This window comes from Myiozetetes cayanensis, unplaced genomic scaffold, assembly GCF_022539395.1.
Source record: "Myiozetetes cayanensis isolate MyiCay16 unplaced genomic scaffold, myiCay2020 scf7, whole genome shotgun sequence".
NCBI classification, from domain to species: domain Eukaryota; kingdom Metazoa; phylum Chordata; class Aves; order Passeriformes; family Tyrannidae; genus Myiozetetes; species Myiozetetes cayanensis.
Window position 1 is genome coordinate 45,590,658 of NW_026087964.1, and position 243,793 is coordinate 45,834,450.

The following is a 243,793-nucleotide window of genomic DNA, read 5'->3' on the forward strand; positions in this document are numbered from 1 at the left end:
GATACTCTTGGTGTTAAATGTCCTCAGAGTAGGTGAAACATCACGTGAAATCACGGACAGCGCTGGAAAGAAGCAGGTATAGTTATACACAGCATATGTCAGACACCCGACTAATTTGGATAAGGTCTTTTGGTCATACTGCTGCTGTGTGCTGACACAAAGAAAGCATCTCTTCCTGCATCATCTCCAGAAATACAGTATTTAGTCATTAACCCTTTGCTTATTAGGTGGCATTTCCTGATGAGGGAGTGTTAATGGCTCTCACATTAACACATATAGCAAACACCCATGAGTGATGGGCAAGGAGAGGGTTAAAATTAGTTTCTTTATGCATATGGTTCCTGTCTCAGCTGTGAGATCAGTTATAGGTCCCCGGCCAAAGATAACAGCTAAAGTACAACAGATGCTGGTGCTTCCACAGACGAAGTGAAGTATTTCCTTTCATCCTGACTAGTCACTGATAATGTCCCAATTCTCCATTCACTGGAAATGTCAAGGGCACGAGCAGGTTATTACAACGGGAAATGAATGGGCTGTTCAAATCAAGCCCATGCCTGCACACAGTGTGAAGTTTCTCAGGTCCTAAGGGATTACAACTCATAGGGGAAGGCAGTGCTGCAGTTGCAAAGGCAATCATTGGATGCTGAAAGCAGGGGTCCCTTCTAGTAGGGGACAAAAGGGGAAAAGGTGGTTGGCTGTCATTATCCAGGTCTTCTTGGCAGAGCCATCAGTGACGGGCTGATGAGCAAATACTTCCTCCTTGTGGCTATCTCCAGTCAGTCCTGGCTTCTTGCTTTTTCAGCCCAGTCAAAGCAAAAATATTGGATTAAGTAGTCACACTGTGTGCATATAAATACTGTATGAGGAACTGAAGTAGCTTCTCCAAATTCATACTTTCCTAAGTATTTCCAACATTTTATAACACTACCTAGCACTCATTCATACAGAGCATTTTTGCAGCCATTTGAATACACCTTAACCTGTAGGGTTGTGTGTTTTTTCTGTGTTTTAAAACACAATCACAAAAAGTTGATACATCTCAAACCTAGTCTACACGTAACATTTTTCAAGTGCAGTTAATGAGTTTGCAGATCTGTTACTCCATCAGGTAATTACACTGGCAATGAAGTTGCTCTGCACAGGTATAGATGAAATAACTTTATAAGATACAGAGCTGGTACTAGCAGCAAATTCTTACTCCTGTACAAAATTAAAAGCTCGATATTCAGTATGTATGCATAAATATATTCATACATCGGGGAGCTGTGATATACGTAGCTACACAAATTTGGAGAGTGACTTTTTTGCTGCTTTCCTGCACAGATGTTTGTATAAAGCCAGCAAGTTCTTTCCTTTCCCCTCCCAACAAAATGAACCAGATCAAACCTACTAACATTGCTACACCATTACAGGGAAAAAAAAAAGAAAAAGAAAAAAAAGAATTCAAGTGTGAGATGATCTATGGTAAATGAGGATAGAATCGGTATGTGCATTTCTGTAGTAACAATTTCCCGGTAAAATTCAGTTTCTGGTTATGTTCATGCATACACGGTCCTGCACAGGGGTAAGAGTTGGACTCAGTGATCCTTGTCAGTCTCTTCCAACTCAGCATATCCCATGATTCTGTGATACAGAGCTGCAATGCCAGGAATCAAGATGACATGAGAACACTGAGGTAAATAATGTTCCAGTAAAAATCACTTAGAGTCAAAAGGGAGACTATGAAGAAACAAGTTGAAACTAGCATGTTGTGGTGTCTACTCTCCTTGTATCAATACCAGTGCATTTTTAGAAGAAATACACAGATTATAAAACTTAGATTAAAGCTAAAAGTGCCTTCTACTCTGATATTGCCTTGCCAAAATGCCACAGAGTTGCAGTGGCGATGTGTACAATTCTGGATTTCTCAATGCCATCTGGCCATGGGTTTTGTATGCATCTCAAGTTCTGTTTTTGTAAAGCATGCACCTTGATTGCTAACCCAAATTGTCAGAAATATTGTATATCCAGATAAACAAACAAACAAAAAAGTAATACCATTAAAAGTAACTTTAAAAGAACAAACAAAGAAAGCAAAGCAGGAAAATCTTAAAATTCACTAAAAATTAAGAAAATCTCACATCAAATGTAATCTGTTAGTCGGAGAGGGCTGTGTGAGTATAGCTCAAGATGGATCTGACTGGATATTCATTGTCCTTATGCTTTCATTAGAATTACCTGTGAAGCTATCTACTTTGGGAACTGACACCCAAAGACCACCATTGTGAGTGGAAAAACATTCGTTCAGCCTTAAAACTCCTGCGGACATAAGTTTGTTTTTCCAAGCAATGAACACATTTCTGCAAAAACTATCATCTTTCCATGGGAGAATACTGATAGCTCACTAGAAGAAAGCGTAGCAAATGAAAATCAAGAAGTAAATCTATATTAGTAAAATATTATTATTTGCTCATATATATATATATAAAACTATGCCTTGTGGAAGTTACCAACCACACTTGTCTCTGGGCTGGTCTGCATTCTCGTGATACGTCTGTTCTTCTCACCAGAAGAGAGGCCGTGATTTATCATACATATTGTAGCATGAACAAGAAATCCAGGTCATAGAGGAGGGAGCATGAGACAGCCAAAGTACATTCGTTCAGTTGGAATTGGGCATTGTTTCAGAAAAGCCTATCAGTTGAAATGCAAAATATTCTCGTGTTTATTACTGTATTTTCTCTTCTGGCAATAAAATGTCAAACTTCTTTTTTTTTTGGACAGTTTGAATTCCTTTTTATGGTTCTAGTTTGACTGCGTGGGAGGCCACAATATGTGAGCTGAAGGAAATTTTGATTCAGAAGAGTAGAATTTCACCTTTCAGGAAAAGATTACCTTTTAAGTTACTCTTCAGAAATTAATATGTGGGGCAGGAAATCTGCCTCAAAACTTAGAATTTCTTAAAAGAATATCAAGATAAAAAGAGAAGGACAGGAAAGAAATACAAGCAAATATTAATGCCAACAGCTAAATATAATATCAAAAGCAAATAAGGTCACAAAGAGGTGTTCATTTCACTCAAGATTTAAGCCAGCATCTAGAAAAGAAGTTGCAAACAATTATGTTTACAAAAATGTATTTTAAAGGAAAATCTCTATTTGAACAGCTGCACTGAGGTTTACCTGAATCTGCTAGGGGAAACTCAGCTCTAAATTACAAAATTGAGCTACCTTTCCTGATGAATTATACCTAAGACGACCAATAACATAAAATTCAACTTCTTTTTTTTTAAAAATCTTTTACTGGTGCAAGGCAAAATAACACCCATGAAGCTACAACAATGCTGTTACATATGAGACCATGCAAGCAGTTATGTACCATATATCATTACTATACCATTGAACCATCTTTTCAGCTATCCTGTAAATAAGTATTAGCTACTGATCAAACACTTGTCCAATAATTGTATGAGAATACTGAATTGCCTCATTTCCTTGCAAACACCAAATGCAGTAATATCTAATGCTTCATCAGGGGCAATCAGTGACAGGCAAAATGCAGTGTCTTAAGAACAAAGCATCCTTTCCATGTTCCCAGTGACATCTCCTCTTTCCCCTGTGAGTGGCAGATGGCTAGTATTTGGATCTCAGAGTTCCATTTGGCCCACTGAACGTATTCAAAACTGCTCCTTGCTACCTTATGGAAACATCAAGTAAGATCATCTCTTTTCAAAACCTGGAAGAACAATTGAAGCTCTTCCATATTTATTTTTGATAGAAGTCTGTTGCAGCAGACAGAGATGAACCGTCTTCCCCCTCTATTTTTTTTTTTAAACAACATGTGTTAAAGGTATTATTTCATAAAATATATGTTTATTATGCAGTTATCTCAGCCTGAAGGCTTATGGCTTTCCAGCATGTATAAAACTGTACATAACTATAATCCGTAGAGACTCTGGGTTTATTTAAGTCTCTTGACTCTCAGTAAAACCACCAAAATAGCATAAGTAAATAGAAGGCTTCTTGAACTTAAAAATCTTTAAAATAAACAAACACATCTTGTAAATAAGCACAGACCAGCGCTATTGTCTAATTTAAGTTCCAAAGCTTACTATCTCTATCCAGAAACTGATAAGAGTTATTCACATAGTTGTAAAATTACTAGTTTCAACCATGCTTTCCAAATAAATCATGTAACCATATAAAGATACTTTAATAGCCAGATGTACTTTGGTTCTTCAATCATCTGAGGTAGTAAGAAACATCTGGTAAGGAACCTGTCCAGAGAAGTACAATTTGCTTCCCCATAACAAACATGCGTACACATATGCACAAGAAGATACCTTCCAGCCTCAAATATGCAGGTCTACCTCTAAATATTACATCTGCTCATGTTTAATGACTCTCTGTGGTTCAATATTTAACTATTTTAGCATTTAGTCATATGGACAAGTGCATGTGCTTTTGTATTCAGCAAACTACCACTAGGAATAAATGATAAAGAACGATATTCTTTACTGATTGTATCTCAACCAAACACTCAGTCAAGGAACCAAAACAGATGTCAACTTCTGAATCTCAGGAGGTGGATGCAGGGGGAACCTGCTGCAAAAGCCAAATAGGTTTTCACACTTAACATTTACCCAAGGAGCTTCAATGCTCCCTTTGTTGAAGCTGATGCACGAAGAGAGTTAAGTGCTGTTTTTGCAAGAATAAATCTATTGCATCCAGTTTTAGTTCTCTGTGCAAAGCATTAGTGTTTTCCCATGAAATTGAGAATGTAACTCAAAAAAAATTTGGAATGTTTTTGGAAAATCTGGCAGTGTCACAACGGCATTAACAAGCAAAAGCATTATTATATTTACGGCAGTAAATCGTTTCTACTGACAGAGGTGACTTCAATTTGTGGGTTTATTACTGTAAGAGATAACTTATCTGGTGGCGTCTTATTTACAGGAATTTTTATTTTATTCACTTGAAGTGTGATAGGGTGCTTTCTGCTTTTTTGTTGAAGAAAGGATTGATACACTTGCAGTATTTCCTTTATTTGCATATATCGCACTGATGCAACTCTGTTCAGATCTTTATGAATAAACACTTGTTTTTCAAAGAATATGCAGTATGATACTTGGTTTACTGCCAAGCTGATAATTGCAGGGAACTATAAGGATCCCTGATACAGAACAAAAATAATTTCTTTTCGTTTTTCAATAGACATTTTCTCTGTTACTGAGACTTAGCAGAGGGATATTTCCTGTTAAAATTATCTGTTAAAAGGCTGAAGGCAAAGACTGTGGCCCTTAATAAATACTTTAGTAGTAAATTGTGCAGTATAATGACTAGACCAGATGATTCAAAAGCTATGATGCAAATCTTATTTTTAAAAGGAGTATCAGAGAAGCTAAACCACGAGAATGGAGCCAAGTGATTTTTAGTAGTTATTTTATAGTTCAAGTAATAATAATAGAGACTCTTTCTTACTGCAAAGTAAACTAAGGGAAGCGCTTCCAAACACTTTGCATGTTTTTCCTTCACTCATGCAGTAGTTACTATCATATTGCCACTGGATATCCAAGTTTAATATAGAATAGGCAAAACACCATGAAATCAACTCAAGTAGTTAACCAATGTTTGTAAGGGTAAAATTTTAACAATATAATAAAAGCAGATTACAGGTAACATTTACACAAAAGCAACAACAAAAATGTAAAATATTCTATTTGAGCACAGTTCTTATCCAAAAATCAGGAAGAACTGTCCAAAATCAGTAAGTCATAATCTCGCAGATGGTAGCACAGTCCCTTTGGCTCCTCAACCAAGCTTATAAACATGTGTCAGACAGCTAGCATATTTCCCCTTATCTGATAAGGTAATTCCTTTTCTAGACAAATGAAGTACAGAAAACCTAATCCACTGGACTTCACTTATGATGCCATATGGGAAGTTACTCATTCAGCTGTGAAAAGTGGAGATTAGCACCAGGACTGTAAAGAAACAGTGGACATGATTACTAATTGTCAGGGAGTACTTGAAATTATGAGTCTAAAAGGAGGTTACTAGTCGAACTCCTCAAGAGTTCAGTCCTGGAGCTGGTCATTTTCATTTAGTGATGTTTTCACAAACAGTAATAATTTGTTAGTCAGTCTGCCAGCCACATAACTGCAATGCAGGGTGGAAATATCCTACAGGAAAAAAATAACAGTGATATTAGGGATAGACATCATACCAAAAAAATTAAAAATAAAAAAAATTTGCAAAAAAATCAGTAATCTGTAACAGGATTACTAGAGTTCTACTGTGACAGCTCCACAATGATTTGGCTACATTTTCCAAAGATGGGATGACTCTCACATGTTTATATCATCTAACCCTGGATGTACCTTGAGGATTTTCCAGCAGGGAGAAATATTTTTATTTCGGTAGAAGACACTAGCAAGGCCTCTTTTGGAAGACTATGTACACTTACAGCCAGCCAAGCTCATAAAAAAATATATCTAAACCATAACAGAGCTACCAGAACAAATAGGAGGGTTAGGATGTTAATAAAATCAGGGGTACTTATTCAGCCTCTTAACCAGGAAAAAAAAAAAAGGTTTAGAGAGACTTCAATTTTCCTCTGCAAGCAGTCAGAGTCATTAGCCCTAGCACGGGAGAAAAGCTTTCCAGGACCCTCGTGGCACAGGCACAAATAACTGAAAACAATCCTCTCCTAGTGGATACTCCTCTCTCTCCCACTTGAGCAACCCTCTCCGGCAGCTCCCCAGGCTGGCTCTGTGCTGGCACACCCAGCCTCACCCAGCTGAAACAGCCAGATGGGTGCAACGAGGGGCTCAGCTCTTCACATCAGCCACAGGCTGCTGGTTGCTACGAATGGCTTTCCAAAGTAAGAGAGGGACACACATTCACAGATCCCCTGCAGAGTAGGCTCCTGAAGAAGCTGATGGCTTGTATTTACCCATGTCTTTGTAATTACGGAGGCAAAAATGTCCCATGCACAGGAACATCTTTCACTAGATCAGGCTGCTAGGGGCCCCATCCAACATGACCTTGAACACTTTCAGGGATGCAGCATTCACAGCTTCTTTGGACAACCTGTTCCAACGTCTCACCATCCTCATCATAAAACACCTATGCAAGAGCTGCTTTCGAAACAACGAGCAGCTGCAAGTCAACCACAGCACAGTAAAGAATCCAGCCAGGCAGCCTCTCCTATAGCATAATAATTCCATGTTTGTGCATAACTTACTCCTATACCAAGTGAAAAAGCTTTTGCAGCTCCAGGATTTTTTACGTAGCCATGCAATAAGGAAGATCACTGAACAATATGTTCAGTCACAGGCTAGTTAAGATGGAAGAAATTATTGTAAAATCATACTCAGGTCACCCAATGATTTTGTGGAGCATCTGGGTGCCATTAGGTTGGCTTCTTTGAGTCTAATTATACTGCCAGCCAAGCGGTTTCCCCATAACCTGCATTAATATAGTTATTTTGCCGGATAATTGTTATAAACCAGACTAAGAGTATCAAAACATGACAATTGGTCTACTTTTTTGCTCATTACAGCACCCCATTACTGACAACAACATAAAAGCAAACGATGATGAAGTATCATGCCTTTATTATTTTCATTACTACTGAGCCCTGGAGCCCCACCACTAGAGAGGACCCCACTGTGCAAAGCATTCTACTGGCTGGAGTAAAAATGGTTCTGGACAGAAAATAGTGCTCTGTAGAAAACCAGAAAGGGCAGTTAAACAATAATTTATATTGGGATGAAGCAGATCCAAAGAAAGCGGCAAACTAAAGAAAAGAACAAGCAAGACAGAGGCTCTGGAAAGAAAAAGAAGCCCTACTGAAAGACAAACAGAAGAGCTGGTATAGAAGGAGACTAATGGAAACCCAGAAGTAGCACCTGCTAAGACTCAGAAACATTTCTAATTTTGTCTATTAGTCCTAAATACTCAGCAGTTACTAGTTTAGTTCTACTGTTGGTACTGTTAGACAAGGCACAGAAAGTTCCTTATATTTTGGGGTGAGCAGTCCTGCTCTTCATGGAGGCCTATAGTGGCCTCTTCAGAGATACATACCTGCCAGTAGAACACAGTAACCAGTGTGACTAATACCAATCACATGCAATTCCTTCCCTCTCTCATCCTGCTGCCAGGGGAACAAGTGAGTGTGCAGGGTATGTTCTGTGTTAGCAGGACTTGGGTTTCCCCACCCTTACACACAATGCAGAAGACAAAGCCAGCTGAAGAAATGCATTTTTACTTTGCAGTGGAAATGTAGAGGTGTAAGAAAGTTTTATGTTTCTGTGAAAGTACATTTGAAGCTCATGCCCTGACCTAAGTGCAAGTCACTTGTAATTTGAAAATGGCTTGTCTGTTTAATTGGGAGTCATTAGATTATCTCACCCTCTACATCTTTGAGAGACCTAAACCTACAGGTTCATAGCCATTGCAGATGAATCAAATAAACAACAAGAAAACAGTATTTTCTCTGTATGCGTGTGTGCAAGCAATCTAATAAGATAAAAAAGATCTGAATGCTATTTCTTGTGCAGCCAGTAAAGGAAAGGTGTTGTAGAAATGAAACCAGGGCTACAGACAGACCCTCAAAGCAGAAACACTGTTGGTTGCTCTCAGAGATGAATAACCCTGCTGCTTGCACTCTCAACAACACCTGGAGCAGTACAGAGCGCACAGTGATGGCTCACAGGTTCTTTCACTTTGCCTGTAGTAAGTACCTCCCCCCTCAATACCACTTATGTAGAAGCAAAAATGACATCTGGGCACACAGGCAGAGCAGGCAGCTGTGGGCTGTGGTGCTTCTGACTGGTTCAGTTGGTTGGGATGCTCACTCAGGTAACATTTCCTTCACTGTGCAACTCTCTCTGCTAAATCAACTTCCTACTGTGCTTTGTAGCCACCACGTTGCTCTAGCTGTGATGAGCTAAGGACATAAGCAAGGCAAGGCATACATGGAGGAGGTACCAGCAACATTTTTATTAAACCAGTTGATGCAGCTGAATACCTTATCTTAGCCATTCTTTCATTTCCTGTTGTTCCCCTCTCACAGCCTGTTTTGATTTAATGTATTCATTCAGGCAGGAATACTTCACATAGGTAATACAAAGTTTATAGGAGGCAAAATGTGTGTGTGCATGCAGGCACATGCACACTTGCCCATTATTCCCACCCCTTCAATATCTGTAGTCTAGACACAGCTACAAGAGCCAGAAGTGGGGAACAGGAAAGGGAAATAAAAGGTGAGGATTGCATCAGTGTCACCAGAGCCTAAACTGGGAAAAAAACAAAGTGAAAACTTGAATCTTGCTCACCGAGCTGGGATATGACCTTCCATCAACCCTGGTCCACATAGACTCAAAAGATATTAAATCACCTCTGTGACAGAAGCCCAGTAATCAAGAGCCACAGTTCCCTAAAAATCAAGTTGATGCATTAATTTGCCTTTGGGTGCAGAGGGGCATGCTTTCAACTACAGGATCAGAGTAGTAGCTGATGCTGTGCCACAAACAGCTGTGATGAATCTACAGAAAAAGAGGGGGGTACTACAGTAGTAAAAAGGCTTCCAGAGACTGTTTTAAAGTCCACAAAATCAATCAGCCCCTATTTCTCTGCTCCTTAAAAATGGGACAGAACAACAAACCACATATGGGATAGGGTGGAGGGCATAGTAATAGGGCATGCTCATGAATCACTTGGAGTACAACCTTGATTATGGAAAATGAACTTTCAAAAAAAAAGTCACTTATTTTCTATTTATTTCTTTGATTTACCCTGCTGGAAAAATAAAATAGGCAGTACAGTTTCTTAAACCACAAGACTTTACCACAGACCATCTCATCTTTGTGCGGGTATCCAAACACAACAGGCATGGGATACAGCCCTTCATCTCTTTGGGTGGTAAATTGTTTCTCAGTCCATGGAAAACAAAAGGAACAGATGCACAAAACAAAACCGTGGTCCTCCGTTTTGCAGGTTGTATGAGGCAGTTCCATCCCCACAGCAGCCTGCTAACCCTATGGAGCAAATCCTTGCCATGAGGGTGTTGGTGTGAATGACTGACAACTGCGCTGCGGTAAACACGCATTAACACTTAGGGGTTGAAAGCAGACAGGTTGTCAAGAGCTCCATAGAAACAGATGAGTCAGCTTTGAATGGATCCTAATTGAAGACAGCAGCGTGGCTGGACATTCTGCTCCAATGTGCTGGCCACCTGCACGCAGGGTAGCAGAAACACCAGGCTGTGCATCTTGAGAGGAGAATATTTTTCAGACACTGGGCAAGCTAATGGACTGAATGACTTCAGCTAAGCACAGCCATAAGATCTCAGGAACATTTTAGCAGAACATCACCAGAGTTTAAACCTACTGTTATTACAGAATACATGATGTATTATGTATGGGCTTAAGCACAGGGGATAAGGCTCTCTTGAAACCAACTTAAAATCAAGCCAACTCATAGCTAAAACCTAGCCATTATAGTGAATTTGGTTGCTTTGTTTTTTAACAGAACTTTAGGAACAGTAACAACTTCAGCTTTTTGGTGGTTGTTCATTTAATGGCAGAAGGATTTGGACTAAATTTGACACAGTGCCTTACTGTCTTGTTCAGCCATTTGTAGTGAGGACGTTACTGGTGATAATTTAGACACATTCCAGATGTGAGAGAAATGTTCGCTCATTTCTGAGATTCTTGTCTTATGCCAAATACACGCAAATAGGAATTCATACCAGAGGGTGCATAATTTATAGCTTTGCAGTCCAAGAGGCAGGAAAAATGAAAGGCATCCAGCGCAGATACCACCATATGCATTGCTAAGAGAAAACATAGTTAGTTGTTTAGTTATGAGATCCCCCAGTCCTATACAAAGACAAATGTAGTGTTGATGATTGCACCTACTGTAAGATTATTTTTTGCTATGAATTGTTATATATACTGTAAACCTTCTCTTAGGGCATTGTCTTTTAAATGGCATTGTCTGATTAATTTTATTGCCAATTTGAGATTTGAGATCTCTTGTTCATCAGCCAACTCACTTGTGTGCTCAAACAACTAGTTTTATGTGTACAGGAAGAGTAACATTATGAGCAGATGAAAATACAATAGCACACATTTATCCTCTATTACACAGTTCTATTTAATAAAAGATCCAATAAGCATACTAAGCAAAAAAGTAAAAAAGAAAGTTCCTATTTTCATGAGTTGAAATGTCTACAATAATATTACAACTATGAATTTCTTGTCCACCTCACTCCCCACGCCAATTGAAATGCAATGCTTAAAAATTACATCATGGAAGCTTTTTAGAGCTTTGTAAATTTCTTTGTATACAAGTGATTTTTGACATATATTTCAGTGATGCAGTTTCTACAGACAAAATTGACTTGTAATTTGGTCTCCCTAATTCTTGCCTTTGCATCTCACCTGAATGTATTTACACTCATTAGTCACACACAAACAAAAAGCTTCAGATCTGGAACATGTTTGAGATAATGACAATTTGGACTATCTTAGGAAGATAAACCCGAAGATAATTAATTTCAGAGTTTCCACTAATTATACATAGATTTTCCAAAATACTGTATTCAAGATTTAACTGAAAATGAAGTGGAAGAGTGGGTAGAAGAAGGAAAAGAAGGAGAAGGCCATGAATTTTCACCGAAGGGCAGGGAGTGGTGTTTTAGCTTTAATTTATTTTACTTAAAGCTGATAAGTTTAATTAATCAGGTATGGTTTGAATACACAGGTATTTCACTAGACTAAAGCCATAGTTGCAGACAGATGGTCATTGAGCTTGCTAATACTGAAAGATTCCCTAATGTGCTGAGTTAAACTCCACATGAAATCCCATTGTCTGCTAAGATTTCTGGGTAGAAACTCTTCTTGTTCTTTCTCTCTCCTCATCCCTGGGGAATTACTGTAGGAGACAAAATGTTGCCCAATGAAAGTAGCACCACTTGGGTTTTGCAACACAAGAAAAATCCTTTAAAACATTACTAGAATAGTAATCATTACCACAGCTCTGACCTAGGCAGAACTTGTTGACTTGGACTTCAAGTATTATGGGACAACTGTTTTAAACATGTTTAATTCAGAACAGCAACACTGTTGTTTAGGTCGAGTGCAACCTTAGTAAGTTTCTCCAAGCTTCACCAGGCTGTGCTGTGCACTCATCACGCTGGAGGAAGGGATGCCGTCTGGAGCACAGGTTTGAAAGGTGGGACCCTGCAAACCTAATGAAGTTCAACAAAGCTAAATGCAAAGTCCAGCATATAGGTCTGGGCTTGGCAGAGAACGGATTGAGGCCAGCCCCATTCCCTGTCTCCCTGCACTGCTGGGGAGGAGGCAGAGATTTGGGAAAAAAGTTGAGCCCACGGAAGAGGGAGGGTGGGGGTAAGGCGTTTTTAGGATTTGTTTTACTTCTCATTGTCCTGTTCTGATTTTGACTAGTAATAAATGCAACTAATTTCCTTACGTCAAGCCTGTTTTGCCCATGATGGGCACCAAAGGCACTCTATCTCTCCCCTCTGCAACTGGATAGGAGAGGAAATACAACAAAAGGTTCACGAGTTGAGATAAGGACAGGGAGAGGTCACTTACTGTTCACCCCCACGAGCAAAACGGACTCAAAGTGGGAACATTAATTGAATTTATTACCAACAGAATCAGAGCAATAGAAGGAGAAGCGAAATAATCTTAAAAACACCTTCCCCCAGCCCTCTTTCCTTCCATGTTCTCCCTCTTCCTCCCCCTGGCAGTGCAGGGGGACAGGGAATGGGGGTTACGGTCACTTGTTTCTGCTGCTGCTCAGGGAGAGGAGTCCTTCCCCTGCTCCCGTGGGGTCCCTCCCGTGGGAGACAGTCCTTCACAAACCCCTCCAGTGTGAGTTCATCTCACACCTAACAGTGCTTCACAAATTGCTGTCCCGTGGGTCACTTCTCCATGGGGAACACTCCTTCAGGAACAAGTTGCTCCAGTGTAGGTTCCCCCACAGGGCCACAGATCCTACCAGGAAAACCTGCTCCAGCATGGACTCCTCTCCCATGGGTTAGCACGTCCCTGACAGGCCCCTGCTCCATCATGGGCCTACCACAGGGTCACAGCCTCCTTTGGGCATCCATCTGCTCCAGTATGGGCTCCTCCAAGGGCTACAGGTGGATCTCTGCACCCCTGTGGTCCTCCATGGGCTGCAGGGGCACAGCTGCTCCACCATGGTCTGCACCATGGGCTGCAGGAGCAACCTCAGCTTCCAGCACCTGGAGCACCTCCTGCCCCTCCTTTTTTACTGGCCTTGGTGTCTGCATTGTGGTTCACATGTTGTCACCCTGCTCTTCTCTGGCTGCAATTTTCATCTGCACAGCAACTTATTTTTCCTTCTTAAATAAGCTGTCCCAGAGGCATTACTATCATTCCTGATTGGCTTGGCATTGGCCAGTGGCGGGTCCATCCTGGAGCTGGCTGGCACTGGCTCCACTGGACACTGGGGAAGCTTCTGGCAACTGCTTACAGAAGCCACTCCTGTAGACTCGCACTACCAAAACCTGGCCACAGAAAGCTTCTCTGTATATCCTAGGTATTACAAGAAGCATATCCATGAAAGCCCTGAAACAGTTGACAGCAGATAGCCTTCAACCCATCCTCCTCTATAGGCACTGATCACAGCATAAGAAAAACACACCATGGGCAAAGGTCTCCAGAACACCAATATGTTGCCAGCCCATGGGTTGACAGTTCTCACTTACTGTACCTGAATTATAACTAAGTTTGGGGGGTTTCTCCAGACAACCATCTGCTGATGCCCAAAGAGCTCAAGTTGCCCTTCACAAGAAGGTGATGGTTACCAACCTGGTGTTTTAGTGGGGATATCTGCCTCCCAGATATTCTGATGCTGTTCTAAGGTAGCTCCCCAAGGGAGACATTCCTTAACTCTTCCCTGCCCTTGTAGAGTTTCTGTAGAAGAGAATCTTGGATAATTCTCCCTGCTCCTTTCTTTCTGATACCAACAGGTATATGGCTACTTCTGTTTCTATCTGTCACTATCTTTCCTGGCTTCCAAAATACTTTTTTCCCTCTTTCTACATCTTACTAGACCCACTCCACACTTTCAAATTCATATTTTACTTGAAGTCTTATTGAATGTAAATCTGACAAAGAAATCTCAAATTATGAATGCCTTTAAATTCAAGATCTTATTTTAGAATTGCTTAGTTTCATTAAACTGTAAAAATTCAGCCTGAAATTATATAAAATTTTTAAAAATAAATAATTAAAGCCCTGATTCATATGTGCAATGTGCTGACATAATCCCAGTGGTAGTACTTACACCAGTGCAAAACCAACACACATCCTATCAGAATTCACTTGCACAGACTGTACTCTTTAAACTGTTCATTCTCCCCACTCCAGACACACTGAACTTATTGTTTTAATAATCAGCATTAAAAAGCCAGAACTTTAAAAAAACACAACAAGCATACAAGTAACACAATCCACATAAAAGACAAAAAGCATTTGTTCTTTCATTAGACTGACTTTTGCTTAGATGCATTTAAAATACCACATCATATGTGAGGAGACCATTTACTGCACGAACAATTAAACAGTTTTCTCTTTCTTTCTTTATTTGTATAGGACTGGCTACCCCACAAACCACTTGGCCAAACAACCTGTTGGAGTACTTCCAAGAAGCATTGACATCCACCAAAATATCAAAGGCTGTAATTACACTTTCATCATATGTTCCAACTCATCCAAGAATAGTCAAGAAACATTAAAGTCAACAATCTCATCTGAAGCTAATTACTGACAACTAGCTCAATACTGCCTATAGAACTCATCATCTTTGATTTTATTAATTAAAGAACAGTCTCATCAGTTCCCATGTTTCTCAAAGTATTTCTTGAAAGGGTGGCAATTAATTCCAGGTCCTGGGTTCCTGAAATTTTTTTAAGTCCACTGTCCTACTAGGTCCCTCATAGTTGGTTCAAGTTTGGTAATAACTCTATTGAAAAAATGACTGGTTGAGGGGGGAAAAAAAATCAGAAGTGAAGCACTGTTAAGTTAATAAAGAAGTGTAGCTTTTTTCCCATAAAATTAAAAAAAACTCCTTCCAATCAAATATGTTCAATAGTTTCTATTCCCACTAAAATTTTCAGAATATTTAATTATTTTGGTTTTTACTCATAAACCATTGGTTGTATGTACTATTGCTCACATTTTAAGACTGGGAACTGAGGTACTTTGGAAAACTGTAGCAGAATAGGGACTTTTAGCCTGGCCTCCAAAATACCAAGCTGATCTTCAAAATACTGATGATCCATTTCTATTGCTGTTCTCAAACAGCAGCTGCAATAATTTCTGGCTAACCACTTTCTGGTTGAAGCTGTGCTGGAAACCAGATTGATCAAACCAGTGGAAACATTGCTGAAGAGATTTCCCTAACCAACATGATCACCTAATTTTCAGATTTTGCTCCCCAAGAGAGATGGTGGACAAGCCACTAAAAGGAGACATTTTACTACAAATATTAATCAAGTTTTCAATGAAATCAGTATTTTGTTCAAAATATAATAAAATGGGAAAAAACCACCAAAAATGTAAAGGTCCATAATACTGCAGTGCTTTTGAAAGCCTCTCTTTTTCCCTTGGTTAGTCCTTTGGCTAAATTATTTCACTAAAGCAAAGCATGCCTTTTGAGGTAACTAGTAGAACAGGACCCATGTGGACCACTCTCCTTGCCCAGATGGGAGGAAGTCTCAGCAGACCACAGAGCAGCTATTGTCTCCTGCAGAAAACACAAAGAGGAGGCACTCCAAGAATCACTGGCTGGCAGCAAGGCATGATGAAGAGGGTATTAAAAAATTTCTGAAACTGGCTGTTCTTTAGTATTTGGTCTACATCCTGCTGAAACACAGTCCTGTAACTGAGACATATCGAACACTGTGTTTTCTACCACTGATGTCATACCAGAAAAGCTTCTACGCTCAGATGATGCTCACTTACATCCTTACACTTTCATGTCTGAAGATGCACAAAAGTAAACCGAATCCAATGCCTCATTTCTTTCCTCATGCCTCATGCTCATGCTTTCCTCATGCTCAACCCTCACTGTTGAATCAGCCACACACTTCTGCTTCCTCACCCACCTCAGCTTTCCCCCTCAGTAATCCCAAAAACCACGGTTCCTGACATTTTCCAGCTCTCTGGTGTAGGCCTATTGCTCTGTAACCAACCAATGGTGTTGCCATTGCTTATAACCAGCCAAGTGTTATCTTTGGTGAAGGTCTCAGTACGTGTCAGACAGGGTGTGCCTGGAGTTGTGCTTGAGCTTGTTTAGTTGTAAGAACAATGATCTAACAATTATTAGGGGACTGCTATCTACTCTGGTTTACCCTCAGCCTCTAGCTTAAGTTTGCATAACAGCATGGTGTGAGGCTTCCTTTTAGGTAGCAGATGGCAATAACAAGTACTACTTAGGATTCTAAACCAAAAAGCAACACGGAGGGAATAGGACAGAAGCTCAGCCTTTTCATTATGGACTCAGGATGACCCTGGAGGTCCCAGGGCTACAAACAACTGGCAACCAGTGGTCAGTGACTAGCCAAGAGAAGGATGAATCCTGGGAAGCTGGGTAAAACCAGCTAGGGATAACCAAGAGAGCAAAGGACGAGTCTCAAACATGTGTCAAAAACCACCATACATAGCAAATGAAAATGTAATATGGCATTACAAACAGTGAAGAATGAGACAGGTGCAGACCATGTTAGCAAACAAAATTCCCTGCATCAAATCCTAAAGGGAAGGAGAAAGACTTCTCCCAACGATGTACTTGGAATACTCAGGATGCAGACAACTCACCAGAACCTTCCCCTTCTGCCAAGATTGAAAACATTGACCTCCAGACCCAGAGTGCCAGTGGAAAGGTTAGTATAACTTAAGAGAAAGAGGTAGATAGAATTTATATGGTTCTATATGTACTAGAAAATGCATGTATGCATCATTCTATCCGTATTTACTTTGAAGTGCAAGTGTCAGTATTGTTGTAACTGGAAAAATAATAATCCTTTTACTGGAAAATTAGGATTTTAATTATATTAATGGTAAATTCTTGTCTTTGCATATAAAACGAGTTCTTTTTGCCTATTATGATACCTTGAATGTGAAAAATTTATGGGAATTCAAGGAACCTGTTCTGTAACTGGGATGCAACCATTTCCTAACAGTAACATGCTTGCTGGTTCATCAAATTCAGATTAATTCTTCCTTGGAGAAGGAGCAAGAGTGTTTTGGAGGAGTCAGAGCATTTAATAGGCATTGGTACAAAGAACATGATACTTACAGGAGTAAAACTGCTGACATCAACTTTTTTTCGGCTTTATAGCCTCAGAAATGATATTTCAAAAGTGATGGATTTCAAATCAATACAAAGTACCAACTCAAACCCCAGGCGGATTATACATATCACAGAGCCCCATTAACATATGGTGCTCATAAACTATACTACTACCTGCTCATATTTGGAGAGGTTTATGGTTATGTTATACATGAAGTTATCTTGTCTTAAGGTATCACACAGATGGATCACAGTAACAAGATCCACACCTAAGAAAAACCACCAGTCTCCTGGCCAGCTTCAATTGTGAGCAATGCTAAAGAAATAATGTTGTTTCCAACACATTCAAACCACGGCAGAGAGGGCTCCATGAATTCCTCAAGGATGTGCATCTGAACAGATGTCACAGCCTGAAAGAGAGAGGTCAGCCTCATCCCCTACCCACGGCTTTTTGCTTCGTTTGCTGCTGATCATCATTATTACGTTTTTCATCCTTCAAGTCTCCTTCAAACAGGGTGGGCAGTCATCCCACACAGCACCTGCAAAGTTACTTCAGCAAGAGGACCTGGCCAGATCTAGCACCTCAAAACTGAGACCCTGCTCAGCAAGTCAAAGGAGGTTTGCCAGGATTTTACACCACGCGTCAGGCCCTGCCAATTAAAAAGTCTCAAAACAGTGGAATTCCTGCAATTATATGAGTAATAACATAATGTATAACTTAAGAATAATAAAGTTGAATACATAAGTAATTTTGTTGAATAAATGGAAAACATGGACCAGAAGTCGAAATCAATATCCAACATGACTTTTAGTTGTTATTTCAGAGTAGAAATTCTTAACTTTGGAGGGTTTTTTTAGAATAATACCTTATTAATTGAGACTCAAATCTCTAAAAATTGCTCATTTTTCTTTTACCCTTTGTTTTATTGTTGGACTAATGCACAGCAAATTTTGCCAAGAAAGGGTAAGATCCTGTATAATATAACTGCCCTAGGGATAGTAAGAGGTTATATAAATCCTCCCGAAGGAAAGGATTTGTTTTTTTGGTTGTTGTGGTTTTTTTTTTTTTTTTTTGTAGAACTAGAAACATAAAGCAAATGGAATTGCTTAAGAATTGCTATTTGCCCTGTTGGTTCTTGTTCATCTTGTAATCTAAAAGCAATAAAAGAACAAAAACTATTTTCTGTTTTTAAGGATGATTTCTCCATCAGAGCTGCTCAGAAACAGTTTATTTTCCAGTTGGTGAATTCAAATTGAAGAGGTTTCTCTCTCTCATCCCTATACTTGGCACAACTACTCTATTTTTCAAAAATACGGTATCGTGTCAATGCTTTACACTGTAACTTTAGTGCAAGGCAAAGCCCTGAACTTTGCCTGCTGAGGAAAATAAACAAAGTGTTTTAAAAAATTGATAGAGGAAAATTTGAAATCACTCATATAGTCCTTCATGGAAGCTCTTTAGGAAATATTTTAAAACAGTAAATACAGCGAAGAACTTTAGTACGCATCCAACAACTCATTCCTAATTTACATGAGCCAGCAAATATTTTTAAAGGAAACCAACAACAAACATGACAAATAATTTAGTAGGGGCTGTTGAGTGCTAACTAGCATGGGAAAAACAAGTTATTTATTTATGTACTGGTTTGTGGATCAGGATGGGTATTTCAGGTTTTGACTAGGGTCCTTTCTAATCCGACTGTGATTATTTCAAACTCCTGTAAAAATATCTGTAAAAATTCATTAAACCTACATCTACATTTTCTATGCATGCAGACAAAGCAATAGTGAAAATGAGAATAAATTTATAGTGTTGCATTAGTAACCCAAATCAACTCAGAATAAAAGGGTAAATGTTAATCATGCAGTTCACTCTCCTGGGTTTTCCTGGTTTGATTTTACTGAGTAAATATATTGATGGGAATAGAGAGTCTTTAGAGAAAGAAGTACAAAATATGCAAGACTTATCCATCATGCAGAACTGGGAGGAAAACAAACATTTTTGATACCTATGAGAATTTTGCAGAAAACACATTTTCCTCCCTACAGGTTGGAACACACATACACACACATACACTCCCTAGGCACTCATGTCTGAGTGAATTTGAAGGAAAATAACCTATTTGATCTCCTTAGACTGTTTTTAAAAAATACTGGTGACAATTCTTAGCATAATTATGTCTGTTGAATGTAGTTCTGTACATAACCACTCAGGAAGATTTTTTTGGCTGCTGTAAGTTCTGGTCTATCCCTTTGTATCCCGTTATTGGGCACAGACATCAATTTACATAACATCATATACACAGTTAAGCCATCTGAATCATGTATGCTAAGTGAGAAGTAGAGAGATTTTCACAAGGCACACTACTGGGCACAGTATATCCATATACTTTTTAAAGCTGTGATGTTGTTGCACACCTTTTCCAGATATACCTTGAGGAAGAAAGATAATTTTTGATTCAATTAACTGCAGAAATATCTTGAAACCTCTTTGCAACAATTTGTTAGGGCCTTTCATAAATCAAAACAATGTTGTTTAGCAGCCAACAAAAACATCTGTCAGAAGACAAAGAAATTAGTCCACGCTCACATGCAAAGATGATTAAAATCAAATTCAGACATTAATAATTGATCCCAGGTGTCCCTATATTCTTTGACCCATAGTTGCTAGTTGTCACTGATGTAGTTAGATGGTTAGAAAGATTTTTGTGTTTTTTCCATGGTGATCTGGCAAGTTTCTAAAAGCTTTTAAGAGTCAAATCTAGAAATTTACGCAATAAATATCATTAATATAGAAGCCACAACAATTAAAATCTTTTTCCAAGACCCTTAAATCATCTTAATCTGGAGCATTATAGACCATAAAAATAGTAACTGTTTGGGGAAAACATTTTCTGCACTTTTTCTTCTTGAAAGAGAGATTGGAGATATGTTGTAAAGTCAGCAATATATTGTGATCATTCACATATTATGCAGATGTGCAAATACTCATGACATGCTTTTTTCCTTTCCACAAAGCACAGTTTAGTGGTTGAAGAACAGTAATTACCAAGTTCATCAGCTAAGAAGCACTATGGGTCCACAACAGACTTCCTTAATTCTTGGGCCTATTTACTTGGGGGTTTTAACCATTTCTCTTTATCTTCTGAAAAATAGATCAGCCTATTATACACAGAGCCTACCAATACCTACAGCTGCAATTTCAAATGGCAATCCACACCCACCGCACATGAAAGGGAGAAGAGTGGGAAAATCTGTAACGAGGCTCTGCTTCTGAGTTAGCAATGAGAAAGCACTGCTCTCCATTTAACATTTTGGATTATTAAAGAGTTATAAACTGATCACTGAAACAGCAATAGTAATGTTACTGGACATTCAAGGAAAAATGTTCAAATTAGCAGTCAACTAAGAATTGTAATAGTCTTTCTTTTATTATTCACACTGAGATGAAGATTGTTGACATCTAGACACCCATATTAACATTTATTCTGTTAAGCAAACAGACCATTCTCATGCAAATAATGTACTTGCACTCTATGTTTCAGACAGATGGATAAGTTTTGTTTTAAATACTTATTTGCTAAGCCAAAACAAAGATTTTACCAAAACAGAAAGAAAACTGGTTACTGTCAAAGGTAACCTTTGTCAAAGGTCTAGTAAAATAATCTGTTTAGAAGGGTTTTACTCATAAGATGTTTAATCTCAATCCTTCGTTCTGCTATTCATAGAGGCCATGAAGCTGTAGATAATAATTTTGAGGCAATGTATTTAGGCACTGTGTGTCTGTACAACCTGAGCAGGACATTTTTTTTGTTTTGTTTTGGATTTGATTTCATTTTTTTCAAAGACTATGTTGTGCTACTAGGTACAACACAGTGAACCCATTCTTGTCAGAGTTTTTTTCAGGACTCCACAGCTGAAACAAGTGCACCCTAAGCAAGTGTAGGGAGTGATGGCCTGTTGTTTTGAAGATCCATGGCCTTGCTGTAATCACAGAATATGCTGAGCTGGAAGGGACCCAGAAGGACCATAGAGTCCAACTCCTGGCCCTGTACAAGACTAATAGTAAATTTCCGAGTCAAACACATGCAAATGGCTTATCTCTTATTTGCTTCAAATTGGCGGCACAGGAGCAGCATTTCTCATTAGCTGTTTAATTAGCTGGAGAGCCTTTCTTAGCAGGTCTCTGCTAAAGAACAAAGGATTAGAACTTAGAACTTCCCTTCGACTCTCCCAATTTCCTGGCTCTTCTTTTCTTCTGTAACCCTCACCATAACACATAACATGTACAAAATATGAAAACAGAGAAAATAAAGGAAAAAATGTGGAGATCCTTCCTATGATTTTCAAAACTCACTTAACCTGCTTTTCACCTGTATCTTCTGTCCCACCCCTTACCTGTTTGTCTTTCGCACTCAGACTGAAAAACTCTTCAGAGAATAGAATGAATGTCTTCCTCTTAATTTTATGACAAGCTTAGCAAAATTCAGCACCCCAGCATGCCATGAGGCATCCCCACGAGGATGCCACCGTGCTCAAATATAAAGACTCCTTTTACAACAGAGATAGCTAACCCACCAAAGAGATTGGGTCTACATGGTGATCCTTGTGCTGACACAGGTCTCAGTTTTGGTTTGTAGTGCATCATCTGTTCAGGGCAACCTCTTAGTTCACAACTTAAAAATAAAAGTTTGTAGAAATGAGTCTTAAAATACTCATTTCCCTTTATAATGAAGCCTTATAGTCTTTCTTCACACATACATGTAAAAAAGTCATTCAGTGAGAGAAAAATGACAGTTCTCAACACACAGTGACACTGTGTCTTACCATCTTACTACTTTTTTTCTTGTTACATTGTCAACTGAGGCAATTTCTAGTCTTTTCTACTTCTCCTAGAATTCTGCACAGGAAACCTGCAATCCACTACACCTGGCAACAGCAGGATAAACCCAATCCAAAGAGAAGACTAATAATACTCCAAATTAACAGCCAAAGGCAAAAGAACCAGAGCTTCTCAGTAGCAAAAAATGAAGTGTCAGAATTGCGTCAAGCATACTCAACATGCTTAGGTAATGCAAAGAGAACAAGAGAAGTTTTGTCCACAGGTGAGCTTCTGACATTTCCTTTGGCCCCAAGGGCCACACACCCACAAAAGCACTTCAGACTTCTTGTAGGAAGCATTCTGACCCATCAGAGGCCACTGTGGCTTATTTAGAAGAGGGATATCTATGTCTCAGTTGCTCTTGCAGTAAAGGAATATGCACAGGGTTACATGAGAACTTAAGCTCACTGCCTCCTAACTTCACAGTCATGACTGCTGGCAGCTCCCAAGCTCTTTTGCTTTTCCGTATCCAGCTGAAACTTCATACAAAGAGGCAGATTTCCATGCTGTAATTAAAATCTTGCTGGAAATGAGATTTTTTCATGTACTTCATCAAGCTTAAAATCAGAGGCATTCAAACAGACTGCATCTTTTTAAGTCATGGATAATATGCAGTCTTTTATTCTTACCGGCTGTCATCATTATCCATACAGAAGTACTCTACAATCATCATTAAATTAAGTCCACAATATTTGTGCTATGAGCAAAGTAGGTGCCAATGTTGGGATTGTGTGACGCATGGTCCACAAAAAATGGGATGGGGCTAGAGGAAAATCACAATATCGCTATCAAATAAACTGAATTATTATTAACAAAGATATTACCTGCTTTCAAGATACTACCATTTTGATATAATTTCATTCACTCTAGGTTAATCTTACGAAAGAAAATATCCTAGGTTTCTTAAAAACACTCCCCATCATTTTTCTCTTTGGAAAAAATCACCGAAACAAATATTTCTTTTTAAAGATTATATTCTTCTGAGTAGTATAATCTAAATGAGATCCTTCCTTAGCCTTTACAGCCCTCTATGTTATTATCTATGAGGTTCTCATCACGGTTTTCAGTAACTGAGGACAGGATTTTTCCAGAAGCATTACTAGAGCCCATGCTAACCATTTTTAATTTTTTTTTTCAGTCCAGAAGAGGCCTGCAGTGCAACATGGAAGTATTTAGCATGCACACTAGAGTTAGGTAAGAGTATTTTACCCTTTTTTCTTTTCAGTGCCTAATTGTTTTCAAACTCCTGACAGAGCAAATTAGACAGAAAGAAAATCGCGAAAAAAAATTGTACTGGCATTTGGTATTCTGAAGGTCCTGTTCTTAATTTCCTCCATTCTTTCATGTAATAATAGCTTTGGTTAAGCCTCCGGATACACGGTAAATTGGACTGAGTTTGAGTCCTTCCTCTTAATAGCTTTTCTTGTAAAAGAGTCCAATGCGAATAAATGCAATAGGTCCCACTAATCCATAAGTCATTTGGAGGGGAAAAACACAGAGTAGAAACTGATTAAAACTTTGCAAAAATTCGTAGCTTTATGGAAAAGAAAAGGTCCATTCAGTTCTCTGCTCATCTCCCCTGTGACGCATGATGACGATTCAAATCCCTCAAGGAGTGCACATGGAGAAAAGAAATGTTGGTTCTCCTTTCCCTTGACTCATTATATTCAAAAGGTAATTAACACTTGAACAGCTATGACTATTTAGGTGACTGACTACGTATTTTTTAGAACCTGAGGTGGCTTTGCAGGACAGGCTAAGAATCAGAAACATCTTCCCACAGTCAGCAAAGGATGCAGGTATACAAGAGTGTAACTTCTAGCCACAGTCAAATTCTGAAAATTCTGTCTGAAATTTGAGTCTTCAGTTGATGACAGGAGCTAAATCTTATTGCATCTCCAAATAAGTCCCTAAGTGTTTTCAATTTTTATGCTCACATAGACAACATTAGCATACCAAGTTTAAAAAAAATACATGCACGCTTACAATAAGTCACAAGAACATCACAATTCTCACAGGCTCAGGAGCTGCCTCTGCAGAGGACACATCAAAATCTTACACTGATATAATATATGTTATTTCCCCACTTTTAGCTTCTATTTTCCTCCTCTAATGACTATTTCTTACCCATCCCTCTCCTGACTTCGCTAGTAACTCTTCACCTATCTCCTTTACTTTGTCTATAAACATGCACACATTTTTGATCCAAGTTGCTTGAATTTTCTTAGTAGCACTGCACCTGAAGAAGTTACAGTCTCCTACAGTCTGCTGCTTCTAAAAGTTATCCTCCCACTGATCGGCCTGTAGGAGAATTCTCCAGCTACTTTCAAGGAACATGAGACAAATTAGCAAAGACATACAATTTAAACTAATTAACCTAGCCTAGATCCTTTTAGCTTAACCAGGTGTGGGGGTCATCCACATGACCAGTTTAGCTGGCAGCTGTGAAAAAATGAAAACCTCTGGGAGGAAGAATGTGTTGAGCAGCCAGTAACCATCATACTTCCTCTTCCAGCTGCATCCACAGCTCTCCCTCTAAAAAGCAGTCCTGATATCCCACTTGCAAAGGGTCACTTTTTCCTCTATAGAATAATGGAACAGGCATTCATTACTAGCAGGCTGAAACTTGAGCGGAATAACTCCAGTATAGCTCTTTCTTAAGCTGTCACAACTACTCTTACTAGCCTCTGAGGACCTCCCCTGGCTACAACTTGGCATTTGTACGCTGTTTTCTCCTCTACTTGTGTGCCATCACCACCATTTGATGGTTCCTCTTCTTAAAGCTGTGTCCTACCCAAGTTTCCATAACTCTGCTCTTATCCTCTTCCTCCCTAGATTACTCTGGTCCTGTTCCAGCTAAACTGCACTGAGTAAATGAGATCATTTGGTTGTCTTCATACAGCAATCTGTGGTCAGTCCCTGGGACAGCCTCCTTCACTTGTTCAGTTAGACTGAGAATAATTTGAAATGAAACTTGCACTGAAGTTGCTTGTAAAATACCAGCTGCTTCAAAGTCCATAATTACTAGGCATCTATGAAGCATTACCATTCCTATGTTGGCTGAAATAGCCTCTGCAAATAGGCTTCCAGCAGTTTTCTTCTGTGCCTTTGCAACACCCTATTTTATCCCTAAGTGCCTTAGTACTTAAATATAGAACACTTGAAAAAAGTAATTCCATATTTTTAATTAAAAATCCTTTTTTGCTACTTCTAATTAGGTAGAAGAGCAAAAGTCTCTTTTTCCCATTTATAGGAACCCCTCCTTGTGCCTCTATTTTTACAAGAAATACAGGAACATTGCAAAGTGTTCCCCAAACGTGTCATCATCCAATAAAATTCCACATGTGCAAAAACCAGCCCTAAAATAGAGTTTCCAAACTGATAAAATTATAGCCAGCAAGAGGAAACAAAAGATAGTTAGGTACAACTTAGGAATACTATTACTTGCCACTGAAGGATAGTCCAGGGTACAATGTCAGAAGATCAAGAATGAAATCCTCTGGCCAATATTATAATAGAATTCCCAAACACATCCAAATGAGGTTTTACTTCATCTTGAGGAACCCCTTTGACTGTGACTCTTCAGGTCCCACTAAAAGACTTTCAACAACATGGACTTTTTGTTCTGCAAATCTGAGGAGGAAAGACTTGGAGTGTATCTATGCAACATGAAGGCTGGGGGGAAACCAAAGGAGAGTGAGCTGTGTATGAAAGCAACACAGCCTCTGGTGGGTTTTGAACTAGCACAGGTGTGGTGGCATGAATTCCTGGTAGTATTTATGCTTTTACAGGGAGGAAGATCTTGAGGAACCAAATTTAATTATCAAATGATGTAGGGGAAGACTCTATTCCACAAAACACATAATTACATAACCATATTTGCTTTACAGATGGTGATGAAGTACAGCACCTTGTCACAGACGTCACTAAGCCAAAGCCTAAGTAAGGTTATCCTTCATAACGTGTTTCTGACAAGCCATTTTTTATTCTAGGTCCACTGCCAAATGTGAGGACTAATGCTTTCACAGGAAAAAAAAGTCTTAAGGCAGACATTGTCATCAGATCGGTCATTTTACCAGCTGAGGAGAAATCAAATGCCCTCTAATTAGTCCTGCTGACAGAAAAATCACGTAAGTTGTACTAAACAAATGTGCTCTGAAGCCAAGAAAATATTGTAGTGCTTTAAAGCTAAACACTGTCAGTACCAGCATGATTTATTTCAGCAAGATGAACAAGGGAGGAGTTAACTATTTTTCTCCAATTTTTTTTCAATGTTGCTAAGCAACATTGAAAAAAACTTGGAGAAAAATAGTTAACTCCTCCCTTGTGTTCAAAGCAACATTGAAAGGTCTTTATTAGGTGCTAACTAGTAGGAATAAGAATATAAACTAGGAATACATTAGCAAGTGGTGCAGCACAATAGAAAAACATAAATAGAGAGAAGCAGTTGTTGGTGAAGATGAGATATCCTCAATGTTGGACATTCAGAGACTTGTACTTCTGACTCCTAGCAGTCCGATCCTATGAGCTGAATGCGCACTAGAGGGCTGGAAAGTATTTTCTGTTAGCTGCAGCCTAAGGAAACCTGGTTCACATGCTGTCAGGTTGCTCCACAAAGCACAATGATGCATTTTAAATGTGGATGAGTGGATGATGTGTTTCAAAGCTCACTAACGCACTAATGGAAATGTTAAACACAGAGGACCACAAATCTAAGCCACCTTTAGGACTACAAACCTCCAGGCTACAAGATTTGCAGCTGTCTTCTATACTGATTACTGGCCATTGTGGCAGGTTTATATATTTCAGTGATAACTTCAGGAGTTCCTTCACTCTGAAATCTAAGCCATTTTTATTGGGTATCTAATTTTAGGACTCTATATCTGATACTATTTATTTACATGTTTTAAGAAATGGGAAAGTGTAGCTGAGGTGAAGACATGTGGGAAGAGTATTCCAGATGGTCAGAACTGTAGGGGAAAGAAACTGGATTACACTGGTGTTTTACAGACCCTCTGGGAAGAAATTAAAATGAGTAAGTTAATGATAAATTATGAATGAAGTATGTGCCATGAATATTAACCACACACACTGTGTGTACACTCTGAAATTGTCTGTCTCCAGAAGAATAGTTTTGTAGCCACAAGACAGCATCAGTTTATTTAGGGGACATGGGAACTCTGTAGGGAGTAGGAATCCTACAGAACTAAAGAAATGTCCAGTGTTGTGAAAAACAGAAAATTACTCCTGACTTATACAGCACACTAAATAACAAAGACATTAAACTTTTATGGCACTCCTAGGGATGGATGGAAGCCCATTTCAATAGAAGATTTAATTCTCCCCAGTTATAAAATATCAAGATTTACATGAACTTGGGGAGGCAGGAAAGCCAGGGAGATACACAAGACACATCACATCCCAGTACAACATTAATTAATACATAATGGAAGTGTACTGAGATTCCAGAAATGTGGGCAGAAGTATTAATGTTAGTAAGAGATATTTTTGGAGAGGATACCTATGTGACTTCAAAATCATGGGGTTTTTAAGCACTGGAATGGAACTTCCACATGTCAACAGCAAAAATGAAAAAGAAATTGTCAATTTAAATTTGCCTTGCTAGGCAAACACCTTATTTCAGACCCTGTTGAGGGGCAGGGTGGTAGGGAGTGGAAAATCCACTTTCTGAAATTTTTTAGGGTGTAAAATAGTAGCACAGGCACTTTTTTAGCCTATAGTTCCCCATTCCTTGATAAAGATTACAGAGTAATATCAGATATGAAGACTGCACGGGCACCACAGTCTGAAAACACAACGCTCCTGACAGCCTTTCTGAAGGCTCAAGTGTTTGTGGTCAGACGCTTCTTGACGTAAACATCTGACTTTCCAGATTTCCACCGTTCTGGCACACGTACAGGGTAAACAAGAGAATGCAGCCTTGGAGGTCCTTGCTGGCCCAGGGAGAGCAAAGAAATCACCCAGCAACATCTGCTGGTGCCTGGCTCACGAATAGGCATATTGGCTGCTTTTCCTCTTTGTTTTAACAGCGACAAAGAGGCCAAACCGGCACTGGTCAGAGCATAAGGTGTCCATATTAACTGTTGTGAGCAAGTATAACGGGTCAGGCAAGTAAAGACACAGCCAAAAACACATGCTTTCTATTAGGAGTTGGGCTAAGCTGCTGATGGTGAGCACACACAACAGGTAAGAAGTGGCTGAGACACAACCCAGGGCACAGACCTGGGAGTAGTGGCAGACAGTCTCCAGCAGCTGGAGAAAGGAATCACTTGCTACAGTGCTTAGTGCTCACTGAGGCAAGAATAAAGTTTAAGATGTACTTTCTGGCTTTTGTTTTTGGAGGACTAACTCGCCTTGCTCTGCATTACATCCTTATTTAAGACATCCAGAAGACTGTGCTCCAGCCCTGGGCCTCAAAACATCACGCATAAAACCTAATACAATCTTCTACTCTGCTCTAAAAGTGCCAGCGATGTCACTTTTAAGGAAGAAATCAAAGGACATATTTTCAAATACATGGAATGTTATACAAGTTATATCATTGGCATAATGGGATATAGATACAGAGTATTAACATTTACTTCAGAATGAAAAGCTCAAAGAAGTCAGGATGTGTAGTTTACACGGTTGTCAGTAATGCAAGAAAAGCCTGTATAATAATGGCAATAAAAATCACATGCAATTTTAAAGAAGTGACTTCCTCCTTACTTCTCTTTAAAAAGATAATTTTACCTAGGTACGGAGAAAAACATAGGTTAATTGGACACAAGCCATGTATTTTAATCCACTTTGAAAACACCCAAAGTTTTGTGTTGGGTTGTTTGGGTTTTTCTTTTTCCTTTGTAATTTAGTCTTGGAAACAGCAAGGCTATTCTGGCACCAATTTATTCAAAATGTCTGCTTCGGCATGGGAAGATAATGGCTGCTTTCTGTTATTGTCTATGCTAAAGAAACTTCTACAGATATTTTATGGGTTTTCTGAAAATACTGCAACTTTTCGAAGAAGGATCTCAAATTTAGAAAGGAAATGGCACTGATAAGGAGGAAGTAATGTCACAGTCACAGGATAGGATGCTGTGTCTCTTTTGAACGTTATTTTCCGCTCCACATACAGATAAATAGAAAGATGATTATAAAATTTGCTGCTGTAATAACTTAATCTAGTTAGCAGCAGCACCAATCATTCAGTAGCATGAACTTCAGTGCAGTGCTGCAATGACTTGGAAATTAGTGGTGTAGCACACATGCTCCAGTGGTCAGCAAGACCTAGAGCCTCCATTGCAGCATCCTGAAGTGCCATCATCATTGTCTTCAGCTTGCTGTAATGTAGGAGCTCTGGAAGAGACACACTGAAATGCCACGTGATATACTTTCTGAGCATCTGCTGTGTAGAGATATTGTTATAACGGGAAAAAAAAAATAAAAGGCTAAAAGCAAAAAAGAAAAACAGATTACAAGGTTGGCAGTGTTTTAAAACCACTCACTCCATATCAGCCTGCAAAGTGAAAGCCAGCACAAATTCAGGCAGCTCTAAGTCAGGCAGCAGAGCCAGGATGAGCAGTGGGGGAGGCTTGGCTGTGCAGCAGCCTAACCTCCCTGCACCATGTGTCTGGCTGGGGAACCTGCATCTGCAGCCTCTGGGGATGCAAGTAGCTCAGAAGGCCACACACAGCTTCTACTGGATAAAACTTATGGTGAGCTGTGCTCGCTATCCTGTGTTCCAGGGACATCAGAACTCAATAACTATTTATTTTGTCACCTGTTTGCTTGTTGTCACCTTCCAAAAGAAGCCCTAATGCCATCTTATGCATATCAGGTAGCAGACACAGAGTACGTGTGTCCTGGCAAGGATAAGCTAAGTGAGTTGAAACAAATGAGGTGTTGCAGTCTATGACACAGGAAAGCAGGCAAATGATTAATAGTCCAGTGAAATCTTATCCTCATCTGATACGTCCACACTTGTGTGAAATCCATCCCAGCTGCAATTTAATGTAACTGCTGTCTATTTGGAGTTCCTAACAACTCTGCCTCAAGTACTTTTATAACTGTTTACATCTATTTTCCAGTAATCTTTAGGAATTAGTATAAAAATACCTTAGAGACCTAATGCTTTTAAGATAGAGTTGTCAAAATATTTTTTTTTTCAATTCCAGATACCACAGAATGGTAGCAAAACCCTCTAGCCTGAGAGACGATGTCAAGTCACAGCAAAGAGAAAGGCTTCTGCTGAAGTAGAATGAAGACTTAACTCAAACTACTTTCTGTAGCTTAAGGTAGCTGCCAATGGCAACAGAGCGTGAGCATTGGGAAGCAGGGGAGAAAAATGCCTTTCTTATTCTCTGTGTTCTATTTCCTCAAGGGAGGAAGTAACAAAATAGGTTGATATCACTAAAGTTTCCTAAGGTAGAACAATCCTTTTGACAGGCTCATTTAACTGCACAGTTGTATTCTACTGAAGGCACTGATACACATCATACAGGAAACCAGTACATTGCATCTAAGGAATTTTTCTTAAAAATATAAGTACCATGCAGAACAAGTTAGAGCCTATGAAATCACAAAGGCACCTTTCAAAATACTGATCATTCTGTCTCATGCTTTCTGAATGATTCTTTTCTGAATCCTCCTCTGCAAGAGTTTGCCACTACCACATTTATGGATAAAGCAGACGTTTAGAATTTCAATTACCTTCATATTGAGGACTATATTCATAGGCAGGTTATTCAGGATACAAAACACAAGAACCCAGGACATTCTACTTTAGAAACAGAGGTTAATCAGCAACATTTAAAAAAGAGGTCTAAAACTTGATATAACTGAAAGAGGGATTAAATAGGTAACTGGATAGTGAAGTAATTTATACTCTATTTATATTATTTAAATAATTTCTATGATTAAAAAAATCAGCTTAAAAATATGAAGTAAAGATGGGCCATGTCAGCGTGAAACTGGAAATTTAGTGGATTAATTATTAAGCATCTTTTTATCTTCTCATGTCTGCAGTGGCCAAAGGTTACATGAAATTTCTGTCCTATCTATCTCCATTCATTTCTGACACTGTTTGAGGTAAGCCTCTGCAAACAATTCAGCAGCTCTTACTAAAGCAAAAGAAAGTTTTTCTGCAGTTCTACATTATTATTAAGGGAGGAAAGGCATGAAAATTCACTGTAAAAATCCTCTCCCAAACAGGCTACTGCTGTGGTATACATGGAATAAAAGTGGTCCTTAAAAAGTCACCACAAAAACTCTGAATTCTTCTAAGATCTACTACTCTTTTTTACCAGTTTTTCCATGTTCATCTCATTTACTAGAAGAAAAGAGAGTTCATTACTTTCTGGTATGCAAGGTGGGTGGGAAGGAAAGAAAAAAAAAAAGGAAAGAACATTGGAGCTCCATGGGAGAGTACCAAGATTTGGTGATGTTCACCCAGTAGAGGAAGTTTAGAAGGTCAGAGTGTATAGGGACAAATGGTCCCTTCTCATACAGAAAGCTCTGTTTCTACAGGGAAAAAATCAACTGACTACTCCATCAGTTATCCAGGATGACAGAACAAATCTTCCTTAATTTCCTTCCTCTTTCCATTAAACTTTGTGTACCTTCTGATATATTGCTATTCTACATAGTAACAGGTGTCCTACCTTACGGTAAACTTTCTAAGGAAAGGCCCAAGGAAAACATCTGACAAACCTGAAGACATAACATTTTTGGTACCTTTGGGGGGAATCTTAGGGGAAAACACTTTCAATCTGTGCCTCCCACCTCTCACTTGAGTGGAAAAAAAGACTTAAAGACAAGCTTCTCCAGGGAGCTGGAATACTGCACCTGCAGTGAGTGCAGAGAGAATGCTTTATGTCAGTGCAGTTATTAAGACCTTCGCAAACATTCTTGTAACCACAGTTCTGGTAGGATGATTTTTTTTTTTTCCTATTGGTTGGTTTTGTGGGAGCTCTTTCTTCCTTTTCCTTTGTCCTTTATCTTTCAGAATGAGTGGGTAGTAAAATAATCAGCGATATTCACTGGATATAAAGATAAGCTATTAATAGATAATGGGGAAGAGGCTTGGACTAAATACCATGCAGGAAATATTGAAGAGGTATGTGTTGTTACAGACTGAATGGGAGGTTCCTTTGAAAAACATTCCTTACTAGTAATTTTTCCTACAGTTAAGAAAATTTTATGATCCTTCCAGTTAACCTCTGAACATAACAAGCAATCATTTATATCTCTAATTTCTTTGTCTGAACTGAATCATAAGAACAGTAATGATGCACACTGTCAGAGTTGGAAGCAGCAAATAGTCCCCAGGGTCACTACGATTCTATTCACATGTTATTTTGTAAACTTGTCTCTTTGCAGGGGAAAACAAAACAAATCTTTCATTTGTTTGTGCCACAACATTTTCATGGAAATTTTGTAGCATTTTGTTTTCTGAGGTTAAAAATCAACAAAGTCAAATGAAGCAAAGTTAGCAAGTAAACACCTAAATAGTAAATTAGTCCATTATTCCTAGGTTTTGTCTTATGACTGGGTCAGTCTTCAGTTGTTACTTTCCAGTATGTTTTTAAAACACTTATTTTTTTCAAAATGCTTCTGGTTTCCTTTAAATAATCCAGATTTTCTCTTCACTGTGGAAGACTACTTTTGCTTAGTCAACATGCTCCTCCATTTACCTCAAGTCTTTAAAGCTTTCCACCCCCCAAGTCAGACAGAACTACCAGGTTTCCAGATCTGATTTCAGCAAATCATGGGTTGGATACTTTCTGAGCAGGGATTTTAACAGGTTGAACACAGCTGAGGAAAGGAAGTTCTATAGACTAATATTTCAGCTAATGCCTTCTTCATAAGGCATTCAGCCAAAACATTCATCTGCAGAATTTCCTTCCTAGTTATAGTGAGATTTACCCTTGAGTGTTTGTAGTGATAGATAGAGCTTTCAAGAGACCAGCTCTCACTAACAGTCTCAAAGGCAGGGAACAAGAACTACAAACAATATATAATCCACACCATGAACATCTGTACCCAGTGCCTTTGCAAGTTTTCTTCATTTTGTCTGAGTGCTCATCTTTCTGAAGCATTTTTCAGAAACCAGCCACCTTCTGCTGGGGAATTCCTTCTCTTCTGTTCCTTTTGAAACTATAGATGGTAATGACAGCATTTCAGTTCGCTTTGGATTTGCATAGTGAATATTTAGTGTTTGATCAAGGCTGAGGAAAAGTTATTTAAGGGTACATTTCATAATTTTTTGTATGTTTATTTTGGGAATAATTACCCCTCAAAAAAGTGTGTTTCAGCTCAACTGACATTTATGACACAAAACAATTTTAACTTTCCATAAAAAGGCAGCACTTCAGCCTTAACTTACCATAGATAACTCAAATTAATTACTTTTTAAAAGTGTCCTCTGTTTTAGGATGGAACATCTGAATTTTAACTGTTAAGGTCCAGTTAGAGTCTTACATGCTGAGGCAGCTCTACTAATTTTGGTGGAAATATTCCATCTTTCAGTAAATATGCTATCAGTGTCAGAACATGGAGAAAATTCCTTTTTTAAGGAATATGGACAAGTATCCAGATATTTTGCTTTTCATATAGTTAAAGTCCAAGTTAATAAACTAATTCTTATTTTAAAAGTTACTCCACCTAGATTATGCCACAGATGGTGTCCCTATCTTAAATGGAGTATGAGTTTTGTAAGCAAAGCACCTAATACTGTGGGTAAAGCAGGATTATACTGGAGACACTGTTAATTTAAGTGTCAAATGCTTTCAAAAGTTTAAAGTCTTCACTCATAACTGTTATGAATTCAGCATATGTTATAAACTATGTTCATATAATCTAAAAACAGATGAATTCTGCATAATGTCTTTTTTCAATTAAGACATTAATTGTCCAACATGTTACCAAAAAAAAAAAATCAATATTAGGATAGGTGAGGTTGCTCTCTGGTTTAAAAAAAAAAAAAAAAAAAAAAGGTTTAGAGGAATCAACCAAAGATTCCCCTAGTGAAATCAAAATCAATTACTGTATTGGGAAAGGCAAGGGTGTCTGTTGTTTGATGATTCAAAGTCATTTATAAATTACACTTGCACTGAACTTTTTTTTTTTTTTTTAAACACAAAAGTGTGTGTAAAAAAATAAGTATCACATTCTTGCTAGTTTATAGTAGCTGAAAATCTCACACTCAGATGAAAAGTCACACTATTTCCTTCCTGGTGGGGCTGGACAGCAACTGGATATTTTGTCTTAATGCTTTTTACTAACCTGATACCTTTACGCTTTTTACTGTCCCATGTGGACTGTAAAGCATTCAAAGTCCATATAAAAGGGCAATGAATTTATAAGGCCTCCATTCTGCACCCATTTCTTACTGAAAAAAAGCCAAGTAGCTAAGAATATCAGCTGTACCAATTTAAAATTCTTTTATTTTCCAGGAAAACAAACAAAACAACCAAAGTCACCTCAAGTACATGAAAAAAAAAAAAACCCACTACCAAGGTTATGCCAAATAACCCTTCAACTGACTCAAGCAGTTTCTCTGCAGCTACCGGGACTTGGCAAAGGCTGTTCACAATGACATTTCCTGGCTAAAGAAAAGCTGGGCAAGAAGAACTGAACAGTGGTGAGCAGTACTTTATGATTCAGACATAGATAAATTGAATTACAAGTCTGGAACACCAAATAACAAGGAGCTATAAATAAAGGTCATAAATATTTCACATTAAGATATACACAAAGAAGATACAAAGCACTGCCATTTATGCACTCTATCCAAGCATACATTAAATGGACACTAGGTTTTGTCACAGTGCTTTCCAAGGTATTGAACATAGTAAAAAATAAACAATTATAGACCCTCCAGTTCATACAAACAGTTAGGATAAAGATTTCTCCTCTAGTGACCAAATGAAATCTCCCTCTCCATTTTACAACCCCTACCAAACACCAAAGTAGTTTGTTCATCTTTTCTAGCAATTTTCAGGTGTTCATGAATTCATAGAATCATAGAGTCATAGAATCAACTGGGTTGGAAAAGACCTCAGAGATCATCAAGTCTAACCCTTGATCCAACCCCACTATGGTTACTCGACCATGGCACTCAGTGCCACATCCAGTCTCATCTTAAACCTCCAGGAACGGTGAATCCATCATCTCCCTGGGCAGCCCATTCCAATGTCTGGTTACTCTCTCCATAAAAAATTTCTTCCTATCCAATACAAAAAATTTCTTCCTATCTAATATCCAACCTAAACCTCCCCTGGCACAGCTTAAGCCCGTGCCCTCTTGTCCTACTGCTGGTTGCCTGGGAGAAGAGACCGACCCCCACCTGGCTGCAACCTCCTCTCAGGGAGTTGTAGAGAGTGATGAGGTCACCCCTGAGCCTCCTCTTCTCCAGACTAAACAACCCCAGCTCCCTCAGCCTCTCCTCACAGGACTTGTGCTCAAGTCCCTTCACCAGCCTGGTTGCTCTTCTCTAGACCTGTTCCAGCACCTCAACATCCTTCAAGAATTACTAGTTTCCCCCAGAAGTCAAAGTATGAAAAGTCACAAAAAAGACTGCCCCTTGTATTATTGTTGGCTTTATGGAATACAGGAGATGCTGAAATATTCACACTATGGTTTTGTATCTTACAATTTGGAACTCCACAGAGCACCTAAAACTATTAATTTTTGTGAAACATCTGAGAGTTGGGATTAGGCCTTCTAGTCTTGCTAAATGCTTCATAAAGATTTGAACTTGAAAAGAGCCAAGTGCCCTTTCCTACTGAGATCACATTAAAAAAAATTACTAGGGAGAAAGGAAATGCCATCAAAACAACACCTGGTGCAATAAGGTTGACATTCACAGTGTTTAAAGGAGGGAAAACAAATTGAATTTAACTTCTCTATAGGTCTAAAACAGGCAGCAAAACCTAAAATCAAAGCCAAGGTCTTCCAATTCTTACCCCACTATCCAATCCACTAGGTCTCAGTTGCCTTAATTAGATGCCTCAAATAGAGTTCAAAGGACGGACTGCTTTTCAATTTAACATACACTGGATAAGACCTGGAGCAAATGTCAGCCTTAGCACAAATAACGTAATCGACTGATGAATGAACTGAGGGGTTTGGACCCAAATTTAACTGAGCAGACCAAAAATCTCAATGGACTTTGAATAAAATCTTTAGGGAGAAATCCTGGTTCTGCTGGAGTGAGTAGGAGCTTTGAGATCCTTAAGCAATGAAGTCAACAGTTTAGCAACGAAACAAACAGTCCAGAGTTTACCGCAGAAAGTACTCAGGGCTTCTCACCTCCAAGTTCAGCTTTCACATTTAAATTCTACTGAGGACAATTACAGTAGTCTGCCAATTCCAATTTGCAGAAAGGCAAGCGGAGCCAGCCAGACTCCTTCTGTGCAATCTACTAAGAGACAGCACCACGAACTTTCTGTGCCTCGCTTCACATCCTCTGAAGTGGCAGACCACCACATCCAACTCACAGGCAGAGCACAGGAATGTCTCCAGTCCCAGTGATATAGGTATTCAGACTGCTATGGTAAAGACCACAAACAAAACTTACAAAGAGAGAGGGGAAAAAACCTCCCCAGTTCTCCTGTTTACACAGGAGACGCTCTCCTGCTCCCCAGGAAGCCAATGATAAAACACTCACTGACGTCAATGGGAGCGCATTCAAGCCTCAGTTTAGGTTAAATTTGAGGAGAAGTGTTCAGATTATAGTTTTTTTACTTCCCCTTTATCCTCTCTATAAAAGTGAACAACTCCATCCTCACTAAATCATTGTCATGTTTGTCAGCTTCCTGCCTCTCCCTGCATGGTGGGATCCAAGCAGCCAAGCTGTTTATAGATATACACAGACTTGTGTATGATTTTAATTTTATTTGGCTCTAAAGAAGAGTAAGACTTGCCAGGAGTGGTTTCTGACACTACAGGATTCACTCATTTATCTTGCTCCTCATACTTGCAAAAGCAGTGGAAACACATTCAAACTGTAAGACTCCTGTGGGTGTGACTGGAGGTAGAGTCCAAAAATATTTTTGAGGGCCCCTATAAGCCTTCTATACAGTTTTAACAACTTAATTCAAAGACTTTCAAAAAACCACACTAAGACACCCATAGATACAGGAAGGGATCTTTTCAGATCCTCAAAAATCATTAGAGGACATGGATACATAATCCCCCTGATCTCAGAAGTAATTAGGTACATAACCTCCTTGGTTAGAATTACAGAACTCTCTAAATCCTGCTGTCATGTATTTGTGCCAATACCTATTTAATTGCAGAGAAAATGTGGATTGCAGATCCTTGCTCCCATTGACTTTTGCTGAAGCATAGCTGGCCTCTTAGAAGTTTGTATTGGTGGTGCCTAATGGCCCAAAAGAGATGATTTGGAAAGCATTGATGCTACTGAGATACCAAACACCGACAGAGTTAAATGTGAATGCTTGCCTTCAACATTCAGTTTCAGTTCAATAGTCACAGCTTCAAAAATTTGTTTCCCAAATGCTTCAGTCCTACGTGCATTCACCTAGAGATTTCCAGACACTCAGCAAGGTTCCACTAAGTTTCTTGTTTCCTTTGATTTATGAGTTTCTCCAATAGGCAAGAGTTGAGACAAAGCCTGAACATCTTGGAGAAAGTCAGAGGGACATCATAAATATGCTTGTTTTTGTTTCAGTATGTGGCATTTGCTGCTTGTTGAGTGAGCAAAAGTCTCAAGGACTACAGTAACTTGAAAACGAACAAAAGAAGCATACAAGGAGTAAAGCAATTTTATTGACCAAATATCCCTTTTTCTTTCTCACACATTATTTAAGAATAAGCAAAGAAAAAGATAGATATTATGCCTGAAAGAAAACCGAGCCCCTCTACCCAGTTTGTCTTTGTTGCATATTCCTCTTTCTGCTTAGGGAGACAGGGCTCTTTCAGAAATCACTTAATGAAAATTTCAGTATTGTTTGAGCTTAATATTGAGACCAAGTCATCTAAAATATATGACTTCCTGAATAGCTGCACATAGTTCTTTGACAGCATTTTTGCCTCACAGAGATGTTACAGGGCTGGGCTCTTCCCCCTTGCCTTCCCAAATATTTTCTTTATTGTGATCTGAACTTCAGAGAAAGATCCAGAAGAGTAGCTGTGCATCAGTCGGGCCCCACGCTGGCTCTCCTTAGGGGTGGGAAGCAGGCACTCCAAACTTATGCTGCATGGCAAGTGGGGTCTGTCCTAATTACTAACAGACTGACATAACAGTCACCAATCTGAAGATGATTAAGTCTCCCCTGACATCACTCCAAAAGACAGTTACTCACCCTCCTCCAGCTTTCCCCTTCTTTTGTAGGTGAAGAAAGGCCACAGCTAACATCACTGCTTCTGCAGTAGGGCCAAAAATTAGAGGAGAAAGTGATGGTTAACCTCACAGATTTATGGTATAAACTTTGTTAATGAATATAAAGCATTCCTAACATACAGATAACAGTTGCTGCTCCTGAAACTGCCAACATCTGCTGATTTATCATTTAGTTTACTTACTACCATTTTAAAGCCTCATTTCTTCAAGAAAACAGGGCAGATGAGCACTTTGTCTGTTGTCTCAGTTTAGTAATTAGCTTTTGGATGCTTTTAGCTTATTCTCTATTAAAAATATAAACTAACACTGAATTCAGCTTACTCTTTGCATGAGCTGTCCTGGTTTGCCCAGATTTCCTGTACAGACAAACTGCAGAAGGAAAGTGATCTTGAAGCCTCCAAGCATTGCAGTCTTCTCAGATAGTACAGCTTTGTCCATAGTTCAGTGAAATGGATCTGTCCAATATGGGCAGACAATCAGTCAGATGTCCAGGAGAAGACACCTGTTCAGCAGAGCGAACTAGCAAAACCTGAACACAGAGAAAGCTTTGGCACACTGAATAAGTTCTGTACAGTCACATCAAAGAATATTCTCAGACAACCTAAAGGAAGTCAGCAGAAATGCCAGAAACTTAAAGAGTGCGAGACCACAATATAAGCTGTTGGTATGTACAGAAATTACAAACATAAATCAAAGAAGAAATAACACTTTAAAAAATAATTTTAGTTATTAATAAACCATACTTCCATAATCTAGACCATACACTGGCACAGGCAGAAACCCATCAATTTTCACTTTCTCATTCTGGACCATTTACAGTTTCAAAGTAAAAGAACATAGAATTAGGATAAGTGTGTGGTGAGTAGAGCATTTTCTTTAGAGAAATAAATACCAACAGATAAGTCTTAAATAAAGTAGTTAAGCAGAAGGCAATGCAAAGAGGTGTGTCAGATGTCCATAATGCTGTCAGTGAATCGCTGGTTCTCAAACTTTACTGAACATTTTCCAGCAATGTACTTAGCATGTGACCTCTCTGTGGCTCCACAGCTTCCCCAACTGTTTTCATAGCTCATAAAAGGTTTAGAAAGTGTTTATAAAAACTGCTTGAGGAAACCGTGCCACAAAGAACTTGAGCTTCACGTCTCAGCAGTCCCAGCTTTGATTTAGTTCTCTTCGATGGGATTTCATTTTGCAAATGCCCCAATAACATCTGCATGCAGGTCCTCTTGGGATAGCACTGAGACACAGTGCAGTTTTATGTATATTACTTGGCCAAGTTCCTCCAGCATGTGATGGTTGACTTGCCTCCCTCATGAAATCACACATGCAAACGTTCCCCACACATACACTTACTGATGGCCACTTTCAGTGATCTGTGTTGGGAAGAAATATTATGTCATAAACAGCATTGCAACATCTGCAATGGATCCTTTTGGAACCTGACACAAACCGCCAAATCCAGAGAGCAGTCTCGCATCAGAAGTCCATGACTGACAGTGCTTGACCTACTGCCCTGCAGCCTCACCCTAGCTTTTTCAAGCATGCTCAAACAGCTTTTGGAAACACACAGCCAGAGAAGTGTCACAGACAAGCTCTCAGTACACAGCTCTCTAGAGAATGTCTGGAGAGTCCAACCATGAAACATGATCATGTAAGAACAATGAGGTTTAAAACCAACATTTTATCATGCTTAATTAACTAAAAACAACATTCAGAGCATTCTGGTGGAACTCTAGTCTTCAGCCACACATGACTTCCTGTGCCTTGGATATTAATTAGCAATTATCAGTAGCTTGTGAATACACTCAGGATAACGAGATTCACCCCTACAGAAAGACCCTTCCATTGATTTCCTATACTGTAGCTTTCAAGTTCAGCGTCACCATTCTACTGAATAAAAGTAAGAAATTGTTCATTCATAATGTATTTTTCTTATAAATGAAGAAGACAATTCTGCTGGTAAGCAACAGATGCTCTAGTATACATACTTTAAATACAGCCATCATTAACTTCTTCTAATAAAATGAGAACATCATGTGGCAAGCTGATGGCTCTGACCACTTGTCTAAATAGTCGTATGATCCACCAAGATCATCCCACAAGAGTTAGTTAAGCAAAAGGCACTTCAATCCTATTCATGTACCTATTTCCATGCACCTAAACTGGTTACTAAGATAGCTTTTGAAAAAACACCAATACTATGCAATAAAGTGCTACCAATAACCAAAGCAAAGATTTTATCCTCTTTTACGGGTAGAAATTCAATATCCTTCTTAACAGAGCAAGAGAAGCCCAATTTGTAATAAAAATAAATTACAGCATAGACATAAAACTTTTAGCACATACTTTTGACAATAGAACTTTTCCAGTTCAAGGCTGTTTTATGACACTAAAAAAATGTTATTCAAACCCAGGAATCGCTTATGTGATTTTTGAGTGTCTAGTCAAGCGTGCACATTCTCACCCCCGTTAATTAATTATCCACTCCTAAGCAGTAAATAAGAAGCAGTCATTACCCTTGAGGAAAAAAGCAGGACATACATATCAGGTGTTAAACATAAAAACTAGCTTCAACTGTTTATTTGGTTCCCAGGCTTAGCTCAGGAATTCAAATGAAGCAGTCAGTGAAAAACAGCTACCCTGCTCCTAGCTCCAAGAACCACAGGACTCTTTAGGAGTTGTCATACAATATAATGGTGCATCTTTCTTTAGGTTTCAAGTTACAATTAAGCTCAAGTCATTCAGCTTGTGACTCCATCTAGACACTGTTAGAGGGACAGGGAAAAAGTGCATGCGCCTTCTACACAATCTTGACATAACTTCAGAATAATGAGTAAACCATGCTTGTGATATTGAGAAGAAATTGAAGCATACCCCATGAATCCTTTTTTAAAGTCAGTTCCACTAAACTTTTCAGAAACCTGTTATTGGCTAATTTTTATCAACAAAGACCTCTCTGTAGTGCACACATATGCCACACTACACCACCTGCTATACCTCATTTTTCTTTCCCAATGAAAAAAGAAAGTCTGCATTAATGCTCTCATCCACCTCAACTGGATGACCCAATCCAGACATTTGCTATCCTTTTGGTGGTTAAAGAGAGACAGAAAAGGCACAAGCACTCAGATCTCAAAAATCAGGTGAAATGAAAAAGAGAACATCCCACAATTAACTTAATTAACTTCACAGCTATTGCTTTTGTACTAGAAAGAATGGCCAACAGACCTGGTAGCAGCTGCTAAACTCAAAGTATAAGTTCTAAAAATCAGGTTTTGTGTGTCCATTGCTGCTGATAAGGTTAACTGTAAAAGCATAACTGAGAAGGCTTACTGTGCAAGCATAGAGGAAAACAAAAAATATCACTCTACAATGATGAAGGATATTATCAAATCCCTGGTTATGAAAACCATTGAGAGAATATAAGAGCTGACACATTAGTATGTGAAAGTATATGTAGCTCCTGCTCTCCATGTCTAAAATCCCTACTTTGCAGCAACCCTGTCTCTGTGAGCCTTATTTCCGAATGGATGAAAACAGGCAAGAGTCACATCTGCTTTGTCAATGGAATAGACTGGAAAGTCCCAATATTTTCCAGTAACTGAAAGCCTATGACACAAAACTCCCACAAACCAACCAACCAAAAAAAACACAACCAACCAACCAAACAAACAAAAAACCTCAAACAATCAAAAAAACCCCACCCCAGAAAATACCTTCCTCTAAACATCCCATGGCTTCAATCAGGTATGGGCAAAGCAATTCAGGACACCTTTGTATTGGTAGGAACAAGACAAAACAGCATAAGCAACATTTCCCTTTAAAAAAAGTCTCATTTCAGGTTCATTTGAGGTGGTTACTCAGTCTGCCCAGGATCCATTGCATAGTTGTTTCCTTTGCTGGCTTCCTGTTTGCAGAAAATAGTGTAGTTGATATGTGCACAGATCTATGACATGAAAGGCTGTGCTCACCAACTGCCTTGAGAACTAATGCATTTTTTGGAATTTAAAAGTCATGTAGTCAGATCATAAGTAAACACACTGTAATACTAGCATTAAAGAGGACACTTATAAAAGTAGCATTGCCTAATTCCTCATTTCTCAATTTATAAAACATATACTGACATCACTACTCTTCGCCCCCTGGTATCCACCTCTGTGCTTGGGTGTCAGAGGCAGACTGAACATTACCAATTCTACATCACTGTCACATCATTGTTTGCTCATTTTACAAATGTCTATAAAGCTATAATAACATAGAAGTAAATATCACCTTCAAGGACCTTCCATTCAAATATATGTTTGCTTGCAGTAGTTTCTCTAGGTGATTGAAACTTATCTGTGTGTTTCCTCAAAATACACGTGGCTTCATCAAAATGTAAGCCAATCTACAACTGCTGGAAGAGATAAGTTATGTGAAGTACATGATTTAAATGTTCTGTGCTCAAGAGGGGTAATGCCCTCTTTGCTGAGTTAAGCTACAGTCCTTCAATCATCACTGACAAGCAGGAGTAAAAGAGGCAATCAGCAAGAAACATTGTTAGATCTGGAGAGCAATTCACAGGAGGAAATGTGCTGGGAAGGCTCTTTGTCATAAGACATGATCCTTTATGGTCATAGTGAGATTTTTTTTGTACTGCTCAGAGTTCCTCACCACACTCCAGTTTTCTTTTAGGGGTAAAGTAGATAGAAGAATATTTATTTAAAGCAAATCAAGTATGTACATTGTAAGTAAAACCTTCTAAATGAAACTCTTTCTTCAGGGGGTTAAAATGGTGAATTTAAACAAAGATGGGAGAAAGAATACCTGGTCAGAACCAAGGCTGTCTAGGGTACCGCTCACCAACCAACATTTCTGCAAAGCCAGCAGGATGACTATGAACACTGCTCACAGGAGCACACCCAGTTCTGTAGTCCTTTCACTCCACCCCTATCAGTGGATGGCCCCTTAACTCCTCCGGAGCACCTACCATTTCCTCCACGTGGAGCTGAACCAGCAAGTGGACCTGTCCAAGTTAGTTGCTTTTAATGTGCCGAATTCATGAGCAGTGATTGAAAGAAAGGTATTTGGTATCTTAACAACACAAAATCATAGCATCATTCTTCCACCTGAGCTGACAAAAGGACGGATGTGTACTTGAGCAGAATTCAAAGAAAATTTTTTTAACATGTCATTTCTCAGCTATGATGCATTCCATCATTACCTTGGGAATTGTCTTACAATTTTCTATCCCATAAAAGTTCGATATTTCAACTGATGTAGAACATCTCTAACTGGATGGCTGCCCACTACTTATAAGGCACCTTGCTTGGTTGACTCAGTTATCTTTCTGCCAGCCTTGGAGCACAGACAGCCTGGTCTCATGTGGTTTAACTTCTGCATTTGTTTTTCCCTTTATTGCAGATTCCACACCTGAATATGTAATCTTCAGTGGTGTTGTGCATGCTTGGCCAGAACTAAAAAATTTTATGCTCCCTCCTTGCATTTCCCAACACATAGATGAATACAAAGGATTTACACAGAGTACTTCTGACCTCCTGCTGCAAGTGGTATTTCAGCAAGACATCTTCTTTTGAAAGAAGTGGGGGCAAGGGGAAAGAGAGAATCTCTACCTTTTTCCAATGAGTCTAGGACCTCAATAATTTAAGGTATGGTGATCAAATGACAAACAGAAGTGTCCCATGACTAATACTTTAGCAAGACTAGGTCAGTTTATCTCAAACCTTTTTTCTATTGCTTCAAAGCTTTTTCCATACCATCATGAAAGGATATCCAATCTTTTAAAAAACGACCATATTTGTTTCCAGGCTTAAAGGTCCCTGTCTAATGTTTAAGAACAAAAATTCAAAATGTCAGTGAAACTAGACATGGTCTGCATGCTATCAAATCTGATACAGTACCTAGCATCTCATTGTCTGCTTCCACCAAAACATATTTTTTACCAAATAATTGTTGGCCTTATAGTTTTATATTTATTAAAAATTATAAGACAAGTCTAGTTCCTCTTCATGATTACGATAGTACCAAAACAGATCAAACCTAACTTCAGTAAGTACTTGGTAATTACTTAAGCAAAAGCAAAATGCCACTCATATATCCTCTTTCTACATTCCTCTGAGCTTGTAAAACACCTGATATTCTGATTATATCATTGTATAATCAAATAAACATGAAACCAGTTTCAGTATTGTAAGCCCTAATAATGTATATATCCTTTCTGAGGGACTACAGGTCAAGACAACGCTCTACTTACATTTAATGTATCCCTGTTGCTCTATGTGGCAACACTAAAACAAAGTTTCACAGAATTTGGTGACCTAAATTACACAAAGGAAATTTAAGTCACCTTTTATGAGTGTTCTGCCTGTAGAGGAGAAACGCTGAGTGATACTGGCTTACCATTGCTGGAGTAAAAGTCACTAACTCAACCCAAAAGCCAAATAAAGCTAGGACAAGTTACAAGAACTTTGAGAGGAGCTTCTCCCCAGTACAAAGAAGTTTTCTGATCAGATCATCCTTTTTTCCAAATAACAGAACAGTGCTACGCCCACAATGATTTACAGCATGAGCTTCAGTGTGAATATGGACAAGAAGTTCCAGTCCTGAAGCTTTCAAACACATGATTACAGAGAGCAAGCTTGTTTATGTACAGCCAGAAACTGGAGTAGTACTCAAAAGCCAATGCTTTGAACACCTGATCTCAGCATGTTTGTGCATTCCAAACTTAGCAAGTTATTGCTTCCTCACTGATTGCTAATACATCTGTATGTTTGCATTATGCCTGAGGGCAGTTATAGGTCTCCAGCAGCATTTTAATAAAATATTGTATATGTATTTTCTGAATTCTATTAAGGAATTTACCATGCAAGACACTCCCAGGGAATTGCAGGGAGGAGTGTGGGGGGCGAAGGGGCAGGGTGAGGGGGTCTTGGTGTGGGAAGGGAATGAAATCCAGACAAAACAAAACAAAAAACCCCCACAGGTGCACCCCAGCCTCCTACTGTCAATATAGCATTAAGGTTATATATGATTAGATCACACTCAGGAAGGATGAAACCTGCATCCAGGATAAAGCTGCACACTGATAACAACTTAGAGTTTTCTGTGAGAGCAAAAGCCTGTTCAAGAGTTAGAAGGTATGGAAAGCTAAGACAGTGAAGGAACTGCATTTACTTCCACAACTAGAGTTTGGCTGTTGTTCCAAATGGCCCACTTCATTGTTTTCTGGAGTGAGATACATGAAAAGGCATCATTATGCCCACTAGTGCTCCATTGCTCCTGAATACTGGAGTCCTACTGACCCAATAGTATCTGCAGATTACAGCCAGGAGACTCTCAGCTGCTAGGGAGAACAGTGTATGCTTTAGCATAAAGATAGCCATCTTTTTTATTGACCAGTACGGAGGATGCCATCTTCGTGTACTCAGAACCACTTGGTTGCAGTGACATGTATAGGAGTACATGGTAGTTAAGTAAATTGTTAAGTAAATGTGACTTGCCTGATGAAGAACAGTGCTTTCCTTGAGGAGAGACAGCAGTGTTTCTAGATACACAATTCATTTACATGTTTTAGATCTGGGACAATCTGTAAGTCACATACTGATGCAGACAATGGCATGTTTGTTATTGAACTCAATTTAGAGTGCCTCTCTAAACAGAAAAAAATGTATTGACTGAGGGAAGACCTAATGGCACACTTTCAAATTTTTGAAAAGGGAGCTATGAACATTGACAAACATACTAAAATTCATTCTAGGAATCTAACAATTCATCTGAGAAGACAAGTATTTTGAATTTATCAAGGTTTACTGATTTCACAAACTAATTTTTTTTTTAAAAACCCTCTGAATGGTAATGAAGTTATTGTAATACACCTAAGGAATTTCAACTACGTAATTTTTTTTTCTCGTAGGATCATGTTGAACATACAACACTTCTGAATAGGTTCCAGTTATTGAACACCAGCCTTGACAATAAGTAATTATGTACCCTTTCCTTTGCACATGGACTGTAAGACAAAAGCCCAACTGTTACTCCCATTCCTTTTCTACTCTGCTCACCTTTCCTCTAGTCCTCTCCCTTCCTGAGGTATTTTCCTATATTATTTTATTCAGGAAAGAATCAAAATAAAAACTAATTGGGTAAGTGGTCAGTGCACTAGGTAAGATCTTTTAAGTTACACTGGTTGCAGGCTCACCCAAGGGTCTGAAGCAAAAGAAACCAGGTGGTCTAACCTAAGTCCCGAGGCAGAGATATGCTACGCTGCCAAAGCAAAATAAGTGATCCCACAGAATCTGAAACATATCTGTTGCCTCTTTGCAGAGAAATGAAAGTTGACATGAATGGAAATTAAATTATCTCCTTCCCCCAGAGGCAGTCATCTTCCCAGGTCAGAGGTATGCAAAGAAAAAAATGAAAGAGTTCCCATTTCACGGCTTGCACCACAGCTATGACTGGACAGACAATATCTCCTACTTTTTTTCTCCCACCCTACAGTCCTGACTTAGATTTTCCAGATATTCCTCATAACGGAACTATTACAATACAGAGAAGAAAAAAAAATTATATATGCAGATTTAAGTAAAGCATTACTTGTAGAAATGTGCTGAAACTGAAAATTGTGTGGTTTTGTACAAAGGAAGAGCATACTGTCACATAACCTCATTAAAACATACGGTTTGCATTGATTTTCAAAAATGATAAATAAACACTAGGAAAATCATTATGAAATTTTTCAGAAATTTTTGGTGGGAATTGGAAAAGAAGAGGTACAGCAAAAGAAAACAGATTGTCAGATTTGCAACTGCAAGTTAGCTGAGAATAAATACTTTTAAAAACAAGGTTATGTTTCACAAATATTTACAGTAGATGAAAAGCCTAAAGGCACTTAAGAAAAGAAAGCAGGAAGAAGCACTGTTACATCATTAAGGCCAGCATTTCTAAACTTTAATGTGTTTGCAAGTCCTGCATAGGCCCCTCTCAGTGTTTTAGTCAGAATTCAAGTTAGGTACTAACAAAGAGGAGTTCTACCATATGTATAATCTGTAAACACACACATAAACCAACAAATGTAAATATTTTAATGCTAGCTATATTTAAAGAAGTTGATTGTTTTTTTCAACACTGTGAAAAAATTGTCTTTCAGATGAGCAATAATTTGTCTTGAAAATTTATGCTGTTTCATAAGCATTCATAAACAGAACAAGTTCCATGACCTACCCTGTTACTGCTTTAACTTGTACATTTTTAGTTCATGAAATTGAGAATTAAATATATTGGCATAAGATAAGGCAGCTATGATTCCATCAATCAGTATTAGTTTCTTTTCACTCTAGACAAAAAACAGGTACACAGCCAATGAAAAATACCTGCTGAACAGTAGTAACTCATGAAGGCTCAGTAACACAATCACTTCTGATTGTCCATACATGCCCTTCAACCAGCTTGCTCTGTAATTAAATGCTTTTATCCATAAAGATGGGAAAAGAATTATTCTCACGTAATTGTTTGTTGTATCATTGTTTGTTTTGCTGACTTGACCCAGGTAGTTTATTCATATAAAATTGACACCAATAATAAAGCAGTGTAAGTTGACTCAATTCCTCACCTTTCACAACATTTAAGAAACAAACCTATATTTAAGTTCTATTTCATATAGGTGCAGGGTTGAGATCCAATTCCTTTTCATTTTGTTGCTTAAATCTTGTCACCAATCTCAAAGAGGCAGGAGTTTGAGATTTCTGTAGTAACCCTCACTATTCTTGCTAGGACTATCATACTGCAAGACTGCCTAGCTCTGTTCTGCATGTTCATGTATCTGACCTTTCATTCGGGAGAGGAACTTATTTTACTCTAATCCAAGATAATTTCCATTCTACGTGCTGAAAGTCTGTTACTAGTTAGTCCAAACTTGACCATATTTTTAAGAATATGTAAGCACATTTTTGCAGGAGTTGGATATTAAGGACTCCTAAGACAACAGAAAAACAAAAATGTGAATATGGTAAAAGAAATTTTCCAGGGAAAAGACACAAATTTTTAAAAGCTTGCTTTCCTGGATCCTTCATGACATGAATTGGATAGAAGCAGTGAAATGGCAGGCAGACATGCTGCCCATAACACTGAGCTCAGCTGCATGTTAAGCTACAGTAGGTTTGTGATTACATATGCAAACAGAGCCTGACTAACCACATCTGTCCTGTCTTTGGGGTCTTCTACAGAGAGAAGCCGATGACAGCCCAGATAAATACATGCCATTTCACTATGGACAAATCCCTCTGCGGCACACACGGGCAATTATAAAACTAACAATAACAGAAATGCTCAATCCAACTGGAGCTTGCCAAGGGAAAAAAAGCGAGTAAACTGGTTCCTCCCTCCACAAACAACCCCAAAACGTGTTCAGTGAATACCTAGATCCTCCACTGCTGCAGCAATATGGCTCTTGGTCATCATGATAGTTGAGCTTATCCATCTTAGCCTGAATTTAGTCTCTGGCATGGAATTGTTCATCCCGTGAGACTGGTTTTATGTTCAAAGCATTCCCAAAGCTTTGTTTCCTTTGTGGCACATTCTGTATCCATCAACATCAAGCCACAAGCTCCATTTTTTCCTTGTTAATTATGCCTATGCTGCTCTGCTCTGGCTTTGTTCATTGAAGAGCTTTGATAAATGAGCTTTCTGCCCTCATCTTTCTGAGGACACAGAGAGAAGTCCCATCCAGTTCCAAATTACATGATGAAAATAAGGAAATGGTTTGGGTTTTACATTAGAAATTGATGAAGTGTGCAGGGGAGGGAGGGAGGGGAAAAAAGGGGGCGGGGGGATGGGGGGGGTGTAAAGAAAAAAGAAAAAAAAGAAGGAAAACCACTCTAGAATTAACCAGACTGGACCAGCAGCTCTGACTTCCTTGAGCCACTCAGGTCATCCAGCTCTGGATATGGTTCCAAATATAAAACAACTTTTCACTTAATTCTTGCACCAGTGCAAGTTCGCAGTTTGAAAAATAACAAAGCTCCTCTTATTTAGGTAACTTTTCTTTTGAGTGCATCTTATTTCCTCTGTTTAATAACTGCACAAACACTACGTTCATGCCACAAGACCACTAGGAGATGTTCTGGCTTCATGACCAAGTAACCCATTCACATTTAAAATTAACTCTCGTCTCAGTACTGTAGTGCAAATATTCAAATAGTACAGCTACTCTATGTCAGCTACTGTTAGCTACTCTAACTCTATGAAGTTTAACAGAAAAAGCCCACCCTATAGCTTAGCCCTCTCCCTCCAACCCCCATGAAGTAGTGTAACAGAAGGGGCTGGTGGGTTAGGGGTAAGGGAGGTAGTGAAAAGAAACAAAACCCCAGTCCTACAAGCACAAGCCCACAGCTGCTTAGTTATTAACTAATGACAATATCTTTATAGTAGAGTGCCAGCACCCGCTTCTTACAGAGGAAGAAATCTGCATACTGGACTGGTACTGCATGCTGGTAAAATTACTGTGGTCTGCACAGGTTGATTAGAGGACAGAAAAGCAAGAATACCATTAAGAAATGTGATTGCCGTTTGCTTTGCATAGCCAGCTAAGATTTCTGACTAAAACAGGTATGACATAATGACAAAACAAGTTTGAACAACAGTGGTCACCTGGCCACTCATCCCACTGCTCAAGTGCTTTGAGCACTCTAAGCTCCAAAGTCAGTTGTAGGACAGGTCACTTCAAGATAGTGAAAAATAGGTTACCCCAGCTCTCTGCTCACCAGAAGGGGCATTTGTGAAGCAGTGGTTTCCTGTACTCTTTGCCCAGGCCATGCTCATAACAGGGAACAGGGAACATCATGAGCAGTAACAGCCATGTCAGAGTGCAGTAGCAAAATACCATGGCTAAGAGGGAGCGCGTTTCTTTCATTTATTATGTTAATTCCCTCTTTTTGTCTGTTTTATATCAAACAAAACATCCTTCACTTTTTACAAACCTATTACAATGAAATGTACCTAGAGGGATAACCAGCTGTATTTAAGTTCACTTAATTTCCTCGTTCTCAGGAAAATTTGTGCGTTTCAGGCATGGTATAAATAAGGAAACAAAACAGACTTGATTGAGAACAAGAATTTTGGTATTCCCATGAGCTGGCTCCTTTGCTCTTCTCCTGTTTCTCTCTCTCCATCTGATTTTGTCCAAAACTTCCAGCAGCAGGATGGCACAGCTAACTGTGGGTAGTCATTGCTTTGTGTGAAAAATGCATTTTCCCTCTGTACTCTAAGTTACCAAGCACTTTTAGCTGCTGACTTCAGACTTGGATATCCATTGCAAAGAAATATCTTCAAATTATGAAATAGGTATTTTAGAAATAAACATCACTGGACAAATTCTGCACTGAAATAAATATCATGCAATGTCCCAAGACTAAATGGGTTCGTGTGTAGATGCACAGAGCTTAAAATTTCAGGCAATTTGGTTTGAAATAACTGAGAGGAAGATGGAGTTTGCTGGGGTGACCAAAGCCACTCCACCTACAAGTATTGCTCCTGCTGGACCAGGACATTCAGCTCCTTGTGGGAATGTGTATCTTGGACAGTGGGGCCACAAACAGGCCTTATCTTTCTCCTACCTTTGCTTCAAGTCAGTCACCAGCGAAGCAATTCAGACAGCTGGGGCTACAGCCATTCTCTGCCATTTAAGCACATGCATCCTTTGCATATGTGGACTTCTCTGACCTTATGCTTCACATGTCTGACATATGTTTCTCCTGTTCTTACAAAAAAACCCCTCTCTCTCTGCATTTTAGTCATTTGCAGTAGCCATCATTTGGGATACTCCCATCTCACATTCACTAGTCAATTTTAATAATCTAACACTTCTCATTTTCATGCCAGCGCCACTGGACTGCTCTCAGAACTTCTCTTCAGCCACCACCAACAGGATTCCTAAATGACTAACTTTACGGAGAATTAGTAAAGTTAGTTAGATATGCACACAAAAAAACAAACAAACAAACAAACAAAAACAAAACAAAACCAAAAAAGACAGTAACAGAGCAGGCTGGTAAGTATGGCATCTGTTCAGCAATTACCCAGTTGCATAGCATATTGCCCTCGCCCCCCATAATTCATCTTGTCCCTTCAGTTTTCTTCATTACCTCACTAGATGTGCCTACTAGGTGCCTATACTAGCTAAGCATGTATTCACATGCACACAAAAAGGATCTTATTTTCTCAGTCCTAATCTCTCTCTCATTGGTCTGAAGGAGGTGGGGAAGCAAAGCTGAATAGCCCTACCAAGTCATTACCTGTGTCTAATGTGAAGGTCTTCGAGTTCTCTTCTTTACAGGCAGGGGATAACTTTGATTAAGTCTTATACTGATTTTTTAAAGGGAAATAAATATGTTGATTATATACTTATTTGAAGCTATGGCATTTCACTTGTGTTTTGACCTGATGTTGGAGAAACCAACAGAAAACTCAACAGTAACAGAAATCACATTTGTATCACTGCAGAGCATAAAATCAGCTAACCAGTCAGTACACTAAACACAGAAACATGGAAAGTCACATCAAAATTCAGAGTATTTAGGTGTCTTTCCTGATCTTTATGTCTTCTTTTCATACAGTTACCCCAGGAAAAGCCCTGAATTCACACTCTGCCTAACAAAAGAGAGCGGAAAAAGTTGAAGGGAGGGTCGTTCCAAAATAAAAATAGAGTTTACTAAGTGTGGTGACTTGTGTAACATGCTTTCTGTTGCACTGACATGCAAGCCAGGCACATCTGATATTCAGCTGGCTTTTTTTTTCACACAAGATAGTGGGATTATATCAAACACTGTGTGGCTCACCACAGCAGAAAGGGAGGTGTGCCACATGACTTTCATTTGACCAACATGAATAAACATGTCACTAAAAGCTTTCTTAGGAAACATAGTCTTCTTGAAATAAAAAACATATTTTGAAAGAGAGCCCACAACAGAAGTCATGGAATCTTTGGTCTTTGCGTAACATGGAACATTTTCTGGGATAACCATCATGGTGCAACCCAGGACCGCCTGGGTGTTGACCTTCAAGTAACAATGCACAAGGGTTTCAGATACTCCATGTTTGGCAGCAGAAATAAGGTACCTTGAAATATCAAGGAAACTGAATCTAGATACAGTGACTGGCTATTAGGCTTTGTGCTGGCAGTGGCCCAAATTGTGTTCATTTTACTCACAGGAGCCATCCAGCTGAGGTCAATGTGGTGACTCACATGACCAGAGTGCACAGGACTTGGCACAACGTGTCGCACAAGTGCAGATGTGGAAACTACAGCCAGAGACAAACGAGATTCGCAAGGCAAGAAAGGATTTGAAGTTGTTTCTGCTGACCTGTTCATGCACTGAGACCCAACAAGACAACCACAACTCCCTGACGGTAGAGTTTATTGCTAGTACGTTATTTATGGTTTCAATAACCTCTATCTCAAGAACTCACCCGTTCAACAGGACTCACTGACATTTTTCTGAGCACCTACTGCAAGCTAGATCCAACTATTGGGCTTTGAACAGAGAATTAAATTAAAGATTCACAGTTCCCAAGAGCACCTTAATATATTAGCATTTCCCTACACCCACAGTACAGGAAAGTATTTTTCCCAAGAGATAACGTGGAATCTCAGACAGTTTTGTTACTCAACACTTACCTTCCAATGCTATTCCTGATATATTACCCCCAGACTAGGAAATAGATCGTAGAGAGTTTTTTACATTTTACTTATTTATTTTAACAAGCCAAATTGTGGAAACATTGAGCAGCTGTACTAGTTTCCAGTGCATTTTTTTTTTCAAATTCATGAATCTATTCACTTTGAGTAGATACTCTCAGATGGCTCAGCTTCATCTGTAGCATGAAGGACCTGGATAACTGTGTGAAAAATATCTGAACAATTGCAATCTTATGAATTTTCATTCCATTTTGAATACCTCACAGTCAACAAGTGTGGTGACTTGTGTAATATGCTTTCTGTTGCACTGATATGCAAGCCAGGCACATCTTGGAAATTCCACCAGTTTTGACTTGTGGAGTGTTTCTGTGATTCCTCTCTCTCTGAGGGCATATTTGACTCTCCCCAAAGAGACCAGGAGTTTCAAACTACAACTTCAGATGGATCACTAGATGCAAAGATCACCTGCACTGTAGCTTACTACATCTGCCACTCCCACGAGCATACGCTCTGCTTAATACTCCTTCCAGGTTCTTCCTTGACTGTGGTGGTTTTTTTTTCAGAACATCCCTTCAAGGGAAACTTCCAAACCACAGAAAGGGAAAACATCACAATCTGCTGCTGACTCTGAATTGCACTATCAGCCTGGAAGAGAGAATAAAAGAGAGACAAAGAGAAGAAAAAGAGAATGGGAGGAAGAGAATTTGGCAGAGGCCTGTTACCAATTTCTACACCATCCAAACTCTGGATATAAAATATAGAAAAACAACCTGGGAGTAAAAATGGGGAGATTTAATAGGACATTCTTGGTATGAGGGGAAAGCCTTTTTACTAAAGAAGACTGTGTTGTAAATTAGATCGACAACATCTCGTTAACATATTCTGACTTAGCACAGAACTGTTATTTTATCCATTTGGGTTGCCATTAAACTTTATGCATACAGACACAATATTGTCCTCACTTTAGCAAGGGTGTGATTACCAGCATCAAGATAAACAAAAGAAAATATTTTGGTACATGTTTTAGAATTTCCTTACAACTAGATTAACTCAGTGAAAGTTACGGGCTTTTTCCCAGTATTTGAGTTCTAGACCGTTTTGGGAAAGAGATTGTGGTTGCACTGCTGACCTTGCACATACATCCTTGAGTTTATTAGTTTGGTCATTAGTTCTTTGCAGTCACAGTGGCAACATCAGCTGGCTTATACCATTAAGTCACCGATACTTAAATGCTTCTCTGTAAACCAGCAAACACTGGTTCATCTCAGGCAATCAGCAGTAGGACAAGAGGGCATGGGCTTAAGTTCTGTCAGGGGAGGTTTAGGTTGGATATTAGAATGAAGTTCTTTACAGAGGGAGTGGTCAGGCATTGGAATGGCCTGCCCAGAGAGGCGGTGGATTCAGCGTCCCTGGAGGTTTTTAAGATGAGGCTGGATGTGGCACTGAGTGCCATGATCTAGTAATCACAGTGGGGTTGGATAAAGGGTTGGACTTGATGACCTCAGAGGTCTCTTCTAACCCAGTTAATTCTATGATTCTATTCTATGGTCTAAGTGGAAACATATTTTTTTCAGCAATGTCCAATATATACATACGGTGTGAATATATGCTTTTGGATATATCTCCATTTTCATTTCCTCTTGCTCCCTGCTTCCCCTTTCAACTCTCTCTCAATGGCTGTTTTCTCCCAGCTTCAGCAGGAACAAAATTAGGTTCCCAGCATTCCTGCCTGGCTTTCCAAACAAGCCAGTTCTTAACATGTTCCTATACATGGAACAGCCACAATCACCTTATACACAACCCTCTCATGCATACACACACACATACTATCATCTCACTCTCTTGTTCTTTTGCCTTAGAATTTAGAGGTGATACAGGTGGAGACAGTCCTCTTTGGAGACTGCTACTGGTATGCCAAATCCACCTCATCCTGCCCATGTTCTCAGTGGACTGCCTTTGTATAGAAAAAAGCTGTTTGTCAGCTCAAGTGAAATGCCCTGGAGTTTCCCATTAGCACCTGGCAGAACCAGTAATTCTTTTACATCCCATCCTACAGTGGTGCTGCCTTGCTGTCCCCAGTCAACAGGGGCTGCATTTATAGATGGCACAGGCCACCTGATTGATTCAACATGAAGTGGCTGCTTTGTGTGTCAAAAAAAGCTAAAAAGAAACAAAACTTCATTCATTAAACATGACTGGGAGCATTTCTAATTCACCATTTTAAATGTGGGTCACAGGTTTCCCACCTTACCTCAGCTTGACAACAGGTTCAGGAACATAGAGGTGGAAGATGATTACAGCATGTTCCTGAGAACAGAACAATGAATAAAATATTCCCTGTCCACCAAAGAAATATCTATACATGTACTCATATTTTAAATAGATATTAACTTAAATTAATTTTAAATAGCAGAGTACAGAATACCCCTGCCCACTCACAAAGAAATTAGGCAACTTAACCAAGAAATATCTAGCAGAAATTGCTTAAATCTGGCCACATTAAAAGTATCCAAGAAAATGCTTTGTGACTATGCAGCGTTATCAAGACTGAGCTATGAATAATTTCACGCTAATTTACATTACTTGCTATGGAAGTTGACTACTGCAAGCTATTTGCAGAGTGCATTTGCATTACCTGGGTAACTCTGGGCAAGCCTAATAAGCCCACTAGCTCTCAAATTTAGGAGGACTTCTTAGATGCAGGTTGAATGAGTTCTGTACATGCCGAGTTATTTAGAGCTTTACATCAGTGGGTGTAGCCTGATTACAGGGCAATAGACAATAACAATAACACTAGCATCAGGCATCTTGCTAGTTTGATGGTTCAGCTCTTTTTCTGCAGCTGTTAAACAACTAAAGCTCAACTCACTAGATTTGTTACAGGCCTCCCGCTTGCCATGTGAAGTCTCAGGAAGAGCCTTGAGCTAATCCCAAAGAACACTCTCATAACCTAGCCCTAAGCAAAATTTACACTGATCCTTCACACTGCAATCAATCCTTGTTTAGTTTTAGTCTGACAGCATCTGCCTTCTGTCAGCTACAGAAAGCCACATGTGACATTGGACACTGGAAAGCAGACAAGTTTTCATAAGAAGTTACACCATGTACTTCAGGCCATCACAACTAAAGAGACAGGTTTGCTTAATGTTAATCAGGGGCAGGACTGGATTCAGTTACACCAGAAGTTTAAATACTTGATTTAAAATATTGGAAAGAATAGTCATTAGAAGACTGTTTCTTCACAACTAACTCAACTTTTACAGGAACAGGTCTTCTATTCAAGTGCTAATGACAAGAAAGCATATTTTGAACATACACAAGAATCCATTAAGAGTGACTCATGCGTTTACTATTCTGTTTCAGGCTTTTCTGTGGACCTTGGCTTTCCTAAATCTTTCCCTTTGTGCATCTAGGAAAGAAGGAGACAGCAAACACTTCTGCTACAATGGCAACTTTATTAGCCATTCAATCGTATCTGCAGAGCCGGGCAATAGATCGCAAAGAAATAAAGCATTTTGGAAGGTCTACAGGACCAAAGTGCTACCAGTGACCATTTAACAGCATGAGTGACCTCGTGTTAGCACTTGGGTCATTCCTGCTTAGCATTGCTGTTGACTCCATTTCTTTAGGGAAGTGCAGTTGTCGTAAGACACCTTGTCAGCTATTGCAAGCTAGTTCAAAAGAAGTTTAGGGAGAAGATTCCCAGCCAAGTTGAGAAGTATGATCAGGTCAGCTCTGCCTCTTGACATCATCTCAGACAACTCACCTCACACAGGCAGTTCTCCCACCACCATGCAGCTTTAGCTCCAATACCCGGGCAGCAATATATGGACACAATACCTCTTTCATGGCGTTGTCCTTCCTAGTTTTAATTTTTTTTCCTAATCTAAAATATTACTATGCTTGCTATTTTTTATTTGCATGTAAAAAGATACCATTGCTTCTTCCAGTAACTGTTCTAGTGCTTGGAAAGGGGGTTTTTTATTGTTTGATTGGTTTTTGTTATTTTGGTTTCTTTTTTTTTCCCCCAAGCATCTCCATTTTCTAAGACAATTTACAAGAATAAACCCTTCTAAATGTTGCCTTTCATATTTATTGTTTTGTCCTAATTATCACATTCTTTGTAGTATTTCAGACACCCTGTATACCTTGCCTAGCAGCTACATGCCGTTGCTGACATCCGTATAACTCTCTTGGTGGGAAATGATGCTATTTAGAAATATAAAGCAACAAAAATAAATTCAAGGGACAAAAATGCAAAATTCTCCATGACCTCCCTGACAAACTGCTGTAATGGTCTGAAAACTGCAGATGTTTTTCCACTAAGTTTTTACAATGTTTGTTTTGAAATGATTCTCTTTTAAATCATGTTGTTTTCCTGTTGTAATTTCTGCAAAGCAGATGTGACATCTTGGGCTTAAGGGCTTTAAGCTGATTTTGATGGCTCAGTCTTGCTGCTATTCATGCAGCACAGAAAGTTCCCTTGCAGTGGAATGGGATCTGCTGTGTAAAGAACAAAGAATCACCTGGGAGGAAAGGGGTTGTCCTCACTGTCAGTGATGGGACTTGGCTGCTGGATTTAAGAAAGGGGTCCATCTATTGCCTAGTCCCATATGGCTAATTCTCAGAAACTGGAAGAATGCAATGGGCCATATCAACTGGCCTCACACATATCTGTTTTGAGCAGCCTAAGGTGACCAGCACACACACACACATAAACACACACACACACACTAATGTTGCAGCAAAATTGGGTCTGAGAATGGCAGGAACAAGGATTCCATCCTTGAAAGCATTTACCAGATAGTTCTTTCTTTTAAAAACAACAAAAATCTGCACAACAGTTATGAACTGGACCAAATACATTAGCCTCTTATATAACAAAGTTACAGTCAAAGCAGAGCTAAAGCTTTTCCCCGTGATATGTCCTCAGAACAACAGTATGAGAAAAGCTGTTGTCTGAATGTCCAGCTGGTGAGAGTGATCAACAACCATAAATGCCTTGTCTGCCTGCCAGTTAAGCTGCAAATGGTTTCAGTGAGGTGCAGAACAAACTTGCGTTGTTTTTTCCAGTCTGCAGACTCAGGTTTCACCAATGACTACAAACCAGGCATGATTATCTCCACAAAACCAGGTGGATCTTACTTAGTACTAAAGGAATAGTAAAATAAATGATTTTTCTCCCTTCCTCATGACCTTAATACCCTCCTGTTCCTCAAGGCCTTCCTACAGAATAGTTCTCCCTGGCCAGAGAATTCTACTTGTGGTTGCCATTCAAAGCCTTTTGTGATGAGGCCAGGTGTTATTCCAGAGTTAGCCAGAGAGGCTGTGGCTGGTACATGAAAAGAAGATTAACAACATTTACCCACATCTTCCTGCCATCTCACTCTACTCATCCATGGCCTTCAGATTGCACAACAGCACCATGCACACCCAACCAGAATGTAACCCTTACACATATGCACAGCACTCTATAGCTGTATATTGTTGACTGACTTGGGTGCTGGGAAATTCCTCATTTACCTGCAATCAAGTGAGGAAATCTCTCTGTTTTCTCAGGAACCTGGATTGCTAGACAAATTATGATCAAATATTTTTCTCCTGATTCTCAATCATGTCAGATCTTTTTGGAAAGTCACCTTCCATACTTAATGATTCCCTGCACACTTACGCATCCAGAGAAAGTTTATGTATTCAAATTACTGTGCTAGAAGATGGACAGAAAGAACAAGGTAAATACTTCACAGCTCAGGAGTATGCTGTAAGATCTTTTAAGTGAAAGGCAACAGCCATTAAGTACCAGTTAGATACTCATAAAGTGAAATACACATAAAACCACTCATTAATCATTCCCAGCATGCTGTGAATCTTGAAACAGATGTTCATTGCAGGACAGATCATGTGGTTCAGATGTCCCTCAAACAGTAAACTGCCTTGGCCTCTTATGGGGCAACGTGTTGTTTTATAGCATTACCTCAGAGAACTTGGGAAATTGGAGTGAACATTAACACATATTAAACACAGTACCAAAGACAGAGCAATATACCTTATGTAGGCAAAACAAAAGACAAACAATGATGGATATCTTAGGCCCTCAAGGACTCATCACTACAGCATCTTATCACAACTGAGGTAATGAATAGTGCAGAAACATTAAAAATGGGGATTTCAGAGCTACCTGGATGATTTAGATATCCACTGATTTTCAAGTATGTTTGACAAGTCAAAGGCTGCCCATAAATTTCCAATGATGGATCAAGGTGTAGATAGCTAAGATGAACAGCAAACTACTGTCATAAGTAGATAGCCGGAACTGAAATAGTAAGTGAACTTAGGGTGGCAGGCAATAAATCCAGGATGAATGCTTATTTGAACTTCTAGTATAAAACTAGCATAATATTGCACTCCTTTTACACATACTCAAAAGGAAGCTGTACAATCTGGAACAGTGAGACTACGCCTTCATCAAATCCACGTCCAACAAAATACTCTTACCAGTGTTACTTTAACTCAAATCTTTGTGTCAGTATTTTATTTCTTTTGCACCTTGAATCAGAGACAAGACAGCAAGCAATGTAGTCCCATAAGGCATAAATAAGGCAGCTCTATAATCAAACCGAGCCCTTCACCTCCCTAAAGATTGTTCTTTCCAAGCTGTTCAAATATTGAATAACTCCAGAATATAATTACCCCTTGTATTCGATCATGTGCCAAAGTTAAACTAACCAAGCATTGTAATATAATACAGTTCCGTGAACCAGCTAAACTTTCACATTGTTTATCTCTTTGCCATATGTAAGAGGACCACCCAAACAGAATATCAGGTAAAGCCTGAGGTCCATGCTCAATGAAAAGGATTGTGGTAGAGAAGAGGCCATAGATGATGCAGTAGTAAGGTGGTTTAGTGACACACAAAAGAGTTGGGAGATTTGTGCTTTGTTCCTGATTTTAGCCTCTGACAGCTGCAGGAAAAGTAGTCACATAACTAGTTTGGCCATGACTCAGTACTTTCTTTGTAAATTAGAGGCAACACTATTGAAATGTATCTGTTGCCTAAAGATCTTGAGCCAGAAAAGAAATGCAACACTTTATTAAAATAAAACCAGATTTTACTTTTAGAAAATGGTGGGGGGTTTTCCTTAGTGTTGAAGATGACAAAAGTAGAACACGCTGCTTTCAAACCATCACAGAAACTTAATTTGTCCAAAATGTAGTATCATAGTTTGGTTTAAGGTCAAAAAAGGAAAACGTTCCATTCACCAAATCTGGTGCTAGTAAATACCCTTCTATTTTACATGTATAAAGTTTCAAATGAAAAGATGTTATCTGAACCTGGGAATATCACCAGCTAGTAAAGACTTTTTCCTTTCCAGATAACATCCAACTTTGAGACATGTAAAAGTAACAAAACACTAAATAATCTGTTGAGACAAAAAAAAAGATTACATTCATAGATACCTTTTTGGAAAGTGTTTTAAAGACCATGTGGGGAACAGCTGATGAATTTAACAGGATATTTTTTTAATGTGGGTCATATTAAGGACTAAGGATCTTTAAAAAAAAAAAAAAATTGTCAGCGCTCACTAAGCTTAGAATATGGTATTTCCTGACTGTTTCAGTTCAGATCACTATCAGAGCCCAATTTGCCTTCATTTTCTGCTCTGAAGTCCTTCCCCAGCCATTGTCTGGAATACAAGTCAAGACAAAGCGCAAAATGGGTTTTCCATATGGAGTGAAAAACTCACCACCATCATTCAGTTTAAGCAAGGAGAGAGACATTATCATTTATTGTCAATAGACAAGGGTGAATCAGAATCTCCCAACTTTTGATCCTGGTGCTATATAGCACCATCTTGACAAGGTCACTCACATCACGATCCTCAAAAGGTGGCTAAGTACCAAACTTATAGTGGAGTTAAGGGTTCACAACCCGAGAAGCACTGTATAAGAATCATGTGGTTTTCTGGACCAAGATTTTGACTTATGGGCTTTCCTTTCAGTCTGTAAAACCTGGACAGAAAGCTGTAAGAAAAGGGCAAAAGAAATTCCTACAAGGTTGGGAATAGGATTTCACCAATTTTTTTTTTAGATGTCTACAGTGAGGTGCCCAAATACTTTCTGTGCAACTCCAGGCTTCCTTTCTTTTTAAACTCATGGAAATGGTACTTCAAATGGGGCTCTGAGGTAACATTATCTTCTTTCCTGGTCATTTACACTATAGCACTGAAAAATAAAATTCTGAGGCTTTCTAGAGATACTTGAACTACTAAGATGACAGAGGAACAAATGGCAAACCAAAATTATATGCAAACCAGCATCAAAAATCACCTCTAGAAGGGTGTGATGGAGTCTCCATTCTTGGTTCAAGAACCATAGTACACTTGGCACTTCTGTGCTGTACATGTCAGCTGCATTTGGAAAGCCTTTATATTGGTGTGACAAAACTGAGGGAGAAGTGAATTCACGTATAGGTGTGTACACTCAAATAGTTTTAACACATCGGTGCTACCAGGTAAGCCTCAAAAAGATCTTACAAATTCTTGTGATTTCAGCCTTCTAGAGACAAGTAAGAGGAAAAATAAGATACGTTTGTCAGAAAAAGCCTCAACCTATCTACAAGCCTGAACACATCCACAGTGGAGAAGACATATTACCACAATAAGGAGCCATACACTAGGATAGCTGATGAAGGGATACTGGACTGTGTTAAAGATGGGGAGGGATTATCCTACACTTTGCAGGTTTTAAGTTGTTAAAAGCACTTTATAAATTCCTCTGGCACCAGGAGCTGCATAAGGAAGACATAAGTTGCTCTATATGAACATAAGGGTTTTTAACGCTTTCAAGGAAAGCTTAGACTCCGTGCTTATAATAAGTTTTCAATAAAAAGAGAGATAAAAAGAGGAAGGGAGATTTTTGTATGCAACAACCCATACAACAATCCTCATTTCAAGCCAGCTGTGCCCTCTGAAAGGATTTACTATATTTCCACACGCTGTTTTTCAAATGCCATGTAACCAAGTTCCAGCTGACGGGATTGTCACTACAATTTTGTATCGGTGCACTAAAGAAAATGCCCACAAACAAAAAACTATGAGCTAAAAAAGGCAAAGGCTCACACTGCTCACACTTACGTTTGCCCACTTACTTTGTGGCAGTTAAGCATATGTAACAAAGAATCTCAATTTTTGAATCTACTTTCTACACAGCCCAACCCCCCCAGTTAACTGCACAACCTTAAATATGCAGTCTGAGCTGACATATGCATTTCTGAAGAGAATGAGTTTGTTAAAAAAATACCAAATAAAAAGGAACTAGGTTTTCGGGTTTCTGCAGAACAATTCTAATCTGACATTTAGTTTGCCTGCATTTTGTCACACAAAAAGGCCTCAGCTGCTGCCACTGGCTGCATGTAACAAAAAGAGGCTGCATTTTGCTCTGTTTAAACACAGTTACACCAAACTGCTTTAAGCCACTGTAGAATTTAATGTCAGTGTCCCTCTTGGAAACACATTAACACCATAATTAGGGCTGGCAAATCACTCGATACTCATTAGCTAAGAGAAACAGAAGCATATTCGAATTGTATTTAAATTGACTGCTTGTTGTGTATTGAAGGTAAGCCAGCTATTCTTGCCAGTGAGAGACAAAGTCTACAGACATGAATAAATATGCAAAAATACGTTTATTTATGAACAACGCATGGATTTTGAAATAAATGTGCCTCAGAGAACATCGCTGACAGGCACTACACATCCTTCTAAGCCTGAAAGAACCAAATGCAAAATGCTGTGGCCATATGCTATTTTTTATTCTTAAAACACAACATTGGCCACAATTAATATGTGTATGTATACCTGTAATTAAGTTTTAAATTTAAGAAGAAAAGCAGAAAAAAAATTTATGAAGATAGAAGATGGGTATCCACCAGAGCAAAATCCCAAAATATTCTTAAGCAAGAATTGAAGGTGACCTGAGACAATATGGCACTTCAAAACAATGGAAACTGTGTAAAGACAGCAGTTACTAAGTAGCAGTGTTACTAACTAGCACATCAGTCTCAACTGTTCTAATATAAACATATTCTTCTTGAATAGTTATTTGATTTCTACTCGGAAAAAAGCTATTTGTGGCACACAAAGAGCTTTTAGACAATGTGTGATTAAATTAAAATCAACTTTTAAACTGGAAAATCTTCACTAAGCAGAAAAAAAAATTAAGATGCAAGTAGGTCACCCTTCACTCTTACAAATTTCTCAAGCTGTCATCCAAACAGCACATAATCAGGAGTGCTGCGTTTCAGAAAACTAGACTCCAAGAGGGAGGACATTCACGCATTCAGGAAACTGGCCAACACTTGCAAATATGGGATTGATTTCTTGCTCTCACAAGGATTTCCAGTGTATCTTGGCTTACATTTCCAAAGGGATTCCAAAAATCTAAAAAATCAAACTTGGTAACAAATTTAGCATCAAATATCCATCAAAGTGTAGTTGCTTAACTTGGAAGCATCCAAGACCATCAGCTTGCATGCTTTCTACCTTCCAGTTAATAAAATGAGAAACTTTCTGTTTTGGAATACAATAATAGCATCTTAGCCTTACCGCAGATGAACAAATATCTTCTAGTGGCATCCCTAGGGGACACCCTCAGGGAACCTGGGTAGCAGATTCCATGTGCAGATTTCCATTAGCCACTCTAAATGGTGCTCCAGTTCCTGCTCTACTTCCATACATTGGTGCTGAGACACACAAAGAAGGGACTTCCTGTAGACATGCAACAAAAGTAAACTGATGTTTAAATCACAGTTGTCGTACCAGCCCTGCTGTGCCTGTCTCGCACTTTCACGCTTTTGTCTTTGAGAAGGCAGAAAAGGCCCAGGTGAGGTGCTTAGGCACTGCAGTAATAGAGCCTCACTAAGTAGATGGAAAATATCTCCATTTTGGACTGTATATAGCCTTGAAAAGGAAAGGATTGGAGAGTTTTGTGCAGCAATTGTTCAAAAACATTTCTAGGTCATGGTCCAAGGGGAGAACAAGCCCCAGGGAGTGCAGCAGTTTCTAGCATAGGAAAAATCGATCAGTTGTATAAAAATGTCCTGACGGTTTGGCACACCTGTACTTAAGGACTGCAGTGAATAACACCACCACACAGCAAAATGTGTTTTCTATTGTGTTACATGAAGCCAATATTTGGATTAATTTTACTTGACGTTTTCCACTTCATATCATTACTTTTTTCATGAAAATGGAAAAAAAAGTAATAAGAAGGATTCCCCTGAGTGACATTTTTCCAGTGTGAAGAATTTGTGTAGGGGATTCTGGCCAACATACAAATTCCATATAAAACAATCAAATAGAATTTTACCTGTAGCTTTCTATCCTCTCCACCCTCATCCTTGTGAAGGTAGTCCTGGTTTTCCACTTCCACCTCCCCTGTCCTATTTGGAGTACTACTCTGACCCACTGTGTCATGAAAACAAATGAGCCAATTTGTCTGATTTTCCTTTATCTGTCCCTCAGCTCTTGTGACATTTTAACTGTAGCTCACATTAACAGAGAACGTAAACCCCTATCACTACCATATTCCAGTTTTCCAACTGAAGCGCAAAATTAATAAACAAGAAAATAAAATACTACAATAGAAAAAGATTCTTATCTTCTCCTTTCATCTCTTAATTTAGGACTCCCTAATTTCACTGTAGTCTCTCTTGCTTTATTGCCAGATGGACTGTTGGAGCCTCTGTAGGACAATCAGTAGTCAAAAGATTTTCCTTCGTGAAATTATACTTGTATAGTGCTAAAGGTACGTCTAAGCTGCATGTTTCCGGAATGCCTTCAAACTATCATGCCATAGTATGTAGCTGGCTGATTTCAAGTCCATTTGGGGTAAAATGGGGCATGGTAGCATTCTTCCTCCCTCCTTTGCATCAAAAGGAGCCCAGGCACATAGGCCAGACTTACAAAGTATGCCAAGATTTTCCCTAAGTCAGAAAAAAAAGGAAAAAAAAAATCAGTATCTTTTTAATCGCATGGTATTTGTGTCATCAATATTTACCTAATAATTTTTAAAAAAGATATTTGTTTTGACCTTTTAGTGATTCTGAAGATAAATATGAGTTTCTAATAAGCATTTCTGTTGTTCCCTTCTGATGCATTTGAAGGCAGTCCAAAGGCATGCAGCTTAGACGTACCTTTAGCACTATACAAGTATAATTTCAACAAAGAAAGAAACTGTGCAGCCATAGCCAGATATTTGGGAGTGGCTATGGATGCTACAGGTACAGTTCCTTCTCAGCTCTTCATTCAGAGAGTTGAAAAAACATAGGTAAAAGCTGATAAAAGTATCAGCTCAGTTCTTTGACTTTTCAACTGAAGTGCTGCTAAAAATTCCACACTTACAGAGTCAATTCCTGCTGTTTTTAACCAATGGCGTTCCATTCTTTAAGACAAGTTGGTTTAATTTTTCCTTATAAAATGGTGACACAACCTTGTGTATAGTACCAGTATTACGTCTTGAAATAACATGTTATATTTAGAACAGTTTTTGATAAAAGGACTTACAGTTATTACAGGAAATTTAAACTATCCTACTTAAGCAGACACTAAAATTTCATGCATCTCCCTCTGAGTCCAGTATTACTCACAAATGAAGACAGAATATCACAGTTGAGACATCCAAGGTCAATTTCTAACTCAGGTGGCCATTTCTAAATGTTTCTGTGTGACAACTTTCAACAGTAGAAAAAAACATTTGGTCATAGTTTTGTACATACACAAATCATTAAGATTTTTACTTGCACTTTATACAGACTAATCAGTTACAAACAGTCCCAACAAAAGGCATGATCAAGACCAGAATTCTCACACTTAAAAAAGAAGCTTCTCCTTTGAGCTATCAGCAACTCAAGGACACACCAGGAAGTGGTTATTTAAAGGATTTTCTGATCTTCACCAAGAACTTTGTTGCTAAATGAAAAAGAATGTACCAGCACAAAAGCAGCAGTGCTTTGTTACGGTTACTGAGGAAGAACAGACCTTCCTATTCCTTTCTTTTCAGTGAAGTATTGTCTACACTATGTGCAGTCCAGGAACATCCCTGGCATTGACATTTTAATGATCCTATCCCACAAATTATTCCCTTAACTGATTAACCTTATTATTGTCTGCTCTCCATTGCTGGTAAAATCCTTGCAAGAATTCTTTTGAACACATTAATACCTGCCATAGCAGAAGAACTTCTACCTGAAAGCCAGTGTGGTTTCCGAGCCAACAGAGGTACCACAGACATGGTATTTGTTCTCAGACAACTGCAAGAGAAGTGCAGGGAACAGAACAACAAAGGACTCTGTGTTACCTTTGTTGATCTCACCAAGGCTTTCGACACTGTGAGCAGAAAAGGTCTGTGGCAGATTTTGGATTGTTTAGGATGTCCTCCCAAGTTCCTCAAAATGATCATCTCGCTTCATGAGGACCAGCGCAGTCAAGTGAGACATGGTGACACACTTTCTGAGCCCTTTCCCATAGCCAATGGTGTGAAGCAAGGCTGCGTTCTCGCACCAACTTTATTCACAGTCTTCTTCAGCATGATGCTCCAAAGGGCCATGGCAGACCTCGATGATGCAAACGGTGTCTACATTCGATATCGTACGGATGGGAGCCTGTTCAACCTAAGGCGACTGAAGGCCCCCACTAAGACCTTAAATCATCTTGTCCATGAGCTGCTTTACGCTGATGATGCTGCCCTCGTTGCTCACACAGAAGTAGCTCTGCAGCGTCTAACATCCTGCTTTGCAGAGGCTGCTGAGCTTTTTGGACTGGAAGTCAGCTTGAAGAAGACAGACGTTTTATATCAGCCTGCACCTCAGGAAGTCTCCCATCATCCCCATATCACCATTGGTGAAACAGAACTCAAATCAGTCCAGCAGTTCAATTACCTGGGAAGCATCATCTCCTCAGACGGTAAGATTGATGCAGAAATAGACAACAGGTTAGCAAAGGCATACAGAGCTTTCGGTAAACTCCATAAAAGAGTGTGGCAAAACAAACACCTGAAGAAAAGTACTAAGATCAGCGTTTACAGAGCCATTGTACTGTCTACTCTTTTGTATGGGTCCAAATCATGGGTCATTTACCGGCACCACTTGCGTCTCTTAGAACGCTTCCATCAGCGTTGCCTCCATACAATCCTAAACATCCACTGGACTGACTATGTGACCAACACGTCTGTCTTTTAACAGGCAGCAGTCACGAGCATTGAGGCCATGCTGCTGAGAACACAGCTGCGCTGGGCAGGGCACGTCTCCAGGATGCAGGACTACCGCCTCCCTAAGATCGTGCTTTATGGGGAACTTGCCACTGGCTGCCACAAGAGAGGAGCCCCGAAGAGGAGATACAAGGACTCCCTGAAACCATCCCTCAGCCTTGGCCATATTGATCACCACCATTGGTCTACCCTGGCCTCCAATCGGGAGGCCTGGAGACACACCATCTATAACGCTGCTGCTGCTTTTGAGAACACACGCAGGATCACTCTCGAGGAGAAAAGACAACGCAGAAAGAATCACATCTCGTCGATATCACCTGGAGAGTCTTTCTGCTGGGCCTTCTGCAACCGGACTTGTCTGTCTCGCATTGGCCTTTTTAGCCATCAGCGTGCTTGTAGCAAGGGTGGGTAGAGCCCTTCTCAAATCTTCGTTCGCGAAGCCTAGCCATGATGATGATTTATACTAGATTAATTTCACTTCTAATTTGGGGGAAAATTTTCTGCCTGCCAAGACCACTCGTTACTTTGAAACATGATTTGAAACTCAGCCCCAACAATACAGAGTTCTTAAAATTAGTCCATAAACTGTGTGAGTAAATGCCAGAATGAAATCAGATATTTGCTTGTGCTCTTCCAGCTACTCTATTTGATCTCTCCTGAGAAGAACCCAAAATCTGTATTTTTGTTTACTATATTTCATATAGTGCCTACCTATAGAGAGATGGGCTTGATGTATGTATCCATGCTAATCTTATCTCTCAATTCATAGAGGAGAAGGTTATGAGCATTCAATCATTTGAATGCTACTTTTATGAATTTCTAACCAATAGGTCGGTTCTCAGGACAGAATGCTGCGTAAAGGGAGAAAGCAAATACACGTAGCAACCAATATGAATGAAATAAAATCCAGTGATTCAAAGCACAGAGAACATCTAGATAGACCAGTTCTTTCTGGGAAAGAGAAGCTGGATCACTCTGCTCCTATGGCTGTGAGTGTGTCAACTGTTATGCCAGCAGATAGCTAGCACAAGAGAATCCTTACAGTTGTGTGCTCCCACATGGAACAAAAACAAGTTATTCCCTTTTAAATGAATGATATCAGAAGGGGTTTTTTGTTTGGCTGGTTTTTTAAAATATGAAGATGTTTTGAAGCAAAGGATTTGGTAAGTGATCAGAATTTATTATATAGTAATTCATATTTTACTCAAGTAATCTAAAGTCTAGGCTTCAAAGAAGTTTTCGTGAACAAAGCTTTAGTAGGCTACATTTTCAAAGTGTTACTAGTACTTGGCAATACAGAATTATGAATAAATAAAACATAAACAGAGATAAGGAAACCGTGATGTATTATCAGTAAGTATGACACTAATCATGATGCTTTAAAGAACTCATGCAACCACAAAAGGGAATCAGAAAATGTGAAATTTTTAAAAGATGCAATATCTGGTATAATTTTTTGAAGAACAAGGCCCTCCAAACTCTAGAATAACCTGTAAAACAAATAAAGCCAAAAATATAAAAGCTGGGACAATAATTTGTTTAAAAGAAAAAAGTAATGCTACATTAAGACATGATTTCAGTTATCCAAAATCTTTATTATTAGATGTTAAATTGGAACAACCTTTTTTTCTTTAAATCAAAACTTCTGGAATTCTTGCTAAATATACATTTTCGGTAGATGGCAATACTTATTATCACATTAATACATAATTACATTAATACGTATCATTACATTACTAAATTAATATAAGCTGTATAATGTCAAGTTTCAGTTAACTGCTTTACAAAAAGTTTACAAAGCTACATTTTAAAACTAATGGAGAATTACTTTTAGGGTTCTTCAACTGAACCCTTACTGCCTTTTTGATTCTCAAAAGGTTTAAGAAAGGGGGACTGGGAGTGGAAGTTGGAGGTAAAACTAATAGTGATGCAGTATCACATTTTGTCCCAGATAGGAATGCTGCCTGGTGAATCTTTCAGCAATATAGGAATATTGGCAAAAGTCTTTACTATCCCCTGAGACAGTCATCTGGATTACATCTTCTCTAGCAGTGGGATTAAACCACTTGTAAACAAATATATGGCTTTGCATTAGTTTTTATTTATTTATTTAAACAAAACAACTATGAAACTAACCCCATAAAAAAAGAGAGGAATATTTGTGTGGATTTCTCAAGACCCAGTCTGAACTTTACAAGCTCTTCAGAAAGAGTAACTGTTTGGTTTATATTTTCAATGTGTTGCAAGAGTCTCACTTATCCATGAGTCTGATCTTGACATTCCTGTGGGTCAAAACTACTATATGGTGACAACACTGATAATTTTGCTAGTATGAGGCTGGGAATAGGAATTCCAACACCAAAACAGACAGAAATCTATAGTCTCCCCAAAAGTTCTTTGGTTGAATACCCTGAAAAAGGGTCTTAGCTGTAATCAATACATGCCCAGTACAAGAATTTTGAAGGCAGATGCTAAACGAAGTAAGTCAATCACAACACTCCACATTTCTTCAACACTAACCCTTTAACAGTATCAGGGGAAAGCTCTTTTTCACCTCTGCAACTCCTATTGAAAAGCGATGACTTTGGCTACACTTTAAGCACACCTTGGAGTAGGATTTGGGATGTCTATAACCATGGAAGACAGAAGTTTATTGCTCCTGCTCTGATCTTAATGTTGGCTTTCACAAGGGCCTGTGGGAGATCCTCTGACAGCAAGCAGGTTTGAAAGCAGCTGTGATTACAGTCACTCTGAGGCTGCCAAATACTGCATGTGGGGTGAGACAATGCACCATTCAAATTTTCAGCATGTTTTCTGCCAGCAGAGATTTTACATTTTGATAAAGAAAGAGCACAGGATTAAGACATCACACAGAAGGAGCGTGGTGGGGGAAAGGGGAAGTCAAGAAAAAAAACAACCCAATGTTGTTTCAGCAGCTGCAGGGTATGAACTAAAGGCATATATATACTAAACAGCCATATGAAATTATACATTTCAAGTACGCAAAATGGACCAGTTATGGTGATGGCTGGGAAGCTAATAGTAATATAAGTTTACAAATTTGCAGAGTATTTTTACTCGGAGTTTTACAGCAAATTTTCAGAGAGGTTCAAATGACTGCTCTTTCCAAACTGACTTTTCACATCACTGCTTTCTCTTGAAGATAGGTCACAACACACTCTCTCTGCCAGCATGCCCTTCCCACCTACCAGTGCTTTGAAAGAAATATACATTACACACTAAGGCCACCTGCTCAACAATCTCTCCAGATCTCATGCGCATCACTTAAAATGGAGCCATTGGGGCACTTGGAAAGGCTGAACCCTTTGCTCTCCACAGAGACATTTGTAAACTATATTTGGCACAGTTCTCTGAATACATAAAAGCCATCTTCCCCACTGCTCTAGACTGTATCCTGTCATTTGATTAATTCATAACACAGATGCCTGTTCATTAATCTCTTCTGTTATTATTTTACAGTCATCAACATATCTGCGTGTCAGATAATGCAACACTTTCCTAAGAGTTTCTCATGGACTTAATCCAAAATAATAATAATCATAAAATATTTGAAAATTATTTCCTCTAATTTGAGCACATTCTGTTTACTCATACTGAGTAGGTCAGTGAAACATTTTACATCAGTGTCAATGAGTTAATAATGAAAGGATAGTTCAAACAGAAGGGTAGTCAGGTTTTGATTTGCTCCTCATTTATCAAGATTGCATTTTGTTTGTCAAAGGATGTTGATTTATCCTAAAGTAGTACTGCATATGCAAAATGTTATGAGAACTACAAATTTGCCCCTACTGTTTAGTATTATTTACCTTAAAATTTTAGGAAGGCATTTATGGCAATTTATGAGAAATTAGTTGCAAGGATGAATACCATCAAGACAAGGAATGAATCCAGAGATTTTGTACTGAAAATTAGGATACTGCACCCTAAGGCGATATCAGAGCCCTTAAATCCATCATTTTGTTCTCAGATGTTAGCTACCCATCACTTTCTATTATCAAAAAAATTGTATTTTAAGTCCTATACAGGTAAGGCAAAAGCAGAAAGGAGGAAGACAGACCTCACTCAGTTCCAGTAAAGGCTGATTTGGATGACAAGCCCTCATTATATGTCACCCCAAACTTTTATCATCATAATTTTTTTTCACTGAACTTGTAAAATTCACAGGAAAGAAATTCTGTATTCCTCACAGATGTCAAACTTCCCTGCTTGACAAAGGGAAAAGAGGAGTAGCAGCTTATAATGCCCCAGAATTCCCTCATCTCATCCCTGAAAAGAAACCTCAGCACTGTTTGCTGATCATACACAACTCAGTCTAATAGAGCTTGAGGACTTGGTGCAGGTGAAGAATTAGCTATCTGTTATGTGGTTTGAGACCAAGCAAAATGGACCTGTGTTCTGATGTTTCGTTGGAATAGTACAGCCACTATTCTCCATCAAAACAGGTCTCACTTCTTGTACCTGCCACAGGGCTCAAAGCTGGATTTTCAATTCCAAGTATTCCTTAAGTAGGGATTTAATGCATTCCTAATGATTTTTAAACAACCAGAACATCTATGTTTCAGGGAACAAGTTTAAATTCCTCTTTGGCCGGCATCTGGCCTCTACTCTGTCTGCTCATGCTCACACATATTAGCCTTCAGCCTTTGTACAGCTTACTACATTTTTTCCTTAACACTATTTACCCTACCTTTGCCATAAATTTAGAATTACACATCAAATAGATAAGACCACTTAACTCAGAGAGAAAGCTCTTTGCTCATCATTACATCTCTCAGTATCTCCCCCACTGACAGTATAATACTCTAATTCATTATGATCCCATAGGGGAACTGAAGGCTGATAATATATCAAGATGTGCTCTATTATCAGATGTTGTTTCTCAAACAGCGATTATAGTGTGTGACCAGCAAATTAAAAAAGCTGTATTATTCATGCAAACACACTTTAAATAAAAATAAAATACCAAAGCTAAGTTTAACCATGGCACGTCTTTAATATAATATTCATCCGGAACAACAATAAACATGGATAGTCTTTCATTTTCTACTCTTAGTTTGGCAATGTCATTCTTTTACCTTGGTCATGAATATTTTGGACAACAGATACTGGGCTGAGAAGCTTGAAATGAAACTGTAAGTACTGCTGTAAGAGGTAATAGACAGCATTTTAATCTTTCAGGAAAGAGGATTCCGTATTTACAGCATGATAGCAGACCTGCCTATCAGATCACATCTCATCCTTTGTGCTGGTCACTGTATCGTACTGTTTCAGGATCACTCATTCCTTCCTGAAGCAAAGTTAGAATCATAGAATCATTTAGATTGGAAAAAACCTCCAAGATCCCCAAGTGCAACCATTAACTTAGCATTGCCAAGTTTGCCAAACCATGTGCCCAAGTGCAATATCTACACAACTTTTAAATACTACCAGGGTTGGTGACTCCACCAGTTCCCTGAGCAGCCTGTTGCAAAGTCTGACCATCCTTTTTTCCTAATATCCAGTCTAAACCTTCCCTGATGCAACTTGAGGACATTTCCTCCCATTCTGTCACTTGTTACTTCAAAAAGAGGCCGATCCTTACCCGGCTACAACCTCCTTTCAGGTAGTTATAGAGAGCGACAAGGTCACCCCTGAGGTTCCCTTTTCTCTGGGCTAAATATCCCCAGCTCCCTCAGGTGCTTCTCATACAACTTACTCTCCAGACCCTTCACCAGCTCCATTGCCTTCTTCTGGACAAACTGCAGCACCTCAAAGTCTTTCTTATAGTGAAGGGCCCAGAACTGGACACAGGGTTTGAGGTGCAGCCTCAGCAGTGCCGAGCACAGGAGAACAATCACTGCCCTGGTCCTGCTGGCCACACTGTTTCTGATACAGGTCAGGATGCCATTGGCCTTCTTGACCACCTGGGAACACTGCTACAGTTCTCTACAGATGAAACAGAACTATTGTCTGCAAAGTAAAAATCAGCAGAGATCTTGGTCCTTTGCCTTTCAGTATAATAGAAGCATCCATTCAAGTCACTGGCACACATACGTACAAAGGTGCAAAAGAAGCTAGAGGAATCACAGACAAGATCTCTGATGTTGCCAAATAAAGTTGTATTTTCTACTTGATGTGAAAGCAAAAAAGAACAAAACAGTCATCCATCTTATAAGCTAAATAATAATTCTGCTAGTCAAATTACTGTCTTTCTTCTCATTCCACTTCCCAAGTCGTTTTATGAATGCATCCTATTGCAGAAAAAGCAAGCAAGTAGATTTTGTAACATTCACCACTGATAGTCAAGAAACTGCTTCTTGCCATTTTAAGAATGTCACTTCTCCAGTGTTTGCAAGCCTTTTTTAAAATGTGGTTAAAACACCAACATTTTTTTCACTGAAGCAATCAGATCTGAGTGAACATGAAAAACAAAACATCCATGATGTGCCAGAAGAGAATTTCAGAAGCCCTGAACACTCAAAAGGTCTGTTGAATTCTGGGACAGACAAAGTGACGCCTTTGTCTGTGCTTCCCCCTTCAGGCAAGTTGTGAATAAATCTTTCTAAGCACCTTTCCTGACTACCCCAGGTTTACCAGCGACAGAAAACAAATCTCCAATGCACAAGTGTCCAACATCATCCCAAGATTAGGTGGCTACATAATAAATTCGAAGTTCATTACTACTGACTACTTGTTGAGGCATCCATCACAGCAACAAATGCCTGAAAGAAGCTCTTGAAGTGGTAGTAAAGCACTTGTTTAACATTCATTTCATGTCAATCTTCACTTTTTCACATTGTGAGATGCATTAAAGCTGACTACTCTTCTCCCTGTAATATTTAGGGTGCTATCTCAGCAAGCTAGCAATCTCAGCAAGTTTAACAATTCACAGCAAGTTTGTCTAGTGAGGTATACAGTTACTCTTAGATCTAATTAGAAGTTGTATATAGAGTTTCTTAAATGAAAGCAATAAATATCCACAGTCTGACAAGTTATTTCCAATGGTGCAAGAACACCCAGGCAGGTATGCACACTATACACAAAAGCAGCATAACTTCTATTTATTCTTTGCTATAATCTGAGAGTGAAAGTGCTCTAATTGTTTCTAGATCACAGGGACCTATTATCTTCTTCAGAAATTAAAAAACAAACAAACAAACAAACAAAAAACCCACAAAAAACCAAAACCAAACCAAAACAAAACCACAAAAAACAGGTCAATTCAAAACTATAAAGCTACAATCCCCACTTTCATAACAACTCTGCTTGAACTTTGCAGTTATACCTGACATATTTAGTTCACTTTTCACTTGATATATAATACATATTTCTGTTTCAGGCTGTCATGCTGTGTTGGCTCTCTAAATCTTGTATATATTGTATACTGCCAGCTAAGAAGTCATGCTAAGATTGTGAAATACATCAAAACAAGGACATTCAAAGTTTCTTCAGGCATTCTCATCTCATTTCCTCCTTCTCTGCTTTAGCTGCAGTTTATGTTGCACTATATTTAGGCACGAGCCTGAGATTCTGGTAATCCATCAAAAGAATAAGATGCAGACTTTAAAGACATTTTTCAGAATGACTGTTAGTGGGCGAACCTCAAAGGCATTGCTGAAAACACCCAGTATATTCACTAAACCTCAAGTCTTTGTGACAGTCTTTTTGGAATCAGCTGGCATCTCACTTTTTCTTCTCCCAAGTAATATGAAATATTTCATGCCTTTGGAAATTAAAATGCAGCTTTAGTGGTCATTTTGTGTGTTTGGTTTGGGGTTTTTTTAAACTCGGATGAAACTCCAAGTGGCTGCATCTGCCTTGATTAACATTACTTGTGACATGGGTTTCTTGGGAAATTTGGATATGAGTAGATATGCCGACATAATTTAGAGTAATTTTCAGAATTGGCAACATCTTGGCATTTAGTTTACTGCTTCAACTTTTTTCACTTATAATTAATATGCTGCTAAAGCTGATCATTTGGGCATACCACTGAAAGGCCCAAGCAAGAGCTGTGGTTGATGCTGTCTACCCATCACAGTTAAGTTCTGTATTAATTTTAAACCTGTCTCATTATCAACGTAAAGAAAAAATATTTTTCCCAACAATAATGTAATTTTTTTTTATAGTAATCATTTTACTGACACCAAGTTTTTTTCAATTGCATTGTAAATCACACTGATCTTCCTTGTCGTAGCATCAGAAGAAGGTGAGAGGTCACAGATCTGATTTTTAGGGTGGAGTTTACCTATGTGCTCCCACTTGAGCAGTCTGCTGAAACAGCACTGATAAATGTCTCTATTTCTACAGTAACTCCAACCATCTCCTTCACAGGCTATTATCCTTTTCTTCTGGAAGCTACTCAATAGCAGCCTGGATATCTCAAAATCTGTTGCATTTCTCTTCCTGATAATGGAGTGGATCCCTTCATAAACAGAAATCTGCCAAGAAAGCCCATCTGCAGCTAGGACACAGCCTATGCAAATGAACAGGGTTGATCAGCACTGAAGCTTTGACTATTCCAATTTTGATCTCACTATTGTCACAATCAAGGCTTTGTCCAACACACATGCAGTAACATGAAGAGTTTGCTAGTGGCAAGGACCAAGAATACGGTGGAAGTTCAGGAATTATTCCTGCCATATAGTAGCACAACTCTCTTCTGGTTTTTAGACAGATCAGGCAGTAACTCACTATTCCACTGCTGCTCATAACACTGCCATGAAAGACAATGGTGCTGGGAGACCTCATCCATTTCCTCTTTTGAGATTTTCAAATGAAAGAGACAATAAAATAATAAGCCATATCTGTACTTATGCTGTGCACTGGCAAACTGATTCCTATTTCAACCCAGCTAAATGACCACGAGCTATATGGGATGCTGCTTTCTACTGCCTGCAACTTCCCTGCTCAGTTTGCTCCCCTAAACACTGCCTCATCAGCTGATAGAGCTCTGCTGAGCCAACAAACATGAGTTAAAGCCACCTCACTTACTTAATAGAACAAATAAAATTAAACTGAAGAGCATTTTTGATTCTGGTAAAAATCCCATTTTGAAGCCATCATTGTACACCAGTTACTAGAAAATGTTTACAGGCAAGTCTTCCCCTGAAGACATTGGCAGACAGCCCATCACAGCCATGCTAAGAACACACGCCTACAACACTCTTCTACTGCTTTAAAAAAATATGTGTGAAGTTCCTTGAGATATTTCAGGTTAGCAGCTATACTGGTAAGACAATTTTATACTGCAGCTGGCATAGTTCAGAGGCTGTTTTTTATTTACAGACTTAAAAGAAAGAGCACAACGATGGACAGGCTTTAATTGACCAATTGGTCCTCAAATTTAAGAATGACCAGCCTCTTTTCTTGCAATTATATTAAATTTTTCAGAAACTCAGCTTTCAGGAACTGGATGCAGGTAAATTCTTGAGGGTAAGGTTTGGCTGCTTCAATAATTCCACAAATAAAATACAAAAGGAAGAACAGTGTGTAGGTTTGGGGACGTTTTCCCCCCTCTAAACTATTATTAAACAAATATAATTTGCAGTCTTTATAAAGAGATGGAGTGGATGGAACCATTACCCACACTCCCATTTGGACAGACTAACACTTCTGCTAATGCATTTTTGTCTGCCAGGACTTTCAATCTACCACATATTGAAAACCAAAGCGCTCTGGAGCCAGTCTAGTCAGCAGGCAAATCACAGTCCCCCCTCTGTGCCTCCAGTTTGTGGCAGCAGCAGCTCTATAATGCTCTGTCCGACACTGGATTCAGGAGGCTGTCACAGTCCTAATTCTACTTCCCAGCTATATAGACCCCTGCTCTTCAGTGAATCCAGAATTCACAACATTCCTCACTCTCCCTTGTTCAGCAGCTGACTGCATTAGTGCTCTGCAGTAAGATCTTTTGTTTGCTTTCCAAGAGTAACATTGTACTTCACCCATTCTTAGGGCATTTCTTAACATGTCCTAAAGCAATTTATCATGTTATTCATCGATTGCTTTCCTAATTTCACATAAAAAGCCAACATTCTGTTTTAATTATGCAATAAAAACAAAGGCATTGGCATTTCAGAAGGAGAAGAGCATGGGGGTGGTGATGGTTTGGGTTTTTTTAATTTCTTCTTCTCTTCCCCTCCCACCAACTTTTTTTTTTGTTTAGTAAGATAACTAGACAAATATCTTAAGAATTCTCCTGTGTATATTTAGAAATTTTAAAAAATCTAAGACCTAATAAAATTTGTTACTCTAAAAGAAAGAGGAACATAAGGAAAATGTTATTTTATAGTCTGCTGGAGTGCAGAATAGTCTTTGCAGAGCCGGGACAAATGTTTAAACTCTAGCTTTTCTGAACACTGAAGTCATGTTAACCTTTCCCATTATTTTTTCCCCTCTGTAAAAACCAACCTATCTATTTGGATTGCTATACAACAAATTGAAAACAACGTCAAATGGAGAACAAAGACAATCCAGTGAACATCAGATTTTGACACTTTTTTTTTACCCCAGCATTTTTTAAGCCAATTTAGAAAGCCACTGAAGTTCCCTGCTCCTGTTCATGGAGCAGGGAACTGCACGAACCAAGGAAGTATTAATTAGCACTTGCATGAACCAAACATTAACAGATAGCTCACATGAATCTCTTCCTTATACGAGTATACTATTGTATACCTAATGTAGTGACAGCAGCAATTTCCAACAACTAACCTGCCATTCAAAGCACTTGGCCTTAAAGAAGAAATACTGTTTTTGAAAAGCAGTAAATCACTCTAAACAGATTACCCCGTAACGATGAGCCTTAGGAAAATTCGGGTATAATAGAAACATAAAAACAAATGGTAGGGTGAAAAAAACCTTCTAAATAAGTTCAAACACCTCACTGAGTGATGTCATTTTTGTAGGATTACTCCTAATCAAGAGCTGTACATGGAAAATTTCCAAGAAAGAGTTACTACTGCTCAGTAGTAACTGATCAGTAGCAACTTCAATTACTACTGAAAGTAGCACTGGAGACACCAATCAACCAGATCTCGCATCTGTACACTTCTGTAGTGTCCTTCATTTAGAAAGCTTCCGAGCATGCCCCAAGATTATCTGGATTTTCTTCATGTTTCCTCAGGTGTAGCCTATACACAAATTGCTTCTGACCTAAAAACCAATACTTTTGGTGGTTGAACACAGAAACTTTTTAACCAGGATGCAGCAGCAACCCTTTATAACCAATTATAATAGGAAGAAGGTAGTAGATTAAGAATGCAAATCAGAGTTCAGTTGGGGTAATAAGAGCAGGAACTTCATTTTTCAGGCAACTTGGTTCTCTTCCTACAAGGATAGAGCTATACAGGCCCTGTAGTGGGAACTGACTGCATAGCTAGCAGCTCCACTGCAAAGACTCTGGAGTCCTGGTGGACAGGAGTTTAAACATCAGTGACTCATGACCTGGCAACAGTGAAGGCTAACATCATATGCAGCTGTACCAACCAGAGCATCACCAGTTTTCCAAGGAAATTAAGTTTCCTTCATTAAAGAACTTGAGACTGTCTCTGAATTCACTGTTGGGCAACCTCCTAAGGCCCCTTCCAACCTGAATGATTTTTATTAGTGTCATCAGATTGTCAGGATAGCAATGGTAATTACAGAGATCACTTCTAGCAGTGCAGCATTTCCCAAACTAAAAAGCATCTGCTTCTGCAAACTATTGTGTCCCAGAAGGTTTCATGTCCAAGATTTAGCCTCACTTGGCCCTACCTTGCTTTGAGATCAGACAAGATCTCTATTACTATCATTAGGTATGTTTCTAAAGAATAGCACCCATCACACTAGCCAAGTCAGTCAGTCTTAACAAAATCCATGCCAGCATATTTGAGAGATTACATGTATGATTCACTCCTTTAAAGCAATTACTGTGATGTTTTCATTGGAAAACTCTTACATTCCTCAGATTCTCAGTGCTATTCCTTGCAATGAGACCTACAAGCACGGAACATTGTTTCTTTTGTTTCACATCACCAAAATGAGTACAATCAACTGAGTGAGTTTTCAAGACAGTTATCAAGAGTCAAGCCAGGGTTACACAATTTTCTCATAAAAGGAAATAACCACTGTTTATCATACTTTTGATGGAAGAAGAAAAAAAAAATAAAAGGAAGCTACCACCTCTGTAGTAATGCTTTTGCTAAAAACTACCAGCTGAACTGGGGGGAAATTTACTCACCATAATAGACTATTGATTTATATGGTCTAAACATACACATTCAGCTAAAACATTGTATTCAACCACCATTCATCACCAACTCAACTACATACATGATACAGCCATATCTATGCCAGGGTTGCTGCAGAAACACTAATATCTCTGCCCCTGATGGTGAGTAAGCAGAGTAAGGAGAAAAAATGGCATTCAAATATTTAATAGCAGTGAAAAAATTTGTTGAGTGTGATTAGTACATTCCAGGTAATAGATCGAAATTACTTCATACTTCAGGCATCTCAGAATGTTTAAAGGATTACAATAGGTAAGTATTACTCTAAGGAAGCACCACATGGGATCACTTATTATGAAGCCAGACTTCAAATTATTCACATGGAAAAAGAAACGTTTTGGTAATTTACTCTACGCCTACCTCTAAAACCTCCTGTTTCATCTTCTGCGCTGCCTGCTTGGTTCTGTGTCAGATTGTCTCCCAATGTAATCATAAGTCCTGCCTGTCTCTTGTTACTTCACAGGCGTGTGCCAGGCAGCAAGCCAGCCAGAGGCATATGTCTTGATGACTAACTGATACCAGCTGATCCTCTGCCTCCTATAGTTAGTGTGATCCACTGAGGCAGCTGAACCACACTTCAGGTCCATACGTTAATCATGAGCACACCTGCCTTACACCAGTTGCAGGCACTGGCCTTCAAGCTGGTGCAACTTCATCCAGAATAAAGACAATTTCAATAGTTGGACTAATTGACTCCAGCTTCAAGTTTTCCACACAAACTTCTCTTTTTAGTTTAAACTTCATGGAATTCTTTCTTCTTTGTGAGAAGGAGCAAAAAAATAAAACTACTTATGGGAGGTTGGCCTATTTGCATAAATTCAAAGTTAAGTGATCATAGGATTTAAAAAATATAGTACTTCAACCATTTCCCATTCATATGTGGCATTTTAAGATCAGTATGAACAGACAATGAGTAACTCCATGAAAAGCACTAACTTCCATGCAGCAACTGTACAAGTTCCGTTTTGGTTTTGAGCTCCATCACCTCCATAACTCAGATGTCCAACTTTCCTCTAACAACTCAACCAAAGTACTGGCTTTCCCTTTGCTACAGATCAGTAGATACAAAACACACCACAGAGCTGCATATACCTGTAAACCCAAAGCCCTCTCAACTCAATAGCTCCGGGACTTCATCCATCTCTGAGTTACTAGGACTCGAGGGGAGGCATTTAACTTTATTGGAAAGGTTATCTGACAGTCCACATACCAAAATGCATGTATGACTTAAAGTCATGAAGCACATACAACTTACCTCAGAGTGGTGTAAAGCTTGACAAATAAGTCACTATTCCACATACAAATTTAAACCTGTCTCTCTGCCAGGTTTCAGTTCAGTATAATGGTACCCAGGCCCTCAGAGAGACTAGCCTTTCAACAAAGCATCAAACTCACTGTTTCTTGTGCCTTTCCTCTCCTCCAGCTTTCCCCCAGAACACTGGCCACACATACACTGGATACACATCCCAATGACATGCATCTATCCGTAACAACCCAATTGGAAACTGAATCATCAACTGCTTCCCCAGAAAGCTCACAAGTTAGGACAAATCTTTAAAGACTGAGGCTATTTGGTACCAATCAGAGTATGGATGAATTTTTCAGACATGCACAGAAACAGCTTCATTGAAATATTCCCAAGCCTAGACCAGAACAAGATTTGCTAATCAGATTTAGAGCCTCAGACCCTTCTGGAAAAGGAAGTGAGCCCTCTAAATTTCAACTCATCCAACAGAGAAGTGAAAGGACAGTGACATTAAGATACACAGGGACAAATATCTACTCTACAGGCAACAAGTACTGTAAAATACCAGGACAGCTATGGGGATGCAGATCCTTTTATGCATCTATAAGAAGGGAACAGGATTTCATCCACGTATCCTTCACTTAAACTATCAGTCACCACCACTTCTACACTATCCCAATCTATCTTCTCTTTTTCCCCAGACTGCATCTAGGAAACTCCTTCATTCTGCACCGTAGTAATTAATTCCCACACCTCAACATCAACTTGGCTTCAGTAGCCAGCCACTCATCTCCATTATTCAATGGAGAAAAACAGAGGTTGCTGCTCACCAGAGGTCAGCTTCTCCTTTAGTTTTGCAGTGTGAAAGAATTAAAATAACTACCTTTAAGTCAAACACTACCGTAGTTCTTTAGAGAAAAATGACCCCACTCAGAGCAGACCTATGCTCACACACACACCTCCTTAAAGAGGGGAGCAAAGCCCTCCCATGGCATGCCAGCAGCAAATCCCTGCTTGGATTCCATCGCCTGTATAGCAGAGGTGGTAGAGATCAAAACCTGCATCACCACTCAGCCACATTTTTGCTGGCTCAGACAGATAACAGCATCATATCAACAGTGCTTTACAGCTGCCATAAATGCCTCTGTGCATGTCTCAAAACAAACCACGTATTTTCTTTTTACTGTTTTATTTGCAAGAGTATTAACAAAACCTTTTATTTCAAAAGTGAAGAGAGGGGAACTTCCCTCACAGATCTCTAAAACTCTTCAACCTTTCCTTGAAACCTTTCCTTGAAACCCCTTGGTGTGTACTCTAGAGAGAAGCATTGTAAGTCTATAGATTTCCTTTTGAGCATCAGACTCCTTTCTCTGTCAGATCTCTGCTATTATCTCGCCACTGTTCAGTCTTAAGGTTTAGTACCAGAGAGCAAAACTATTCAGCTCTCTTCTTGTTGCACTCTAATTCCTATTCCTATTCAAATTAACTCAGTTTGAGATACTTTTCTTATACTCTTCCATACTTTCTGATGTGGAACACTATGGTCAAGTAAGAATCTGGCATTTCTTTAAAGTGCATATTTTGTTGGCATTGATATTCTTAACAACAGAATGAAGACATCATGTTAGTTATAATATTCTTTGCTGCTCTACGATGAGTGTGAAAACAGTGCCAAAGCAGCAGCAGTAGTGAAGGGTGTGAAGTGCTGTGAAGCAGCATGTGCCCATTTCTCTGCAGTTCCCATTAGAGAGGCTGGACACTTCCCTTTGCTTGTCTGCAGGTATGAACACTGTGTTAAGCTTGACGGATTTTTTCTGGAAATTTTCTTCTGGAGTGAGGGGCATCTTTAAGATGGTTGGGAACAGTCAGTGTTTTACAGCTCCATAAGAAATGAATACAGTCCATCAGGAGTCAGCAAAGATATTTCCACTGGCAATCAGGAATGCCATTAATGACATTTTTAAAAGTACAAGTAGAATCCCATCTTCATTATCTCAGTAATCCTGGAAGGAAGAGAAGCCAAGAAACTTGTATATTACGTGATTTCCTTCATGTTTCACAAGAGGCAAATCTGCTTGCCTTTTTCTGTGTAGTATGAGAGCCAAACTTTTCCCAAGCATTTCATTCCAACTTTGTTCTCTCTTTTATACCTTCATTAGTATGTATATATAACCTCTGTGGTTTTATGTGGTTGTACACTACAGTTCATTGCACTGAAGTATGCATTCTCACTTTTAAGAATATCATATGAAAAAAAGGTCCTGGATCAGTTTTAAAACAAATTTTACAGTAAGCTGTTCATATAGACACATGATATGCAGCTTGAATAGCAGGCATCCTATGCTTGCTTTGTCAGCAAAACTTATCTTTGGTAGTAGCTCTGCTCCTTAAAACAAAAAACTGAGTTTCTAGAGTTACCTCTTAGCATCTGCTTCTCTTTGTTCCTATCTATACGTTTACCTCATTAATATATACAGGTTATATGGTTGTACTGTAATTGTGCTGTTTCTACTTTTTTCTTAAAAAAAAAAAAAAGTTTTTGATATGTAATATGATAGGATACTTGGTGGAAAGTACCTGTGGTTAGGCTGAAAACCAGCAGTGTTTGAACTGACTTCACTTTTATGCAGAGCATCATGGAAAGACACTCAGGAAACTGCTTCAGGAGCTGAAGCTTCTCAAGGCCTCTGGTGTTCTTTATAGACTGAGATCCTGTCACAGTGTTACTCCTTATGTAAAACAAACAGGCCTGTATCTGAAGTACAGCCATCTACAGAGGGAACAGCAGCATCAGCTAAAACACAGGAATTCCCAACAGCCAAAAATTGTTGCAATGAACCCTTCTTGATTAGTGGTTTGTACATGTTGAAGTTCAGCAAAATAACAGATTTCATGCAGACAACTTTCAGTTTTACTAGATAAATTGTTACATAAACCTTGGCTAGTATTCACTGTTATTTTGTTCTTCAATTTCTTTGACATTGACTCACACCTTTCTTCTTTTCCTTGTTTCATTTACTCTTTTATATTATCACTATGTCTTGCTTAACCAATGCCTAATTTGCCAACAGAGGTCAGGGTTTGTTTGCATCTCCTGTGCATCCATTTGTTTCACATGTCAAGGATCCTTATAAACTATATCAGTGCCCTTTAACAAGTAATAACCTGTTGCTCACTATCTCACGGTTTGAAATGCTGAAATTTCACCTTTTATTTCAGCTGAATTGAAATGTGAGAAATGACTCTTGTCACACCTGACCCCTTCTTTTCTCACATTTGCTTCACTCTTGAGAAATCCCTTTATTCTGTGAGCAGAAACAGGAACTTGCTCAGTTACAAGACATTTCTCTATGATCAAATGTGAGGTTTTTGTACCACCGATATAAGTATTTACCTTCCTTTAAAAAACCACTTCATAATGAGCTATGTCCATGCCATTAGTGGCTTCCAGTTGTCCCTGAATTATGGTTCAACCTAATGTATTGACTTTTTCTTTTGTTTAAAGCACTGCACAAAAACAGGATGTCTTACAAGAACTGGCAGTGAAACCTGGGATCATTAAAAATCCAGTACTACATTTTGCAACATTTTTGATGAATCACTGGATAAATATTTGGCACGAGCATGAATTCTGCAAGCTTCAATTGACTTTTCTCACTCTATTTTCTTGTCCCTTGATGCTTTGATCTTGTGTAAAAAGAAGAATGGGCAATAAAAACACTTACACAGATATTTTGGTTTCACAGAACATGCTTTTTTAATTTTGACAGTTTTAATAAGGTTTCTGATTTCTTGAAGAACTGTAAAAAGAGGAACTGTGATTTTCCAGAAAAGAAAATAAAGAAGAAAAACAAAAGAAAGATATCCAAAAGAGTTATAAAAAAGATTTGAGGATATTACAGTTAAAGTTCACCAAAACAAGTATCTCAAGATGTATGTTATGAAACGGATATAGGTTCTATTAAGAATAACTATAACTGTACACTAAAAACAAAGGGTTTTTTATCCTGTCATGAAACTACACTTAGATAAACATATCTACAACGAATGTAGAAAGATTTGCTGAAGTTGGGAAGCAAAAATATGAAATATATTAAACAGATGTTAAATAAGATAAACCCAGAAATTGATTTTGAAATTAGGGAAATGAAAAGACAGCTGAAACTGAGAGGGAAAGCACTGTACTTCTTACAAATTGTAGAACTGTTGTTTTGTTTTCTCCTAATACAATTTTTATTCTTCTTTTTCTCTGTTGTCCACAGATTTTGTTGCTGACTAAGCTATCAAAGAAGTCAAGAAGTTTTTAGCTGCTTGATGAAGCAGTTTGGCCTCCAAGTGGTGTCTGTGGGTCCTGTTTCTTAATACATGTCCTTGCAAAAGAATCTTTAGAGAGAAGAATCAGACATGCACATTGATTCATGGTTTTAAAATGGCAGCAACTTTTCCTGACACCTGTATATAGCTAAAACATTGTGTATCTTAAAAGCTGCATAGATACAATGACAAAATGAACATCCTCAGGATAATGGCTCATACTAGCAACTGATGGTCGCCTGTCCTGGCATGTAACAATCCATGGATTTCATAATAAGTGAAACCAAAAATTCTTTCTTTCTTTGGCTTGAAAAAGCTGTGAAATTTATCTATCTAGTCTGCTATTCTCAGTTACAGAATACCAAAACTCCTTGCTCTTTTGTAGACAGAACATATGACCTAAAAGAAATGAGTACTGAGGTGGGGGGAAAAGGTGCTTAAAGATAATGTCTTTTTATCAGGGGCAAAATATTTGTCTTCCCTTTCTTGAGAAGTTTAGAAGCATGCTGCTTTTTATCCCTTCAATAAATATTTTTCTCTTTCTCAATTCAGACTATTAAAAATAATAAGAGGAATACAATACAACTTTAAATGAGAGTTTATATATCACATGCTTTATGACAGCTGCTTTTATTTCACTTTAGATTAACAAAGCCTTTATGTTGAGACTTTGGAGTTGACCTTACAAAGAAGCTATACCATTAGCCCTGAAGCACATGTTTCCCATTTAATGTTTCTGAGGTAACATTCTTTGTGAAAGTGAGAGAAATGAGAATGCAAACTTGCAGGAAAAATAAAAGTCTGACTGTCCTCCTTTTGAACAGAAATAAAGTCAGCTTGGACACTTGAAAATATGAAGTGAGAGAGGCCATGGCCTTACAAAGAGTTTCTCAGTGTGATCCCAAGAGTTACAATGCTCAGCTTTCCTTTAGTACTCCATAGCTCATTGTCATTTCCTCTCAAGAGGATGAAAATATTTTGCCATCTCAATTTGAAGTGAAAGGTCTCGCTTACATCAATGTTATTTCAGTTTTAACCAGCACTACTCAAATGATTTATAAGCACACCCAACCAAGAGAGTACTATAGTAGTTAAAGCAAATGAACCCAACAAAGTTATTCTGAGGTACAGAAGAAAGGAATTTGATCTGCCATATCCGAAAGAGTAATAAGTTACTGTTATGCATGGAAATCAAAGTAACCTTAGTGACATTTTATCATTATCATGTTCTACTGGCTCAACACATGAGCAATGTACTTGCTTTTTTTCCTCAATAAACCTAACAGTGCCAACCCACAAGTCCTCCATCCTTCTTTTGTTCAATACCTTCATGCACTAAAGCCCATTCAGTGTTCTTCAGCTACTGGTACAGTTACAATTTTCTGCTTAAAACCCTTCCTACACTCTTTTCAGTTGGTGAATCTGAAAACCTGTAGATTGGAATCTAAAAGGCTCAATGTGAAATCAAGAGAATCTGACAAACACAGGAAAGGGTAGGACAAAGGCACTGTTTGGAAGCCAGTGGATGCTCTTTATATCCTTTATGCTCTTTATCTTATTGACCTTGCCAAAGAAATGAAAAACCTGTATGCACAAGAAAAGGAGGGAAACTGAATGATTTGGAGGAGAAGCTGACAAATTCAGCGCTAAAATTCCCATCTATGCCAACGGAAGTTGGATCAAAGTTCCTGTAAACATATGGCCTTTCACTCAAAGCAAGTCTTGCCTTTGAAATATACTTCTGTAAAGCCTTCCAACAGGAATACTGCAGGATTTGCTGGAGCTGCATCCAGGTTCCAAGAGACCGCCCCTGCACAGTTATCTGGGACCAGTTTAGAAGTGGGACATGGGTGGGATTTTCTTGTCTTTTTCCTTTCCTTTTCTTTTCCTTTTTTTTCTTTTCTTTTTTTTTTTTTTTTTAAAGAAGGAGACTAAAAGTTTGTTAATTCAATGTTTAAGCACTTAAACTCAAAATTCTAATTGAAACCCACAACTTTTCTCTCTTCCTACTGACTCAAATGAGTATTCTTGGAGGCTGAGCACTTCTGGAAATTAGAGACACTATTTAGGGGGGCAAGACAATGAAGATGCAGACTACTTAGAGCATACCCCAGTGACACTCTTTTCCCAAGCCTCAGGAGTTCCAGCTGCTTTTTGCCCCAGGACCAATATTAATTTTCAGAGAGACCCACCAGCAGCTGCACAATAACTTTTCCTAACCTTGCAGACAGTCTGAATTTACATTCCTGCTATTAGATGCAAACAGACACACAGGTTCTCTAAGGCTTCCAAAAAAAGTCTGGTTATTTTAACTTACACTAAGCAAAGCTGTGCAATCTTACTGTTTGTTTCACCATGTCCATTTCCTCATTTAGACTCAGGTTAGACTCCTGCAACCAATAAAACAACCAATGTTCATGACTTTCAGTTCATAGCTTCTGCCCTACTTTGTGGTGCCTTTCCCTCACCAGCATAACACTTTGTCCTGCACTTTGCATAGATGATATGCCTGAGCTCTTCCCTTTCAATCTGGGGACCCACCTTTTTTTTGTTTGTTTGTTTTTTTCTTGGTTTTACGCTGCGTAAACCCATTATTGGAGAAGAAGGAGGCATGATCACATGACATTTTTGCCATCAGGTATCTGCTATTCCTTGGCAATATTCCATGTAAGAAATTACCCTCTGCCTGCACAATTCCCTGGTTTCCTCTGATATATTTAACTTCTCGCTCTAAACTGTTGGCTTGCTGTGTTACACTGTTGACATAGCTGCAGTTAAGCGACTCCAGTGTCTAGATTTGTATTTCAATAAGGTTACATATGTTCAGATCCAAGAAATCTGAAAGGTGAAAGACTATAAATAAAAGCCACTTATGTGCAAGGGCAGACTTAAGTACCAAATACGTCTTATTGAAATGACAGTCTGAATTACCACACCATCCTTGTATTAAGGTTCAAATAGGCTATTTTCAGCACATTACAGTCCAAATTACAATTTCCTTTTTGTCCATGATTAAATACAAACGGTGGGCCATCTCCCCTTTCTTTTCCCTCTCTTTGTCTTGCTTTAAGAGGTGGTCTTGATATCATTAAATGGCATAAAACAGGCCAATATTTAGATTTCTGCTCAATTTTCTGTGCTTGGTCATTTTGACTTAATTTTCTTTGATGTCTAGAAAATATTTTTTCTTCATGCTGTTTGTTTTCAAAGGCAAAAAAATAATCTGCAACTGTTTTGGTGTGCTATGAATAGCCATGTACATGTTGGGACAGGAAATGCATACATGCCACTACAATTAAAAAAGACTAATTCATTAGCAATTCCATAATATTCCCCAAATACAGAAATTCTAAACAGTGTGAAGTCATCTGTGTAACTCCTCTTTTCAGCTGCCAGGGTCCACAAGCCGAGTCTTTCATAACAGTGAATATCATGGGGATGGAGACAGCATGCCAAATTTTGTGGACCAGTACTCAACACTGCAACACTAGTCAGTATGAAGTATTCATACTAAAGCAGACTCCTCTTTTGCAAGCTCCTTCCATTTTACGGTTTCTCATGCTTTCTCTGCACGCTCTAATAGGTCTGCCTTTCCTGACACGTTCATTTGCAAAGCCTGACAGCTCCATGGGCTGCCTGTGGAATTCTGGTCCTAATGGTAGATAAAGAATTTCAGCTCTAAGAAGCTCTTCATAAAACTTTTGAGAAACTGTCTACTTTATTTATTTCTACAATGAAGTTATGTGTTCAGTGAATAAATATGGCAAAAAAATCTGCCCTTGGGGATCTTACAAAATGACTGAAGACATTTTTCCAGGCTCCAGTGAACTCTCTCACATCTTGCCAGAAGACAACCTATTTTATACCCAAACAGCTTAAGTGATGGTATCAAAGATGTACCAAATCACTACACACAGACTTCTCATTAAAAGAAAGATTTCTCCTTTATCATTTGTTTAAGGCTGTCCCTCTGTTGCAACCTGTTTAAGATACATTTCATAGGTCTTCACTATAGGCCTTCAAAGCCCCCTCAGGAAGCACCAAAACTCAACTAAGGGTTGAATTTTGTCACTAATTAATCTTTTCTAAGACAACGGATAATACAGGCACTGAATTCTAGCTGTATACGTGCTAAAGAGAGAGTGCTATCAGGCTTTTGCTACAATAAGAATTCTCTAAAGCAGTTTGAAGTCACAAACTCTCCAGAAAATAACAGCCAAAAGATGTTCACAGAAAACAATTTAAGATGCAGCTCTCTGACAGATGTTAAGACCAACACATCTTCTGCACAAATGCCATAAATTTATATATAATCATCCAGTTATTCAAATCTGAAACAAGCAAAACAAAACCATGTTTTCTCTTTACACCAAGATTATAAATTAAGACATGAAAATTGGGTCTTGTGAGGTTACGGAAATGCTGACAGCCAAAAGTTTTTGTTCCCGCATTACAGTTTCCATCTTTTTTTTTTTTTTTTAAACGGATCCTTTCTCTCATCTGAGACAAATGCCATTTCTAAAGAAAGAAATGTGGGTGTAGACTGAAAAAATTACCACTCTTGTTTGCTCTTCATGGCCCGTTGATGATTTTATGCTGACTCCAGAGAAAGGTTTTGTAAAATCTTAGCTGTTGACAACGGGTAAGCACTGTTTGAGCTACAGGGAAGATAATGTAGAAACATAAACTCACTACATAAGTGGTTTGTTATTTTTTTTTCCAATTCAAAACTAAACTTCACTTGAATCCCTGAATTATTTTTATTATTTTACTGAACCGGGAAACAGAACTTTCTGGGACTCACAGTTTGGTCTCTGCTATACCGCTGTCCCCTGTACACCTCTGTTCTGAGAAAAGGCCTATTGAACATTGCATGACAGTAATTTATAGTTGAATTTCCACCAGCAGTGCTGCATTTGCATTGTGCTACAGATGGAATATTCTCATTTCTGCCACAGAAGTTCTTCACAGCATGATGCCACATTTTAAACTCATCTCACGGTTTAGTGTGCTGTATTGTAAAATACATCAGAGGCTTAACTATTTGGATAAAAACCACAGCTGACTACAGGAAGGGGAGACAACACTTTCACTTACTTTATCAGAATCTATGAATTTGATAGTTGGTTTGTGAGGTCACACAATCATCAGTCTTGCCTTCTGACACATTATCCCACTCTGTGCAGGGAGCTCAGATTTGCATCAAAACTGGAAGCATCAGCAGGAAAACTTTTTCCAGGATGCCAAATGTCTGATAGTGGGGGGAAAAAAAAGAAACAGAAAAACCACCCGAAAACTTTCTTCTGAGGTGCAGAGGCTGCTCTCAACTAAGGAACTGAATGGACAGAAGTTGCACCCAACTCTTTCTGGTTAGAAAGACAGTCACATGAAAAAGGAAACAAGCAAAGTCTAGATGGGGCAGGAACCAGGTGGAAGGAAAAGGTCTCTACATCACGACTTTGAGGACCTAAAGAGTGCATTTGTACTGGCAAAGCTGGTTTGTAGACATCAAGGAAAATAAAAAATCAAAAAATCAAAATAAAATAAGCACTGTAAATTGACTTCTGAAAACTTTCTAGTCCCTATTTGTTTCCTTGTGTATCATTAATCCCCTTAAGATTTCCAGCTTTTAAATTTTGGTGACTTAATCGGAGGTATACAACATCAGAAGGACCTGGGTTCACATTTCTGTGTGCCATGCAGAGTGCTGGACCTGGGGCTATTTTATCTGAAGATACTCAGCATGCGGCTTCCACTGTGTGCAAATGATGAAGTCTGCCAAGCAGTGATGTAAAACCATGGAGGAATCCAGGGAAAAGTCCAATCAACCTGCAACTTCTCAGCCCTCTGCTGTATCTGAAGCTCAAGTGTGTCTTCCATTGCTCCTAGCTCTGTATGTAACCAGGCTTCAGGTCTGCAGCAATTGCACAGACTTTTCTATACCTACAAAGCTTTAATTTCAGGAGAGCAAGTGGTGATGCAGCTCTGTATTTTGCATCAACAACAGACTTCCAGGCACTGAATAAGGTAATAGTCTATCACACTTCAAGGCCTGAAAGATCCTAGACACATTCCACAATTTATAGAGGTAACACATTCCCGAACATAGCGCATTGCAGATGCTACAACATACGGCACTGAAGAGAGGAAGCATTCTGATTTCTTAAATCCTTTCCACCATGAAAGGCAGGTGAGGATTTTTGCTCCTTTTGTCCCCTCATACAGGACAGACATCAATTTAAAAAGCTCCAACTTCACAGTATTTTGTGACAGTTAATATTAGAGTGTTATAAGCCTTGGAGTTAATTACTGAATCTGGGGCTTCCAGTCCCAAACCACATACCAGCTCTGTAACCATATTCTTTTCCCCTTTACTTATCAAAATTTTAATAAACAATCTGCAGCAATTCCACTTTTCTAAACAAGTGTGTTGCCAAAGCAAGTCACACATGCCAGTGTAAGACAATTTTTACAGGATAAATTCTTGGCATTACATGTTCAGTGGCTTGACACCATGAAATATATTGGAAGTTGACCTCAGATTCAGCTTGTTTGGAATGTTTTAAAATATAAAAAGCACCTATGCAGGCTATCACAATTAATAAAACCAAGAAGTGTAGTATTTCTAATCAGTAGTCCAGCTTCCTAAACTTGTATTTTTTTAAGAAATGCTCTTTGAAATTGAGCATATTGTCTCTAAAGTGTAGGTATAGAAAGAGAAAAAAGGAGAAATTAATAATCAAAATTAAATATAAAAAATATCAAGTCGTTAGTTATTGGGTATTTTAAGAGAAGTCCTCAACATATGTCGTATCCATAGAAATACATACAGCCTGGAAAACAAGAAAATGAAGGAACTGAGTAATAAATCTGTTATGAATACACACAGATATCCATGTTGTTGAGTAGAAATATATCATTTTTACACATCCTTGAGTTGAAACTTTATAAGCTGTGTATTCCTGACATTCTATGACATATCTCTGAAGGATTAGAATCCATAAGAGTAGCAGTGTGACCAGTTCAACTCTGTGCATCAGCGTAACTTCTGTGCTTACTAGTGTTACAACTGTTATACCCTTTCCAGGCATCATGGGAATATTTTTGGAAAGCATGTCTTAAGTTATTTGGGTCCCTACAGAGCGTTGTACAGTACGATAAAAATACACTTTTTTTCTTTTAAATGAAAGCAATACTGTTATTGCTGTACAGAAATCCGTTCCCTTCAGCTAAATCACTCCCACTACACATCTTCAAAAGAGTTGAGTACTCCCTGTATTATTTAGATGAGGAAACTGAGAAACTGTGCAGCTTCTCAGAATTAGGGAATGAGTGTTATAGAAATAGCAGCCAAATCTGGGTTTCCTGAGCTTCCAAATATGTTCACCATTCACAGGACTTTTGTCCCAGGGGCAAAATGTTTTTACACACATGGACAAATTTTGAGGCTAAGCACAAGAAAGTGAATGAATATGACTCAGGTTGTGTCAACAGGAGATGTATGAGGCCAGTCACAGAGTTCATCTAACTTTGTTGTAAGGGAAAAAGGATTCTTCCTTAAATCTGTATTTTCATCCTTTCTAATTACTGTTTCTTTCCCAAATATATGCCTTTGAAATCAAAAGTTTCTGATTTTTTGTTGGTGTTTTAAAAATATAATTTACATACCTGTAGTCTTACTTGCAATATCACCTTTATTTCTTTGGAGGTTTTGTGTATTTCGCACAAACAGATACAAACAGATATTTCACAGTGAACAGATAAAACACATCAGCCTTGAGGCACAGCCCTACAGCCAGACCTGTACACTTCTGACTTACATACAACCTTCATTCTAGAGAAAACATATCATGACAACATGGGTGAAAGTAAGGCAGTTTAAATATCTCTCAGTAATCTGCTCAAGAGACAACATAGCTCAATATGGCACGTTAAAAACATTCCTTGCATATTAAAAAAAAAATTGATATGGTGCCAAGGGGAAAATCATCAGTTAAATTGGAGAAGGGGACTAGTAGGAGATTCAAGAAACCGGCAGCGTGCAACAGAAAGTGATATGCCCTACTTTACAATGCATTCCCCAGCATTTTGAAAAGCCATGTCACACCAAACCATAGTAACAGGAAAGAAGAAGAGACTGTGTTCCTGTGGCTTGCTACAATGCTGTTCTAAGTGCACAGAGAAGCAGAGTGCTTAGAAGAATATCACTCCTGCCGACTGAACAGACACACTACTTCCACAGCAGAGATCTACCAGATCAGCATGTCAAAGATACTGCTTTATAACCTGAAGTTGCCTATTATTTGCAGAGGATGAAGGGCAAGGATATCTTGTGGCTCTTGGTGATTCCTTTAGAGAATAGAGAGGAGAAAAATCTGACTGATATTCTCACTATTCTGATAGTTCTGTTCAATTTCCTTTCAAATACAAAGTCGGTCCTTGATCTGCCTTTCTTCAGCAGTATTTGCCCTGAACCCATAATCTGCTGTAAGAAGTACAGTAGGAACCTGAGGGGCTGATTCCACAGTTGTACAAACAGACATTGGCCAAAAGCTGGTGCAGTTGCAACTTCAGTCTGCAGTTACACCCCACCTCCTTTCCCCTTAGCAATGCCAATGTAGTAGCACATAACCTACACAGCCACCGACACTGCAAAAAGAAACATCATCTTGCAGACTACTGATAATTGATTACTCATGTTCAAAATTACTACAGATACTGAGGACTGCATTAAGCAAAGTTTTAAGGAAACTACAGTGTACTTTACATGCGTCATCCTTTAGAATCAGCACAGAAGGCTTTGGTGTGAATGCAGTCCAAAAGGAGTAGAACATCGCTAGATTTGTCTTATTTCTCTCTCAGCAGTGACGTGCCTGCTGGTTCTTAGAAATTACACATGTGACAGAACTGAAGCCACACTGACTACATGGACTGCATACCTTCCTGGATTTCTCATATTGTTTGGGCAGGCTAACAGCCTGCCTCTGTGTGTGGCAATCCATAAAATGGCCTCACTGGGTTTTCTCTAAGTAAGAAAAATTCATCAAAGCACATCTTAAATTACTTATTATGGCATCATCTTGGGCTAAAATAAGAGCCCACATCGGGAAAGAAGCTGTAAGGGATGGGAAGGCGTGGGAACTGAAAGATGACACATGGTAAGAGATACCATGTGCAACTAAAGAGAAACTCTGCTATTTCAGTTTTACAAGATCTAGCCTGCTTGGTGTATCCTAATAAGCATCATGGAGAGCTTGTTTAGGGTGTGTGCAAACCAACTGGGTGATCACAGGGACTACAACAGAACAGCAGCTGACACAGTACTGTGACTAAAATGCATTGGAACTCTAGTTAATTCTGTAGACAGATACAAAACTAACGGTTACTTGAAAATTATTTTAGCCTTGGTTTTCTGAAGACAAATAAAGATGCTGGATACACAAATGATGCTTATTTTCAATTAGATTAGGGACCTTACTTCCTCAGATTCTTGACAGTTCCTCTCTAGACTTGCTTGGTATTTCCAAGGAAACAATACTGTAAAGGTTTCCTTTATCAGTTACAAGAATCCTTCCTGTCTGCCAATCTATAATAGGCTCAATCTTCGTTTTCTCACTGTCATTTCAAAAATAAAGTAATATAAAAACAAAGCAAACAAAAAAAAATAACTTACCCATTAGCAACAACGAGTGCTAAAAATCATCCAAGGGAATTTTATTGTACTCTGTACTTGTTCTTTGCAAATTCATATTCTGACAGTAAGCAGATTTTAAGATCTCATATCTAAAGCCTCATCATTCTCACTGGCTCAACTTAAAAGCTAGAGAAAACAAAAGGTGTTGATTTACAAGAATCATGTAAGGAACAGTAAATAACACTTCCATTTTCTTAACTGCTACCTTTCCATTACTGCTGTTCAAATTCATTAATTAAGGTGTCTGCATTTTGTAGGTAAAAATATTTCTTATGACAAAAGTGAGACAAATGTTTTTAACGTATCTTATTTCAGGAGGTGTTTGAAGAGTCCTGTAATAATCCTGTATTTTCTAATGCTGCAGCTCATTTCTGATCCGATATTTTATTTCAGCATAGGACTGCAGAGCAAGGGGACCGCAGCTGAGTTTTACAATACCTGTGGAGCAGGCTGATACTGCCATCTTGGGGAGGACTTTTTCCACATTTGAGGAGCCTATGCAAATGCCGTATAAATCAGTTTGATCTTTCTTCCCTGTCATATCCTCCCAGGAAGACAACTTTCTAAAATCCTCTGCCTGTGCTCTTGTAAGACCTTCCAGATGCGTTCCAACTCGGACTGTGTTACACACATAAGAACACTGGAAAGAAATGCCCTTTTTTTTTTTTTTTTTGTGGTGAAGTTTGTTTAGCCAAGTTTTAGGTCTCATTTAAGTGGTGCCTCATTTACACTACTCCTAATTTTACAGCCATCTAACCATCATAAAACCCCAGTTCTGCATCCAGCTGGGCAAGCTGTATTTTGCATACAACACTCCTCCGCTTCTGGGATTCTAGCTTTCTTGGTAGCCTAAATCCTTGTCCACGCCAACTTAAATTATCTCCTTGGCAGGCTGCTAGCTCAGTTGAATGTGACTGCTAGGACATACACCACCTCAGATGTCACGAGGACGTTGTTGTAAGGTAAAACACATGCAGGTATTCTTCCCAAGAATGCCGAGGCAGTGGAAGGAATTTTAAAAGGTTTATTTCAGACACAAGGACCACTTCTTAACGATGCTGCACACACCGGGTCCCCAGCAGAAAAAGGCAATGCCCTGCCTTCTCCAAGGTTTTTTGTAGCTCCTCTCTCTCCTCCCCCATTCTCTCTGGCCCGAGGAGGCCTTGTACATGTCTGCAAACATGTTATCTCTCTGCATACCAGGGAGATAGCTTGCTCACAGCTTCTCCCTGCAACTTTCTCTGAAAGAAAGAAAAAACTCCCATCTCACCCATTTGGGAAGGCATTTTACAGTCTTCCTAAGCAAAATCAAGTTCTAGCTTTCCATCACAAATTCTTCTGAAATTGTACCTATCCTTACAATTGTGCATTAGAACAGTCCAATTAAAAGTTCAGAGCTAGACTGACAATTTCATCAAAGTCAAGACTTATAGGCAAATTTAAGGAAGTAGGTGGATTTTATCTCATAATATCCATAGTTTTATGAGACTGACCTACCCTTTTGCTTCACTGCTGAGTCTCTCCTCATCCAGTCTTTGACTTTGTATTCACCAGCAAATGAAGGAACCTTGCCATACATTTCATATATAGATGTGCCTTAAGACACAAAGGCTGTGCACAGTATTGAGCTGTTGAAGTTTTTCACAGTGGAAGCTATCAGTAGTTGCCTCAGGTGCACATAAAACACAAGAAAATATTTAATGTCTCACCTATCACCAGAACCAGGCAGGTGCAAGAGCAGAGAGCCGCCTGAAAGCAACTTGTCTATGTGCTCTTAAAAACATAGAGCAACAAAATTTTTACACGGTCATCTATAGCCAAGTAACACAAAATTGTGAACTCGTTCATGATGAATGATGTGAGTTTACATGAGGAGCCTGTGATGGTACCATCAGCTCCTACCTTCTGCCAAAGCATGGCTTGTGCCTGTGGCTCCACAGCAGGACACAGCAGGCTTCTAGAGGAACTGAAGTCTCACTTCACTGCTGTGGCAGGCAGGAACAGCCCTGGTACTGTGGTAAACTAACACTTGCAGGCTCCTACACAGAGCTACACTTTGGATGGCAATGTCCCCAGCAGCACTGAGCTCTGGAAAGCATGTTCTTCTTTTCCTCCCACCACAGATGACCTACATATCAGATTTGTGTTCTCACTGGAACGACACATATCTTAATACCCTTGGAGTAAACATGTGCCTCCACCCCCCCAGGATTTACAGTCAGAGAGATGTGAACAGACAGGAAAGGCTTATCCACTCTTCCATTCTGTAACTAGAACCTGGTCATTGAAGCACGAATTTGTGATTATTTTCTAACCAATTACTTACCTGCTTGTGGGATATTGTCTAAAAAGCAAGTGATAGGTCCTTTCTGGACAACCTGTTTATACTTGGTTTTAATGCTACTATAGCATGGTAAATAACAATTCTTGGAAGAGAAAAGTATTAGGCAATCCAGGTAACATCTAATGCACATGACTGGCAGTTGTGTAAGCCTTCAGTTTTCTTCCTGACTCACAAATAATTTCTGTATCTTAATAAATTTTTTATTATTTTAATTCATCTTTGCTAGGCAAACATCTTTATGTCTGCAAACTATTTACAGTATGCTACGAAAATACTGCAATTATTAATTCATTGAAATAATAAGAGAAAGTGCACACGCTCATCACATTCAGAACATGTAATACAAAGTAATTCCACCACCAATTACTTGCACATTTAAATGCTGGTGGAATTCAAGTAACTTTTAAAAATATCATCGTACAATCACTAAAGTAACTGCAGAAATGGTATCTGCAGCTCAGCTGCAAAAATTCAACAGTGCCAATTACTGATCAAATATATCCAATTGAATGGGTATTTATCAGTAATAGATTAACCAGATTCATGTGTACGTAACAGTCTCGGCATGGTACGTTGCTGCTCTTAGTTTCAAAGTTCACATATGAACTTCTTTTTACACTGCACACGAGGTTTATGAATGAAGTCTGATCGCAAGAAGAATTTAAGTGAAAATAAGGTAAGTGACACAATATGAAATTAATTTAAGTATTTAAGGGTAGACTGCTTACAGGACAAAAGGACAAATCTTTGATTGTGATTTTAAAAAGGATTGCATGAACGCATGTCCACCCTGACATGTTATTACGCTACAGAAAAAGTAAGACAACGCACATCTAAACTGATAAATAACTGAAGACAACCATTTCATAAGGTGTTTTTTTTAAAAGGAAATTGATCATTGAAAAATCCACAAAAATTGCACTGTGAATTCAGTAAGGAAGATTATCATGTACAGTATTCAATGTTGTCCGTAACAAAATTAGCATATTACTAGCTCTTGCATGTTTAGCATTATACTGAAATTGTTTCAAAAGTTTGATTTAGGCATGGCTTTAATTTGAGAGAGAAAGCTTAAACTGCACAGCAAGAATCTAAATAAATTAATCGCAGGAAACCCCAGTCCAAAATTATCCATGATTTCTCTATAAATACCTAAACATAGAATCTTAATAAAAAAATTTTTTCTGAAATTTGGATGTCATCGAAAACTTAAAATGAACTACCAAGTGCCACTATGGTTTTACCTTTTGAAACATGTCTGAATTTATTTATATAGCCAATATCCCTGTTAGTCGATCAACACCAAAACACCTTCAGATACTGGATTAGAGAAAAGTACAAAGAGAATGAGAGGTCTTATTTGTGAACAGTTAGAGTAACTGAAAATTATACCTAGCTAACTCTTCATCCACCAGTCTATGCTTTTATTTTCCACTAACTGAGTTATTAAGTCTGTACAGGATACATTTTAAAAATCTCATTTTCATATGGGATTAGAAGCTGCAGCATGGGCTATTTCTGCTCTTTTTTTTTTTTTTTTAATGGACATACTTATTATATTTATCTGCATCAGAAAGCCCTTTCAGATTAGTCTATTTCAACTTCACTGGTAGCCGATGAAAGACATATTCTAAGCTGTTCCCCACTTTGAAGTGCTCCTTTAAAATCTACTTCTCCCTTATTATCCATTTTTTTCCCCACAAGAAGTAAATATTGACATCCTGAAATGTGGTCACTTAATAACAGCAGCACTTATTTGTTACTATTCTCTTCTTCCTCCCCTAGTTTTCCTCCTTTTCCTAGTCTATTACTCTCCCTGCATGGCAACACGTTTTCCACAGTTGTTTCCCAATTCCTCCCTTGTCTGTTGCCGCCTCTTAGCTCTGTCTGCTTTGCTTGTTCCTAAATCTCTTTTCACATCATATTCTTTCCTAGCTCTTCAGTTTCTGCCAGTGTAGGAGTGAAGCCTGTTAGGTTGCTTTTCTACCTGTGACACCTTTCACAGGGTCTTCTTATTTCTCAGCAGCAGACTGGGAAGGACAGCGAAGATCCATCCTTGGATCAGACAGAGGTGTATGTCTTGTACTAAATGTTATTCTACAACACAATCTTGAAAACATTTTTGTTTGTTTATTTGTTTTGGGCTTAAATTATCTGAAACACCTTATTTGTACTTCACTTTGTGACAGGTTTGTGGATAAAAGCATAGACAATGGCAGACACCAATGAGATGACAATCAACCTTGTTGTCCTTGGAAAAACTCAGACTGGTAAGAGTGCTGCTGGGAACAGCCTGCTGGGCAGCTCAGACTTTGAGAGCCGTGGCTCCCCAAGCTCTGTGACTACATGCTGTAGCCTTGGACGCAGCTGCCTTACTTCAGGGATAACGCGAAGAAATGGCTGTGAGCTGGCTCTCCGCGTTCGAGTACTTGACACTCCAGGCTACCCTCACACTGCTCTGAGCAAGGAGCAGGTGAGAGACATGGTGGGATCAGCCCTGGCACACCACTTCGGGGAGGAAGGCCTGCACCTGGCTCTCTTGGTCCTGCGGGCTGACTTGCCTCTGTGTCCGGATGAAAGTGATGATGCAGTTCAGTTCATCCAGGTAACAAGAAAATAAACAGAAGCCTCTGCCCTAATGGCAACTCTTTTACCTTCAGGTGACAATAGCTATGGAAGAGTTGACTGCAAAAATAAAATAAAGAAGCGCAGATGAAAAGTGAAACACTTCACAGTGCAGCAGTCGAAACACACCATTCTCAACTCCAACACCGTAGCTACATTTACTGCAATAAACCTGAGAAGAGAGAGGCAAGAACTGCTCTCTTTTGTAAGTGGGGTTGGCACAAAGGAATTTAGGAATCAAATTTACCTATCGAAGTAAGCTGTTCTCTCAGAATTACAGTTCATGCTTTATCATGATGGATCTAGCTTGCTCAAGAGAATTATTGTTTAAAGCAAGCAAAAGTCAGTTACTGCACTCTCCAAAGCACCACAGCAGAGAGCAAAGGGTTGAAAATCACACAAAAATCTGACCTGGGACAAGGATGATCAGCTCAGTCCTGCATTATTACTACTGTTGTATCTATTAAAGAGAAAATAACTAGGGAGCTACCATAAACTTATTCAGGCTAAAGAACATTAATAGCATAACTGACTTGAAACAAATATTTTGAAGCTCCTGGGGGAATTCTTTTTTTTCAAGTAGTTAAAGTATGTAGGGAGACACAATGAAAACCAAAGTCTTTCTTTTCACTTGGAGATTTCTCATTACCATGCATACACATCTTTGAAGAGAAAAAAAAAGGCCAACAGATATATTTGCATTTTCAGATGAACCAGGTTAGTATGACTTACTAAGAAACAAAGGTTTTCAGTTATTGCCAAAGTCTGCACGTTACACCTTGCATCTGTCTTACACTAATGAATTTTCTAAATATCTATGACTGGAAGGGACTTCTCAGTCCACCAAGTCTTTTTCACCTGTTGCAACTGATATTATCTAAATATACAATACATACATAGATAAAAGTACCCTGGTAAGTAAATATATAGATGAAAATACGGCTTTCAAAATGTGTTTGATTTGCTCTCCTCTCTAATGGTAGGCTACTCACTTTTTCAGTAGTTTGACAGTTAGTTCTAATTTCAACATACGTTAATTCTTCTTTCTTATAGGCCTTCTTTAGGCACTGGAAGTAAGTGCACATTGCTAGGTCACATCAAGCTTCTCATTCACCAAAAAACCCCTCACATCCTCCTCAGGGCTGTTCTCAATCCATTCTTCACCGAGCCTGTATTTGTGCTTGGGATTGCCATCTCATGTGCAGGACCCTGCACTTGGCCTTATTGAACTTTATGAGGTTTCCTGGTTGGTGAAAATAATGTCCAGCATAACAATGTCCTCATCTCACTGGTTCCTGTATATTACCATTAACGCATTCCAGGAATCTGGAATTTAAAGCCCAATCTCTTACTCATATTAAAATTTTCTGTACTCATTGAAAGAAAAGCAGTTTGTTCTCTCCATTCGGCTTCATCAGATAAACCACAGAAACTGAAGACAAACTTTCTTGCCCATTATTAAGGTTGATGCACTTGATTTGTGTTTTTCCTGAATTGCTGGGTCACAGCTGGAACTGCAGTTCGTGTTACACAGAAATTCATCATTTATTTTTTCAACAAAAGGTGATTTGGTGATTTTTTAAACAATTTTTCGAAGAGCTATAAAACTTGTAGAAATACAGCTATGTGGCAAATACTGATTTAAAACTAATGTGTGACATAGCTAAACAACCATTTTTCCTTATTTACATGAACATTTTTTAACTGGAAAAATTCTACTAACGTGTAGTTAGAGAAGAGAGAACTGCCAGTACTGCATGGCCAAGCATTTCCACAGAAAGTGAATGTTAAAGGAATGGTGAAAAAAACCCCAGATATTTCAGCAACTCAGATAGCACAAACTGGATTACTGCCAGGAAAAAAAAAAAAAAAACCAACAAAAAACCAAAATCATGTAACTAGTCTGTTAATGTACCAAGTATATGAAATGGGAGTGGGGAAAAGGAACAAGAAGAGATAACTATTTAAGATTTGTTTCTCATTACAGAAACTTCTGGGTCCCACATGGAAGGATTTCACTGCAGTTTTACTTACTCATGCAGACAAGGCAGAAGAAGCTGGATGCAGTGAAGAAACATACTTGCACAGTGCCTCAAGTACCCTGTTGTCACTTTTGAGCTCAGTACAGCATAAATACATTTTCCTAGACAACCAGAGGACCATAATTAAAGAGGAAAGAACCACTGTCCTAAGAAAGCTCTTGAATTTTGTAAGACAAAATAATTATCAAGTGCTTTCACTTAAAACACAGCAAGGAATAAAATAAGCTTTCAGGTGCTCATTTGTCTATTTTCTATGGTAGGTAACATTTAAGAGGAATAAAAAAGTAAAAGCCATCAGTTGGAAAACTCCACATTCACACAAAATACCTTTGAACACACAATTAGAAATATCTCTTAAGATTACCAAACCACTTGCCTTTCATATAGTACCTCACACTACTGCATCCAAAATCCTAGCTTCAGCCACAAAATTAGAACAAGTTAGTGCTCTAAAATCACACCCTTAATACGTATGTAGTCACAAATGAGATTTTGCACTACATCAGACTGTATGTTCCAGCTCACATAAAATAATCATCTGGAAGAAGAAAAAAAAAAAAAAAACAACCCTAAAAACGAACAAGTTCAGACTGTAAGGGAACCTCTTTTGCTCAATTCTTCAAGCTTTCAAGAGTTCCTCTGAATTCCGGAATTTCCTCTGAACTTCTATCTCTATTATGAGCTCTCTGGTATGAAAGCTAAGATTTATCTACTGTAAAAGCAGTTCCTTACTGTGATTCAAGATTAGTTATAACTGAGTTTTTGAACTTCAAGGATTTTGTTTAATAAGACACTATTGGATATGTAGTTTACAAGGCAGATAAAATGGCTTCCATGTGCCTAATGCTATTCAGCACATTTAAAAGAACTAATTACTATTGCTTATTCCCAGATGCATGAAAAACAGTTTACAGGCACATACAAAACTCATTTGAAAAGGAAATCTGTTCATCTCCTCTTTTACACGTTTCTTTTAATTTTGTATCATTGTCATTTTGTTTTCTCTCAATTTATTGGATGAAGTTCAAAGCCTGAAAAATTTAGAGAGGTTAATATTTTTTTGTTTCAGTAGTTAAAACAGCACTTACTGTTTCAATGGTTAGACAGTAACCATTTGCTTAAATATTATACACCAAAATATCTGAAGTATCTCTAAATAGCTACTTAAAAGGGTTATTTTAAATTGATCCAAAATGTTTATTTTCATATTTTTAGAAGTCAGAAGTCAAAAGAAGTAATTTGAGGCTATTACCCTAGCAACATGACTATTTGTACAACATTACTATGGAATAATTATAATTGTAAAAACTGAAGAAGCTCTTTCTGTTAAAACCAAAGCATCTTTTGTATAAAGTATCATTGCATAAAAACCACATTAAAACAAAACAAAAAAATCAATTCATTTTATACCTGTTTGAGCACTGGAAATGGATTTTTTTTTTTTTTTAGTATTGGACTAGTTCCAGCTATCTATCTGTTATTCATTATTTCTTAGTTCTACCTATCATTTGGGATGAAATACCTAGGTGGACTACATAAAGAACAATTTTAGCAAAGCGGCAGCTCTGATCTTAATGGAATTGTAACGCCTTAGTTGTGGGACATGAAAGTACGCCCACTTGTACATCTTAGGGCATGAAGCACCATGGTTTAATCTTCCTGTTACAAGTGTTGGCAGACTACAGAGATAACACAGACAAGAACGAAGGTGCAAAGGCTTATAATGTATATAAAAGCTGCTGAGAAGAAAAGGGGAAAAACTATTGTAAGGTGACTAGAAGAATAAGGACAATTGTGGTCTTCACTAACCTACTGATAGCACTGCAATTAGCACAGAAGGAACACGGCAGAAATTTTTCCTTAATGAGATGCTCTTGCTTCATAGATCCTCTGCACCTTTAAGGTGTCTAGAAAATATACTTGTCTATCTGTAGCCCAACCACAAACAAGCCTTGGCAATTAAGTTATGAGCGCTGTTGACAACACATAACCTCAAGGAGAGTAAGCATGGTAAATAAGTCAATGGTCGAAATGTTGGGGGAATAACACATTCTAGATCTCTGGAAAAGGAGTCAAACAAAAAGAGTCTCAGCCATGCACTTCATGTTTTTTATTGTGCTTGCATCACTTTCCATTTCAACATCTCAAAAATTTTCTAAAAACCATTTAATTTATTTAATTCCGCTGTTTGCCATGGTCTCTGCCCTGCAGACTCCTTTCCCTTTCACTTCAAACGGAACTCCTTTGTATGTAGCAACACACTGGTCATTGGTATGAAGATCAGGTTGGATTTGCTCCCAAATCTTCTTCTTGGGATTAAGCTCCCTCTCAGGATCTCCTGTTTAAAAACAAAGAACAACCTAATAGCACACAACTCAGAGTAAGAGCTCTATGTATGTACACATCTGTGACAGCCCACAGAACATCAATGCACACACTTTTAAGGGGGGGAATATTACTCTTGGTTCTCATAATGAAAACTTTAATTGGAATCAGGAATTGTCTAGAAAATGTCTCCAGAACTTTCTCAAAATGTTAATCTTTCAGGGGAAAAAAGGTTGTAACAGACCACAAACACTCTCAAAAGGAAGAAATTAAGCCATTGTTAGTTGTTAGTTTTCCGTATTTACTACAGACCAAAATAATTGCTAAGAATTAAGTAGATGAGGACCACAGAAACACACTACTCACCAAGACACAGGTTTGTCAGCATCTTAAGTTTAGGAAATAATGACTTTTTTATAAGCAATTAGGTGAATTTAGTAGATGTCCTTACAGTGGAAAAGTATTGAACTTAGACAAGAATAGTCCTGGGGTAGAATAGAGACTTATAATTTTAGCCCCAAGTTTCAACACCATTCTGCTATTTTTTGTACTATTTGATGACACATTCTGGTTCCTAAAATAACCAAAGCAGTAGAAGTTAGCTAGGGTTTCAGGAATTATGCCCTCAGTCTCTATAAGCCTCAGTTTCCTGCTTTCATGTATACACCATGATAAGAGACCTATGCCCTTGAGGTATTAACAGTCTAACTACATTAGCAAACCTGACTATTTAAGGATCTATAATGACCACAAAATGCAGGTTTCTTCTATTAATGTTTGGAAATACTGTCAACAAATTGGACAGCATAGTGACATATTAAATATTTTTCCTAATTTTAAATATGCATGAAATGCAAAGTGTAGAAATGAAACAACTAAGCTACATAACCTTTCTTGCTGCAAAGATACTGAATAAATTGCCATCTGCTGACATAATTTAGATAAAGCAAGACAGCCAATTCGCTGTGCTATTATTTTCTGTTCAAAGGTCAAGCAAACTTAATATCTTAATTCTAATACAACATAGATTCTACTAAAGAAAAGTATTCCATTAAAAGGTTATTGTTAGGTGCTTTTGACTTGTGTATCACATGGGCAAGACAAGTAACAAACCCCATAAGAACTGTTTAAATATAATTACAGCACATTTAAATGCTGAAAGGGATCCCATGCTATTTCATTGTTGTTACACTATATATTTTTACTTGCTTGGAGTGGCATATTGGCACCATTCTGCCTAAACTATAAAAATCTAAAGTTCTGGAACAAGCAAGAATCAAAAACCAAATCCTGGTCATCATATCCTCTCAGATCCTCTCACAGGAAGAGCTCTCCAAGTGAGCAGCACATCAAGTACTCTCACATTCCACTACGCAGTGCTCCCAAAGGTTCAGGAAGAAAAGCTGCAAGGCTACAGGGATTTTAACATACCTGTTTCTAGTAGCTGGTTGAAATTCATTATTGCTTGGTGTATTCCTGACCGACTGGTCAACAAATGGTTAAGTGAACTACTCTCACTCCAGCCTGCCTTACGCCTTATTGGCATTTATTTCTCCTTTAAATGTTTTTAGTGGCTCAGTCTCTTCACACACTTGCAAAATGCTTGTAAAATTGTCTTATTTCTTCCTGCAGATTGGTCTAACTACCGTAGTTTCTGTATCTGCAACTTTGCAAGAGAAGCAGACCAGGCCAGATTTTTCTGTGAAGTAAGCTAGCATTACCAGAGCAGCATTCAATAATGCAGTCAACTTATTTCACTACCAGAGAGTACTTAGTATTTCAAAGAAAAATCAGTAATAACATTAACAATTATCTCTATATAACATTTATAATTAATATTAAAACTGAAGAAATTGAAATAAATCAATTAAATAATGACACTATTCAATAAAAATTATTAAATAAAAATTATGAAATGCTTACAATTAATTGTGCATTTTCACAAAAATCCTGCTCGATGCTCAAGTTCATGAACAAAGCAAATGTGGTTTTAGACCAAAGTGAATGCATACAAACTAATAAAATCATTAAACAGAATGCTAAGTAATCCACTGTGCATTTTCTTTCCCCTCTTCAAAAATAAAAAAAAACACATGGGTTTTTTTCATTAAGAAAACCCCCTGACTTTTATTATAAAAAACATGCTTTGGATGTTAATAAATTTCTTTGGAATCCTGCATCAAGCTCCCTTGGGATCTGTGGTGAGCTCATATTAGATTAGCAAAGGCACCGATTTTAAATACTACCAGAGCTTTAGGCTGTGCATTTTCCTATGCCTTCTCCTCACTGCATTCCTTGTTCCCAGAAAATATTCTTTAGAAGGGTTTCTATAAATAAAATAAATTGAAGCTTTTAATAGCTTTATGAGCTTCCCACGCTGTTTACATAAAAAAGGCCAAATAGAAGGTCCCAAATTTTATTAAATATGTCATTCAGTCTAGCAGTTTCAATATTACAAATCAAATTCTCATAATAAGCAAGAAACCTCTACACTTTGTTAGCTCAAAAACTACTGAAGGAATGTATCTCAGCACAAGAAGGGGCAAAAGGACGCAGTGATGTGTGACTTTATGAAAAGTTAATGCCACTTACCCCACTGTGGATTATAGCTATGAAAGTCATAGAAAGCATCCATGCACCCAAGCTTTGATTAAAGAAACCTGCTAACTACAGGCTAACCATCAAACTCCCAGTTTTACCCTTTTTTTCTTTTTTAAAGAGATAGTAACTAAATTGCCAGTGATTCTCAGACAAGAATGATAATTTAATTATATAACTTAAATAACAGATTTTTGGTTCCTGTGACAAAGCATCAGTTGTACTGCTATCAGAAAAAGATTTCACAGTTAGCTTTGAAACAAGTATTAGTGCTACCTTATGGCAATTACTGAATAGGAGGTTATAGTATCTATGGACATACAATGGAATAATTTTTCTATGGTTTAAAAATCAGACCTCTTCTGCTAACTTTGAATAAAAATTTTTTTACTAAGAAAGATCTTAGTAAAAAAAAAACCACAACCACCAAAAACACAACAGATCTTGAAGATTCATACACTAGAGCATGAAACAATGTTAAAGTTTCACTGAGGGCAGAGACATCAAATAAACAAACGAAAAAGAACACTCCTCCAGGCAACAGCATTCCTTATCAAATCACTCCTCTATAACACTCATGATGATTCTAGGAAAACCCTCCAGTTGCTGCAGAAAAGTTAAATCAGTTTGAAACAAGATACCATTTTTTTACTTTGACTAAAATGGCCAAAGAAAATTAGTCTGTATCTCATGAATATTTTGTATGGTGGAGAGAGAAGGTTTAAAAATAACTGGATTCCAAGCTGCTTGATAGACAGCTGTGTGTGTTTTAGAGTTGCTGTAATTGTTGCTGCTGGTGCTTCTGTTGCTTCATAGGCTTTCATACTTCGAAGTAATAAGACCCAGCTGTTCTATTTTAAGTTCAAGCTCTCAAACTGAATCTTTACACTTTAAAATTACTCTTCTAAAAAATTTGGTTGTTATGGTTAGAAAAATGGTTAGAATTAAGCAGTGAAGTTAAATGACATCTGACATAGTAAGGAGTCTATTCTCCTCACAAAACTATCAGTGAAGTGCCAGATGGTCTTTAAGTTGAGAGCAGCTAAGAAGGGAGATTATAGCACAGAAAAGGTGAGTAGAAGATAGAGACAGAACCCCATCAAAAATTTAGATACAGTTTTCCAGTCTCTTAACAAGTTTCTTCACCTCAGCAATAAAAGAAAAAACCCAAACAAGCAAACAAAAACTGTATCAAAGAACGGTGTTAACAACAGTAACATGCAGTACCACAAGTAAACAAAAATAAAGTTTGACAGAAGCAGATGTCAGTGTGATTTTCTAAGTCTCCATCCACCAATGCTTTTTTTTCCTTGTATTTGCTAACTCAATTCAAGATAATAAAATCACAAGTCTTAAAATTATTTGAAGTTAAGTTCTATGTAAGTAGGAGACAGATCACTCCACTTTGTACTATTAAGCATTAGGTATATTTTCAAAGTCAGTTATTAGTTTTAATCTCACATCTATAACTTTTTGCTGAGTAGCTCTTTACAAAACATTAGGAAACAGCTGCCATATTTCAGACTACAATCTATAGCCCTGAATATATACGTTTTGCAAAGGTGTTGTAAAAGACTACATTTGCCACTGGTCACGGCTCCATATCTTTGGCTCCCTGTCAGAAGGGAACTGATATAAAGCATACAAAACCTGACTGCAGGTCATAACTTCAGAACTAGTACAATTTATACACAATCTTTAGCTTATTCTATGCCTTTTAAGGATCAAAATGTCAACTCAGTGTCTGTACACCTTAACACATGGGAATAATTTCGGTGAAATGTTTCTATAACTGATTTGCTCCAGGAAAAGCTTTTTGCCACTGTAAAAAAAAAAACTAAAAACAACTGGAGCCAAACAAGTCAAATACTTTGATAAAACTTACCTCACTACTCATGTGCAAGAACAGATATGCTGGTGAACTCACATACTAGCACACAGTGCAAAATAGCACTACTACCTGCTCTCACATTACTTTCAAATGCCAGGTATACAACTTACTCGAGATACAAGTTTGGAGTAAGGCTACATCTTAGACAAAAGCAAACAAAAGACCCTCCACCCCTCAAAAATGCCACATGCCCAGGTTAACTCGTGTATCATTTTGCAGGGTTTATGCTTTATGAATGTTTACTCTACAATTTGATGCTCTCTCCTGCACATCCATTTCCACAGCAGCAGAAAGCATGCGTGTTATCCCTGCATGTAAAAAAGGTCACACATTCAACATTTAATCTATCTTTACTAAAGATATATGGTAACTACTAGAAGTTATGAGTATTCCTACAATTTAGTCAATGCAACTGCTGAAGGCTTTAAGATCTCAGTATAGCTTAGCCATTCTGCATCTCAGCTAGCAAGCTCGGTATATTTTTAATATAGGAAACTAAAACTGAAAAAAAAAAAAAAAGCTGCCAGACTGATTTCCTTCTTAAATACAGTATTATTTAAAGCACTTTTAATTGGAGTATTACATCACACCAAGCTAAGGTATGCTTCCGTTTCACAGACACCTTACGTAGAGCATTGCTTCCTTTATCATACTCCAACCAAAATACATTTTTTAGAGTATCACAGTTTCACTCACAAGAAGCTTAAAAATATCTATATGCATATATATTTATGAAAGGTATTTCATGCAGGTATTTCACAGGTTTCACAGAACATTCTGAGTTGAAAGGGACCCATAAGGATCATTGAGTGCAACTCAAGTGAATGGCCCATACGGGGATCAAACCCACAACCCTGGCGTTATTAGCACCATGCTCTGAACAACTATTCTCAGGGACGATGTTTAACTACAGAGCTTGCCAAGAGGTTCATAAATAAGAACACTGTTGTACAGTTAGAAATTGTCAGAGGTGCAATAGCTTTAAAACATTAATATGGTTCTAGGCCTAAAATAGAAAGCTACACCATTTCTCACATGTGAAAGCCAACTTTTGAGCAACAAATTCATCTTGAAGATAAATACTTGGTTGATAAATGCACAGACAGACAACTCCACCCTGTATGGGAAATACTGGGAATTAGGCCATTTTTAAAGTTAAAGTGATGCAGTTATCCTGACCAGAAGAGCACTATTCATCAAGACTTCTGTGATCCATGTTAACAGTTGACCTGAGTAGGTCCAGGCTTGGACTCTGCTGCACAAATTCCTAGAGTGCAGGGTAAACCCAAGCACCTGATTGTAACAGAGGAGCCTACAGGCAGCTCCCACATGGTACCAGCAACTGAGCTACTTGTATATCCTCACCTTTAGGGAACAGAGAAGCACCAAGTTCTCACATGAACTTCCTTTCTGTTTGATAGTCACAATATGTAAGAAAATTCAACAATAGTTCAAATGACCAAAAGGGGGGAAACTCTCCTCATGGACAGGTAGTGCACAGCTTGCTGTATGTGCACTCACAGAATCAACTAGGTTGTAAAAGACCTCCGAGAACACCAAGTCCAACCCTTGACCAACACTGCCGTGGTTACCAGATCATGGCACTCAGTGTCATATCCAGTCTCATCTTAAAAACCTCCAGGGAGAGTGAATCCACCACCTCCTTGGGCAGCCCATTAAAATGTCTGTATACTCTCTCTGTAAAAAATTTCTTCCTAATATCCACTTCCCCTGGCAGAGCTTAAGCCCGTGCCCTCTTGTCCTACTGCTGATTGCCTGGGAAAAGAGACCAATGCCCACCTGGCTGCAACCTCCTTTCAGGTAGAAAGGAGGTTGTATCTGTGCAATATAAGATTATTTATAAGACTCCCTCTTTTCAGACTCAGCTCTAATAAACAGCATTTGAAGTGACACTTTACAGAGTCTGAGTGCCCTTCTTACTGGAATCCTAATAAACCAGCACCTCCTGATGAAAACACCTATAACCATTATAAAAATAATAACTGTGCTAACAATACAGCAATGAGAGGCTGATCAGCCAGCATCCCTTTTAAACTGTGATAATAATGAACTGGCATTCATTGGCTAGGAGGAAGCATTCATCAATATGCTACACCTACGATGCTTGAGTTCTCAAAACACAGTCAGAAAGTAATAATTTCCTAGTCGAGAGCGGGGTGGAAGAAGTGGGAAAAAGTATGAAATCATCTTTTGAGAAAGTTTAAATTTGATTAAGTTCTTATTTATAGTCTGAAAATAAATGGATTTCTTGATTTAATTAAGTGGGAAGAAGCCCAATGTCTATCTTTTGGGACCTAAAAAGACACTTCCTCCCAGACAAACTAAAAAATCCTGGTGTTTTGAATATTACGTGCTCCTCTCATAAACAGATTTCCACCCCCTCTACACTTATCCTCTCTCACCCCTTCTTCCTCCAAAAAAAAAAGCTATCTTAAGTTCTGACACTTTCCTTATAGAGAGAAGCTGGAACGAAAAACTTATGACTTCAACACTTGCCCACATTTCAAAAGCTGAAATACTGAGACTTAAGGGAACTGGGTACTTTACATTAAAGTTCTACACAACTTTTTCAAGTTACAATTTTTTGACAGATGGTTAAGTATTTTCAATCCTTTATTTACACAATATTAGCGCATTAAGAATAAAATTATATTAATGTAACTAATTCAGAAAAATTCAACAACAAACGCAACCAGCTTTAAAAAGCTGGTTTATGTGCTTTAATGATGAGGTCACCTTGGCATACCTGGTTTCACCATTTTCCTGAATACCTACTTACCAGGAAAACCTTCAAAAGTGATTCTGTCCCCAGGTACTGCTCCAGGTGGGGGTGCTAGAATTTCCACCTTTTCTGGGGAGCTGGCACACATCACCATTGCTTGAGATACTATTCCTCTCATTTTTGCAGGCTTCAAGTTACAGAGTAGTATTGCCATCCGATTCTGCATCTTGGGGGAGGAAAACGGAAGGATATGATTACCTAAGATGCCACATGCTTCTGGGGACTTCCATTATTTCATTATAACAAAAGAATGAAGAGATTTTAACGTGACATGAGAAGCATGAGAAAAGCATGTACCAACAGTTTCATAATTTTAATGCCTGGACACCAGTAACAAATAACACTTAAATCACCTAAGAGTTGGCCAGTGAATAATGGAGTAAATGATGAAATGTGGCATACTTATCATGTAAATATAAAATATGCAATTCAGAAATCCAAAAACCAGGTGAAGCATTTCACCTGCATTCCATCTTTACTCATTCTAGACCTCCATTTCAGTCTGCTTTCAATATAGCAATATTAATCAAACAATTTCTATTTAATAAAATCGAAAGAACAAAATTGCTCTACAAATTAGGCTAGCTCAGAGGTAAAAATTTCAAATTGTCTACTGGAAGTGTATAGCTATTTTACATAATAATGGCCAGTCTTCGCGAGCGAAGATCCGGGGAAGGTCTTTCCACCTTCCAGCCTGCGCATTGGATTTTTTAGGTGAGACACAGTGTGCGCGGAACTGAGCCCACCCTTTAATCCTAAGGTTCATCTGCCGGGGCCAAGCGAGCTTGGACGGTGGCAGCGAGGTCCTTAGGACGTAGGTGGGTTGCCTTTAAGGGCTAACGAGCCCCACCTGCCCGGGAGTGGCCCTGACCGGGAATCGAACCCGGGTCTCCGCGGTGATAGCGCGGCGCCTTTACCACTAGACCACCAGGGGCTCCCAGCTATTTTACATAATGAGCTCACTTACATATTAAATTTTATCTTATTTAATCCAAAAGCTTTGAAATTTTTTTTTTAACTGAAAATAGCTGTATATAGTGTGCATTGCAATTTGTTAGAGCAAGCCTGTAAAATAAGTTTCTCTCTTCGTTGTTTTATATTAATAAAAATTATAATAGTAAATGAGAGAAATTATACTTTGCCACACTTTAGACTACAAAACAAACCACTCTTTCAAGCTCACTAAAAATGAAACCCTGAACTTTCTTAAGAGATAAAGTAAGGATGTATTAACTCCCATGCTGCTAGTGTACATTATTTTTACTATTTCATATTTCTAGATTTTGGTCTTTGTGCATTACAATACAAACTTGGAACAAATACTGCAGGATTAATAATTAATAAAACTCATGCAGTATTTAAAAAGTTTGATCATATATTTTCCAAGCAGAACACTTGAAAAAGCAAAAATATAGGTAACCCAAATGAAGCAGTTATAAGGAAAAGTTGATTTTGCATAAGAATTCCAAGGCAGCAGCCCATTGACTGAAAATATTTCAGAGTTATTGCTATGGATATGAATAGCCCAAAACAAGAAACAGCTGTAACATGTCAGTGACTTAAATGCAAATCGTAGCATTATTTAGCACTGAATAATAATCAGTAAATGGATATATATAATAAAAGAAGGAAGATTTCTGCATTTGGTATTCATCTTTTGTTTTGATTAATTGAAAAAAATTCTGGACTTCAGAACATTGCTTTTTTATTACAGATTATACAACTGACAAAATCAGACTGCATTAATGCAGAAATGGACATCATCATCTTTATCAAATTAACAGAAAACAAAAATAGCACCCCATCATTCCTTTCTCTCCTTTCTATCATAATGGCCCAAATGTTTATATATACTGCATGAACTTTCTGTATGAAAAGATTCCTATTCTAAAATAAACAAGTATTTATGAACATTTCAAACACTCATTATTCCATCAATTTTACTTGGAAGTATCTTCAAATGCTTTTGAAAAACTGCTCTAATACTAAGGTATATATGCGTTGATTTCACAAATAAATGGGAAGAAAACCCAAAAGGTAAAATAACTATTTTTATAAAACAAAAAGAAAAATCCACCCCAAGATGTTAATCTGAAACTAGAACACTAATTTTGAGCTTGTTTTTCTTTTCCCTTTTATTATAAATGGCTCGGTTTTTAAAATTTCTTCAGATACGTGACAATACCCAAAGTATAGAAGCAAAAAAATAACTAGACCTAAACAAATGCTTCCTAGCAATGCAAAAGTTTTTAGTTTGGGTTTTGGGGTTTTTTTTAACAGATTGTGCTAGTTTTATAGAAGGAACTTACCTGTAATGTTTCTAGAAAATAGGGCGTCAGTTACAATAGCAGACTTTTTTTATTTGTGCATAATAAGCAAAAGAATTTTTGTTTATGAACTACCAAGGAAACTAATGCTCAGGTATCATTCCACCTGCATTGCTCTTACAAGATTTTTTGTAGATGGTAAATAAAACCCTGAAATTTGTCAGCTACTAAGAGTCAGATCCAGTTATTCTACTGAATTCTACTGGTCACTCTCTGTAACCCCACAGAGTAACAAAACAAAATCTATCTTTCCAAAAGTAACTGCAAAAATAAATTGGGTAGTTTCCTGACTGATAAGACTGAGTAGAAAGAAAAGAAAGAAACAAAAAAGGGAAGAAACCTGACTCCCTTTCCCGGTACATGGTAAGTTCTACCAGAAATACAGGGTGCTACTGAAAAGTAGCTGATAAATAGTAAGCGTATACTTTGTTCTGCATATGTTGAGTGAAGCAAATTCTCGTTAAGAACACCAGGACAAATCTCTACACTCAAAAGGACACAAACAGAGGGCAGTCATGTCCACAAGGAACTGATAAGACCCTGGCATCTCCAGAGATCTTTGATACATAAATGAGCTGAGAATATGCAAAAGCAATGCACATGTAATATCCTTGAAACACAACCTCCGATGGCCTTTCCAAGAGTCAATAATTTTATTTCAGAATTCCAGGAACTTCAAAACTGACAACTCAACTAGTGAGAAACTGATTTAGTTTCAGGAAAAATGTGAGGTGGTACAGTTGTTGGACACATAGGTACTCCATATTCCGAATGAAACAATGTATTTTCCCAACATGCTGGCAGAATCAAGAGGGATGAAGGAGAGGAAATAAAGCAAAGAAAGTAAAATGAGGAAAAGTTAACCCCGAAGTTTACCATACAGAAAAGCCAAGGCCTTATAGTTGAAGCACAAGTGTTAAACTGTTCTTTTTTTTAGATAACCGTTGAAGTTACCTGTAAAACTGACCATCAGCTAAATGTATTTCAATATAAGATCCCATGACAGACTGCAATGGCTAGTGAATACAAGTTAAAACCAACATGATGATTGCTTTAAAACCAGAGCAAGTTGAAATGCCAACAGCAACAAAAAGCCATCCTCAATTTATTGCATGTTTCTCTGGATCTTAAGTTCACGAGCAAACACAAGTCACGAGTCTGGTGACAGGTATTTGTATTTGCTTCATATCTGAAAAGGAACAGTAGAATTTAATAGAGCCTTGAAGCTTAATGCTACAAAAGCAGAGGACAAAAAGTGGTTTTAAGAAAGGTGTCTTACATTGCACAGAATGTGTCAATAAGTTTACAGTCATGATTTAGGCATTGTTCTTCAGAATTTCTAGAAAAAGGTTTTCTTTGCAAACTAGACCAAGAAAATTAGAAGATCAGGAGTATCTATAAAGAGTATTATCACCTTTCTATCTAAGAAAAAGAAACAAATTCCAGTACTTGATAATTCCTGCGTGGACAATGCAAATAATGATCTAGAAAGAAAAAAATTCAAGCCATCTAAGTGGAAAAAAGGAGTTATCGTTATAAAAATCAGACAATATAGTTCATAACTGATATAATTGTAATGTATCCTACTGCAATGAATGGCCACAGAATGTTTCTGGAGGCTAATAGGGGCCTTTTCTCTTCTTGCTAGTTTAAGATACATGTCCTGCATTCTTGTCCTTCAATTCTGATCACTGAGATGAAGTTCCCTTAGATTAAAAGGGATTTTAGGAGGTTTCAAAAAGTGACTCTTGAGAATTGTCTGCATTTCAAGAATGATTGCCTGACACAGGTTCTGACACCAGGAACACACAGAGATCCACTTCAAAAAGCCAATTGCAGTGGCAGAAGAGCTGTCAATTCCTACTGATATTTCAGAATGTTCTCCAATTGTCCCCAGCTGCTGCTTTTTCGAGCTCAGCATTGGCATGGGCCATCTCATGCCAATATCCTTCCATACACCTTATTGATGACGCATCTGTACACGAGACTTAAGGGCGCAACTGCTGACGCAGCTTCAGCACCATGTGAACAAAACCACAGCATATCACATGTACAGTGGGCATGCAAGAGGTTTTAATACCCATAATAACTTGCACTGCATACTGAAATGTTAGTTAAGATACATACTGTGCTTCCTAACCAAAAGTAACATCAGATGATACAAATACTACAGCCTCAAACATTGCTAAACTACCACATCAAACAATGAAATCATGAACAGATGAATTTTTTGTGAATTATAGCTACAGTGCTTGATCTGATGGATACATTTTGATTTAAATATATGGCAGTAGACACATGCCAGGCCTTCACATTTTTGAACACTTCAAAAAACACAAAAAGATGGAATCTTGCCCCTAAGAATTTACTGTCTTAATAGAGACTTGCCAAAACTAAAAACAGACACGCAAACAAAGTGTTCTCAAAGAACATGCAAGGGTGATCCCTAATTCTCTGTTAATGAGTACTTCAGATTATTTTTCCAAACAGAAAGAAGGTTACAGAGAAAAGACACTGCCATTAAAATTTTTTATTTCTACACACTTTCTTGAAAGTGGACTGCTGAAAACGAGCAGTTTCAAATTTTGCCCACTGCGTATCAGTAACTGGACGCTATCAGGTGATCAGTGCACAGTAGTTACAGTATTATTTTACTGTTATATTTTTTTAGGTTCAGGAATTTTCTGTAGCATAAAAACAACCATCACAATTTTAATTGCCTCCTACATTTGCAGTTTTATCATGGAGACAGGGAGTGAATAGGGATTGAAAACACATTTGAGAAAGTGTAGCTTTTCCACACTAAGATCAATTCCTTCATGACCCATTTTGCAGTTGCCCTACACAACATCGTTTTAAATGCCAAGCTTGCATTTGAATTTAGAAGCAGCCTTCAGTCAATTCCTCCCACCCCTAGAAGAGGTGTGAAAGGAAGATTTAATCTTGAAGCCTTAGGTTGTTCACAAGGCATCTATAAAACATGCCCGTCAAACACAAAAGTGTATCAACTAAAAAGAGCACAGAGGCAGATTCTATTCTGCACAAGGAAGTAAAAATATACATTTCGTATTCCACTGTTGTTTAAGCTACTCATTGCCAGCTAAGTCAAATTTACATGCTCTTTGCTTTACTTCATGCCAAATATTTCAACAGGCTATAAAAAGAATTGGAAGGCAAAGGTTTCAAAAGTTTGGATCATAGCAAAAAAAAGTTATTATGATTTCTCTGCTACATAGTAGGAAACCTAAAGGGAAAGTCACATCTGTTTGGTTTAGGAGCCCACTGCATACCAGTGGTGGAGGAATCAGAATAAGATCCCAGGATAGAAACACTGCAAGCAGAAAGGAACTGATTTGGGGTAAGGGTACTTCTCTGTTTTCTGGTAAAAGTTGTTAAGCATTACTTCCATCTGCATTTTATTTTTGTTTTCATGACCGTATTAATCTTTTAGCAGAATGAAAACCTATCCTAAAAACAGATGAAGTTCTTCAGATACCTTAGGAAAGGAAAAGCTATCAGTGAATAATTTAATCAATACCTTTTCCAGAGGAACATGCTTCACTAAACCACTGATAACAGTCCTTGGGCTTCCTTCACCAACATCCACTTGTTCAACATACAGAGTGTCTGCATCCGGATGCTTTTCAGCAGTGATAATGCAGCCAACACGAAGATCCAGACGAGAAACATCTACAGGTTTCACATCACTACTTCCAGCAGCTGGCTGCTGTTTCTTCTCCTTCTTTTCACCTATTAAAGAAAGTTTTGTTCATGATATAAAAATTTTAAAAAGTACAACTAACGTACATGACTCTTGCAAGGGAAAAGTGAGCTACAGCCTCAGAAATAAGCAAAATTACAAAATTCTTTTGTGTAAAACACAAAGAAGAGTAAAGAGATAGCACCTCTATTACCAATTTCCAGTGGTGAATTGTCATACACACTTCAATTTCCATTGTTACCCCAAGTAATTAGCACCTCAGGACAGAGGTATTTTCCTGTTTGTAAAGTGAAGTCATCCTGAACTTAAGTGTAGTTAACACATATGTAAGTGACACTTTGCCAAAGGCCATATCAAAAACCTGATAGTCTTGTTTTAATAATCAGCAATTATCAGTAAGCACTTCCACGGTGTTTCACCAGCAAAGGGAAACCAGACAATTAAAACTCATCAGGTTAAAAGTGCTTAACAGCATTTTTTCACAGTCAAGAGCTGTGAAGTCACTTCAACTGCACAGTCACAATACAGCTCTTCAAGATTACCTTAGCTACCATTCTTCATTTCCCAAATATAGTAGTATGTGAAAATTCTCATGGCTTATAAGGTTGCCCTGACATGGAGTCTTCACTCATGATCATCACCCCTACACACCGTATAGTACAAAATAACAGTGAAGCAGCACTGCCATACTCAGCTGCCTATTTAGATATTCCTTTCAAGGTGAGCAAGTGACATCTGGTTTATACATATGCACGTAAGGAAGTATGTAAACTTCCTGTTTAGAAGACATTCAAGATTTGTTTAACAACTATAATCTCTGGGAGATTAAGAAATGTCTAAAATGTGCTTTAAAAAGTATATTCTGTTATTCTTTCATCCAAGATAGCTTTCACATATTAAAATGTGAACTCCCTACTTTAGGGAGCAAGAAAGGGAAAGTGGAAACAGTACCAATTTGATTCATTCATCCTTGTTCTAATACAGGCTTGAAATAAAATAATGCATTCAATATTAAAAAGGCAGGTTTTTTTAATATAAGCAACAGCTCTTCAAAAATATTTCGGTTCATATATCATGAATGACAAGCTCAAGTGTTTAGAACTGGTCATTTTTAATGTAATTGATTTTATTGATATAGCTGTCAATCATATATACAATAATTAAAGAGAAACTCATGGGGAAAAAAAAATTAAAATAATTAATATACTATCTAAGGTAGTTTGAAAACCTGCTAATTTTAACATTGGTATCATTCCTCACTGTTCTCTGTGACGTTTCTCTAAATGAGAAATGAAGTCTGTCGTCAAATAAGGAAAAGAGAACACAGCAAATGTGTACATGGCTGTATGGGTTTCCGTGGCTGGGTTTTGGTAGCGGGGGGTTACAAGGGTGGTTTCTGTTAGAAGCAGCAAGAAGCTTCCCCTGTCTGGTGGAGCCAATGCCAGCCAGCTCCAGGACAGGATTCCTGCTGCTGGTCAAGGCCGAGCCATCCACAAATGATAGTAATGCCTCTGTGATAACGTATTTAAGAACTGAAAGTTATTGTACAGAAGAATTCCAGCCAGGGAACAGCAGAGTGTGAACATGGGAACAACAATGCAGATACCAAGGTCAGTGCAGAAAGAGGGACAGGAGGTGCTCCAGGTGCCAGAGCTGAGGTTCCCCTGCAGCCTGTGGTGCAGACCATGGTGGAGCAGCTGTGCCTGCAGCCCATGGAGGACCATCGGGGTGCAGAGACCCCCCTGCAGCCCATGGAGAAGCCCATCTTGGAGCAGGTGGATGCATGAAGGAGGCTGTGACTGCTTCTGGAGGAAGCAGAAGGGTCCTGCTGGAAACCTGCAGCCCATGGACAGAGGAGCCCACGCTGGAGCAGGTTTTTCCTGGGTAAGACTTGTGGCCCCTGTGGGGGACCCACACTGGTACAGCTCATTGGTGAAGGACTGCACTCCATGGAAGAGTGACCCACGGGACAGGAGTCTTGTGAAGAACCGAGGGGTGGACTCCTGCTGGAGAGGTCCATCAAGGACTGTCTCCTGTGGGAGGGACCCCATGGGAGCAGGGGAAGGACTCCTCTCCCGCCAGCGGCAGAAACATCAACTGACTGTAACCCCCATTCCCCATCCCCCTGCACCGCTGGGGAGAGGAGGGAAAACATGGGAGGAAGAAGGGTTGGGGGGAAGGTGTTTTTAAGATTATTTTACTTCTCACTCTTTTGCTCTAGCACTGTCAGTAATAAATTCAATTAACATCCCTACTTTGAGTCTGTTTTGCCCATGATGGTGATCAGCAAGTGACCTCTACCAGCTCTTAACTCATGAATCCTTGGCCATTTTTTTTTTTCTCCTCTGTCCAGTTTCAGACAGGAGAGAAAGAGAGGCTTTAGTGGGTACCTGGCATCCAGCCAGGGTCAACCCACTACAGTGGCATATATATAAAGATACATAGAAAACATCCATTTCAAAGCCACAGGCTAAGGAGAAAAATGCACTCCTCTGGCCAGTGTTGGAGTCAGTCCAGAATCAATATCCAGAGAAGTCGTACAGATGAGCTTTGCAAAAAGTGGAACAAAGAATATGAGAATAACCAGAGAAGAAACAGATGAGATAGGTGACAGAAAGCAAAGGGATTTGTGATATTACATCACTTCATCAATTTCAAGACTAAAAACCAAATTTTACATATTGGTTACTTCAATTGTTAAATACTATACCTACAACAGATGCTGAACTCCACAGAAATAGCCTGTTCAGGGCTACTATTTAATGTTCATGCTGTATTTCACCTTTTTCCAAATAGTCACTGGAAGGAAAATGTCAAACAGATCGCTTTCCATATTTAAGTCACTGTATTTCTCTTCATCATATAAAAGGAAGTTTTATTTTTAATTACCAACTCAATACTTGTAGCCACTGAATACTTAAGGAAAACAGTTAATTGTCTGACATGACACGTGGTCTCTGCTTTTATGTTTACAGCTTTTTAGAATATTGTGTCTCTGGAATATTATGTGCCAAAGGCTGCAGTGCATCGAAAAATATAAAATAGCTTATTAGGCTATGAACAGCTCACCAGAATAACAAGATGTTCAATGCACTATCAGCATAAGAGCCAAATTCTGAAAAGCTGTACAAATCTATTCATAGCAAATCGATAATAATTCGCACAGAGAATGATTGCAAAACATGAGTTTAAGATACAAGATACACTTGTAAAAAAGTACTGTCCAACAGACATGCCTTGTTTTTGGTTGTTGCTGATTTTTTTTTAAATAAGAAAGTTCAGTCACATTAAACAACATTTGCCATGTATCCCATTTAAGGAAGAATCTGTAGCTTACGAGGCAGCCTTCATTAAGTTCAAGTACTTTCAAGATTTAAGAGCTACCCTGTGACTTATCCTACTGTAGCTGTATGAAAAGGTTTTTTTCCATGCCCAAAATGATGTAAAAGCATTTGTATGAATTAAATACTTTAACTGTCTATCACAGATAAGAAAAGTGAAGTACCTTTTTTTTCTACTTTTTCTTTCTTTTTCTTTTCTTCATCTTCACCTTTAATTTGATCTTTGGAACCAGGAGATGATACAACTGCTGTAGGTTGTGGAACATCATTTGAAAATGAAGCTGTTGAAACGGTTGTACCAGGAGGAACTGCAATCTGCTTTACTAAAATTAAAAAACCACAAAAGTTCACTAAAAAGTTTACTTAAAATTTTACTTAAAATACCTAAACCAAAACTGCTGAGTAGTGAAGCACATTACAAAACACATTTCTATGTGATCAGTTAAGAACAAAGTGTTAGACTACAATTTTTTAAAAGGGAAAAAGTGCTAAACATAAGAAAACGTGTAAGTAAAGACCACCTCTTTTTGTAGTTTATTTCAGCATCCAGTTATCTTTGCTACCAATTCCCTATTTCCCATTTGTGTCTGTCTAGTTTCAGTTTATAGCTACCAGCTCTTGTCATACTAGAGACTATTCCATAAATGAGTTATGCATAAAATGACTTTTATATTGTATTCAGATCATTTCTCAACTCTTTTTTCTGATTAACTTCAGAAACTGAGCCTGAATAATCACATCCTAAGAAATTACCTCCAGCCCTAACAGGATCTGTCGATTTCTCACTTCCCTTCCCTAAATTCTCCACATTACCTTCCTAGCTCTTTTTAAACTGCTGACATAGAATTCTGGACACCACCTCACAATCAGTCGTACCAGATGAAAGTGTAAGAATCACCCCTCTTCTATAGTCTGCTTTTCAAGAATCTCACTAAGGTTTTTTACCTCATGATTGTGCTGGGTAAACATCACTCGTGCACTAGACAGTATCATCAAGGCTCCTTTTCCCAAGAAAGGATAGATTAGATGATTTTTTGAAGTTCCTTTCAACTCAGGCTGTTCTATGACTAATGACTGTTTGACAAATCCTTCTAGTGTCAATATTTTACAGTTCTCCATTCCACATACATGTTTCTCTTTGCATTTCAGAGATTTATTAACTTTTCTGAAGAACTGTACTTTGTTGATGCTTGCTCTCTTCAACACTAAAGTGATTTGCACAAATTATATTCTTCTAAACAACTTCCTAAAATCATTTGAGTATGAGATTTGTTGTACGAACAACCACTTGCTTGTGAGCTGTAGAAAGACTCTGTTTCTCAGAGAATGCTAGCATCCAGCTACATTGGATACTATCTCAAACAATTTACAGTACTGACAGCCTGGATAAAAATAGCAATAGCTGTTGAAGGCAAAAGAGACTTTTTTGGAAATAATTTTTTTAAAGACAACACAGTGATCTGAAACACTTCAGTTTTTTGGGGTTTTTTCTCTTTTCTTTTTTAATATGAAATATATAAGATGGTGCAAGCTGAACAGAACTACACAGAGGAGTGTAAGGAATGAAAAGGTCCAACTGAAGGTTAGTCTTACTAAAGTATGGAATTATAAAGTCAAAACACATTGTCTCGAATTTTACAGTACCGCAGTTTTTCTACTAAGTCCCTGGCTAGCTGTACTTTGCATTGTGGCTTGATTTTCCACAGTGATTTTTCAGTTATGCTAGATTAAATACTCATAGTATCAAGAAGTCTTAGACATTCAGCAATTTCTAAGGTATCAAAAGGAGTCATTGTCATCAGTCAGATTCAGGGCTTATTATGAAAGGGACTGAACAAAAAAATACAAAGACCTAGTTCCACGTCTGATTAAATTTGGTGTTAGACCTTGTTAGACCTGTTAGACTTGCAATTTATTAAAATGTTGGAATGGGCATGGAACTTGCCATAGGTATGGAACCTAGGAAAATCCAGAATTTGTGACTAATGCCATAGAGTCACAGAGAAAGACAAAAATCAAGTAGAATTAAGATAGTTTTGATAGTTTTGCTAACTACACCTATGTTGTATGTGAATACGACTTTTTTCCCCACCTCCATTTCGAATTTCTGCCTGAATCAGCTCCTGTTTCAGCTCTTCAATTTCTTTCTTCAGTTTAGCATTTTCTACACGGAGCTTTTTCTCTTCGCGGAGAGATGCCTGCAAGACTAGAGTTGACACATTAAAATGACAGGTTTAAAGAAAAGTGAAACATAGTGAGCCAAATAGCAAAAAAGTGAAAACTTTCAAGGGGTTTGTCATCAGAAACACTTTGGAATGCTCTTCTTTGTTGTTGAAATAGCCATTTTTACAATACTTATGCAATCAAATTGCTTCACAGTAGATTATTTTCTCGGTACCCTAAACAGAATCACAAGAAAAAACTCCAAGAAACGTATTAGAAAAACCTTGAAGACGTTTGTAATATAGCACACCTTAATTCACTGATACAGTTAAGTACAAAATATCACAGTTGAAGGTGTGATACTCTTGAGAGAATCCCACAGTTGTGAAAAAGCAGTAATACATTCAGGATAGTGCATAGTCTCATAGTGTTCCAACTCCCTTTCTCCCTTCAAGTAGAGTCATGTCCCAACAAATTTTCATCATCTGTTTGTGTCATTAATTCTTCCTTATCCATATCTTTTATATTCCAGAATAGCAGCTTCAAAAAAGCCTCCAGAAATCACAAGATAGTGAAGTGGTGCTTCTATTACAAGGTTTATCTCTGAGAACTTGAAACACACTTAAAAGGCTGACAGCACCAATGTTCTCATTTTCTCCTAGGAGCATTTACTGTTAACCACCTGGTTAATAGGTTTACCATAGGAAAGGTAATTCCTTACTAGCTTTTTCCTTGAGCAGAGCAACTTGTTGCTTGAGGTACTCAATGACTTGATCAGCCTCTGCACCCTTCTGCTCCAGTCTGTTCAGCACTGCATTGTTGGCTGCCATCTTTACCAAAAAACGGGATAAAAACCTAGACAAACAAGAGATAGTCTAAAATTAATGACTTCTTAATGCAATAACACTGCCACCTCTTACCACGTGACGCAGTTCTCAAATCAGTCGCTGAATAAGAGAATTTGCTAAGTGAACAAGCTGGGCTCCCACTCCTAATGCAAAGCCCAAAGAAAAACAACGTTAATAGAATCTGATGTTTGACAGTTGCTTTCAAGCATTTTGGAAGAAAAACTATTTTTCTTCCCAGGTGCAGAAAAAAGATTGGACAGAAGAACAGTGTATCCTGGTTTTAGCTGAAAAAATACATTAATCATATATTTATTCAGAATATACTGAATACTTCATACATTGTGGTTGTGCATATATTAACAAGTTATTGTTGATTTACTTTTAAGCAGAATTCATGAGTGTTTTTACATATCTCAGACTAAGACAATTTTTATTGCAGGTTTACACCTTCAGAGTTATTTTAGCAGCAATTTTGATTGTCTGATTTCGTATCCACTGAAACGGGAAGGGCCAACACACAAGTAAAAAAGAAGCAGGGAACACAAAAGCCCAGGAAGGGCAAGGGCACAAATAAATGCTGGCTAACCTTCTTTTGGGACGGGTTTAGGAAACCCACCTTTTGCTGGGTTTCTCTAACATTTCAGAAATTAGCTATGCCATGCATACGGTTACCAAATCTGGCCTACTTTCCTTCTCGGCAACATTTGTGTTTAAACATAAAAACTCAAATAGTAGCAACAGAATGATGAAATAGAGTTACAGCCAGAGTGCTTTTACCCTCCCACTCAGTACCTACATGAAGAAAAGAATTTGTACTAACAGCTGCCTCATCTGTAAATCAAGAAAACTGATTACAGGTGGGAAGAAAAGATCTGCACAAGCAACAGTGATTTAATTCTTGCGAGGTGATTTAATTCCTGTGAATTTGCCCACCAACTGCAACAAAGGGAAGAATTGGTAAGAAAATGGCAATCCAGATGCATGCATTGGCTCCTCAACTTTATCAAAGTCCAAAAATGCCTTTTCTCATATCAAGCTGGCAGAAAACTCCCCACTTTATTCCAAGATTATTCTAATACTATGATCTAAATCTGGTTTTAACGTACAAATATTCCTTGTTGGTATTTGCAACAAACCTCACGCTGAAGACAAAACAGATTCAGAAATAACAAAGGTGAACAGATACAATCACACTCATGCCAGTGTCAATATATTGCCTTTGGTGCATTCTAAGTATAAAATGTATGTTGATATCTGATCTTATATTATAAATAACTCTCCACAGCTACATATCTAAAAAAAAAATCTAAAAAAACCAATGCAACAGAAAGTAAACTACAGTTATTCAGGAAGAGAGTAATTAAAATTTCCCAAAGTAAAACTGACAAAGCCAGAGAGAGGCACAATAGTCAGATGATGCATGGGGCATCTCACTCTTGTAAATGGGCCATCTTACTCTGGCAAATGAGATTCATGAACCAACATGCTGCCTTTTTTTCAATGTAATACAATCAAAGCCTGTTTTACACATACTGTTTCACTTAAAGATGTAAGAGTATTACTGCCATCACACCTTCCAGTCATCCACAATAGATTCTTCTTTTAAAAGAAAGAAACTCTTATGGAGTAAAGTGCAGGAAAATCATCTCTCCAGGACAACTAAATTAATTTTTATATTCAAATTAATCTCTGCTAACAAGAAAATAATTTTGTTTTCAGGGGCAGACTGAAAATAGAGTTTTAAAAAGGAAAACAGTGATTCCAATAAGTTACTAATTTAGATGTCAGATGGAAACAGACACAAAACTATTATGGCACAACACAGCATAGTACAAAGCCTGGGATATTACTGTCTGCATACCAGTAAGATTTCTTGCAAGCTACAAATTCTCTCCCGGGAACACAATACTAACAGTGGAAACTTTGCCAACAACAACAAAAATGCTACTAAAACTTCAAAGTGAATAAAATTGGTACATTTTACAGATTCTAGCCAAGTTGGCTAATGAACTGAAGATCTGGAAATTAAGTTACATGATTACAATGGGTAGACATTTTCCCACTTGTCAAATAAATTTCTGCAAAGCCAGTATTGTAATAATAACACAAAGGAATAGGTATTTCCGATGATAATATAAAAAGGCAACAGGCTGAAATGAACCGCTGTACAAGCACAGGAACCCATACAGCGAAGTCATAAAACTGTACCTAAAAAGGACACATTTAAAAAAAAAAAAAGGAAAGAAAAAAAGGGTAAGACCCACCCTTTATTACAGAATACAAAACACATTAAAAATATTAGAACTGCAATAATCAAAGGCTGCATTCAATTTTTAAATTTTCTTTTTTAATCTTTCCCCTATGACCTTTGCCCTGTATTACCCTGAAATCCTCCCACTTCACACACACACAAAAAATCCTCAAACAACCAACTCTTATTGGTTGATACACAAACTAAAAATTGGAAAGAAATCAGAAATAATATAGTTCAAAAACCAGCCTCATATCTCATTACAGATCATTCTGACCTGTTCTGGAGAAAATGTCCCAAAGGTCGGCTGAAAGTAAAGTAACTTCATGCAATTGTGCCTAACTAGCTGCTTTCCCTTCAAAGGGAAAATGGCTTTGAAAAACAAGTAAAGAGTAGCTACATTCAGACCTTCTTCAAAGGATAACCTCCTGGAGTTACCTGGTTGCTTAGCTAAGGGAAACTTTTATCTCGAACCTCTGAGGACAACTGTGGTACCTGCAAGACAACTCAGAACTGCTCCAAAACCCACTTGCTCCACTCCATGGAACTCAATTTTCGAATGAAAGACTCAAGTCCTGCAGTTTATTCATTAGGTTACATATCAACACATAAAGGCTGTTTATTTTCTCATCATTCTACTTGCTGATTAAGAGAGGTGCCTATCTTTTTCAAATAGAAGGCACTGCCTCCTATAGTCTTCTAAGTAGCTGTAGTACCCTCACAGGAGAAAACAGGCATTATTCCACTTTGCTGCTCTAAAACTAGTATGGAGGTCCCCAAAGTGGCAAATTCCTTATAACAAATAAAGACTTCTCATATAGTACAAATTACTCTAAAATTTTAACATGTTTTACAAATACTGCTTTTTCAACATTGGCCTCAACCTTAGAATATATCCAGATCAAAAAGTGAATACACAAAAGACACTAAACATAAGCCTTGTTGTAACTTACTCATCAATATTAATATTCTGTTTTTAAAAGCAAGAAAAATCCAAACCTCCCATAAAATCAATGGCAAAATTTAAAACTTCAAACTCTAAAAATTAGTCTTGGAATCTATCCATAGTCTGGAAATGGAACCAATTAGTTTTCACTATTGGAAAAGAAATCACTAAATGAAAAAAAAACCCAAACCAAAAAAAAAAACCAAACCCAGAAACTGGAAGTCAATTGATTCACAAAACCTAAAATAATTAGCTCTGAGCATTCCTTTCTCCAGCTGGAAGTTTTAAAAAGCTCAGTACTTCCAAGTTCTCAGCTTTTTCTTGCAATGCTTTGCTAATGCCAAAAAAAAAAGTAAGATCATTAACTGCACAAGATCTAAGCTGCAGGCTGGTTAGTACGACCTGCTTGTAGAACTTACAGATCAACATGTTCTCCATGTGTGCATCAAGTGCTTCTGTGACAATGATGCAGCTACATTTCAGCACTGTCAATTTGGTAAGGTTTTGTGTCTTAGGTGACAGGGATTTTACGTTTTCGTTCTTTCTCACAGGCCTTAATGCAACATAACCAAATACCACCTATGTTTCAATTGGTCACCCAGAGCATGCGTTGAGACAAAAAGTTGCCAAGTTTTGTCTCAAATGATGTAAAATGGAAGAAAATCACCAGAAGTGCCTCCGTCTCCTGTTTTCGTCTTCCACATACACATAAAATCCTCCTCAATGAGAGGGTAAACTTTGACAGCTCGCCACCCATAAGAAGCATTCTGTGTTGCACAGTGCTCTGCTCTGCCCCATCATTGCTCTTCCCTCTGTGCTAGCTATGGAGGAATCAAGTATTCCTATGGCAAAGTCAGTCCTACTCATCTTTAACAAAGAGCAGACAACAGTCACAAAATGGCCCAGGAGGCATTCTCCTGTGAGGTGTATGTTTCTGCCACATTCATGAATGGCTGCCAACCAAGACCTAAGATTTATTTTCTCACTACAGGGGAAAATAAAAGTCTGCAAAAAGACACGTTTGCTTTTCAATTGAGATGATATGTTCAAATTAAAAGTTTGCCATTATGAAGCAAAATCAGTGGCTTATTCTAAAAGTTATTGACAACACAAAGGTAATTTCTCCAATGCTAACTAAAGTTCAGTCATCTAAGCTAGAGAAAAACATTTAATGGTAATTCCTCTTCCTAAGCTTTTGGTCTTAAGTCTCAAGCGGACCTGAAATTAAACTCTTTCTTCCTCCATGTGGTGAACTTGTATAGCAAAGTATTCCACTTTCTGTAAAAGACACAAAGTATCAACAATCGCTTTATTTCTTCAAGAACTGTGTTCAAACACTTCTATCTGAGCATCTTTTTCAAGTATGGTCATTTCTGGCAGAGAATCTTACAAAAACCCATAAATATAACAGAATGTGCCAGCTGTTTGCCAGATTCTGCTTTCTCTGCTTTGCGCTTCTGTGAACTGTCAGGATACAGTGAATCAGATTTGAGAATCTCACATCACACCTTTTTATTCTGCAGAGTAAGGAACAGTAGTTAGCAGATCAAAACAGAAGAAAACATATCGGAACTGTGTATTAGTAATAGTGCAGCTAGGCTATTGTTGTAATTTGTCCTGTCTTCTACTGCCTCAGAGAACTGAGATTCAGGCTTTAAAAATAAATTCTCTCCTAAAGGTTTCTCCTAACTTCTGATAAAGTATTCTAGACCTGATGCTGTCAACATCTCTGGATAAGATTGAGAATATCCAATTTGATGATTTCACATTTTTGGTAGAAAAACTTAAGGTCTAGTTTTCAAAACTATGAAAATTTAAACTATATTAAAAAACCACAAAAACAAAACCAAAACCAAACAAACAAACAAACCTAACCAAACACAATCCCAAAACATAGGAGAGCTATAACTGATTAGTTCTGAGATCAAGTCTTAGTTTTGACTTGATCATCTCCCTACTTCACTCTAACTAATGCAAAGAAGATCAGCAGCAGTCCTCAATTCATCATTAGGGAGGCCGTGGCCTAAACCATTTACAAATTTGCAATAATACAATTCTATTGTTAGGACATTCTGGAAATCAGGTATATGCAGTAAGTTTCATGCACTTATACCTGTCACTACTACAAAAGGTTGGGTATTTCACTGGGTTTTTACCTGTTACACATTGTAAAACACAATCATGGCTTTTACACGCAAATCTTCCTTCTCAGGAAACATGATTCTAAAAGATTAAGTGTTTCTAGGCTTCAACAGACAGAGAAGAATCAGATTTACCTATCAGAAATGCAGATTTACCTCAGTTTTATCTGTGGAAAAATATAACTCACAAAAGTAAATAAAGTAAAACATGAAGCTGTTCACAAACAGGTTTTAAAAAAATGTGCCTTTTAAATCTCTTTATATAAGGCTAAGGTATCAATAACAAGCAATATAACACTGAGAAAGAAAGTAGAGGTATCTTAGGCATTTAATACTTTTGCATTGCTTGAGATTACTCAATCATGATCAAAATCATACTTTCCTTGTTATAATAGAGAAAAAAAAAAAAGATATACTGCACCCCGTTACACTTAAATATAACTTCAAGCACATTGAAGAGACACACACATATCAGTTAAGATTTAACTACCAGTTCATGTGTCTTTCAGAATTAAGTATATTGTTAGCTCTGTAAGGGAAGAACGTAGGTTTCCTGAATCTCCCATTTTCAAATTTTACACGTTTCGAAATACAGGTTAAAGCCTCAAGCAAATATGCGTAAGTGCTCAAAATGTAAATGCTCACCTTGGTCCTTCTCCAAGTACAGCAAAGGATTGTATCAAAACATTAGCAAAATGTTTTTGGCAGAACAATGGCAAACACTTGAAAAGCAATGGCACCGAAAAAAAGCCAAAACCATACGAAAAAACAAAAAAAAAATCCCCCCTCCACTGAAACAAAAACAATCCCTCCAAAAATAAAAATGCAAACAAAGGTTAAAAACCCCACAACCCAGCAAATCAAACAAAAAATATAACTGTATTATCGTTTTCAAAGTTTGAGCAATACTGATGGAGTGCAGTACAAAAATCAAAATCTAGAAATCATTTTCAAATGAATCATCATGGAACCTGATTTTGAACCCACAGTACCAGACCAGTGATCCCCTACAAGGTACTAGAAATTAGTGCACAATAAGAGATCAAACGAAATTTTAACTACTACCTTTGTATTTTTCTAATGAAATAATGCCCTTTTTCATATGTGTAAAATGCAATTACAGCCTAAAATGTAAGAGGGTGTTGTAAAGTATGGCAATACTACTTTAGAGACTCACAACTGTAGAAAGACATTTCTCCCCAAATGTGATTGCAATAACTGAGACTTTAAACAGTTGAACAGCTTGATTGTTTTTTTCTTTTAGCTCTTAAAAATAATTTATCAAGTATTCATAATCTCTAAGCTTCTGTGTAGAAGGTATTGAAAGTAATTTGCTATGCAACAAACTAGTAGGCAAAATTCTACATTTCTGCCATATGTTATTTCAACTCACATCTTTGGCAATGAGAGGGTCAGAATAATCACTTTGCAAACTTTTAAACAACCAAAGTGTCTAACGCAGTCCATCCAAGTAGCAATGTCAGCTCTGTGGAATGATTTGCTAGCTCTGGAGACTACAGTCCAACCCTTCTGGCTGCCAGATAAATCAGGCTCAATCCCAGCTGCAGACAGGTCTTTTAGTAGTCCTAAGAGCCTACCCCTCCCTATTTTAAAGGGCTGTAAATAGTAAAAACACACAAAACTGAACTTTTTCATACTGAAAAACACTGCAGCATGAAAGAGATTTTTTAAACATGTGATGGAACATCATACAACAAAAGGCCCCTCTACTGGTACCAATTTTGAGACAGCAGAAGTTACTCAGTAATGACTATTTTTAAACATGAAGACAAGTCTGCCTTGAAAATGAACGATGTACCAAAGTTACAAGCAAGTCACAATGTTAATGAGACAGACAAAAATCAAATCTATGAGTAGCAATACATGAAGAAGTAAGCCAAGCATACATTTGAGTAAATAAGGTAGAAGCACGAAACTTTTACTTTAAAAATGACTTGCGGTAAAAGGAATGTCTTCGATCTGTATGGTAGAGATCATTAAAAACACAAGTCAGAAGTAAAAATTATCTTAGTATTTTGTTTTATTTGCATTTCAAGACATTAGCAGATGCCACAGCATATTAATTAACTGCATCATATCTTAACACACTACAGCTGCAATATTCAAAAGGTTAAGAGTTCTTGCAGCCTCATTCACATCCCTGATGTAAACTTATGCTAAATGTCTATTCAGGGAGAAGTTTCTACTAATGCTTTCCTCAGTCCAATTCTGATTCAACTTTGTACTCTTTCCCACCTCTAAGCAGATGCTCCAAGGACTAAACAAAGCAGAGGCATGACTACCCTTAAGGAGTTCTGTCCAGGTTATGGCAGCAGTCAGGCACTTGGATGTGGTCTGTGACAAAATGTATGCCTTAATTTATTAATCTGAGAAGTCTGCCCAGTAATTCAATAGACATAGATGGCTCACCATATGACTCAAGAAAAGCAACTTCAGTGTGCTGCTCCACTCAAGTCTCAACAGGTTACACACCCAGTACATCTGCCAGGTCCCCTGGAAGTTCCGTAGAGATTCATTTGCTTGTGCTTTGTAGTACGGTCTGCAATTTAAGTAGCAGCTCGTTTGCCAAAACAATTGGACAACCTGATCTATTTTTTCAGTAGTGTGTATATTTTGAATCCCACTACATTAGTATTTTAATAATACTATCAAAATCTTATGGTAAATGATCACCACATGCACAAGGTATTCTCACATAAATCCCACGATGAAAAAGATGCAACACCCATAATGTGCTGCCTCATTTCTTTGACCTTAATTACAGATTTCCAAACCCAGAATACATCACAGTTCTTTGGAACAGAAAGCTTACATCAAAAACTGACAGGGTTTTTTGTGGTGTCTTTTGTTGTTTGTTTTTCTTTTGTTTTGTTGGGTTTTTTTATAAATTTAAAAGCTTAAATTTCCAAACCATAGTGTATCCAGTTGTTATCACAATACATATATACATGTGTGTATGTACAAATCTAAACATATAAATATGTATATTAAAAAGTATCTGCTACTCATGTCTCAAAGTATGCTCATAAAACTTCCTTGAAAGGTGATGGACTTAACAATTACAGACACACACATATGCCTATAAATTCAGAAATTTAAGAGGACTCAGCTGCATCTGGACAAGTCTGCAAGGTCAGCATATGCCACAGGAACTCGAAGAATCTGTATTGTGGTTCATTCTCTAGGGTTTTACTGGGGAGTGAAAGCTTTAGATTACTGTTGTAACTAGAGAGTAAACTACTCATAAATCAGACAGAAGAATCAGAACTGCACTGAAATCTACCTGCTGCTGCCAAGTAGAACAGTTTCTTAGGTACTTTATTAATTTTTGCAACTTTATCCCAAGCAAAGTGAACATTAACACTTTGAACATTAACCTCCTTAATTTAGAACAAGTACCGCAGTTAAAAATAGGTAAAGAAAGTAAGAAATGTTTACACCCTCCCCCTTAAGACAGGTCTCAGTTAGGAACAAAAATATATTTTAAAAGTATCTCTCAAAATATAGTATTTTTCTTTTGGGTCTGTCAGGGTAGTAAGGATAATAACCCATTTCAAAGACCCTAGCTGCTAAAAAGACATTTTAAAAATATATTCTCCTTAGAAATTTGAAGAGTTTGGAAATAAGAATACCATTAAGCAATGTATTTTATGTCAGCAATAGTCTGCAAAATAATGGTGTTAGTTAGGTAGTTCACAGGAACATTGATCCCCCCATTCAATTTCAATTCATAATATTCTTCATGTCTGAAACCTGTCTACTGGTTATCTAACATAGTCCAACCGTGTTAAAGGATCTCGAAATTTACTACTTTTACATTAACATCAGGCTTTTTACATAAAAAAGTTGTATCTTGTAGAAAAGCTAGAGGAAAATGGGATTTAGCCACTCAGTTAAAGGAAGTGCTAAGGTTAAAAATAACCATTATTTATTCACAAAAGTATTCAGCAGACATCATGCAGATGTATTGTGAAAGAATCCGTGTTCTCCAACTTTAGACACATTAACAAATTGCTGGTATTTACTGACTTCTGCTATTCTTTATAAGGGCCAAATAAAATTTGAAGAAAAAACTGAAAAGGTGCATGTTTGTGTGCACGTGTCTGTGGGTAACCACTGCAAGAAAAATGGCAAACACCTCTTAATGGGGAGCAACAAAGCTGTCAAAGCCTTAAGGGGAAAAGCAGTCCTTGTCGAATTTTGAGTCTGCAACTGCAATCTTCTATAAAGATACTAACTAACCCTGAGCAGAGAAAATTATTTATTCAGCTGTGAACCAAAAAGTCAAAAAGTCTAAAGCTATGAAGCAAAAAGTCTTCCACTGCATATTCCTGACATCAGCCTCAAAACACAGGTCTTTCCTTTCATCACATACAGAGTGAAGAGACTTAAAATTCCTGGCAGACATCTCATCAACTTAGAAAAAATCTCCAGATATAGCTGTTGTTAGCTAACTACCTTTTGGACTCATATTTTAACTTCTGTGGTAGAAATATACATAGTATTTTTTCCTTTTGGAGACAAAACAAAGGAACTCTGAAGAAAAGGTTTCAGTAGATTTACATTTCTGCAGAAGACTTCGTTATTCCCAGCAGGAAAACAAGCAACTTCTGAAGCAAAGAATCTACAGCAATTAACTGTCAATCATTTCTACATAAAGAGTACAAAGTAACAATCCGAAGGATACTTGAAAACAAAATGCCCCCATTCCTTCCCCTCAGTCCAAAGGGTTATACTACAACAGAGTTATTTCAGATCTTCTCCTGATTCGAAACAAAATGAATTTTGAAAGAAAGATATCTTTTGCATGAAAAAATCCCATTCCTTTTTCCTGTACAGCAAATGTTGCTTATATTTAACCCATACTTTTCTTTTAGAAATGAGAGACACTTCATTCTTATTAATGGAGAACGACTGATCGGATTTAATATGCTCATTTTACTCCATGCAAACAAAGGGTTTTTAACTATTTTAATTATTCTAGTTGACACACGGAAATGACCTTCCCAAACCAAAAAGAGTGATCTTGAAAAGTTTCTTTTCTCAAGTTGTTTTCTATATTCTAAACTAAAAGAGAAACCAAGAGGATTTTTTGATTACTTTATAGTATCTCTTGCAAAACTCTAGCTGTTACAGGACAGTGCCCTCACTTTCTTCTTCCCTCCATTAATTTAACATTACATAGTCATTAATAACTTCTCAGAAAAATAGTCACACACTGGTACTGAAAAGACCTAAGTTAAGAACACCACTGTAACTAAGTATCTGCCTTTATGAGCACTTGATAATCCAGTAAGTATACTCAGTAGCCCATAGGGCAGTCCAGCACAGCAGCACTGTTAGAGTTAATAGCATGTTAGTCTGGGTAAACTTCTGGACCATATCTTTTATTAACACTTAGGCACTGCTTGAGATAAAGCCTGGCAATATTGTATCTTTTAATGGTACCAAAAGCAAAGCAAGCAGTTCTGTAATTGCATTTCAGAGCCTTCTTTGTAGTTGTATGTAGTGAGAAGCTTTTCAGGTTCTCAGCTTTTAAAACTTCTAGGATGAAAATGATTTCCCCACTTTTAATAGATCTGTGCAGAGGGGAAAAAAAATTACAAAAACAAACTCCCTGTGCACTCATCTTGGATGTTGAGAGGGCTGATGTCAGCTATTAAGACTGATAGTCTCTGACAGAAGAATCCTCCAGGCAGCTTTTGGGGAATAGTAATTTTTCATCTATGGATTCAAACTATGGAAACAAAAGAAGCTCTAAGACAAGTTGAGCTAAACTCTAGTTTCGCTGTGTTCCAAATTATTTTATTAAAAATCCAATCATTTTCAAACAATTATTTTCAATTAGAATATCTTGGTTTAACATCTTCAAAAAGTGCTAACTTTCAGGTAAGTTTTCAGTAAAATGCAAAGGAAAAAAAAAAAATCTGTGCCCAGCTCTTATCATGAGCATTATTTTATAGATGGTCATTTGGATGCGAAATCACTTACCCACTGCGATACAGGCAGGGTAATTGAACCCCTAAGAAAAGATTAATTTCCCTGGTGTGCAATTCAGTGTCACATCCTAGCCGGCAACAGTGACTTCCTTAGAGTCTGACTGTCACCGATTACTAGAGCCCTTGACACAGGTGGTTTCAAACCTTACAGTAGGACCGGCACAGATGTGAACTCAGGTCCTTCACTCCGGAGCAGCTGCTACCAAGCCAAACGCAGTGTCTCGCGCATGCCATGCACTCCTGGGGGAATAGCAGTCCCCAGCGGCCCCAGACAAACGAGCTGCTGAAATGATCTGTTCACTTATCTGCAGAGTTTGAAACAAGATGCCACTACAAAGCTGTATATTGAACTGTAATTGAGAAACACTCTGGGATAGAAACCAGATCCAATGGCCATGGATCGTTTCTGAGAGAGAGTCCTGAAGTCAGAGACTAATCTTTAAACTATTAATTCCTACTCAGTTGAAGTTATGTTGGGAAAGCTCGTGATGAGAAGAAAATGGAAATAAAAGTGTTCCTTAATGGTAGTTTTATGCCAAAAGATTGAGCCAAATTACCTCCAGAAGAGATTGGCTAACTTGAGGCTATTTTTGATGATGTTTGATGCATTGTCAGCTGCCAGGAATTAAATTTTCTTCTAATCCAGAACAGAATCTGTCAGTTTCTCAGAATTCTGAAGAAAGAATGAATTCTATATGAATTGTGTTTAACAGATGATGGTTATATATGGTATATTCTGCTTTCTAATATGAATGGTAGTTTAATCTTTCCTACCTACAGTTTTGAAAGTCGAGGAAAAGTTTCTAGGTTGGTAATTTATATAAACTGGAATAAGAATTTAAGGATTAAGGGTGGTGAGATACTGGAGCAGGTTGCCCAGAGAAGCTGTGGATGCCCCATCCCTGGAAGTGTTCAAGGCCATATCAGATGGGGCTTTGAGCAACCTGGCCAAGTTGAAGGTGTCCCACCTGCGGGGTGGTTGGAACCAGATGATCGTTAAGGTCCCTTCCAACCCATTCTGCAATTCCATAACTGTACACAAAATCACAGAGTGTAACAAAAATCACAAAAGTTAGGTAAGCAGAGGGTCTCTCTTTTCTGGAATTTCTCTCTGAAAATGTATACAGCAAAGAAGAATTTATCCGGTTCTAACTTCAGTGAGGTATCAAAGTTGTTTTCTTTAGAAACAGCAAGTGTCAACAAGTGATTACAACTGCTCTTGTACATGCTCCTCGATGCATTTAATCATCAAAGTGGATCAATTTCAGACCACCATAACTCAAACTTGCTGTAACCTTAGAGAAACCTTATCTTTCATCTTGGTTGGTAGAGATGATTTCCTTACTTACACCTTGAAAATACATTCATACCTGTAAAAATGTTCACACTCTGTATAGACAATAAAAGGGTTTTGGACAAATGTTCCCTCCTCAGATTCTATAGACAGAACAGGTGACCTACCCTTACCAGAAGGCCACCAACCAACCAGCAATATTCTACCAACACATATTTAAACAAAACAAATCACAAACATGCAAGTGAACAACTGAAAGGTGCTGTGCTCCAAGATTTCAACGAAATTACAATCTCAAAACATTTGGAGCAGTCATGCTACCCAAGCAAACTAGCACATTTTTATTATGATCAAAACCCATTTCCCCTTGTTCCATCAATCAGATATATTCAACTGAGTGGAGCAACAGGGATTATATTTTCAGGAGAAAAATACCTGCTAGCAAAATGTTTCATGCTTGTTATGGACTTCACCATTAGAAAATTCACCCAAGAGGAACTGATGACTTAATCAATTAACACCACACCACAAAAACTATAGTAAACAACTTCTGACCTGGGAACTTATTACCCTGCAATGCCTCCCCATTCCAGTTTAAAAAACAAGTCAGTTCAAACCTGTAATTTCTCTAGAAAACAAGTGTGAGGGAAACAGGAGTAAATAAAGGAGAAGCAAGTCAGGAAAAGCCTGACTAGACACATTTTATTACAGGCACACTGTCTCAGCTGCTCAAGCAATCCTAACGTTGCACTCATACATACTCAAGACCCCCTACAACTGCCACAGAGATCTGCCTTTGTTCAGATTCCCCTTTCCTGTCTCTCAGCTTCTTAAAGACACTTCAAAGAAGATCAAAAAGCTTGAAAGAAGTATAGTTGTTTAGTCTATAGAAGAGAAGATAAATGGGAGACTTGGTCTCATTCTTCAAACACAAAGCAAGCTGGTATGAGAATGGGGCTAAACTGTTCACCAGGTCTGATGCAGACATCAAAAAGAATGCAAGATTTAAGTTTTGGAAAACTTTCAAGTAACAGTAATAGACTGAACAGGCTGCCTTTGCAGGTTGTGGAATATCCATCACTGGAAGGTTTTAAAACCAGGTTAGGCAAACATCTGTCAGAAGTGATTAAGATATAATAGATGAGAACGAATGAGATCTTTTGCTCCTCTTCTGCCAAGGTCTTTTTGTTACACCTGGTGTTACAAACCAAATAATATTTCCCTCTTTTATATCTCTATGTTTTATTTAACATTAAAAAACATTTAATAAAACCTACCCTTCTGTGATATTTCCACATATTCAAGTGTGTTTATTTGGGATAACAAAATACACATAAAAGATTTGCTAACTCTGAAAGCAGAGGAAAGAAACCACCTGTGAAGTAAAATAATGTATTAAATTTACACTCACTCTGAATAAATTGACCTCTAACATCATATAGATGGCAGTCTATTTTCTCATTCTCCAAGGAAAAAAATTCTGAAAACTTCAACTGGTTACTTACTAATCTGCAGTCACTAAGATTTTCCTTAGAGGAATTATTTTTTAGAAGAAAGTACTTTTTCCCAAGCACAAAAAGAAAAAAAAATTAGAAATAATTTAAAAAAAATAGAAAGCAGAAGGATGCTTTGAGAAACATCCAAACCTTTTTTTAAATTATATTAAATTATGAGTAAGGATGGTTTCCATCACACCAGGAGGGAAAAAAGCCAGAGAGACCTTTTTCCCGCCCCCTTACTGTTTAATACTAAGGTAACCATGGAAATGAAAAATAAACACTGATTTCCCCCTCACAGTGCAGTACAACAGGAAATCTAACTGGGGAAACGTTTCTTGGTAAAGGTTAAGAACCATACCACAGGTAACTGTTTAGAAGAATAAACAGGGGGTCTTGCTGGACTGACATCACGTAACTCATACAAGAAATAAGAGGTGCTGTTTGCTTTGCCCACATCTCATGTTCCCAGTAGCTGCTCCCTATGGTGACTCCTCAGTTTTATCTACGTTGCCTCGCATTTGACCTTCTTTAGGTTTGAGGAAACTCTCCCTTAAAAGAGACAAACATGAATGAATACATTCACATGACAGCAGTGACACACAGCAATCAAACCATAATTAGAAAAGTTAAAAAATATTATGGTTGATAACAGATTGGTCTTCCTGCACACTTCTAATGGCAACTGCTTACGTTATTTTTATTATATAGGTATTTACTAAGTATGTTTACAGCAACTTGTACAGTAGGTGGGGTTTGTAGGCAACAAAGAACTCAATTTTTCTTTTCATTCTTGGTCTGGGCAGGTCCTGGATGATAGTCATGTCCTATTTTGGACCTTGATATGTGTTTTTTCTTGCCTTTGGTCTGATGTCAAGCTCTCTCTGCTGCTTCTTAAGGCTTTCTAAGAAATGAACAGAGTAACATGACATCCATAAGATTATTTATTCTACTTCAAGGAGGAAGGTACAGGAAGCTGAGAAACTGATAGTTTTCTAATTTGATTCTAAATTAGTGAACTTACATAAAGCAGTGTTTTTAGAAGGGGTTTATTGATTCAGAAAGAAAACATAAATTATTACAGCTGATTATTACCTTATGTTATCTCTTATTATCTCATAATTCAAACTAGCATTGTTCTACAGTATTAAACATGCCATGTAATAAAAGTATAGCAGCACTTTGAAGCATTCATACAATATTTCCAGAAAATGCTTTTAAAGTTTCATGCCAACTAAAATGAGTGTACTGTATCTCAATATATTACAGACTAATATAAAATGAAACATTTTTAAACTTTCTGCTTTCGTCCTAATTTAAGAAACAAACACACATGCCCCAACCTCCAGCCACAAACAATCAGGTCTCCGTGGAGTTCATGGAACAAAAACAAATAGAAGATTAAGATTTGGAAATGCCAATCAAATTGTTGTGATGACGTGTCACTTAAATAAAGAATACAGCACGAAATTTCAGTGATATACACTACAGTTAAGTACATATATTTGAACGTTCTCTAAATTAGGGCCCTGCCCTTCAAGAATATAATTGTACCAAGGATATTAAGCACACAGTTTTAGAAAGAACTATGAGGAAGAAAAGGGAGGAATGCCACCTATACACCTTGCATGACAGAGCATTACTCACACAATGTTTTATAGTTCTCTTTTCAGGAAAACAACATTGTGAAACTTTCGGGTCAGTAGAAAGCCAAAGACTCAAGTAGACTAGAATCTTTTAAGTCTTTGATTTTCAAAAATAATTTTAAGAAAATGGTATTATTTGATTTAAAAGACTTTGCAAAGCATAACAAGTCTTAGGGGGCTGTTTGCTCTCCGCTTCGGAGCACACAACTAACTTCATTCCTAGTCTGCTTGGATAACAGATCTAATTGAAATGACAATAATGTATTAAACACACTTCAGTCAAATATTTTTAGGAAAACAGCCACTACAGACAACATCTCCTAAATCAAAAGGATGAAGAAATATCCATGGACTGTTTAGCCCTCCTTCGATAAAGAAGCCCTAGGTTAACTTGTTACTGCTAAATTTATACTTACTGAGAGTTATAATGATGTCAAAAGTTAAAATGATAAACATTCCTTCCTGCATTAAATACATTTTTCAGACTGTTTTCCCACTCAAGTATGCTTCATTCAGAAGCATCAAGTCCTTAAGGCCCTGGGCAACTTAAGAGCCCAATTATTTCCAATCTGATGGACTGTTTCAAGCAAATATCCTTTTTCATGTGATACCATTTTCTTCACACGGTCTACTGCTTTCAGTCTGGAGAGTAAGAAGTTGTTTCCTTCTCTCTTTACATTTAAAGGTGTGAAAGAAATGAATACACCTATAGCAATATATCGAAAATACACACAAGCTTCATATTAATAACTGGAAAAAGACATTCCTGAGCAGAAATTTGCTGAAGATGGTTTTAACAATCATTTTGACTTAAATCACTCTGCCCTCAACATCTTTCACCTTCAAGATCTGGTGGAGCTAAAACATGGAAGCAACTCACAGATATATATTGCTTAAATACTTTTAAGTCAAAATTGCTGTAATAGGAATATATTGTTAACTTGTGACAGAGTGGAGAGAATATATTTCCACGAAGCTGCATTGATAAGCAGTGACCCTTGAGGCTAGGTCAACAAAACACAAAAAAAACCAGCAACCAAAACCAAAACCCAAACAAAACCAAAACCCCAACAAACAAAAAAAAACTCCACCACTTTACCAACCCATATCTAAGGCCTCAAAACTTTTAACAATATCCAGTATTAAAAATTCAAGTTTGGGACTTTGGTTTTGCTTGATTTTATAGACTCTGGGCTTACCTTCCAACAGGTTTGCCAAACAGTGTAATAAAATTTAAACGTAACTGGAGAATAATACAGCAAGTGAATCACAAGGACATACAAAATCAGGAAGCTGTATTGAATCCCTGCTGCCCCACCTCACTACAGATTTCATGGAAGCATCCCGAATCACAAAACTATTTGTGAAAAGCAATGACTTCATTAAAAAAAAATAAAAAATTCTGCGTTAAAGAAACAGAGAGAGCAAGAAACGCAAACATTACTTAGTTTGTAGTAGTATTTTGTTCATTTTGCCAGCTGCTAAACCCAGATCAAAGAAACTTACAGGTCACCTAAGGTTACAGAGCACTTCAGCAGTGTTGCCACTTACTGGTTGGCTGTGCACTCGTAATGGGACCTAACAAGCAATAACCCATAAGCTCATCCCTGTTATTCACTGCATCCATCCCCAAACAGAGCATGTGCTGTATGTTAAACCTTGGAAGTATCTCTACTGAGGATGGACCAAATACTGAGCTTTTCGCTCACTGAAGTCTACTGAAAGGCGTAAGGAATGTTCTACAATCGAAACTGAGGCAGCATTTACTTTCCCACAGTAACAGCCGTTCCTGTGCCAAGCTCGGTAGATTCTCCCTGCCTGCACTTCCCGGGCTATTACAGCGTTTTCTCCAAGCAGCCCACCACCACGCCGCTTGCCCAGCCCCTCATTCCAGGGGAACGGCAGGAACTGCGACTGATTTTGGATGGGCCCCTTCACGTGCGGGCGCGGCCCCCCGCTCACAGCGCGGTGCCCGCGTTCGCAAAGCCTCCCTGCGGCCCACAGGGCGCGTCGAGCCCTGCGGGCAAACCCCACGTGCGAACCGAACCGCGAGTTTGGCGCCGCTTCCCGCAGCTCGCCGCTCCCGCCCCGCCCCTCCCCTCCCCTCCGCGGGGCACCCGCGTTAGCGCCGGCGGCTCGGAGCCAGTCAGAAGCGGCAAACCAGCGGGGCTCCCCCCTGCACCCCCAAGAGAGTTCAAGGGTGTGATGCCGCCACGGCGGGCGCGCTGGCCCGGCGGCTGGTGAGGAACTGCCGGGGTGGGGCACACACGGGGGCGCGGGGAGAGGGAGAGAGCCCGGGGCAGGGCAGACCAGGGCCGAAGGCAGAGCCAAGGGCAGGGGCAGGGGCAGGGGCAGAGCCAAGGGCAGAGCAGGGGCAGGGATACGGGCAGGGATACGGGCAGGGATACGGGCAGGGATACGGGCAGGGATACGGGCAGGGATACGGGCAGGGATACGGGCAGGGATACGGGCAGGGGCACGGGCAGATCCGCCGCGGCCCCCGCGGGGCACTCACATGAACCGGGAGCCGCCGCCACCGCCGCCGCCCGCGCGGAGAAGAAGGACCCGCTGCCCGGGGCTGCTCGAGGGAGCGCCTGAGGTTTAGAGGCGGGCGCCCCGGAAAAAAAAAAAAAAAAGGCTTCGCTGCGCTCTGCAAGCACCGCGCTAAAGAGCGCCCAACGCCTTGTTCCCAGAGCACTGGCGCGTACGCGGTGAGAGGAGGGTCGGAAAGGGTGTTAAACGCTTTCTTTTTAGTTTTTTTTTGTGGTTTCTTTAAAGACCCGAACGAAATAGCACTCAGGCATCGCGCTGGCCGCCCCTGCCGCCCTACAGCGGTCGGCTGGCGCAGCGGAGTGACGCGGCTGCGGGGAGGCGGTGCTGGCGCAGGGAGCAGCCGGAGCATTCCCGGTGCCCATCCCAGAGCCCTTCCCCCGAGGAATCCCGGCTGGCCAGCTCCTAGCGGTACGGGGTCGTAGCAGTCGTTTAGCGAGCCGGGCGAGGCTGGTTTCTCTCCTGCGAGGTTCAAGTCCCTGAGCAGCCGCTTCTGTCGGAGGCATCAAATGGTGACAAACCCCGTCTTTGCATCTTTGTAGGGACCCCGGTGTAGCAAAAGGTGCTGAAAAGCGGGTAAAAGGAAACGACAGGTAGAAGAGATAACAGGTTTATGAAGGAGAGAAACGGGGCTGAAAGAATATCTATTCTGATCTGTCAAAATATATACCAAAAACTAACTGTCTTCTTCGTGCCGTCCAAGTGTTGTTAATTTCTCCCACTGGGCTGAATGTTCCAGCTGTGGGTGTGAAACTCGAGGTGTCCTTGTAAATTTCGCTAATTCTTATGCCTGGCTTTCAAAGCAGCAACGTTTTAATCTGTGCAGTGACCTTATGAATGCTCCAGACATCACCAGTAACTCCTGTGCAATGTAATGCAGGTATAGAACATAGAATATTTGTGTATATATGACAAAATTCCAAATATTGCTGAGACACAAGCCATCAGCAAAGGTTTAAAAATGCTCTGTTTCACTTGAGGGAAGTGACGCTTTAAAGTACCCCTGCAGAGGAATTACTGTTTAGCGTTTCCATGAAATAACTCTTTAAATAGGTGTTAGTTACCTGTGCCAAAAGCACCGTGATACCTGTCTGGGTTTTCCCCACCCCCAAAACTCAGTATTTGTTGAAGGCAAAATAATGGCACCGGAGCCTTGTCAAAATCTGGTTTGCATATTCTGTTTACAGTATAACAGTATGTATTTACAGGATAACAGTATTACAATTAAAATTTTGGTATGCTTTTATATTCATCTATTGCTGAACTGGTGTAGCTGGAATCCAAAGCAAAGTGTCTCTTTTCATCACTGAATTTACTAGTTTGGACAGAGTAACGACAATGTTGATTTTTTTATCTTTTAGGTGTGCTTTATTGTCTGTAATTATCTGCCCGTGACTCCACAGTTATTCTTTATTTATAGTCAGAATACTTCTTACTTCAGTGAATGTTAGAGAAGTTGGAAAATTTTGTAAAAGAAGAATGTTATAATGCTATTCCACAGGGTAAAACATTTGATTAAACATAACACTGCTTACATTTAGATTTTTTTAGCAATCTTATAGCATTTGTGGTAGATGTTTAGTTTATACTGCAAATTAAAAAAAAAAAAAAGTGAGGTGAACTAAATTTAATCCACAGTTCCCCCCCTCCCCTGCAAAAAATTAAGTTGATAACTTAATAGTTATTATTATTATTATTGAAATAATGTATCCTATCTCATTATTGTGATTGTCCTGACAAACTCTTAATTATTTTCTGTGGTCCCTTCCATAGGAATCTGAATTCAACTTTTCTTCAATACCCATTATGCATTTTAATAAGCTTTGTGAATAGCTGATTGACAGTGGTGGACAGTGGGAGACAAATCACACTTTGGGGTTTTCTTTTGTGAAGTAGCAGCACTAGGTAAAATTGCACCTTCTATTTCAGTTACTTTATCCAATTAATAATTACTGTGGTTGCAGCAGGAATATTGTAAGACTTAAGAACAAAGAAATTCTGGGAGAGAATTTCTTCTTATGACATGGCCTACTTTGTTTAAAATACTGTGATTTAATAAAAAACTGTGTAAGTACAGGATGTTCAGGCTACCTGCTCTCCTGGAATTGTTCTCAGTTGCTTTAAAAGTAATCCAGTAGCAGTTCTGATTATAATTGTGTTCTAATTCAGAAAAAACTACCTTAATTAGGTGAGGAATGTTTGCACCTGGATACTGAAGAGGTGTTTAAATAACCAGCCATTTCAAATTACTGACAGGTACTAGCACATAGCTGCTTGTCGTTTTTTCTGCCCCTGGGCAGTTTAGGAGAGCCACAGCTGAGTTTCACTGGATGGTTTCGTTCAGGTTGGTCTGTTTGTATGGGCAGCATTTGCTTCTGAGGGATTTATACCTTTTCTTAAGGGCAAAGTTCTAAGTGTCCGTTTACTCAAACACCTTAGCGCTGCTGCATTGAAGAGGTTTTAAATGATGGATAGAAAAGACTAAATTCTGAAGAAAAAAATATTTGTTCTCTGAGAGCAGTAGGTACTCAGAGGAGCAAAGAAGTTGCTCACTAGATGAGAGAGCTCCCTTCTGTATTTTATTTCTGAGTCTTGGTCGTGGACAAGCTCTCTAGTGCAAGATTTTCACAATGGTGCTAATCTGAATATTAAATAGGAATTGGTAAAGGTCTCTTTTTTTTTTTTTGTGGCTGGTTTTGCTGAGAATTTTAGTTAATGTTTTTGTGTACTGTAAAGGTTTCTAAGAGAGATTTGGAGCGAGGCAAGGTCGTTCAGAGGTGGGATGCAACAAATCCACTTCTGGACTTCTAATCTTTATGCCAGACCCATTTCACAGATGTGGTAGACTGTCTCTCATATATGGAATAAATTGTACTTTGGAAACAGTGACTCAGTAATTTTAGATGACACTAATAAGACAAGTCTTAGTTTCCTCTTCCATCCTTGCTGTTTTGGATTATCAGAATTGAATTTCCAGAATTCAATCCCAAAACTGAATTTGCCTTAACTGTTTCTGGTGTCAGTTTAAAATAACAAACCTTTCTTTTTCTCTTCCTATTTTTATTTCAAAGTAATAGGGATGTTTTGCAGGATATAATTCATTCCTTCAAGTCAAAAAATTAATGCAGTATGTGTCTCTTCTACATAGTAAAAGTGAGTTTGAGGTGTAAAACTGTGTTTGTTGAACCTAAGGACGAGGTGTAGCACACTCCTGTGTTTATAGTTCTGCCAGACTTTGATGCGGAGTTAAGGAGAAACAAACAACAAAACCCAAAACAAAGCAACCCCCAACAATTTAAAAATGCTTTCATGGTTTCCCCAGAATTAATTCTATAGTAAGAAAACCTGTTTTAATGCAGGTTCTCTTAAAATTGTTGTATACCTTTTAAAATTCCTTATTGATTCTTTTAGGTGGGTGTCAAGAAAGATTGTTTGTTTATCTCATGTCTCCCTGTCTCCTTTCTAACCAAAGGAAACAAGTGATAAGTTAAGCACATTGCAGGTGGTATAAATCATCCTTGTAAGCCAAGTGATTTAGAGTGCAAGGAAAGTTTAATTTCTTAAAATAGGTTATTGAATTGATAAAATCTAACAGTTGTTTTAATGAAAATTCCTTTTTAAATGTCAGCTGAATGCAGGTACAGTATACTAGGGAATTATTATCTAACACTGTTTTTCTACAGTAAAAATGAAAACGTTTTATCTCAGTAAATATATTGTACACTACATATGTACATTTTTAGAGACATAATACACCTTGCTGCTTAGCTGTGATTTTACTCTCCCTCCCCTCAACTCTGATTCTAATAACTTGATGTTCTTTTATTTTAGAGCAAATATTAGAGGACCATTGTGCCAAGCAAGATTATAATTCAATCTCTAAGTCAAGCTATTTTCTCTACATATTTAATATATATTTTCTTTCTGAAGCTGAGTAGTTCATTTGGCAGACGTGATGTTTTTGCAGGAATGTGGGTCTTTTTATAAGCACACAGCTAAAGTTTTCCAGTTGGAACTTGCTGAATGCCAATAAATCTTCATGCTTGCAGCCTGTCCAATTGATGTCTTTCCAATGGAAAATTCTAACTGTAATTTGCATTGTTCACATCCCAAAATAAATAATTTTAACAACAACAACAACAAAAAATCCATGAGATATGAAAGCATTGTGTATTTACAAATAAGACTTTTAGTGCAACTACTATTATAAAAACTGCAATGCACAGTGCTGTTCCAGATTTATTTTCTTCCTTTTTCAAGTTTGATTCCTTAATGCTATGCATTCAAATTTAATACGATGATGTTTATTAGAATGTAAAAGTACATATCTCATGTCCCTGTTTCTTCAGAGGAAGAAAAATCACCTCACAAATTAGAGCAGTCTTTTAAATTTGCTTATTATCTTAGATTGGACTGTATTAGTACAAACAGAAGGAGAATTCCATAACTTCCATTTGTCTAGACTTAGTAAATACGTTTGGTATATGAGGATCTTTGTGAAGCATGTATGGAGTCCCTCTCAGTTGGGATTCACAAAATAAGTTTAGTAGTTTTTAACTGGGAATGTTATGCTTGAGACAAGATTGTTCCCATAGAGAAAGAATAATTTTGAGATACTAAATTAAGTGTTCTGTTTCTCCTGTGTGACCTCCTCAGGAGAGAATCCCTTTACCTGAAAGCAGCAGGTTAATGTTGACTGAAAGAAGAATAAAAGAGTAGTGAATAGCTTCATTAGTGCTCTGCATAGTCTTCTTTTTCTTGGGTTTTGTTTCGTGAAACACCTAAGATGTTAAAAAACTATCACATCTGGTTTGAAAGAATTATGTTGCATTTATACTTTAAGCTTGTTGTATTATTTCTTTTATGGGATTCAAATCCTGGATGTTCTTCTTCTTTGTTTCCTGGAGAACTTGCATACCTGCCTCTGCTCTTCAGAGCTTATAATTACTGTTTTGTGGCTGACAAGAGAGTTGCTTTCAATGTCAGTGGACTAATTTTGTTGATGGCACACACAGATGCCTCCAGACTCTGTGCTGTGGTGCTGAAGTGAGCTGGATGCTGTTCTCCTGCACGAGTCTGTTAATGAAGTGGGAGTTTTTTTGTTCTATGGCCTCTTGTACCACAATACGTGGAAGTGCCATCTGCTTCTCCATCACAACTTCCACACCAGGGCTCACTTCAGAGGGTATAAGATTGGCCTTTCTATCTCTGTTTGTATGTGTGTCTGTGTATACAAGTACAAATATGCTGTGGGAGTCCATGTGTTTGGATAATAGTCCCTAATGTCAAGTTGTACTGTCTCAAGTCACCTGCTGGGCAGTCCACAAACGAGCTGAGCAGAGGCTTGATGTGGTTTTTGGAACTTGTTGTCTCAGATTAAATTCATAGTTTGCCAGTAAAGAGGTCAGGCAGTTTTACCTGTCTGACTGTGGAAGTGTCTGTCACTTGTGCATGGTTTAGATTTTCATGTTCTTGAATGGTGTAATGGTTGTTTGTGGAAAAATGAAGAGTAACTGTTGAGCTCACACTGAATAGACATGCCTAGTTCAGAGGATCATCACTAAAGCTGTGGTAATCTGAACTTGTGGCCTGCTCCTACAAGGTAGTATTCTAGAAGAGTGTTTTCTGTTTGGTGCCTTTACTGGCTTTTCAATAGATAACCTACTATATTGAAGTAGTCATCTGAAGATTGCTTGTATTAAAGCATTTATCTGATCCTAAAAATAGTTTTATTTGATTCTTAAATCTGTGTTTAAAACTATGGCTATGTTTTCATCTTTAAATGTGATGCTTGTGATGCAGCAGGACTGTCTTATTACTGTTGTGTCTATTATGCAAAAATGTCCCTTTCTCCCATAACAGAGAAAAAACCATTTTAACTGCATTAATTAATAAACAATTAGGAACCTGTATACTTTGCAGATAAATTTTAACTTTGTATTCTCTGTTTAAGGAACACAAATTGCTCTGAAGAGTTTAAGATTGTGTGAAAAAGATGTTTCCTTTAAAAGACTCTGTGATGGGTGCCTCCACCTTCTTTGCCTCAGCTCTGCCACATGATGTTTGTGGAAGTAATGGTCTTCCTCTAACACCTAACTCCATAAAAATTTTGGGGAGATTTCAAATCCTTAAAACAATCACTCATCCCAGGCTTTGCCAGTACGTTGACATTACCAGAGGTAAACATGGTGAGTATCTGTTTAATAAGCAAATTTTATGTATGATTAGAGAGTTATATTTTTGTGACAATACATGTTAAGGTGACTGAGCAGAATACTGCCTTCATAGCACCAGAAAGGGACTGAGTTTCAGTCTTAAAATTGCTGTATACCTTTGCTGTGACTGGCAGTATTGCTGCTTCTGTTTCTTCTTTGTAGAGTCGAGGGGAAGGATTGCTGTTTGTCCTGTTTTGTTGTGTGTTACACTAACTGATAAAAGCCAAGTGCTTTCTTCTTCTTATACTTCTCTAAAATTTTTGTACTCAATTGCTGCTCCATGTCTTTGTGTGGGACATGGAAATACATGTATTTTTGGTGCTGCACTCCTACACCAATGCTGTAATCTTATGAACATTTTCGTGGGATGGTTGGGTTTTTTGTACTTGAATTTCATCTGTTCTTGTTGTCTCGGTCATCTTGTGTTTTGGCTGCAAGCTTCCAGTGTTCTTTTTTTTCCATCTCTTTAAGATTTCTCCCACTAATGGTTACTTCATTTTAGTACAGCTATTTTTTGTCAGTTACTGTTATCACACTTATTGTTAGCTCAAATAAAGCTTCAGTTGTTTCTTTCTGCTCTAGATGATCTTATTCCGTTGCAAGCTCAGCAGGACTACAGCATTTAATTTCCACAAAAAGGCTGCGACGCCTGTCACAATTTAAGTGATTGCCACCTTTAACTTTTAAATCAATATTGTTCCCATATAAAAGCACATTGTATGTATTTGATTAGCTGCAGGGTCTCATAAAGTAGAATAAGTAATGTTTTCCCCTTTAGATTGGAGTACGATAGAATGTTTCAGATTTTTAGAAGATTAGGATATTGCCAGCTCCAAACGCTGAAGTATTCTGTGGGGCAGGGAGTTCTTTGTGTATTTTTCTTTGCACTCAAACATGTGAATTTTTCATTTATACAGTCAGGAGATCTATAAAGTTTAATCACTTTCATTTACTTTTGCTAGTACCTCTTGAAAGGGAAGCTGGAATTTTCTTACAGTACTGCTTAGGATGAAAGGAAGCATTAACTAACATAGTATTTAATAAATCAGAAATAAAAAGAAAAACATTACCTATTTGACAATGACGAGTAAATGACATGAAGATTTTGTGTGTATAAATATGAAGGAAAAACATTATCTGATAATTGAAGTAATTCGATGCATAGCAAATAAAATGTCGAATCATGAAGTCAGGAGACTGTTCCTAATGGTTAGAATAGCAGCTAATAGCTTTCAAATAATATAGCAAATTTGGTGGAAAATTTTATCATTCTTACACTGACACAATTTTCATCAGTTCTCTGCACAATGATTTAATGTTTGTGGTTTGTTTTTTTTTTTTTGCAAATGTCATTTTCTATTCTTACAGAGAAATGTGAGAGCAGACTAGGAAAACAGTGCAAAAAAAAAAAAAACATTAGATGTATGCATCCCCCCAGAAGACCCTCAAAGGGGAAATGTAAAAATAAAAGAAAACCATTCAAATGGATTTTTTTTTTTTTAAAATTGAATGCCTTTTAAATCTTTCCTAGCATTGTAGGAGGCAGTCTCAGAATTTTTTTCTCCAGAGAAAGCATAAACGGTCCTTTGATTTTAAAAAGGAAGAAACAGAGTTGCAAGCGTTCCTGCTTTAATGTGATGACAGGTGTTCCTCAATTTTTTAACAGTCATCTTGCAGTCATCTTTAACTGTAACAGTCATCTTGCAAAAATGTGTTTGAAATGGTTTAGTTTGATTTTGAATCTGTACATTAACTACTAGCTGGTCGATGAGTAGTGGAAGCAGCAAAGCCTGGCTACTGCAGGAGTCTTCTCATATCCCCATGTAAGATCTTATACCATTGTCTTTTCCTGCTGTATGATTATTGTCTTCAGTGCAACAACAGCTTTGGATTTTCCCCTGTATTCAGAGCCAGCCTTCAGAACATGTGGGACCCCTGCAAGGGCTGTAGGAAACTCCTGTGCTCAGTCTGAGTCCCTTTTCTCAAAGATGGTGTTACTTTGAGTCTCTTTCATCAACCCAGCCACATATTTCTGCAAATTTATCTTTGAGACCTCTATTCTTCAGTCAAATCTACCTGACACTGGCTGAGGACTTCAGCATTTGTTAGGAGATTACTGAATGGATGGATTGACAGTGCTTCGCATGAGGAAACAGGAAAGATAATCTACTGTATCTCATAAAGAAAAAATAGTGACGTTATCTATGAACTGTACATCTCTAACATTTAATTATGTGTAATTTTCCATACAGTATATGTCAAAATACTGTAACATCTGATAAATAGGTACAGTGTGAAGTCTGTACGACCAGGATCACTTTTGGATTCCAGTCCTGCAATATGTCTTTTTTTTTTTTTTTAATCCTATTAGAGAGGCTGGTGGTGGCAGCTGAACACTGTGAAAAGAGTCTGGAAGATTTGCTGCGTGAAAGAAAGCCTGTCAGGTAAGGTGTCAAGCTAATTTAAATCCACTCGTCATCATTTCACATATCATCTGTGGGAAAGTTGTGGACAATTTTTTTGACTTTTACTGGTTTGTATAAATTTTACTTCATTAAAGTTTAACCCAAAGACATTTTTATCAGATAAAATATGTGCCTGAAGAGGGAGTACTCATTCCCATGCAATTCTAAAAGCCAGAAGAGTTACAGGAAACTTGTTTGCAAATGAAATACTTTGTAACTGGTAAAATCCTGTCTTATCTTGTGATAATAGCTTTGGGTTTTCTTTTTAAAAATAAAACCAGGCTTATGACAGGATAAGGAACTTTCTAAGAATTAATTTGAAGACTGAGTCTGCCAGATCATGAAATACAGCTTTCACTAGAATGGATAGAATTTGGTGTGTGTTTTTTATATGGAGAAATCTATTAATTTATCAACTAGAAAGTGGACAAGATGTCAGATATATATGCCAGGATGCTAACTAGTGATTTAAATTTGGCGTTTTGTAGTCACTCTAGCAACACTTTGGTCAAAACCAAGTCCAAAGGCTGGATGTCAGGACTAATTTTTTTTAGTACTAGGATGTATGCAATAGTTGAGTTGTATCTTTAATGAAACAAACAAAAATCTCCAAATCCCTGTCAGGCTTGTTGCAAAAAGTTTTAACTGTCATTTTAAAATCTGCCACTATTACCTTTGAAGTAAAGTGGTATATATGTAACACAGAAAATGTGAAGAGTAGAAGGAGAATAACTTTATTTCCTTTTGGGAAAGCTAGACATTGCGTGCTAACTGGTTATTTCAGAACACAGAAAATATATAAATATAAAACACATTTAGAAAAATCTAGAGTCTCCTCATCCTACCTTTTGAAGTTTACAGCTTAGGTAGATTTCATCTCTCTTTGTATTTATGCAAATGCAGAGATGATGATTAATCAGTAAAATAATTGACAATTTTTTCCTGGTTAACATGAGGCATTTCAGGTGGGCTGCGTTTGATGAAGTACTATACTTCTGTGATTTCCTGTGACTCATCCAAACTTAAGTTTGTATAAAGGGAGCAATACTGGATCTGTAGCTTTTTGAGTCTTGCAGCCCTTAAATAGGATGCAAACAATGTCTGGCAGAGATACATCTAAGTGAAAAATGCCCTGTGTTTGTGTTAGCATTTTATAAGCTTAAGCTTGTATGGCAGTGTGTGTTGCAGAGGACTATAGCTTGAGGAATATTATTGAACTATGGTTTCTATTTTTTCTTAAAATAGAGAGGTAGTTAGGTGTAAAGGGTTTTTCATGTGTGAGATATATATATAAGTGTTCTTAATACAGTTTTGCATCAGGTTCCTATTGGGCAAAGTTCCAGAAATAATTAAAGCATCAGAAACTCTTTTCGTTCCTTTTTCATTCAGTTCTCACACTGTTCTTTGAACATGTGTCTTGGTGTTAGATGAGGAGCAGCCCAGATTGCCTACTGTCTTGTGACTGTTCTAAAAGAGCCACATGCATGCTTTTTCAAATTTGGTTCAAATTCCTTGATACAGTATACTTAAGTTCTCTGACGAAACTTCATCAAATAACAGTGGTCTGACTATATGTACCTCCATTATGCCCCTCTATACTTCCATGTGTTTTGTGGCATCCAGAAATGTTTCTGAGATCGTTTTAGATAGTTTGGTAAGGTATGTGACTTTGGGTTTTGGCACGCTGAAGGAAGTTACTTAGTTTGTGACAGTTACGTCAGCTCTATGGGCTGTGGCTCTGTTGAGAGTAGTTGCACAAAACCTGACTTTATTTCTTCCCTCTTGTCATGAGAAGAAGTTTGTACTGAAGTAAGTTATTCTATTATCTGATCTTTCTTCTAATGAGCCAATTGAGATTTCTTCTGGAAGTTGTAACACCTGAGGTATAGGGCTAAAATATAGCCTGTATGTATATCCATAGCTTTAAGAGACATTAGTGACTCATCTACTGAAAATTGCTGCTTTTGCAGTAGTAGCTAGAAAGATAAATTATGTTCACTTCAAATTAAGTTTCCTGCAAGACAGAAGTTTTCCTTCTACTTCTATTTTTTTTTTCTTAATGAAAACAGAATTTTTTTTATTCTTATATGAGACCCAGAAATTTCCAGGAATAACTTGGATGGACCATTTCCCAGTAATTGGTTATGTGATCTGTCTATATCAATTACCTTTGGAGAGAAGTCTTTGGCTTTTTTTATGTGTTCTGATTGTATTGGTCATTGGTAGCGTAGCTGGTTACACATCCGGAGCTGATGCGTATGCTATTGCAATTAATTTTATAAACTGTTTTTGGAATGTGAGAAACTGCTCTTTTGGCTTCTAGATTAATTTTCCTTACGCTTGCCAGTAACCTAAGTCCTTTGCACCTGTGCCACAAGCTGATGTAAAATCAGCAGGAAATCTTCTATTATGTTAGTGCTGAAACTCAAGACATTACATTATGGACTGTCTGTCTTTCTATACATGTTGGAAAACAGGCCATGCAGTTGTTTGGTAGTTATTTACAGTTAATCTTTGCTAAAGTCATGCATCAAGTATGGCACACATTCCTTAATATATGAATTATACTTTAAAAAAAAAAAAAAAGGAGGGAAGTTCTTTCTTCAGTTAACCACAGACTTTCCACAGGTTTTCTAATTCTGATTAATCAGTTGCACATAGGAGCCAAATACTGGAAATTAAACCTCTAGCTGTTTACTTTGCCTGCCCTGTCACAGTCCAGAAAGTCTTTTTACTGAGCATATCACCAAAAATTTTCTAGAAACTGGACTTATGTTATATTCAGGAATTCATTCATTCATTACTTAACAATAATGTGTCAGCAGTCCCCAGGCATTGCAGAGATGGTTTGCCATTGTCCTCAAAGTTAACATGCTTAACTTCACTTTCAAAGATTAATGCACGTAAGTGTTTGGTAATTTACAGCCAGATTATTTTCTGGTTTGAGTTTTGCGTATTTGGGATCCTGGATTAAGCACCTGCTGCTGTTATCAGGTAAATTTCAAGAACTCTCAAAGGGATGAAATGAATGTCAGCTCTTGCAATTCTTACCATACATAACCAGATACAGGAAAGAACTTTATTACAGCTCTTCTTTCTGTGTTTCAGGGGATAGCCATGTGGACATTGTAGCTACAGTTAATGACTCCTAAAAGTGACATTAATCCCAATTTTCTTTACTGTACTTCCATAGAGCATCCCAACAACATCAGGGGAGCTCTTTTGGTGTTGTGTGGCACAGGAAACCAGGCTGCAAATATGGATAAGAGTTTTAGGGTAGGATAAAACTTTTAGGCACTGATAACCCATTTTTCACCAGACTACTGTCCATTGCTCTGTGTGAGAGGTTGTAGTCTGGGTCATTGTTTCCTGTTTGTTCAATCTCAATTTAGTGCCCTGTTTGTTGTTGTGCTCAATCAGAGAAAGTATGCACTTAATTTTAGTTTATAACAGTTGTGTTAGAGCAAAATCAGCTCTCTGAAGCGTGTTCAGGAGTGAGGTAAATATTTAAAGAGGCACAAATTTATGTATGTAGTCACACAAAAATAGTAAATACATGATTTAAGATCATAATATTTTATTGCTGTTCAGAGATTTGAAAATGTGTCTCAGTCTGGCTAGCTTCCTCCATGTCTTCTTGCACAAGCAATGATTTTTTTCTTGTGAATGAATTTAAAATAAGTCACAAAAAAGTACGGTGGATAGACATTTTGTACTTTAACAGTCTCACGAAGGGTAGTGGCAGTCAAAATTTTACTACCTCTTCGAAGTTGCTGGTTGTTGTAGCAGTGTTACCAGAAGACCAGAATGTAGGATATACATTTATCTTTAAGGTTCTCCATCTTTTAAACACTTTTCTAACTACTCCTTTGAGATACTTTTTCCAGACAGTGTTAAAGGAGTTATTTTTCTCTGCTCCCGTGCTGTTATAATAGGAGTTGTGAGCATTTCCTTTTCTGTCATGCTTGAAGTGTATTTCTTCTTTGAAGAAGTTGGTCTGCACTTGTATTCATAATAATAAAAATGCCAGCAAATACTGACATTCAGCAGACTTTTGGCACCTACAGTAGAGTTTCTGGATTGGTCTTTAATTTGTGGCTTGGACAGTCTAAATCTATTCCCTTCTTTAATAAAATATAGTTGTCATATGTTTTGAAAGTCATGGTATTGAAAAATTACTAGTGAACCATCAGAGATACAAGGTATAGTTTGTTATACATGGAACATTTGATGGGAAGCAGACTGTGTCTGCAGGTGTTTACTAGTTTGGAGAAAACATGATCTGACTGATTCGGATGAGTACATTTTATTGGCTGTATTAAACAGTTGTCTGTTCATTGATTGGACTAGATTTCTTTATGCCATTGTTGCTGTTAGTGTGCTTTTGGCAAACTTGAAGTGAAACTGAAGAAATTAGATGGGGGGGAGAAAGCAATTTCTGAGTATCCAGGCATTCTTCAAAAATATTGTAAAACAGGTGCAAGTCATCAAAAGGCTGAAGGTTTTACATGATTTGCCTTGAAGAGCTGCATATGAGCAGAGTTTCATGGGCTGAGTGTATTCTGCTTTGAATCAAGTCTGTGTTGGAATTTCACATGAGAAGTCCATATGTCACAATGAGGCTGCATTTGGCAAGGATAAATTATGTAATAGTAAGATGAAGTAGCATTAATAAACAAACTTTAATTTTTTTTTTTCCTAAGCATGTGTGAGATTCTGTATTAAGGCATTTAGTGTCTGTAGACTTTTCCTTTAGTTTCTTGATAATGCTTTAGTTCCAAATCTATGGTGGAAGATTATACATTAGTCCAGACTTGTTTATATGTTGTCCAACTATGCTTTTCTTCATGTAGAAGTATAGTTTTATTTCTGTAAGTAATTTTTAGTCTGACTGCAGATCTTTCTGTAGCGTTCCTTTTAGTATAGATTTTCTCCTGGGACTGCCTTTCCTCTCAAAACAGGAAAACAATTGGCATGGAAAAGGGATGCAGCTTTCTTGAGGTATTCAAGGTGGACGTTGTTACTCTTGATGTTTGAGTGACCTTTTTGGGTATGGAATCAAATTCTTTGCTTGTAGAGTTTGGCTGCAATGTTTGATAGCAGCACAAAGACATTTCAGAACCTATGTCCATGTCTTCCTTTCATGTGAAATGTAACAGTGAGTGCATCCTTGTTTCTTATCTTTCTCTATTCCAGGAAAAAGCAAAAAGAGAAGAATCCTACTTTTTGAGATTGATAGTCTCTGCTTCTTGCTATTAAAATGTAGATACAATAGTTGTATACAATATAAAGTCTGGAGGTGTGGAAGAGGTGTGTGATTAGATTTCAACCTTTTGCTCACCTTTGTTTCCTCTGTAGTTGCTTGTAGATACTTCAGATAGATGTCCATGCTAAAAGCAGTATTAAAGATCTTGAGCTGAAGATGAGTTACACTGAGTTAATTGAATACATAAGTAGTGGAAAGTTTGGAGTTCATAGTTTTTGGTCAAAGAGGATGCTGAGTTTCTCTCAGACCAAACACCATCCTCAAGAGGAGAGTGGGTTCATCCTGAAGAGATATTTGTGCAAGGAGTTGTGTAAGGAACATGTTAAAATTCCATTCTACGTAAATGAGCAAATTACTACTAATGAGCTAATGGCTGAAAAGCCAGTTGTGTTGAGCAAATCTTACTGGAATTAAGGCACATTATTTATCCTAATGTTGATTTATGCTAGTTATGTTTAGAATAAAAATTGCCTGTAGACTATGAGAACAAGATATGGTTAGTATATGGTTATTCTATTTTGAGACAGTATTTGACACTTCATCCTGATTTTAGGAAGGGGAAAAAAAAGGAAGAACTAACATTCATTAGACTTGCTATACAGTGCATTGTTCTAGAATGGAATTTTATTTTAAAGTGCAAGTTCTTGCCTTTGTAACTACTGAGCAGTGTCTTCAGGAGAAGATTTGTCACTAATTAGGGACAACTGGTTTATTTAGATGCACTGATATGCTTACAAACATCTCTGACACTGTGGTTTGAGATTTTTCTTCTCTGCATGGGGATGTTCTCTCCTTGGGTTTATAATTAAATAGATACTGGGGAATTGAAGATTGATGTGATAGGAGCGTTTAGAAGGCTGGAAGTTCAGGCTAGTTTTATGGTTTAAAATGTTGAGTTCATTCATTAGCAGCACACATTTTGCTAAAGGTTCACTCATGCCTGCTATTAATTATCACTGTGTTCACAAAACAGAAAGTTTGTAACGCTGCAAATTAGCTGTGAGTATACAATACCGTGGAGCTGATACTGTACAGTCAACAGTGGCAGATATGGGCCATGATGATTGTTCTTAGAAGCCCCTTGAGGCTTCAAGGTGGAAAGGCTTGAGAGCTCTTTGAGTAAAGCACAGCCTGGGCTTTCTTCTACTATTATCTAATGCCTGATGCTTCTGTGTAACCACTCGCCAGCCCTTGCAAAGTGTGGTCTCTTGTACTCCCAGGACTGCTTGTTTTATGTTTTGCCAGTCGGTGTGTTGTGCTTCTCTTGCCCTTTTCCCAGGTAACTTTTGTTGTATGGATTTCTCCTACATGCAACTATAGCCATCTCTGTTTCCCCCTTTGGTGATCAGGCTTCTCATATCACATTTAATATTAATTGTATGCTGATGGATAAATTTCTATTTTATAGTCAGGCGACTGCTTTGCCTACACGTAGGTTTATGGTTACCTCTCCAGATAGGTGTTTCCTGCCTGTTGTGATGACGTGTACTAGTTTATAGATCAAAGTGATGCACTCCCTAGTGGCTTTTAGAATGTTAGTTGTTAGCTATGAAATTCCTAACAGCACCATTGCTTATTGACCTAGTTGCAAAGTCTCTTTGATCACTTGCATTTGCAGACTGTTCTCCTCTTGGAACTTTCCATCCTGTTTCACTTTTGAGTAGTGTCTGTACCACTGATACAGGGATACGGATTCTTTTGAGCTGAACACTAGAATGTACATAGGTAGGCTTTTAACCCTAGATATTTAGATTTTTCTTTAAAATTATGTTATAGCCAAGTTCTTTGTTAAAATAACACTGTTGCAAAGTCTACTGATCTATAGAAAATTCCTGGCATTAGGACAAGATCTGCGCAGTGTTGTAAGATTTGTTCATAGCTTAAAAAATTCTGTTGCAAATTTATGAAATGGAGGGAAGGGGTTTAATTAGGAATGTGGCTTGTTACTAATGCTTAATCCTCTCATAGAAATGCCTGCAGGAATTAATAACTAAAAATCAGTCCTGTCTGACTGCAAGGACGGCATTATTTATTGTTAGCTAGTCATGATTTCTAGAGTGAATTCAGTTCATACTGCCACACAGCTGCAACAGTGTTAACTGCATTAATAACTACACTTCATTCTCAGCTTTTCTTTTAAAATTTTTCATTGATCAGGTTATTAATGAGGTTTTATTTTCTAGTGATTTTGAAACCTCATTTTTCTTCTGCTCTTGTAATATTATCAAAGATCATAAACAATTGGTACAAGTCAATATCAGCTGTTCTTCTGTTGTGGCGTTTACAAAAATAATAATACACCAACTTTGCTTTTCTTTATAGGGAAAAAAACATTTAGCATTGTGAAACCACTGTTACAGTCCTCTGAGTATTTTGTGCATAGCATGTTCTTGAAAGGAGAGAAGCTAATATGCAAACAAATGGGCTTAAGGAGAAAATATGAATTTTTTTTTATAGAGAATTACTTCCGTGGATATTCCCCAATTCACTTTCAATGCATGCATTTTTTCTAAAACCAAGAACTATATACTACAGGAATGAAAGCCTCTGTTGAAAGACCCAACCAAAAGCACTGTTTAAAAATAAAATATGTATAACTTTTCCCTCTTGTGAAAAATGTAGCTTCAAGCAAAAGCTTTTTAGAAAGCTTCTTCTTAGTAATGATATATCAAATTCCTCTGCTTGCGGTAGAAGCTGAAGTATGTCAAGACATCTAGTCTTGTAATGGCCTGGTTGCAGAGTTTTTCCTAAGAGCAAGTGTAGATTATGACCCACTCCCCATCATAATTAAAACTTCAAAATGCTGCTGTTCTGGTGTTTGTTTCTGAAGAAATGTTACTGTGACACTGATCTTTGTAGCAGATAATCCTCAGCCCTAGTAAATTCACGGTTGTCATAATAAAGTAGATAAAGGATACACCTTCCAGTCTATGAGGCTTGAGTTCTGTCTGGATAAAGACAGCAGTGGCAAGAGGAAATCCTTCTGTCGTCCTATTGAGCTAAACATGAATGGTATAGCCATTCAGGGAGAAAAGAGGTTACTTTAGTATCTGAAAATAATGTACCTTGAGCATGTGAACATTTGTTTTATGAAGAAGTGCTTCAAACATACGCTGTAAGGTGGCCCTCTGTTTTTTTATGTGTATATGGCTGTGCATTATGAAAACGTTTTACTTCTGGCCTTGGCGTGTAGAAGAAAGCTGCACTAAGTTAACTGTAGCATAGTAAGGCAGTTTTGTTAATATTCTCCCAGCCCACTTCCTTTTTTTCCTGGCAAAGACCATGCTAGAAAACTCTGTGCAACTCTTTCTAAATGGGAAGGGGCAGAAAAGCAGTGATGAAATGAATCAACAGTATCCTGTTAGCAAACCTTTGAAAAACAGTCATTTGGAGTGGCTAATGCAAAGACTACTGAGACTTGCTGATTGTTCAGCAGCGATGCTGAACAAGCATATGGCAATGTCTGTTTTAAGGATAGTATTTAAAGCTTTGAGTAACTTTTGGATGTTTGTTGGGTGCATTAATGACACAGGATGGACAGTTCTGGTTAATTACTGTAACTTTTGTTGACTCTGTAGGCTCCATTAGAAATTAATGCCTGGGCACTGAACATAGGTTTTGTTTCTCAGTGTCCATTCATTAAAGATATCATCTGATTATAAACAGGGAGATTGGAAATCATATATTTTAATTCTCTCTAGTGAATGATAGTCGTGACTATAAAAGATTGTGTTCTTATGTTCTTCTCCTTGAAAAAGCACTTTTGACGTGCTCAAGGTCAACATAGTGTTCCATAACTGAGATTAGGTCAACACTTAGACTTTAAAATTGTACTTGAAAAAAAAGCTTACATACACTAAGCAATTGATAATATGTATTGTAACATAAGCTTTTTTAAAGTATCATTTTTTCCTTCAATCATTTATATATATTTTTTTAGGGAAAAATGTGGAAGAATGGAGTTCTGTAAACTTGGTCTAATTGAAGTCATAATTTTATGTTACTGAAAGACTCAAAAATCTGTAGTGGTAGAAGAGGATAATGGGCCAAATTATGTCCTGTTAGATAAGTGCTGGGTAGATATCCCCAGCTCAAAATAGAATTTTTATGTAGAGAATGCACTGACGTATACCTGGATTTGATAGTCTTAACCTGCCAACTTCAGCCATTGGAAACGGTGTCTTCAGAGTGTGCAAACGTACAGGCAAAGCAGAGCTTCCCCTTTTGATAGTTTCTTGAAGCGATGTTGCAAGGATTAGACCGGTAAGTAACTGTGCTCTCAGATAGGAAGGTATTCCAGATCTCCACAGCCTGAATCTGTCAAGTTGTGCATCAGCAAAATTTCTCATCCGTGCAGTGCTACAATGAGCTGGGTGAAGAGTAGCTGAGAAATAATGAAAATGCTTTGTGGAGCACCTTGCTTTGCTGCTTGATACGCACTTTCACAAGTCTCTATAACCACCTTTTATACTGCCCTATATGCTGAAAGGATGTGCTATCCCTAGTGAATTACAGGGATCACATGGACTTTGAAATGTATGGTATTCTTTCTCTGAACTTTATTTTTCTGCAAAGTCAATGTTGCCAACTCTTGCCGGTGTATTGTAACTATCATTTTCTAATTTTTAAAATGGCAGCTTAGTACAGTTGGTTCACTTAGATATGATTACTTCAGAATATTTTACTTTGTTTTGGAAAGAAAAATCTTACCAATGTAGCTGTAACCATGAGCTTTTGTAATCCTTCATATGTCTTCCTCATAGTAATAGGACTGTTTTTTATGAAGTAAGCCTCATGAATGTGTGGACTTGATGGCTTCTCTCTTTTACTATTTATTTATTTTTCATTCTGAATAAGGCATCTGCCTTTTCTAATGTTTTCTACTGCATGAAGTTGTTTGGTTTATTTTCATAACAGAGGTTATGGTGAAAAATCCAATCCTCTGATTTTGTTTTACCCTCAAGTCTCCAAACTGAGATTAATTTGGATGTTATCTTTGCTAAATCTATTACTTTTTTGGTTGTATATTTTCTGTTTAAACTTGTAATATTAGGTATTTAAGTCTGAAAAGATTCTATGTAAGGATTGTTACAGGACAGGATTTGGGAAGCAAGCAAGGTTTGCTTGGTACAAAAGTCACTTGCGGAATTGTTATAAATTTAAGTGTCTTTAAAAGCATGGAGTCTGAACCAGATGCTAATCTATAGTTGCCAGCTGGCATTTTGGGATACGAACAGCAATTGTTTTTCAGATACATCTTTTACTTTAACATGGAGGAAGGTAAGGAAACTGGCACTGCCTTCTGTGTGACCATTCCTCGTGTGTTTAGAAGTCACTTTTCCTTCAATGATAGAGTGGTTTAAGGCTCTAGTAATACTGCTACTTGTACCATTTACTGCATAGTAAATGTTTCATAGACAGATGTCAGGGGCTCTATGCTTTAAAGATACTCTGTGCCTAGAAGTTTAGATGCTAGTGCATTCACATACAAAGGAATGATAGTCCTACAACGTGGAATTTGATGCCTGGTTTGGAACTGACTTAACAAAACATGCCCAAGCAACTGAAGATCTGATTTAGTGCCTTTTATGGTAGAGTGTCTTAGCTGCAGTTAATTCCCATATCTCCTTTTTTATATTGTTCTTCTGTGTCTGTCAGATTGAGAGAGGCTTTGTATGCATTTGTTCAGACCAAAAGAGAACAAAATACAGATTTTTTGGAGGTCTGACTTCAATTGATCTTAGTTGTACTCCTACATTTTCTGAGTTCACTCCTTTTGGAGGAGGGAGAGATGTGTTGTTTCCTTCAATGAAATGTTGGCAATGTGAAGTGTGGAACATGTATATAATGCTATTGAAGTTAAGTTTTTATTGTATATTTTGAAGTTGTCTGTTTGTCCTCTCATTAGGTCGTGTTCTCCTGTTGTCACCTGTGCTTCTATTTCTATAGTATTACTTATATCAGAATGTATAGTCAGTGATAAGAACGCAGAGTCTCCGATTTGGTTTTAATGAGGGCTACTTTGCCAAATCTTAAGTGATTGAAATTTTGTTGATTTCATTGCACTTTTTGGTCCAATATAGTTTTCCTATTATATCTTTTACATATGAGCCAGCTGAGCCTAAGATGCAAAAAAAGACTTTTTAGAAGTTAATCAGGGGCAAGATTGAAAACTTGGAATGTGGATGTGTCTTTCCTGTTCTGTGCATTAAACCAGATGGCACTAGAGGTTTCATTAAAATGGTGCTTTATAAGGTGTGCTTCCTTTTCAAAAGGACTTTGTTCATTTGCTCCCCCATCTTTTCGGATGAATGCTGAATGTCCTAAAGGAGTTCAAGGTGCAATGTATGGGTTTTTTTGTTTTATGAGGAGCAGATACACTTAAATCATTCAGAGTGATAATGATCTGAAAAATCACCTTTGTGTTCAATCTATTCCATATATGAAGTTGTTCTCTATCGTGCCTTTATGCATTGTTTTATGGACTTTTTTATCGTACATTACAAGTTGAGACCTTCATAAAAACATAACATCATCTGTGTTGCTTTTAAAGTCATGCTTGCAGCTTAGAATTTTAAAAAAGGAATGAAAGGACTTTGAGTTTCCTCAGATGAGCAATATGAACTTGTTGAAGATATCCTGTGTGAAATAACTCTGTGCATGACTTAGAGACTTCCTGAGGACTCTGTCTATAAAATTCTTTTTTTTTTTTGACTTGTTCTCTGCTTGTTGCATTCCCTTCCAGTTCATTTCATTCTGATAATGTGAATGCATTTCCAAGTAAATTGGCAGTGTTTACAATCTCAGTCCCTAGTGCCATTTTTTAATCAAACACGTAATAAAGCGCTAAATAAACCATTCCCACCTGCATCAAACTCTTTATGTTCTATATAGGGTATTTTGTAATTTATTTACCCAGGAAGACCCAATTTATCTGCACATCTGGTTTTCAACCCAGTTCTGCTTTTTATCCAGTTTTCCAGCTGGTTGATTGAGGCATAAGGAGGTCAGATGGCTTTCTTGAGGTCAGGGTAGTGATTGTCTCAGCTGGGATTATACCCAAACTTTATCCGTTGCTGTAACCACTTGGCCACACCACCCCTAACCAGTCCATGCACATTGTTGGCGGTAATGGAACTGACTGCAAATGTCATTTTCTTTGTTTTATAGTTTTGCTTGTATTGAAATATTGTCACTTTTATTGGTTCAGAAACATTACATCTGTTAACAACCTGGTTCCCTTCCACTTTGAACAGACAATTTTTTGTGATGAATCTCCTTCCTGAATTCCAAGTGGGTGTTTGTTTCATGACTTCTGGGGTAGTGATTGATGATGTTGCTGGTTTGTGTTGTTCTGGTGTGCTTCCTCAAGGCAGACCCTGTCTGACACTCCTCTTTGGAAGAGGAACCCGTATTTTTGCTCCTGTGTATCAATGCCATAAGCTTCTTAAGACTCCTGGTTGCTGAGATTCAATTCCTCTAGACTTTAATTGTTTATAGCAATATTACAATGTTAGAACAAGATGCACAGAGTTGATAAAGGACTTTACTTAAGCATGCACTTCTCTGTATGTACCCATGAATTGTGAGTCTGAGGAAAGAGGAACTCAGAAACATGGTATCATCAGCATAGTCTTAGCCCATTTAGTCTTGCTCTGTCTTGAGAGAGGTCAGAATAGTTGTGGTTCCAGTTTTTATTATCAGTTTCGTCTTTCCTTGAGTTGCCACTGCATTGAAGAAGCATGACTTAGTACTAATCCACATACACATCCCTAGTACATACAAAAATGACAGGACATTGTACAGTTGAGTAGATAATGAGTCTTGCTTTCTGATACCAGTCCTGTGTTGTTTTCGAATTCCAGTGGGGCCTCTGTTCACTTCACTAGATGAAACAGTGTTATTGAAAATAGTCCATTAAGTGCTGATTGTGCTGTCAGTACTTTCCAGGCACAGCTTTCTTCCTTCTACGACATGGATTAGGCACTTCATGTTGACTGATATCATAGCATAAAAGGAAATGAAATCTACAACTGCCCCTAAGCACTTAAAAATACCACAGATGTATTTGGAACAGCCAGAAATATTTCTCCTTTCCCCATGATTTTGCTTCTGCCTCAACTTTGCTTCAAGCCCCAGTTATTTTTGCTCCTGTTCTGTTGTCCAGGTACATCAATGTGTTCTGATTTAACTACACTGTAACAGTTCAGTTGGTTAGAGCGTGGTGCTAGTAACACCAGGGTCATAGGTTTGATCTCTGTGTGGGCCATTCACTTAAGAGTTGGACTTGGTGATCCTTGTGGGTTCCTTCCAACTCAGAATGTGATTCTGATTCCAAGCTACATCTGCCTTGGTCACAGTCATTGAAAGGATAGGTGGCTGTAGTCTAGGGGAAGGGTAGGGCTGGAGAGAGTAAGCATACAGAAAGATCTTTTGAGATACCCAGTTACTCTCATATTAAACTATATTATTGCAGCACTGAAAAAGGATGGAGAAGATGTATTTCCAGTTAATGCTGTGAATGCACTTCTCTTAAGACAATGAAGAGTGAATTTGTGTGCCAATTGGCATTGATTTTCTTTTAAACTGGAGGAAAAGAAACTTGTGTTAAATTGTAATTTCCACAATACTGATATGAATGCTGCAAATTTATCTCTTCATTGTTTCTTTTCTCATGTTGGAATTGTTTTAATCAAACAGTTTAATAGACCAAGCCTCCTGACCCTACCCATCTCCAATTTCCAACTGTATGATCTACAGTCCTCTTGTTTTTAAGTATTCAAGATGTCATGCATCAAGTAGTTTTCTCTTCAGCATTCTGTGGTGTATGTAGGGACTACTCAGCTGCTGGCTGTCAAATGCATTTTTCCAAAATTGCTTTTCCTGCTCTGGAGGTAAGCAATGATAAAATAGCAAGGAGATTTTATCAACAGAATACTTGCTGGCTGTGGATTTTCACTGCAACTAGTAGGTGATATTGTCAGACATAATGCTTAGGAGGCAAACTTTTTTTCATCCAGAAGCAAGCTTGAATTAAAGAGTTTGGAAGCCTGAAAATATCAAGGAATGTTTCATATATGCTTTCTCGGTATTCCCTCTCCTAGACATCTGCCTATTGTTTTTTTTAAAAAAAGGATAGTGCTCTCATAGTTTTTTGTCTGAGCTAGTATGACCATTTCTAGGATTTGGAAGACCAGTAATTTCGTCTAAAATGGAAATAATTAGTTGCAGAAAGTTGTTTGTTCCTAGAACATCCTGTCTTGGAGTCCAGCTTCCTGCTTCTACAAACAGCTGCATTATCATTCTTATTAATCAGAAATAATAAGTTAATAAATAACCACTCAAACTGAATAAAACATAGGTAATATTGTTGGGGTTATTTTAACAAGAATTCAGCATGCCACCTTTCTGTCATAAAGTTGTTTTATTTGTGAATGTTTGTAACCTTTTTTGTTTGATGTGGTATTTACGTTGACCTATGGTATGGGCTTTTTTTTGATTTTTTTTTTCAATGTTTCGGTGGTTTTTCCAAGGTACTGCTCAGTCACTACTGGGTGAATATGCTCACTGTTAGCTCACTGTCCAATCCCCTGTTTAATTGCAGGGCTTATTGTCTTTAGTTGATTCCTGATAAATCCCTCTTTCCTAATTTCTCTGTTTGTTAGTATCTGATCCTTTTGAGAAAGGTTAGACTCTTGGTATGCCAACTTCTTCCAGTATTTTTCTCTTCAAGTACTCCTCCCTTTCACCCTGGCCCAGAAGATGTTCTCAGTCAGATGAAAGAATGTAGTGGGTGCACTGAGAAGAATCTTTCCTTCCCCCATCATCCTGCCCTGTCTGAATCCAAGAAGTGACAACAGTGTCGTATAGCAATCAAATTATTTCATCGGTGGGTTTGCAGAACCACAAGAGGTTGAAACTCTGCTAAAACATCTGTTTCCTGACAGGTTAGGTTTATTATTCCTGAAGTAAACTTCCAGAAAATGACTTTGTGTCCTTAACAGTAAGAATTCAACAGACTGGAAATCAGGCTGACTGCTAAGTGGAAAAGTTGATGGTTTTTGTGAAGGCACAGTACAGCCACCTGTGTACTATTACATTGTGGAAATTAGTCATTTGTCTGGTATAACTTTTGGTATAACAAATGCTGGAGGTAATAAAGCAATCCTCATTTTTGTGGGTTTTTAAGTCGACTTCCCTTCTTGCTCCACCCATGAATGCCATGCATATGCCACTCCTAACCATGCTGGGTTTTGTACTGTTGGCTGAACTTGCTCTTATCAACTTGTAGAGATTCCCACACACACACACATACTTAGAGGATGAATTTCTGAGGGAGGAATTTGGTTATCCTTTGTGCTTCCTTTTTAATGGTATTATACATTCAAGTTATAGCCCCAAACCTGGTATTGGTTTTAATCCTTGTATTCTTTTAATTCTTGATTTCTAGTATGAAGGATCGCAAACTGGCCACTTTTTCATAGCAATGTTTCTTCTTCTCCAAACCAGGCAATGATTAAATCCAAACTGTTTTATTTTATATCAGTGTACAGTCTTTTCATTTGAAAATAACCCCTTTTCAAAAGCCTAGCCAAGTAGACTACATGTGAGTAGATTTTTTGGTATCCAGACTGAGGATTAAAATAAACTGGCTCCTTGAACATTTGCTGGTAGTTGTAGCAAGATCATGCCTTGTTTTCTGTCTGTGAAGTGTTCCTTTTGCAGAGAACCTCCTGTTTCTTCTCTTGCTCCTCTTGGTGGAGAGGAAAATAACTTTAAACCAAGTTTGTTAGGAGAGCTAGGAAACTGCAGTGCATCTCACAGTTACATGCTTTTACCTACTGCCTCCTACTGTATTGCTTTGAGCAGTGGAACGACTTCCTTCACCATAATGTAAAGTCACAAGCGTGATCATCAGCTGCTGAGATGAAGAGGGTATTTCATGCCACACAACTGTCATCATGGCTCCCGTTAGGTCAGTGGTGTCGCATGGTTGGTGTCAAATCTGCCACGCTTGCATTTGTCCGCCTGTTCTCCTGTGTTGTTTCAAGTGCTTTTGCTTTAGGCTTTTCCCCCACCTCCTAATAAAGGAGAGTAATGAAACCTCTGCAGTTCCAGAGGCCCAGAGAGCTAAACCACTGCCATAGTTCACCTATAGTCACTTGAAAAACAGGCTTCCAGATAATGAGGGAAAAAGTTTCTGAATCTGCTCAAAGCTCACCATCAACATTGTATTTTATGTGTCCTCCTCATTTAGGACTGTGTTTTCTTTTTCTGTTTACATTTTGCGGGGTTTTGAACATCAACTTCAGCTGAAGCCTGAAAGCAGCTTTGTGAGTGCACCTTCTGCACATGAAGAACGCTGTTGCAAGGCTTGAGATGTTGACAGTGGCTGTACCTGAGTCCCACTGAAGGAAGGAGAGAGCCTTGGTTCTCACCTGCAGCAACACTGGGCACGTTTGCCGAACTTGGCCTTCGGGAGTTTAAAGGAGAGAGATCTCTTGTGCTTACTAACAGCAATAAATTGTCAGGCTCTTTGCAATTAAGTGAAAAGTCTCATGTGTAACAACCCGACAGTGTGCTTTCCCCAGTAAATAAGAACTACATAATGTGCAGCACTATGAAGAGCTTGTTATACAGAGTTCATTGTCTCCTGGGAGGTGGTGTGCGTGCTGAAGGACGAGGGTGAGGTACTTGGCTGAACACTTCTCCCCAGCAGGGTGGCATCAAGAGTTTAAGAGCACTGAGAATTATATGTAGTGAAAAATAATAATCACTTATGTGTTCCTGATCGTTGTAACGGCGTTGAGGGGTTTATCTTAAAGAGCAAAGAATCCCAAAGCAGTATTTTCACATATTTGTCCGTGTTCTGGTTTTGTGTGAATTGCAGAAGATGAAGAATAAATGGGTGGCTGAGGCCCCCTGGCGCCAGCAGAGCACACTGCACTCCTCAGGCAAACGACACCGAATTGTGTTTATTTTTTAATACAAAGAAACACTTTCTAGGCTCATGATGTAATAATTTTTTGTATGCAATTGTTTCCTAGCTAGAAACATGAATACTCTTATCATTTATTTTTCATGTCTTGTTTTGCAAAACTGTGCAGAAAATGAGAGAGGGGACTCTGTTTGCAACAATTATCATTAATATTTGCATTACAGGAGAAAAAAAATACAAGGAAACTGAAAACTTGTAAGATACTTTTTTTTTTTTTTTTTCTTTTTTTTTTTTACCACGATTATATCTCTGCCCAAGAATGACTGGGAGAAAAAACTACACAGCTAATGGTGTCTGATGCTGTGGTGTAGTATTTAACTTGGAGGTGGGAGGAATGGGGAAGAAGAAGTGCTAGTGAAGGAGGAGCAAGATAGTTGTGGGGTGTTGTTTGTTTCTGTGGTTATTAGCCATGAGGTTTTGGTCAAATCACTAAGACCTCGAGAATCACTTTCAAATGCTATGATCTAAGATAGAGTAGTATGGCCAGATGTTAGAATAGATTCCCTCTGTGTTAAAATATAGCTTAGTATAGTATAAATATAGTGTATTATATTATACTTATTATATAACACTCTATTAAATATAGTAAATATAGTGTAAATTAGTTCAGAGCTCTCCTAGGAAATCAATTAGCATCTAAAGAATAGCTCCATGTAGGGTAACTTAGTTGTGTCTCTTTTCAATATTTCTGTGTTAACAGTAGTCTCAAGTGTGGCTTTTGTCAAAATCTAGGTATTTTCTCTTGGAACAAAGTTTTGTCATTCCATTAGGTATGAATAGCAGCTAATGAAGTTGTATAAAGAAATTAATTTGGGTGTTTAGTCAGCTGGTTGGCTTGTCACTCTAAGTAGTCTGTAACATTCCTCCTCATCTTACTGTTGCACAAATTTTTAATAAGCAAGAGAAGGTGGTGACATCCTCCAGAATGCTATTATATGTTATTCATTAACAATTAAATAAAAAAAAGCAGAATGTAAAGTTATGTCTTTATAAGTAGATATGCTTTGCTTTTTGGACATTTTATAAACTGGTGCCTTCAGACAAAACGTTTCCAAATAGACCTGAAAAGTGTGAGGGAGAGTGGGCAGAATGAGGAGAGTGAAAAATTAAATGGAATCTCTCTGGGTGACATGAGATCTGTGGCTTTTGTTCTTATTTTGGGTACACTTGGGAAGCCTGTTACTCATGGTGTCTGTACAAATTTCTGATCGCTTGTTCACAGAAACTCCTATTTAAGGCTGTCAGTTCTTACAGTAGATAATAACTTTTGTTAAAATACACAGTTATGTCAAAGTGTTCTGACTGGTACTTTGTTTCTTTCCAAAGATGGCAAGGTTGATACTTCCAATGTTGTAAAACAATACATGCTGAAAATGAAATTTTCTTCCCTTTCTTTTGTTTCTTACTTCAGATTTTGAGATAACTGAAAGCTATAGATATGATCTAGGCAGGCCTCTATTTTCTGAATAAGCTCCAGTTAACATCTGAGTTTCAAAACCTTCTGTTCAGCTGAACTTTTCTGTGAATATCAGTATCAGACTTAAGATGAACAAATAAGAAAAACATAAAGGTTGAGATTTTTTTGTTTCCCTCATTGGGTGATAGCATAGTTTCTATCACAGAGAGTATTTTCTACTTTATTATCATTTTCTGCTGTTCTTAAGAACCAGTTCAAGATGAGTCAAAAACCTAGATTTTGAGGAGTTGTGTATGGCACTGAACATATCCTACCATATTCATACCTTAAACTGTTCTGGAATTGTAAATGTCTCACTTGTTTTTGGAATAGCTGTGGAAAGCTACATTTTCACAGATGACAAAAGGGGAACATTCACTTTAACATATTTGTTGGTTTTGTGCCTTTTTTCAGTTCTTCAAGGATCTTATGCATAGCATATGAGGTTTTACAAGGTTTGCAATATATGAATAAACATGGAATGGTCCACCGAGCACTCTCACCTTGCAACATTCTTTTGGATCGAAAGGTACAGCAATAGGAATAGATCAATGGGTTTGTTTGCTGATAACGAGTAGCATTCTATGTTGCATATGGAGACTGACCAGTCACATTTCTACTGATGAGGGGGAATAAAACCTGTGTATCTGAAAAGGTGTTGGATTTGTTTATTTGTTTTTAAACTACAGTTTTCCTCTATTTCTGAAATTTCAAATGTATTTCAGAACTTATTTTTCTATTTTCACATTGTCCTTTGTCCCAAGTCACATTTTTTTCTCCCTTTTCTTCTGAAAGTGGTAACTTAAGTCTACTTGTCATTACTGTAATTAGTTACAAGACCTTCCTGGCTGTTTTAGTAGGAAATACTTCTTATGGTTATTTAGATGTTAATAATATTCCATGGTGATATGATGTTTGACTTTTACGATGTTAACATATTTCTTTGTTCATGTTAAATTATTCAAACTTAAGTATCTCTCAATTCTGTTAGAATGTTGAGTTGGCAGTGTGGAATACTGGTTCTGCTTGTAAGAGTTCAGAGAAATTATTAGCTACTGTTGTAGTCAGAGCAGCTACTTCATCTGCACTGACAGCTCAAGAGCTTAACCTGTCTTCATAACCCCTCTCTCCTTCCCCTTCTTACTCAGTTTAGATAAAATAACTAGATCCTCCCCTTGAAGGCAGAAAGAGAAGATAAGACAAAGGAAATAAGGAACATGTATTTTTTTAATATGCTTGTAAACAAATGAAAATCATAATAATGCTCTAACATGCAAAAATACTCTAGGATTTTAAGCTATTCCTAAAATCAATAAAAGAACAAAAGAGGGCCATAAGACCATAAACTTCTAAGCTCTTCCCTGCCCTTTGAATAGCCTTCTGTGTTGTACCATCTGGAGGCTGGCTGAGTGTAATTCAAAATCCAGCAAAAAATAAGACCTCAGTTTAACTTCTGTGTCTATTTTTTGTTATTTTCACGTTAACTTTCTGCCTCCACAAATAAAAGGAAGCACCTGAAAACAACTTTTTTTTAAATAGGAGTTGATAGAGGTAGGGAGAGCAAGATAGTAGTGAGTTGGTGGAAGGACTAGACAAGCAAGGCTGGATAAATGGAAGAAGTGAGGGAATAATGTCATGTTTAGGGAGTTCTAGGAGTCAAACAGGATTTTAAACCGTTTACAAACAGGAAAAATGTTCAGTAGAATATTTAAGCCCTTTTGATTTACTGAAGATATACTGTAACTTAGAAAGGACTGATATTCTTGTGTGTTCCAAACAAAGTGATTGCTTGACGCTCTTGGGAAGTAAAAGCTTTTTAACTTGCATAGATGGTGCCGAAATATAAGACAGTGACTTTTTCTGGAAATCTGTCCTCCAACAGCTAATGCAACTTGAAGTTATTTTTGATCTTTTTTTGCTTTTAACTAAAATGCATATTCTTCCAATGTCAGATTCTGCTGCTGTTGATAATTTATTTTTTCCTTTTCAGGGACACGTGAAGTTGGCTAAATTTGGACTCTATCATATGACAGCTCAAGGTGTTGATGTTGATTTTCCCATAGGGTAAGGATGTAGTTACACAATAAAAATATAGCAGAGTTCTAATTATCAGGAAATACATTTGTTTTGAGCAATCATCTTTAAAAATGCGCTGTATGCACAGGTTATAGTTTGTTATTCTAATGTGTATCTGTTGCATACACCCCTTACACAGAAGCTTCTGATAATGGCATTTAAGAGGTGAAATGAGTGAAAGACAGATAATGGGTACCATTCAAGCATCTTGCTGTAACTGTTATCAGTCCTTGCTGCCTGGATTTGCCTTCAAATGCTAGTAGTTCCCTGTGACCTGGATTCCTAATTTCAAATTTAGGAAAATGTGCAATCAATGCTTCATTATTGCATGCCACTGTAGCTTTTTTTGTCTCATTTATCATTTTGTGATTTATTTTCAGGTGATCCTACCATCTGGCCAAAATGGCATGCTTTACTGCAGTGGGTTTTTTGCCACTTCTTGGTTTTTTGAGGTGTCATGTTGTTTGCAATTGAAATACTGAGCTGATTCTTAAAGATATGGCCAAAAGAAGCAGTGATGTTTCCTTTCAAAACATGACTTACAATTTTTTTTTAAGTATTGTAATGAATTGTTGACAGAAAAAAAAATTGTAGTATATTTTAAAATTATCTAGAAGGTATCTAGCAGGTGGAATATGCCCTCAACACCTTTTGTTACTTTTTTTGCAAGTTCAGATGTTGTTTGGTGGGAACACTATTGATGAAGAATGCTGCCACCACCCCCAAATACGAGTCTAAGATAGACTAACTTAATGCACTAATGCTGAAACTCAGTGTACATTTTCTCTGAGATATGTAGACATGCTACTTTCAAAGCTACTGTTTCTTCTCACAAAAAGACTGAGCTGGTGATTGAGATTTGACCTTTTATGTAGTAAACACTATGTATTTTGCAATTGGAGTGAAACTTTGCTTTAATACAGTGTAGATTTTGACTGAATAAAATAGAACAGTCTGCTTTGTATTCTAGTTTCTCAGAATGCAAACTTGTTCTGATTACGTAATGGAAAGTCACACTTTTTGGACAGACAGGATATTACTTAATGTTGGTGCATCTTTCTAGGTACCCATCGTATCTGGCGCCTGAAGTAATTGCACAGGGAATAGTCAAACCAAGTGATCATACTCAGTGTGAGAAGCCTCTGCCTTCCGGCCCTAAATCAGATCTGTGGTCTCTTGGTATAATATTATTTGAGCTTTGCATGGTATGTAAGAGGATAATTCTCTTGATTTTTAACTCTTTGGGAATAGTTTCATTAACTTGATTGCTATTGAGTGTGGGGTTGTCGTGGTTTTGCCCTGGCTCAATTTACTTTTACATCCCCCCCATACAATTACTATTAGTTGAGAGAAGGTTTATGCAGACAAAAAGAGACTGAATTGAAAAAAAAGTATGAGTATTTATTATTAACAAGCTAAAATTAAAGAATTATATCTACAACAATTCTACTTAAGTAAAAGGTATTATGTATTTACAGAAGATACTTCTCCCCCCACCTCCCTTTATATCAGTCCAAGGAGGAGAAGCAGTCCTTTTCCATTCTCAGAATTCCAACTCTCTCTCTCTCTTTCTCTCCAGTAACTTTGCAGTACTCTCGTCGCAGCTAGAACCTTTTCTCTTTCTTTGTGTCAGCCTTTAGGGCTGGGCCTACCCCCCTCCTGGGCTAAAACTCAAGGCTGGGGGTTACCCAGGTCCTGAAGGGTTTTCTTCCATAGGCTTCCAAGGGGACACTTGCTTACTATGGATCTTCTTCCACAGGGTTACAGGGGATAATGGTTTAAGAGTTCACCCCTGTTTTCCTATGGAGGTCCCTCCCCATGGGAGAACAGTCCTTGACTGACTTCTCGGCATGGGTCTAGTCTGGATCCCACGCATGGATCCCAACATCCCTACCCGAGCTGTTTCTGCTCCAGCGTAAGGACATCCTTACCCGAGCCGTTTCTGCTCCGGCGTAAGGCTCTCTCTCTCTCAAAGTCACAAATCTTCAGCAGCAGCATGGATCTTTCACACAGATCACAACATCCCACCTGAGCCGTCTCTTGCTCCAGTGTGAGGTTCTCTCAGGGTCACAAACCTCCAGCACCATCGGCATGGATCTCTCACTGGGATCCCAAGCTTATCTGAGCCGTCTCGCTCCAGCATAAGCATCGTCCCCTTCAAGGGTCACAAAGTCTTCAACAGGACTCTGCCTCATCCGAGCCGCTCCTGCTCCAGTATAAGGCTTTCTCTTTCTGTCAAAGTCACAAATCTCTGGTACATCCACAAGCTCCTCTGTGAGCCGCATGGGGGGTCTCTTCACCCCAACAAACTTTCACAGGTAGCAGGAATTTTATTTTTCAGTCTTTATCCTGCTGAAGGGAGGGAGAGCGAAAAGGAGAAAAAAGCAGCTCTCCCCCCTTCGAACTTTTCTTCTCTATCCTGCAACTGCCAGCTTTGACCTTGGAAGTCCTGTTATCTCATGGCTGGAATTCTTCTGCAGCGATTTCTCATCTAAGCAGTTCGTCTTTTAAACTTTTTTTTCTTCACTCTTTTATAGAAGAGAAAGGAGGCTTCAGTACTACACCTGCCCCCCCCGGCCCAAGCCAGGGAGGAGGGGGCCTTGGCCCTCCTCAGGCCTGCTACTCTGCTACATGGCTGCTGCTCCTAATTTCAACTGCGCAACCACCTTCTCTTCTGTTTTCTCAAAGATGTAATTAGCAAAGGTGTCACTGAACTTTTTGATTGTTTTTTTTGTCCAGAAATCACCTGGACAAAACCATCCTCAGCCCCAGGGATGGGCTGGTGGGCAAAACCACGACAGGGGTTAATGACACTTTGCCCATCGCCCAAGCACAAATATCAGAATATGTTAACATTGCTACCTGGACAATATTGGTGGTGGTTCTAGTAGTAGGATACATATTGTTGTGCAGGATGCTGGTATGAGTGCGTGTGTTAACCATGAAAGACAGCTGCCTGGGGAGCCACAAGACTGTGACTGCAGGGCTGTTCCACTTATGAGACACTATCAGTATTATATTTTTTCTTTCTGATAGCATGAAAGTATTTCTGCTACAGTGGGGTAAATAGCTTTTTCTGTTCTTACAGATACTTTTTATACATCTAAAATTCACATGTAGAAGCTTATTTCACTGTCTTTGTATAGATGGGATAAAATGTTATCTAAATATTTTCATGTAGTAGTATTCAACTGTTGATTTGACTTTGTTATTTGTTTAGGGGAGAAAATTATTTCAGAGTTTGGAGATAGCAGAAAGATTGAAATTTATACTTATGTTAGGTAAGTAGCACAAAATGAATTTTTCAAATTTCCAAGCTACAATTAGAGTTTTACAGACTAATCAGCTTGTAATGCTCAGACCTAAAGCACTTTACGTTTGTCATCTTTCATCTTCAGAGTTAAATAAATATTTGAAGCATGGTTACTTTTCTAGGGAAAGTACAGAGATGGGTGCCAGGAAAAATAACTTTGGAAGATGCTGTATGTTAACATAGGGGCAAACTGTTTAAACAAAAATGCTCAAGAATGGTGGCCATTTTCATGATTATTTGTTACATTGCAGGAGGTTTCTGGAATAGGTTAAGAATTGTATGATATTAAAGAAAACTGTCCCTGCACTAGCAGTGCTTGTGTAGTAACTGCCAGGTAGGGAGCAGCAGGACTCAAAAAGGAAAACAGGAAAAAAAAGAGAGCTGAGAAGTGTTTTACTGGATCTGGCCTTGTTTCTGGCTTCACCTGCAAACTATAAAACATTACTGTAGATGTGGAATTCTTGCTTAATGTAAATAAGTCCGGAACTGGGGCTATTTTTGTGTGGTTTAAAACTTGATTTCTGGTGGGGTTTATGAATAAACCATGGGGAGTGGAAGGGCACGAATTTGCAATTTGAAACTTTAACAGTAAGTTATTGTTATCCAGAGCAAATAGTAATACTGTTAAAGTTAATTACTGTCAGGAGAAACATCTTTTTCCTTCAGCAATTAGTGCTTAGGTGCTGAAATTCTGCCTGTTTTGGGGCTTTTTTAACAAAGCTTCCTGAAGTATTTCCATTCCCTTCAACTTGAATGCAAGTTGGGGGTAACCTTTATCCACTGCAAAGCATTCATGTCCTGACATGGGAATTATTTAGTCAATAATGTAATGAAAACAAGTTCTAAAATACTGCTAGTGTTATCTGCAAGTAGCAAGAAAATGAAAAATTACTTCAAGATTCTATATACAGGTACCTTTAAGAGATTTTTTTTTTTCATTTATAAGTGAAAAGACTATTTTAATTTATTTGACAGAGACTGACAATCTGGAGCTACTAAGCCTGCAAAAAGATTTTCACTGTTAGCTTAGAAGTGCTACGTAACTTTCCTTAGGCTTCAATTTTTCTCTGCATAGATGATGATAATTTTCATTTTAACAGTTCACTTTTGAGTGGTGTGGCAATGTTAATGAAAAGCCAATACCAAGTGGTTTTTATTGGAGTGGAGGTTTACCTGATATCCTGTTTAATTTGTATCACTTTTTTTCATAATCCTTAACTTTTTATTGTTCTATTTGTTTTTCAAAGGCTGTGTAGATGATATTGTAACTGTATTGGCTGAAGAACACGGCTGTCTTGATATTATTAAGGTTTGTGAACCTACTCTTTCATGCTGTCTTATCTAGAATACTTTATTATTGTTGCATAATATTTCACGTTTATTTTTTTAACTTATTTGGTCACGTATTGTATTGCAATATGATAAAAAATTTTTGAAGTCTAAAGTATTATCTAAGATCCTTTCAATAGCCAGCACTAGTAATATTCTTTCCTGAAGTAACTGTTGATCTCAGTAAATGTTAATGCTCTCTGGGTAGTTTAAAAAGTTATAAATTTTCTTTGCAGTGTTGGTGAGTAAGTATTTTTCTTCCATAAATTTAGTTTTCTATCTGATCCGCTTTATGCATACTGATAGTGTAGATTTATACAGTTCAGCTTCTCATCCACAAAAGTAAGCACTTAATTTTCGTGTCTGCATATTTTGAGACACTATGTGAAAGGTTTCTGACTAGTAGCAGAAGAAAGTTCTAAGGTACTGTTGTTTCAAGCTGGGTACAGAATATCTAAATTTAAAAAAAAAAAAAAAAAAAGGTAAAAAGATGCATACACTGCAGATTTCTCAGATTTTTTTTCCCCAAATCAAATGTAGTACTGGGAGGTGAGAATAATTACTTCCCCAGTGTTTCAGTCTTACGCAGCTTAACCTCATATGTGTAGATGTGAGATTTTATTGCTCTCATTGGAATAACCTGTATGTTAAAAGTTAAGCATAAGCCAAATGGCTTGCTGAATTAAGACAGTAATAAACAGACCTCTTCCACGTTTTTCTTACATTTCAGGACCTTTCTGAAAATGTTGTAGCTCTGCTGAAGAAATGCCTTACGTTCCAGCCTTCTAAAAGGTAGGTATTCAGTCCAAGGGCATAGTAAACCACGTGGGTTACTATGAAATTAGAAGAACTGTTGCAGAATCTTTTTTAAAATATTGACATTTGGGCTACATCTAAAAAATTCTTGGTTTTGTTGCTTTTCAGTGTTTAAAGGGAAAGAATTAGAGAGAGGACACAGAAATTAAAGGTTCAAAACCTTGAGATTGAATCTGAGAATTTTGGAGGAAAAGTATTCAGGCATTTGTAGTTCTAAGTTCACAGCTTTTTCTGATTCCCTGTCTGGAAGCTGATGGTGGTTACCATAGCTTTGTTGTAGCCAGAATTAGGGTTGCTTTCTTCAGATCTCTCCTTTCAAAGAAGTTTTTCATTATGTCAGTCCACTACAACTTCCTTCTGAAAATGGAAGTATGTTTTTGTTCTTTAATCAAGGCTTTTCATTTGTATTTTTCACATCTCTGCTTTGAGCAACTAAAGGGGAATTAATAAAATAGTTCATATTGACATTAAGTGAAGGTGGGATCTGAATTTGGGCTGTAAACAGACTGCATGGTTTGCTTTGCTTCATGAATTGAAAAACATTAATAGACAGTTCTGCTACTAAGATTTCTGAAATCCAGTGTAATTTAAAATAACTTGCTAGTATTTATTACTGAGGATATTTCTCACATTGTTGAAATACAACATTTTTGGAAGCACTTTACTGTAAGTATTTTATTCTCTTTTCTTCATTCAAGGCCAACTCCAGAAGAACTGCTGCATGACAGTTTGTTTGGTGAGGTATCCTCACTATATCCTCCCTTCCACAAACCTGCTGGTCTGTTTTCATCTTCTCCAAGGTGTGCTAATTTAACGCTTCCTGAAGACATAAGTCAATTGTGTAAAGGTAAAAGCAGGTGGTGGGGTAAATGACATAGAAGGGGGAAGGAAAATAAAATGTTATTGTATTTCCTCTCCAAAAGTTTATTCAAAGAAACTATTAAATGTTACAACACTACATTAATGAAATAAGTTGTTTAATGGACAGAGATATAGGCAGACATGTTTGAAGGGATATATGCAAGTCAAAGGAGGACATCTTAATTTTGTACTTCAGCTTCAGGGAATAAATATTTAACATTAGTATTCAAGTTCAGGTTGCAATAGCGGTATCATCTTTTACCTTTAGAATTTGGACATGTGTATATACAAGGTAATTCTTTTCCACTAAATTCTGTTGTGAATTGATAATTGGATTCTCCTGGATCATAGCATCAGATGATTTTTTGAATATTGGAAAACAAAATCCTTGTGAAAGAGGTCACTTTCTAAGCTAAAAGATTATACTTCCAAGTTTTGAACTACAGCATGTTCAGAGTGTTACCACTCTCAAGTCCTCATTGAGAGGACTTGGAAATGTTTAGAGAGTCTCATTATACGGTTTTTGGAGACAAATATTTTATACCTCATTACAATGAGTACGGTAGGTGAAGGGAAGAGAGATTATAACTATTCAGTATGAATCACTTGTTTCTTATTTTAACTCTTAGTGCAGTGTTGTGTACAAAACAGTGGTTTGTTTTGTTTAAAAACACACAGAAAGCAGAAGTCCGCACTTCAATGTATTTATCTGAGTTTTTCAAGGCAAACTAGAAATATTTGCCTTTTTATTTTTTTACTTCTTTCCTAATTTCCTAAAGGGCACTTGCAAAGGGAAGATCACTTTTCCTCAAATTTCCCATTAAGGTTAAGACCTTTCAAGCAGATATTTTTTTCAACAGTATGTGTTTAGAGTTGTAAGAAGAAATACAAGCTGTCTAAAAAGCTGTCATTTCTTTTTATGTCATTTCTCCCAATAGATGAAGATAATGATTACCTAGCAGAAAGATCAATTGAAGAGGTTTATTATCTCTGGTGTTTGGCTGGAGGAGACTTGGAGAAAGAACTTGTCAACAAGGAAATCATTCGGTCAAAGCCACCTGTCTGCACACTTCCCAAGTAAGGATAGAGAAGCACTTTAAGGAAAAGGAGGATGGATGGATGCTTGGATGGATGGAGAAGGCTAGTAATTTGAGAGAACATATTTAGTTTTAACACCTGTATGTGTGCAAAATATTGAAAAAGGCGTTCTTGAACAGCAGGAAATTTTCACTTCTCCTCTTACCCAATTTAAGGCATTATCTGAATGTCTTGTATCTGTCACCTACCTGATCTTTCTATTGTTTTTTGAAAATTTGAAAAGATGCAGGGAAAGTGCAAAATGCTGAACTGGAAGTCCCTACATTTTGTACACTTTCCAGTCACATTAAGTTTTAGTAATAATGTCTCACTCTGCTTCAACAGCACATTTGAAATTGTAATTTAATTTAATGTGTTGTGCAGCAAATTCTCACATTCTGAATTCCCTCTCGTAGGGCAACAGTGCTGAATGGTTAATCCAGTTATTCAGCAGATCAGCTGATTAATTTTAAAAAAAAAATGCTTAGTTGTATGATTTATAAGTCTGTAAAAGCTTTTTAGTCATTACTACTTCTATCTTACTGCTACACATGTTGCAATTTTTTCTAGTAATTCATGTTTTAATCTTATTATCTGATTTTAACAAATATAATTATGTGCTGACATATATCAATTTACTATTTTGGGGTTTACACATGAAGTATGTGTACAGCCAAAATGTAATATCTTTAAAAAAAAAGTGTGGAGCTAGGTTTTAAGTGATATTTTGGTGTCAAAATTAGTGTGAGATGTTGAGGAATTGCATATTTCTGTGCCCAAAGGTAAACACAGGTGCTTTTGAATTATGAGGGACAAACATTTTTCATCATTAGGGTGAAAGACTTGAAGATCAGATGTTAATTTCAAAAAATGCAATCTAACTCCATCTTGTAAGTGATACTGGTAATGCTAGCTTAATTTCTGAAAATCAGTTTCATGTGCTCTGCTTTAAAAATATCATAAAATAGAAAATTTGTGTATATTCTGTCTCAGATTCATTTGTATCCTTAGGTTGACTTCAACAGAAAAGGTCTGGGTCAGACTTTTGCTTAGCTTTTTTTTCATGATGGAAAATGGCTTTCATATGATAACATTTTATTTTTGCTTTTCACATTAAATGGCAGTTCTGGTCAGTGACACATCAAGGAATAAAAGGGGTATTAATCCTGTATCTCATTACTCTTCCTTTGTGTGCAAACTAAAGTTATAGAAAACCTGAAATGTGCCTCTTTACAATAAAAGCTGTCTGAATAATTTAAGGTGATTGTACATTCCCTTGATAGAAGATTTCATACCATGCAGAGTCAATACACTATACTTCTAAGAGCTAATACTTTGTTTTAAAGAGGAAACTGCTTGATGTAAGAAAATTTTTTCTGAGCTCAAATCCTGTGTTATAAAATGACCTAATTTTTTTTTCTTCTTTTTGAAGCTTTTTATTAGAAGATGGTGAGAGCTTTGGGCAAGGGCGAGATAGAAGTTCCCTCCTAGATGACACAACTGTGACTTTGTCTCTATGCCAGCTCCAAAATGTAAGAGTAATATTGTGCACTTTTGCTTACAACCTCACTGCAGAAACATTTGCTTAAATGAAACAGGAGCTCCTGCTGCTGTTTCTACAAACAGAAGTGTTACTAATTCCAAGAGAACGCTTCTTAGCATCTGAGTCAGATTCAGATTCTGATTTATGCTATTAAATTGCTTTGTCTGCAAAAACTTACTTAAGATTTGATTTGTCTTCTGTCTCTCCATCTTTTTCCTGTGTCCCTCCCTTTCTTTTTTTTTGTTACCTTTGTTCTGGTGTAGTGCAAATAGTTGTGTAGTACCTGATATTCTCTACAATTGCTAAAGTGACTGGATAGTGAGTGTCTTCTTGTGTGCTTTAATTGCTGTCTGTTTATGGCTCACATTATCCAGAAGATCAACTTGCTTCAGTTTCAGCTCCTTGAAAAGCTTTATACTTAAAGTTGGATACCAGGTTTCCAGTAGTTAATTACCAATCTTTGGAATATATAGCTATGAAACAGCTAGTTCAAAAGATCTCTTCAAAGCATTTTACAGAAGTGCTGTCATGCAGTTTTCTTCCATCTTCAGTGGAAAACATCAACATATGATAACTCATGACTTTGCTTGATGCAATGATCAGTTACAGGATTTACTCCATATATCACTGAAATGTTGTAATTGTTCACATGTTTTTCCACAAGTTTATTGCTCTAGAATTAGGAATTTATACTGTAATAGCAAATGCAATTCTGTCACAGTTTAAAAAAAAAACCTTTCTGTATAATTACAGGGCTTAATACAGAAAGTCTCATTCTCTGCCACCATAATTTTGGGGACAATATGTCAAATACTGTGTAAATGTGTTTTCTCGGTGAAACTTTGCACACAAATGCATGAAGACAGACCAAAGAATTGGGATACTTTCTTTGCTTGGTTGACTGAGTTTGCATTGCAGGAGAGAGGTTAATAATATGCAATAATTATTGTAAACTTAATGCACACTGCAGCTCCTACTGTTGTTCTTAGGAAAAGGCAGCTTTTAAAGGTTTTTTTAAACTTTTTTAAACTGGAATTTTGGATATTGCTGCCTTCTATAAATACCACAGAAAATAAGTATCTACTGAAGTTTAATTTTGGGGACGATGCAAACCTGAACCTTAGCTGAAATAAATTTTTGAACTTACACAGTTCTTCAAACACATTTTATAGAGCAGAGCATGATGCTTATAATCAAAAGAGGAGTAGTACTGAATGAACTGAGAATGAACTGTTCTGTCAGTCCCAGGAGGAACAGGCTGTGCAGTATGCCTTCAAGTTAAGGATGCAAAACAGAGCACTGCAGGGAGCACGGTATTAAACATTAATCATGATACACCATAAGATGTCTGAAAACTCCAGTAAAAAATCCAGGCACGTTTGTCTATCACCTTTCCTGAGAGTGTCTGTATTTCCTAAAAGGAACTCAAGTTTTCATAACTCTTGAACTGATTAGAAGCATAAAACCAAGTTGTGCAGTTGCTTTGCAGCTACTTGGATAGGAAGTCCAGGAAAAAAGGTGAGGAAAAGAAAAGGAACTATGTAATGCTATTAGTCTATTGATCCATGATCATAAGAAGCCATTTTTGTGTGTGGGAATAGGTATATGGATGAGTTATCTTCAGGCAGGAGAAATTCCATCAACTCAAAAGACCTGTGTTAGTAAAGGTTTTTAGTGTTAAAGGCTCTCTGTATGCTTCTTTACTGATGGAGGACTGAGCTAATACATATATCTCAAGGCAAAGTACTAAATTTGGCAAATGAATTACTAATTAATAGTTTTTGTATTCCACTAAGATTTTCAATTGAATTCTGAGCAGCATTCTAATAATGAATTCTTTTTCTTCTTCATTGCAGAGACTGAAAGATGTTGGTGGAGAAGCATTTTATCCATTGCTTGAAGATGAGTAAGTGTGTAAATTTGTACATCTATAAGGAACTGAATTTTGAGTTATTAGTTTTATTTGAGTGGCACACTGCACAGTAAGACACAGTTGTCTCCCAAAATCAAAACTAACATGTCTTGTTTGGCTCTAAAAGTTGAGGGCTGGTAAACGTTTTGCACTTAGGGCCCTGATACCAAACTGAGGATCTTAGCCTGTTTCTCTGTTCTGAAAATCAACTGTTTATGCTGAATATTCAAAATTATCCATTTATACTTGTTTCTTACTCAGAAATGCATCATAGGTTATAAGATTTTTTTTCAGTGACTTTTGTATTTCATGCTCTTCACTACTACTATCCTAGCTCTTTCTTTCCAGCCAGTCAACTTTACCTCATTCAAACAGTAGCAATGAGCTCTCTGCAGCTGTCAGTCTTCCTCTGATCATCCGGGAGAGGGACACAGAGTACCAGCTTAATAGAATTGTCCTGTTTGACAGGCTGTTGAAGGTATGGAATCTTTCTGATGCTGAATAATTGGATTTGGCCTGTTATTTGGAAGATTTTTATAGGACCAAGTAATTGAAAAAGGAAGCAGTGATACAAGAGACCACAGTGGTAAAGGGGAAGAAAACACTACAAAAGTATAAGAAAGTCGAATATAAAAATAGAAGAAATATGTCTTTTCAGTAGTGATGAATATAAAAGTAGATTTTAAAGTATGCATATGAAAATAGAGCTACTGCTAATACTGGCTACTTACTGATGAAAATAATTTTACATCCTTTTATTTCATAACAGATTAGGTTGTTATAGATATAAATAAGCCTGTAACATTTCCCCATTTCCAAACAGTGAGGTGCCATAGCAGTGCCACGTTACAAATATGAGGTTTATGTTGGGGGAAGAAATAGCAGTTCCTAATTTACATGTATGCAGATATATGGATTCTTGTTTAAGAATGAGAGAGCTGATGCACGTTATCAAACATAACCTAGAAATGTTGCAAGATGGGTGTATAGCATGAAAATAAAAACCTTTAATAAAAATTTGGATTAGTAGATATATCCAGTATATACCAAAGCACGTTAAAGCATTTATGAGACAGAGTGGATATTTTAACATCAAACAGTAGTCTTTCACCCAGGCCTTCCAGTTAGGAATTAAATTTACTTTCTGTAAAACTTATATTCTCTGTTCAGACGGACAGTATTTGTCCTTGTGGGGAAAGACTGTCCCAGGATTGGGATTGGAATTGTTTCAGTTACATGGTAACATTTTTTGCAGTTAATCTCTTCTCTTTGTAGGCCTACCCGTATAAGAAAAACCAAATTTGGAAAGAAGCCAGGGTTGACATCCCTCCTCTTCTGAGAGGCATAACCTGGGCTGCCCTGTTGGGTGTTGAGGTAAGGGTAATGGGAGGGCATTTGCAGCAGTTCAAATAATACCTGGGGGTGGAGTGGGATAGGAATGGGATTGACAGGGAAGTTGGAATGGATTTACAGATTTGGCAGGAAGAGTTACTGGAATTTTAAACAAAATTAGTCATGAAGTTGTGCGAATAACAAAAATGTTCAGGCAAACTTGCTTCTTGCTGCTAGTGTTATTTGTTACATAACGAATGTATGTAAACTTGACTGCCTTTTAATTTTGATTATGAGATGGAAAAATAATACCCTTATAACCAAATTCTGTTAGATTGTTTTATTACTTTTGGTAGTTAAAAGGGGTTTGGTTTTATTTTTAATATTTTTGACAAATACAGTTACAATCCTTCTGCTCCAGTCAGCAATAGTTGGACAAAACAGGATGAAACATATCAAGTGTATTTTTCTCATCTACTAATCAATGAATTTCTGAGAAAGACTGGAGACTAAATAAGTCAAATGTAACCCTTTCAGACAAAGGACTAGTAAGGAATATCCTAGAAATAAAGGCTCCTCACAGAGTTCCTTGACTACATAGCTTTTGCATCTACCTTGCTTGCAATCTGTAGCATGTAGCAAGGATATTCTTGCAAATAACACATCCCAGGTTATTCAGGATATTTAGCTCAGGATATGATCTTCTGAGTGATATATCATATAAGAAAAAAAAAAAGCTGTAAAGGTAAAGAAAACCTGCTGGTCAGGGTTGTAACCTGAGTCTTGGGAGAGGAGTCACTTCAGCGGCTTGCCATCTGTACAATATGGGTAGTGTTTCCCTATCCCATAACATTAAATTGGGCTTGTTGGCATGCCTGTCTTGGGATTTATGTGAGGATAAGCTACTAGAGTAATGTATACTGTCAATATCAATTAACAATCAGCTGGATTCAGTGCCTTTTACAGGGGTTATGCTGAAAGTCACTTGCCAGTGGCTGAGGTAAGCACTGAATTTAAATTGAGCTCATCTCTTGACTTGAAAATGGGAAACTGTATCAGTTACATAGCTTTCTGCATAAACAACTGAAAATCACTGAAGATTGTACTGGGGAGGTCACAGAAAAATCTATATGTCCTGAATTAGAACAGAATGAAGATGGTTTTATTAAAATTTAGCATCAGACTTTCTTGTACTTCAGGAAATTTTTTCAGGAAAAAAATTTACTAACTGAAGTACATAACAAAAATAATGAACTCCTGCATATCAGCATGTACATTGTCATATACCTTTTGTTAGTAAGTGATTTCTAAATTCAAATATTCTTCCACATTTAGGGTGCCATACAAGCAAAATATGATGCCATTGATAAAGACACACCGATTCCTACAGACAGACAAGTAAGACTTTTGGCATTACTAAATATTGTCACTTGAAGATCATTTCCACCCATGGGAGTCATTCACCTATTACAGAAAATGTGGTTGATAATATTAAAAGGGTTCCCCTTGCCCTCTAACCTTATTTGTGCTGGAGCAAGAATCTTGCAAAACAGACAAGGACGAGAACTTTAGCTCAGTGTTAGAACATGTGGAAAGTGAAATCCTCTTTTACTTCATAATCACCGTTTCTGTAGCAGCAGCCAAGTGTAGTGAACAATACTAATGATATATTGTTAAAATTCCTGGGTTTATCGAATGCTTCTTGTGCCTGTTGGACCTTGTACAAGTGTATAGTTAGTGTAGTAGTGTACTGATAGTACTGAGTACCCTGAGATCCTGTGAGTTGTGGTTCAGAGAAATGGGGTTTTAAACAATGTGGTTCTCCAAGAAGAAAATGTTCTTAAATATTCCCGTAACAGACAGAAAAGGGAAAAAAAAAACCCACACACAAAAAAACCCCCAACAACAACAAAAAAACCACAAACACAAAAAAACACAAAACAAACAAAAAACAAAAACAAACAAGCAAACAAAAAAAACAAAACAAAAACACACACACCAAAAAAAACCCACAAAAAAAACCACAAAAAAACCCCACAAACATCAAGAGCAACAGCTGTTCTTTTCAGCTGGGTGAAGGACTATTTTCCATCACATTGGGTACAGCACTGAGAACTCTCATTTATTTGATTACCTTTTAGAGTAAAATTATATTACCACCTGAAATGAGGCCGGAAATAAAAAACTGTAATCTGCTTTCTGCCTTTTTCAAGGGTTAGCACTCTTTTAAAAATACGAATGCAGCAAAAGGAAAAAATCTGGTTTTAAACTTTGACAGGGCTGTTAGGTCCCCTGTCAGTTTTGGTTTTGAGAGTGATGGAGGAAGCAGATTGTGTTTATGATGGTGGTCTGACCTACGTTCTTTGGCTGACTTCCACCTCTAGTATTGGTAGATTGCTGTAGGACTACCCCATTTATCCCCATTTCTCTTTATATTATATGTTGGCTGTGGTGCAGATTGAAGTTGATATTCCTCGTTGCCATCAGTATGATGAATTGCTGTCATCACCAGAAGGTCATGCAAAGTTTAGACGTGTATTGAAGGCCTGGGTTGTTTCCCATCCTGATTTGGTGTACTGGCAAGGTGAGTTTGACTAGTTAGCAAGGTCAGAGAATTATATGGAAAGCTGGGACTGATTGTGGAGGGCTGATTCTCCCCCACAATAGCAGCTCTTTTGAGTGCTTTCCTTTCTGTTTCCTTTGAAGAATGAATCTATGGGTTATTGTAAGTTTAATTCCTAATAATTTATGTTTTAATTGTAATGAGAAATTGCCTCACTCTTTGTTATACATTTACTCCTCTTAAGTTTCACTCACTTTGTTTAAAAACAAAGAGTCTGCTGCTTACTGTTCAGTTCCAAAGTAAAGTTGCAAAAGTTACCGAGTGAGTTCTTGGGGTGGTAATTGGCCTTTCTTGGAAACTTTGGCAGAATATCTGTTCAGCATTATAGTTTAACCATTTGATATCCTTTCTGTTTTCATTCACTGATTTCACAGTTGTTCTCAGCATTACATGTGAAGCCCTGGTAGAACTATAATGCAAATTTTCATTATAAACTAATGAATTTATCTTACCCATAAAAATAAATTAGCTCTTTGTGCCGTTTCTTCATGGCTCTTCTCTCTTAGGTCTTGACTCTCTTTGTGCACCATTTCTGTACTTGAATTTTAACAATGAAGGTGAGTACCTTTTCCTACTGGGAGTGAAGGGGAAGCACAGTCTGTCATCTGTATTTGGCTGCAGGCAGATGTGTGTACCTGCTTATAGATGGAAAGTTTCTGTACCTAAAAAGCAATTTTAACGTTCTTGTTGCCACAAATCAAAAGAAATGGCTGGGTTTTGAAAACTGCATGTGGTGTACTGCTCTTCAAGCAGGGGTTCAACTCCTTTGTTTATTACCAAGTACAATGATGATATATAATCAAAAGCACAAGTAACCTTGTATGTAAAAGCAAGAAATGCTGCTCTAGTACATGTCTATTTCAATGAAAGCTGTAGTTCAGCCTTCTTTAGGGTGAATGTATTATTTATTAACCTAAGCGTTAACTTGTCAGACTAGCTTTATTCAGAAAAAACTGATGATAGTTTTAAATGCTTTAAAGTTTATCAGATCAGCTTTGTATATGTGACCTTCATCTTCTTAGAATGTGATTTTTTTTCAGAACAAGTCTAGTCCAATCTTTTATTCTGTTGTACCCAGCTTTCTTTGTATAAGGTCTGTGTATGGGAAAACTAGGTTCTTAGGACAATGACTCCTGTTATGCCTACTGTGCATACAATCATTTTTGTATATAGATTTAAATATCTATGCTTATTATCTGCTTAATAATTAACTTTTTTAGGTGTAGTTTTGTTTCTACCTCTGTCATTGCATCCATTTTTCTAATTCTTTCAGCTCTGGCATATGCTTGCATGTCTGCTTTTATACCGAAGTATTTGTATAACTTCTTTCTGAAGGATAATTCTCATGTTATTCAAGGTAAGCCAGTCCCTTTTTTTTTTTTTTTGTAGTTGTAAGAGAAGTAGAATTATTTCTGGATATATAAATACACTTTTTCAAGGGGTTTCACATTTCAAATGCAATTACAATCACTTAGCTGTGCAAGAAAATTAGGAACAAAATAAGTGGGTAGAGATTCAGGCAGGAGAGAAAACCCCAGTGTGCGCACACACACGCACAAGATGTTCTATGTAAAATCCTAGGTAGAAATCACTCCATCCTGCAAATTTGTACAAGCAGTAAATAGTCTTTCTAGTGTTACATTGTAAAGACTTACCCTTCATGTGATCAGGATTAGTACAAACAAGGGGTTCCTCAGAAAATGGAAGCTATGGTATTCAAGGAAATAGGAATTTGAGGAGAATTTCTTACTTCATGGAAGATAATGTCATTCAGTACAGGACAGGAGTTGGAGAACCCTGAGGAATAATGTACCATAGTTCAGTCTTCAACAACTTTATAGGTAACTCTGAGAAATTAAAACAATAGCTAGAAATGTCTGTTCTACCTGAAAGTTAATTTTCCATTTCATGAAAACTTGAAAAAGGAATTGTCTAAAAGTAGGAAACCACTTTGTCACACTCTGTTTTGGGAAGATAATTTGTCTTCCAGGCAGTTTTTAAAAACCAGAAGAAGCTCTTTGAAAAGCCATCAGTAGTTTAAAAAAACAGGTGGTAATGAATGTTATTAATTGCAAGGAGTTATGAGTGTTTATTGAATATTGAGTTTCAGAATGGCTTGCTGCCCTTATATTTCTCTTTAAGAAATTCTTCCTTAAAATACTTGTGAAACTTGTCAAGTTCAATCAATGTCTGTCATTTCTTTGTCTTCAAAAAAGGAAATTAAGAACTGATCAACAAAACTAATTAGACATGAAAGCATTTGCATATTAGATGATCAGGAGAAAGCTAGTGTAAGGAGAGAATGCAGTGGTTAGGAGGGTTTATGTATGAAAGACAATGGGTTAGCGATATTACAAACCAAAAAAAATAATAGGAAAAATTATTCTGGAGAACTTGTTTGCATCCTTTGGTCTGCAATGAAAGATTGCTTGCAGTAAAGGTCTAAAGATGAAAAGAACAAGTATGCTCCTCTGGAGACAAGTGCTTTAGACTTCAAGATTAATAGCTTGGTAAAGACTTTTCTCAAGGGGGTATACTCTTCCATAAAATAATACTTTTTCTCTCCAGGGTTTCCTGATGTTATTCCTAAGGAGCTTTACAAAAATATGTATCAGCTGAAGTTAGAAATATAGGTCAGTAGGATTATGTGAACCGAAGCAGTGTAGGCATTCCTGAGTTCTTGTTCAACATCTGGTATCATCAAGGACTCAGGGAGAACTGACCCTTTAGGATTCTTTCAGTATTCTAATTAATCTTTTCTAGGGTTGTATGTCAGAAACCAATATTTAAATACAGGTTTAAAGACAAATTCTGTGTCATTTCCCTACTTTACTGAGTTGGAAGAAAGTGTTAAGAATGTGTTATTTAACTGTCCACTGCAATTTTACCTTCTTTATGTCTTCTGTGTAGGAGTGGATGGAAGGAATCTTTCAAACTGCAAAGTTCAAAAACTCATTTCTGAACTTGTCTCATAGAAGGAAGACAGGTGTTTTTTCTAAGCTTATCAGGTGTATTTCCTTATGTGTAATAGGAAGCAAGAGCAGTTAAAGGGATTTTGGTATGGAATGCCCAATTATGTAAAACAGAAATTCATATTCCAACCAACTGCAATTGACTGTTTTTGGGAAGATTGTCTGTGTTTTTCATTAGTCCCTTAATTACCTATGTAATCCTACACAGTAACTATATTTCATGACACTGGCTATTCGAATAAAGATGGAATTTGTCAACCTGTGGTATATCCATAGAGAACCATAATGGGCACAAATCTTCATTTTAAAAATAAATGTATTTCAGGGAAGCTAATTGGGAAGTCGTCTTCACCAGCGTGTGGCTGAATGTGGAGGATTTCTGGTTTGTTATACCTGACTTGAGACTGCTGGCTGTTTCATGAAATCAAACTGATGCAAGATGCACTTTTTTTAAATTATTATCATGTGGTCTGAATTTAAGGCACGGACTCAGTTATCTCCCGAACTTGTATGCATGTGAATAAGAATAACTTTGGCTGGGAACTGAGAAAACATGAGACATATGAGCAGCTCCAAAGCAGTCTGACTGTAGTGACACAAACTCCTCATGGGTCTGTTTACCTACTTACCTTCCCAACTGAGTGGTGAGAGCTGAGGCAGCTGTGGCACAGCAGAGATTCAGTATCAGAGTGGAGAGGCTGGCACTCCTAAGATGCCAGAAATCTCTTAAGAGGTTTAGTGTGCTGGGGATTTCATTGCAGCTTGAAGCAAAAAAAAGTTGTGAAATTCTGAAGTAGGATCAAGAGATCTTAATTTTTTTATTACGAATTACCTTGGAAAATTAGGCATCCTTTTAAGTATAATTTGCAATGATTGCAGGGATTGTTGCTTGTTTCCCTAGTAATTGTTACAGTGAGAGTATTGTTTTTCAGTCCTCCTGAGGCAGAATGAGCTTTTAAAATTTCTCAGTCCAAAGAGAATTATTTTACTGACTGACCATCCTTAACTTGGTGGCTTAACCTGAGAGGAGTTGAGTGCAGATAATCAAGATTTACATAATGCAGAAGTCTATAAACAACTGAATTTTTAAACTCCTATTCCTAAAGGAGTCTATGTGTGGAATTGTCCCAGCAGAGCCACTTCTGTGCTTCTTAGCAGTAGAACTGGAGTTTAATTTTGCCACTTCAGGGATGAAGACAAACAGCAATAAGGAGTTATTTGCTCTCTCCAAGTGAGACAGCAGTAGGCATGTAGTCCTGCAATAGACTTTGAAGGAAGCAATGGCAACTCTGGATGGCTAATTTGTGGAGCTGTGTGGAGTTGGTGTATGGGGATTTATATTTGGGGACAGTAGTCTGTGGAGCCTTGAGATGTTCTGGAAGCAGGGTTCACATTCTCTGTCTTCCTCCCCTGGACTAGCTGTCTGGGCCCTAATTACTCTGTTCTTCGGAGCATGGAGGAAAAGGAATTGCCATCTGTTAGAAAATAGCAATGTTATTGCCTCTTCATCTCCCTTCTAACAAAGCATAGGACAGAGTGGGCAAAAGCAGGAGAGGGGCAGAACAGAGAGAGAAATCTGTCAGTGTCTGTGTTCTGCTGTCTGCTTCTCTTCTAATTAAAAGCAAATGTTATTTAAATAATTTAATAAAACTGTACCCATTAATCAAATGTGCCAGGCTGAAGATGCAATAAATTTTATCTCTTACAGTATTTCTTCTTGTTGCTTCTAAAAATAATAAAAAGGAAAAAAAGGCAAACAAATTAAGGTGTTACTGATCATGACAATGGTAACCTTACAGCCCCGTTACCTTAAAACCTCAATTTTCAGATGGCAAAATTTAACTTTTTAGAAAAGAAACCACACAGAATATTGTTTAAATAATATAAACTTTTGTATTGCTAAAACAGTTTAAGTCTTAAAAATCCTTGGAACAGTCTTGTTTTAATTTGCTTTTATTGGTATTTTGTGGCTCATACCAAAAAGTCTTTAACTTTGCATGTCAAATATGCATCACAACCTAAGAGTGAACCATTGTTAAAAGTTCAAGTTGAGAAGTGCTAAGGATGAGAAATGAAACATTTCTTCCTCTGTATTGACTGTAATGATGACAAGGAACACAGTGGTGTTATTCACTTGCTGTTTTATTGTAGGTTTGAAATTAGTGGTTTTCCTTTCCTACAGCTCTACTGTGAGCTAGCAGCATGGGATGGCTTGTGTTTTTGACAACAGTCTTGCATTTGTCGTTTCAGAGTACCTGACAGTGTTTTCCCAGATGATTGCATTCCATGATCCAGAGCTGAGTAACCACCTTAATGAAATTGGTTTTATTCCAGATGTAAGTGCTAAGGGTCCTTATAAGTATTATTCAAATGAATTAAAAAATGGAAAATAGGGGCAACTGGGATGAAATACCTTTCCAGATTGTTTCAGTAGCACTTCAACAAAACTGAAACTTCCATATTAATGGACCTTTCTGAATATGCTGATGAAATGATAAAGTTTTGACTCTTATTTTACATGCTTCAGTCCTTCCTGTTCTGTTGGGATGATAAATAAAAAAAAAATACTACTAGCCAGTTATTATCACTTACATATTCATCTTAAAAGGTGTATATATTAATTTTTGAAGTGTGGATTAATATACAAAAATTAATGTGGCCATAAATTACTAATAGCAAAATTACTGCAAGCTAATTAAGTGCTGTTAATAGACATACAATTTTGCAGAAAAAAAATATGTGCAAGTGTGGTTAATCTTGTAGATGTGTCAGATGTTGGAAAATGCTTAGCAGCCATTTGCTGGAGTCTGTCAGAAACGTGGGACAAGGGTATAACTTAGACACAAGTTTTATGCTTTCCTTGGAGAAAAGTCTGGAAGATGGAGGAAAATAAAAATTGAGAATGCAACCAAAACACAGGAGAGAGGGTAGGCTATGCTGGAAAAAGCAAAACAAGACCTTCTTTAGAGCCTCACTTCTGGCTATCAGTGTAAACAGTAAAGCTTTCCTCCTGCTTTTTAGAGAGGTGCATGTAGTCCAAAAAGCCAAGATAAAAGTAAAAATGTTTGCCTACTACAGCATTATTGCAGTTTATGATTAATGTTTCTGAAATGTAGATTTAGACATGGCTATAGAGATAAGTTTATCATTCTATATTTGACATTTAGAAATTTTGTGATTACAAGTTGGTCATAAGAACGTGATGACAGAGAAGTCAAAATGGAAGAGGGAAACTGAAGTCAGGAGATATTGATGTAGAAAAAACGCCTTCAGAAATAAGAAATTTATATGCATTGTTTCTATACGCAATATAAAGATTACTTTATCGGAAAAGTCTTATGCTTATAGGAAATATTTTAAGTTAGACCACCAAGGCCAAGCCTCTGAAAGACCTTTGTTGTGCACAGCTCCTGAGTGAATTTGTGGGCCTTTGGGACTGGCAGATATTCATTATTGCCATTGACAAAGATTGTAATGGAAAAGCAAGTATATATTTTAATTTGTGGAGGTGTTTTAGTGTAATAATGTTGTTTGACTGATACAAATGTAAAAGATTTTCAGTGCAGTGTTAAAAGGAGCAGAAGAGAAATCCAGTGTATTGTATTATAAAGAGAGAAGTTTGACAAGGCCACGTGTATTGGAGATGACCCATGTCTGAAGAGGGCAGGTGGGAGGAAGATGAAAGGAAGGTGAGGAGAAGGGAGAACATTGATCTGTAGAAAGCCTAGATATTTGAGTAGACAAAGGGCGAGGGTAGCAGCAACATTTAAGTTCCTGAGGGAGAATCAATTATGCAGCATCACTATGTAAATGCACTTGATGCTTATTTGTTAAAGGCCACAGATGACCAGAGCAATTCCTCTGTATATTTTGTCCAGGAAACTAGTTCCCACTGAAGAGGTAAAGATGTGATTTCCTTGACACCCTTACGGATCCTCATTTGGGCTACTAATCTCTATGTGAGAGGTCAAGTTATATTTCAGTGTTCTCCACTGTAAACTTCCAAAATACAAGTCAGATGGAACAGTTTAATATCACATTTTGTTATATTTTAGTTTGCATTTTGTTAGTCATTGGACAGCACATAGTCACACGTGAGCGTTTTCTCTAAGAATTAGTCTAGAAATTATTAGGTAGTATAGTAAATAATTGCAAAACAGAGGTATATTTTTGGATAAAGCCTCTTGCATTGACAAATGCTAGTTCTAAAATTAACACTAACCTCTGAAGAGAAGTTGCCCTTTCTAAATTGTCTGTCTCATTTTTGGGGGGATTTTTTATAGTTAAAAGTTGTTCTGACTTTCAGATTAGTGAGCGAGGTGATTTTTTTTTGTACTCATAACAAGACAGCACAGGATCCATCAAGGTGAAGTATGTGCACTGTAGTAATGAGATCTGAACTAGAGTTTCGTGCTTGAGTACTAATCCTATCAAAGTAAATCCTGATTAATCTTTCATCATTGAAACGCAGGCTCCGCTGCAAGGAAGATTGTGTTTCCTGGCACCCTTCTCATTTGCTTCAGGTCACGTAGCTCTCAGAATATTGAACACTGCTGAAGCTCGAGTCGTTCTGAATATTATTAGCTGATGTGGTGCCTGGATTAGGTACATTGCTGTGGCTATGTGATTTTCATGTAAATGCAGGGGTGATATATACAGTGAATCTTACAGTTCTTCTTTGCTCACTCTCCCAAAGTTTATGATCTTCCCCACCTTATATAATGCTTCATAATATTTTCCTTAATTTGCTGAATAATTCTGACCTTTAACAGCAGACCAGTTTTAACTGAAGAAAAATGAGTAAGTGTACTATGTTACTAGAAGTGTAACTATAGGCATAAATTATTCTAAAGCACTTTCAGCTGCAAATTGTGGAAGCTAGAAACAGTTGTCATATAGTCCTTAACAGATGTCAAAGTCTGGCTGCATTTAACTTTTATCAGTGTGCTGGAGCTGCTGGCACAGGTGGGTAGATGCCTTAGCTTGGTTTGGGTGATACACAGGAGGTGTCAGTAATAAGGGCCTCATCTACAGGAAAATTCAAAACCCTGCCCTTGAAGTACTTTATCTCTATTCTGCTACACAATTACCTGGTGATGAATCTGGAGGAGAAGTTTCTTGCTGGTATTTTTGTCTTGTGAAGAAAGTGATAATTCCTTACATTTTGTTTGTGTCGGTGCTTATAGATGGGTAGAATGTAATATTAAAAATTTGACCAAATTTACATTATCTTTTGCACCTTTCTGTAGCCTTTAAATATATGATTAATTTTCTAGGCAACACATAGGATTGAACCTAAGTGTGAATATATGTGTATGTATTTAAAGATGGAACGTGAAGGTGAAAGATCCTGAGTTTATAGACTAGATTATTGCATTTGGAAGGGACCTACAACAGTCACCTAGTGCCTGACCACTTCAGGGCTGACTTAAAGCATGCTGTTAAGGGCATTGTCCAAATGCCTCCTAAACACTGACAGCCTTGGGACATCAACCGCCTTCCATGAAGCTTTTTCCAGGGTTTGACCACCCTCTCAACCTTCTGTAGACACACGTGTGTAAAGCTCTCATCATCTGGAGGATCAGTCAAATAATGAAACAATCCTGACAGTTACATCAGGCAATAAAAAAATCCTTATGGAAAAGGCTTTCATTGACATTTGAACCAATATCTCTGAGAGCTTTGAATGTCTAATGGCAGATGTACTTTTCTCAAAATATGGCCACCTAGCTATGGACAAGTAAACATCTTCACCGTGCTGAAAAACAACACAAACTGCTTTTCCAAACTGAGATACTGAGCAGAATTTGTCATAGCAGAGCACCATTGGAAAGGAAGCTTTAGATAGGGATAATGGAAAGATGAAGAACAAAACCTAGTCTGAGGTCAACAGATTTGAATTGTAACCAAAAAAACCCTGTGGATTTATTGTTTGAATGGGAATTGATTTTAAGGGTTTGCTGTGTGCTTCATATATAAGAAATGTCCAAGTCCTTACTTCAAAGCACAAAAGACCTTGTATTTTACTAGCAAAACAAGATGATAATCATGGAACTGCTCATCGAAAAGTAACTCTAAAAAAAAAAAGAAGTGTTCAGTTTACAGGCTCTTAATGCGACTTATGCTCAGGCTGTTCCAGTGGTTCAGATGCTGCTTTGATCGCACATTAGGCGTGCTTCCCAGCCTACGGAGAGTTAAGTGTCAATAAAAACCGCAACCCCGTAATGTTTCAAGGTTCGGCGGGGAAGGGTTGAGAACTTCTCTCTTCCCGGAGCGTGCTATTCCAGCGGCAGGGCACAGCGCTGTTGCGGCGGGGGGTCGCTGGAGGGCAGCATTTACCAGCGCTGCGCGAAGTCCCGCGGCACCCGGCGGTGACCTCGGGGCTTTGGTTTGCTCTTTAATAGTCCTCTGGTTGCTTTTTAATAGTCATTGTAACGTTTTCAGGTGTACCGAGGCCTCCTTGTCTTAAAACATTATATTTATTAAAAACAGAGAGGAAACTTCCTTCAGTACAAACTTGCCGGATAACCTTCTGCTGAAGGTGTTAGACCTATTTTTCATGTCACTGTTAATAGTTTCGGTGAGGGTGGTTTAGAGCAAAGCAGTGCTTTTTCTTGCGGTTACCTTTTAATAATCTTTAAAGTTTCTCATTTTGTGTATAGTCTTGTGGTTGTTTTTTGGTTTTTTTGTAAGTGCATATACAATAGAGGTGTTCGTGAAAGTAGGAGAAAGTTCGGATCTGCTTTGGTAAAACATTTTAGTCAAATATATGAAAAGGAGGAAATAATTACTTTTAAATACCAAGGAATTAATGTAGTTCAAAATGGCATAATATGTACCTCCAAGCAAAGAGGAGCCTCAGGCTACTAAACTTGTTTTCCTACTGCACTGGAAGCTAGATATTGCATACGAACAAGGAGGTAAACAGATATTAGCTGATAACAACCACTGTAGGGGATATTTCAGGGAACAGGGCATGTTATTATTCACTAGAATGCCACCTATCCAAGGCATGACATAGATATACTTGGGGAAATAGTATGAATGTATTGTAAGATTAAAATGGTGATAGAAACTGATTTTGGTTTAGATTTTGAACCCTTAAAATCGATTGGCAGGTTAGAGGCCAAGCTTCATTAAAGTCTCCTGAATATTAAAAGTGGTGAACAGTCTGGTCATTGCAGCCTTTTTAGTTTATGGACAGTATGGTTCTGATATTATCAGGTGCTCAGATGAAGCCATAGGAATGAAATCTAGAGAGAGCTGAGCTAAGAAGATTTTCAGCAAATGTGTGCGGTGTTTAGTCAGTGCCATAACACAGTTAAGAGTTTATGGAATAAGTAGTAATTTATTAACATAATATCAGTTATGCTTTCTGCTTCTCATTTGTTTACTTCCAGGAGAAGCTCAGCAGGAGAACTAATTTGCACTTATTATGAGCTAAAAAGTAATACGTTAAGCTTTATGTCTAGCTGTAAATCTTCAGAAGTGTAAAACAGCACATGAGCTATGCAGCTGAATAAAATTTGACAATGATCGTCTCACTCTTGCGTTCCTAATTTATGGGGACTTTCTGTGCAGTTTGTTTCAAGAAAATGGATTCTGTTGCCTGCAACATGCTAAATACTTCATTGAAAAATAAGTCACTCTCAATGTAACATAAATGCTTAGCTCTTCTCTCTATATATGATGTCATGAGGATAAAAGTTTGCGAAAATTAAAGGTTTTCTCTAGCTATTGCAGTAGCACAAGTTCTTAGACAGTCTTGAAATGATGCAAGTGCTGAACCAGGACATCATCAGATGGCACCTGCCTTTAAAGGTCACAGTAGAACTACATAAATACTTCACTGATACTACTTTTGTGAATAAAATTGTTCTTAGTTCCTTCACTGGAAAGTATACATTTTAATAAATAACAACAGAGGAGGTTATATAATAATAACAGAGGTTATTTTTTACCTTGGAAATTGCAATTTGCACTTTTAGTTCTCTATATAAAACCTTTTTTTTTTTTTTTCTGTAGTCAAGAGGATATATTGAATCAAGTTGGTTTATACTTTTTCAGGCATCCTTGGCTAATTTTTGCTTAGCTTGGTGAGAATTGTGATAGTTTAATGGAGCAGGTTTTTTAGTCATTAAAGATTTTGAGTGTTATTTTTTGCAAACAGGAGCCTGGGGAGGGTGGTGGTTGTTTTTATTATTGTTTTTGATACAGTATCACAAACTAGTAATTTGAAAGACAGGAGAACTAGGGGTGGGGGATGGATAAAGCTTCTGGGGGGCTAAGAGTTGTATGATAGTGGATCTGCTAGTGCATTTATTTTCCATTTTAAATACATTCATAAGAAATAGGCAGTTTCTAATGTAGTTGACAAACAACATTAGTTCTCAAAGCATTTTTCTGTTTTCTTCCCTTCATCCCCACCTTTTGCAGCTTTATGCAATTCCTTGGTTTCTTACCATGTTTACACGTGAGTATGCTTTTCTTTATTCTCTGATTAAATGTTCTTGTATTTCTTAAGTATATTTTTTTCTCACTTTTTCAGCTAAAGCTTTCCTAATTGGTACAATATGTAATTTAGTAGGATGCTTGTAATTTGCAAGGATGTGTTCTGGTTTGAAAGTCAATACTGCCTGGCACTTACTGTATGTCCTGGTTTGACAATAGTTAGTGTTTCTATTTTTTTTAATCATTACAATGAATTTTAACTAGATTATTTTACATGTGGAGTATTTAGAGTGTGTGTAAAGGAAGCTGTTATCTACTAGAAAAAGATGCAATAATAGTTAAAAATCAAAACCAAACCTCACCACCATCCCCTGCCCTCATGCAAATAAAGTAAGAAAGAGTAACTTTGTTTTTGAAGATCATCAGAAAAAGCTTTTTTTTTATTGCACTTATACACACTTATTCTAGTTGCCCTATGTTATTTGTGCATATATGTTAGGAACAAAGAGAACTTTATAATTTGGTGAGCTTTTAATTAAAGAGGACAAAGTTAATAAAGCAAATCTAGAAAGCAATTTAAAAACTTCTTTCTTCAAAGATCTCAGTGATTTTTTTCGTGTCATGTCAACATTGGCAGGCTTTGAATTCAGAGTTTTTATGAATTGGCAGAATAAGAAGAGTTGATGCATTATTTCTCTGATGAAATATCAAAGAATTTAAAGTGAGATTCTTGATTGCAATTTCTAAAGATCTTGACTGTAAAGCACTAGTTCATGCAGGTTCTATAACTTGCATGAGAATCACCACATTTGGAAAACCAAGGAGATGATTTCCTTGGCAATCAATTGCAATAAAATCTTAGAACTATTTAGTTGAAAGGATAGCTTATTTTAAGAGAGACACCTTCAGCTTTATATGCTATTTTTACTAGGCCTTTCTCCTTGTCTTTCCTTTATTCTACCAATACTTGCTTTATTCTGCTCATTCTTTTGTCTAATTGTAAGTAATTGATCTTATTCATTAACTTGTCAGTGTCTTTATACCATGAAAAACTGATATGCATGTCCTAGTGCATAATTACACTGTACCAGAAGAAAAATAAATTACCTGATTTTGCGTAAGATTGAAATGTGAAAACCCACACACTTCCAGTATTCGTACATGAAAGAAGACAGTGGTGATTTCCAGAATAATCAAACTGCATGTGAAGACAAACACGATCCTAAAGGGGTTGAGTCCTCTTTGCTCCCAAATAAAAAAGAAAGAACTCTAAAAGGGGAGATGAAAAAAATGTATAGGCAATTCATTAACACTGTGAGCGTGTGTATATGCTTATGGAGTTTTTATTGTGCTTATTTATCATACAGATGTCTTTCCTTTGCACAAAATTTTTCATTTGTGGGATACATTACTGCTTGGAAATTCCTCTTTCCCATTCTGTATTGGAGTTGCCATACTTCAACAGCTGAGGGATCGTCTTCTGGCTAATGGATTCAATGAGTGCATTCTTCTTTTCTCGGATTTACCAGGTACTGTCTTCCCCAGTGTGTTGCTGAATAAAGTACGTGCCTGCATGTGAATATATGTTTTGAAATCACAGTAGATTTAGGCAACTCACTGCCAGATTGTGAGGGTCTTAACTACAGTTTGTTGTAGTTAGTTGAAGTCTTCTTGCTGTCATCAGAAAGAATTCAGTAAGCTTATTGTTATTTCCAGGTGAAGGTTGGAGTATTTTGTAGTGAAATTTAGAACAATTTAAAATAATTCATAAATGACTAGTTTTAGGCATACCACATATAAAAACAATCCAGTTGATAAGAATTTTTTTAAAAAATAAGTTTAGTGCTGTTCTGAACAGTGCTTTTCCACTTTGATGCTAGTACTAGCCTGTTTTCCTCTCAAACATAATTAAACTTTTACTGTGGAAGCAATCAATATAAAAGGATTAGGGAAAACAGTATAAGAAGCCATTGGAATTGCTCTATGTTAAATCAGTTTCCATTTGAAATTTAAAGCTTTTAGAAGAACTTTCAAAATCGTATTGAAGGTTGGATGACCACTGTGCAGAAGCTCTGTTTCCTTGTTCAATGGGAGGTGGTTAACCTGTCCATACAAAAAGTGTTGCATTATTGCCATTAACCATGAAGCTTAGATCTTCTTTCAGAGCAAGCGTGTTGTGAGACAGTAGAATACATTTGAACTGAGTAAGCCATGTCAACGGAAGATGTGTTTTAATTTGTAATAACACAGGAATAGGAAGGCCACCACACTCAGGACATACTTATGTTCTTGTATTAATTCCCTCTCTCCAACCTAGGATCTTACTAACATAATAGTGATGTTGGTTAAGAGGTGGCACTGTTTTAATTGTGTGGCTTTTCTTTAGATAACTTTAACTTTTGGGTAATTCCTGGGCTATTTATGGGTTTATTTGCCTCTATTTGAACACCATGTGTGCAATTCAGTAATTCATAATTTATTTAAACAGAAGTTGTTCTTCTTCAGACGAGCTGAAGAAGAGAATAAAGTTTGGAGGAACATTGAAGCTTAAAAAGTCTTAACTGTTGTAGTCTTCACTACTGAATAGTTTACAGAGGTGTAGGATATGGCAGCAAGCAGGCTGAGGCTGCATAAATCAGTCTCTCAGAAATTCAGTAAGTTGTCATAAATTAAGCTCTGTGATTTCTTTTAATACTGTTGTTGCAAATTCTGTCTCTCACTGTATATTCTCTTCCACATGGGCTCAGATTTCAAAATTTTATGTCTCCTACTTATTAGTTTAGTACTATGCATTTGCTGCTGTATTTTTCAATTTATAAGAAATTTAATTAGACCATTCCTTATGATGTGGATTTTTCATTTTCAGTCTATATGCTTAGTCATTTCAAATGCTTGTATTAAATTTAACTGGATATCTTCAGATGGCTGAAATGTGAGTGCTAAACTAAAAGATAGTCTCTCTCTGCCTCCTCACCTCCCTCATCTATTAGCTGTATGTCTTAGTTAAATATAGATTCATTGATATTTAACTTATTTTCTCACTTAAGATCATTTTTCCAAATTTTTTTTCCTTGAAGGGTCCTAGATTATAGATTCCAATTTGTTTTCAACCAACTGAATTACTGACAGTTGAAGTACTTTACGCTGAGGTTATGTGTAATAACACATAAGTTCTCATAATACATATCTGTTTATATGGTAAAATTAATTAATGAAAATTTGTAGTGTTAAAATGTTCATGTGTTCTGCTGGTTCTTGCTGATGACAGCTTTGCTGATACTCTGGTAGGAAATACCAATTTCCTAAAAGATGTACATTTTTTAAGCACTGGTGATGTCTGTGATATTTTGGATATCACCAGTGGCACAGTTGAACATTGTGAGGTTAATTTGAAGCATATCATAAAATACTACTTGTAAGACTACTAATGAAAAAAAGTATGAGGGTGTGACTTAAACGTTATTGTTAAATGTTAAGTGTGACTTAAATGTTATTGGTCTAGCTTAATCAGTAACTTTTTGAACATATAGTTATCATAGCCTTGTGTCTCCTCTTTCTGACTTGAGTCTTATTTCTCGTTGAGAGGCATTGACTGATTATGCTTCTTGTCAGTTGTGTCTTCAAAACAAAACTTCTATTATTTTAGTTACAATAAATTGGGTGCTGAGGGTGAGAACTTCCTGAAAGTAATTTTCAAGCAACATTCACCTGAAACTGGGTCACCTCCAGGAAGAGATTATTTTGTTCAAAACATCTGCAACAATTTTAATTCAGTTGTTTTAAAATCAGTTGTTGCTCAACAGTCTGAAACTCCTGTAATTTTCAAGCGTTCTGTGCACTGGAATTTCAGGGCTGCTAATGAAAGCAACTTGCTTTCCAGACTGATAAAGGTTTTTTACCGCAATCTTGAAACTTTGTGGAACACTTAAGTTTTTTTGTTTTTTACAGAACAAACTAAATCCTCAGTACTTTATTTCCAGTTCACTGTATATAACACAGTTTTAATTACTGGTTAAAAAAGTTAATGATGTGAGGAAAAAGAAGCAGCATCATGCCATTATTGGTTATTTGATTCTGAAAGCTCTTTCCAATGCTTGTCTCAAAGCTTTGGCCATATTTTTCTACAAAGTCAATACAATTGGGCATTACTTGCTATTTTTGGAAGCTCTATTTTACATTTCAATTTATTTCTATGTAGTTTAAACAATGTCCTAGCATATTAAGAAATTTATTTGAAGAATTTGGCAAAATAATTGGTTAATTAAGAATACTGGAAAATTCCTTTGCTGTAGCCACAAATGTCCTAGTTCATTCCTCGTGGGGGCTGTGTGAAGGAGACATATATCAACTGCTAGAACTTAAATAGGATTAGATTGTTTAGGAAATTACTACCTAAGGTGTTTGTTTTTCTTAAAATTCTCTTTCATTTGTTCTTTCATATTTTTTCCATTGTGTTTAAGGAGCTCTGTTAAGTATGAGCCTTATCCAAACAATATAAATACCAGAGAAGATTTAGGAGGTACTATTTGAGACAGACAAACAAAACCAACCCTGAAGTCACTGCTAATTTTTTACGTGCCGTTTAGAGATATAGTAAATTTTGTCTTATTCAGGTGATGCAGAGAGAGCAAAGTCTGTATGCATTACTTTTGTTTTTCCTAAAAGTCTGATGTAGCAGAATGCAGTAGGAACATACAGTGCTACCCCTCCACCTCTTCTGCCCTGCCTGTTTCTCCTAAAAAGCCTGTAACCATCCAACAGGCCACTCCAGTCTCAGGTCTCATCCCACCAGGCTTCACTTGCACCAATGATGTCACATCTCTAGACTGGGCCAAAGCTTTGAGCTCCTGTTGTTTTTCCTCGTGCTGAGTTCATTAGTGGAGAAACATTTCAGGTGTGGTACAGTGTAGCCAACACCTCCTGAGGCAGATTGAGGGATCCCATGAGTGCTGGTTTTCTCAAGTTTTGGCTCACCATCCCATCACTCATCACTGGCAAGCCTGGTTTTGTCCCTTTCCACCATCCAAGTTAGTTTCAAGCTCCTGCACTAAAACTCTTTTTCCCTTCTGAGACAGGTGCATCCTGTCAGGTGTCAGTAGACCAGGTATTGAGTAAATCATCCCATGGTCAAAAAATCCAAAATTTTTCCAATTACACCAACCTCAGAGCCTCTCGTTGACATGGTGGATTTGCCTATTCCTATCAATATTATTCCTTGTTACTGAAAGAAGCAAGAAAATCACTACCTGTGCTCCTGATCCCTCTACCAATCGTGCCAGTGCCCTGAAGTCTCTTTTGATTGGCCTCGGACTTCTCTTTGTTATTTCATTGCTGCCAGTTTGAACAATTAATGGCAGATAGTAATCAGAGGGTCTTTTTAGACTGGAAAGTTTTCCAGTAATTAAAAAAATTATTAGTAAAAATTATTAGTAGTAAAAAAATATTTTTGAGCATGTTCCTCATCTGCTCAGTTAAATTGACTTTTTGTAGATGCAGGTGTATTTCATAATGCAGTTCCTCAAGATTATTGACTCTGGTACAGAAGCAGAGAGATTCATAAGGGCACACCTGCTCACGAAGGCTGTTTAATAGTGTCAGACTCTGTAAGATTGATGTTGTTTTACCTGAAGCTGTGAGTTCTTTAATTATTCACCTTTTCCACTTGTAGCGACACAGACAAAACACAGTTCTAGATTATGGATCCTACCCTCTTGAGACTAAAGACAAATGCTGAAGTGAGTGACACACTATGGAAAAAAACCACAAAATCCTTTATTTTAGTCTGTAGTTGTCACTGGCAGAAGAAAATCAAATATATATCCTTTAGCAAAGGACTGTCTGTCACAAGAGATGATGTTTCATAAAAAGGGTGAAAAGTGAGTTCATCAGTAGACCTTTCCTATTGCGTGTCTTAGAAACAGTCTGACATACAGCTTATGCCTTCTGTTTCTTGATAAAAGCTTAATAGTACTCTTCATAGTGAAAGGGCACTTCAGAAAATAGATTATCCACCAGTTAGTCATGTAGGATTTTGTACACCTTTACATTGGAATAAAATCAAAGTACAGGAAGGGAGATTGTCAATATACTAGCATTTCTAAGCATGCAAAGACAAAATTCAGGCCACTCTTATCTGAGCTTTGCTTCTAGATGTGGTGATGATTTTTTTCTCTATACAAAGGTGTATTTCCCTCTTGTTTTGTTTTATTAAAATTATGAGCATAAAATTATTTCAGTATTAGACTCATGCTTAGAAAGAAAGAGTATGCACTAGACTTTTTTCTTTTTTCTTTTACAGAGAAAGTTGCTGACAGAGCAAGGTGCCTAATAGGTTATCTATCTATAGTTTGGTTACACTGAGTGTGTCTACCTTTACAGGTGTAAATGGTCTGCTCAATAATCTTTAGTTCTCTAACTGTTAATTGAGGAGTTTTAAATAAACTGCACAAATAATGCAGCAGTAAAATTTCTTGATTAAATGTACATTAGCAGCACATCTCTATATATTGTAGATATATTTGGAGACTGTATATCTAGCATTGTAATAGAAATACCCATAACTAATTAAATACAGAATTGGAATGGCAGTGTAGGCTGTGAGCTAGAAAAATCTCTGTCAAAATAAGGACTGAGAAATGGGGTCTGTCGTAAGTGAATTTTCAGCGTTACTCATACTGTGAGATAGCTGTCAGTTCCCTTTGGTTGACTTTCACATAATATTGCACTGAAACTCTTGCCTTTATAAATCTGCAAGAGGCATTTGATTCTGACTGTTCAAACTCTTCAGTTTAGTTCAAACTCTTTAATAGAAATCAACAGAAAGACCAAAACTAAACATGGAGAAGTAGAGCAGGATTTGTACCTAAAGCTAAGACTTTGTTGGTATTGCAAGCTTGGAATAAATTTCGGGCCTGTATTGTTAGTATTGAAGAGCAAAACTTGGAGATAGGAGAAGGACAGATTCAGCTCAACTGGGATGAGCTGAATGTTGCCTGTATTCTGAAAATGATGATAAATTATCTAAGTACCCATCAGGGGTATGTCATTTAAACCTCTGTCACTGCAAAAATTTAAGAAGTTTAGACATGCATCTGTAGGGGATAGGCTGGTCACATTGCATTTAGCCTCACAGCAAGGCAATGAGCTAGGCAGTCTCTTGCTGGTTCTTTAGTCTTTATGCTAACAAAAAAAAAAAGCATAGCACAACTCTAAGGAAAAAAATTCAGCAATCATGTAAGCTGATAGAGTATAAACCACAAACTTGTCTGCTGGGAAGGTAACCCTGAAATGACAAACTTAAAAATATCTTGAATGTAGTTAAACACTTTTTTTCCTTGGCTGATGAGTAGGTTAATTATGCAGGAAGCTTTAAATAACTTAGAAATATATACTGACAAGGTTGACCTGATGTTAGTTACTTAAAACTATTAGTTTTGCAATGTGAAACACTAACATAGAACTTCACTAATGGTAAACACTGGAAGTTTTGGATCTCAGGAAGTTATCTACTGTAGTAACAAATAGCAAGAACATTTCTTTAGAAATGAGAACAGTTTTAAGTATGGGTACATAAGCAAGATGGTTGTTATCCTTCCTGTTTACCGTTGCTTTATTTGTGGGAAATAACATTTCAGTCTTGAATAAGATGCTTCTTGCTCTGGCAGTTTGAGAGCATTACATGTGTACTCATTTGGCAAATGTAGATATTCTGTTTGTATTTATCTTTACCCAGAGTTTTTCCATCATTGATCTAGGAATGAATGAGTCAAATTAGAGGCTTTCATCCTTTTCTCATGGCAATAGTAACTCCTTTTCAAGGTTTACTTCGGTTCTTATTTTAACAAATGAAAAATCTGAGTTACTTCATATTATTTCCTTAAGAATATCCTGAAGGCTAACAGGAGGAGAGCTGTGCTAATACAAGACATCTACTTATGGCTCTTTAGAGAGGAATCAGTTTTATAGGCATTTGGCGTGGTCAGAGTTTCTGACTGCAGAGTTCTTTTACAAGTTTATGCCTATTGTGCCTGGGAAGTCATATTTACCACCCAGATGGAAACCTATAACAGCATAATCTCTATTTATGCATGCTGAGTTTCATCGTTTGCATATTATTTCTGTGAAACACAGATTTAGGATAGAGAAGGTGAGTTTCACTGTATTTCTGACTCTAAAACTGACTCAATAGATGTTTAGCAAATATTATAACAAACCACACAACATATAAAAAGCCAAAAAAAGTTTTTCCTTCAGAAATGATATGTTGTTGGATGTTGTGTTGGTGGCACCACAAGTTCCTCATCTCCAACACATTGTTTGTGTTTCCAACAATTTTTCCTGACTCAATTCCTTCAATTTTGTAAACCTGTCCTTTTATGCATCTTCTGTAGATTGTTATTATCTACTTATGAAATAATGTTCATTCTTCTGCTGAGCTGCTTTATTTCTCCTTCTGTACCTCTCATGTTTTGCATCGTAGCCTCCATCTGACTCTTTCCATTATACAGTGTGAGTTCCTGTGCTTCTGGTGTTGGCCAGTATCCTACCTTGTGTTAGCGCTGGTTCAGATGTCTTAAACATTTTGTTAGTTTGTAGAAATGTTTGCTGTTAAACAGCCTTGGCACACCTCATAACAATGTTTAAAATACGCTTTCCTGTTGGAACTTAACCAACATTAGTCTATATGTAATCTATTTCTGCCTTATTTCTCAGTAAGGCACAGCATGTGGCATTTGGTGATTCACTTACAGTGAAGCTTTATTCTTTGTACAGTCACTCTGCACTCTGTGTCTTCCCTGCTCATTTTTTATCAGTGCAGGACAGCATCACATTTCCATACTGGAAGGCACTCTTTATTAAACCTTTTCACTGAAGTGCTGAGTCAGAGCAATTCTTACAGTCACAAGTAAGAAAAGGATGCAAGTTTGCCCTTTTATGCAGTCTAATGTCTCAGGGAATAATTCATGGTGTTTACTGCTGCTTCTCTCTATTTCTGGCCACAAGACAATGAAGTCACGCAACTATCCTGTAATGTGTGAAATAAATTATGTAAAAAGAATAATTTTGCATTGACCTTTTTGTTTATAATAACCTTCTAGCACTAATAGATACAGAGATGTTGGATAGAAATGTCACTTCTCTTCCTAGATTTGTCCTTTTAAATATGCTGACTCGGTATATCTATTTGTATGTCACCAGAAAAAAAAAAGTTTATGGTCTTTTGCCTCTCTTTCTTCTAAGAGCAGGAATCAGGAGATCGAACTGACTGACCTATTCAGCTTCACAACTTTTATAGCACAGAGATTTTCTGGCCTATTTATGTGTCCGTGTGGTGAAAGCTGATGTTGCCTGGCAGGGTAGCAATAAAGTATTTGTGATGGAGAGGTCAAACCAAGCTCATAATTCTGGGCTAGTCCCAAAATGCAGAAGCAGTTTATTTTGGCTGAATTTCTTAACTGGTATCCTGTTACCCAAGGAAAGGGCTCTGGAATTGATTAACTGCACACAAAGGCTCGGTCTGTGTACTTTTTCATTAAGAAAAAGTTCCATTTGTTGCCATGACTTACCTTCACTTGCTGTGAACGGTATATGCACATCCAGTTTTGCTGTAAAAATAAAAAATTCTATGTGCTTTTGTCACAGGTGCATTGCATTTAAATTGATGCTCTTTTAACATCTGTTTCAAGTGCGATCTACTTTTTTCCTGTACCTATAGCAATAAAGCTTAAATATATGTATCTTTAAAAAGCAGCTATGTCAGGCTGAGCCATCTTTTTCAGTTGAGGCTGTTGACAGAAGGAGGCAGCAGCTTGATAAGAAGTTATAGTTTAGCATGAACAAAGCAGAATGAAAAACATTTTAGGATAAATAGGAAACTTAGTTTAGGAAAAGAGCAAAACATTTAGTAGGCCTAATGTTAGGAAGGAGCCATGGCAACACTAGAATATTACTGGTAGATCACTCTTCTTTTACTTCCCTAGCCTTTTTTCAATTCCTGTATTATTTGCATATTTAGAAGTCTCAGTAAAAGCTTTTTGATGCTGCATGATTAGCTGGTGCCATGCAGTTGTTTTCTGTAAGGCTTCATTGTTGTTTGACTGTGAAATACTTGAGCTCATTTGACCTGGAACTCCTAAACCCAATGTTTGATTTTCAAACTTGTGATTTTAGTTCCTAGGTACTTAACTGGCAGCTTTGACTTTCTGAAATACAGATGCTCCACACTATTTCAAAAAAAGACAGCTTGAAGATATACTAAATTTTGAAACGATAACTTATTTTTATAGTATTTGTATTGTTTAAAGTCAGGCTTAAATTTTTTCAGTGCACACTTCACAGTTAATGATGCCATGTTATATCAGCACATTTTCATTGCAGATTTTCCAGTGAAGTAATTTGTAGTAATAAAAACAGAAGGCACATCCTTTTTAAACTATGAAACACCCCAATGTGGGCACCTTAGAGAGCACAGAGATGTTATATATGCATCTCCATGAGTGAGCATGCCCTCCTCATCCTTTCTAAATGTTTCTGTTCACCTCTTGCTGGTGCCTGGAGGTTTACGCAGAACCTCTCTCAGAAGGGTTCTTCTGGCTTGTTTGCACTTGTCAAGTGCTCTGGTGTCCTGGTGAGGTAGTCTCTGCTCATTTGGTCATAGTCCTGTCCAAGAATCTAGACACTGACTGGATATATTTACACTTCTGACATTCCAACAGTATGTTTTAAATAATGTGTAAATAATGTTTTCTGGCTTGTAACACAGTTACTGGGGAGCAGGGGGAATACAAGCAGGATTAATGCTGTGTGAAAGCGAAGTCTTGATATGATAACAAAAGATGGACATTTCACCAGAGACTGACTCATTTGTCATATATTTGAAAGGGCATGGGAAGAAATCGGGACTGAAGGTTAGCACAGCAGACCCTTACTTATTAGCCAAAAGGAGGAGAAAAGATCTTATCCAGCAAGGCTGCAAGAGATTGCATTGCATTTTAGTTACTGACAGGAAGTGATTTTTCTTAAACCAAAATTTCAAACAAATGATGAAGACAGGCTTGAAGGTTACTCAAGTGTGAAGCCTGTTCATTCCATGTGACTAATAAATATTCTGTAAATATTTATACCAGTTTAACATAGTCTTAAACTCCAGTATCCTGAAAGTAACTGTCTTTGGAAAAGGAATGTAAGTTCTTTGAGTAAATTCTTTCACTACCGATAGTCTTATCTCCCATGTCAGTGCTAAATGTTGACTGTTCCCATATATATGCACGCTTGTGCCTATGGTTTGCACATGGTTGGGAGTGAGGGCAGGCTCATTACTATTGTTAGTGGAAACCATAATTGCTTTGTTATATTTTTATTTTGCATTATTTAGAAGTAGATCAATTAATCAATAGACTGTAAGTTGGTGTTAGACTTCTGGCAGCCTTCCTCACAAAGCATTTAAAGTTCTCTCTTGTTCTGTAGAATTTCATTTTCAGCCATGGCCACTGACCTTCTGAAATGCTGCTTAAAAGAAATGAAAAACCAAACAGTCAAAAATCACAGAACAACAGACAAACTCCTACCTTTTTTCCTTACACCCTGATGTGTGAGAACTGGTTATTGTTTCAAGGGAACCTATTGCTGCATTTTCCGCTTTTCTAAATGAATACCTTTTGAAATTACAGAGGTTGTTTTAGGCAAAATATTTTGACCTGTGTTTAATATTGTCAGTCTCAATTTCTGCTTTGAGCTTTTCCATAGCATTACTGTACATGGAGTTCCTATTCCATCCCCTAGTTCTCTGTTTTCAGTTTCAGATATATGTAGGCTATTATGCCTTCTCACAACCAAATGTTTCTCATGCTATTAATTATTGTTCAGATTTTTTATTGACTAAATTCGTCATTCATATCATTTATTACAGAAGTACTGATAATGTTTCTTTAGCTAAGAATCTCAGGAGATGGTGTTATAACTCAGTTATAGCAGTCTCTTTACAGGAAAAACAAACAAACAAAACAAAACCAACCCCACCATAAACCTACTACAGTCTTGAACTGAAATTTCTCAACTTTTTATGGATAAAATGAGTCTTCAGAAATGTAGAAAAAGCACAACTGAATGACCATGCTTCAGGGTGTAATCTGAGCTTTAGGAATAATAACGATGAAAGGCATCTTCTCTCTTTACCTGAATTTAGAAATTGTGTAAAATTCTCCAGTTGCATGATTTTTCCTTGGAAATGATACTAAATAACAGCCTTCCATTAGAGTATATTCAAAATTAAAAATATGTTTTCCTCACAGAATGAAAAATTGTTAGTTGCTGTTGAGACATCACATTGTCCATTTGTCTATGGTATCTATTGCTTCATGTAGGTAGGAAACCTTATGTTGTCAAGGAAAATTGTGATTTACTTTCACATCCACAAAAAGGTTTTTAGAGCTAGAATCAAAATTAAGTAAACTACAGTAGTCAGTAACTACTTTATTTTCAGATTTTTCAGAATTTCAGAAGCAAGATGGCACAAAAGCGTGTTGTCATCAATGAAATTAAAGCATATACTGCAAATTGTATCCTATCTGAATATAGACAGCTTTTGAACATGAGAGTAATAGATCACATAATTCAGTCAGATTTTACACAAACTCAGTAATCTCATCCAGCTGGAATATTCCGTCCCAAGCTTCAATTTCAGCTTCTTTTGCTCACCACCCTGCTGATGACTGAGGTTGCTGGAGTCACTCCCAGTTGATGGCAAGGCATCAAATCTGTTGATGGCAATGAATGATTGATGGCAGTGCATCAAATCTGTTTGAGATATACAGATAAAACTTGGCTACAGTGCCTGTGTTTTCTTCATAGAAGCTGATGCTTTAATCTTCTAAATTGTGAGTGTGGTAATGAATCATCCAAGATGCTTGGGGACAGACACCAGATGTTCTGATATACCCACTGTTTGTCTGTCGCAATACACTGCTTTTGTCATTAAATGCAAGTCAGGATAATTTTTCTCTTCCTCAAGCCACATACAGGAGATGCAAAACTAACTAGTCCTTTTAGAGAGACAGAAAAGTAATTTTTTTTTTTTTTATGTTACGTCTTGTTAGAAGATAGACACGTGCAGGATGCTTAGTGTTGCAAAAAATGTATTTCTAATATGTTGGGTGTTTTTTTGCTTTTGCATCTAGATTTCATTGTGCTTTCCTACTTTTTATTTGACCACAGCTTATTTTAGGATGTGTTTTCCCATTAAAGAGGTGTCAGCTTTTCTCCAAGCTGGGTAATATTTTGTCACACTTGGCACTTCACACTTTCATTCAGAATGTTTCACTGTGAATGTCTGGTTGGATTTTTGACTTTATTTTTGTTTGTTTATTTGTTTGTTTGTTTGTTTAAAAAGTCACTTAAACAAATTCATTCTGTTTGCCACCGAGTACAAATTAGTGTTGAGAACTCCTGTTTTCCAGCAAACAGATAACACATAGCTTTGTCAAAATGGCAGGCCATGCAAAGTTTGATAATTGAAAGCTTTCAGTCTGGCTCTTAGCAGTATTTAACTGGCAAATAAGACAGTTGATCCAAAACTCCTGATGTCTATACACTGCATAAAATCTACTTTTCATGTACTGCATAAACTTACAATTGAAGAGTCAATAGTCTGACTTGTGGGAACTTTTAGTGAAGATGCCTTACACTGAGTAGGATTCAATTATTGTCCTGTCTTTGCATTGTTTAAAGTTCTGATACACTTCTCTTTCCTTAACAGATTTACTTACCTAACTAGGGATAAAATTAATCCTTAAAACGTCTTTGTTAGTTTTTAATAAAAAAATAGTGTTTTTCGTTTTAAAAACTACATGCCCTCTGAATGAGGGAGAGATTGAGAGAGAGACAAAGGTGTAGATGGATATGTGTAGCTAAGTCAGTTGGCTTTACTGATTTTTTGAGCTTGCATTTCTTGTTTTTTCTTTAAATCCCTTTCAGAGATTGATATCGAGCGTTGTGTTCGTGAGTCGATCAACCTGTTTCGCTGGACTCCCAAGAGTGCTACGTACAGGCAGTACGCGCAGCCTCCACGGCCGGCCAGCGACAGCAACGGCACAAGGAGTTCCATGTCCTGCTTTTCAGCAGACTATCAGGAAGCACCTCGAAGTGACCTAGTAAGTAACCTGGGAATAGGAGTGGAGAGAACTGTTCAGATTGCGTGATGTTTCTCCTGCCTCGGGTAAGGCTTTTTTTCCTGGTTTAAAATTTAAACAGGAAGAAAATACCCACCAAACCTTAGTTACTGGCATTTATGCTGCCACCGCAAGCACAGGGATTTGATACATTCATCAGAGGTTCTGATTTGCTTATCAGCTAGTGCACAGTGTTAGAACCTATGCTATATTATTAATTTTGATGACAAATCAATGCAGTCCAATGCAACCCAGCAAGCTGCTGGGTTTGGGGGTTTTGGTTTGTGATTTTGCTGCTTTGAACTTCAGCTTCTTTGCTATACAGACCATTAAAATTATTTCTTCTTGTGACGTATTCTTGCATCTCCCAACTCCTGCTCCTTTGGCTCTGTGGTATTTGTTACCAAAACAGACCAATGTCCACAACTTGCCTGCAGAACTACAAACAGGGTTTACTGTGTGAGAAAACCAGTAAGAAGAACAGTTTGCCAGTGAGAAATAGGGAACTGGAAAGTGATGCTGGCAGCTCTGGCTGCTTTTACCCTCTTGGCATATCAGGTAAAAGGTATGCTGCAAGTTATTGTAAGAGGTCGTGTGTGAGTTATGCCTGTGTTTGTCTAGGCAAAGAATAACTAGTACCTAAGAGAATATATGCATTAAGTAGATAACTCAGTTTAGCAAAAAGGTTTTTCTCTTCTCTCTCCAGTAAAATCTGAGGGTTGTTTCTCTTGTCCAATGCACCATCTAAAGAATGCTGATTTGAAATTGTTCCTTTCCTTCCTCTCAGCAGTATAAGTCTAGTTAATCTCTTAAAAATCAAAGTTTTATTTTGTTGGTTTTTTTCCTTGCACCTTCTCCTACAGAGTTCACTCATGAGTACGTTGCAATAATAGGGGAAGTATATATAGACCTGCCGTATCTATTTGGTGAATTTCATTAGGTTTTAGTCTTTCCGTTTGTTTTTCCTAACTATTAAGACACTAAGTAGTGTTGTTGTCACTCAAATGGAATCTTTACTTTTTATTTCTTAAACCTGAAATTGATATTCTGTCATTTTCATGTTTTTTACTGTAGTTTTTATTTCTATTGTTGTAGTCTCTGGAAACCTTAGCTACAAAGCCAGTACTCCAAGTGTAGACATGCAAATGCAGAACAAAAGGAAACTTCTAAGAGCTTACAGGATTTAAGAAATGATAGGTGGATGTAGAAAGGTAATGGAGAAGAAAAGTGAAATTACAGGAGAATACTGGTAGTTGTCACAACTGCTGCTGTGCTGCTCTTGAGATACATAGAGAGGCTTTCTGAAGGAGCTAAGGGCTGCATATTTGTAGAATAATTCATATAGGACCTTAAGAAATCATTTGGTACAAGTTCATGCAGAAAGCAGGTCCAACACTGAATTCAGATGGGGTTGCCCAGGAATTTGATCTATTGGGTCAAGAAAACTTCCAAGGAATGTATGCAGTCTCCCTTGGCAGTCCAGTTGGATGCCTGACAGATGCTAACAGTGAAAATGATTTTGTGTATATGCTAGCTTTTCTGAATGTTATGATAAAGGAGTAAAAAGATAAGTCTTCTGATTCCTAAGCATTTGCTTGTGCCTTTATGTATCCAAGCAAAAGTGAAAGCTCTTGGAAAGAACAGAGGCAGACGGGAGAGAGCAGCAATGGTCTACTGAGATAGTAAATAGAAAAAGGATTTGTATTTGTAGCAGAGATAAACATCCTTTATTTGGACCTAGCAAAGTTCTTTCAGTATTCTTCCATTTCCTGAGAAATTTTTTGGATGTTTTTTACTGATAGTAATTTTAATTTCATACCAGAATTTGTGTTTGTTTATAATGCCAGTAACTAGGCTCTTCCATCCCACAGTTTCCAAGAAATTAGGCAAATGTTTTTGGTATGTTAAGGAGGAGAGAAATAAATACTAGAATATTGTCTTCTCTTTCGTTTTTACTTCTTTCTATTTAATGGCAAAGAACGTTTCATTTACGCAGCATAACTGATGGTTTAACATCTTTTGAAGCTCAAGTATATTGGATCTTTTGGTTACTGCTGTATCTTTTTTTAGCTCGAATTATGATCTGCAAATGTGTTTGCTCTCACGTGCTGTATTTTTTTGTGTCAGATTTTGAGACAGATAGATACAAGTCAAGTTTGTTATGCTTGGGTCAGGAGCTGTAGTTCAGACTGCCTCTCACTTGCGAGCAGTTCTGCACTTCTGGATGTTTGTCATTATAAGATGACACTTCTCAGGGATTAGAGTGATATTGCTAAAAAAATTAAAATTTAAATTATTGGTGAAATACACTATTTACACACAAAGGTTGCATGTTTTGTTTTTTGTGGTTTGTTTCTGTTGTTTGGGCTTTTTTTAACCTTAATCCTGGATTTATTTATCTACTTCTTCAAACATCTCCTCTACTGGTGTTTGTTGCCATGGGGAAACTTTTTATCCACTTGAAAGCAGTGAAATTTAGATTCAATCTTCAGTACACACAGTATCCTTTAATGGATTTTCTAAAACACCATTGTATCCTTGCTGTTCAGTCTAGCTCTTAAAAAAATTACTTTGCTTTTCCCTACCTATTTAGTTTATTGTTTGCACAAATATTTTCTACTATATTTCTTTGTCCAGTTTTATATTTGTGGGTCACCTCTGTATTTGAAAGTGGGCTGGGTACGAAACAATTCCTTTGTGAACAAAGTTACATGTTTGCTTCTGGAGGTAAGTTATGACTTCTTGAAACAGGAAGTGTTTAGTGTTTTTAATTGTAAACACCAGCTGTCTCCTACCTCTGTATTTGTATTTTCCTTCTAAGCTGCTTCAGTTTGTTTCCAAAGTGCTTTTTATTGGCTACTCAAGTATCTGTGTGTATCTGCATGTTATTCTGCTTTGGTTAATAATAACAGGAGAAGTATTTACCCTCTGGGTGTGCATTTTTCTCCCTAAATCAGCAGTCAGTAAAACAAAACTGTTTTGACTCTTTTTATTACTAGCATTGCTTAGTATTCATTTTAGTGGCATCTATTTGCAACTTCATAAATAGACTTGGGTGCTCTCTTTCCTCCTGGATTTGTGTGTTGCTTAATCTTTTACTTTTTCAGCCTGTAAGCATGTTTCTGCTAAGATAAAATCTCAAGGAGGAAATAGTTTTAGAGAGGATAAAAGTACATCTTAAGTGGCTTTTCATGTTTATTTTGAGAAAGATAAAATGTCAAAAATAACAACGGAAAAAACCTTTACATTCACTACTGAATTTACGCTACAGTTGACTCAATTTTGTCTGTAACTTTTCTTTACCAGTACGTGGATGATGTTTTTCTTCTTACTCTTCCTGAAACTTACCTTCATAACCTGGAAACTTGAATGTCCAGGAGTCACACAGATAAATAACACTGTCATATAACAATTGTCTTCTATATCTGTGTCTCCAGTATTATGGTGGACATACGCTCTCTCCTACGCTCTCTCCAGCTACTTGTGTATTTCTAAAGGAAAGGAAGAGAACGTTGCAGCTTCTTTATCAATATCTGCTGAAGTGTGACAGGTGAACTCACAGAAATCCACAGGCTGATACAATTATGCCATTGCCTTGTTCTTCTACTTCCAATCTTCTTTTCAAAGGTGGAAGTTCCTGATGGATGTTGAGGAATGAAACCATTCAACTGGAGAAAAGTCTACCAGATGATTATTGATCCTTGCACTGATTTAAATGCTACCAGTCCAGTTGAGCTTTTCATTTTTAATGAAGTAGTAGAAATACCTAAGCAGCAAGATGACTTAATGGCTTGATCAAACAGTGCAAACATGAAAAACATTTGCTTTTATTAAAAGTAGTATGAGCAAAGTTTCCTGATGATAACTTTCCTTTGCAGATAATCAAGGATAGCTTGTGTGATAGACTTCTTACAGATGGGAATTCAGACCTATGTGTAATAAATATACCAGCACTCAGTTGCTTTTGATTTCCTGTGTGTATTTAGGATATATTTGTCCATTTGAAATGTATTGACTAGGTTTATATTAAACCATTAAATAAGTGGTGTGTAAATTCCATTTATTCTTCTAAAAGAGGCATGGTAGGTAGTGTATACCAATGTTTCAGTTTCAGCATACACATAAAGAAATGTCCAAGTGCAGCGGTGCAATGTTCATGCTGTTCATGATGGCTGTTATATATAATTCTGCCTCAAGGGTCTTCAGACTACCTTGACCCATTTCAGGTTTATTTTGTCTTCTGGTTTCATGGGGAACTTGGTTTTGTTTTCTTCTGTCATTCAACAGAAAACTGTTACTCAAATTTGTGTTTACTTCATATTGTACAAAGCATTAACTGATCAGGACCTGAGTTAATGCTTCTAACTTATTCTACATTTGCCTTTGATGCTTCTGTTTTTCTGGTTGTAGCTGCCAACAGCTTGAATGACAAGTTGGGTTTATTTGTCATTTTTTAGATGAGTTGGTTAAAACGCACTTTTTATGTCACTCTCCTGGGAGTGAATAAACAAACTGCTGTTTAATTAAACATGTCATAAGCTCATAATATTCTGGAAAATATTTTTAGGAGTTGTTGCAAACTTCAAAACTTTGGCTGTGTATTGGTTAGCTTTTCGAAGTTCTTTTGGTGCTCATAAGCTGGACAGCCAGCAACCAGAAAGCGGGGGTAGTAAGGACACCTCTGCTTGCAGTGCTTTGGTTCTGCAGATTAAATTAGCTAAAGGGAACCTTTTTTAGCACTTTCTTTCCTCTGATTGGTTTTAAAAATATGAATGCATTTTCTTACGTTTTAGGACTTTTTATGGTAGAAGATAAAACATTAAATCAATTAACCAGAGTGGATAAAACACAAAATATAAGGCTTAGGAAATAACTGATGTTAAATATTTGTTTAAAAGTCTCTAATAAATGTTGTGGTTGTTTTTTTTAAGTTGTAATATAAATAACCATTATTTTAATTGAATGTGAAATTCATTGAAATGTGTATGCTGCTCAGCTGATGCAGAATTAAAGGAGTACATTTATAATAATCTAAATATTATTTATATGAGACTTAAACAGTTTGTGAGACACTTGCTCTAGATCATATTTAAGGATTGTGAGCATGTTTTGCACAGACTTGGTTTTCAGGTCTCCCTGGGGTGTGCTTATCTGCTGTGAATGTAAATGGGGCAGTTGGAGCAGCCAGAGTACTCTCTTGCTGCAGCCTTAGGCTCAGGTTCTGGATTCACTGATTGTCCATCGAGTCCTTCCTCACAAGCCTTTGCGATTATACCCACTTTGAAGTTAAAAGCTGGATGTATTTGACCTTTTTAACCTCCCTCAATTGGGATTCCATGACTGATTAACAAATGTGCTGAGGGGGAAAGGGTAATTGTAGTAAAATTGTAGTAAAATTAATTATTAAAAAATTAGATCTAGGCAGTTCTTTCATTCTGCATCTTGTGGGAATGTTCTTTTTAATCTTTTTTTTTTTTTTTTTTTTTTTTTGAAAATTGTTTTAAAACCAGATTCTGGGTTTGATAGCCTTTGATTGCCTTTGATCAATTAAATATTAGAAGTTTTCTTTTTTTCCCCTTTTTTTTTTGTCAGTTTTGCTGTACTACTGGGGAGAAGAAATTTACTTAAAAATCATAAGCAGTAGCCACTGTATGAGAGTACAAGGAATATGACAGCTATCTTCACCACTCCTTGAGGAGTGGAACTTACTGACAAATGATCTGGTTACCAGACAAAGAAAGAATAGGGTCTATAATAAAGTAGTAAACACTACAGAATAGTGCATACAAGTTTGCTAACGCTATTAAATAGTTTGAATTTGCGGCAACTCTGTTTTTCCTTTATATGCCCAGTCTTAGACCCTGTGGATTGTATCCCATGAGGATACACTGTCTGTGGTAGCACTGGTAACACAGTCTGAGGTCAGTCCTTGCCAAAGTAAATTATTGGAATATTGAAATGAAAAATGAAGTCAAGAAAGAAATTTCTGAAGTCTGTCTGCCCAGTATTACATCTGTCAAACTGCACTCAGTGCTCAGCTGTATCTGGCAATCCAAATCTGAACTCCGCACAGTGGCACTGTGGTTTTTACCTGTGCTTTTTCTAGCTGCATTGATTGATCTGTTTTCTTCACTGATTATTGGTGGGTGATCTCATTAGTACGGTTGCATTCTTGAAAGTTTGGTGTTGCACAAATGTTTCTTTCCACTGGAGCAAAGCCTTATGTTCAAACACTTTTTTTAAACGCACATCCAATGCATGGAGAATGTTAAGAAATAATTAAGTACCTCTGTGTTTTAGTAATTTTTCAGGCTGTAGTGGCTTTAGGACCAGCACAGATCTAACAATCTTAATGTTTTATTGAGCTTCTGATAAGCACAATTAGATACTGCAGAGAGGAGCTGTCCACTCTGGTATTGCATTTTTTATGTGTGTGCTTCTAGCGTTAGAAGGCAGTGGAGTTTGGAAGAAATTTTCGAAGTCAGGTTTTGGAGGAGAAATAAACTCAAAGATCTTAGTGGTTTATCTCTGACACAAATTCTGGCCAGGTGCACAGCTATAGCTGCCTCTTACCACTCACAGTCACTCTAATTCTGGCTTGCACCAACTCCTGTGTATGCCATATCCTGCTGCTGTGAAAGTTATGTCTTAGAGTACAGTGCTATGTAACAGTGTTATTAAGAAGATGTATTAAAAGTGAGTTTTCATTACATGGGGAAGGGGTGTATTATGTCAGCCTAAGGTGCTTTTTTCCTCTACTCCTCAGTCCTCTGTCCTACCCTGTTCTTTTCTCTACGTGCATCTCTACAGGAGCCTGGCCTAGACTAGCCTTGAATTTAGAATTCCCTCACATTCCTTTCTCAGGCCAGGCTAAGTACTGTGTGTTTTCTCAATTGAGACAGGATGTGGTGTCATTATCATCTAACTTTATTAAGAAGTGCAGTTGAGAGGATAGAAAAGACTTTCCTGAATGCAACTCTCTTGACTGATGCTGTCTTCTTGCAGTTGATAGCCTAGTACAAATTGGCTGGTGGCCTGTGTCTTTGTGTCACCATCATGTTAATCTACTAGTAAAAATTGTTACAACTATGTATATTTTTTTTCCCTTATCTGCCATTATTAACAGTGGAAAATCTGACTTTCAACTGTGTGTGACAGCATAACTGGAAGAGTCCATACTGATTGCAGCCTTTAACCTGCAGCAAAACTTAGTCCTGGAGATCACCCTGCAAATGTGAATGAACACATTGTAGGCTGATAGGCATAAATGTTACTGTTGATGCTAAAATGATGATTTTCATAGAGCTCAGCAAAGCTTGGGCCCAGGCCAATGAGCAGAGTGATGCAGAAGTCCAAGGAGATTTATGTGAAAAGCACATACAGCTTACAGGGTAACTGTTTGGATAACCATATTTTCAAACTTTTTGACAGTTGAATTCAGTGCTCATCTTAATAGTCACCAGTTAAGATAGAACCTTAATGGTATCTTTTGACAGGCTCAGTGGTAAATAACTGAACATGTCCCAGAGCTGTGCTGCCATTGTTAATGCCAGTTCAGAGAACAGGAATCATGTATAAATAACAACTACAGAGGGATCCTTAAAAAAGGTGGATTGTCTAAATCCCAGATCTCTGACACAAAGTGAGATGCGTGATCACATTATGAAGAAATTCCTCTTACAGTTGCAGTTTGCACTGAGATGTGATATTAAATTCCTGTGGTTTTTTTTTAAAGAGGGCGAGGGAATCTCTGACTGTTTTCTGAAGTCACTGCAAGAATATTTCTCAAATCAAAGGAATACAATTTCTTGTCAAGGAGAGAGCATCTATGAAGAGGGGAAAAAAGAGGCACTGGTGGAAAGCAGGAAGGCTGATAAGACCATTCTTGCTGGTGCTTTTACTTCAAGTTTTATTTCATGTTAAAGCATCTTGTGAGTATTTTCAGGCACGACTGGATTATGGCTCAGCTTTGTATTTTAAAATGGTTCCCTGCAGTGATGAGAAGCCTTTACCTTTTTGTATTATATCAGAGGCAATAACTGAGACTTTGCAGCATGTCTGCCTAGCTGCATGCAGGGAACAACTTGTCTTTCAGCTCTGCTGACTCAGCTTATTCACTCAATTATGTTATTCCAGGGAGAACAAGAGAGGTTTCCTTAGTAATGAGCTGCTTTGGTAAGAGAACTCACTTATGTTTTCATAGGCTACCTACAATGTTGTGTGAAGACATTTGGAGGATGTTTATGATTGACAGTTGACTGGAAGATGTTGTTTGCACACTTCTTAAGGTGTGAGTTCTGGACCAGGGAGCTTTGTGGGGGAGTCCAGTTGGTAGAGGGGCTGGAAGAGTACAGCTTGCAAAATGTATTTACAAAATGAAATGGAGCAAACTTTAATAGGAGGTAGAGGGAGATATGGAGCACAGAGAAGGTAGGCACCAGTGTCTTGACTCGGAAACATGAGAAGCAGAATACGATGGCTAAGGAGGACTTGATCTGAAGTGTAAGAATGATTTTGCTAAAGAAGTTGTGTAGAGAACGGTGTCTCTCAAGTGCTGAAAAATTTTAGAAAATACTTCCTAAAATCTGGAAGTTTGGCTGCTCCTCCTTTATAAACAATCATGGTTGAACATCAAAACCATTGAAACCTTTTTGTATGACCCTTTACTAATAATGGTCATTAAAGTGGTGGGAAGGGCATTGGGAGGCTTAAACCATTATCTTATAAGCTTGGTTTAAAATGTTTTTGTAGTCCCTATCTAAAATACATGCATACACTGCTTTCAGAAGCAAAACATTATGTTCTAAAACTATGGAGTGACATCTTCAGTGAAGCATGTTTCCTTATGAAGGACTTTGGTATTTTGGATAGAATATTTTACTTGAACCTCGGATTTTAATTATACTGACTTTCAAACTGAAGGTCCTTTTATATTAAATTATCTGCAGTAAGTTTTGCCAACTTCAAAGAGGAGAAACACTGCATCTACTCAGATAAAGCTATACTTTCCATGGATAAAAAGTTGCTTTATAGCTTCAGTATTTATCAGATGGAACTGTTAAGTTCAGGTTCAACAAAACTAAAGATAGTTGGTTATTTTCTCGAAAAAGTGTATATCTTCATTTAATAGCCACGATGAAAAGCCTGTAAGAGATTACTGGCTAATAGGAAAAGAGATAGGAGCTATGATTGGATCAGCCTCATGTTCTGGAGTGCTTTAATCTTTCTGAACCTTGACTTCTAAATTGAGAATGGTTAAGCAGCTTTAATTCATAATATTAAAAAAAAATTAAATTCTTAATGCGTATTTCTTCCTATTAAGAGCAGTAAATACATATGGCTTAGCAATTCCCAGACCTATTTGAAAATTAATGGGGTGAGAAGAGTAAGTACTTTGAAACTAAAGAATTTAGTGTATTGTCAGGGAAACTTCTGGGAGACAAGTAGACCCCAGACTTCAGCTTAAGTACTCTTTTTCCTATTACCATCTTGCTGATTAAGGCATCTTCCCCAATGAACAGTTTCTTATGGCTGAATAGTCTAAAGCATGATTCATGCTCTAAGTTTGAATATACTAAAATAAGTTTCTCTTCTTTGCAGGAAAACAGACAAAGCAACTTACGTACCAAGCTCAGTACCTTAGCACGAGTAGACGGGGATGGGGGGGGCATGGGTGTGAAAATGTACATGATTCTGATAATTCTTACATTTTCTAAGTAATGACAGAAAGTTCATCTCTGTATTACAGAATTACGGAATATTCTGAGTTGGAAGGGACCCCCAAGGGCCATCAAGTCTAACTCTTAAGTGAATGACCCATACAGGGGATTGAACTCATGACCTTGGTGTTATTAGCACCAAGTTTTAAACAATTATGAGCAGTTCTCAATTTCAGAGTTGTTGTCAGTATACAATTTCTTACACGATCTCCAAACCCATGAGTATGTTGACAGGACTGTAGGAGCGTGCTACACAAGTATGTGACAGGTCTTTTAACTGTTCTCTGGCACTATCCTTAAAGGAGAGCATTTGCCTTTTTCTTTTAAAAAAGAGGGGATTTTTAGAAATTATGTACCATGTCTGCCTTGGAAAAGAGTAGAGAGATCACAGCAGGAAGATAACTGAAAGGAAGAAAGAAGCATCTTATATATGTGATGAGCTTTTTAGCTTTTTTTTAAAAAAAAAAAAAAGCTTATCCCAGTGGTTATCTAAGCATTTTGTTTTTTACTTTTTTTATTTGTTCTGTTTGTACTCCCCATAGATTTGGGTTGTGGGATAATCCTTACCCTCCTTTCATTACTTAAAACAAAAAATTACAGATGATAAATTCAGTGAGATATTGCAAGCAGCTGTCCTGAGAATATGACTACCTGCCACTTAATTTAGCTGGAATCAAAATCTCAGTTGGATACTGTTCACAGTTTGTTGGATATTTGTAAACAATTACTAAGAGTCTGTCCGTGCCATAAACTTTCTCTGAGTGCAGCTAACGTAACTCAAAGGATTTGGTTTAAAGTGGGTCCTCTCCCTTCCTTCACCTACTTTTCCTTCTGGTTCTTCACGGCTGGAAAGCAATGTCTGCAATGACATAATAAAGCCTAAAAGGAATTGAAGCCAACAGTTAGGACAAATATGAAGCCTCCCATGTAAAATGTCAACCTGTATCTTGTGCATCTCCTCTTACTTGGCCAGGCCTAGGCAAAGAGAGTAGTCACTAGGGTGACAGACAATACCTGGAACACTGTTGTGGAGAGCAGTGGGAAAGATGTTAAAGACTGGGAAGAATCCACAAGATTTGGGTGCTCAGCAACTGTGATGGCCTCAAGAGCTGTCTGAACTCAACTCCAGTGCCAAACTGTAGCAGGATGGTGGTATTAAGAGAAGGTGTGAGGACTGGGTAGAAGGATTGATAGCTTCACGTTAGCTGTGTTTAGCGTGTCCCGACAGTTCATTAGAAAATTCCTGTGAGAAAATGTCTGACATGAAATATGGTTGTTACCAGATAGAGCAGGCAAAGTCAACGTTTTAAATGTAATTAGGAAAGATTATCTTATAAGTGTGTGCACATATTTCACTTTGCAATTTGAAGGAAATAAATTAGTCTGATAAAACAGTTGTTAGAGAAAGAATTGATTCAACAATTTTATTTCCAGCAAGTCTGTTGAGGAGCTTCAGCTTTGTTCAAAGTCTGATAGAGACGCTGTGTCACTAAATATACCATTTATGCAAATCTAGGTCAAAGCAAAGAAGGTTGTAATGATTCACAGTTGAATCTGTTTCTCCTTATTTTCAATCCAGTTAAAGGGAAAAAAAATGCTTGTCCTGGTTATTAAAATCCGTTAGCAGGACAGATAGTGTGTACTTGCAGAGTACTTTTCATGGCTTTATACTTGTAGATAAGGAGAAAAAGGTTTTATATTGGCTTAGGTGAATTTTGGCTGGTTTGCTTTTTGCTGTAGACTTCATGCTTTCATCTTAAAAGTTTCATTCTTTCCTGAGGCATTCATCCCATCTACTCAATTAGACAAAAATTGTGTAAATAAAAGTAGGAAATGGTTGTGTAATTAGAGACCATCACAATGTAAATGTTTCTCCTGAAGACTTAATTAAGGTCATCTCAGCCAGCTTCACTGGCATGGACCACATTATAATGCCTGACTTTGCTACCTGAGTGTTTATTTTTACCTGTAATCATGTGACCCTGCTTTAAGGCTTGAACTCCTTGCAGCAGCCTTGCTTCCCTTCCCTCCTTGGTGCTGCTCCACAATCACTCTCCTGAGGGAGAAGCTGTTGCCTGGGGAGAGTGTAGTGATGTCTGCCAGTTTTAGTCATCAGGCAAATTAAGCTGTCTCAGCCAAGTGTGTATTTATGTAATCAGTGTATTCTACATTGCTCCCTTTCCTGGGTCTTGCAAATGTGTCTGTGTGAATCCCCTAGGTATGGACTGCTGGATTTGTTTGGCAAGTCTGAAATTTGTGAGAAGAGTTTGAACTTTTTTTTCTTCCTTCTCCCCTTTGATTCATGTCCTTGGACTCCTCTTGGGAAAATGCAGCTATTCAACTGGGAGGTGACTTTAGACAGCAACTTGGACTTGGGTGTGCCATCTGTTACACTGTTATTTTTATGGAAACAGATCTCCCTTAAGTATTGGCTATTATGTTGAAACAAATAATACATTATCCAGAAACCGTGTGTTTTCCTCATTATAAAGCATCTTGACCTCTTTTATTCTGAACTTGGGAGGAAATTATGTGTTGACATTAGCAATTTGTAAGTTGTTTTGAATACTGTCATGTACAGTGGAAAAGGCAGTTTGATGAGCTAATATATTCCCTGAAGTATAATTACTGGTTTGTTTTGGGGTAGTTGTTTTTTTTTTTTTTTTGTAACTTTGAGTGCTTTTTGATAACCTGCTTTGCAGAAAAAGTATTTCTTAACTGCTGGACTGTCTGAGAAGTCTTTTCTGAGATGTAACTCAAAAAAATGTTTATGTCTCTCTGTTATGTTTAGCATATTCTCTAAATTTGGAATAGTCCTCAGGTTAAATTACTAATTAGTATGTTTAGAAACCAAAATAAAAACCAGAGCTAACCACAGTCAATTCAACTAATACTAATTAGTAGTGCCCCCATTTTCTTCAGTGTTAGTCCTGTTCTCTTGAATTATTTTTTCATAGGCTAAAAGGAAACAATGTCTTGTATTGGTGTGATCACTGCAATCTAAAACAAAAGCAGAAAATTTGCTACTGTGATACTCTTTAAGAATATAGAGTGTAGAAATACTAGCATTTAGGAATATTTCTGAGTTAATTCACAGTGGAGATTCTCTTAATGAAAAATAATTTCAGGTATTATCATGGTAGTTACTTGAGTACTACCAGATGTGTGTGTTGTATCATCTGTCCCATCCCCAAAAATATCTATTTTTATATAAATAAAAATTTATATATATAAATTTCCCTGTCCCACGAAACTAAGGACACGTTTTTTAGATTTTAAAACAGGACTATTTCTTATATTTCTGGTGTCCTGATTTGTGCCTAGTCTTTGAGCTGGGGTAATAAGTGGTGTTTAGATAGCTCTGTATCTTACAGAGACATCCCTGCAGTTTGTGTGCAAAGTTGCCAATTGCTACCCATCTTTTCTGCTCCAAACATGAGACCTTTCAGCTTCTTATTTCAGAGAGTGTTTTCTAGCCAATTTACTTACTTTCTGATGCTGAGAAATGTTCTTGTGGGTGTTGTGACAGTGAATAATTCATTAACAAATCACAAACTGAAATAATTTGCGCAAATTGTCAGACTGTTTTTTAACAACTTCAACAGAAAATAGGGCTATAGCTGTCAGATAGGCATTTGGCACTGCTCTGGACCTTTTCTGTATGGATAGTTTGACTAGTTCAGAGTTACAAGGAAAACGTGTGTTTCTGTCAAACTAGGTTATTGCAGATTCTTTGAGGTTATCAAATAAGTTTCAAATAATACCATGTCTCTAATTCTTTGACCTCTAATATATATTTTCTTCTTCTAAAGTCTAGGGATTCCATCAAGTTGGATGACCTGAAGGCAGAAGTGTCACCACGAATTTCAGCAGAAGATCTGATTGATTTGTGTGAGCTGACAGGACCTAGTCATTCCAAAACACCTATAAAGAAAACAAAGCCTAGCAAGCCAAAGCTGCTGGTGGTGGACATTCGTAACAGCGAAGAGTATCCTTCAAATCTGAGTGCCAGTCTTGACAAATCATGCTTGCATCAATTTCTTCCTCATTGTCTGCAGACAGCAAGATGTCAGAATGGTAAATAACAGAAAGGGATGTGGTATAGGTAGAGTGGAAGAACTGAAGGCGGGGGGATTTGGAGGGAGTCCTGGTTTGCAGAGAAGAGGAGAAATGTATTTTTGCCTTCCCATTTTAAGCTGTGAGTTTAGTGAAATCACTTTGTACCAGTAGCATGAGTGCTTTAATGCTACATTTTTCTTCATAACAGGTGTTGTCAACAGACTTTCCCTGTTTAATATGAACAATATTTTGGAAGGGTGTGAGGCTTTCTAGTTAACTGGAAGGGGATAAAGAAAAGTTGATAGATCATGTGCTTTGTCAATCCCTCAGTGGAAAATTGATTCTTATTGAGTGTCTTCATGCTACTGTTAGGTAATGCAGCCATACAGCTGCCCTAACTTACGTTCTACAGTCACTGATAATCAGAAAAGCCTTAAAGGTATCTTGGAGCTATATTATTATCAGGGTCACTACCTTGTCTACCCCTTACTCATTTGTCCCTTTTCAAATACATAGTTCTTTGCATGTGGAGTGTTTGGGGTTTGGTGGGTTTTTTGTTGGTTTTTTGGGGGGGTTTTAAGTACTGTAGTTACAGGGCTGGGTTTGTTTGTATTTTGGAAGGGGCAGTGCTTAAAGATTTGCTTTTCCAGATGCACGCATTTTGGTCAACATCCATCTAAAAGTGGGAACAATGACAAGTTATTATCAGAGGTAACTTTTAACATTATACAGAGTGTTTGGGAATATACTTGTTACTGGTTTGTATAATTTCTTTTAAGCATTGTTAATTTCATAATAACAAAAGTGATGTAGATGGTTTGGTTTTTTTTGCAGTCTACTCTTAGCTTGCTGTGTCACAAGTTATATTTCTTAATGGGCAAACAATACTCAAAAGAAAAATAACAAAAGATTCGGAGTTGTTTAGCCTGGAGAAAAGGAGGCTCAAGTGGGGACCTTATTGCTCTCTACAACTACCTGAAAGGAGGTTGTAGTGAGCTGGGGGGTTGTCTCTTCTCCCAGGTAACAAGTAACAGGACAGGAGAAAATGGCCTCAAATTGCACCAGGAAGGTTTAGATTGGACATTATGAAAAATTTCTTCACAGAAGGGGTGGTTAAGCACTGGAACTAGGGCATTACGATCTCTGGACTGTTCAAAAAAGTCTGGATGTGGCACTTGGGACATGGTTTAATGGTGAACATGATGGTGCTGGGTTAACAGTTGGACTTGGTGATCTTAGAGGTCTTTTCTAATCTTAACTGTTCTATGATTCTATGAGTTTTAGTCCCCCTTTCACTTGGAGACTTAGACTCCAGTTTAAAAGAGAAGTCTCTGGAAGTAAAAACTATGAAAGATTATTATTACAACTTAGAAAGTTTTGATACTACAGAGTTAAATCCTGTTTCTATTTCTGCATTCAGCATCGTGTTATTAATTATTTAAGCTACTTCCTGGAAATCACCAAGGAGAAAGTAGAGGGAAGTCAAGTAATATAAAATACCTGTACTACAGTCATTGCACTGAAAGGTTATTATCTGTATACAATAATGGATTTATTTATAAATCATTATTTATCATATATTATCATTTATAATCATATATAATGATATATAAATCATTAGTAATCATTGTGCAATCAGAGTGAAAGGCAAGGTGTTTACTGAAATGTTTCTATAGTTTTTCTAATATCTTGATAATAGTCTCTATTCTACTGTTGTACTAATCCTATTCTACTTTAGCAGAGTGGATTCAAAATTTCAATTATTTCAAAATCATTTGGGTTCTATGAATTAAGTGTTTTTATAAGACTGTCTTTCATGTTATGAAATCTTAGATTTTTCTATTTCTATTTCTTGAGGAGCCACCCTGTAGAGTGTGGCTCCTTTAGCTTGAATAGTGCACTGTAATCACTGCTGCTGCTGTTTCGGTCTGGTTGAATTTTATGGTAGTCTAAAATGTCCTGTCCTTTAAATAACAGGTGGACTGAAATCCTAATACCCATCTGGTATTAGGACGTAGGAAATGTCATTATTAGAAAGGTAGCCTGGTAGGTAGTAAAATTACCCTTGAGTTAATCGGTTTGTATGTCATCTGCAGAAGAAAATACATGGTATGTAGAAAACTATTAAACTGTCAGCAGTTATGAATATTTGCGGGAAACCATGGGAATACTGTGTTCAGTGTCCTGTTCGTTCTCCCAGTAAGGAAACAGTCTTTGTATTTGTCACAAAATTTCAACAAACTGTACAATATGATCAGGCAGTCTGTATGTTACTGTGGCGCACGTTTTAAAACGCAATAGACCACTGTGAGATGATTCAAAAATATGATCATTTCTTAAGTTTGGTTTTAGGTTTTTTCATAATCGATGCTTGTCATGCTAAACCTCACTCTCGCTTTGTTCTCTGAGAGATTTGAAAAAAGCATGAGAGGACTTCCAGCAAGTATCAAACATGCTTCATATTTCATAATAGGATGCTCTTGAAAGCTAAGGGAGTTTTTTGTAATGAATCTCGTCTTGCTAGGCCAAGGGCTACTAACCCTCTTTCCCAATAAACAGCTTCGTAATGGAAGACTTTCTGATGAAAAGGTTTTATACACAAAGCACTGTTTTGGCTGACCAGCAATTCATCTAAAGCTTATTTCATTTAGCATGTTAGCAGATATATTGGCAGCCTTACATTCATGTTTTGAAAGTTATACCTCCATACTTATGGTCTCTCAGTCTGTAGCACAAAATCTTGACCTTTTTATTAACTGTCCTTAGTAATTAGAACTTCTTACAAATTTTAGGTCAAGGTTCTCTGAGCAGTTAAGTATACTCAGTGGTGTAAGTGTGAGCAATTAAGTTTGACCAAAGCCATTTTCCGTCTAAATGATGATCATTTCAGAACCTGGTCCAGTAGCAGGGAGAGTTATGTGGTTGTAAATGGCGTTGGCACAGGTAAGGGAAGGAGGGATATAATTTTCCCTTTCAAAATAGAAATAATCTGACAATGTTGATGAATGATATGTGATCATCTTTTGTTCTTTCAAACGTTTTTATATAGCCATAACAATGACAATCATAAAACTGAAACTGTTACATAAATCACAAGAAATTAATGCTAATAATCAGCTAAATCAATTAAATCTTGCCACCATTTAAGGCAGCTTCTTTATTTAATAGGATTCTCAGCTTTAATTATAAATTTAACTAGCTTTTTGCAAGTACAGTAATAGAGTGACTAATCTAGATATTTGACATTGTGTATATTTTTGCAGAACTTTGCTTTTTTTTCATCTCTTCAAAGCTGTTCTTGCTTATAGGTGGGAAAGGGAGTGTTCCAGGCATTCTAGGAAACTAATTCAGAGTTTTGTCAAGGTCATGGTGCATTCTCAAATTCATAAAAAGCTAGGTAGTATCAATCCAAATTAATTTTTATATGAGACTTTCACATTCAATATTTGCTTATAAAATTTACATTGAATGTTCATCCTCTCAAAATGAAGGACAGTTAGCTATGTCTCAGAGTTGTTTGCTTTTCAATACTCATTACACACTTGCTGTTAGTCGGACTGCAGATAATGTACATGGTGCTCATTGTCTGGGAATCTGAGGGCATGTACATTAGAATTTCAATTTGGATCAAAATTGTAGAGGCCTTGGGAAGGTTGACAGGAGTTTTGAGGACATTTCTCAATAATCCCTGTTTAGCTCTGATACTTATTGTAAGTACTTCATTCCTTTTGTATAAAATTCCTCTAGAAGAGGTGCTCCAGCTGGTTATTGGTATTTGGCTCTTATTATCAGACTAGAGCTGATTAGAAGTAAAATTCCACAAAATTGCATATACTGTGGATACTGGTTCTTTAGCACCTAGTGTTTCCTCCATATGAGTAAACAGCAAATAAGGTTTGTCAAAATATACTATCACAAAAGACCAGCACTGCCATATCATGACAGCCAGGATGAAGAGCAGCTTCATCCTACAGCTCTGCACGTACCACAGATTTCTCTGCCTTTCAGATTTCCTTAACTGATCCTTCCAAGCTTTAACCGTGGCCATATTTCTGGAAGCATCAATGTCCCATTTGCATCAGCATTTACTGCAGAAGGGGAACTCATCCAGTGCCCAGCAACTGCAACGCTCCAGAGCTTTAAAGGAAGAGTCGTGGTGATTGTAGGAAATGCAGTGAAGAACACAGCTGCCGTAAGTATATTGCTATAATGTCTGTTTTTGTACTTAGAAATACATTAATGGCATGAATAGGCAATAGTAAATAAATGCTGGAAAATTTAGATTAGTAATTCTGTATGATGACAGGATTTGGGGTGATGTTTTTCTTGTTCATTTCTGCTTCTAGACAGACATTTCAAGTGGTCAACATCTGAGAAGATTCATGTTTTGAAATGTAATTATTTAATATTACCCTCTTCAACTTAAAAATCTTTATATTTGTCACTTTAGGGAAGTGACATCAGCACTTCTAATGCGCATCACTAAGACCTGATTTTCAAAACTGACTTGCATTTACTTTCTATAGTGTTAGGAAGCACATACAAGGTAAGCTGAATGGGGACAGGTACCTTATGACGTGCAAAGGAAATAAGATATAATTCATGCTGCTACTAGTAAGAAACAATGTATTGCTGAGTTTTTTAGAATCATTTGTTCATGCAGTTATGCTCAGTGAAGAGAGAATGGTTCTTGCTGGTAACTTTTGTGTGCTATTTTTATTGTCAGTGCCTTTAGAATATTCAGACTTGCCTATTATTTTCTATAATTAAATATTTCTTTTTTTTAAGACACTCTTTTAAGTAGGGTATACCTTTAGTTCAGCGGTTTCTTAAACCTGTTTTCTCAAAGGACATGACCTGTAACCTGATAAGGCAAGAAGGGCTGTGGATCATTAAAAGATCTTCATGTGAGGAAAAGCAGAAGCATCAGCACGACACATGGTGATGTTTTTTATTCATATAGGGAGTTGTAGCGTGAGAAATTCCTTTCATTAACCTGCATTTTATCATGTAGAAAATTACCTTGTGATACGTATCAGGTTTTTTTAAATAGTAGCAGAGATAGCATAAAAGCATATCTCACATAGCTACAGTTAGTGAGTATCTAGGTTTTTGTGTGAAATCTGGGTAAGTTTGTGGTAAATATTTCAACATGAAATCAGTTAACTTGAATAATAATAATACCTCACTAAATGCTGAATACATAAATCCCTCCCTCAAAGGGACAAATGCAAAATGCATAAAACGCTAAGAGCAAAATGGAGATTATTTAAATGATACTTTACATGTTTGATGGTGGATTATGCAGCTGCTTTGAACAATTACATTTTAAATCGACAAAGATCTTAGTTTATCTCAGTAAGAGCCTATCCATCCACTAACCTCCCGAGGTTAGGAACAGGAAAAAAGGAAGTGCTTTGGTGTTCACTAAGGAGTGCCTTTATGGGGTGTATTCCATATACTACCAACTCATTTTCTGCAAGTTCTGGAGGAACTAAAACAGACTGAAGAAACTACCTGTAACAAATTTCCAAGTACGGAAAGGACACAGACCGTACAGTGCAGGCTGTCAGTTCCACCAAATCCATGAAGATATCATTTTCTTCTATGAGTGACACTTCTGATGCAAAATTAGGTATTTTTTTAAATGTTTCATTAAATGAAAATCAAATGTTTCCTTTGCTATGCAACTAAAGAAAATTTGCTTATTAAGTGCATGTATTTCAGCATGTGAGAGGTGCTGTCTTATCCTCTAAACCCAGATTTTCTGTAGCTGAGACAATATTGACCCAGAATTGTCAACATTATAGCTTTTCATAAAGGAGAAATGCTGCTTTGTCTCTTGATTTGCTTTTAGAGTTCTTGAAAGCCTAACTAAAGAGCGTAGAGGTTTAAATAGCAACAAAATACTGGATTGACCAGTTTGACCACAAATTAATTGAATACTTAAGCTTAAATACTGGTGGGGACTCACCACCTCTGTCACACTCTCAAAGTATATGTAAAACCAGCCTCAATTTTACTATGTTGGTAAAACTTAGAACTTGTTTTTTTCATGGATAATTTTTAAGGCTAGTTTCAGTTTTACTCTGCATGGTTGCATAAAACTGTCTGCCACTATTCATGCCAAAACTATGTAACTTGAGGCTTGACAAGACAACAGTCGTTACTTTTTAAATTTTACTAAGTATTCCAGTCATAGGAAAAATTTCAAAAGTGAATATATGGAAGCAAAACCAACTTTTGTCCATGTTATAAGATGTTCAAGTTAAAATGTACTTTTTCCAAACAGAGTTATGTATTTCCAGATGAAATGCAATGAGCCACAAATTGAACCCTGAATCGTAAAGGGGAATTTTTCGGAAGTGTTCACTGATAAACACACCACTAAAAATATGGAGATTGGCACTCTTATGTGTTTGGTTTAAATTTATATAGGACTGAGAGGTGGGGGTAAGAGTGAAAAAAACAGGTTTTTTTTTTTTAATAGGGCTGTTTGCAATTAGGAGGTTGAATGTTTCAATTGTGCTTCATATTAGTTGCCTATTTGGCATCACTTAAAACTAATTTAAAAAGCAAACTTGAGTATACTGAGCAGACCTGTAGAAAAAGCCTCTTCGCACTTCATTTCTGTTTCTGTCTTTTGTATTTGATTTGGAGCCAGATGATAAAACATTTAAATTGGAATGCAAATGCTGTCTAGAATTTGAGAGGTGAGAGGGAAAACTGAAAACTTCACCACAGCATTGTTCCAGCAGGAGGCAAATGAAGCCAGCACTGTCACATACCAGCTCTGGCTCTGACAGCTCTGGTTCTAGTTGAACACTTCCTTAGGAGGGAATTAAAACAGGGTAATCCTGCATGTTAAGCCATTTGATTTACTAACACTGAAGGTTGAATTAATAGATTGGCTGATGTACAGGAGCCTTACTGAATGTGCCATTAGCAACATAAAGGTACTGTAAAAGCGATATTGTGTCGTGGTGCTTGGTTTGCACTTCTCTGGAGAATATTCCATCCTTTAGGCTGATTCTTGCTTTCTGCCAGTCTTTCTTCTCCTAGGAATTTCTGGGCACTTGTTAATATAGCAGATTTTTTTTTGTCTCTGACAACAGCAGGAAACCTCCACATAAAAGGCATTACACTAGAGTTCATCCACCAGATTCTATCTTGATATTTAACCTTTAAATATGTTAAGCGGCAGCATCTCTTAAGTGAATTAAATTCCCATTTCCCACATCCATAGATAGATAAGTACGTTGTAAATTCCATTATGGGCAAGGGATCCTTACAGTTGGGAATGTAATAGTTAAACAGGCAATGATTGCTGAACTGTAGCTTCTATTTTTGGTGTAGGACAAATAACATCTTCTGGGTTTTTTCACTTTCAAAGTCAGGGATACAACAAGTAAAAAGGTGGATTATAGTTATGCATATGTAGGACAGGGATTGTTTGGGTCTTTTTTTGGAAGGGTCACATTACTTCATCTTCCCTCTTTCCAGCAACTTTGAGGTGCTAAGCCATTATCTGTTTCCATTTCAAACTTATATCTGTATAACTGCAATTATTAATTATTATAAATTGTAATAATAATTATTAATTATAGTAAAATCCTATTAGAATAAGAGAAATACCTTACTGATACTTAATCATTCTCTAGCAACTCAATTTTGACAGTGACACACTTCTACTTGTGTAATGTGGTTGTTTCATGTGTTTCTCCTGTATGTTTATTATTGTCAGTTAAATGCTATAACAGAATAAAATATACAGGACACTTTAATCTGCATAATAGTCTGCCTAAAAACTCATTTATTTTTTGCCTTGGAAAAAGATAAATAAGCTGTAAGTCAAAGCTTAAAAAACATGTCTTTATAGCTGGGAAATAAATTTTAAATTGTAACTTCTAATTGGTACATTGATTATTTTTTATCTAGATAATTTATGCTGCTATATATATATTGTCTAGACAATTTCTACAAATTACTGAAACAAAGTAGTCATTCCTATTGCACAAATTATCTCCAAAGCAAAGACAAGAAGTCCTGAGTTTCCATGAGATCTTTCTGACCCCTTTTCAAGGCCAGAGGGAAAGGGTCAAGTTTAAGATTCTTTTTGTATAACATCCTCCTGGCCTGAAAAAAAATATTTTTTCTATATGAAACTAACATTTTCTCTCAGCACACTATCAAAAGTGCATTTATTATATGAAGACTGAGACACATATGTTTAAGTGTCTGGTTACCACTAAATTTGTGTGATTTTGTTGTCATCTTCCTCAGAGCTTTTAAAAAGCCCTTGCCAGAGAAGCAAGTCCTTGCATGCTGAAGCTGTTTCTTTTTATAAACCTGTCTTAAAACTACAAATGGATGCCTATGAAACTTCATGGAGTGATCTGAAGATTAGGTGTTGCATAGAATACTAAAGGATGGGTGCATTTGTGCTTCTAAAGACAGACATATTTAGTTGAAAGAGCCTAATGAAACTTCTAAAGTGAAAGTAAATAGAAGTTAGGCAATAAACTTCTTGAGATGTTTCCACCATGCATCTTTTATATTCCGTGTTTCCTTGTCAATAGTCTCTGAAGAAAAGTGATTGAACAATTGGAACGAAAACTGAAGATACTTTCTCTTCGCAGGGATGGAGGGGATCCTTATGATTACCAGAATGGCTCTTTTTTTGTGTTTGTTTTCTTAAGGCCCCATTCTCCCATCTGCATTCAAACTCACAGCTTTCTGGAATCATCAGGTGCCTCTTTGTTGCCTTTAATGAGGAAGAGATAAAGCTTGTATTTTGAAAAGTTTGAATAGATTCACTAGTCAGCAACTATCCTGCTGGCTGTAACCCTACCCAATACATGGTTAAGTCTTCATTATTATTTCATTATTTTATTCTGTAAATTTAGCCCTTCTTATTATTGTAACATGCATAATGTATGCATGTTTTCCTTCTTCGATAGAAAGCAGGCCAGCTGCTGTTGCCAGTACATGCTCTTCACACAGCCCAAGAAAGACACTTGGGCTGCCAGCCAAGAGCTGTGTTATGCTGTTGTACTTCTGCCTCTAACTGTGGCTTTGGTTAGTTCACATTGGATGCCTCAGGTACAGCAGCAATGACCTAAATATTCCACTTTTCCAGATAAGTATGGGAGAGGAAAGAGGGAAAATGAAAGATGGAGGTTCAGGAGCAGAACTTGAGTATTCCTTTTTCTCCTCTGAAGTAGGTGACAAGGAAAGCAGGCTGATTCTAAAACTCAAAATAGGTTCTCTTTTTTTATTTTTTTACTGAGACCAGTGGTAACAGTCATTGGAAATTTTAGTTGTTTATTTGATGTAGGTGCTGTTTGGCCTGTGTACCTTACTACAGAGAAGTTTGGATGCTTCTGAGATCAGGAGTCATGGAGTCATCTGTTTTACCTATCAAAATATGCCTAAGAGATGCTGGCAGGCAGGATCTCAGCTCTTCTCAATCATCTGGGAAATCTCTAAGGACAGGAAAGATGGGAGTGATGAACCTGAATCTTGGAGTGGTACCATCAGGCTCCAAAGTTCCTCCAGACATCTGTCTTGGCTGTGGTTATGCTGTCTTTTTGGACTGCACTTCTGGAAGAATACCCTTGTCCTTGCTTGAGCTTGCATGGATTAGGATGTAAACATATCACTCAGGACCTACTGCATTGTAACATAGAATTATCACTTTCTGAGGCTGTTTGCTAGCTCTTTAAACAGTGGTTTATATTTCCTGGTATTCTAATTCAAGGAATCTTAAATAGTGATAACTGAAGGAGAGGTGGCAATGACATACAAACATGTTATAGGTCTAGGAGACTTGTGTAAGGATATGCCAGCCAGAATGCTATTGGTGAATCTGGCAATTCCAATATCCATACTGCTTGCTGGAGCAATGTTGTTCTGCTTTTCTCTAAACTGTATCTGAATCGGCTTTCAAAAAGGACAGACAGACTGACTGATTGCTTCAGGAGGGTTTGCATCCATTTCATGCGAGGTTCAAAGGCTTTTGTGCTAGAGTTTAAGGAGAAACTGGACAAAATTTACAGTTTGGGTAATGTTAGAAAAAAGTATTGCAGATCACAAATAAATGTTTTTCAAGTATTTCTTGGAACAGTTTTCAAGATCTAGGGCAGTCTTTAGACTTGGAGGAGGAGGCTGAATCTTTCAGAAAGACTCATGCTTTCTCTTTTATATTCAAGCCAGCTGTTACACATCTTTTCAAAATTGCATCTTTCTGTTCACTAACAACTTTTTTCTTTTCTGTTGAGTCAAAAATAAAATAGTTTGCTTTCTGCATTTTTACTGTACAATCCATTCAGCTGTGTTGTGTGCACTGCATATATGTTGGTCAGTATAAATTAGCTGTGTTACAAAATCTCTGCAATTGAGTTTTAATTTTCAAGTGCTTACTTACAGCTGGGTATTTTTTAATGTTTTCTATCATTTCTAGGTGGAAAACTTAAAGTGCAGGTGTTTAAAATTTATTGCTTGTTTAGTCTTACTTTCATTCTCAGTAAAACTTGATTTGAAACCAGCTATTAAATATCTCTTTGTGTAGGCTTATTTTCAAATCTTTGCATATAAGTCCTCTGAGTTACTGCTGTGTTTTTGTACTGGTGGAATGGAAAGTGTTCCCCTTTGGCCAGTCTACAGGTAGAGAATTATCCCTTGATCTTGTTAGAGCAGTAGATTCTATGCTCCTTTTCCACCCCCCACCACTATAGTATGTGTTTGCACCAAGTTGTCCATTTCTGTGGGTTTTTTACTTCAACTTTATGGTAATACTGTAACCAGTGTCTAGGCATTGTTTTGTTGATATGGGAAGTTTTAGGTTCCTCTCTTTCCCATAGTATTAAAGTGTCATTTCATTTATCTGGAACCCTTTAATACCAGAAGTAGCTGACTAAAAATAATCTTGTGTGCTGGGTCTGCTTTGTGGCATATGGAGAGTGCTGTTTAAAAAGCTCTAAACTGATCACTTTGCCTGTGCTGTTATTTCAGAGAGGTGAAGGTGAACTCTTGACTGAAATCATAAAGCAAATAGACTGCAGTCCTGGAGACGTTTGTGTAGCATGAGTTTACAAGTGAAAAACTATAAATAACCATGTGGCAATGGATGAATACTACAGAATTTGGTTGATATTTCTCCTCTAACTTCTCAAGTATCTCTTTTTCTTCTGACTCTTTCAGAGGATGCTATTAATATTTATACCCTGGTAACATTAGTCACAGCAGTCTTTTTTGGTATTCTGGTGCAGTATGTTACTCCTCCTTCCCTCCCAGCGTGCCCTTTAATTACAGCCTGTCACAGGAATGTCTGTGAACGTGAATAATGTGTACATAGCAACCCCCATGGCTAGCCTGAAGGGTGCTGGGAATGGGGCTACTCAAGCTGTTGTGTTATTAGACTCTCTGCTGTAGACAGTGTGAAAATGTGACATGCCTGGCATAATACATTCAGCACACTTGAAAGCTGTTATTTTACTGCTTGGAACAGGGCAGAAGAAACATTATGATAAATGTGCCAGTGTGCAGATTATTAAGGTTCTTGATGGTACTTAAAGGAGCAGTCCTGTTACGCTGTTTGTATTGAGAGCAACACCAATGCAGGATAAAATGTTTAATATTTGCCTGAATGTTGATATAATTTGCTATGATCTTGTCTGGTTTTGAAAGCCTGACTTCTTGTATCTGCATGAAGAGTCTTAACTGACTGCTTTCAAATGCAGATTACAATTTTCTGACTCAGATATGCTCACCAAGAAGGGGGTTTTATGTGGAATTGATTGATGCATTACTTTATAGAGAAACAGTGTTTCCATAGTCTTCACCAAAGACATCACATAGTAGTCATTAAACAAGTTGCTCACATATTCATCCTTTAATATATAGGATTTCCTGTGAAAGTAGCAAGAGGAAATTCAGTTTAAACTCTAGATACCCCCAGTGAAAACATGGTAACTGAGTTTGGGAAGTGCATTTTGAGGAAAGGGCACCTGAGGCAGAAAGAAAAAAGCTTGAAGTCTTCTAGCATCCCTTTAATCCTCTTCCTCAGATAGGCGTAACTCCATTTCCCTATGGCATAGTGTTGTCTAAATGAAAACAGAAGCATTACAGAGGAATGTGATCCATTGGTGGCATGGGGAAGCTGACGTATCCCAAAAGTTACATCAGCACAAACATTCGATAAATTTAAGAAAGTATAATCATCTTACAAATGACAGGTTATTTCTATTTGTAGGAATATATTTCTGTGTAATGGAAATTTAATTGTGCACTAGTTTTATGTTTCAGTAAATCTCTCTTTAAAATGTAGGTGGTTTACAGGTCACTAAGGACGACAAAATCCATTTGCTTATCTCTTCACCGTGTTATCTTCTGTCTTAATAGCAACTCTGTAAATTAGGTTGTTTAGCAGACTGCAAATTACGTATCCGGGTGCCTCTTAGTAAACTTGACACTTTATGACAGAGTTCATAACGGAAAGAGAGCCCACACATGCAGTCCAAGATAGTAGTTTCTGCTGTGGAAACTCTGTGACATTCTTTCAGAAGAGCACTTTGGGCATTTTTGACACATAAAATTTTGTTCTTTTTGGATCACTGATTTTAATTTTTTTTTTCAAATGTTTAGGAAACAGGGGGTTTTATCTTTCTATATTCCTTGGATTCAAGATACTGATGTTTGACATAAATTAAGGTCAAATTGGGGAGGTAATGTATGCAGCTATTTCAAATAGTCCTTCATCTCATGTCTCTCCATCGGTGCACATGCCAGAAATAACAATTCCATGTGTTTTGAAAATACTAGCTTCATGCAGTATATTTTGGCATGGAAGGATACTAGGTGGTGTTGGAACATTTCAGAAACATGGGGAACAAGTTCCTGTACTTGTTTGTGGCAGATGGGCTCCTCTGTCTGGGAGAGGAAAGCACAAACGTACTGAGGAACAGAACTATAAAAGTCAAAGCTTTAATAAGGAAGACTACAGTGCTAGTAAGAGTCTTCTTCCAAATTTACTCTTCACCAAAAGTAACTACTGCTACTTTCAGTGACACAGTGTGGGAAGGCAGAAGGTAAAACTGGCAATGTCTTTAATTGTACCAAATCCTATTACCGTGTGAGTTAAACCCGGACTCTTCTTTGCAGTGCACGGACAGATGTATGTGCAAAGCTCTTGGAGGCTGATATTTGGAGTTTGATGGCAACTCTCAACTTATGTCAATGTGTATGCCTCTAGGCCCCCAACTTGCAGCTAATTCCCACAGTAATGAGAAGCCAATAGTAGTACCTTTCCTGCTCAATGGGTTTTCCCTGACTGGATGTTCAGATGCAATATTCTTAACTGTGTTTGCAGCCTTTCTCACTGAAACCAGGTAGACAACAGCAAACAGTTCTGTGACAAAAAAAATAAAAAGGCAGTTCGTCTTGTGGTATATCAGCCACAGATTTTTCAGTGCTTGCTTCACAGAGGCCCTGAAAGAAGCGAGAAATTCCACACCGTAAGGTTTAAAAGTAACTTCTTGTCATGTGCAGTGAAGAAAATTTATTCCCAGACATACTTGTTACTAAAGCAGTTCTAAAATACAGTGGGACACAGGCCTTAATGCTCAAACCCTAAGTACAAAGCATTTGATTGCATATTTTCTTCTAAGATTACATTGAATGGTAGTTATATTATGGATAGGGCATCCAAACATTTGGAGCAGAGTTTATAGTTTATTATCAGTAGTTTACGATTATCAGTAGTCAGAGTGGAACCTCTCTGTTGACACATGGAACATTGTACTCAGGAAATAACATGCTGCTTCCTGTCAGCTGGAATGCTTGTTGCCATTTTTCATTTCTGCCAGCTATTGATGTCCAAGACAGAGCACTATCCATTAGTCACAGGTGGAGAGCACTGTGAGGTGATAGATATGTACACATGAAGTAAAGATGTCTGATAGTATTTCACTGGGAATATAAACTATTTTTGTAGTTCATGGTATGCACAGCTGAGCGCTATTTTTGACGAAGAGAATTATCTTTGTTTTACTGTACACCACATCCTTGGGCTGTGATTACAGCAAGAGGTTTTGCGCTCTCCAAGTGATATCTCTGTGTATATTACACCACCTTTGCAGCCAAGAACCTCTCTAAAAGTATGGCATTTACTTTGCTCATGAAAACTGGCATCCACATACGGTTTAACTTAACTACTACTTAGCTTTGATTGTTTGATTGTTGGGATTTTTTCATTTGTATCTTTGAATCCAGTACTGAATGACCCAAAATAATGGGGAAAGAGATGATTGATTGATTGATTGATCCTTTTGGTCTTACTTAGGCAAGTACCTGAAACAAACATAACAGCCAAAATGTCTGCTGTGACCTATTGCTCTGACCCAATAAGTCCTCAGCAGTTACAGTTGGTCTCTCCCTGGTTAAATGCATCCTAAACACAGAGAAAGGAATGCAGTAGCTAGACACATAAGCGGACAGAAATAAGTTCATTGCATATATAAAATACCTTCAATGTGAAGCAAAAGTTCTGGCTAGGAAAGGTTAAAACTTTGTTACTATGAACTCTTAATTTTTAAAGAGATTATTTCAGGACTTGTACTGGATCAGATAGTCATGTAGTACATCGTGTTCTGCCTCAATATATGTTACACTGTAACAGGTAATTAGGAGAAATGTAAACAAAAAAAGAAATCCCATATACTCAATTTAATTGGGGTGCCTACAGGTGTTCTTGAGTTGGTAATTCAGTTGTTCATGAAAGTTAGTTATTCGGACATCCCATTTGCAAATAGGTTCTCAAATAGCATCACAAATTATTTTAAAAGAGTCAAAAAGGGAATTACAAGTGTTTACATAGCCCACTTGGAAGCACTCAGTGATTTTACAGATGATAGTAGTTTGCCAACCAAGTAAAAAGGAGCAATCTCAAAGACTGGAAGGGCAGGACAGTCTCTCACAGCTTTTGCAAATAATTTTTGGTTTCCCACTGATTAATCTATTTTGGTGGCTTGCTTTTTAATGCATTGTAGTCAGTATCTAGAAGGCAAGTTTGACACGTAATAAAATATTGTTCCTCTGTTTTTTTTATTTTAATACATAATTTTGATATTTCTTGTCATAATTATTCTTATATACAAAATACGGTTTCTTCATCACTGTGGTAACATTTCACAAAGTTACTACATGGAAACTGGCAACTGCTGTGTTTGGTTTATGGAATGAACTACTAGTTGAGAGAGGGTCATCACCCCTGCAAGGGTGGGGGCATATGTTCTTGCACTATTCAACCTGCCTGTGTGCGGATTGGTGGGGACAGGGAAGAGTACAGTTGCTAGACCCCAAATTCATGTCTGACATCTTGTGAAGTCAAATTACATCAGCCAAGTTTGACAGGTAGGAAAATGACTGTGCCATCAAACTCTGATTCTTGTACACTTGAGAACCTACAGAAAACAGCTGAGAGTTAGATTAACACAGGGAAAAATATGTTAGTTCATGCTTTGAGAGAGGTTCCAGTGGTTGCTCGAAGGTTAAACAGTCCTGTTAGAATGAAGTAAAATCCTGCCTAAGCAGAGATAAATGAAGTTCAGTATTAATAGTGTGACACTTTCATGACCACTAAATTCACCCCAGCTGTTTCAACAGACAGGCCTTGGCTCCTGTGCTGCATTAGCTGGTGCAAAGAAAGGGCTTCTAGGGTCTAATAATTTTCTTTTTTAATTTTTTAATATACCTTACTTAACACAAAATTATTTCAATTTAAGGACTATAATGTGTGGTGTGCTAATGATATATTTGTTTCAGTTTGCAGCTCATCTAGTGAAAAACAAGTACCCAAGGGTCTGCATCCTAGACGGAGGAATCAACAAGATCAAGCCAACTGGTCTCCTCACTGTTCCTTCTCCACAAATATAAGTGACTGTAAACATTCAGGACAGTCTGTCTGAATGAGGCAGTCTTACCGTACAACATGGATATCCTGAACCTAAAGGGCATTGTGGCATCTTCACTATACAAGCTATCCTGATGATCAGTGTCTTATCCCACAGATCCAGAGCACAGGAGCTTTGCATTTATTCTTTAAAACAGAGCTTCAGTTGGAACAGAGGAAAACTGAACTGAAGCTTCAAGCTTTCCAAGAAACCTCTGTCAACACTGATGTAGTGCACGAGTGGTTGAGCAAGTCCAAACACAGAAAGAGTAACTCATCTGGCATTTGGAATTCTGCATTTCTGTAGAACAATGTCAACCGGCACTTGATGGCTCTAAGCTGCACTTAGGTTATTTGAAAAAGTATTTTACTGTGAGTACTGAAAGTAACAAGCTGAAACTGTACCCTCTGTTTATCCTGTGAAAAAATGTGTTCTATGATATTTTAAAGGAGTAATTTCTGTATCTTGTCACCTGCTTTATTTTTGAGAGAGCATTTTTTCATCTTGGTTGGAAATAAAGATGTGTCCCAGATTGAAAGTCACTGTGTAAGAGCTGCTGCTGCGTCAATCCAAAATGTATCAGGAGGTGGAAAAGTTCTACTCCTCTGTGTAGAATTTACCAATCTATTTCCATAAACATATCACATGCAACAATTTCTGAAAAAAATTATGCTTACCAGAAAGGTGGGCTTACTGTGTCTTAGGACTATCAATCATTTATTCTGCAAATAATAAATAGCATGTTCTCATTTTAGAAGCTCAAACCTTAAAAGTTACATTGCAATTTTAGTTTTGTTATGAAAACATTCTGGAGTAAATGTCCTTGTGTGAATTGGAAGTACAAAATTCTCTTTGATATCCTCTACTCTTTGAGCTAGTGGTGTCAGTGTTGTTATTTTTTTTTTTTTAAGTCCTTAAACATGAACTTTAAAACTGACAGATTGAGGGAACAAACCTGTTTCTAAACTAAACTGGATGCAAGTGCTGTAGATGAGTGCAGGCAGGCTTCCACGAAGGGCATAAGGTGACTGTGTAATAAAGATGTGGGAATTACTTTACAGTGAAAAGCCAAAAGTATTTAAAGCACTGACAGAAACAAACAGGAATTGGCATCTCTCTGTTGCTGAGAAGCTAAAAATAAATCTGATTCATACAAGTACCACCTTTCAGGAGGTGTGGAAAAAAAAAAACAAAACATCACCCTAATCTCCCCCTCAAAATCCCAGGTTAGGTTTGCTAGCTTGTCAGGTCCGTTATTACAAATAATGGGGGAGGTGAAAGAAAGCCAAGGAAGAGAAAAGAATCTGTCTTCATGAATGCTACTTGAAAATAGTACCTTTAATCCAGGAAACCAGTTATGATAATGTAAGAGTGACAGTATGGCACTGAAATTAAATGGGAATTTGGAAGAATTTGTTTTAGAAGACAAGAAAGTCTTTTTATATGTTTAAATCTTAGAAAACACTGGTGCAGCGTGAGGCTTGATTATCACTGAAGTGTGGGAATTAAAATATATTTTGTAAAATTAACAAAATAACACCAAAGATCTGTTCACCTGGTTACAATCACATACTAGCTTGCATTTTGAAGTCAACACCATGCTCTTTTAGTAGAGCATCATCTGAGACATGACAGTTTCCACAATACAAGCTCATTGTAGGGTAACAAGGATTTGCTCTAGGATATACGATTATTTTATGCCTTCTTTTTGAGGGTTTTATATCCTGAATAGTTTTTAATTTGCCAAACATAACACTGCAACAGC

General features: G+C 37.6%; 3 protein-coding genes across 9 annotated transcripts; 2 read left to right on the forward strand and 1 right to left on the reverse strand.

The window, feature by feature from the left end:
- Window positions 1-98,000: 98,000 nt before the first annotated feature.
- Window positions 98,001-102,304, forward strand: GIMD1 (GIMAP family P-loop NTPase domain containing 1). The gene is made up of 3 exons (XM_050337642.1): window positions 98,001-98,078; window positions 99,592-100,007; window positions 102,015-102,304. The coding sequence occupies exons 2-3, from the start codon at window positions 99,615-99,617 to the stop codon at window positions 102,291-102,293; spliced, it is 672 nt and encodes a 223-aa protein (XP_050193599.1). The 5' UTR covers window positions 98,001-98,078; window positions 99,592-99,614; the 3' UTR covers window positions 102,294-102,304.
- A 1,860-nt stretch (window positions 102,305-104,164) lies between these two features.
- Window positions 104,165-142,527, reverse strand: AIMP1 (aminoacyl tRNA synthetase complex interacting multifunctional protein 1). The gene is made up of 7 exons (XM_050337641.1): window positions 142,396-142,527; window positions 123,960-124,093; window positions 123,168-123,281; window positions 121,240-121,398; window positions 117,552-117,763; window positions 111,684-111,852; window positions 104,165-104,407 (listed from the first exon to the last, which is right to left on the reverse strand). Coding segments are annotated over exons 1-7 (957 nt in total). The 5' UTR covers window positions 142,398-142,527; the 3' UTR covers window positions 104,165-104,240.
- A 210-nt stretch (window positions 142,528-142,737) lies between these two features.
- On the forward strand, window positions 142,738-243,223 carry TBCK (TBC1 domain containing kinase). 7 transcript variants are annotated; one of them, XM_050337638.1, is made up of 27 exons: window positions 142,827-142,841; window positions 144,204-144,335; window positions 148,384-148,618; window positions 151,017-151,089; window positions 170,245-170,359; window positions 171,821-171,894; window positions 172,970-173,111; window positions 175,127-175,187; window positions 176,467-176,528; window positions 177,279-177,340; window positions 178,063-178,211; window positions 179,164-179,302; window positions 180,735-180,834; window positions 182,702-182,751; window positions 183,106-183,235; window positions 184,033-184,131; window positions 185,425-185,487; window positions 186,547-186,673; window positions 187,219-187,269; window positions 187,986-188,069; window positions 191,935-192,020; window positions 198,121-198,157; window positions 199,503-199,664; window positions 212,107-212,282; window positions 225,832-226,007; window positions 230,111-230,270; window positions 241,901-243,223. In XM_050337638.1, exons 3-27 carry the CDS (start codon window positions 148,426-148,428, stop codon window positions 242,009-242,011), a joined length of 2,682 nt encoding a protein of 893 aa, XP_050193595.1. In that variant the 5' UTR covers window positions 142,827-142,841; window positions 144,204-144,335; window positions 148,384-148,425; the 3' UTR covers window positions 242,012-243,223. The 7 variants fall into 7 exon arrangements, with proteins under 7 accessions (XP_050193590.1, XP_050193593.1, XP_050193595.1 ...); XM_050337637.1 differs by lacking the exon at window positions 142,827-142,841 and adding an exon at window positions 143,013-143,310; XM_050337633.1 differs by lacking the exon at window positions 144,204-144,335 and having other exon boundaries at window positions 142,738-142,841.
- The last annotated feature ends 570 nt before the right edge of the window (window positions 243,224-243,793 follow it).

Coding starts and splice junctions, on each gene's coding strand:
- GIMD1 (XM_050337642.1), top strand. CDS start 99,615: ATGGCAGACACCAATGAGATGACAATCAACCTTGTTGTCCTTGGAAAA. Junction 100,008..102,014: donor ATGCAGTTCAGTTCATCCAG/GTAACAAGAAAA, acceptor TTCTCATTACAG/AAACTTCTGGGTCCCACATG.
- AIMP1 (XM_050337641.1), bottom strand. Junction 123,282..123,959: donor TCTGCTCAAGGAAAAAGCTA/GTAAGGAATTAC, acceptor TGTCAACTCTAG/TCTTGCAGGCATCTCTCCGC. Junction 121,399..123,167: donor GGCAGAAATTCGAAATGGAG/GTGGGGAAAAAA, acceptor TTTTAATTTTAG/TAAAGCAGATTGCAGTTCCT.
- TBCK (XM_050337633.1), top strand. CDS start 148,426: ATGTTTCCTTTAAAAGACTCTGTGATGGGTGCCTCCACCTTCTTTGCC. Junction 173,112..175,126: donor TATTATTTGAGCTTTGCATG/GTATGTAAGAGG, acceptor TTATTTGTTTAG/GGGAGAAAATTATTTCAGAG. Junction 177,341..178,062: donor ACGTTCCAGCCTTCTAAAAG/GTAGGTATTCAG, acceptor TCTTCATTCAAG/GCCAACTCCAGAAGAACTGC.